Source organism: Pimephales promelas, chromosome 11 (assembly GCF_988280905.1).
Source record: "Pimephales promelas chromosome 11, fPimPro1.hap1.1, whole genome shotgun sequence".
Lineage (NCBI taxonomy): Eukaryota > Metazoa > Chordata > Actinopteri > Cypriniformes > Leuciscidae > Pimephales > Pimephales promelas.
The window spans coordinates 20,191,622-20,475,212 of record NC_142779.1 but is presented as its reverse complement, the minus strand read 5'-3'; the positions used below and the strand labels follow the sequence as shown (position 1 = coordinate 20,475,212).

The 283,591-nt window shown below is 37.9% G+C and overlaps 7 protein-coding genes across 13 annotated transcripts; 3 read left to right on the top strand and 4 right to left on the bottom strand.

Moving 5' to 3' along the window:
* Positions 1–1,411: 1,411 nt before the first annotated feature.
* On the bottom strand, positions 1,412–31,290 carry thbs2a (thrombospondin 2a). Of its 2 annotated transcripts, none has more exons than XM_039653358.2 (22): positions 29,912–31,290; positions 28,710–28,781; positions 27,787–28,340; positions 27,016–27,100; positions 24,661–24,857; positions 19,976–20,116; positions 19,786–19,879; positions 17,647–17,817; positions 12,754–12,930; positions 12,396–12,569; positions 10,845–10,972; positions 10,489–10,641; positions 8,792–9,010; positions 8,037–8,144; positions 7,796–7,955; positions 7,471–7,589; positions 7,148–7,382; positions 5,815–6,042; positions 5,454–5,725; positions 5,268–5,365; positions 5,047–5,186; positions 1,412–2,634 (listed from the first exon to the last, which is right to left on the bottom strand). In XM_039653358.2, the coding sequence occupies exons 2-22, from the start codon at positions 28,774–28,776 to the stop codon at positions 2,627–2,629; spliced, it is 3,528 nt and encodes a 1,175-aa protein (XP_039509292.1). In that variant the 5' UTR covers positions 28,777–28,781; positions 29,912–31,290; the 3' UTR covers positions 1,412–2,626. The 2 variants fall into 2 exon arrangements, with proteins under 2 accessions (XP_039509292.1, XP_039509291.1); XM_039653357.2 differs by lacking the exon at positions 29,912–31,290 and adding an exon at positions 29,640–29,865.
* A 9,013-nt stretch (positions 31,291–40,303) lies between these two features.
* wdr27 (WD repeat domain 27) lies at positions 40,304–100,556 on the bottom strand. Of its 5 annotated transcripts, none has more exons than XM_089117156.1 (25): positions 96,910–97,162; positions 96,192–96,336; positions 95,931–96,055; positions 95,097–95,210; positions 94,425–94,476; positions 94,243–94,313; positions 94,035–94,161; positions 93,819–93,921; positions 92,798–92,886; positions 90,865–90,923; positions 90,291–90,424; positions 89,939–90,012; positions 86,475–86,559; positions 85,796–85,867; positions 85,585–85,694; positions 85,071–85,160; positions 84,355–84,476; positions 81,173–81,294; positions 79,851–79,948; positions 79,627–79,748; positions 75,004–75,101; positions 69,455–69,557; positions 65,932–66,030; positions 43,827–44,454; positions 40,304–42,340 (listed from the first exon to the last, which is right to left on the bottom strand). In XM_089117156.1, the coding sequence occupies exons 1-24, from the start codon at positions 97,150–97,152 to the stop codon at positions 44,389–44,391; spliced, it is 2,523 nt and encodes an 840-aa protein (XP_088973282.1). In that variant the 5' UTR covers positions 97,153–97,162; the 3' UTR covers positions 40,304–42,340; positions 43,827–44,388. The 5 variants fall into 5 exon arrangements, with proteins under 5 accessions (XP_088973282.1, XP_088973281.1, XP_088973279.1 ...); XM_089117155.1 differs by lacking the exons at positions 40,304–42,340; positions 43,827–44,454 and adding exons at positions 63,652–64,139; positions 100,397–100,556 and having other exon boundaries at positions 92,789–92,886; positions 96,910–97,083; XM_089117153.1 differs by lacking the exons at positions 40,304–42,340; positions 43,827–44,454 and adding an exon at positions 63,652–64,139 and having other exon boundaries at positions 92,789–92,886; positions 96,910–97,165.
* Positions 100,557–101,845: 1,289 nt separating this feature from the next.
* On the top strand, positions 101,846–115,608 carry memo1 (mediator of cell motility 1). The gene is made up of 9 exons (XM_039653309.2): positions 101,846–102,189; positions 106,503–106,584; positions 106,669–106,737; positions 106,846–106,958; positions 107,317–107,428; positions 110,670–110,812; positions 111,892–111,968; positions 113,548–113,652; positions 113,938–115,608. Exons 1-9 carry the CDS (start codon positions 102,129–102,131, stop codon positions 114,067–114,069), a joined length of 894 nt encoding a protein of 297 aa, XP_039509243.1. The 5' UTR covers positions 101,846–102,128; the 3' UTR covers positions 114,070–115,608.
* Positions 115,609–122,352: 6,744 nt separating this feature from the next.
* On the top strand, positions 122,353–124,813 carry srd5a2b (steroid-5-alpha-reductase, alpha polypeptide 2b). The gene is made up of 5 exons (XM_039653216.2): positions 122,353–123,080; positions 123,550–123,713; positions 123,856–123,957; positions 124,088–124,238; positions 124,359–124,813. Exons 1-5 carry the CDS (start codon positions 122,806–122,808, stop codon positions 124,423–124,425), a joined length of 759 nt encoding a protein of 252 aa, XP_039509150.1. The 5' UTR covers positions 122,353–122,805; the 3' UTR covers positions 124,426–124,813.
* Positions 124,814–129,166: 4,353 nt separating this feature from the next.
* mkks (MKKS centrosomal shuttling protein) lies at positions 129,167–138,139 on the bottom strand. 2 transcript variants are annotated; one of them, XM_039653177.2, is made up of 5 exons: positions 138,086–138,139; positions 136,461–137,446; positions 135,252–135,433; positions 132,022–132,132; positions 129,167–129,629 (listed from the first exon to the last, which is right to left on the bottom strand). In XM_039653177.2, the coding sequence occupies exons 2-5, from the start codon at positions 137,443–137,445 to the stop codon at positions 129,216–129,218; spliced, it is 1,692 nt and encodes a 563-aa protein (XP_039509111.2). In that variant the 5' UTR covers position 137,446; positions 138,086–138,139; the 3' UTR covers positions 129,167–129,215. The 2 variants fall into 2 exon arrangements, with proteins under 2 accessions (XP_039509111.2, XP_039509110.2); XM_039653176.2 differs by having other exon boundaries at positions 136,461–138,132.
* Positions 138,140–138,387: 248 nt separating this feature from the next.
* slx4ip (SLX4 interacting protein) lies at positions 138,388–182,532 on the top strand. Its single transcript, XM_039653273.2, has 8 exons — positions 138,388–138,640; positions 138,784–138,822; positions 147,217–147,306; positions 147,628–147,754; positions 163,947–164,024; positions 165,167–165,255; positions 180,881–180,978; positions 181,045–182,532. The coding sequence occupies exons 2-8, from the start codon at positions 138,796–138,798 to the stop codon at positions 181,565–181,567; spliced, it is 1,032 nt and encodes a 343-aa protein (XP_039509207.2). The 5' UTR covers positions 138,388–138,640; positions 138,784–138,795; the 3' UTR covers positions 181,568–182,532.
* A 1,045-nt stretch (positions 182,533–183,577) lies between these two features.
* jag1b (jagged canonical Notch ligand 1b) lies at positions 183,578–217,113 on the bottom strand. Its single transcript, XM_039653271.2, has 26 exons — positions 216,778–217,113; positions 216,205–216,507; positions 208,628–208,685; positions 204,847–205,098; positions 203,852–203,912; positions 201,233–201,363; positions 201,021–201,140; positions 197,591–197,704; positions 197,387–197,500; positions 197,189–197,302; positions 197,035–197,081; positions 196,162–196,335; positions 194,865–195,015; positions 194,004–194,168; positions 193,633–193,746; positions 193,426–193,539; positions 193,204–193,317; positions 191,750–191,866; positions 191,157–191,184; positions 190,604–190,689; positions 188,609–188,722; positions 188,222–188,331; positions 187,885–188,118; positions 187,037–187,168; positions 186,518–186,665; positions 183,578–185,520 (listed from the first exon to the last, which is right to left on the bottom strand). The coding sequence occupies exons 1-26, from the start codon at positions 216,847–216,849 to the stop codon at positions 185,066–185,068; spliced, it is 3,642 nt and encodes a 1,213-aa protein (XP_039509205.2). The 5' UTR covers positions 216,850–217,113; the 3' UTR covers positions 183,578–185,065.
* Between the last annotated feature and the right edge of the window lie 66,478 nt (positions 217,114–283,591).

Here is a 283,591-nt window from a genome sequence, read left to right as displayed (position 1 = left end):
ACTACGCTCGCCATGTCATTATTTTCGCCTATACTTTCAAGTAGAGAAGTATGCTATTTCGGATGTAGCCCATGTCTGTGTCCACATCCAAAGGGATCTGCCATGCTGGAAAGATAGCATTGAGTGCTGCAGTGATGACATATTTTTAATGGCCGACCCGGAAGTTTACATTACTCTGGTTTCCTCGACAAAAACCCAGTAAGATTTTTCCATTGGTTTATGGATGATTGCAGAAATGATGATGGTTTTGTTCATCATGTTAATCTACAGAAATGAACACACATGAACTCCAATTGCCAGAAATAATAGACTAAACTAGACCACATGACTTCAACATCACCATCATTAGAGATGCGATTGCTGTATGTTCGTTCACTTGCTCATAATTACAATTTGGGAATTTTCTGAGAGCTCCTAATTGTACCATGTGACCGATGCAGAAATTATGGGAATATCGTCATGGCGTGAACGAACGCAGCATATGTTTCCAACAACTCTTTCAGTTTTTAATTAATTTTCCCTGAAAATGTTGAATAGTTTGCAAAAGCGTTATTATAAACAACAGGTTCCACATACTGAATTACGTTAAATAACATAATTTGTTCATGTAACTTCAACATCATGGAATTAACTAATTTTAAATGACCCAATTTAAGTTGTCTCAACATTAATTTTTAATGGCTTCCTGACATGATTCAGGCATTTAATTATATTCATTCATCCATTTATATTTCATTTAATTCAGTGACATTTAATTAAATTGATAGACTATAGATAGTGAGTACAAGTGTGTTCAGCATTATGATGTTTAAGGCCAAAAACCTCTGTAGTCCCATTTAGCCACATGTAAGCAACAAGTAAAAGATTAAAAAATGCAAGAGGATATTGCAGATTTATTTTTAGAATAAAATGTGAAAATATCTTGAGCTTGTGTTAACCACACACCGTATTTCAGGCATTTAACCAAAAACCCTTCAGGACAATGTATCTAGAAGTGCTAAAATACTTGTTTCTGGATTTTGGCCTATACAAAACTGTCATCCCTGCAAAACTATATTTTGTAGTAGGCTACAGATAGATCATCCAAAAATGAAAATCTCATCATTGAACTATTGGCTATACATGCTTTACCATGGCACCATAAAATCATATTACGATCTAAAAACAAAAATCATGTGAGGAGATCCATTTTGGAGATAAGTGAATTATGCGCCCATGTTGCACCCTTCCATGACTTTTGGGCCTCTTTGTGCTTGAGCCGTTAAAACAGTTGTTAAGTGAAGGATAGGCATGATTCAGGATTTATGGCAGCAGTGATGTCACATAAATTACCTGATAGACATCTTTAAAAACTATCATACATCCCATTACAGTATTTGGAAGTATTACAAAACACCAGTCCAAACGGAAAACTGTGTAAACCTTTTATTTAAAAAAAAGAAAGAAAGAAAAAAAAAGAACTGTGAGAATAGCAATATTAGAAAACTTTACGAGGTTTTCTGGGGATGTGGCATAAAAATCGAAGGCACTTTTTTACAAAATAGGAAGAATTGTTATGAAAATAAAATCACTTTAAAATCAAAAGAATGACAAAACACTAATGAACATTAAGGCTCAAAAAGATCTGGACGACGAATTACAATTTCTCTCTTTCTCTAATAAAAACAAAGCTTTTGTCTTATGTCTTGTGCACTCCATGACAGTTTCTTTGATATAACAGACAAAACATAAGAAACAAAAGACAAAGTGGTTGATATTGTGTTCAATGCAACAACAAAAATGAATGGAAACAATAGCACACTCAGACTCACATTTGGAAAACACTTTTGTCAAGTAACACATACAAAACTGCATAGGTATGGAGTTGCGTTATGGATGTCTAGAAGCTCAGCTATTTTTTTTTTATTATTTTTTAATCTTTATTTCTGCAATAGTGAAATTTTGTCAGTGTAAACAAATAAATTAGTATTTACAATGTCTAGGTTCTAAAAGCATAGCAAAAAAAACAACAAAAAAAAAAAACACTAGACATAACTTGATACTGAATTGCAATTGAGTCATATAAATACTTTACACAAGTAATTATGATACAGTCTTAATATAAACATCTTCATCTCAAAGGTCTCTAAAACATTTATATGCTGATCAAAACCAAAACCCCTGTTAGAATCGAGGGTTGTAGAAAAAGATGTCTCCATTACAACAACAAATCCAAAGAAGAAAATTTCTGCACATTGTAACAATACAGAGGATAAAAAAATTGTGCAAGTAAAGCAGTTGGTGATAAAGTTGGTGATTATTTTTTCCTCTAGATTTTGTTACATTCCGTAAAAAAATAAAATAAAAATACCACAAACATATTGTCTGATTAGCATTACCCAAACTTTGGCTAACAAAGACTGACTCGAGGACACAAAAAAATCTATACAAAAAGAAAAGAAAAAAAAAATCCCTATAAATGTGCTTGTAGTTTAAGTTCATTATTTCTCCTCAGGAGGAGGTTTGTGGTCTGTTTCCCTTCTGTGATGTAGTCCACCAAAGTCTTTGGTCTTCTGTGTTTTGTCAGAGAGCGTGAAAATGTGTTGTTGAGATATAGTCTTTTAAGGAGGGTAATTTCTTCTCTTGTTCAGTGATCTGAAAAGCAGAAAAAGAATGAAAAAAGTGGCTTTGTTTTTCTGCTTTGCTATTAAAGGGATAGTTCACTTTGAAATTAATTTTTGATATGTTTTAGCTTACCTCAAGGGCATCCAAGATGTAGGTGTCTTTGTTTCCACAGTATTTTCAATTTTGACATTTTTCAGTCAAACCGTTCTTGTCTATCAGTCATACACTGGAGCCTAAGGGGGTCCACCAAAAAGCATGCACAGAGAAGTCAAAATTAAACATGATTTAATGACTTGTAAATGTAAGTACACAATGATGGCCTAAGACACGAAACGAGCGGTTTGTGTGAGAAAACGAACAGTGTTTATATCATTTTTACCTCGTGTAATCCAAGTGATCTGAATCAGTTGTGCAATGTCCAACTGAACCGAACTGAATCAGTTCAATGTTACGCCGGAAGTGATCGCTTGCGTGTGACGTCACTCAATACTTACACGGAGATTTCGGAAGTTTTACCTTTTACTAAACATATTTAGATATACCGAAATCGTCTTCCGTTGCGGTTTCCCGTATATCTAAATATGTTTAGTGAAAGGTAAAACTTCCGAAATCTCTGTATAAACAAAGAGTGGCGTCGGCGCGCAAGCGATCACTTCCGGCGCATGCGCAGACCGAAGCGCCCGTGCCGTCAGATCATTTTGTCATGGCTATGATTACAAGAGGTAAAAACGATATAAATACTGTTCGTTTTCTCACACAAACTGCTCGTTTCGTGTCTTAGGCCATCAGTGTGTACTTACATTTACGAGTCATTAAATCATGTTTCATTTTTACTTCTCTGTGCATGCTTTTTGTGTATGACTGATAGACAACAACGGTTTGACTGAAAAATTTCAAAATTGAAAATACTGTGGAAACACAGACACCTACATCTTGGATGCCCTTGAGGTAAGCTAAAACATATCAACAATTAATTTCAAAGTGAACTATCCCTTTAATGAATCTGCTTTGCTAATATTTAAACAGATGACCCTAAACCATACATTCACCTAAAGGATTATTAGGAACACCATACTAAAACTGTGTTTGACCCCCTTTCACCTTCAGAACAGCCTTAATTCTACGTGGCATTGATTCAACAAGGTGCTGAAAGCATTCTTTAGAAATGTTGGCCCATATTTATAGGATAGCATCTTGCAGTTGATGGAGATTTGTGGAATGCACATCCAGGACACAAAGCTCCCGTTCCACCACATCTCAAAGATGCTCTATTGGGTTGAGATCTGGGACTGTGGGGGCCATTTAATACAGTGAACTCATTGTCATGTTCAAGAAACCAATTTGAAATGATTCAAGCTTTGTGACATGGTGCATTATCCTGCTGGAAGTAGCCATCAGAGGATGGGCACATGGTGGCCATAAAGGGATGGACATGGTCAGAAACAATGCTCAGATAAGCTGTGGCATTTAAACAATGCCCAATTGGCACTAAGGGGCCTAAAGTGTGCCAAGAAAACATCCCCACACCATTACACCACCACCACCAGCCCGCACAGTGGTAACAAGGCATGATGGATCCATGCTCTCATTCTTTTTATGCCAAATTCTGACTCTACCATCTGAATGTCTCAACAGAAATCGAGACTCATCAGACCAGGCAACATTTTTCCAGTCTTCAACTGACTAATTTTGGTGAGCTCTTGCAAACTGTAGCCTCTTTTTCCTATTTGTAGTGGAGATGAGTGGTACCCAGTGGGTCTTCTGCAGTTGTAGCCCATCCGCCTCAAGGTTGTGTGTGTTGTGGCTTCACAAATGCTTTGCTGCATCCCTTGGTTGTAACGAGTGGTTATTTCAGTCAAAGTTGCTCTTCTATCAGCTTGAATCAGTCGGCCCATTCTCCTCTGACCTCGAGCATCAACAAGGCATTTTCACCCACAGGACTTCCGCATAGTGGATGTTTTTCCCTTGTCTTTGTAAACCCTAGAAATGGTTGTGTATGAAAATCCCAGTAACTGAGCAGATTGTGAAATGATCAGGCCGGCCCATCTGGCACCAACAACCATTCCACACTCGAAATTGCTTAAATCACCTTCAGTTTGGTGTTCAGGAGATTGTTTTGACCAGGATCACACCCCTAAATGCATTAAAGCAACTGCCATAAGATTGGTTGATTAGGTAATTGCATTGAGATATTGAACAGGTGTTCCTAATAATCCTTTAGGTGAGTGTACAGTAGGTGATGCAGACTGTTTTCCGAACACTTTTACATAATAATAATAATAATATATGCAACTGTATTTCAAATAGGTGGAGAAAAGGAAGTGGCTGGAGTAGGAAGAATGGAGGAGGGTTTTAGTTTTGACGGGCCACAAGTGTAGAAATGGTGTTAGAGACAGAGACAATTAAACAATTACCCATGTTTTGTTATGATAAACTACTCACCTCGACACTCGTACTTGAGATCAGAGAAGTAAACCAGTTCCTGGGAGAAAACGAACAGTCCTAATCTCCCTCCAGCAAAAGTTTGATCATAAACCGGCCCTGAGTCTGACATGATCTGTTTCCCCTCATAAACCACCACTCTGGTGAAAAAGAGCATAGATCTGTTAACTCTACTTGCTTTATAAGATCACTGTGTCAGTTAAGTCCTTCCTGATAATCACCTGATGAATCCTGTCTTGGGTCTGTGGATGAGATGCCACCTGTAGGCGGTATAATCCTTCCAGCCGATATTTTTAGGGTCGTGCCACAGTGTGCGGACCTGTCAGACCACATATAGCGATTAGTTTGAGCAAAGGTTACCATAAACGCTAACAGATCAGTCATATTTGATGAGTAGTCAGCCTTGCCTGTCCAGGAGTGTCACCAGTGTGCCACAGAGCGTTACGCAGGTGCTCCCCTGTGCCCGTGGTAGAGTTGACCACTTTCAGAGAAACCCCCGAGATGCCAAAGGCTTTTGAAGGTTTGTCTTCCCAGTACGTCTGAGTTATCTGCTTCCACATTACCACGTAGAATCGCCCGCTGGACTGATAGCCAAAAACAAACCCAGCGTAATCATCATCTCTGTCAGTGTTGACGTAGAAAGTGCCACTGAAATCCACAGAGTTGAACTCATCGAAACCTGAAGAGCAATTAAAAAGTCTCATTTCCTCAATGACATCAAGCTAAAATGATGACCAGATGGGCTACTCTGAAAGCTCACATACTCACCCACAGCAATACCAGGGTCAGAATTGGCAGTCTGAACCAACTCTTTGCCTTGATGTCTGACCACCCAGTTTGGATCAATTTGTGTCGTTCCTTTGGGGTCCAGATGCACCATCTGAAACTTCCTGAAGTCTGTGATGCTGATGGCGTCGTTCTCAGGGCACACATCCAAAAAGTCTGGAATGCTGTCGTTGTCAAAATCATCTTTGCAGGCGTCACCTCTTCCATCCCCTGTGGAAGAAAGTTAGAAAAGTTCATAATAAGTGTCAGTAGATCTGTTAAATATGCCATCCACACCTCTAAAGATTTTTAATAACCAAATAAATAAACCAAAAAGAATGTACACACATAATATTAATAATATTAGTAATACTAATTAATATTTAAATGTAAATATTATACATTAAGTAAATAATAATAAAAAAAACATTTGTTAATATTAATCATTATTAAATAGAATTAATAGAATATTTATTAATATTTAAATTAATTACAAATATTGAAATAAAACAATAATTATTATTAATCAATAAATAAATATACATATTTACTGACCCAAATTAAGAGCATGTGTGAATTATGCTATAATGTTATTAATTATGTGGTTGATAATTATCACGGTTTTATATTTTAATATATTATCGTATTTTTAAACGCATTGAATATTAATATAAATGATCTAGAAATTGATTATATTATATTATACCCAGCCACACTAAATTACAATAACATTGTTAGGGGTTACAGAAATATTTTAACAAAAGGAAGATTTCAACTAGCACTCCAGCAGCTCTCTTCTCCAAGCACAAAGCACTCTCAGCTGTCCTTTCGTGCCATGTACATTAACATGTGACTGGCTTCAAATGTGAAATCTATTAAATCCAGACTTTAGCACATCAAATATGAGGGAAAAGTCAAGTAGGCTTTTGCACAGATGCCAGCTCTTGCTATGATGTCTTTTTTTTACAGTAGTTGACTTTCTCTCCTTGGAACCATCTTGACTCAATCCAAGAAACTAAATATAATGAGGTGGGAGAAGTATGATAGCATCTGACAACTTCGACCTCCAACGGCAACAGGTTTCCATTTTCCCATCAACGAAAGTGGGGCAAATCACATGCACCCTTCAGTAACCACCTGCAAGTTATGAGTGTCTGACATCATTTTCCTTGACCCTGGCTACACTAAAGGAAATTTTCCAGTTGTAAATATATCTGAATCTCGACCAACGCAAAAGAGACAAAAATGACTGGTGTGTGAACATTTCTTTTCACAGTCAGTAGAAATACAGAGAATCACTTCTAGATATTTTAATTTAAGCAATAAATTCATTTACCATCAAAGTCTACTTGATCTTTGTTAGGCACCAGTCTGCAGTTGTCCTTGTCATCGGGGATTCCGTCATTATCGTCATCAAAATCACAAGCATCTCCTTTCCCATCTTTGTCATGGTCGGCCTGGTTGGCGTTGGGAATGTAGGGACAATTATCCAGGCTGTTCTGGTGGCCGTCCTCATCAATGTCCTGATTGTTGTCGCACTCATCCCCAACTCGGTCATTATCTGAGTCAGACTGTTAAAACATACAAATTACTTTGTTAAACTGCTTCAAAACATACCTCCTATTTGTGGGTTATGTGTGTTCACTACGCCTATTGTACCTGGTCAGGGTTGTGCAGCAGAGGACAGTTATCACACTGGTCACCCACGCCATCCATATCTGTGTCCTTCTGGTCATTGTTGTACACGTAGGGGCAGTTATCATGCTCATTCAGAACCTCTGAAACACATGCAAACAGCATTACACAGAGTTAACTCCAACAATAACTCCAACAAATTTGCACCTGACTGTGGTGAGATATTTGCATTGTTTTTGGTTTATTATTAATTTACATTTAAAACTGTGCTTGGGTTTGAACCCAAGCTTGTCAAGTCTATAAACAAACAATGAGTATTGTTGAAGTAATTCATGTGAATGTTTCTCACCATCTCCATCGATGTCTGCGGAGCAGGCATCTCCCTCGCCATTGCCGTCGGTGTCGATCTGAGCGGGGTTGTGCTCATACGGGCAGTTATCACAGCGATCACCAACAAGATCTTTATCGTAGTCAAATTGCCTGGGATTATACAGCAAAGGACAGTTGTCCTGGGGCACAGGAGAAACAAATACAAGCTTAGTGTAAATAAAAAATAGATTTTCAACAATATTATTAAGGAATTTGCTTACCCCCTCATCCATGATTCCATCATTATCATCGTCTTTGTCACAGGCGTCTCCTTGACCGTCTTTATCAAAGTCCTCTTGGCCTGAGTTTGGAAGGTTGGGACAATTGTCCTGCACAATGAAGGATAAAAATTATTATTTTATGAACACAAAATGAACACAAAAAATTTGAAATAGAATGTGAAAATGACTGAAATAGACTGTTTAATGTGTTAAAAATGAGCTAAGCCAGTAGATACATGGCTAGATCTACATTAATTTGGGGATTCACTGTATAAATATACACTACTATTCAAAAGTTTGGGCTTAAGTATTTTTTTTAAGTAATCAATGGCACATAAAATTGATCAAAAGTGACAGAAAAGACAATAAATGCTGCTATTTCAGTCAAAGAATGCTGAAAATAAATGTATCATGGTCTCCACAAAAATATTAAGTAGCACAACTTTTTTTTAACATTAAGAAATGTTTCTTGAGCACAAAAACAGCAAATTAGAATGATTTCTGAAGTCTCATGTGACAATGAAGACTGGCATAATAATGCAGGAAATTCAGCTTTGATATTACACACTAATTTCATTTTAAAATATATTAAAATAGGAAATAATTATTCTAATTATATTTCAAAATATTATTGTTTTACTGTATTTTTAATCAAATGAATGCAGTATTGACTTCTTTCAAAAATGCAATTCATCTCAGAAACAAAAGTTATAACAAACTTAATCTTGTAGCCACAGAAAATAAATCTCTATTACCTTTTTGCAGTGATAGGATTCGTTGGCTCCACACACCAGGTTCTGATTGGGCCAGCCATCAAGGTCATAGTCCTCGCCGCAAATGAGACCGTCCCCAGCATAGCCGATTTTACACTCGCATTTAAACATTGGGTCACTAAAGTGGCCAAGGTAGATGCACTCAGAGGATCTGTGGCAGTTGTGGGTTTTATCCTTGCAGGGGTTTTCTTGCTCGCATACCTAAAAAATGAGAAGACACTTTTCAGGAACTATTCAGGAACACTGTATAGCAGTCCAATTATGGTGAATAAGGAACTGAGTCTTCGCCTGTGGGGGACAACTGGGAATAGTGTTGTGAGGGCTTTTTTATTGATAATTTTCCTTTATTTTGTTTGTTTCAGCGGTGCACATTTGCACATAACAAGTTTATTTGAAAAAGCTATTGGATCACAGCTGTAAAATATGAGACGATTCCTTTCAGCCCTTTGTCAATTTACTACTCTTGGGCATTGGATCAAAGAAAGACAAGATGGAAGTTGGTGACAAACCTATTAGTTGTGGACGTTATGAAACTTTTGGGCAGAAAAGCAAATGACTCAGCTTTCCAAGAAATCTGCAAAATTTATTAATCCAAGAGTAATGGGAGAGTGAGAGCAAGATCCATATGGTTGGCCACCATTTCGGGCCCAAAGATTCTTTCATTTAGATGTCATGTTTTGTCCAAAATGTCTCAGAATACACTTTCTATTCTAAAAGTCGACACATTCAGCCTATTATTCAACATTTAGCGCAAACCCTCTTTTGGAGTTTAAAACCGCTGCAAGATTTACTAAAGACACACAGTGAAAAATGAACAATGAAAAGGCATGGACAGGGTTATTTTTTTGCAACTGACTTTATTCCATATCCAGTTGTAGGAATTTCCCTTTCAGAAGCAAAATGTATGGGAGGAGAGTATTTAAATGAATCACGCAATGTTAATTTACTGGTATTTGCACGATTATTACTGCGGCTGCCCCAAAAATGATTACTGCGCTGCTCTTGGTAGATTGCGTTGGTCATTATGGAGATGATCCGGCTTTGTCTGTGTTCTTTAATTTGCTCTTTAATTTGTTCTTTAATGTCAGTAGATCATGTGCAGAACTTTACACTCCCATCTGCGCTTTTTTGGAATTGCCCTTTCCGCCAAATTTGTCCTGATTAGTACATCTGGCTCCTAATGCCTGATTTAGAATGCATTAAAGGGAAGTTTTATATGAAATAGTTGATTCCAAAATAATAGCAAATAAATTAATTAAATAATAACCTTGACAAAATAACATCCCCGACAGTAAAATAGTGTCACGCAGATCCGGACCACATCTGGTATGCTTGGAATCCACATGTACCAGATGCGGCCCGGATCTGGGCCGACACTATGTTGCTGTCTGGGATAAAATGCGAGTATACGCTATGATCAGAATTTGTTAATCTAAAAATAAATACAGACTATTTAACAGGAATAACTTGAACTTGCCAGATCGAGAAAGTGCTTCCACTTTTGTGTATAATGTGCATCCGACAGTCAGCGAACGGACTGTGGGTGGCACATACTGTAGGCGTGCTGTCACTGGCCAAGACTGGATTCAGCCAGGCTAATGAGTGTACACTGGGAAACTAACACATTTAAATACTTGTGCAATAATTGACCCAATCTGTCCACAGACTGCATAACTGACCTGTTTATTTAGCTTGGCAGCCTCCACTCCCATTCCAAAGGGCTGATTGCCTTTGTATCGAGGAGGGCAAGGCAAACAGTGGAATCCTGGGTCTGTGTTAACACAGCGCTGGGATTCAACGACTTTGAAGCACAGATCAGGGACCATGTCACACTATAGGACACAAAAAAAAAAAAACAGACATGTTTAGAAACATATTTGAAATAAGTATTTTTCACTAATCTTTACTTTTATTAGTACTTGTTGGGTTACAAATGTTTGTTTGGCTACGCTTCCTGTGTTGAATTGTGAGTAACGCAGTATCACAATTGCTTGTCACATGGCCCTAACTACATAATGCTTTTTTACGCTTGTACCTCATTCACATCCTCACAGAATGTTCCATTGCCACGGAAACCGACGGGGCAGGGCCCGCACTCCCAAGAGCCGTCAGGGGAGCTGGTGCATTCAGCACCCCCGAAGCATGGGTTAGATAGACAACCATCTGAGGAAGAAGAAAATGCAGAGGATTACAGTTTACTCATGAAATTGATGTGCATTTCATAAATCTCAAGAGTTGTTCTGCATGAAGTCAGTCTAAAGAGGCCCCTAAAATACTAGTAAGATTAGTGAATGCACAATACCATTCAAAAGTTTGAGCTTGTTCATTTTAGAGTATAAATCTAAAAACAAGAATATTGTGAAATATTATAACAATTTAAAAACGTAAAATTTGTTTTCTATTTTAGTATATTTTAAAATGTAATTTTTTCCTGTGAATTTTCAGCATTATTACTCCACAAATTATTTTGCAGCCAGTGTGGTCAAGCAACTCTGTTGGCTTTCGAAGTAGAAAAACCAAACTCTGGTCAGGCCAATCACATCGTGTATAGATTTGGGGGGCGGGCTTAACACAATGATGGCAGAGTTGTGACGGATCCACGTGATTTCCATAGGTGATTTCCCTGCTCCTTGAAAACAAACAAGATGCTGCTGGCAAACAGCGGTCTTTCGATTCGGCTTTGGCCACGACTCTGGATGACTTGGAGTTAAGAGAACGTCACACAAGATATGTTCAAAGTTTTGATGACCGGATACAGAAAAAGTTTAATATATCAACTTGGGAAAACGCATTAGACTCCGGCCGGCCGTTCCACTGGTTGGTTGTAGCGATAACCTATTGCGTACAGAGGGATATTGAAAGGCAACCATTTATCCCGCCCCTCGGACTGAGGTGTGCCAAGTGGCTTTATGCACAGCTGCACTACTTCCTGAGCTTCAGCCAGCTCCTTTATTTCCTGTCTGCCATTATTGGACACACTGATTAATCCAGGTGTGTCTGACCTCAGTAGTCACAACAACAATAATCAGACACACCTGAATTAATCGGTTTGTCCAATAATGGCACACAGGAAACAAAGAAGCTGGCTGAAGTTCGGGAAGTAGTGCAGCTGTGCATAAAGCCAATTGTGAGTTCCCAGATCTAACATCTTGATGTAGGTCTGGCTTGCCAGGCTAACTCCAGTCTTAAATGTCACATGATCCTTCAGAAATGTACATTTTTAAGGTAAATTACTTCCTTGAAGTGACCTGATACGGAAAGCAGACACTGAGAGGAAGATGGCAGGTGAACTGAGTTTATTGAACAAAAAAGGGGCAGTAAGGTAAGCAGTTGAGAGTCCAAAAAAGGGGAATGGAGGACACTGGAGACGGGGAATAGTCCACATGGCATTAACTAGACCAGACCATGAGCTGTGGTGAAGTCTTAAATACCATAGTGGTGGTGATGATGAGGTGCAGGTGTGAGTGATTGGGAAATGTTTATATTTTGGGAACAAGAGGGTGTCCAAGGTTTGACCCCGCAGATACACAACTGAAGAGAGTCAAAGAGTGAGAATATGTGAAAAAAAGGTGAAAAGGTAACATACCCACAGGGCAGTCCTGTTTATTGCAGGAATCAGTGTCCTTGGACTCTCCAGGGCATTTCTTGCCACCATATTGTGGACGAGGGCTGTTACAGACGCGTGTTCGTGTCCTTGTTCCTCCTCCACAGGTGGCGGAGCAGATCGCCCAAGGAGACCACGGGCCCCAGGCTCCATCCACTATGAGAAAAAGAGAGTACAGTGAAAATTACAGTATTAAGCTGAGTTTACTGAGCCAAATTACTGTGTGTAAATTGTTTTATTCTAAGAGCACTAATGCAAATAGGTCTAATATTGCCTCAGTCTCATTTCACAAGACTAAGTCTAGTGTATAAAAGAGAAACACATGACTCCCAGCACTCACTCGGACAGGGTTTGGCTTCACACTTTTGCGTCTCCCTCCCGCTGCCCTCGCAGTCCTTTCCTCCCAGTTGAGGGACAGGGGAGTTGCAGTGGCGAATTCGTGTGATCTGTCCCTCTCCACATGTCACAGAGCATGATGACCAAGGGGACCACAAACTCCAACCCCCGTCTTGTCGGACTGTGACAACAATCAGAAAACTGGCCAATCAGAAAGTCATATACAATAGCATATGCTGCCTAGTGGAAGAACCTACTTTTAAGTTTGTAATTACGAAATGATGAGTGTTCAAGTGTTGATTTTGGCCTAATAGATATACATGATGCTCAATCTTACACATTACCATTCAAAAGTTTGGAGTCAGCAAGACTTTTTTGAAGACATTCATACATTACTTCATCAAGGACGTGATAAATTGATCAAAAGAAATAGTAAATACATTTATACTGTCACAAAAGATTTTCATTTCAAATGCTGCTCTTTTTAACTTTCTATTCATCAAAGAATCTTGAAAAAAAAGTTAGCACGGTTTCCACAAACATATTAAGCAGCACAATTGTTTTAGCATTGATAATACGTAAAAATAAATGTTTCTTGAAGGATCATGTGACACTGAAGACTGGCTGAAAATTCAGATTTCCCATCACAGGAATACTTTTTAAAGCCGCAGTCCGTATTTTCCCCCTATGTCGCCATCTCTGTTCGAAATTTGCAATTGCAGTTATTCGCGGCATTATCAACTTTACATGGGTTGTGCCTCGGCACGGCACAGTGCGGATGAATCCAATGTTTTGAGGAGAATGTGAGGCTGTCAGTCACTGCGCCGGTGTGGATACTGTCATTCGGGATCACAGATTCTACTTTTTGGAAGTATGACCAACATAATAATTTTCACCCGGAAAATGTCATCTGAACAAGAAAGTAACATCCAAATTATTCTGACCAACTAAGGGGAAAAAAAGCATTGCAGTAAATCGCGCTGATTAAATCTAACGATCGCTTAACAAGCAATTGACGTTATTATACTTTCAAATTATTGCAAATTATACTTTGTTCTCAAATTGTTCATTTTAACAACATCAGTATTGCGTGACTATATTTAATGCCCTTCCGATATTTATCCTTGTTTTCGCATGAGCATTTCGCATGAGCATTTCGCATTTCGCAGTCTCTTTTTTTTGTAGCCACTCCGAAGTCCGAACGAAGTCTTTTGCATTTTACAACGGGTGAATCTCCAGTTGTCACTAGTGATTGTCGTTTGAATCTTTCTGGATCCGCCATCAAATTGATAAGTTTATTTTATATCAAGTGCTGTGAGAAAAGGCTATAAATCTCCTTCTCCAACATCCTTACATATAGCCTAACTAGCCGAGACTCTTCATGTGTACAGATGTGACGTAATGACTCAATATAGCCATCTAGTTAAGACTCCTTCTTTATGTGTACAGATGTGACGTAATGACGCAAAGACATGCTCGAATTTCCCGTGGAAATCCACCAGTACCACTGGAGTTAAAAACATTATTACAAGCTTAGCAAGCAGAGAGTTTTGAACACTGGCTGGTTATGAACTTGCTCAAAAATGTATTTTGGATCATTTTTAAACCAAAAAAGTTACGGAATGCAGCTTTAATGTATCTTAAAATTAAAATAGAAAACACTTATTTGAAATTGTAATAATATGTCAACGTATTACTAATTTTTTTACTGTATTTTTTTATCAAATAAATACAGCTTTGGTGAGTATAAGAGATTTTCAAAAAAAAAAAAAAAAAAAAATCCTAAAGATCCCAAACTTTTGAACAGTGGTGTATTTCTCTCTTCTTTCTTACTCTTTATTGGCAAATTGATGCCATTTTTACACCTAATAATTAGAATATTCATTAGATATGCATACATAATGCTTTGCTTCAGTAGTTTATTACAATAAATGTTTTCTGGCAAGATGTATCGCTATGAATCGCACAGTAAACATTCACAAGTGAAACTTAACAATGACAAAACCAAATCAGCCAACGGAAAGTTGGGGCTAAATCAAAATTGCGGAGGCATTCATGTGCACTCATCTCATTCCGACATGACCTGAATGCAGTGTTAAAGCAGCAAACAAACCTACACAAACAATGACATCTTTCATTTACATTAGTAAGTACAGAGGCATGAGGTCCAGGAATGACACAGGGTGGGACAGCCAAAAACTTGATGAAGCGATGACCACCTGGCCCATAATTCTGGACCCGCCACCCCATCGTCTCTTTGGGATTCAGTAAGGGAGAGACCCGATGGTGTATTCAGGCCAGGGGTGACGCAATGAGCAGTAAAGGGATAGTTCACCCAAAAATGAATGTTTTGTCATCACTTACTCCCCCCTCATGTTGCCCCAATCCTGTGTGAGTTTCTTTCTCATGTTGAACATAAAAGAAGATATTTTGAAGAATGTTGGTAATCAAACAGTTGATGAACCCATTGACTTCCATAATAGGAAAAACAATACAATGGAAGTATTTGGACCATCAACTGTCTGGTTACAAACATTCTTCAAAATATCTTCTTTTTGTGTTCAACAGAAGAAAGAAACTCACACATTTTTGGGTGAACTATCCATTTTTGAGAGCACCTCCTAACACTGTCAGCTGTTTTCTGTTGCCACGACCACATGGGTCTGAGTACACAGGCCCATATTATGAGGAGCAGAGAGACTGGAACTAATTTGATATAAATCTAAAAAGCTCAATGTATTAATGTATGAATACGTACAGATATTGTTTCGCGGTAATTGTAACAAAGGCCAGTTTGTCCATTGCTGTCCAAGATACCAGCTGGTAACATTTGTCAGTTATAAAAAACATTTGAGTCAGCCGTAAGCCAGAGTTAGCATTGGTACACCACAAAGAGCCATGTGCCACTCATTAAAACCTCACTGAGCAGAAGTGATGACTACCAGCTCGTTCCCTTGCTGATGGAAAGGAGTTTGTCTATTAGCCCATGCTCCATAAATATTTACAACAGATGATGAAAGAAAACACTCATGTTGTTACAAAATCAGCTCACTAATATCATGTTGGATTCTTTAAGGGAATTGACTGGCTTGAAATCACAGGCTCAGTATATGGCTAATGAATATTAATTAGGTGATGTAAAATTCCATCAGTAGCAATAACCGATTTGATGAAATGCAGGCAAGTGCGTGCCAGCCAGTAGATTACTGCTTACCGCTTAAGAGTGTGTTCAACATAATGCCAATTCAAACACCAATTCTTCTGTAGTTATAATATTACTTCAACCCTGCATTAAAAATCAATGATATTTGATTGATATGGCCTACTTCAAAGGATTAGTTGCCCCCAAAATTAAAAAAATCTCTTATTATTTTATTATGCTGTTACAAACAAATTTGAACTTATTTCTTCTGAAGAACATAAAATGAGAAATTCTGAGAAATCGTACGGGTTGCTGCTCTTTTTCCTGCCATTACAATACAAAGTGTCGACATGAAGCTTTCAACCTTCATAAAGGACATAAAAGCACCATAAAAGAATAATAAATGTGATCTATATGATTTCTGCACTATATTAAAAGTGTTCTGAAGTCATCACACAAAGCAATTGGATAGTTTCAGAAAACTAATATAAACTACTTTTGTGACCAACATGGGCTCATTATGTGCATGTACCTACATTTTTTTTCCAAAACCTTATATATATACATAAAATGTACTGCAGTTTCCAGCTAAAATGAACATTAGTAAAACTTGTTCACACTTTAGATTAGGGTCCAATTCTCATTAACCAACTGTTAACTGACGTTTGCCTCAATAAACTCTTAATTACTGCTTATTAATAGTAAGGAAGTTGTTAAGTGTATTGATTAAGGGATGTAGAATAAGGCATTAATATGTGCTTTATAACTAAGTGCTAATAAACAGTCAACATCCTACTGTAGTAATATGCATGATAATAAGCAACTAATAGTGAGAATTGGATTATTAAATCAATAAAGACTTATTTTCACATGGTTATGTTCTAGCATTTAATTTCAATTCTAAACTCCAACGATAACCAACATAATAGAACGTTGCATGTTTCAAGTTCATCCGTTTCGGATAAAACTAAATACGATTTTAGTGGCACTCACAGGCCGAGTGACGTGAGAGAGGCGCGAGGCCGGTGGCGTGAGTGGCAATAAGCGACACCTGTGAGACGCACCGGTCTTGCATCTCTCGCATCTCGTCCTGCTCTCCAAAATTGTGCTTTTGCATCTTTTTAAGCTCAAAAGCATTAGACCTCATTTATTGTAATTGCATTAAAAGAGCAACGAGTACTTTCTCAATTTATCTACCTTGGAAGAAAAAGTCATACAAGTATGGATGAGTAAATGAGTAAATGTTTTGGACAAACTATTCTTTCGAATGCTCAAAACTATTTTTAAACAACAAAAACTGCAGCCAAAAAAAAAATAAATCTGGCTAGAGTAACCTGAGAAGCAGCGATTCTTTTTCTTCCATTTTCATTATTTTTAACAGCTGTTTAGACTATGTGACAGCTGCATTTGAGACCTTTCTTTCTAGTCGGTTTCAATCACAACCTTGGTCTGTGGAGACTTTACAGATGAGTGCATTGTTTTATTATCACGATAGACCTGAAACAAATCAGTGAGAGGACAAACTTTGCACTTGCAGTTATAAGGTGACAGACCACATTTCTTAAGGCCACAAGCAAGAGGAATCAATCCAATCCCACTTAAACTGCTGTTATGTGGTTTTCCTCCAAGATTTTAGACTTTTTGGACAAAAACAGGCAAGAAAATGGTATCCAAAATATCTCTATATGACCAAAGAACATGTGTTCAGAGAAAGAGTGGAGTTATTAACGGTCAAAAAAAGACTGGCTGTCTCACCACGACTGTCGCATTTTCCCAAGCTGCATCTGCGGGTTTGGATGGAGGGGCCGCTGCAGGGGTTACTGGTGGCATCACATGACCTGCCTCTTTGCTGGGTGCCTGTTCCACATGTGACGGTACACTCCGTCCATTCTGACCAAGGTGACCAGCCGTCCTCGCTGTCTTTAGCTATACACACATGAACACACAAGCACATTTAGCCATGGTAACTTCAAGCACAATTCACCCCGTTGTAACCCCACCACACCCATCATGGTGCTCCTTGTTAATAATATATTTACACAGCAAAGGCAACATTGTTCTTCAGCTCTGATATTTTGGAGCTTAAGTTATACATGACATCATCTTTCTCAACCCACTTCAGAGCATGGGAACATACAGTAATGCTTGTTACTCATGGATAATAAAAAATGTGTGGTTGGCAAACACAAGCACTTTTAAAACAATAAAAGTTCTATATCATTTAAGAAAAAGCCCGCCTGTTTATAAACTTCTGTTCAAAAGTCTGGGGTTGGTAAAATTCTCCCAAAAACGTTTTTTCAAAGAAGTCCCTTATGCTCACCGAGGCTGCATTTAAGATACAGTAAAAACAGTAATATTGAGAAATATTATAAAACTATATTTTAAAATAACTTTTCTATTTTAAAAGAGTAGTTCACTATTAAAAAAAAACCTTTTGCTGATAATTTACTCACCCTCATGTCATCAAAGACGCCCACGTCTTTCTTTCTTCAGTCGAAAAGAAATTAATGTTTTGGATGAAAACATTCCAGGATTTTCTCCATATAATGGACTTCAATGGGAACCAAACAGTTCAAGGTCCAAATGAGAGTTTCAGTGCAGCAACACCAGACGATGAATACACCAGACGGTCTTATCTCGTAAATCAAAAACTCGTTCATCAAAATAAACGAATCTTTTTTCGAGTCATGACTCTAAGGGTCCTTGATAAGACCCTTATTCATCGTCTGGTGTCGTTTAAAGCCCTCTGAAACTGCACTGAAACATTTGGACCTTGAACCGTTTGGTTCCCATTGAAGTCCATTATATGGAGAAAATCCTGGAATGTTTTCATCAAAAACCTTAATTTCTTTTCGACTGAAGAAAGAAAGACGTGGACATCTTGGATGACATGGGGGTGAGTAAATTATCAGCAAAAGTTTTTTTTAAAAGTAAACTACTCTTTTAATGCTTGTGATGGCAAAGCTGAATTTTCGGCCATTGCTCAGGTCTTCTAAGTTATTCTAATTATATGATGATTAGCTGGTCATTTATTATTATCATGTATTATTTTGGGGCGGCAGTGACTCAGTGGTTCATGTAGGTTGTCTACAAACCAGAAGGTTGGTATAATACGCCGTCGTGTGTGAGTGAATGGGTATTCAAAATGTAAAGCGCTTTGGTGGCCATTGGGTCTGTGAAAGCGCTATAAATGCAGTCCATTTACCATTTGAACAACCAGCAACAAGGCTACCTTCATTGCGAGAACAAAGTGAACTACAAAAATTATTCACTTATCAAAATGTTATATAAGATAAGACAAAAATTCCAAATTACATTCAAATGGTACATTTTTAAAATACTGTACGTCAGTTAAAAATGTATCTGTCGATTTACATAAAAAAAGCCAACAGTAATTGGAGTTTAAAAAGGAGATTAGCAGCACAAGAAACATTTCAAATTATTATTCGTTAAAAATGATTGTGCTGCAGCATTTATTTAAAATAGAAATCTTTTGTGACATTATAAATGTCTTTAATGTCACTTTGGATCAATTTAAAGCATCCTTGCTGAATAAAAGTACAATTTTCTTTAAAAAAAAATTGTACTTTCCCCACTTTTGAACAGTCATGTATGTGCGCTGTAACTGTGTCTACACTCAAAGTGCCTGATGACATGAAAAACTTTGGTATAAAACTAAAAACATTGGTATAAAACTAGCATGAACACCCAAACTATTTCAGGTTACCATGAGAAACATCACAAGCTGGCTGTAATATTCAGGCATTTAAATACAATACACACAAAAGATGTTAGTGAATAAGATAATCTGATGTCTCTAAATTGAATGCGAGACCCCTTATTGGGAAAATGAAAGCATGAAAATGATGAATATGAGCAATGTACGTTACTCACGCAGACACACAGGACAGCATTCGCCATCGAGGAAAGTGGGGCTGGCACAGGCTACTGGAGGACATGTGATTTGATGGCACACAATCTTTGATTCCTGCAAAATAAAGCTGTAAGTCAGAGTACTCAGAACAGAAGCAGAATGCCATTCGCTTTTTCTCTCCCATTCATCAGATGTCAAAGTTCTTCATACCTGACAGGTACACTTGGTGCAGCTGTCCACAACCCAGTCCTCCTTATCCTCAAAGAGACGGCCGTCTTGCCAGCACATGCGCTTGTCTTTGATGTTCTTCATATTCCCCAGCACCTCCTTCATCACAGTGTTCTCCTCAGTCTAACCGACAGATGCACAGCAAGACAGATGGATAAACGGTCAAGAGGTGGCAATACTTCTGCCAAGGTCTTCCACATGTAGATAAATAGACTTGATTTAAACTACAATGAAATGAGCACACTTCTGTGTAGCAGGGGAATTATGCTGAACAGGAAGCTCTGTGACCTCTGGACTTGGGAAGTAATTTTGCTTTTCCTGCTGTCAAATCTCTAATGTTAACCTGTGGGTAATGATGACGAACCTGTGGGGAATGATGACGAGATTTCCAAGTACACTACCGTTCAAGGGTTTGGGGGTGGTAAGACAGTAATATTGTGAAATATTATAACATGAAAATACCTGTTTCCTTTTTTAAATATATTTTACAATATAATTTATTCCTGTGATATGATTTGTTTAGCATCATTACTCCAGTCTTCAGTAACATGATCCTTCAGAAATCATACTTATATGCTGATTTGGTGCTCAAGAAACATTTCTTCTTATTATTAATGTTAAAGGGGTGGTTTACTGCTTGTTTATGGGGTGCAATCTAACATGTATTCATGGTTTTTCTTTTTAAAAAGTCTTATTTTTTATAAATTTCACATTTATTGTAAGCCGCTTTCTCCTGTCATTTGAACGACCGATTTACATCCTGATTCTATGAAACCACTCCCTCAGAAACAGGCAGTGGGCTCAGATTGGTTAATTTGGGCCAGTGTGTTGTGAATCGTGATTGGCTAAACTGTAGTGCACGTTGTCCAGATACTTCACGCCCATTACCTTTACAGGCGAAAGTTGCATATGTGTTCCTGTCAAATGTACATAATGGTGTCGAATGGTATCAGTATGAGCCAGAATCAGACCCAGAAAGCAACGATGAAGAGAGTCAAGCAGAAGCTGCTCTTACAAAACGTTTCTGAATGGTAATTTGCCTATATATTTTTTTAACTTTATACACGTTTGTTTTACACAATAGCATCAAACTGAGTGGCTACTATATACTGTACACTAACAGCGTTGGCATTGGTTTACGTTCTTGATTAAATCGAAAAATAACGTCATAAAGTATATATACATGAAAAATACATTTACAAAATTAGTACATATATTCAGGTCCAAAATGTTTGTAAGTGTTTGTCGTAGACACAAAATAGCATAACTAGTGGCTATAAAGCCAGTGCAGGCATTTGATAAAACTAAAACATTATGTCTGAAAATATACATTTACATTTAAAATGATGAAGTCTTAGCCTACTTACAGGTTGTGGCCCAACAACTGCTCCCTCTGGTTTTAAAGTTGAAACTGCTTCACGTTTTAGTAACAGTTTCTTGTTAAATCCGGTGTTGAATTTGTGGAGATTCTGGAAGCTGTCTTCCGTAAAATGCGCAGCACAGAGAGCTAAAGTACGATTGTTATTTTCAGGAACATAATAAAACATAAATTGTATTGTTGACGAACTACAAGGTCCGTGGGATGCTCGAACACAAATATGGCCACGCCCTTTTGCATTTTCCGGAGGGAGGGTTGATGTAAATGTATTTGTAGTTACGTATAAGAGTCATTTTTGTAGGCAATATACTTCCTGATTTTTAAAAGACGATATCACTGCTTACACTGAACTTTCAGCGCTGCAACTTTGCAGATAATGTTCATGCACCAACAGCAACATTACACACTATTTTGAAATGAAAAACGTGAAATCGCAATCATCCACCCCTTTAAAGGGTCATGAGACCCCAAACCAAATTTTCTGAGATTTTAACAGAGGTAGTTGTTTGAACACCATTGAAGACAATATTAGCATCTTTTAATAGTAGGGTTAAAATGGTTAAATTAGATCCCACGCTTTTTTCATCTTCCGGGTTTAAAATCTTCATAGTGTGCACGTCACACGTGGTGTCTCATAATTATTAATGAGACTGAGTCTTCATATCCTATGAGAAGAAATGTATCTTAATTATTCACGCCACACCGTGGATCTTTTTGATCTGTCAACGACAGACATGTCAAACTTTGATCGTGTAGTAGATGAGAGAATCTACTCCTGGGTCATGGGACGCAAGTGTTTGTTTTCATGGTGCAAAAGTCCAAGTGCATTGAATATGTTTCCCTGCGATGCTGCGAGGGCTAGACTCCGGCTCTGGGGTGTGTTTCCCAAAAGCATCGTTAGCCAACTATGGTCGCAGGTTGGTCGCAATTTCCGCAATTGAACTCTATTGGTAACGACGGAACTTGCGACCACAGTTGGCTAACGATGCTTTCGGGGAAACGCACTCCAGGACGGTTGGTTTGCCATCAACCTCGAACACATCTAAATAGTCTATGATCTAAACTATAGTGTGTGCCGCAAACATTTTCTCGAGAGAGCTGCGAGAAGTGAATGGTGGACTTCGCCTTGTTGACAACCAATCCAAGTTGCATCTTGCGAGTATGCGGGGGTATCCCGAGGACTTTTCTATCCCTTCTGAGGTATGTGTGTGTGTGTGTCTAAAATGAGAAGTCATCCACCTCCGCAGAGCCATCTTTATTATGAGGGTTCAGGGGGCGCATAGATCTAGGCTATGCACGGAACGATTTTTTAAGTGGAATAATTATTAATTTTCAAATGCATTTATAGTGTCTATATAAACCACTATATATTTTATATTGACATTATAATTATACATGTAGCCTACATTAATGTGTTTTAAATAGAATTACGATTACTGTAGGTTAATATGTAGCAGGGCATTCAGTTACTTTTGAAAGGAATATAATTAAGTGTCAGTGTATTTCATGAAACTTTAACTTTGCCAGCTATATAAAAAAAATCTAACATTTCCTCACGATTTACCACTGCTTTTTAGTGACAGTCGATATGTATGGGACTTTGGCGATGACATTAATTAAACATTTTTTTTTATATTTTTGTGGAAACATGATATTTTTTTCAGAATTCTTTGATGAATAGAAAGTTCAAAAGAACAGCATTTATTCGAAATAAAAATCATGTAACATTATAAATGTCTTTACTGTCCAGCAGACACCTAAAGCCCCCAGCAGACATTTCTGGTCAAACGCCATGCTGAAGGAAAATTGTCCTTAAGTGACTTTTGACTTACATGCAATTTACTTGTCTTACAATTATGATTTGTGGTTTTAATGTTGACATTTTTAACATTAATCTAGGTTCTGTAATGTTTGAATGCAAAAAAAACAACCTCTTTTCAGACTTTTGTGTTATTTTATTAGTCTTTGCTAGTTGTTTTAATTTTCTGTTTTTCTTTTCTCTCTTTTATAAGAAAAGAATGAAATGAAAAAAGAACACCTAAACCATAATGTGTTAGTCCTGAGACAGTATTAGCAAATGGCCATGAGTAAAGAGTTGAGAAAGAAAAAAGAGACAGAACAAGAGGTTGAGGGAGGGGCAAAAATAACAAGAAATATTTTAAGGGAAGGGAAGGTTATTAACTTCTGAAGCACATTAAGAACATAAAATAACACACACACACACACACACAAAAGAAAAAAAAACGAACCACAGCGTGTGCTGATGTAATAATTTGTGCATGTGTGAGTGAGAGAAAAAAAAAAGCATAGGTAGTAGCCATGAGTGTTAGGCTGTGAAACAGAACACCACATGGTCTGGAAGAGCCTCTGGGACCCGCAGCATCCAACGGCAGGATTTCCCAGAGATTATGCCCAGACTCCCTCATCGCTGGGAAGCTCCCAGTAGAGGATAAAGGGGCTGTTTAAACACTGCCAGACACGACTCGGTTCCTATTCACACTTCCTATCTCCCTCTAAAACAAACCATAAAACCCCAGCCCACATCTTCACGTTTTCCACTGCCTCTTCAGTCCTGTTTTCCTTTAAGGGTTCTGTTTAGACTACAAGAATTTTTGCTTGCATGGTCAGATATTTAATCTGCAATAAAATTCTCAAAATCAGAGATGGCCACCAACCTGAACAATGAGCTTATGAAATAAAGTTTACATTTCAGATCAACCAAACATACATCATTTATTCACCCTATTTTCGTTCCAAATCTGTAGGGCTATTCCCCCTGTGGAACACAAAAGGAGAAATTTGATGGCGACTCTTTTCCAAGCAATTGCAACGAATGAGAACTGAGACTTTCAAGGTGTTTTTCTCACATAAAGCTATTGTATGACTTCAGAAGACCTGGTGTATAGTGTACAAGTCGTATGGACTGCTTTTATGAGACTTTTATGGTGCTGTTGTGACCTTCTCGAGGTTTGAACTCCTCAGTCCCTATTCATTACAATTGCATGGGAAAACTGTCTTTATTTTGTGTTGTTTTTCAGGTTGAATGAAGCAATCTTTTAAGCAAAACACATTCCCCAGGTTTAGTCCCAGCCTAAAATGCATGTTTGAGCTCTTTTAACTGAAAGCAACTTGCACTTACATCTTAAAATATGTCAGAGACATTGTTTGGTCTCAAGAAGCACGCCAATATGTTTTTCAAAGGCAGATTTATAAAAGCTATATGTCCTAATTGAACTGGCTTAATCTAAACCCTGTCTGTAAAACCAGACATTAAGTAAAACAACTTTACCACTTTCTGCAAGCCATCGATGAGATTGCCCACAATGATACGAAGACCTTTCAGTTCCTGCACCATGTTGCTGAGCTCCTCACAGGAACGCTCGCACACGTCCGATGCCAGTTTCTCCTTCTGCCCAATGAAGTTGGTGGAGATCGCCGTGCTGACGGACACAGTCTCTATACTTTCATTTACCACATTAACTTCCTCTGAAAGGGATAAGAATGCAGAGTGTTAAAGAAGTCCCCAATAGACAACTTCATAAGATTAAGATAAAGAACAAGCAAAAAGACTTCACTTTTGTGTACAAAGTGGCCTTGGGAATACAGCAGTTATGTTTGAGATTTTATAGGGGTGCATGGATTATAAAATATTTAACCAATGTGTAGGATATTCCACACCCCACAGATTTCAGATAAATCCTTTCCTCACTATATTTCTGACATTACTATAATGAATGCGCAGAAGCTACCTCAGAAGTAACATTTCAAAAAAGATAGTGATTTTTCAAAGCACATCTTGGAAAAGGAGGAAGGTGGTGTGGTTGGGGGATACGCAACAGCAGAGGAATGCTGTCCAATATGCCAAAACTCCCATTAGATATCTGCAGCCATTTTGGGGCCATTTGCGTAAATTTTCTCCAGATTAATGGCGAACAGAAGACACTAAATCAGGGAGCCATGTTGATACCTCCAGAGGTTCCTTTGAGACTCATACAGGGTTAGCAGCTTTTTAGAGACTGTTGAACTCGTTCAAATCTCTTTGGGGTTTCAGTCAATGCTGGGAAAATAAGTGTGTGTTTGTGTGTGTGTCTGTTTCAGCGACTTTCTAGGCAGGCTTTTTGAGCTTTTTATTTAGCAGTACGTGGCACTCCTAAACTGGGGCACTAGAGAGTTTAGAGGGACCTCTGTACTGGCACCCTAACGTTCAGCGGTTGGCATGCATTTGTCCTGGCAATGGAAATGGAAGCCTTTTTGACTGCCATATCTGATGCATACTTATTCAGTTATAATTAAAAAGGAACTGAGGCAGCAGTGATGGAGAAATGCTCACATCTCACACAAGGCTTAGTTTTGACATGGTCTCAAACTATTTATTTCAACACAAAAGTCAGCCAGGGATGAGTTCATTTGCTGATCTCAGTACTCTTCTCTGCAATAAACTGGAAACAGTGTAATCTAATGCACAACATTCCAGATTGGTTCGTTGACATACCAAGCTGATGGTCGGCCGTCGACCAATGTTGGGCTATTGTTGATCCAGTTTTCCGCACCGTTGGCACTTGTTGGACCCCTTCTGGGTTTTTATGACCGATTAAGCATGTTGAAGCATGTCACCGCCAACGGTGATTGAGAACTCTGTATATCTCAGTTTGTATATCCTAGTTTCAGTTTCCCTTTTTAATGATGGATATAGACTATTGATACCTGCTGATAACGGCAGTTATTTCTTTACACGCAGGGGCAGACCACAGATGCTAGTTGACAGTCGTATGTAATCTTTGTCAAGCATAGCTTTTTCGCTGAAGCACATCAGCTTTCGCCGCCACTATTTTATGTCGGTTTGGTGTCTCATGACCTTAACACCTAAACACACTATCACAAGTCATTTTTGTAAATTTGACAAAAGCTCTTTCATGTTAGCCAGTTAGATAACATTATTGTGGTGATAAATTGCAGCAGACATGTAGAATACCAAATGTTTCCGAGGAAGTTTGCCAGGCATAAAAATGGATGTAAACACTCATAAAGTAAGACTGTCACTGGCAATAATGCACTGGACTACTGGTGACTGTCTCATAAACTGGTCTGAAACTTTCTGGGCTAGCGGGCCGTTCTTAATTTTGGGCCCTGCCAAGAAAAGCTTTACGGAAAACAGGCAGTTTTTGATCTGACCATATGCATATATAGAATTATGAGTATGTACATTTTTCCACCTTCTCTTAAAGTATGAAATCTCTGCCAATGTATATTAATCAAAGTATATTAATCCTCTTTATGGCATTTGCAAACTGGTCGACCCTTATACCACCACACTAACATGAGCGTTTCCCGTAAACATGATGTAATACGGTCAGATATTTCCACAGCTCTGATCTGCAGATTTCGTGACCCACTTAGGTGAAAGCCAGAAGAGCTTAAAATGAAAACTGAATCCAACGGAAAACATACCAACCCTCTAAAAACAAATCATGAACTGCACAGAATAAATCCATATAGAGCTCAAGTCAATGCATTATGAGTGCCTAATCTGACACCTAAAAATAAATTCAGATTATAAAAGCAGACAATCAAGGTGAAATGTCTTTGGTATTCCCATGCTGACCTTTATAGTTTTCATGTTTAAGAGATATGATTGAATTCTTACCAGGTTTAGCGATCTCACAACCTTTGTTTCTCAAGACGTTCTCTATCGGGGTGTCAAAAATGAACTTCACATTCTGTAGCAAACCCTGTGGAATGACAGAGATTATAATAAGTCCATTATAATGTTAAAATGAGGAGATGTATGGTTATTTTCTTTAATCATATTCAAATCCCCATAGCAGTGGTGAATTTGTAGCATTTCAAGGCAAAAGTCGATAGAACATGGTTCCTTAAAAGGTCCTTAGATGACTTCTAATGAACTTTATATATTTAAAAATGTTCACTTTCAGATTCAATTTGACTGCACTGACACTTTTGAATATGAAAAAAATGTAAAGTATCTGCATAGCTGCTTTATAGCTGATTCATAGTTGAGAACTTTTGCAACATCGTCATAAAACAGTGTTTTCTGTCTTCCAGAACACAGCCATTTACCATTTCCCAATCTGTAAAAGTGCTTACAGTTGAACTTTTCAGTTATTGAACTAAACTGAATCAACACTGAACTGAATTCAGTTGAATAATGATACATTCATCTTTTTTTTTAGAGTTGTTCTACAGGAGAATATGAATTTGTCTTAAAATTTACAAACATTGATTTTTATTTTCCCGTTAATGTGAAGCTGCTTTGTAACAATCTGTATTGTATAAAGCACTATAAAAATAAAGATGACTTGACTATTTTTACAGCACAGGAAATCATTATGCAGGAATAGCATAACAAGCATGGAATGAAGTACAAATGATGTTCATGGAGAAGAACTGGTCTTACCCTGAAGTGGTTTTCCCTGATAGATCCCTTAGCCACAAACATCTGACTGTTCTCCGGCCGCAGGTGCTCGTAGAAAGGCTCGTCCAGGATCACGCTGTCAATGAGGCTACAGCCTACGTACAGATGAGCATTCTCTCCGTGAACGTACAGCGTGATGTTCTTCCACTGCGAATCCGACAAGTCCACATCCTCAAAGGACACCACATTTTGAGATCCCTCGACCATGTAGACCAGATCAAGCGTGTTGGCGCGTCCATTGGACACAATCTCAAACTGACGGCTCCCCCCGGGACCCTCCAGACCAATCAGGGTGCCCCTTGAGCTCTTATCCTGTCGCATGGTGGCCACAAACACAAAACCCTCATTGTTCTGGACCTGCTTTAGGATCTGATGGAGGGCCAGGGTGCTCACTGCAGGGATGTGGTCAAAGCGGATGAAGCGGTATGCCGGCGAGTCCCAGTCGTGGCCCTTGAAGAGCTTGGCACCAATCGTCTTTCTGCTGATGCTGCTGATTTTGAAAAGGTCGAAGATGGATTCATCTTCCACATGGTCATCTTTGAATGAGTCGACACAAGCATTTCAGCAAAGTGTGGATGATTGTGTGAAAATACACAATAGATTTTATGTGATGATTATGTAAGCCCATTAACGATTTTCAGGAAAACATTACATCATTTCAGGTCAAAATCATTCAAAAGCTGTTTTGCATTGAATACCACATAGAGACTATATTAATGAATCAAACACAGATGTGCTTGGAGGCACATCTGTAAAAATAATGGGCAAAATGTGTAATATGGAAATCTCAAATTCAGAATTAGATATAAAGACAAGTATCCTAGCTACATGTCAATGGCAACAGAAAAATGGGTTAAGCCTAAATATTTAGAAACAATTTAGAAACAGGTGCATCATGGATTTACCTTGAGGTAGTGCTCTGATGCATAGTAACAGCAAGGGCAGAAAGCAGAGATTTCTCCTGAGTATCATAACTCCTTCAAAATACACATATAAAAACATAAAATATTAATAACCCATTTTATCACCAAATACTCATTAGGTAGCCCAATGAAACATTCCACATGCCTCAGGTGGGCTGCAGGACATGGGCTAATTGAAAATCGCAAAAACATAAATAAATAATGTGCATTTTGTATTGTTATCAGGCAGTTGTGTTGAAAATGGAATAATGGCACAAATATATTATTTAATGTAACAATAATTCAACAAACGGACTCTGCGTTTAACTACTGTGAGTTTGCACATTCCTGGGTTTTATATGCAGTTATACAAGACAGAGCAATCTAAGTAAGAGATTAATATTAAACCCTTTATCCATTTTATGTACCTCAATGACATACATGACATCAGAAACAGACATCATCTTTCAGAGGGGCAAACTGTAGGCTAATTAAACAGCTGTGGTCATGTGACTATTTAAACCAGCACATAAAAGTTCACATAAAATCAAGACAGTCTGAACGTTCATTTATAGTCGACAACTCATGTAAAATACACAAACAGCACTTGTAGACCAGTCAAAGACAAAAGTGAATGGTCACACCAGTGGGGACTAAATTATATTTCGTTAATAAAACATTAAACTGCTTATATTACGCAAATCAAATGACATCCCAAACATTTTTGCTGATTGCAGAAGTAACAGGTCTTTTAAAGCATTTAACAGTATACGTCTTACTAAACCAAGACATGTGTAACAAATGTGGCAATCTGTCAAACGTGGTTTTGGAGGAAAGAATGTGTAATTATTATTCTTATGGAGAAAATTTGTCAAGTATAGGGTGCCAATTTATATAAACAAGGCTGCAAATGCCCCAAAACAAAAAACTCACCTGTTGTGATGTGCAATCCAACTGAAAAAGCACAAGTTTATTTGTCCTCTAAATCTTCAAGATAAATATGCGTATACGCAAGGACTAAAATCCAGTGTCTATAACATCCACACGGCTCCGAGTTTTAGTTCAATGGCCAGAGAACTATTGGACTGAAGCCCTTTATACGGTTCAGTCCGAACCATGTCAGTCAGGTTCGGATATAAAGCTGGACCTGCTGAGGGGGCTGAATTATAAGTTTCCCATCATATAATGTCATGCTGGTAACCTACCAATGCAGTGAAACCTTCTGTCCTCCCCTCCAGTGACGTCTCCGCGTCCATATCCCGAGCCAGAGTCTGAGCCTGAGAGGAGGAAGAAGAGAGATGTGCAGAAGAGACGCTGAATGCTCGCGTAAGATGCTTTTAGACACTCGAGAATACAACCACACACTGTCAAATAAAAAATAAATAAATAAATCTTTGTTTACATCTATTTAAGTTGTAGCCTATATAAATACATGGCAGTAGGCTATTGGGTAATGCTAATTAAACTTCACTTTCAGTTAGAGTCTGAAGTTGCTCTTTGGCAATTTCTTCAGGGGCGTCTGCCATGGCTTTCAGGTACAGGTCAAGGTAATGTAATATTTTTATATTAACATATCATTAGTAATTGTTTAATAAAAGATAAAAGAAAGTGAATTAAAGCGGTCTGGTTGTTCGTAATATAGACGGTAATAGCTATCACATGAGTTCACTTCAACGGCGCTGCAAATGTGTCACGTGATTTTGCAATTTCAAGAATAGGTTTTGTTTTTCATGGGACTGACCTTGCCTTTAAATATATAAGTGACATAAACAGGCTATTCAAAAACAATAAAAACATATTTTTAATTTATAGGCCTAATAGAAAATCATTTTTGCCAATGTGTGCCAATTTCAGTAGTTTAAAAATACCAGTAATTTAATTTAGAGGTTTATAGATTCAAAGAATGGGGCCAAAATGTGTCATGCGACAACATGTTGTCTCAAAGAAACCAGAGAGAAGGACAAACCAAAGATGATTTGATATTTTACATCACTGAATAAGATACAAACATGATCGATTGTCTTTAAAGATTATTTATTCCCTTGCAAGGAAAGATCAACAATCAGTCACACAAAGTGAATGCAGTGTGTAACAACAATTTGGAGGCATCCTTCCTTTTTATAGTCGTTCCTCCTCCAAGGTTGTTTCTCAAGGCTAAATGAAGATATGTCTTAGCCATAACTAACACATTGTTTGGATTTGTCCAATATATCCTTGAAAGGAGACCCTCTGTCTCGGTCATACACTTACATTAACTTTTGTCAGGTCACATGAGGACATCACTTACATATATTCATAAGGATATGTATCAACATACATTAATCTAATTACCATCTTATTTCTAAGATCCTATAAATATGATTAAATGCAAACATATTAAATTATTAAATATTAAATTACTTCCACAAATCCTCTCTTTTATCATTCATTGATAACTAAAATAATAACACACCAAATTTAAGTCATTACATCATAATTATACTCTCCATCTCTCATTTTCATATAAATTATCACTCTCTTAAACTTTTGAAATAAGGTTTTTAAAAGAAAAAAAAGCTGTTTTTTTATTTTAGTAGGGATAGTCCCTTAAGCAAGTAAAGACTTTATCTGAATATTCATATTCTTATATAACTGACCAATCTCAAAGTTGGAGACAAACACATCAAGCAAAGATATTGCGTGACAAGACTTAATCATCCGAGCAAATTGGTTTGTTTTAGATATTGTGCCATCTTTGTGAAAATGTCTTTTGGAAGTATCACTTGGCCCATTCAAAATGCTTATTTTTTGTCATTTAATCGTAAGAGTCTGTCGATCTCATGTGGTTCCACTCAAGCCCCAGAGAGTGATATTTCATCCAAAGCGGAGCAAACATGCACGCTATCAAAACACATCACAGCAGAACATACTGAATATCACTTTGGTTGTTGACACTAGTTCTACCAGTTTTCAAATAGCTGAATCTGTGCGTTTCAAAATTAGGTTAGTGTGACATGACGGGATTTGCCGTCTCTTGTCCCATATGCCTCCGTCATGCTAATGCTGTCATCTCTGTCTTCATGGCGATTTCAGTAATGCTGGTCCATTCTTGTGCACCTAAGAGGCCACCTATACCTTTGCACCAATTTTTTTTTTTAGCATTTCATAAATCTAATTTTAGTGGACATACATCTTTCATCTATTATGATGTTTATATCATGCATTTATTCTTTTTTTGATGGTTGATAACTGTTGAATCTAAATCAGAGAGCAGCATTACTGCATACATATTGGTTTCATATTTGAATATGATTTCATTTATCTTCAGCATCTCAACATATTTCTTTCAGGAAAAATAAACCTCACTAATTTTCTTTAATTACAACTAGAGTATGCTGAGGTTATGCAAGCAGACTCCTTTAATCTTTATTTTATTACCATCGCATCGTTCTACATCCAGAATCTGTGGTATTCGATAAAATACTTTGCTTATTTGATAGCAGGTTACGTAAGTTCTGAATAACCCACAGGAGGTGGAATGTTCCATTATGAAGTTGGAGAGATAAGTGTCGGAGCAGAGATGGAAGAATCTTACCAAAACACAGATAAATAGACCTCTGATTTCATGCTGCTGGATATCCATCTGTCAAAAATCACCATAAAACTAAACTTAAGTGTCTCATAAGGAACTCTTTTCACAATGTTGGACTGTAAAATGGATCTTGTCCAGATATTCTCAGGGGGGGAAGTTTTTTTTTTTTGAAGAGTAACAAAATGTCAAATGTAAAGACTGTCCTACTAAATAAATCATACATTAGCACAAATAAAACTGATGATAAGAACATGAAAATTCATTACATGCAATTCATTTTTATTAAGACTTTAATCTTCTAATTGCAGTTATATATATATCACTTAGCAGATCATAACAAATCTGTGACACTGTAAGTTTGCATTTTCTTGCATGCACAAAACAAGCAAAAAAAACTTTAAAGGGTCAATTAACCAATAAAGAAACAGCTGTTTGGCATTTTTAAATTTTATGAAGTATGAGACACAAAGGAGTCAAGCTGATTGGTCACACTTGTGACCCATGATGCTGAATGCATAAATGCCATTGTTGATTTCCTTTTTCTTTTGCGCAGAAACACAACCATGCCTGGTTGAGAAACAATAGCATATAAATGAACCTGAGTCAGAACTTTCTGACTCTGTTTAAAACAAAAAGAGGCAAAAGAGAGCAAGACGGAGAGAGTGAGAGAATATGCCGTTTAGGGAGGGAGGAGCTCTGGCCCTGGGTCCCTGGGCACAGAAGGTGCTGCAATGCTGCTTTACTAACAGTCAGAATGGGAAGCACCTCTCAGCTCCATTTCCTCTCTCTCCCCCCACTAAAAAATCCTCTCCAAGTCTACAACACAAATGCAACACAGACGTGTACCTTTGTCTCTTGTTCTCAGACTTTGAAGATCCAGTGCAAAAATCCACACTAATCATGTGTGGATTTCTTTACCATTAGGCTTATATAAATAAAAACCATAATGTCAGACACATTTCAGCATTCAGCTCAACTCCTTCAATGTCCAAGAGTTCTGTTCCATGAGCATATTTAGGTTTGTTCTAATTTATAGTTTGGAGAATGTATTGCTCTTGAATGATTGTCTATACCTGGAAAGTTTATAAAAGTGTGGAAATATATAAAAGTCTTTTGTAGATCAATGTGGGTTTTTCAGTTTTTAATACACTGAAAAATATATAGGCTAAATATGTTAACATATACAGTATAAGACATAAACATAAACTATTTTTTAAATAATAATTTTTCACCTCATTGGGAAGACGATTAGATTAAAAAAGTATGTTTCATAAACAGGAACAGTAAGTAAACATTAAGTTTTAAGTTAAATATAAGTTATTAATTTAAAATTGTATATAAGTTAAATTAACATTAACACTCTAAAAAAAGTTTGCTTTCAATTTTAAGTACAATCAACTTGGATGTTTAAGCAATTTCAATTTAAATTACATTAAACTGACCAAAACAATACAAAACAAAACAAAATATTGCATAACTTATAAAAACAGTTGAAAATTGCTTAACTTATTTTGATGAGTTAAAGCAATGTAAAAAAATGTGTTGTCATAACTTATCATTTAATTTTTTACTGTGTAATTTAACAATATTTTTCCCAATGAGGCAAAAAATATTTTTTTCAAAACAAATCTTATATGTTTGTTTCTTATGTATTTTTTTAAATTGTATTTTGCATCGATACAGCTTCTTTTTAAAGTTCAGTATGTTTTCTCCCTTTCTCATAGAATTGGACTTAGAATTGGAATTAGACCTGACAAGTAAAACGTCTCGGTTCCAAACGTAACTTTAACGTCCTGAATAGGGAACGAGACGCTGCGCCAAAACGGTGTGGGAACACCTCTGCGTGATTGCGTCTTGAAGCAAGTGGATTACGAGCATGCCAGGAGTATGTCAGGGTAATGAAGCGTCTCGTTTTCTCTTCAGGGAACTAAGTTTACAAACGTAACCAAAAAGTTCCCTTTCAAGAGAACTCACACTACATGGAAACGCTGTGGGAACGCTAAATTCACGTCGCCATTTGAGCAAGTGTCTGTCAGTGTGAAATCTATGTGCACACTAAGACGAAAGCACCTGTGCCCCTGGAGTGGAGCCAAGGTCAAGGTCATAGAACCTCACGAATGTGTGCGGCGAGGACCATCCTTAAAGACAGTTTTTAGAGTTTTTAGGAACCTCCTCAATAGGCTCAAAGGGAGCCAAGGAAAGATTTTGCCTATAGCAAAATCCCAGGTCGGCACCCTCCTGCGGATTGCAAATCTAAGTCTAAATCTAAGTGCCATGAAGGAAACGGGTTACATGGGGGTGTCCCCAAAGACACACCAGATTAAGGAGTCTGGTAAGCAGGGAACCACGTACACCTTTATTGTGGAGGGGGATAACCCTGGGGAGAATTGCTCTGGCAAAAACTCCAGAACTGCACCCACTGGGCAGTTAACTGGGTAACTACTATTAGAAGTGTGAACAGATCTACTTCTGCTCGACTGAAGTTCTTCTATAGGAGCTCCACGGCTCCTGCTTTCAAAAGGATGTCTGCTCCCTGATTAAGATACCCCAGGATGTAAACTGCCCGAATAGAGAGCAGTTTCCCTTGGGCCCACAGGAGGGTCTGGTGAGCCAGCTTGCATAAGGGGCGCGACCGCAGACCCCCCTGATGATTTATGTAAGAGACCACCTATGTGTTGTTGGATGACTGGCCTCTGCTGTATTTTGAACAGCAAGCACAGAGCCCAGAAGTGGAGAACTGGCAGGGACTCAGAGGGAGCGAGCAACCCTCGGCTAAAAACTTGCTGGGAACCTTTGTGCAGGAAGAGGAAACCCAAGCAAGGTTGGTGAAGGTTGGTAGAATGGCCCTGTGAAGAGGCGTGTTGGTAAAAGTCTTTCTGCACAAGAATTATGGCTCAGCCACAATACGCTGATTTCATGCAGCCGCCATTTTGAAATCGAAAGCGAGGATCCAGTGGGAAGAACCCCGGAAGTACAAATAGACAACAATGCTTTGGACTACCAACCTGAAGCTGCTGCTGTGATTTACACTATTGGATGTTAACTGTCCCAAAGTGTACAAAAATAAAATAAACAAACAAATAATATATATATATATATATATATATATATATATATATATGTTGGGACTATCGGTTAAATGCGTTATTAAGTTTTATAAACTCAAATGGTCACCTTGTTCTGTTCTGTGATGCGCGTTTGTGACTCTCCAGTTCAAACTCTTCATCAAAATGAACGAATCTTTTCCCAAGTCAATTCGTTCATTTCGTTCGTTGAATAAACCAAATGATACGAAAAAAGATTTGTTCGTTTTGATTAACGAGTTCGAACAGGAGAGTCACAAACGTGCATCACAGATTTGAGCTTATAAAACTTAAAGGTGGCATATGTAATAATTGAGGTAACAATATACGAAAAATGAGCTACACGCATCAAAAGAATGAGAAGAAATAAGTGCAAAGATGTCATTAAAAAACTGACAAGTTATAGTGCTGCCGAGATATTAACCTGAATTAGCATGCTAAATTACTAGCCCCGGCCCGGCAGGTATCGTAATACCAGTTCCGGCCATGGGAGGCGGTATGCGGACGGGCAACGTTAGCACCAGCCAAACTGCAATAGACGAGTGAGTCGCGCTCACGCCGGCTTGTGTGTACTTGAACCTGATGTCAGTCGTGTGGAAATACAGCCAATTACTACATTTCAGTTCAGGGAAGAGTTCAAAAAATGATTGGTCGACATTATGCATGAGGAATACATTTTGGTAAGTTGTAGCATACTGTATCTTTCACCAGTGTTCGTGTTCTTTTTCCAGCTAGTAGAGACGATCGGTTCACGTGCGCTAGGGATCTGTAGTGTAACATGTACAAGCGCCAAAACGGTATATTCTTTGAATTGCGTAATATAATTGACAGAATCTGAGAGCTTAACTAACCTGCTTGCTAAGTGTCAATTGCGTGTGTCTCACGGTGAATTCACGGCGCTAGCTTGATCAACATCAGCGAATGCTGTCTGTCAAATTAATTCACTAACAATAAAAGTGTAATATGAACAAAACGAATACCATAAACTTCAAATAATTGCCCAAGCTTTTATTTTCCCATACCGTCGAAATGCACCAGCTTGTTTTTGAGATCTATGAGGCGGTCTTCATCATTTAGTGTTGAGATTCATAGTGTTTAGTTTAGTTCACTCTAGTGTTTTGTTCATTGAGTCTCTGATCTCTAAAAATCTCCAAATGTTCCACGTGAAACTGCGGTCTTCCAACCTTTTACTATCATGTCAAATGATTTGAATAACATGCGCGATGGTAGGAGCACAAGTCATTTTTTGGAGGTATACTGCCCCCATCTGTTATGGAATATGGAGTAGGATTTGATTTATGATGTTAGATGGCACCTTTAAAGTGTGTTAATTTTTTTAAATGAGTGATCGTTTCACTTGATAAGACCCTTATTCATCGTTTGGAATCGTTTAAAGCCCTTTGAACAGTTTGCAGTTTGCACTGAAACTGTCTTTTGGACCTTGAACCGTTTGGTTACCAGTAAAGTGCATGGAGAAAATTATAACCTGTAATGCATGTGGGCAGTGATGAATACACTTCTTGAACTGTTGTTTGCTCTCCATTATAATGCCTTTTTTATATAGGTGAAAAATTCCTGCCTAGAAACTTTCTAAAGATAGACAAAAAACACCAGGGACACAGATTCACACAGAGCACTTACCGAAGACTCAGAAACTCACACTCTTTGGTTTGAGAATGCTTTATAGTTTACTGGTCGATGACGTCACCAGCCTATGTAATTCCGTCATGCCTTTGTAATTCTGTGCTTCACGACCCAATCATGTAGAGGCATTGCCACAGCGTCTCGACGCAGCACGAGTTCCCTTGAAAGGAAACTTGTATGTTGTTGGAGAGAATCTGAACAGTTTAAAAAAATATTTTCTGGCAGAGGTCACACAATCAAATGACTTCAGTTACAAGAAACATCCCGCAGCTGCCTTTCGCATACTCTGACCGACCGTACTGTTTTCCTCACCATATGGGCAATATGAATAAGAAGAACAGAAATTTTCATTGTAAGTCTAGAGAGAGTCTTGAACTCTGTGAACTAGATGGCCTAACCTCACACTGTTCAATGTAAAACCACCCTAAACTAACATGATATTATTTGAAAAGAGCAATAAAGAATCTAAGGGTCTGACTGTTTTCTCTTACAGTGGGGTCCAAAATTCAGAGACCACATTGAAAGTCTAGTTTTTTTCCCATTTAAACTTGGAAATAATGGAAACTTAAAGGGATTGTTCATCCAAAAATGAAAATTCTGCCATAATTTACTCACGCTTAAATCATTGTAAACTATTCCATACAACAAAAGTCAATACGGTCCAATATCGTTTGTCTTCTTTTGTGTTCCACATTAAATTGTAAAGGTAAAGTATAAAAGCAATTGGGTAGAAAATGTTATATATATATATATATATACTGTATATATATGCATTAAACTTCAGTGGACCTCAGAAAAAAATTAGTCTATGTGTCATTTACACACACAATCTCTCTCTCTCTCTCATGGTTAATCTCTTTGTTCTGACTTCCCACATGTCAAGTTCAGCAGCTGCGTCCATCTGTTCCTAATTTCAGTGTCAGTCACTGTCTGCAGGAAAAGCAAGGAAAACAGCCTGATCCAGTGTTCCGTTTGGCCGTCAGGCGATCATTTTATCAATGTAACCCAGCATCCAGTCTTCAGAGAGTTCAGACGGTTCTCAGAGTTCTCTCCAAAGCGTTGCATGTAGTATAAAGCTAAAATATCAGAACAGGACTGTGTTAGAACTGACAAGCAGTAAATATTGTATGTTTGTGGAGAGAATCTAAAAGCGATAGTCTTAAAAATATTTTGTGGCAGAGGTCACACAATCAAATGACTTCAGTTATGAGAAACGTCTCACAGCTGCGTTTACTGACCGTAGTTTAGCACACCATATGATTAATGTGAACAATAACTGAAGTGAAGGTCTTGAACTCTTGGAGCTTCCTGTGACTTACGATCTAACCTGTAAAACAACTCATAATTTTCTTAATTAGTATATTTATACTATACTACCTAGACATAAATAAAAATACAGTAAAAAAAAACAAACAAAAACAAAACAGTTTATACCTATAGGCCAATTATTTTGCCCATGTTTATACGTAGGCCTACACACACACACACACACACACACACACACACACACACATATATATATATATATATATATATTTGGGGTGTCACAATTCTCCAAATCCTCGATTCGATTACATTTTCGATTCTAAGGTCACAGTTCGATTTGATTATCGATTTTCACTTTTTTTTTTACGCCGAAACTGGCCAATCAGGATGCTCTCTGTCTTACGTTAGCTTCATGAGGCACACATGTAAGGTCTCTCACTCTCTCCCTCTCTGCTGTGTGCGCAAAACAGTTTGGAGCCCAGTTTTTTCTGTCTTGCATGCGCACTCTTGCTCGCTCACTAAAGATTCTGGGAAATTTTAACTAATTTGCATGCATCAGGATGCCACTATCAATATGCAGGAGACTACCGGAACTTCAGCGAGACTTGGGATGTCTGCCTTTGAAGCGCGAACGTTATCAACATAACTCACTGGAAATCTAAAAACTTCCACACATGCAACTTCAATGAAAGAGGAGGGGGTTCAAGTTCTGTCAATGGGTCTCCTGGATGGGTCTCAAGGACCTATAGAGCTGTGGGGCAGGCTGCCACCTCACTGCATGTTATTGCCATCCTTCTGGGTACTCAATGACATGCACGAGGGTAGGGCTGATTCAGGGCTCATCCAAGAGCTGCCTGCCATCACCGACCTTGTTCTACGAGCGACAAAGGTGACTGCACACTCTCTGGGTCACGAGGCTGAGCAAACCTGCTTCCTCAACACCCCCATATTCAAGGCTGGCATCTTCGGTGGCGTGGTCGAGGACCGCTTCCTTCACAGTCTGCTGTTCAAAATTCTCATGGCCAAACACATATTTGAGTGTGTGCGGCCCCATTCTCCCTCGACACAGACAGTTCCTGCGGTTTGCTTTCGAGGGGCAGGCATACCAGTACGTGGTTCTCCCGTTCGGGCTAGCCCTAAGGTCGCAATCTGAACTATCTCGACGACTGGGAGAACCTAGCTCATTCTTGAGACCAGGTTTGCGAACACAGGAACCTAGTGCTCCAGCACCTAGCTCGTCTGGGCCTTCGGGTCAACTAGGAGAAGAGCAAACTCTGCCTCATGCAGAGGTTCTCTTTTTTCGGTATGGAAATCGACTCGGTCGCCATGTCCGCGCAGCTTGCTGACTGCTGACTTGCCAGAGACAATTCAAGGGCAAGAGTGCGGTTCCACTGAAACCATTTCAGAGGCTCCTGTGGCAAATGGCATCTGCAGCCACAGGCAAAGCCGTTCGGATTGCTTCATATGAGACCGCTTCAGCTCTGGCTTTGCGACCGAGTCTTGAGGTGGTTAGGCCTACCACTCATAAGCAGTGTGGAACCTGTGTTAGGCTGGGTCCATACGTTGCGGTCCATACGGTGACCCCATATGTGTTCTCTTCCACAATACGGCTCCCTTCCACAATACGGCTCCCTACTGCCCGGTCATCCACCCAGTTCATATGTGTATTCTCCATGTTACCTCCCTCCGGGTTGGATGTGGCTTCCGCAGCATCCCTTCCCTCCAATGTACGGGGAACGCTTTCCTAGTGGTCCTGTAGGAACAGCAGTGACTTCCCTGGCCTTTTAATTGCCTTAAAATTGCGGGGGCATCAGGAGGCTTTTGTCTAGGCACTGGAAGGTGGCAGCTTTAGTGGCGTTTTCAAAGGTTATTCCCGTTCAGTTGACTACGTCCAACGTTATCAACTGAAAGGGAATCTCCTGGTTGTGTATGCAACCCACCGTTCCCTGAAGGAGGGAACCGAGGACGTAGTCCTCTTGCCACTAACGCTGGACCACTGCTGACTCCAGTTTAGTTGCTTTTTCGCAGAGGAGCCAAGCGTAGTGTCACGCACGCCAATTCCATTTGGCTTGTTCAATAGTACTCAAAGATTATTGGCTCTCTGACGTGATCTCCATTCAGTCGACCATTGACTACGTCCTACGATCCCTGTGGGTTGCATACGCAACTAAGACGTTTCCTTTTTATTCTCGAGTCCTTTAGTTTGTTAACTGGTTAGGGAAATAACACACTAAAAACTTTTTTCAGATCACATAAACCTGGAACAAACTTTAAAGACAATGGACAAAATACAAGTCTTTAATGCAACATTAATGTTTTCCATGTGTACTCGGGTTATCTAAATGTCTAATTGGACTGAGAATGCCAACTAAGCCATGGGCAACTGCATTTTTTATATGACAACAGAGGTCTTGAACAATTGATCGAATGAGGAACTGGTTTATGATCTGATTTTTTTTTATAATTAATTGTACTAAATTAACAGGTCACACTGGGAGCTCTAATAGGAAGAGGTTTGAAACAACATTGTGGCCAATTCAGTAATTTCAATTTATTCTCCATTTGCCTTTGACAGCTTATTTCACATATTGCCAAAGCAAGATTTCGGCATCCTGTCAAAACTTGGAGCTGTTAAGAACATATCTTTAAAAATGAGGTCTCTGAAAGCAGCTCGCACACAGACTATTCACAGAAACAGGCTATCATGAGGTAGTTAAGTGCATCCATATTTGACATCACTCTGTTTATCATTATAAGTGCACAGCTTCTTTGTTTAGGAAAAGCAGCCAAACCCAATTATAAGAGAGAAGTTGAAGCGTTATTGTTTTCCTTTAATTCAAAAGTAAAGATCAAATGTGAAACCACTGCATAACTTCCTCAGCTATTGCTTGAAGTCATGTGGGTTGAAAATGTTTTCCTGTAATGGCTCATGACAATGAACAAAAACTGCTGAATTGTTTCCATTCACATTTACAAATTGTGCCAAAATAAAACATTAAAAAGTGTTTAATTTTGGTGTTTCATATACTTTTGAAAAATGAATGCATATCTTGCCATTTTTATGCAAACTATTTAATGCCATTAGATATTAATGGTATAACATTAACAGTTAGGAGAGTCAATAAGCTATTGTAGAACAGAGAACTGAATGACCTCAGAAGGTTTATTGGTGGAGAAATGCTGCCAGCCATTGTAGTGGACACCACCCATCATTAAAGTCTCCAATATTATTCTCTATCACTTACATGAAGATCTATTGCCGCCAGATAGACACAATAGATGTATTGTTTTCAGATGAGCATCCTGTCTCTGCATTTAAAAATCTTGGTGAAGTTTTCTTTTTCGAAACCCCATACCGTATGTTTTATAACATGCAAATAATTCAGCCCAAACCGTTTAATTTACAGAGGTCACTCATACTTTGTTTCGTAGATAATGTCAGTCTTTGGCCTTCTGTCCATTTGTCATTTTGGAAAGTGGAAAGTGGAAAGTTCTCTGCATGATCTGCAAGGACAGACACAGCCGGATAATAATGACCAACACAATCTACCAAGAGCAGCGCAAATTAGTGTCTGGTTTAAGACATGCTTTTTTTGGGAGGTAAATAATGGCGCAAATACCAGTAAATTGACTAGCGCAAACCTTAGTAAATCACATTGCGTGAATTATTTAAATACTCTCCTCCCATACATTTTGTGTCTAAAAGAGGAACTCCTTCAAATGCATATGCAATAAGGTCAGCCATAAAAATAACCAAAGCCTTTTCAGCACTCCTTCGGATGAGATGTTAAACCGAGGCCCTGACTCTCTGTGGTCATTAAAAATCCCAGGATGTCTTTCGAAAGAGTAGGGGTGTAACCCCAGCATCCTGGCCAAATTTGCCCAGTGGCCTCTGTCCATCATGGCCTCCAATCATCCCCATATATATACATATATACATACACACTGATTGGCTTCATCACTGTCTTCTCTCCACTAGTAAGCTGGTGTGTGGTGGGCGTTCTGGTGTATTATGGCTGCCGTCGCATCATCCAGGTGATACAGCGCACTGGTGGTGGTTGAGGAAGTGCCTGGAAAAGCATATATAAATGTAATGAATTATTATTAATAGTATTATTATTATTATTAATTGTAAATGCATGTCTTTAGTCAATTCCAGACAGTTTTTTTTTTAACGCCAGAAGAGTATTTGCACTGGTGCAAGCTGTTAGTATATCTGACACTAAATTGCAAATAGCCTTCTTTCTTCTATTTACATACTGAATCATGATTGGTCCCTTGCATAGATGCATTCCATCAATTATAACCGCCTTCATACTACTGTTGATTCTTGAGAGAAGCTGACTGAAAGATAATGAGAATATATTGCTAGCGGATATATAGTATTTCATGGTAACATTACCCGCAAACAACTGTGCAAGTAAACCGAAATTACGATGTACGTTTCTGTAGTGTACCTCCGTCAAGGTAAAAGGGAACAATATGTTATGTTTTGGGTAATAAAGGGGTACAACCAGATATACAAAAAAATTCTTTATAATGTAATTATTTTACGTAAAACAGTACCTATTCTGTTAATATATTCCAGGCAAAAATTGTACATCTGTTGTATATAAAAGTTATCATCACATTTCTGGCAAAATATGTTCTTGTGCAATTTTACAGGGTAATTTTGACATCTGTGTATATATATATATATATATATGTATGTAAGCACAGTATGATAAAAATTGAATTTATTGGCTTTTCTTAGATTACTTACTGTATGATTTTAATCTAGACCAAACCATGTACAGTAATCTAGACCAAACCATGACCAAACCAAACCCTTATCACATTGTATTGCAATGACACTTAAATGTCAGGGCAAATATACTGTTTAATTAAACTTTTTTTTCTTTTCATAATAAGAGTACCTTTCTCTGTAATTACTGTGCAAAGTGTTGTTTCGTATTGCTACATAGTAAGCGTTTGTTACCCCCTTGTTCTGTGTAGTTAAGTGTAACTCCTGCGGGCTGTAAAATAAAGTGGTGCTTGTTTTATATATATATATATATATATATATATATATATATATATATATATATATATATATATATATAATTAATTTTCAACCCAAAGATGTCAAAATTACCCTGTAAAATTTTGCCAGAAATGTGATTATATACAAAAGACATACAATTTTGCTTGGAATATATTAACAGAATAGGGAGCTGTTAGTTTTAAAATAATTACATTATAAATAATTTGCTTGTATATCTGCTTGTTACCCCTTTACCCAAAACTTAACATATCGTTCCCTTATACCTACACCGAAGTACATTAATTACAGAAACGTACACCATAATTTCGGTTTAGTTACAAAGTTATTTGCAGGTTGTATATCTGCTTGTTACCCCTTTATTACCCAAAACGTAACATATTGTTCCCTTATACCTACACGGAAGAACACTATAATTACAGAAATGTACACCGTAATTTCAGTTTACTTTTGCAGTTGTTTGCGGGTCATAAAATAAAGTGTTATCCATTTCATTTATGCGAAAACAAACTTACCTAAACATGATATCCTTATATCCATCTTCATTACAAACTGTTGCAAAACGGGCTGTTATTCAACACACAGATAAAACGTTTAAAAAATAAAAGAAAAATTCTGGGTTCAAATTCTAAGGTTTATATAAAAAAGTATTTAGGTATTTTTTTTAATTTGTAAAGTGGTTACATAAACTGAGTCACTCTTAAAATAAAATTGACATTCCCAATTTATACTTTAATATCCTTTTGCTGCAAAGAATATTACAAATCAGATGAACCTGTGCATAATACTGCATAGTGTGTATATGTGTATCTGTGCATGGGAACGTGTTGCTATGTAATGTTCAAATGAACTTTTCTCTGAGGGTGCATCTTTGGCTTAACGGTTGAGGGCGTGAGCATGTTGTCACATCTGTAGGTTGTCAACGGCGGCTGAAATGATGAAATCACAGATCCCGTCCATGATGTAGGTCTCAGAGGTGGCACGCCAGCATCTCAATGCGACTGATGTAAGACTTGCATTAGTCTGCAGGATCGGTGGACTTGAGGCAAGAACTGAGCCATAGGGTAAATTCCACACTTAAGGGAGAAGAGATTCGGCCGGATGAAACAAAGCCAGTTTTCCATCGAGTGTTCCAGTCAACAGCTGTGAAAAACAAAAAAAAAGACTTTACTTATGAAACATCCTGTTACAGCGTGAATTAGTTCATGATAAAACTCTATTCTGACTATGAGGTCCTGAATGATTCAAATGAACTAAAGTAACTATGCAGTTATTAATTCCAAAAGTGCCGTTTCACATAATCAATGGCATAGTTTCGTGATCAATTATTAAAGCACAACCACAGACAAAACAGGAACATAACAACACATCTGCCGTCTTAATGACAGAGTCAAAGGGTTGATGGTTTTCATTTATTTATATTTGCCAATAAAAATGTTCTGAAGCTTTTATGTCCTGCACTTTGAATGCTCTCCTGAAGACAATTAGGCCTAGCTATTTAGTTATGAAACCCCATTTTTAACTGGAATCCCAACAACTCTGAATTTTCAACTAACTCTCTATATCTTTTAAAAGCTTCAGTAAAACTTTAGAAGTGTCTTGTGACATGCAGATGTGTTTACCCATGTACATATTATTGTCCTTGTACATTTAAAGGTGCAGTAAGCGATTTCTGAGAAACAATGTTTATTTTTGAAATCAACCCAAACAAACACACCCCTCCCTTGATTGCTTCGCCCCCAAAATCTATATACATTTAAATACACAAGTACAATTTAAGAACTGGTAATCATTCCCAGTCCTTTTTAAAATAAGTTTCTAGAGACTCACCATTTCTAATAAATTGAGTGGTTGCACTTTATTTTACAGTACTGGTAATACAGTATAAGGTAACTACTGTACATGGGTTAGTTAGGTTTAGTGAGGGGTTCGGTGTTAGTACCTAGTTATAGTAATTGATATAATAAGTGCATAGTATGAACACGCGGAACAGGACTGTTAAATAAACTGCTATAAATAAACTGCTATAAATTGAGCTATAAATATTACTGACTACAGGCATTTCCATGACTTTTAAAGATTGTATTGCTTTTCCAGGCTTGGAAACAACAATCATCTTCAAAAAGTGCTTTTTTTCAAGATTTGCTCATGTGAATAAAACACTATTCAAACTATTAAAAAAGTATCTCCATTCCATTTCCATTATACGAGAGTAGATGTTAAAACTTCATGCTGATTTTGCACTCGGCTTTCGCCAAGATAAGCAGCAACTAAGACGTAGCTTTACAGTAACCTATGCGACTCCATTAATGTACGTTTCCTTCCACATGGTGATGTGAATATCCTTCTGTCTGGTGTTAATGACTGAAGTGTATTTCCTGCCGCGTCAGCACACACAATGGCTGCGATGCTGGCTACGGGGATCAACCACAGTGTGATCTCCCCAGTGGACCAGCATGACAACCGTCTGGATTGAGCCGAGTGGGGTACATCCCTGGGGTCTTTAAGTGGTCACCTCCTATCCTCAGTGTTTCGTAAACTAGCCCACGACACCTCAAGAGGGCTCGACAGTGATTCTGGAGTCCCAGAGTCACCCCCCTCCATCCCTCCCCCACTCAACTTAGCCCAGCTTACTTACCTGTACTTAAGCTTTTCTTTCTTTCTATTGTAAAATATAACAAATATCTTTAAATTTTGAAGTTTAAATGAAATAAAGATTAAGAGATAAATAAAGAGATAAACAAAGTATTATTATTGCTTATTTATGAAGATTTTAATTAGTTGGATGAGATGTTTTTTTTGTTTTTTTTTAAAGTCAGAAAGAAGTATTCGTCTTAGAATCTACATAAAAAATAGATATTAGGGGAAGAATTCCCTGTTCCATGTATCCTGATATTCCTTTCATTGAGTATTTCTACCAAAGGAGTATACCTAAGCCTAAATGGCTTTACAAGCAACTTGACGATAAATCAGAATGCAAAATATTGTACTTTCTGACGCAGGTTTCATAACCTGATTTACTGCAATGTTCACTGGCTGAAAGCTAAGGAAGGAAGAAACACAAATCAAAGCTTGAAAAAGAAAGCTGAAGGATAAATAACTTGTAGACATGTTTACATGTTTGTTTTTAGATCATAGGGGGATAATTTAATATGGTTAGAATAGCCTTCTCAAGATACAAAGCTTTTAATCAATTAGTCTATGTTTGTAGTGACCCAAGAAAAGCCTGTATTTTCATTAAAATCCCATTTAAATCCCAGATTACTCTGAAGTCACAGGGAAAATCCTTCAAGCTGAAGCTGTGATTTTGAAGACTCAATTACTCAATTTAATTGCTCAGATGCTCTTTGTCTTTGAATAAGAAATTATTAGAATTATGAGCACATATTACATGCCATCCTTCTTCTGCCAATAATAGCCAGGCATTACAGGGAGTTGCTTTAAATGATCTGCATTTAAGGATAAAGCTGGCTGCTTTAGGGCGGGTGTCAGTAGAGGTGTCTCCAAAAAATGTGTGAACCTTCAGAGGGAAAAGCTGAGAGCATAGACAAAGCAAACTGCCACTGCCCAAAGCCACAAGAGTTATACAAGAAGGAAAATATGCCATCCTGCTGGGCTCACACTTTTTTTTAACATAGAAATAAGCTTCTTAAGATTGGCCCACACGTTCTTCCGAGCACATTCAATCACTCTTAACACACCTCACACCACAGGAATATCTGATAAGATAATCTGTAGAACCTTCAAGATAACCGGGACTTTACCTGATTGTTGGAGGAGGAGAATTGGCCCCAAAATTGGGTGTGTGGCTGCCTTTACTTAGGAAAAAGTGTATATTTATGAATTCTACAGAGTTAACAACTGTTAAGTCATGATGCACAGTGAATCCAAAGATGAATGACTTATTATACTGTTAACACGTGGCCTGACAGCCTCTTCAGTCTGTATTACAGTTACAGCCCAAAAGCTGCCAAAGCTGTCAAAGCTGTCAAGAATAAGCCATTTTCCAGACACATTCAAATGCAACCTCAAGACAGAACTCTTTAGGTCAGATCACCACCCCTGTTCTCATATGAATCCCTTAATGGGCTATATGCACGCATAAGTTCCGCATTTGACGTAAGGATGCTCGTCCATTTCCGGTTGTGTAGATTAAAGCGGAGGAAAACCAGAGAAAACGGGATTATGGCAGAGTCTTCAATATTTACTGTCCTCCCGTCTTTGAAACGAAACGTACATACGTTTAGATGTAATTTTATATATAGTTATGTTTATTTAATATAATTTTAAAAAGAAGCATAAACACAACGAGGGGTGTCTGTTTTATCTGTTTTTGTGACTAACGTTTCATTAGTATAACCATGGAGTATAAAATTCAATATAAACTATCGGTATTGCATTGGACTCTATGATCGGCGGAAGTTATCGAGCATCCTTAATCCTTCACCGGAAATACCGCCGTGCATAGAGCCCATTAAACTTAACTTCGATTTGATAATGCTTTGAGATACCAATACAACTGATGGACATCACTGTTCTCTATTTTATCAAATTTTTAATCCATTTAGCAGATTTTACCCCCAAAAGGCAGCATAGAAAAGGGGAAAATTTACAGACTCCATGTGTGTCTTTAAAGGGTTAGTTCACCCAAAAATGAAACTTCTGTCATCATTTACACCCTTGTGTTGTTCCAAACCCGTAAGACTTTCGCTTTCACCTTTTTTGATGAAATCTAAGAGATTTCTGTACATCTTCGAGTACTATTGAAACCAGCCAATGGAATTGGTTTTGCGTGATTTGAATCGTACACTCCGCCCCCGTGGTGCAGATATAAATATGGATGTTATGGACGCACTAGTTGCCTTTCGCTTCAGAGCAGATGGTTTGATGTCTCTGAAGAGTGCTGTTGTTTACAACGAGCAAGTGTGTCTATGTTCTTCTGGAAGACTCTCCAAGTGCTGGTAGGTTTCTTCAGTGTGAGTGCAGCGGTAGTTGCGAGCTTTGAGCAGTCAACTGCTGTTTTAACAGCAACACATTTCTAAATGTTTGTGTTTGTTGATGGCTGGTTAGAGGGCGAAAAGGTGAGTGCTTCACTGTTTCAGTTCACTGTTCAGTGTTGTCACGGTCATTCCCCTGTGTGCTCTGGCACTGGTGATTGGTTCTATTTCCTGAAAGAGCAACACGGTGGGTTTGCGTCTTTTTCAAGATGTCCTTCCACCTGTGAGTGTATGGATGCGCTCGTTCCCTGTTCCTCTCTGACGGTCTCAATTGTTGCATCCCGTGTTTGGGCTAGTAGATTTTCCCATTATGGGAATATGACTGTTGTGGTGTCGAGACCGAGACTCGCCTTTGTCCGCGAAGCTGGAGTCCCCATTAACATGCCCCACCCCCGGGTGCTGTGTGGGATGGGTGATCGGAGGATAGTGATGTGTGTCTCACTCCGGTAACCATTCCCTTTGGGCTCCTCACTGCTCCTCCACACCGCAACCGGTGAAATTTCCTGTTGAACGTGCTGGTCTCTCTGCAATGGATCAGCCGATCAGCCGTTTCAATTGGGGTTCCCCCAGAGGATAGGATGTCGATAGCAGGATTGGAGGGTAAGTCTTTGGAGATGACGACTCGGCTACGTTATCTCCCTCTGGGAGTGTAACGTTTCCCAAGCCAGATCCAGAATCGTCAGCTATGCTGAAACGGGCCGCCAAGGCTGCCGGGCTTGAGTGGAATCCTCCATCGTGTCCGATCAGTCTTGGTTGGAGGAGCTGGGCGTCCTTACTGCGGCCGGCTCCATGCTGAGGCCTGCCCACCAAGCCAGGTGGCAAGCGACAGCGAAAGCATTCCTGAGCAGGCCGCTCAGGGATGGAGGAGGATGCTCTTGGAGTTAGTCACTGATCCACACCCTCCCCCCGGCTGATGGCTGAGTAGTGTCTTCGTTTCTCTATGTGTCTGTTCCACTGCTGGCTCCCAAAAAAGCGGAGCAAGTGGTACCCACACAGAAGACTAGAGCCAATTTATAAGAGCTGACCGCAGTGGCGTAGGCAGAAATTGTATTTTGGGCGGGCTAGTAAAAATGTGAGTGGGCCTATAGTTTTTCCTAAAAAAAAATTACTTAAATAATAATTAAACCTTTGAGATTACAAAAATGTATAGACAAACTGAAAAAACAGTTAGACCTTTTAGGGATGTGCATCTCCATAGCTGAGGCCGATGCGATACACTGACATTTCGATGCATAGCCAACGATACGATACATTAAAGATACATATAAGCAGCTACCGATGCGATGCAATACGATTCACTACTCTTACGGTGCATTCCGATTCCGATTCGATTCAACGTGATACGATTCAATGTAATACGATGCAGTCCTACACAGCAAAAGGACTTTGCGGCGGATTCTGGAACGTATCCCCGAAACGGACCCGTTTCGGCGTCCACTTGCGCGCAGTGATGGATCTGCAACGAAGGCGGCTCGTGGACCTGCCGTGGCTCCGCGCTGCATCCTCGATTCAATACATACATCCACCGTGGACCCGCAATGGAGCAAATCCGGATCATAAAGATCCGACATGGGTCCGTACTGGATCCGCTGTTTGACAGTAGAATTTACGGTGCCGTTCGGATGTGGAGCTGATCCTCTGGCCGGCCCCAAAACGAATGTGACAGTCACGTGGGTTTGGCAACTTGAACGCGGATCCGCCTAGGAGTCTCCTGCTGTATGGGATGGAGAAAAATAGGATGCTATGCCATTCAATATGGTATAGATAGTTAACTTTTATTTCTTTTATTCAGACATACAGCAAATTGTAAAGTATCTTAAAGGAGCACTTTACCCATTTCAACATTAATCTTTGTTGAAAATGTATCATATATGTAGTCGAAATGTAAAATAATTTTTGAATTTGGTTCCCTCTTGACCAAGAAAAGACAGAAAATAACCGAGGGGCGCATTTGTATGTAAGACAACAATTCCCACAATGCACCACGTTGCACAGCTCCGCAAGCCACACCCACTAATCCGGAACTGCGCACACATCAGATAAATCACTCTTCCATTCTGTCTACAAGGCTAATGTTAGCTGTCACTACAGTTTGAAATTCATTTCACACAAAATGTCTCGTTAGTTGGCTGTGGCGAGCAGGACGATCGAGGGTGAGGGACATAAGAGGAGGGAAAATGCACTGCGTTAAATGCGTCTCGTGCCGCAGGACCTCCAGACCCGTGTCAACACGTCTTTACAATGACTTAACATGGAAATCACTCGTTACAGACTCTCTATTTGCGTACGGTGTGAATGCATAAGTTAGATAATAAAATATTGGTTACAAATGATTGGTCACTTTCTAAATAGCTAGTAAAATTATAGTACATCTACTAATAATCTACTAATAATTACATATGAATAAATCGCTTTTTACCGATGCAGATGTTATAAACGATGTATCGCGATAAAAAATGCCAACTTGTATCCAATGCACACTTATTTAAATCGATGCATCGCATCGTTAGCTTTTATTGCGATGCGAAATGGTAAATCTTACCATCCCTAACACCTTTATTTTGCAATGTTCGCCAAATCATCATGTTTAACCAACAGAGCTCAAAGGCTGGACAAACCAGTATAGACAATAAACTGGGCAGGGTGGACTCGGTAGATGAAGGCAGTAGCATGTCTTCTTCCTCAACCCTTGCTTTTTTCAAATAGCACATTAAAGAAAATTGTTTAGCCATTATTGTGGCGCCGCTCCGCTGAGTTTTCCTGTCGGAACCCCTACCAACCATAGCAACCAATAACATTCCGGAGGGAGGCTTTCTACAACTTGCTTCAACAGTTCCATTTTATTCGGAAAACGAATTAAACACAAACAGCAGCCAACAAAAAATGAAACATCTTTAAATCCTACAAAAGAAAGACTTAACCCTTATGTGCTGTTGTGGCTGTTTTCAGCCACTATGGAGTATTTTTTTGAGTCTTAATTTGGCCATAACTTTTTCCGTGTTTCAGCAAATGGAATGATTTTTGGTGCCAAATCTTATTTTGACACATATTTTGGGAAAATGCTTTGAAATTTTTCAAAAACTCAACAGTACACTCTGGGGAAATTCACAACCCTTTCATTATGTTCGTGGCTGAAAAGAGCCACTACTTTAAACTGCTGTATAAATGTATCAGATAAATATTTTTTTCAATTTTTTTTGCATAAATCTATTAATCAACCTCAGTCCTGATCAAAACTACTAAATGTTTAAACAAATTCAGGATTTTAACTGTTTAATTGCCAAATTCATAAATGATGTCACTGTTTTGGGGGAAAAACACACAAAATGACTTATTTTCAATATAAAATATGATTGTGGACTGTTTTTTTTTTTACCTTTTACCACAGTCTTGGATATATCAAAGATTAGAAACAACATTGGTTTTGATGCATTGTTAGTTTTTGTGCAGCATCAGATTTTAACTTTTTCTGCCTCATTTACTGTTCGTGGCTGTTTTTGCCCTTATTGATTTCCATTATAACCACATTTTTTGATTGCAAAGCCATGACACCATATAATCATGCATTTTTGATTGTTGGTGGTTTTCCCTGTTGGGAAGAGGTCAAATTTGTAATTTTTACTGTTGATAACCAGGTGGAACCATTAACCATTTAGACAGGCCAGTGCAAAAAAAGTTTCTGGCTTTTACATGGAGTTATATGGAGTATAATAGCATATTAAAGGGTGTGTATGTGTGTGTGAGTGAGTGAGTGAGTGAGTGAGTGAGTGAGTGAGTGTGAGAACTCACCTTAATGCGTCTGAGAAAATAAAAGTATACACTTCAGCTCTCAGAACTACATGGAGTAAACAAAAACAAAGTAAGTGTATTTATGCATCTGCTGCCTTGATGGTGAGAAATGCAGACTAAACAAAAACAAAGCAAGTGGATATAAACGCTTGTCATTTGATGGTGAGAAGAGCAGCAAGCAACATGAGAAATGGCTTTACTTGTAGTGAAGTTTTAGAGAAGATTATGCAGTCTGACCCCTCCAGCGAGCTGCAGGAGATTCTCTTCTCACTCTGACCGCAGACTCAGGAGAGTCAGATCCTGATTTGGATGTGGCACCCTCATCATCATCTCAAGCTTCCACTGAAGGCGAGGAGGATTCGGAGCATCCTGTATCTGGGTGGACTGGGAGAATCTTGAGAGGGACATGGCCACTTGCTTTGTTTTTGTTTAGTCTGCATTTCTCACCATCAAAAGGCAGCAGATACATAAATAGACTTACTTTGTTTCTGTTTACTCCATGTAGTTCTGAGAGCTGAATTGTATATTTTTATTTTCTCAGACGCATCAAGGTGAGTTCTCACACTCTCTCACTCACTCACTCACTCACTCACTCACTCACTCACTCACTCACTCACTCACTCACTCACTCACTCACTCACTCACTCACTTTAAAGGGCACCTGTTATGGAAAATTCACTTTTACATGGTGTTTGAACATAAATGTGTGTTGGCAGTCAGTGTGTGAGCAGAACCACCCTAGAATGATAAAAATCCACTCAGTGTTTTTTTTTACAATTTCAATAAATCATATGCACTGTCTCAGAACGAGCTGTTCTAATACAGCGCTTTGTGACGTAGAATTGAGCAAGGGGTTTGATTGACAGTGCGGTTGAAGCATAGTGATCTGTACACCTCCATTGTTTCAACGACAGCCGGTAATGTCTCCTTGAATCATAAGTGTTCTGTTGTGGGATGGGATGTAATAATGACATACATAGTAGTTTTCACTTCACTTACTTCCACTTACTTTAACACAGTGGATGTAATGTATTTTGGAAGTTAAAGTGGCGCCTTTCCTTCGTAAATAAGTTTATGTTTGAGCGCATCATTTTCTGACTGATTTTTCTTTTGTGAACGAGGGTCAATTCAAAGCAGGTCTTGCTTCAAAGTTAATCCTCAAGTGTGGATCGTCGCCTACTGTTTGCGATCCAACATCACCTCCAGTAAGTGTATTTTATGATTTTTGAGCAAATAGTCATTTCAGTCGATGTCAGCAAATTCAACAACAAATGCGTCTAAAGTTGTTGTCGTCGTCGTCGTCGGATGTCTGTGTATATAATTTAAACCTTGTTTGTATAGTGTGTAACCACACGTTTATACACATATTTTTAAGGATATTGTATTAAAAACTGCATATGTTTTCTTGTTCTGTCGCCATCTTCTCACATTTGCGACAAGTAACGTTAATGATAAACATGTCGCAACAGGTCCCTCGCATAAATGTAATTTCGCTTGTACGTAGCAAATTTTATCAAAGTATGTGTTTGTAGTTTCGAAAAATTGCACCAAGTGTTTGTGTGTGTCTGTGTGTGTGTGTGTTGCACATCCATAATTTCAAAGGGGACATGATTACAACTCTATAAACATAACTGTATCAAATAACCATACCGAGACATCCTGGTCCATTCTCATTTGTGTTTATTCTGCTGGAGTCTCTTTGTCATCTGGGTCTGATCAGAGACTATTTATATATTCCGATTCAAACATGTATGGGCTAAATGACATACAAAACAGCGGGTCTCTCACCCTCAGGAATTCTGCTTACACCGACTGCCATAGGTATGCAAGTTACGCGCTCATCCAAAGGCAGGGCGGGGATATGCAGCTCATTTACATTTAAGGTGGTATACACCAAAACAGGCCCCAAAAATAACATTTTCAAATGGTTATAATAAATTAACTGTGGGGTATTTTGCAAACGGGGTATGTGTGAAACCGGCGTTAGATCCACCTACAGTTCTTAGAAACTTAGATGTGTCTAAGAACTCTTTTTTTCGTACAACAGCAGCACTCATCTTGTTTGTTTATTAGCAGATGCGGACGAACAGTCGTAGACCGGAAACTTTTATGCCGACTTCTGACAATAGCGGAAGTTCGTCGCTACGTTTGTGCACGTAGCCTATTTGAACATTGCACAACAACCATTGTGCATTGTTCAAATAGACTACGTGCACAAACGTAGCGACGAACTTCCGTTATTGTCAGAAGTCGGCATAAAAGTTTCCGGTCTACGACTGTTCGTCCGCATCTGCTCGCATCTGTTCGACGAACTTCCGAACTTCCTTTGTTTTTGTTTAGTCTGCATTTCTCACCATCAAAAGGCAGCAGATACATTAGACTTAGTTTGTTTCTGTTTATTCTATTATTGAGGAGAGGGGTTAGTGCACCCGAAAATGAAAATTAAGTCATTAATTACTCACCCCTATGCTGTACCAACCTCGTAAGACCTTCGTTCGTCTTCGGAACACAAATGAAGATATTTTTTATTAAATTTGAGAGGTGGATCACTGCTACATAGGCTGCCTAAGGGAATGAAACTTGACGGTCCAGAAAGTCAATGCCTGAAACGAGACTTCAAGAGATTTCCACGACGCACACACAAGAACTGAACTGAAGTAGTTGAAGGAGATTGCAATTCTCGCGCATGCGTTGTGGCCTACAAGGAAGAAAAGCAATAGTCAAATACAGTCGTTATTTTTGTTTGTTTTTTCAAAAAAAAAAATATTCTCGTCGCTTGATAAACGTATAGCTGAGCCACTGTTGTCACATGGAATATTTAAACATTTTCTTCATTGACTTTCTGGGCCGTCAAGTTTCATTCCCTTAGGCAGCATATGTGGTAGTGATACAGCTCTCAAATTTAATCAAAAATTTCTTCATTTGTGTTCCGAAGAAGAATGAAGGTCTCACGGGGTTGGTACAGCATGGGGGTGAGTAATTAATGACTTGATTTTCATTTTTGGGTGAACTAACCCTTTAAGCAAGTAGACATGGACAGCTGAATGATTTACTATAATTTGAGGCCTTTCAAGTATGTAAATCTGCACTGATTTTTTGTTAGTACTGTTCTCATTGTGCCTCTTCCCTAAAAGGCATAGATAAGATGGAACCAACCCTTCTGGAGAACAAAGAATCTGTGCGATATCACACATCTGTAAATGTCACAGAAGGGTCACACCTCTGCACTAACTTCCACAAGAACGTCTCAGACTTTGCTTATGGGTAGTGTCTGCCTGAACGGAAAGTCTCTCTCACTCTCTGAAGCCCGTAAGGTGGTAAAACAAAACATTTGAAGAAGGGGAAATCAAGGCCAATGATTATACTTTCAGAATCATACATAGTAGTTTTGCTATTTGAACGCCAAGGGTGTGAGTCACACACTGGTATCTTCATGTGCGCAAACCACTGTTTAAATGACTTATTATCTGTCAGCAATGCCTCATCCTTAAATGTCCTACTAACCCAAAAAGCCAGTGTTTTGAAAAGAGGAACTTAACTTGAATAATTGAATTAAATACAATAGACAGTGACTATTCTCAATAGGAACTTCTGTAAGTGGCTGAATAACAAGCAAAAGTAGGTTACATGGACTGGCTGCAGTATCTTCCCTTGTGTTATGTGAATAATAGGTCAAACATAAACACAAAAGGCTACTTTCTGACATCACATTACAAAAGTTAGTGAGACAGACAATTGAATAAGCAGTGGAAAAAATTACTGTTTGAAGAATCTTACACCTGAAATAGATTAAAACAGGATAATGTCCTGGAATGAGGATGACATCTCGTTTGGCACACACAAGTAAAGCATTACAGAGAGCATCTGCAGCACAAAATGGGCTAATAACCTCATTGTAAATTATATAAAGTGCCCAACCAGCCACTGCTGAGCATGTATTTCTCAAATATAATTTAATAAAAATATATAAATATAAAATATGTAATTGAAAATAAATACATTACCAAAACATCTATTTTTAATACCTTTTATATCAACAATGCTTGCCCATTGTAAAAATGAAAATCTAGCCTATTTTAAAGCATTTATTTAATTTTTTTTTATTTTACATTATACAAAGTTGAAAAGATAACCTCGGGGTTCTGTACAGTTTTATGCCACATGGCATCCATAGCACTGGATCTCTCCAAACTTATGACCACAAAGCAGCCAAGAGATACAGCTACAGCTGTTTATGCAATAAAATCCGGCCTCTGCCTTAGGATATAACTCTTTCTCGTCACACATAGCTTCCAAAGTCCATGTGCTGCAACTTAAAGACAAATACAGCCCAATGTGCAGAAATAATATACAGTGGCCTCCAAAAGTATTTGGTCACTTAAGTCAAATAAAATGTCTGAATACCATTGTATTATATAACAAAATATCAAAGCAAGTGGCATTCCAACCAAATGCGGCTCTGCATGGTTTCAATATTAAATTCACTTTTCTGAGCCATTTTTATAGTAACTTTTTTTGTGTCCCAAATGGTGATTTTCAGTGGATGTACTGTATGAATTCACAAATATGTTCCACTAAGTGCCCAAATACATTTTGACTTAACCTGGAACTGTCTGTCTGTTCATCATCCATCCATTTTATATCCTAACAAATCCTAAAAAAAAAAAGGATTTTGCTTGAAAAGTGCAGTTAATTCAGTGACATTAAGATATTAGATGTGACTTTAGTGTCCAAATATGGATTAGGGCCTCTGTATGTTATAAAGAGCATCTAGTGAAAAAAGTAAACACTATGGGAAAGAAACTCTATTATACTTCGCTCTTTGAGTGAGTAACAACAATAAATGCAGATTTGACCGATGGAGTACATATTAAAATTGTCCACTACGTCTGAATGAAATGAGACCTGAGAGTTGATGCATGTTGACTTATGAACTGAGCTTTTAAACTTCACAGATCTCTGTAACTCAGCCAGTACAACAGCGACCACTAAGACTTTCCACTTCCAGTCTTGGAAATGTGAATGAATAAGAGCTTGGAACAGGACAAAGAAAAAGAGCAAAACAGTGCATGCAAATCCCAAGGCCATGTGCATAATAATATCAGCTCAAAACACAAGGACTAATTCACACTGGAGATTTTAAGACATATAAGATCGGACTGGATGTGATAACATCTATCAAAGCGGATGAACAATGAACCACTCTGTGGATAGGAGACTGCTAAAAATGAAGACAGCCAAAGATGCGTGTTTATATTTTCTCCAAAAAGTAGGTGGGGAAATAACGAAGCAAAAGCACCATAAGTCTCATAAAAGTCTTCGATTATTCAAGATTCAACCTAAAAGAACGATTCACTCATAAAATGGTCTGTACTTCTATCATGAATGCAAGGGCATAAGATATGATTAAGTGAATTATGACTTTAATTTTGGTTTGTTCTTCATGCAAACCTGCTTCAGAAGACAGCTGTATTGGGTTTTATGGTGCAATTGCATCCTTTTTGAAGCTTGAAATGCTTTCAGTTCTCAGTCATTGCAATTCCATGGAAAAGAGAATGAAAAATAGTCATCAAAAATAGCTCTTTTTGTGTTCTGTAGAAGAAGAAAAAGGTCATATAGTTTTGGAACAACAAGAGGGTGATATAATTTTGGCTGAATTATTCTTTTTAAATGATGGCTGAAGACTTCTTCCAGAGGACACTTAATTTCCTTCTCAAGAACAGACAGGCTAATTGAACATCTGCTGTGTGTACTTGAAAAATAAAGAGTACTAAAGCAAAACAAGTCATTTATGTGCCACATAATAATCTGAATAGCCATGGCCAAGATCAACAAAACAGGTAAGAGGTTGACCTTGTTAGATAAGAAATGACACTACAGACATGTGTAAGTATGGACAATAAATACTCAAATACAGAACCATCAAAAGGACTCATATGTGACTGAATTTTTGGCTCATATGATGTCCTAAAAGTAAAACAGGGACCCATATACAGTACAGTGGATAGACAAACTAAGCAGGGACACTAACTGACACACTAGCCAGTTGATAATAATATCAAAATCGACTTTTTCACCAAAATCACCAAAACTTTTTGCTAGCATTTTCCTAGCATTGTCCGGAAAGCAGACACAATATCTCTGTTTAAATCTAGACTAAAAACACATCTTTTTGTGTGGCATACACATAGAAAATGATACATTCCTAATTCAAATCAGTTAAATGATTATTAGGCTGCATTAGGTCAGCCAGAACGGGGAACACTTCCTATAACACCCGATGTACTTGATACATCAAATGAAGAAGGGTATCCAAGCTAATGTTAGTCTTTCTGCTTATTCCAAGGTTTACTGTAATCGACCTGCACCTACAGTAGACATGATCGCAATGCATCCGAGAAGTGTCCGAAGAGATTCTGTCAACTAGACCTAAACTAGACTAGCCCTCAGACACAACAGCCATCAGCACTGATCCTAAACAAACCCGTCTCCATCTCGGTGTGATAATATTCTGACGTTTCGAGTCAATCTGAATTCTGACCTATAATCCTGCCTGAATCATAATCAAACACTGTTAGTTTGTTGGCCAGAGGAGAACTGGCCCCCTGACTGAGCTTGGGTTCTCCCAAGGTTTTTTTTTCTCTATTCTACTGTACCACCTGATGGAGTTTTGGTTCCTTGCCATAGTCGACTTTTTCCACCTTTGTTGTCATTGGCTTGCTTAGTAGGGGACATTAAATTTAATATTCAACAATAATATTGATCTGCCTGCATTGGCACTATTATACAAGAACTGAACTGAGATGGACGATGACATCATGGTTTACTCCAGAGTAGCTATATATATATATATGGACTGTGATGCTATTTTCTTCTGGAAACAGAAAACTTTTGCATTATTTTCCTTTTATTTATGTAAAGCTCCTTTGAAACAATCTGTATTGTAAAAAGCACTATATAAATAAATGTGACTTGACTTGACATACAGTACAATATCAAATGTGCTGCATTTTGAATCCTGGCCTATAATAATGTGCATATTTTAAAGCACTTGCATGTGATGCTTAAATTGTAAAGCCTTTAAAATAATCATTATAGAGTCATATACTTAAAGGTGGGGTATATTTTCTTTTTTTGACCATTTTTTCAAAATCACTTGAAATCCTATTCCTAACTTACAGCCACTGAGTTAGAAGCACTGAAATGAAAATTAAGCATTTTAATTATCTGTGGAATGGGCAGGACTCTAAAAACTCCAGCCAATCATTTCCAAGACCACCTAGAATCATTGGACAGTAAGTGTGCGTCAATCAAACGGTTGTACTATACCCCCCTCGCGTGCGTGTCCCATTTGTGCGCATACTCAAAGCTCATGACCCAGTCACAGTAAGCGCAAGTCATCCAGGTACAGAGAGAGAGAGAGAGAGAGAGAGAGAGAGAGAGAAAGTGCAATCCTACGCATCTGAGTTTTGCAGATGCATGATTGCGCGTCCATGTTCTTCGAATGGGTGGAGTCAAATAATATATTTATTTTTATGTATTTGAACAAAATCTCTTATGCTCACCAATGCCGCAATTATTGGATTAAAAACAGTAATATTGTGAAAAAGAATTACAATTAAAAATAACTGTTTTCCATTTGAATAGGTTTCAAATGTAATTTATTCATGTGATCGCAAAAACCCTCTGCCGCACCACATTGGACCCCTTTTGAAGACAACTGATCTAAAGAAATGCAAGTTTTAATGGTGAGCCCTTCAATCTTACAACTGATGTCCTTTCACATTATTCCAGATAGACATACTGTGGCGTTGAGCACCTAATGCAGAGCAGGTGCATGACATTCTCTTTTGTCAGGGCTAATACATAACCATGAAATTAGAGTTCCTACTTCAGCATGGAAGGGTTTTTCAAGGCCATCTCTATGAAATATGATCCTGCATCTGTTTCTGGCCTCAGACAAGTAATTCTGTCAAAAGCTCAGGCTGATCAGTTAAAGTGCTACATCCTGACTTCCTACACACTCTCCAACGTATAAACAGATGCTCCAATGGATCATTCAGAGCATGCGCTGTCAAAGCCTGTAATTCAGTTTTATATTTTCTATGTGCTAACATGAAACTGAGATAAATAATTTGGGGATCGCTGAAAGATGACATTATGTGGCTTTGTACAAGACCCACAGTTATATTTACAATACAGACTCCCCAGAAAGGCATGATTGGTGTGACCAATTAATGTCATCTACACAACCACAATGTCTGTAAATCATTAATGGGCTCTTAAATAGTTTATACCTTTCAGCCCAATGTGTGGTCACACATTGATGGACTGCTCACAAAAATTCTCATTTTTCACAAAGGCAAATTCTGACCCAGATTTGGACTTGGTTTTCTATTCTCATTATCTTTCTTAGACTCATCCATCTGTAATCCTTCTGTTTTAATGAGTTTTGCAGGATAATATGCCTTATGGAAGAATGGTAGAACTATAAAAAAACAAAAACAAAAAAAAAACAACACAAAACAAAACAAAACAAAACAGGCTTTTAAATAATTTACAAAAATTCCTCTCATCTCATTCAAAAGCATAAAGTGGCAAATATGATGATGCTTTTCTTGTTTGTGGAGTAACATTAGAAAAAAAATAACTCGATGCCTTCAGTCTTCTGGAATGCTTTACATAAAAGCCAGATGATCTACAAAGAAGGTAATTTAGGTTTAAAATGACATGAGTCGTAAATGTAAATGGCAGAATTTTTTTATTGGTATGAACTACTACTTTAAAGTCAGTGCCATGAACTAACAAGATGTAGCTTGTATGTTATTCTATTTTTACGACTGCTCATCCCTCAGATATTCCCCATTTCTTATTCATAAACAGAAACATTTTTTTCCGCTCTGATAAGGAATGCTCTGGAGACGACAGATAGTTTAGTTGTGGAGCAGAAGTACTGGCACCACAACTAGTGCTGGGGATCCAAAAGGTGTCAGTCTGAGTGCAAGTCACATTTTGGGAAGTTGTGACAAGAGTTGAAGTCATGATAAAGGAGCTGAGCTAAGGCACATGGGTCAGGAAGTCAAGACGCAAGTCAGCCAGAGTGGAAAAGATTGGCTATAAAAAAAAAAAAAAAAGTCCAAAAACCGCTATTTGGGCACTTGTATGATTAGCTCATGATTTGATTTTAAACTTTAAAAATTCCTGAAATCCAAATTATGTCATTATTTACAGTACTTACACTTATGCGGTCAACTTAAATATGATAACTCTTTTCTCTGGAACACAAAAAAAATCTTCACATATCTTTTCCATAACAAAAAGCTTCAAAAAGGCACCGTGAAAACAATAAAAAAGTAGTTAATCCGACTTGTGTGCATTATTGAGACATGATTTGATTATCAGTGAAGAACAATAAATGACATTTTGGCCTGCTAATCAAACAAAACTGTTGTATAGCTTCAAAAATGCTCTGCTCACTATGAACTGCATATTGATATTAACTTAATTACTATGAATGAACTGCATATTGATATTACCTTTATTATATTACATATATGTACACTACCGATAAAGAGTTTGGGGTCATATAGAAGTATAACAGAATGATTAGTAATGACTGGTAATGACTGCTGAAAATTCACCTTTACCATCTGGAATAAATTACATTTTAAAATATATTTTAATAGAAAACAGTTATTTTGGATTGTAATAGTACTTCACAATATTTGTACTATTTTTGATCAAATAAATGCAGCCTTGGTGAATATCAGATGAACACCCACCATACCCTTTGAAAAGTAGTGCATATTAGATTATTTCCCCCCAAACCTTTTATCTGTTTCACAGAACAAATATAACAGCATATATGTGAAACAAAGACATGATGGTAAGTGAATTACAACAGAATTTTCTATTTTTTTTTTTTTTTTTGAGTGAGCTATCCTTTCAAACAAATAAATAAATGCATTAATGGCACTGCATTAGATAAAATATATGTAGCATTTTTTTTTAATGCACAGGCAAAATTTTTTACACAAAAAAGGACAGAAGAATACCTGTCCATGGTTTAACTCCTGTGGTTATGCTAGAACAACTGGCTTCATTTAGTCACTAAAACATCTTGGAATCATTTAGGAACCAGTGCAAAAAAAAAAACTTTAAAACAAGTTACTTCTGAGCTATACTCTAGCATCTTTTGCTCGCAGACATCAAATGGTTTGATTTATATCCAATAGTTATCAATGAAATTAATGTACTGTAATTGTGGCGTTTCAGGGTCTCTGAGATCAATCTGAACTATCCAAGATTAAGAAACATTCCATTATTTTAACAGAAAATTTGTGTAAATTAAAATATGTAAATGCTGGTAAAGAATTTGATCTGATTGTTTAAATCACTAGAGTTTGTCTGCCAAAGATGTCACAGCCCAGGGGTTTCAATGCACCGAATCCCTTAATGGAAAGCACAAAAGTCTTTCAGAGGATCATTTGCTCAAGGGCCAAAGACAAGGCAAGACTTCAGACAGCTTCAGCTCTTCGGTTGATATACTGACCAGATGATGACCGAGCATCAATTCCCCAACAAGGAAGATCTCCCTGCCGATCACGTCTCTCTCTCATGGCCCAGAGAATCAGAGATGTGAGCACATGCTGAGCTCACTCCAGATCGCTTTATAAATCCCACACATTTGCAATGCATGAATCACACTTTCCCTCGCAAAAACGTCCTGTAGCACTAAACCAAAGTATACATTTTACAGCCCTGTAAATTACCACTCATTCCTCCCTACGTTCCACTGTCCAAGGTTACAGCATGTTCGTATCTATACCGCTGATCAAAAACGGTTAGTGAGTCCGTCAATATTTACTCATTGTCATATTGATCGATACTCATGTGACTTTCTTTCCTGAATTACATCACTACGAATGAGGAATACAACTGAAATAACGACTTCATTTAAATATATTTGTCACACAAAGATATTATATTATTTCAGAAGACAGTCGTATGGATTACTTTTATGGTGGTTTTGAATGAAAGCTTGTTTCAATCTCAGAATAAACCATTTTAAAAGATAATTGCGAAGTCAGAATTGCGTGATATAAAGTCAGAATTGTGATCCTTGTGTTTTGGATCCTTTTTGAAACATCAAAACCGCAGTCCTGATTCATTTTCATTAAAAATCTTCAGTGAACTCTTTTTTTTAAGTTGACATTAAATGGAATTTCACTATCTATTTCCTGCATGTTATGGATCTTATTGTGAACTATTCATCCATGTATGTTTTTTAAATCCTGTAATTAAATCAAAACAAAAAAAACTCAATTTACCAGTGAAATAACTATTACGCTGGACTTCTCCAATCATTTTGTCTGCATAAAACCCCAACCCTTTCTTAAAATCAACTGCAAGCTCGCATTCAGGTCTGCCTTCATCCAAACAGCAACCGATGGATTGAACCAAGTCTCCAGCCTACATTTCTTCTTTTCAATAATATGTTTCACTTGAATGTACATCACAATACATGAGAAAGGATCTTTCACTGCTTCCATAACCTCTCTGGATTTCTCAATCCATATTTCTTATACTCACTGGACTTTTAAACCTATTGTGCTTTAAATGGCAACACAAAAAAAACTTTTGTTAGAGCTCTCTTGTGCCTAAAGTAATAACCTTAGCAGAGTACATATATTTGATTCACAGCCCGCCATACACAAGGGAAAAAAACATTTATCTCAGATCTTTCCTCAAAACATACCTTTAGCACAGTTGGCAAAATCATTCATGTGAACATGACAATGAAACTGATATTTTTTGGAGTGTATTTGACTAACATTCGATATGAGGACTCTGTTTATTAAAACAGCAGTATGATGGCTGTAACAGGCCCATTTGAGTGACGTGTTGAGTTGTGGAGGCCGGGGACTGAGGTGAGGACACACTGGACCGAGCGAGGGGTGTAGAGGCTCGTGGTGTGTCTAAGAGCGATCTCCCCACACAACCTTTGATTCGCTGCGTGAAACCCCCCTGTGGAAGCTTTTTCTGTGGATTCATTTAACGGTGAAAGGAAGATGGGGTTTCTCATATGTCCCACAGTAAGGCAGCGGGACAAAACACACACTGTAAAACATATTCAGCAGCACTCAACGAGAAAGGCTGTAATAAAAGAATCTCATTCAGTAGTCGAAGAGATTCTTCTTCATACCTTGTTATGTTATTGTAATCTATGTCATGAGGTATTTGAAAAAATAATCTTTCTGTCATTTATAGTCTTTGTGGTTAGAAGCAAAATTCAAGAGTTGGCCTACAGTACAAAAAAAAAACAAAAAAAACAAATACACACAAACAATTCCAGTCATTTCAACACGAATCCACTAGGAATATCTCATTTCCTCACGCAGATATAACTTTGGGTTCAAGTTTGTCTCACAAATTTTCCGTGAAAGAAGGCAACTTTGTGTACTTCACTATTGACAATGGACCTTTTTTGCAGGGAAAAATCTGCTAATGTGACCGCATCTTAATTCTAATTAAGAATAGCATGCATGCTTTGTTGGGAAGCATTCCAGAATACACAACAATAGTAAAAACCAAGCCTGCAGACAAAGCAAAAGTAAAGGTAAAAAATGTTCTACAGTCCTTGCCTATTACTTTTTAATTCTTATAATTAAAGGGATAGTTCAACCCAAAAATGAAAATTCTGTCAGTATTTACTCACCCTCATGTTGTTCCAACCCCGTAAGACCTTCGTTCATCTTCGGAACACAAATTAAGATATTTTTGATGAAATCTGAGCTGGATCACTCCTGCATACTAGTCCATAGGCTTCTTGAGGAATTGAAACTTGCTGGCCTCGAAAAGTTATTAAAGACATCGTTAAAATAGTCCAAGTGACTAAAGTGGCTCAATCTTAACTTTATCAAACGACGAGAACACTTGGTGCGCAAAAAACAACAAAAATCACAACTTTTATTTCAACTATTCATTTACTTCTCTCTCTGCTTTGAGACAGGTTACTAGTTTAGTAGCGTAAGCTTCTGTTATTGTACGTCACACGCATCACACACATAACCAGCATCGTCCAATAGTGAGCGTACGTGTGACGCAGCTCTACGCAATTACACTACATTAACTGACTAGAGGCGCATAGAGAAGGAGATGAATAGTCGAAATAAAGTCATTATTTTTGTTTGTTTTTGCGCACAAAAAATGTTCTCGTCACTTGATAAAGTTAAGATTGAGCCACTGTAGTCACTTGGACTATTTTAACGATGTCTTTAATAACTTTTCGAGGCCGGCAAGTTTCAATTCCTCAAGAAGCCTATGGACTAGTATGCAGGACTGATCCAGCTCTCAGATTTCATCAAAAATATCTTAATTCATGTTCCGAAGATGAACGAAGGTCTTACGGGGTCGGTACAACATGAGGGTGATTAAAACTGACAGAATTTTCATTTTTGGGTGAACTAACCCTTTAAGTCCTATACACTGTAAAATAAAGTTGCCGCCTTAACTTTTTAAGTACAATCAATGAAATGTCATTATTTCAACTTAAATTATATTAAACTGACTTAATTTTTTTTAAGTTAAAGCAATGTAAAAACATGTTGTAATAACGTATTGATCATTTCTTTTTTACAGTGTAATTAATTGAGCCCAAGTCATGAACAAAAACAGTTTTGTTATAATTTAAGTCTTGGCTATTCACACACTGAATAAATGAAATTGGAGGCATTAAACCAAAGCCTAAAATGCACTAAAACTTTAACACTAGCTGCTTTGTAAGAACTGGTATTGTTTCAGTAGAGTTATCGTTTAATGAGATATTGTTTACCTCTGGATTTGCAGGGTTGAAAGCCACATTTAGGACCGTTTCGGAGTGTCTCTGGAGCTTATGGAGAAAGTTGCTGCTCCGTGTGTCATATATATAGGCCTGGAAAAAAGGTTAAAGGACAGGTTGAAGGTTGAAGTCTCAGTACAACACATGAAACACATATTATCAACATCAATATAAGCAAAAAAATCTTGCTTCATTATGCATTCACACTCTTTGTAAAGAAACTTTCATACACTGGCTTCAGTGTCTGAGAGAAAAAAGTTAAAGGGTTAGTTCACCCAAAAATGAAAATTAAGTCATTAATTACTCACCCCTATGCTGTACCAACCCCGGAAGACCTTCATTCATCTTCGGAACACAAATGAAGATATTTTTGATTAAATCTGAGAGGTGGATCACTGCTACATAGGCTGCCTAAGGGATTGAATTCGAAGATGAATGAAGGTCTTACGGGGTTGGTACAGCATGGGGTGAGTAATTAATGACTTAATTTTCATTTTTGGGTGAACTAACCCTTTAAAAACGTTGAAGAGGCAAAACACGCTACCTCATGTTGCATGGAGTATTTTTAGGGAATACAAATGTACTGTGTGAAATCTTAAAACTTATATGGGTAACAAAGATAAACATGCATGAGTGCATGTAACAATGGAATCGTCTTGATAGCATTTTAGTAGTATTTATAGCAAAAAAAAAAAAAAGCAACCAGCAGATCTGCACTATTTCCAAGCTCAGTTCTATGTAGTGTTTGTAGCTACAAAGACAACAAGTAGGCTACAAGAAACAAAATCATGACAATTGCTCATGGTTAGTTCATATTAACACATTAACTAATATTAACAAATAAAACCTTATTGTAAAGTGTTACCAATTGTTATAACATTTCACAATATGAATGTATTTTTCTGATCAAATAAATGTAGCTTGTGTGAGGCTGAAGATCTTAAAACCCCCAAACTTTTGAACGGTAGTATAATTTTCTTCAACCAGGGTTTACAGCATCATTTACAGCATTGACAAATGATTGAAAATGTGAAAAATGCCACAGATGAGGCAGAGAAAACCGGGCATTAAAAAAATCTGCCATATAGACAAAAACATGAGACCTATCACAGCAGACTGTTTGGGTTCCTCCATATGTTTCTTATTCAGTCCTCGGAAATACATTGAGAGTGTTCCGGAAAAGACACGGGTCCCTGTGCCAGAAAGAAGCCAGAGATCGCTAACACGTTTTTGCAACATTCAATTATGTGTATGTTTAAGGCATTTAGCAGATGGCCTTATCTAGAACAACTTACAAATCAACTTCAGCTTCACATGCAAAACTAACATGGTCAACAGATAGGTAAGAAGCCCATGAGATCTGCCGACACTGTGTCCAAAAAAGATACAATGTGACAAAGCAATATGCAATAAATGCTTCTTCATGTTCAATATTTTATCTTAAAGGACAAGTTCTGTATTTTACACTTAAAGCCCTGTTTTAAGATTGTTTCTGATGAAATAGAACGGTTATGATTGAAATTTGGACATATGCTGTTGGCCTGAGAATTTTTGGTTTCTGTGGTTGCACCCCCCCACCTCCACAATGGTTGCATACTGTAGGTGCACTGGAACAATCCTTCATAAAACACATTCAACTTAAGTTTCCAAAGACGTGAAACTCACCGAGTGGTCTGGGGTGTTCACTGATATTCACACACTTCTATTTCATCAGAAACGATCTTAAAACAGGGCTTTAAGTGTAAAATACAGAACTTGTCCTTTAACCAGATAACAATTTAGTCAATGGCTTGCTTTTATTTATTTTCTCTAGATATTCCTCTACTTATTTTTATTTTTAAATGGATAGGTCACCCAAAATTCTAACACGTTTACATCCAAATCTATCTTTATTTCTTCTGTGGAACACAAAATAAATCATTTGAAAAATGTCTCAGTGCTATATTTTGTCAATACAATGAAAGTCAATAGGGTCCAGAGTTGTTTTGGACACAGAAAAAAGATTTTCCACTGACATAAAGATTGGGTATATTATCATTTTTATTTATTTTTTGATTTTTGGGTGAACTCTCCCCTTAAATTACTAATAGGTAATGGCAACACAGTTAAAAGCCCAATTTACAATGTGGTTGAAAGCACAATTTGCCATGTTTTCCATGTTAAAATCATTCACTTTTTGTTGATTAAACTTGTATTGTTTACTTATGGCTTAAAATAAGGCTTGGGATTAATGGAGTAACAAGATGGCGATGAAGTTCTTTTTTCTGTGATTGTCTTGTGAAATATAAATGAATCAACAAATTCATGGCTTATCGAAGTCTCAAGACAAAACTACTGTTCTCTCCATTCGGCTTCCAGGAAACACTGGAAAGCATGCAGGCGGTGCAGTGGAGATCTTCTCAAAACTGCTTTACCCAGTGCCGGCGATTAATAACAGCTATCAACACGCACATATTATTCCACTGACTTGAGCAAAGACTAAACACACACACACACACACATACACACACAAACAGAGCAGAGACAGCAGTCCTCCCACAATGGCAATGAGACACATGTGGAAAAGTAATTTGATTGATTCAAAACGACAAAAATAAACATCCAGTTCAAAATATGGATGATAAGAAAAGAGTAAGAGGCTGCTTTAAATGGCAAGCTATGTTCGAGAATAAACCAAAGAGCATCTTGAGCTTCATTGGAAGCAAGAACATCTGACCATCTGTTTAAAGACATTCACAATCAATTTTATTTGATTAGTGACCTAGAAATATTGATGAATCTTCATTCAGATAAGCCAAAACCCACTATCGCCAGTCATTTTTCATGAAATTGTTGAGTAACATCCACAGTTTTCTTTAAGGTCACTGGGACAATACTGTAGCTCTGTACTGTTTTTTTTTTCCCTCAGAGCTCTTTTAACCACAGAACACCATGAAAGTATGGATATCCCACTGTTTTCCTCAAATGAGTGAATTGTTTTGACAATCCTGGCAAAAGACACAAGACATGGAGAAGCTCAGCAGTAAATGTGATGCAGCTGCTGGATATGATAAGAGATACTATGCGAGAGAAATAAAGAGGTCAGTGGAAAAAAAGTGGTCTGTCTGTCTATCTATCTAAAATCAAAGCATTTTCATTATAACTTTTTCATAACTCCAATAAGAGAACAGAAAAAAAGTACTGACTAAAAAACCTGTTCTTACCTATAATGTGAGAAATGTGTTTTTCAGCGGTCCTGAATGGCGGTTTTATTACCTCTGTCAAGATACACAGGCTCATACTGGGCCAGAACAGGATTATCTGATTTACAATTATGCTGTACATTCTGTACAATGCTTGTGAAAAATGTAGAGGCACTATGAATTATAGGTATTATGAATTCTATAACACGGTGTGCTTATCATGACACCGTAAAACACTCCACTTAAGTAAGAAGAAACTATTCTCAATAAACAAAGCTGAAAGAGACGGAGACGAGGGTTCCAGGACATTGTAGCAAAAGATGTAATGAACTCACACAATGGTCCTCCGAGCCAGTAGCTATAAAACGACCACAGGGTGAGAAGGCCGCAGTGCAGTGATGACAGCGGTTAACTTGGCTCTCATAGCGGCGAACACACCTAACAGAGAAAGATAGAAAGAGATATTAATTAGTTGATATTTGTGAATAATTCTACAATGTGCCACATTTACATTTTACCATACGCTTAAGTGTCCCAGCTTTGCCCATTATGCTTTAATTCAAATATTTATCCAATAGGATCCACTCCTTTGCCCCTAAAGCAGCTGGAAAATACATATCTAGACAGTATAAATGACTATTAAAGGAGTAGTTCACTTTAAAAAAATAAATAAATAAATAAATACTTTTGCTGATAATTTACTCAAACTCATGTCATCCAAGATGTCCATATCTTTCTTTCTTCAGTCGAAAAGAAATTAAGGTTTTTGATGAAAACATTCCAGGATTTTCTCCATATAATGGACTTCTATGGGAACCAAACGGTTCAAGGTCCAAATGAGAGTTTAAGTGCAGCTTCAAAGGGCTTTAAACAACACCAGATGATGAATAAGGGTCTTATCTAGCGAAACAATCGGTCATTTCAAAAATACATAAAAAGATTAACTTTTATAAGCTCAAATGCTCGCCTTGCTCTGTTCTATGATGAGCGTTCGTGACTCTCCTGTTCAAATTTGTTCATCAAAATTAACAAATATTTTTTCGATTCATGACTCGAAGGGTCCTAGATAGGACCCTTATTCATCATCTGGTGTCGTTTAAAGCTGCACTGAACTCTCATTTGGACCTTGAACTGTTTGGTTCCCAATGAAGTCCATTATATGGATAAAATCTCGAAATGTTTTCATCAAAAATCTTTATTTCTTTTCGACTGAAGAAAGAAAGATGGACATCTTGGATGACATGGGGTGAGTAAATTATCAGCAAAAGTTTTTTTAAAAAAAAGCGAACTACTCCTTTAACAAATTTGAACACTTTCACAATATTCACACTTGACTTGACCAGTCAGAAATAGTTATCTGAAAGAAAGAAAAACCACTCAGGAAAGTCATCATTCCTTAAAGTGGATCTGTTTAAAATCAGCTTTTCATTTCCAGGCCTTCTTTTGTGTCTCTCTGTAGACATCATCTCCTTCAGAATGTAAATATTCATTTAATAAATACCACTCATTCAAAGCAACATACAGCACCATCTTCTGGAACACTGTGCAGTCCAAATACTCAAAATAATTTTTAGTGGAGTAGGGCAACATATCTGGAGCCAGTGATTTCTCTGAAGGTCCTATCAAACAGTTAGGATCAATGTTTCATCATGTGTTGCAGAGGGACTTTGTAAATTAATGTGAGATGATGCTTCACATCATTACTTCCATGCTAGGGGCTTTGTTTGCAATTGCTAGACCACATTTCCCTGCATTCTTTTAGTTTATGCTAAATGATGCGGGTAACATTATATATACAGTACATATATATATTTCCTTGGTGAATTGTTGAATTCCATATTGACCAACCATTTGCCAATATGTTGTAAATATTTAAGGCTAATCATAGGACAGCTTTCTGGGTCAATGTGGGTAACACAAGCACATTCATTGGGAATTTTGGGTCTGCACTTTGAGCATCCACAAACTAAAAAGTGCTATTTCAAAATCCACAGATGGGAAATTACCCGTAAAGCTTAACCCTAATGAGATCATTATGCCATTATGGAAGTCACAAAAAGGGGCATATAAATTGAATTAATGCTAGCCATAGCATCAGCCTTCATGGAGAAGCACAACCATAATAAATTAACTCTTTTAATGAGACTACATAGACTGCCAAAGCATGCTGTTTCTGTCTATGCAATAAAAATTTAAAAAAAGCTAAAAAATAAACTGGCATAGACATAACTAGAAAATTCAAAAGACAATAATATAAAGGTTAAAATAAATTGGACTGCAACAGGAAAATCATGGCACATCATGGAAGAGCTTGCCTGAGGTCCTTGCTCATCACATGAGGTCGGTTGTTATGTTCACTCTGATTGCTCTGCACGCCTTAATGAATCTAGAGTGCTTTTCTGAGTATCTGGGTCTCAATTCCCATTCTGTACAAGCAAGGTTAATCTGCTTCTCATTACAAGGAAAGATTATGCTTTAAGAGCAAGAATAAACAAATTTATTGTGTAAAGCCCACGTATTTTCTTCACATTTAGTCAACAACCAGAGCGGAAACAAACAGAATGCCAACAGGAGAGCCACCACCACAGATTTTGCAAGCACCTTTAAAAATCAGAATGAAAATACCAAGCAGTAACCACCAACAGTCATCTAAAACACTCTAGCAACTAGAAGTGTGCTAACAACCACATAACAGCATCTTCTCTGACTTTGGTCATACCCTTTTCAAGGGGTGGACTTGAATGACTATAAAAAAGCTGCCTGGGGACATCGCCATGATGGCTGCCTTCTGAGGGAAAAAGAATCAACTTTGAGACACAAGAGTCGATTTTAAAGGTTGCAGTTGTTTATATTCATTCACTGATTGATTTGAGGATTCTTTCTGTAGGTTACATCATATTACCTGTAATTACTTGTTCAATGTCAAATATATTGTTGTAATTAGCTATCACAACTTAAAATTTTGCGTTGGAGTAGCTTTCCTGAATTTAACTTGAGATAACACAAAAATCCAAGTTGTCATTTATAGAACTCCACATTTCAAGTTGACTAAACTTAAAATTGTAAGGCAGTATGAACACTTACTTTAAAATAAATAAATAAATAAATAAAGTGAAAGTTACTTTTTACACTGTATCAACACCAATTCACCAATAAATAACTAATAAAACTTTTTAAAAGATGGCAGAGAGAAATAAATGTAGGATATACAAACACTGAAAAGTGCTTTAACAATGTGTTGACTGAGTACCAGGGGTCCCACCGGCGGTGCCCTGACCTCCTGTGCAGCTGAAGACAGAGTGATGCTTCATAAAAAGATTTTAGGAAGTCATCATGAAGCACTTCAGTATTTCTTATACATAATTCAAAATCCAGAGGGCCGCAGCTGCTCCCCTCTTAGTCTGAAATTCAATATACTACTGTATACCTATAAAGGAAGCATTTTCATTGTCATACGCAAAACATTCAGTCCCAGAACAGGTAGAGAACGGTGATGTGGACGATCACAAGCCTCAGTCTTCCAAAGCTCCTTGGCTTTTGGCTGAAGGTTTTGTCTTGGCCTTTGGAAGGATGTGACTCGTGCTTTAAATGAAGTCTTGGGGGAGATAAATCCATTTCACGTGCTTGAAGTTGGAGCATTGTTAAAGAGCCAGCCATTGGAAAAGTGGAAAATACACATAAAATGGCTTGCGCCCGAAAGACTTCATTGCCAGACCTCAGTTCGCCAATGACTGCAGACAAATGATGTCACTAATTCTTACATATGCTCCCATCCATGTTTCCCGTGTTTCACCTGCATTTATCTTTAGTATTTTGTCTTAAGTGTTTTTCATGGTTTCCTCCCTGAGACAATTTTCCTTTCTCTTTTCCACTGCACTAATCCTTCAAAGAAGTAAGAAAATATTCTATCCAGCAAGTGTGATGAGTGACACCATTTTCCTGCGGCTCAAGAGTGATTAGTCACATGTTTTTTTTTTACAACTAAGGTGATTGGCTCAAAAACAGTGTGATTGGCTCAATTGTGATTTCATGGGAAAAATTGCAGTATTCGACTTAGCAATAGCAGAGTTCATACTTCAGGGGGATCATGTGGCAGGAGAAAAACTGCCATTGAGATGAATGGGAATGCTTTCGGATAGCTTTCTCTCGGTATTACAGTGTCAGTTGTGAAACGTACAGTATGTTTGCATAACATATCAAACTCTTTTATTTTAAAGCAGAGAATGCATGCTTCGTTAAAGACGTTAGTTTCTGCAGGGATGGATGAAGTTGTTATGCTCCTGACCAGAACTTGACCTGGAATTCTGTGCAAATATTTATAAAGGCAAGTAAAAAGTATTTGACACTTTCTTGAGTTTTCAAGTGAGCGCAGGAAGATCTAAGATCCAAGCATAATAGAATAAAGGATGTATAAGTATAGAAGCAATTCATACCATTTCACAAAGTGAGGGAATTAAAAGTCAAGACAAGTCTTTTATCACTTACTTCAGCTGTCCTTGCAAGGGAAATAAAACTGAATGGAGAGGATCACATGCAGAATGTCACTAAGAACAGCAATATGTTGTTCAGAGTCTGGAACTTTTTCCACAGATTCCTGTACCTGCAGGCTGCAGTTGTTGTCACTATTCTACTTTTGTTTCTACCTTCACAGGACGTCAAATGAGTCCAAAATGCTTTTTCCACCCTGATGCATTTACGTGAGTGTTCTTAAAGGAACAAGCCATTTAAAAATAAAAATCTGTCATCATCAATCTCCCACTCCATCACTAATCTCTGTTTTTCCAAGCCAGTGTGGAACAGTTGATTTTTTTATTTTGTAGAATATCCTGACCACTCTTTTCCATATTATGAAAGCGAATAGGTCTGGGTATATACTGTATATACAAAATTGATAAAAGATTAGGGTGCCTAAATTATGACAAAATAATTTGAGTGAACTGTCAAATTAAAGAAATAATTTCTGATTAATCTGTCTTCCTACAAGGAAAGAAAAAAAAAAAAACAGGACAGAAAAGTGCGCTTAAAGTTCCAGACTCTAAAAACTCTGAAAAATGTGTTTATAACATAATGGGTGAAAAGATGACATTATGTTCTATTACTTTCAAAGGATAAATAGATAAGAAAACACTAGCACAATACAAGCACAAAAATCATTTTGAACTAGAACAAATTCAAATAATATTACATTTGGATGTATCACAAGGTTTATTTTTCAGATAGCGCTGGTTTCAGTGTCTATTTATCAATATATTTAAACTTGGTCTTATAGACCAACGAGGGACTGTAAAAGAAACAGCATTGCTGAATTCGCTCCACATAAAGCAGAGTGGTTACTGTTAGGTCAACTGCAGGGAGGGAATTCTTTCCAGAGTCCTTTTGGCAGAGGGTCGGGGCAGGCTCAGCTTCTAGAGAATCTGGAAATTTTGGATTCTTCGTTTAAATGATGTATGTACCTTTCTGACTGCCTCTAATCCTGGTTGTTCTGAACGATCTTAAGGGCATTAGGTAATGGTAGTATCCCGCAAGCCAATAAACAACCTGGGATTTGACTGTTATTCACTTCTCTGAAGGATGTGTAATCAGCAATTCACTGAAGTGAGGGCATGAAAATGTATGCTGGAAAAAACAGAACTTGAGCAACATATGTTGTAGATGGCCAATTACTCAAAAGCCAATTTTAAATCATCATAAATTTTAAAATGGCACATTTCATCGTCAGCTCAAAGGTGATTTATAATAATGTTCTGTAAGCCTAAGCATGGCAGCTAACTAAATCTTTAGAATATTGTAATATTTATTAAAAGATAATTGCATAATTCAACATTTATGCAGTCTTGCCCTCTAAAGGTCTCAGAAAGCCAGGGAAAGGAGATGAAGGGCCTACCTAGCTGTGCGCAGGTCCCACAATTTCAGACCGTCCGTTATGGCACTGCTCAGGAAGAGATTGTATGATTCCAGGGTCTGTGAACAGAACAAGGACCCCTGCAATAAAAGAAACAGAGAAAAGAATCACACCAAAAGAAATTGGCACAATAAATGGAAAATCAAATATCCTGAATGGGGAAACAACTATGAGGACATACAGAAGATACTAAAGGACAAATGTTCATTGTCTTGCATGATATTAAGAGAGAATATAGTAACTTTTTTAAAGTTTTACTTGTGGTTCAATCAATCTGTGAGCTGCAATTATAATTATACACAACTGTTCAAAAGTTAGGGCTCACCAAGACTGAATTTATTTGATTAAATTACAATAAAAAAATAGTAATATTGTGAAATAATATTATAATATAAAATTTAAAAAAAATCTGATTTTAAAATGTAATTCATTCCCGTGATGGCAAAGCTACATTTTCAGCATCAGTGTCCAGTTTTCAGTGTCACGTGATCCTTCAGAAATCATTCTAATATGCTGATTTGGTGCTCACAAAACATTTATTATTATAATCAATTAATAATAAAATAGTTGTTTTGTGACAATCGTGATGAATTTCATCCTTGCTGAATTAAAATATAAATTACATTATTTAAAAAACCGTACTGATCTCAAACTTTTGAATGGTGGTGTACCTGATTGCAAGAAAGATGAGCACATGGCATTTATTTGGTCTAAAGTACCTAAAGTATACAAAACTACTATCCTAAATAAATACATGTTTGCGGCATCCTTGTTAAATTTAGTTGTCAGCTGTTGACCGGTCATAGAAAGAGACATGAATTTGGCAGGAGATAGCAAACAAGCTGCACGTGTACGCTGAAAGCGTGCAGACTTTCCAGAACTGAAGTTCTCTCGAAAAGCCAAAAAAGTCCACAGAATGGAAATGTTTGTCATACATAGTGGAAGACCAGTCAAACCATCTCTCCCCTGCTTTAACACAAATAAAGATGGTTTAAAGTGTCCTGCGTGATTACTTACACCATCAGAAATATTCTCTGCGAATGTAGCTTTAGAAAGAGGAACATGTTGCCCACGGAGGAGAAAGCTGAGAAGAGAAAAGGTTTTGTTGTAGCTAATTCACAGCTGGCAGGAATTCCCAGTGATCAGCTCTCTTGATCCCTCTAGGCGTCTCTAAAGCATGGGCTTCTTGTTGGAGGATCCCATATGTATGTAAGAGCCAGGTCGTGTTATTGTGAAGAGATCAGACTCACAAGTACAGCAGACAATGTGTAGCGTGACTGAAGGTTGGTATGCTGGTATGGAAAGTGGCCGCTCAGGGAACGTGGGAGAGTGCTAAAACCATTATACTGCGTTAGATTAGTTATTCCAGTCCACTGTCCACTTGTGTACCCAACTAATCTCAGTTGACCCTCTCAAACTGGGGAGTATCTGGGGCAGTGAATTTGCAAATTACACTGATACACTGCTCTCACGTCATTCAAGGCGGAGGTCGGTAAGGGCAATATAGCCTACAAAAGCCTTAGTTTTAACCTGTTGCATCTCACATGTCTGGTAGTATTAATCATTAAATTGATCCAAAGTGACAGTAAAGGCTTTTTCTGTACATTGTTACAAAGAATCCTGATGGTTTCCACAAAAAAATATTAAGCAGCACAACCATTTTCAACTTATGATAATAATAATAATAAAAAGAAATGTTTCTTGAGCATCAAATCAGCATATTAGAATGATGTGACACTGAAAACTGGAGTATTGATGATGAAAATTCAGCTTTGATCACATGAATAAATTACATTTTACAAATATTAAAATAGAAAACAGTATTACAAAATTGTAATAATATTTCACAATATTACTATATTCGCTATATTTAAGATTAAATAAATGCAGCCTTCGTGAGCATAAGCGACTTAATCTTACTTTTAGGTGAATGGAGTGCAATAGTGGAGTCCATGTCATTCCAACACAGTTTCACAGATGGAAAGGGATAGCATGCTCATAAAACATCACCCTTCACATACAGAATATGCTTACCCAACATAGTTGGCTTAAGCGAGATCCTCCCTCTTATTTCATGTTTCCGTCCTAATCTGTAAACCTGAAGGATTTAGACCAAGATACTCGGCAAGATAAATGGGACACGCGAGGCCTACAACTTAGGCCCACCGTGGAAAACCTCACACAACTGTGGTTTGGATTATCCCAACTAAAACGGTCAACTTTTATCCTTCAATGAAGAAGACATAATTTCTTGCATAACGTTCCAAAAGGCCTTATATAAGGGAGGATGGGAGTGCCAAACTGCAGAGAAAATTTGGTTTGGAAAATTAACTTGTTAAAGGGTTAGTTCACCCAAAAATGAAAATGATGTCATTAATGACTCACCCTCATGTCGTTCCAAGCCCGTAAGACTTCCGTTCATCTTCCGAACACAGTTGAAGATATTTTAGATTTAGTCTGAGAGCTTTCTGTCCCTCCATTGGAAACGTATGTACGGTATACATCATCAAAGTAGTCCATGTGACATCAGTGGGTTAGTTAGAATGTTTTGAAGCATCGAAAATACATTTTGGTCCAAAAATAACAACATTTTACACGGACAATAGAACCGGAAGATAATTCAATGCTGAATAAAGTCGTAGTTTTGTTATTTTTGGACCAAAATTTCTTTTAAAAACATTTTAACTAACCTACTGATGTCACATGGACTGCTTTGATGATGTCTTTATTTCCTTTCTGGACAAGGACAGTATACTGTGTATACATTTTCAATAGAGGGACAGAAAACTCTCGGACTAAATCTAAAATATCTTAAACTGTGTTCTGAAGATGAAAGGAGGTCTTACGGGAATGGAACAACATGAGGGTGAGTCATTACTCGCATAATTTTCATTTGTGGGTGAACTAACTCTTTAACACAACACAAGCTGAATCCACACTTTAAGGTTGAGGTTGAATTTGGATATTCAGAATAATCTACTTCCTGACTACACTGAGCTCCTGTTCAAAGAATCCTGAATAAAGTAATATCTGGGTGTGGACGGTAGTATTAGTATGGGCCCCATTTCCCCTCAGTATGAGAACAAAACTCATCCAATCAGCTTCATTAACTATAATTATCTTTAAGATGAGGGCTCAGTCAGTATTTCCTTGGTATTGTTTCTGAAAGTGACTTCATCAAAGTTGTAACGGCTATGAGGTTAACCCAAGAGCAAAGTGAGTCAGAAGCACAGCATATTACTTTGGGTTTACAACGAAGCCAGAGCACAGTCCAGACACACAACAAAAATACATACACAACCCACAAACAGCTTAAGTGGTTTGTAATTCCAATTTTAGTGCTGTAACTCAAAGGTTTTTGAGTTACAGCACCAGTATTGAGTCGTGTGAACCAGTACTGAGTCTTATAAATGACCACTGAGGTCAGAAAATTCTGAGTGAAAAGGGCACTGGTCACTTGGTGGTCACAACAAACCAAGGTTTAGAGGGTTGAGTAAAAGGCTGGTTGTTCATACTTGCCCTTGATATATAATATACACGAACATTCAAAGGTTAGCCATTAAATAATGTGTTGAAAACAGTTTCTTATGCTCACCAAGACTGCATTAATGTGCTAAAAATACAGTAAAAACAGTATTATTCTGAAATATTATTACTATTTTGAAGAACTTAACTGCATTTTTCACATCATTACTCCAGTCTTTTCTTTTTTCAAAAGAATAGCATTTATCTGAAATAGAAAGCTTTTGTAACATTAAAAGCTACTGTAAAGACATTTATACTGTTGTACACAACTGTTTTCAACATTATAATAATAACATATCAATAACATGATAATAATAATGAATGTTCTTTGAGCATCAAATAGCATAAGCATATTAGAATGATCTAAAATAATCATGTGACACTGAAGACTGGAGTAATGATGCTGGAAATTTAGCTTTGATCACAGGAATAAATTACATTTAAAAAATATATTAAAATAGAAAACAGTTATTTGAATTCGCCTTTTTTTGTCTAGTCCTGAGTGCGTGTATAGGATTGGTTAATTGATGCACCACACCCACTTAGGCCAGTGGCCAATACTGAACTTTAACTCTTTAAATTCTGTACATTGTTGCCATTGACATTTTGACTCTGAAGAAGACGCATATATGGCAAAACTTCATTTTGTACTGATAAAATCATTTAAAACATTGTGTGCTCCGGTCCTGCTCCTTGGTCCAACCTAGACCTTGGGTTTCCTTCTTAGTTATTTCAAATTGTCATAATATTTCATAATATTACAGTTTTTGTTGTTGAATTTTTATTCAAATAAATGCAGCCTTGATGAGCAGAAGAGACTTCTTTTAAAAATCGTACAGATCCCAAACTTTGGAACAGCAGTGTATGTCTCCCTTATTTGACACACCTGTTTTAGGTCTTGGGAGTCTTTAGGCTACTAATGAGTTGATGAGTAGAATAAAGTATGATAAGGGAGTGATATAAATGTGTACTGTTTGGGGAACCCTCAGAAACAATGATGGGAAACAAGTGGTCAACATATAACAATCCCTTATTTCAAAAGAACAAGGGAAATGACATCATGTGGTTTTATTCTCTTACTTTGTTCTGGGTGAGGTGGTGGACAGGTCTACTGTGGGCATCGGGTATCTGAGTGGCTATACAGCCCTGGTTCATATCGAACACCTGGATGGTGCGGTCCGCGCCAGCAGCCAAGATGATATCTGATTAAATCTGTGGTTAAAGAGGTACACTGAACTTGCACTTCAGCTTGAGTCCTGTCACCTTTAAAGAAATCCAATCAAGACTCATTTTTTTTAGGATACAGGAGTAGAAGTCATTGATCGCTGACATTGAAGTAATGTCTGTTCCTGATTTCATGCAAAATTTACTAGCCAGTTTGGACTTGCTTCTTTGCTTATACCTGTGTTATAGAAGAAGGAAGAGCAAACATTTTTTTAAACAAAAAAATTATGATTCTGAAATATAAATGTTGTTTCTATGGATAATAACAAAGCATTGCAGTAGCACTGTGGAAATGAGCCTGATGTGCAAATATTGTAAGCATAGGTAGCACACTCCTTTTAATCCTGAAATGAAATACTATACTACCATTCAGAAGTTTAAGTTCAGAAGTTCAAGCAGTTAATAAGAATAATAATAAATAATAAGATTTTTTTTCTTGAAAAAACACCAGTCAGCATGTTAAAATGATTTCTTGTAGGATCATACGGAAGACTGGAGTAATGGCTGCTGACAATTCAGTTTTGCCGTTACAGGAATGACAATTTAAAAATATATTAAAATAGGAAACAGTTATTTTAAATTGTAATAATATCTCATGGTAAGTCAGGCAAAAATTAAACATAACTCACAATAATATCATTGTATTTTTGAACGAATAAATGCAGCCTCGGTGAGCAGACTTTTCAAAAACATTATAAATTCTTACCGACTCCCACATTTCTTTTAACACTATCAACCGTGATTGCATGTGGACCATTTTAGAGAAACATTAAGGAAAAAAAGAAAGGTACAGTACAGTCTTTATATGAGTAGCACAATGCTGAAAAAGGTCCTGTGCACATAATTATTCTCTGTGAGAGGGATAGAAGATGTTCCATCAAAAATAGAATATGATGTGCAATATCTGGCTCATGTTTAATTTCCATCTCTTCCAGGGATTCCCCAACACTTGTGCTTAAGCATTTAAAGATAGGGTTTCTTCTCAGATTCTTCAGAAATAATTCATGGATTCTCCACTGACGATAACTCAGCCCTTTAGAACAGACATCCATACTATGACCATGACCACAATCAAAAAATACACCGAAATTCTACACAGCAGGAAGCCTGAAGTAGGTATATGTAATATTAAACAGTGTTAAACTAGGATTTTGATATATGGTTATACATTTTATCACCTGGCACCATTTCAGTTTTTACATCCCTCGAACTGAACCTTGCTTTTGTCAGACCAGATCTTCATTTATAGTACAGTCATCACTACCCTGCGTTTACCCTTGCTCACCGTCTATTTAAAAAAAAAAATAGACAGTGAGCAAGGGTAAATGCAGGGTAAACTGTCAATTAACTGTCTATATAATCAGGTCACTGTTTATTAACTGCTTGTGTGTGTGCCCGGTACCTCTTGATGTCATCTCTTGTGGTGTCCAGATGGTAAAGGTACAACATTAGATTTGATCCTGACGCCAGCAGTAAAAACTTGTCCAGATAATAAAACTGAGCCGTTCTGATGGGCTTTGTGACCTGCAAAAGCATGAAGTTAAACAAACAGTGCATAAATAGACAGTCAGTAATTCACATCAACATCACAGTTTATTAATAGCCTTTAAATAAGTGCTAAGTGCATTCATATGTCACATTGTATAAATTATAGAACCATATCAGTTTAAAATATCCAGATCTCAGTCATTCTCTCTTTTTACCAAAGATGGAGTGTGAAGAGATAAATGAGGATAGAGGAACATAGGATTGCTGTTTTTCTGTCTGGAAAATATGACATTATTGAAAGTCATTTAGAGACAATTTGGTGAGTGCAACTGGATATTTAGTTTATGCAAGTGCGTGAATGTATGTAGTTTCTAGCTCATGATTTAATGCATTGTTGCCTTCCGAAATGTGCACAACTATGTGCTCTATTATCACCACTACCACAAGGGGCGATATTAGTGTAAACTGTCTGCTTTTATTATGCTATTTAAAAAAAATATGTACAGTATTCTTACATATTTTTATGCTACCAGTCAAACCTTGACTCCTTGTCTGCAATGTGCTTGCCAAACATTTGTCCTTGTTTGTTTGGATATTTACTTGAGTGTTTTTCAAGCCAAAACTCCTATAATGTATTTATACTCTGCTTTCAACATTAATTAGCCCTGTTTCTTATTGCAGACTGAGGATTTTCTCTTTAAAGGGACACTTAAACCATTTGCATTAAGCTTTGTATCTTTAGAAACCCAGTCATATTTCTGAATGGCCATGGTTTATTCCCGTATTTTCCCCTGAGATGGGAGAAATAAGGATTTAAGTGTTTTACTTCCTGCTTATTAAGACGTAAAAATCGTTATTTTGCGTCATAATAAGCATGTTTCATTAAAATCTCTATAGACTACAAACATTAGCTCATTATTATTCAAGGGTGTGGGACCCACTCACCCTACAGGCCTATTACAGATCAGAGGGTGGGACTTCACTTACTGAATATGTCAGCCATCTTGTTTGGAAGCTAAGCTAACAAGCGCTGTGGAGATAGGAAGTATGATAATGACGGAAGAAACTAAACATGATATGGAAATTCTGCTGCTCGAATCCGATGTTCGTGGCTATCTTTACGAGTCGCAGTATAGTGAAGAGGGGCTGAGGCTGATAGAGGAACAGGAGGCGGCTGCCTGTCGCGGTCGAGGAGCCCGGACTGGCTCAAGCTGAGGCGGACTGCTGGTGCCCGTTCTCTCGCTGTGAACTACGAACATAGATAGAGTCCGTCTACTGCAGAGAATTTCAACGATAGCAATTTCTCCTGAACGAAATCTCTGAATCAGACGAGCACACGGACGTTTGTGTTGTGATCGAGAACCATCCTTTCGCCTGACTGAACATCTCGGTATGATGCAGTAATTCACCATATAACGTTAGAAAGAAATACAAACGGGGAGTAATTCACTAATGAGTTTGCCAATGTAACATTAACGGGGATTGTTGATGTGGGAAGGAGGAGGCGGGAACTGGTGAACATTTAACATTTTAATAGTAAAATGAACAAATACAAAAGGAAGGTATAAGCCAGCAGCCCCTCATTGACGACTGCTGTAACTTTACACAACAGAAACAAAACACATCATAAAATTAGGACTGTTTCTCTCTCAATCTGCCGTCGTCGCTCCTCATTTTATGCTTTTGCTCCTCCGTGAGAGACGCGAGACCGGCGCATGCCTCACAGGTGTCTTTCATTATCACTCACGCCACCGGCCTCACACCGTCCTCTTACGTCGCTCGCCCTCGATCGTCCTGCTCGCCACAGCCAAATAACTAGAATTTTTTTGTGAAATGAATTTCAAACTCTGGTGACAGCTAACGTTAGCCTCGTAGACAGAACGGAAGATTGATTTCTCTGATGCATGCGCAGTTCCGGATTAGTGGGTGTGGCTTGCGGAGCTGTGCAATGTGGTGCATTGTGGGAGTTGTTGTCTTACATACAAATGCACCCCTCGGTTATTTTCTGTCTTTTCTCGGTCAAGAGGGCACCAAATTCAAAAATTCTTTTACATTTCGACTACAAATATGATCCACTTTCAATACAGATTAATGTTGAAATGGGTGAAATGCTCCTTTAAACAACACCAAGTATCTTTTTCTCTGCGGACGTCCTACAGGTTGGAAGCGGAATTGACCATTACCGCTTTTGTAAATAATTTAGCCTAACGCATCCTACTGTCGCACGCACGCTCGTTGTTTTTCCAGCACCGGCTTTAGAACGAATGATGACCACAGACAAGGTAGAGTATGTTGCATGGTTTCATGAAAGTATGATGTATTGCGACATCAGAAACAAAGAAAAACAAAATAATGACTATTGTAGCGCTTGACGTAAAGCAAGTCAAATTTGTAGTTTACTTGTGTCTCATTAAAACTACAGAAACACAACCTGATCTGGCAATCTTACATTGCGTGGATATAGCAGATATAAGACTGCAAAGCAAATCCAGAAGTGCCTTTCACCCTGCTACGACATAAAGAATCACTGAAATGATTTTGGAAACATTATTTTAAGGTAAAAAAATCTTGCTTAGTGTTGCTTTAATATACATGACACAAACACTGATGCATTGGGTCATATTTGGCACCACAGACACACACACACACACACACACACACACACACAGGTGCACAAGTCTTGAAGACTGGGTTGGGAAGACACCAGAGAGAAACTGTAAGCCAGATTGTGACTGAAGAAAACTGATTTGAATGAACATCAGTTGTGTTGGGAGTTCTGGGAAAGAGTGAAATAAGGGTTTAGAGAGGTCTGCAAGTGTTTAGAGTCTGTGCTGACCGGGACTGCACAGATGCCTTTGATGTTCCAACAGAGGAATACTGCCAAGGCAAACACTTCTCACAGGAGCACGCATTCAAATGCAAATTCATTTCTTGAATCATAAAACTTTTCTTCACATACTTTGCTCAGTTGTTCTATGTACTGGGCTTGACTATAATTATAGGTACTGCAAAAGCTCAGAACTAATATAACCTTTTAAATTGCTCATGTCAGAGCAAGGACTGTAGAGGAAGTTGGCTTAATTGTTGATGCGTTACCATGGTCAGAACAGGTTCAGAAGCACTTGCAGTCCAGATGCAAAGGGTGGGGTCCTCAGACGTACTCAAAAACCACCGCCTACTATGACTCCAGCATACAGTGTTCACAGCCTTATTGTGCCCTAGAAACAGAAAACAACAGTCAATTGAGGAACAACATATCTCTAGTTTAAAATTCTGAAGCTAAGGTCCTCAAAAATGACCCCTTGCAAGGAACCCTCTACTAAAACTATGCAGGCAGATATGAAACTATACTATGAAACTAAAAAACAAGTCTGAAATTATAAAAACAACATTTCAGAGATTTCATTTCAGTGCATTCCTGTCTAAAACTCTCCACAAAAGTATATGAAGACTGGAAATCTGTTACTGAAATGACATGAACAATTGAGTGACAGCAGCTGAAAACACACAAAAATATGTAGGCATATTTTGATATATATAAATTGCAACACATGTGTGAACTGTTGTTACGCTCTTCCACGTTTATACCAATCCTTAGTCCAATGAAAAGAACGTCTATTTCAGGGACAAGAAGGGCCTTCAAATATCAGAATTCCCCGAATGTCAGTTTCAGCTGTGCTCTCTGAATGGCATGTAAAAATTCAAATACTGAATCAATTCCTTCGCACCACTCATTCAGGAAATGAAAATAATAGACATGCGAAGGAATTTTACAAAAAATAAACACTACAGATCTGAAGCTCTCCCAGTACCTGTGTAGACAGCTGGGTTACCGGTGAGTGGAGAGTTATACAACAAAACCGAACTGTCTCCAAGACCACACACAAGCTGCTTTCCATCTCCTAGACACAAAAAAATAGAAAGTTAACAGACAAAACCCAAGGCATAATTAGTTTGAAAATGACGCTCCTGAGGCGAAAGGCTAAAACTAAAGCGCTACAGCACTCTTAAAAACAGGCGTGCACAACTTTATTGTGTTTAACTCCAGGAGTCTACTCTGCTTTGCTGCTGCTGCTACAGAATATTGCATCTTTATGTGAGACCACAGGAGAACCAAAAATGCAAATAATCAACAGGCAAATGATCGTTAGCAACTGCTATTAAGTGATGTTGGTCATGCATGAAGTTGGAAAAGAAACTGTGTGCTATGCAGTGTTAAACCAATAAAATTACAGAAGGTTTCTATAGTGCTATAGGGTTACACTTTGTGTTGAAGAAGATTTTCCATGAAAAATCTCAGATGCTTGAATCCTAGTGTGACCATACCTGAGTACTGTAGAGAGTTGACTGTGGTTGGAGTTGTGGAAACCATCAAATGAGTGTAAGGTATACTTGGTGCTTCAAAATGTGATGGATACTCATTTAAGAGGCCTTTTCTGTTGAAAAACAGCACATAGATTTGAGCAGAAGCTACAGTGATCTTATCGAGCACTGCTGCATTCTCGAGACCCTGTACTTAAACTGGCAGAATACTTACGTGTTTGTGCTAGTTGTTGAGGCAGAGTGGGTTTTCTTCTTAACGTTGGTCTTTGGTCTAAACATTGTCCTACTATAAAAGAAAAAAACCCAATAGAACATAGCCTAGGTTTTCATCCACAAGGTACTTGAACTGGCCACAAGCAATGCAGAAACCACATTTGTGATCGGCTTTGAGATGAGACCGATTAAGATGGTCCTTATGAAAATACTTCTACAAGGCCCTCTTGTTCCTTCACTACATAATATTGCAACAGCAAAAAAAAAAAAGTCTTAAGACAAAAAAAAAACAACCTTTCAGTAAAGTGAGTCTGAGCAGGCCTGTAGGTTCCGTGGAAACAGAATTAAACAGTGTTTAAATGAATATCATGCAATTGACCTCAGATTAAACTCTTAAGTTAGAGCATGGAAGATATTAGGTAAGAGTACAATTAGAGTCATTTGCTGTAAGTCACATTTCAAAGCTACCAGAACACAGCATGAGTAAAATGTTTATTATAATTCTATAGAACTTCTTCTCTTTCAAGGGATGAATTTCACACATTTTCTAAATGTTGTACTCAACAGGGAGTTTGATAGCTTACAACTTTCAATGCCTGAAACTATGCAAACCTGAAACTGTGAAGTTTGTTAGACTTCTGTTTTGACCCTAAAATGTATTTCTCTGTCAACTGACTTACTGAGGAGCTGCATTGTATCCTGATGACTTCACTTGTGGGTGAAAAACTAAAGCCTGATCCTTCACACTCTTCTGACAGCTCACACCTAGAAGACAAAAAGAGAACAGTTTAGTCATATAATTAAAGGGATAGTTCACTTTGAAATTTATTTTGGGTATGTTTAAGCTTACCTCAAGGGGATCCAAGATGTAGGTGTCTTTGTTTCCACAGTATTTTCAATTTTGATATTTGATTAAGTCAAACCGTTCTTGTCTGTCTGTCATATAATGCAGGTCTATGGTCACCATAGACGGTAAAACGATATAAATACCATTTGTTTTCTCACACAAACCGCTCGTTTCGTGTCTTAGGCCATCAATGTGTACTTACATTTACGAGTCATTAAATCATGTTTAATTTGGACTTCTCTGTGCATGCTCTTTGAGGTGGACCCCATATACCGGCGTTATATGACTGACAGACAAGAACGGTTTGACCTAAAACTACTAAAATTTAAACTTCTGTGAAAACAAAGACACCTACATCTTGGATGCCCTTGAGATAAGCTGAAACATATCAAAAATTAATTTCAAAGTGAACTATCCCTTTAAGATCTATCAATATCTAGTCTACCACTATAATTTGATAGATGGTTACTAAAGAGTATAATAACCCAACTGCTGTTTAGCTATTTTCATAACTCTCATTTTACTCTTCGATCTCTTTCCACTCACATAATAAAATATTGCTTTCTTGCCCATATATTTATGTATATATTTGGTCAGAAGCTCTGCTTGATACTGTACAGTCAGTTGGTTATTATGGCAAAATTTTATTTGGGTTTATTTTGTGATACTACACAGTTGACTGTACATTTTACCTGACTAAAGAATTTTTGACCACAAAATGTATACTAATAGGAACATATTCAAATAAAAAGTCATATTACAGTAGAAAAAGATGTCATATGATACAAATCACAACCTGAAGAACTGACATTTTTCCAAGTTTCCTTCTCTTCAGTGAACTAATTTTTTCCAGCTCCATTAAATCTAATGCACGCTTTTCCAAAAACGGTTCCTCTGTCAACCACAGACTAAACGTATATTCTGAAAAATGGCTTATAAGTGCAACTTCTTCCTAAAGCAGGGGTGTCCAGTCCTGCTCCTGGAGGGCCAATGTCCTGCTGAGTTTAGCTCCAACATACCCCAACACGCTTGCCTGGAAGTTTCTAGTATTTCTGAAAACCATGATTAGTTGGTTCATATGCGTTTAATTAAGATTGGAGCTAAACTCTGGAGTGTAGTGGCCCACTTCAGGAAGATTGGACACCCCTGTCCTAAAGGCATCAAATACATTAAAATCAGTTAAATTCGTTATTGTGCAAAAATCTTGGACACATAAAAGTTCCTGTAATGAGTTCAGGCAATAAGAAATCACGTACAGTATTCTTTCATAGCTCATCATACTTATTTCTGTGGTATCTGAAATTGTTTCACTTTACATTGGCAAATGGTACAGAAACAGTGTACCAAAGAAAAGTAGTGGTTTCGGTTCATTGTCAACAAACCACATCCTGACATAACCCATTCTTCAAGAATGTTACTCAGTTCTGAGAACAGTGATCAGCCTGTTATCAGACCTTTAATCACACAGACTACACTGCTGGATCCTGGCTAGTGCATGTCAAACCCCAGCAGTAGGGAGAAAATGAGTTGTCCTAGTTATGGTATTGACTTAGGCCCCAGAAAGAGCTATGGAATAAATTTAAACCTCTGAGGATATGTAACTCTAGAAAGGAAGAGGAATAATGCCCAGATGGAGATGGAAGAAGAGCCTCCCTTAAGGGAAAAAGAGAAATGATGATGATGGATTGCTTTTACATCTATGAAACATATACAAATCATTATTCAGTTAAAACACAAACTAAAAAAATAAGTGTTGGCAAGGAAATAAAAGAGCTTTAAAAAGTATTTTAGAATTTCTTTGATTCATTTTAATTGTGAGAATAGGAGAGAGAATGGAAGTACTACTGTAGGTCAGTATGTGGGCCAGATATATTACTGTTGTTTCTGTATTTATCAAATTGTCAGTTTACTTATTTTTAGCCTTTTGAATAATAGGCAGTGATGAATCATGCAAATTAAGACCATGGTCATGTGTAAAAGGGTTAGTTCACCCAAAAATGAAAATTATATCATTAATGACTCACCCTCATGTCATTCCAAGCCCGTAAGACCCCTGTTCATCTTCAGAACACAGTTTAAGATATTTTAGATTTAGTTTACTGTATAAATGGTATACTGTCCTTGTCCAGAAACGAAATAAAGACATCATCAAAGCAGTCCATGTGACATCAGTGGGTTAGTTAAAATGTTTTGATGCATCGAAAATGCATTTTGGTCCAAAAATAACAAAAACTACGACTATATTCAGCATTGTATTGTCTTCCGGTTCTGTTGTCAATCCTCTTTCAGTGACGCTGGTGACTTAAGCCGCTGCTGACGTGTATCTGGTGAATCCATGTATTCGGGTTCAAATAAATATGGCTGGGCAAAAAAATGCAAGTCTTCCTCTGTGTCGAAATCCTTAGACTTGTTTGCGAGGATTGTTTTGTTTACAGCGTGCGTCTCCCTCAGACTATGAACGAAGCTCGGGCGCACTGATAACACGTCAGCAGCATCTTACGTCACCAGCGTCACTGAATGAGGATTGACAACAGAAACCGGAAGACAATACAATGCTGAATAAAGTTGTAGTATTTGTTATTTCTGGACCAAAATGTATTTTCCATGCTTCAAAACATTCTAACTAACCCACTGATGTCACATGGACTACTTTGATGATGTCTTTATTTCCTTTCTGGACAAGGACAGTAGCTATACCATGTATACATTTTCAATGGAGGGACAGAAAACTCTCAGACTAAATCTAAAATATCTTAAACTGTGCTCCGAAGATGATCTTACGGGCTTGGAACAACATGAGAGTCATTAATGACTTAATTTTCATTTTTGGGTGAATTACAATATTACAAAATAAATAGGGTACTGAAAAAAAACCCCAGAAGGATTTGATGTTGGATTTTGTGACATAGTGTCTCTTTATTCTGTGGTTATCAAACCTCAGTATCTGTGTGACTTCAGACACCAGATGGCATCAGACTGTTTTATGAAGATACATATTTAAGAGTGACATTTTTATTGGATTCAAAAGTATTTCAAATAAACCGAAATATCTCAAACTGCAGTCTATAAAGAACGCTGCTGTGCCTAATGACAACTTTCTTTTGAAAAGTTTTATTGTGGTATAGAACTTTCGCCAGGCTAGAAAGAGTAACATCTTGGACAGTATTCGTTAGCTTCATAAATTATACCTTAGAGGGGTGTCAATAACGCTAAAATGCCACCAAAGGTGGTGTTTTCTTTATTTGGCAAAAATGTGTGTGTGCGTGTGTGTGTGCCTGTGGTTTTGTGAACTCCAACCTATTTTTCTCTGAGGTTTTGGGTCCTGTTTTGCCAGCTCAGCATTCAGAGGGGACATAGTCATCAGAGGAGAGCTGAAAAATGGTGAATATAAAGGAAAAAAAAGCAGAAAATCAAGCGGGGGGGAAAACAACATGAATAAACTTCTATTACTGGAAATAACAAAATAAAGAATTTTCCATTGTGGTAGTTGGCTCATCAAGAACAGACAATATATCTACTAAAGATAGTTCTAGCAAAAACCAAAATCAAACAATGAGTATATTATTCCTGGATGTTATTTAAAATGATACCCTGCATATCCTTAATCCAAGAACCTCCTGACCAATGGCTGAAAGATACGTTTTGCTACCTGGGCACGACTGAAAGATGCTCTTCCACAGAGAAGCTCTTCGCCATCCTAAAGCAGAGCTCGTCCAGCCAGGCACTGTTCACCTCAAAAAGGACGACTGAATTCCCGAATAGCGAGGACACCAAACAACACATCTAACCAGAAAGAGAGAGAGGATGAGGGTAGTCCTTATACTGTGTCGTACACAGGCAACTTTCCTCCCAGAATGCAAACCACAGTCAAATCTTGTAAAAACTTTACATCTTAAATAATCCGGGCTTTTAGAAACTGTAAACTGCTAATTGCAGGGCTGTAAAAATACCAAAGGTGCTATACATTTGAGCTCTAGAGTGGCTTAAGGTTAACTATGGGAATCATTAAAAAAAAATAGCAAGTAGCCTATAGGACTTCTATGAAGGTGATCCTCACAGTTTGCCTGTATTATGGAAATGTATTCTGTTAAAAAAAAAAAAAAAAAAATCATAGAATCTATCAAGAGCTGTACAGACATGGAATAATGTAAATCAATCAAATATTGTATTTGTATACACAATGCATTCTTTTACAGACACCAAAAATGTAACGCAGTACTTACATTGCCACCATGTCCATGGGTGATGGCCCATGATTCTGCTATTGAAATGCTAAGGTCACCTGTCAGGGGAAAATGCAAAAACTCCAAAAGATCTGAATTTAGATTTAGAGATAACCAGGCAAATATTTAATGACTACTGTATTTCTGAGTGTTTAACCAGGGGCCAGTTGCATAAGACACTAATGTCACATCATTCGTTAACCTGTATACTCCTGTCGAGTGATACTCCTGTCAAGTATAGAATTATTTGCCCTTCGTAAATATGATCAAAGATGGCTGTAAAAAATAAATCTGCATTGTTTAACCTTTGAATGGGGGGAATCACTTTATGAAATCAATGTTTTTCTCCAAAACACATTGGAACCATTATTTGCCCCCTTTTATTAAATACTTTTTTGCAACCTCCTTTTGACAATAACAGCTCTGAGTCTTCTCTTTTAATGCCTGATGAGTTTGGAGAACCTGACAAGAGATCAGAGATGATTCCTCCATACAGAATCTCTCCAGATCCTTCAGATTCCCACATCCATGTTGTTGTTTTCTTCAGTTCAGCCCACTCATTTTCTATAGGGTTCAGGTCAGGAGACTGGGACGGCCATTGCGGATACTTGGTTTTGTGCTCAGTGACCCATTTTTGTTTTGAATTTGAGATCCAAACATGGCCTGTTATAAGATTTCTAGCACAGGCTGTCAGGTTTTGATTTTTTATCTGTTGGTATTTCATCGAATCCATGATGCCATGTATCTGAACAAGCTCTCCAGGACCTCTGGCAGGAAATTAGGCCCAAAGGTTCTATAGTCAGAGCTTTTTTGGCAGGAAACACTTAAGATGGGTTTGGTTCACAGGGATGGAAGTACCAATGTGTAAAATGAAATAATCCGCTGTATCTTTATTGCTGTGGGCATAATTTTCTGGCAGAGGTCCTGGAGATACATGGCATCATGGATTCGATCAAATACCAACAGATAAAAAAAATCAAAACCTGACAACCTGTGCTAGAAATCTTATAAACCATCCTCCCCACCACCACCAGGTCGTTCCCTGTCCGTCCATCGGGGGTAGGCTCCGCCCCTGCCTCCATCTTCAGGCAAGAGCTGCAGGCATCTGCTACCCTCCGGATTTGGATTATGGACGGGGCCTACGCCAAAGAACTTTATCATTTCATCTATTTGATACTAATTTGCAAACAACTGTTAAATAAATCTTATTCAAGTCTTATTTGACTTCTGTCTGTCTTTCTGGTAGAACTAATTTGACCAACTAGCAGTTAGATAGGGGTTATCAGTTTATTTTTCAGTATAGTTTTTATGTAACTGACATAAAAAAAATATGATCAGTCTTGAAGAAAAATATTGATGTCTAACTTGTGCGACTAGTCTTAGCAGTTTACGCAACCATATGAGAAATTAGTGTATTTGAAAGACAAACAGACATTCTTAACCCTCAGAAACCCAAGCATTTATATTGATGGTGACTTTTTCACTGTTCAATTGTATTCCTAGGAAGCCATTTGTTATGAAGTAAATCATGATGTTTATACATATTTTTGAGGTGAATTTTGTTTTGAGGTTGCAAGATTTTACCAATGTTATCATTAAGTGTACAAGTACTTACACAATGACGTTCTAAAGTTTCATAATCCTGGAATACTCCAAGTTAGAAGACTGAAATGGTTTCCTCATACGAGCCCGCTGACACAAGATTGGTTAGGTTATGCTGAAAATTATTTATCTACCATTTACTGAATGTGCCTTGTTGTACAATGCATAACATTCAAATGGTTGATCACTATAACCTACTGTTGCATTTATTTGTATTATATTTATGCTATTTAAGTGTACATTTTCTACTAATAAATAAACAAAAAACAGGTCAAATAGGATCTAAAACATGTTCAAGTATCTCCAAGAGTTTAGTGAAAACCTATTATGCCTTTGAGTGGAAGAATCTTGAGAAGCTCTGAAGTATCCAGCTCAAGCAGATAAAGCCCATCAGAACTTCCGATCCACACACAACTTCCTCTATGGAAAAAGTACAAAGAAGAGACTGTTTGCCAAAATACAAAATATAAAGTAAAACTTCACTAATGCTTTGAAAACTTGATTTAAGTCAGTGTTCAAACTCATCTTATTGCAGTGCAAATCATAAAGTGACAGGGGTCAGGGGTCATCCCTTCTGTCTAATAAACTAAAGTTGTTGAGGCAACATGTTGTTTTCTAAGAATCACTGGGACAACAATGTGAACAATTCATGCACAGTTACAACTAAGCATGAGTGTGTAAAAGAAATCCAGATAATATATTTTACATTGTAATAAAATTAAAGGTTTCTGTCCAAGTGTTTAGTAGTAAGTATTAATGTTTTGGAAAACAAAGACATTTTTGTGACCTCGCCTATTCCAGTGAAGACTATTGGGGTCTGCAGACATTTCATCCAACAATGTTTACAATTTAATTTCATATAATAACATTATTTTCATGTCATGCTAAAGCACTGTTCACCTCTGAAGTCAGCAGGGCTGTCCCAGGCTCGGTTGGTGACCTAGGCGAGAGTTTAGATACTCGGACTAACTGAAACACCTATGATTGGCCATTGTGGCCCCTTAAGCCCCTGCTCCTTTAACTGCTAATGATAAAGTGCCCTTTCGCCTGTATTGCGGTTGCCCCCCGTCAACCCAAGGAAATCGCCTATGGGCCGGCCCTGGAAGTCAGGGACTGAAAGCATAACACAACCTGCAAACCATACAGCTGTCCTTTGCTTCCAACCATCTTGTCATAGCTGTAACTGTAGTTTGGACAGCATGAAACCAGAAACAGGGGTATAATGATGACTTCTTATTGTGGTATGTGCAATCTAACCTTCCCATGTCAGCCTTACATCATTTCTTACCCCAGAAATCCCACAACAGCACAACCAGATAAAAGTGAACAACAAAAACGGGCCAAAGACATACCCCTGCTGCAGGCTAGCGTGGTTTGACTGTGGTCTCTGTGCCCAGATTCTCAGAACAGGCTTTGTTGTCTCCACTTTTCCTCTCACATCATTACAAGTCGTTCCTAGCAAAGTACACAAATGAAGCTTACATTGAAGCAGATGTATCGTTTTCCACAGTGAGGTAGGCACAGGAGTCATATGCAGTCTGAATTGTGGCTTGTGGGTTTTTTCTAACCATCTGTTCCATTTTGAGGTGGATTGATTTTCCTGAGGTTCCTCTCATGCTTCTGTTCAAGCTTCGAAAGGTCCAGTTTTGTCACCAAGCGACATTTGTGGTCCACAGGGAGAGTGTAGCACCAAAGCTTGAATAACATATATTCCAACTTAAAAAAAGCAATATATGGATTACACAAAAGAGGCTGAAAGTGTTTGTGATGACTCACCTGTCCATCACCAGATCCTGTGATGAACTGACTGTTTTGCTCCATGAAGAACAGACTAAGCAGTGGATACGCTGTGTAACAGAAACATCTTCACTACATATTCTCTACATTTACAGGCTACAATAAATGAAGAATTTCAATTTCTGTTGTATAAATATTGGTGTTAGAAATTATACACCAACCTGATAGAACAGCAGATTCAAACATAATATCCCCCTTCCTCACATCCCATATCTGATACAAAAAAGAAAGCCATATATAAAACAAGTATGTATATATATATATATATATATATATGCTAAAATTTGATGGGTACAATAAATTGTTATGCCCCCGGTTTCACAGAAAAGGCTTAAGCCAAGCCCTAGACTAAAATAAATGTTTGAGTTGTTTTAACTGAAAGCAGCTTGCCCCGACATACTGTATCTTAATATATTGTCTGAAGATACACACCAGAAAGGTTTTTTTTTTTTTTTCAATGGCATGTTTACAAACGCTACTTAAATATCTTAATTGAACTATGGCCTAATCTGGGCTTAATCTAAGCCTTGTCTGAGAAGGTTTAATGCAGAAGACATTACTGCAAGTCTATGTTGATTTGCAGCTCAAGAAAAATGTCCTATTATTATCAATGTTTAAAACATTTGTGCTGTTAATTTTTTAACATCTATATATTTATATCTATACATTTCTTTAAGACTTCTTTGATGAATAATAAAAAAAATCTTTTTGACCCCAAACTTTTGAATAGTAGAGTGTGTAAACACAATCATAGAAAAATTGAAAAAAAAAAATGTAGGCTATTTAGTAAACAGTAATGCTGTTCCTGGTTTGACTTTGTATGGTATCTATACCTTGAATGTTCTGTCTTCTGAGATAGAGATGAGAAGATTAGCATCCCATGGACAGAACTCTGATGCAGTCACAGGACCAAGATGAGCTTTCAGCACTCCAAGCACTTCCTCTTTCTATAGGAAACAGATATGCAGTGCCTCAGGTTTTGTCTTTATTTATCTTAATGGAAAATCTTTATTGTTTTACAATTTCATTGAAAGGTGTTTTACTACATACAAAGATGATCGTATATTTTTAAGTTAAAGGGTTAGTTAACCCAAAAATGAAAATTCTATCAGTATTCACTCACCCTCAAGTTGTTCGTGTGTGTTTATTTGTTCTGTTGAACACAAAGGAAGATATTTGGAAGAATGTTTTATTCAAACAGATCTCATTCCCCATTGACTACCATAGTATGTATTTTTTCTTACTATGGTAGTCAATGGGGAATGAGATCTGTTTGATTAAAACATTCTTCCAAATATCTTCCTTTGTGTTCAACAGAACAAATAAACACATAGAGGTTTGGAACAACTTGAGGGTGAGTAAATACTGACAGAATTTTCATTTTTGGGTGAACTAACCCTACATTTTTTGAATTGAAGTCGGCTTGAAGGGGCTTTTTCTGATTTTTTTTTTCGTACAATGATTTACTGCTGGTTTCATTTAAGTATTTCAATGTTATCTCCCAAACTTTACGGGCTGGTCAATCACAGCATGAGTAACGGAATGTTCTGCATGCAGGCTTTGTTTAGTGTTTCATCTGGAGATGGGTCAAAAAGGTATTATTTTTTCTCATAAATGCTTTTGTTTTCAATTCACTGAACAAAAATGGTGTGCACCTTATTTCATACCTCTGCATTTAATAGAACCACTCTGGAGCCTGAGCATGCTGCCACTTTCCAGCTCAGTGGACATAGTGACAGATGCACCACCCTACCGAGCAATGTGCCAACAACTCTACCTGAGGCAATTACACCTGGAACACAGATGTCATGGTTGTGAGATTTTAACAAAATGACAGAAAAAGGCACCATTTATATTTCTGGATGTTTTTGACTCCAGATGAGCATATTTGTTGTTTTTATAGGTCACCTATTATGGGCACTTACTACCTTCTTTTATTTGTCTGTAGCAGCGATGGATATCCCAGACAATCACATAATCTTCAGAAGCACTACAGAGGATGAGACGATCACTCACTGTCCCAAACACCATGGCAGACACGTCGCAATGGTGACCAGTAAGTTCCAAGGGAGACTACAGGAAACATTCAAATTAGTTGTAGGTTTAATCCTAAATATATTTGATAAAAATACAGTATCATTGTAAAAATGTGAAATATTATTAGAATTTAAGCAAACTTATTTTATTTTTTTTAAAGGTCCCATGACATGGGGTTATTTTATAAATTTTACAATGTTTTCTGGTTTCCCCTTATAATGTTAATATGTTTTTTTAGATAAAAAAATAGTCAAAATTTAGAAATAAAGGCATTTTTCCTAGCGTGATTTCAGCCTCTGATTGGAACTCTCTGTTTGAAGGGGCGTGTCTGCTGTGGGATTCAGTGTAACCGGGCACTGCTGTGATTGGCTGACATGCTTGCATATGAAATTGCTACGGATTACATGTGAAACTCTCTCGAATACTTTTACAACGTTACCATCACAGGAATAATGTACATTTATAACTATAATATATTATTTTAAATTGTAATAATATTGCACTTTATTTTTTTACCGGATTTTAAACGCAGCCTTTAGAGAGACTTTTTTCAAAAATATTAAGTTTAATTTTGACATTCATTGAAAATAGATATAAGTGCACAAAGACCTCCAGGTTGTTGTTTTCATAAATCCTTATATTCTTGCCCTGCCATGGGACAGCACAGTGGGAAGGGCAGCAGGTCAGCTGCAGATGGGACACTGGATTATTGCAAGTTACAGCAAGTCTCTCGATCAAATACTGCTCTGAGGTCACAGCAGCCATGGTGTACCCAGTAGACACCTGAACAACACACAATGAGAATCCTGAAAAGAATACAGTGCTTAAGTGTTCAGCAGGGAAGGATGACATCTAACAGGCCTAGTAAAAAGGCAGTATTAGTAATTACTAATATTACTGGAAGGAGGTTTTTAAAATAACAGGCAATTGCCAAGAACACAGTGCACATTACAGATTAATGTAACATCACTCCTCCCTACGTCAGTTTTAGTTGTAAACTGTGTCCCAGCCAAATTATAACCCCTTTGTTGTTGAGGCCGCTACCTGGATGCCTAATCCTAACCCGACCACACCTAACCCTAAAACCTAACTATACTGGGGGCTCAGGGCGAGTAATGAACTATACTGGGGGGTAATGACCTGGCGAGGGACACCTGTTGTCAATGCTATTGTGGAGTGCTTGTTTTTAACTGCCTCATCAAGAAACAGGTACTATACCGTGAACCTAGGGGCTTGTGTAGTAGACCTTAATCAGCCCCTGCTGGTTTCCCATGAGATTTTTTTAAATGCATTAGTGAATAAGTGAATTTCTTTTTTTTTAATACATATTGATAAACTATAATAACATTAAATTAATCAAGCATGACAAACAGACATTGTTAAAGACAGCAATCCTTTTTGAATGTACAACGTCGTAATTTTAACAATCCGTTGAATTAAATTTGTTTTATGAACACTTTTTATTATACTGGTTGGATTTCTCATCACATCCTGATAGCAATCAATAATATAAGTGGTAAATATTAAACCATGTACATAAACTTCTGTGGAAATCTCAGGACAAAAAAAATGTTTGTACGTTCATTGCATTTAGTCCGAATTTGGGAGTCATAAACAAAACATCAGTCATCTTTTACAGTTCCCTCTGAACCAAACAACCAGCTTATGCTACATTCACCCCATGTTGCAACCATAATTTCAAGATGGTAACCCATAACGTCCTGTTCGAGCATTGGGATTTATCCATTGCTATGTCAACATTATCAATGCTGAAAGGAATCTGCAGCAGTCAGGTGGTACTGTAAGTAAGAGTTCTGAAAGTTGTTTAAGTTCATTATTATTTTAATGTTATGTGCTTATACTGTATATGCCATCTCTTTGCTGAATCTGCTCTGGCTGTGTGCGACCTCACGTGTTTTTAATGTATTTATTAGGGGACGCTGCGAATACGCAAGTAAAACAAATGATTATCAGGACTCAATATAGTGTTCCTTACAACTTACCAAAGATCCAGTAATCCATGGATATTGACATGGAGCCAGGATTTGTGTTTCCTCCTGACATTTATATGTGCCTGATTTCGACGCCAGGGATAAAGCAAATTTGCCTGTGAACGCTTTATATAAATACAATCTAGATAAATACGGATCACTTATATCAATGCTACTACTATATGTGTATCTACATCTATATCTATTTATATCTATCTATATATCAATCATCAGACCATCGAGCCCTAAACTACAAATCCATCTTCCGCTGCCTGGTGTCCAGTTTTTTTCTATTGCAGCAAATTGCAGCAATCCATTTGCTTCTCTGATCTAGCTTTCAGCAGTCTGTAAAAATATACTTCAGATTTCTTGTCAAATCTATTTGTAGTCTACAGTCAATAGCAAAGCTCTTTCCCAATTTAGATGCTTTGTGTGTTTTTCGCAGCATCACACACTGATTACCAATGCTGCCACTCAGTCTTTTGTCACTCCGGGCGACAGTGACATCACGCGCATTACCATATAGACGAATCCGGCGAAACTACCGGAAGTAAGCGGGCGCCATTACTGAGCTGTTGCTGGGTAGCGTTGCGCCATTGCCTCCTATTGTTTTAGTTGCAACTTGCGTCCACTGGAATAAACAGCCCGCGATTTACGACTGTCACTAACGTTGCAACGTTAGCCCTTGTATAATGTCGAGTGGGTAAACAGTTTCCGTTATAAATTGTTTCAATGGTGGCAGTAAAATTTCAATTTTGAAGAGAAAACATTGTGAATACCCCGAGTCGACTGCCCCTGTCTGGTGCCGTACGGTTTACACAGATTTCCTGGGCGAGTACAAGCCGCGGACATTCGCGTATAACAACAATTATTTAATGACATAAGTAAAAAAATATAATAAATATGTGATATAGTGATCAGCAAAACCTCCTCTTTTTTGTTATTTTTTTCTATTCAATTAATATGCTATGGTCATTAAATGGCTTTCCTGAGCTAAATGTAACGTTATGTGACATAATTGTTCTCTTGCTGTTATATTGACCTCTTTCCATGGTTTAAAAACACTAATTGGTCGATATTATGTATACTTTCTAGCTGTAACGTTACCTTAACGTTGCAATTTGAAAATGAGATAAATAATGGACACAAATTAAAAACATGAATTTGTTTATTTGATTTCATTCATTTATTTATTGTTGCCAAACGGACAGATCTTTTTTATAGTTTCCTCGTTAGCAAACGTTAGCCTAGCTAGCTTGCCAACTTGCCAAACTATTTTCATAAATAATATGTAAGATCGTTTGTACCTTCAACTGTGACTGGAGGCCGCTGTCTAACATCATCAACCCAACAAGTCATTCTGCCTGGCTGTAGCTGTCATCGAGGGTGCTTTCTGCTTTCGCGTTATCACTGAGGTTTGTTTACATACCGGTGCACATGTCTATGCCACAAGATGGCAGCCTACACAAAACGCTCGTCGGATTCGTATATTGCTAGCCACAATAAAATTGCCAACCCTACCTTTAATATTCAATTCATTAGAACACAAATTTTATATGAATTTATTAACTTAAATTAACACAAGGGTTAAATTCAATTGTGTCCCACATTTTATGTAGCACACCCCTATAAAGTTACCGCAGTTTATTCCTCCAATATGTTTTAAACATTCATTACAATTGTGAGGACACAGAGGTAACATTGGTGACATCATGCAATTTTTGAAAACCATTTCATTAATTTTTTTTTTCAATTTTTACACAAATTGTAATTTTTACTTTATTTATCAAAGTTCTATTTACCAAGTTACTGTACAGAAAAAATATACATTTTCCTTTAATGAATAATAACGTTACGCTTAGTAATAGCTAACTACAAAATAGGAAACTGGCCCGAAACAAGCTAACGTTATAGCCCTGCCTCGAGAGAAACGCTTAATTTAATATTTAAAAAAACTCAAACCCTACTTTCACTGTCAATATGTTGAAAACTAGCTAACACGTTATAGGCCGTGTTTTGAAACGTTACACTGAATTCGTGGAAAGTGCCAATGAATGATGACATCAGCTTCAAAAGTAAGTTTATGAGTTTATCCCATCACTCACCTGAAAGTTAGCGTTTGCTGGTTACGTATTACGAATGTGACCATATGGTTTAATCATATATGTGTAGTGACTGAAGTTCAAACATTCGTGCAAAAAAAAAAAAAATAGACTTTTTGGCTTGTGCTGTGATCCTGCGTCCTTGTTGCTTTGGAAACGGGATCTGTCCGGGACGGCACACCAGAAGGGACAATTGCTGACTTTTATGCGGGTCACGGGTGTACTGTGCTTTAGGCAATTTTCAATAATTGGTTAATTTATGATTTAAAGGACTTTGATTATAGTCAGTGTACAGTAAAACAACAACAACAACATGCTGATACGACACTGTAGATTTGTGGGAATTGTTGTGTCTCTGGCTTATTCCAAATATTTTTAATGTCTATAATTTCAAATCACGTCTTATATGAAGAGCAAAAACTGACTGTTGATTGATTGATTCATCAATATTATTCGTAGCGCAGGAGATATGTATAGCCTCTGATTTTATATTTACACAAAACTTATTTGAAACAGTTGGAAACACAGCATTAGAAAAGGGAATCAATCTTCTATGCAATAATGCCCTCTGGTGGTAAACTGCAGTCAGTCAGTCAATGCACATTGAAATTAAGTTGCAATGAACAATTATAAAAAAATAAATGAAAGCAAAAAGAAAAGATGAATAGTAAGAAATAGTAAGACGTCAAAGATTAACAGGTTATTTTTTGTAAATGAAGAGTTCAGATGCAAAAGCCTCTAAATGCCATTTGAAATTTTGAAAAGATGACCTATCAATTGTCATTTAAGTGAAATTACTGAACTTAAATATACAAGCTTGATAAAAATTGTCATTTTAGAAGAAAATTTCAAATGGCATTTAGAGGCTTTTGCATCTGAACTCTTCAAATATATAAAACATTACATTTGGCTGGTTGGGTTATTGTATATCTATATCTTGATCCAAGCTATAGATCCAAGCTAAAAACCTTTATTATAAAATGGGATATATTTAGACATTCCACATCTGTGAATATAAAATGTTGTCAATAGTTTTAGCATCATATTCACAATAACAAACACATAAAGTTTTATATAAGAGATATTAAATTTTTTCCCCTATATTTTTGTACAAATTGACAACCATAAAACAAACGACAAGAGTTCTACGACTCTTCTGTCCTTTCACGACATACAATTTATTTAATCCTATTTGAACGTTACAAAATGTTGAATGGTGTTTTTAGCAATAAAACGTCTGCGAGTCCCCGCCCACATAGGTTTTCCACCAATGAGTCTCAGCCAAACACACTGAGCTATCCAATAATCAAAGCGTTATTTGCATATGCATCCTCTTGGACACGCCTTTAATCTCCATCGACCAATCAGTCTACTACATGGCTCTGGCTTTAGTCAGTCAGTCAACTCTCTCCGCCCAGTTTTTCTGACGGAACGGAAGCCGACATGGGCCAAACCAGCCCACCCGGATAACATAGACAAACTTGGCAGGGAGCGGATGAACTGGTTGGCTCTTTGTTCTTCTCAGCTAGACTATCAACCTCTTTATATATTTTTGCGTATTGTCACTCATATGTATCACATTTATATTTATATATAAAATACTCTTTCTTTGTGCACGCAGCTTCAGCACAGACAGATACTTTTTAGGCTAGCATATTTTCCTAGTGTTTTTAGTCCATTCTTCCCCCCACCGACGAGGTTTTATTGGACCAAGATAGGCGGCGCGGGCACCAAGATGTCGAACCGGATGGTGTGCAGAGAAGCGAGCCACGCCGGCAGCTGGTACACGGCCTCAGGTAGAGCCATAGAGACAGCGGCCCGGGCCTGAGGTCCGGTGTCCTGCTTAACACCAGTGTGTGTGTGTGTGTGTCTGTGTCTGTGTCTGGCAGTGTCTCAAAACCTGGTGAGCTGCCTAGCTAGACAGCATAACTGGGATGCTCAGCACGCTCCTATGATAGCCAAAATGCTGCCTAGATAGGCAGCTCACTAAGTTTTTTGACACTGCCTGTGCGATCAGCTGGGAATTATTAAATAGCCGAGATTAAATTTGTTTAATGACCACAGAGCGCGTTTCTTTACATTTACACATATTTTCCTGAGCTGACATCCTTGAAAAAACGAACTGACTTTGTTTTAAACGCAAACTAAAACATGTCAGCTTAATTTAGTTAAAATATACTCTAAAATTCTCCATCACAATTCTTCTAATTCTGTAAACAAAAGTGCGGCATTTACTTTGCCCTGGCATTTAAATGCCCATTTCATGAATTAGTCTATATGTTAGAAATCATTTTGAATAAATTATTTCTGTTTTTCAGGGAGTAAACTAAAACCACTTGCATTTGAATTCATGGGGCATTATTGAAATCGACCAGACTCTTGCGTTTCTCTCATATTTGCCTGTTGTTGTTGTTGTGTATTTTTGTGTCTCTATTGTGTGTAGCTTTTCTGTATCAGCAGCTGAGAACAAAACAGGCCAGCAGTTAGCGGGTTAGCCTATAGCTTGTGTGTGTGTGTGAATCTCCCCTAATACACACCAACTACACGAACTAATACCACAGATTAATATAGCATCCACATTAACTTTACCCAGCCCTACTTTCCCGGATCAGTAAATCCAGATAGTGCCGCAGTTCAGAAGACTGGATTGACCCCGCTAACGGCTAAAGCTATTTGATGAAGTTAATATTACAGCTGTACATGACAAAGATGTTTTTATGGAGAATCAAACCCCATATTTAATTAATTCTGATGTCAAGTAATCCTGTTTATTGTTATATCGGTCAGCATTTAGATGTCCAGTTCCATTCCAGCAAATACAGTGAGCACAGTCAGCACATGAAAGTCTTTAGATGGCCGATGGTGTTCTCTCTCTCTCTCTCTCTCTCTCTCTCTCTCTCTCTCTCTCTCTCTCTCTCTCTCTCTCTCTCTCTCTCTCTCTCTCTCTCTCTCTCTCTCTCTCTCTCTCTCTCTCTCTCTCTCATATGCAGTAACAAAGGATGCATGACAAAACCTCAGTGTTACACACACAAAGATATCACACGTATATATACTGTACAGAAATCAATCTACTGGCCTTTACATGATGACTGTCACCTGTTCTGCAAGCTGCCAACATATTTAGAGATCTTGTTTTGTAAAAGAAAAAAGAAAAAAACAGTCTTTTGCATGTGTATTCTAGAAGATCTATTTCCAGCGAATAACATCTATAATGTAACTTATTTAAAACCTTGTTTTGTTGATTGTTTCCCATACACGACTATAAACATAAACGATGGTTTCCCATACACGACTATAAACATCCTTAGATTATTATGTCTTCAGTTACAGGTTTTAGATTATATTATCATAACTTGGCTTAATAACAGGAAGGTGATGGTTTCAAAATGTACAGACAATGTTGTCTATGAATCTCTCTCTCTCTCAATATTATTATGATATAATATTTTTTGTATTGTATAAAATGAATTAAAATGTCACATTTGTTGTCATTAAATTGTGATCAATTAAAATGTGTATATTTTGCAATCAGCCTTTCAAACCGTTAAAGGCATCAGTCATTAAAAACATTCTTTTGAACAATAAAATTACTACAGTTCCTAATTTATTGGTCTTCTTCATATGTGCTAGACTGATATATTGACCAGGTGTCATATGTTCTCTCTCTCTCTCTCTCTCTCTCTCTCTCTCTCTCTCTCTCTCTCTCTCTCTCTCTCTCTCTCTCTCTCTCTCTCTCTCTCTCTCTCTGCTAGGTGATTACATATAATTGAGATTACATAATCAGAATATCAGATTCAGAAATAGTACTTGAAAAAGTACTTGAAATTAGATTATATTACAGTTTAAAATACCTGCAATCAGTCTGCTTTTTATATTGATTACATATTCACATAATGGCAGTAAATCCTTCATAATTGAGTGATTCTCCCTTATTCTTCCACTCATGTTTTTTTTAATTTTATTTCTTTCTAAGAAAGTTTATATTTTCTAGAAAGTCTCCTAGTTTTGAAATTACACACACAGACCAGCCAATAGTCATGTGGCTATAATTGCATGGCAAATTGAAAGGCCACAAAGCATTTGACTGTTTTCTCAACATTGAGAACATAAATTATTATTTTAATTATCACCCAGAAAGTCATTTAAACGCATATTACTAGGCTATGTATTTGGAAGGAGTTTGTCTTTAAAACATCTTTTTGTTTTAAAATAATTGTAATTTTCATTATTTTAAAATATAAAATCTCTTTGTATTTTAATATCAGTATGGTACAATATTATCCTATTCAGTCCAGTGTGTTAAACGAGTTGGGTCAAATGCAATCTGAAGGTAATCAAAAAGTAGTCAGATTATATTACATAAAATGTGTAATGGATTACACTACTAACTACAAATTTTGACTGTCATTATTATATAAAAACAGCTCTGTAGATATTAGTTAACCATTATTCAGATGCTCTTGGGAATATCATTTGTGAAAATTTGACCAATTTGGTTGTACTGTTGTTATGCCTTTTACAGAATCAGCTGAAGTTCATCTGTTCACTGGTTCTCATAACTGTTATCTTGTCCTGTCAGACTCTGATAAGATTTCCATTAGAATTGGGACAATGGCACGGTCTGCTGAAATCAATCTATTGCTGAAATCAACATTCAGGACAGCAATTTTAGCTATTGATTAATTTTTGTTTGAATGATTGAAGTAGATGAGGAATCCACAGGTGAATACTTCATTTTTAAATTGTTTAGCATGATACTAACGTGATAGTATGATGAATGAGTTATATATATATATATATATATATATATATATATATAATTTTTGGGGGGGGGGGTTTACAGTTATATGAATGAATAATATTAAATAATGTTTTGTTTTTTTTACCGCATTGCAGTAATTCGATTTTATTTTTTGTATTATGCTTATGGAAATAAGGGACGAAAATGACAATCAAGTGGATTTATTTTCTTTTTATTTCCACATCATCACCTTATTCTACACAATATTTGTCATGAATACAATGCATATAAAAATTATGATTGTCTTAAATAGGCTTAATTTTTTTAAAGGATTAATTCACTTTTCAAAAACTTTTCCTGATAATTTACTCACCCACATGTCATCCAAGATATCCATGTCATTCTTTCTTCAGTCGAAAAGAAATACATTTTTTTTTTGATGAAAACATTCCAGGATTTTTCTACATATAATGGACTTCAATGGGAACCAAACGGTTCAAGGTCCAAAAGACGGTTTCAGTGCAAACTGCACACTGTTCAAAGGGCTTTAAATGATTCGAGACGATAAGGGTCTTATCAAGCGAAACGATCGCTCATTTAATAAATAAATGACAAAGTTTATGTTTTATAAGCTCAAATGGTCGCCTTGCTCTGTTCTGTGACGCACGTTTGTAACTCTCCTTTTCGAACTCGTTCATCAAAATGAACGAATCTTTTTCCAAGTCAATTCGTTCGTTTCGTGCGTTGAATAAACCAAATGACTCGGAAAAAGATTTGTCCATTTTGATAAACGAGTTTGAACATGAGAGTCACAAACGTACATCACAGAACAGAGCAAGGCGACCATTTGAGCTTATAAAACATAAACTTTGTCATTTATTTATTAAATGAGCGATCGTTTCGCTTGATAAGACCCTTAATCATCGTCTGGAATCGCTTAAAACCCTTTGAACAGTTTGCAATTTGTACTGAAAGTGTCTTTTGGACCTTGAACCGTTTGGTTCCCACTGAAATCCTGGAATGTTTTCATCAAAAACCTTAATTTCTTTTCGACTGAAGAAAGAAAGACATGGACATCTTGGATGACATGGGGGTGAGTTTTTTTCTGGTCCAATCAAAGCAAAGCTCTCCCAGCTAATAAGGTGCTAAGATCTTGAACATTGTCTTGACAGATTTTGTGGGTTTCTTTCACCCTTACATTTAATGCTATAGATTATAAAGGGAGACTTGTAATACTTCTGTTATATATTTCTACACAGTGAGAATGGTACCGTACAAGCTACATCCTTGCTGATTTGTCCAAGCTGTCAAATTACGTCTTTATCTCTCATATTTGCTAATAAGGTTTTCTTCTATCTTTTCGTTTAGGATCCCAGCTCAACGCACAACTTGAGGGCTGGTTATCTCAAGCACAATCTACAGTTGGTCCAGCTAGAGCCATTATAGCACCGTATGTGGAGTCAAACCAGACAGACAACTTTTTTGCTTCAGCTTCCGTTGTGTTTTTGTGTTCCTAAACAAGTGTCTTTTGCAGGCACGCTGGCTACACCTACTGCGGCGCGTGTGCCGCTCACGCCTACAAGCAGGTGGACCCCTCAATCACGTAAGTGTCCCTCCTGTCATCAGAGCTTCTTTAAATTCTCTGGAAGTAGCCGTAATGTTGAGTTTGCCGAGGGGAGAGAGGTAACCGCAGCACTTTCTTATTCATCAGTCGGAGGGTGTTCATTCTCGGCCCCTCTCACCATGTGCCGCTGTCTCGCTGTGCCCTCTCCCCCGCCGAGGTCTACAGAACGCCACTGTATGACCTGAGGATCGACCAGAAGGGTAAGGAATCTCATTTCCTCCCTGCCCAGTCTCAAAACAGAAACCTTGGGAGGATTAAATACGGATTGAAGAAGAATGCACAGAAAGGTGTTCACCCCGATTGTTTTGACTTCTGGCTCATTTGCTCTCAAACTGAGCTTTGCAGATGTGATTGCAACATTTTCAACTTGTAAATGACTATATTTGACTGTTGACTATAACCTTGACAAATGTGCAACATAGAAATATGAGGGATAATCTTTTTATATCATGCTGTTCATGTTAATGAGGGTTTGTGTAATTACCTTTTCTGTTTGTAACTCCTCAATGAAAGTGGAAACACAAGGGCTTTAAATCCCCCTGTTTCTCTATCACGCAGTTTACGCTGATCTGTGGAAAACGGGCATGTTTGAGAGGATGAGTCTGCAGACAGATGAAGATGAACACAGCATTGAGATGCACCTGCCTTATACCGCTAAAGCCATGGAGAGGTAACAACCAGACAATGAACATCTTCATCTGGACCGTTATAGGAACAGTTCATCCAAAACAGAAAATTCTGTTATCATTTAGTCACACTGATGACAAACTTGTATGCATTTCTTCTATGGAACACAAAGTCACTGGGGTTTCAATGTGTTGTTTTGAAACATATTGACTTGGGTTGTGCCGATGGACGATATCACAATGGAGAGCCACCATCTTGATGGCATGCCCCCCACCCAGACACACGCTAATCTTAGTCTCTAAACTTTGCAGGGATTGGTCTGTAAATTAAATAGAGAATATAACTAATATATATGCATGCTATTTTAAATACTGTAGTCTACGCCCGTTTTACACATACTCCGTGTGCAGTGTGTATGCAGTACAGGAGCAGAATGCGTTATAGTGCTTTCGTTTACAGTGCGTAAACGGATTTGCTGCTGTACCACCACAAACACATTTACTCACTATTTCAAATCCAGAAGTTATTTGCAACTTTTATTTAAAAAAAGTTTTGTCAGCATTGCGATTCTCTTTGTACACGTATGCACTCTTTAATAGACGTATTCACGTTTAAACACAATTTAAACAACGTATTATTCAGTGCATTACATCTATATACTGTAGATTATATATTAAGTTGCTCAAGCAAGTGGTAAAATATTTAACCATGTACTTGTATTAAAATCGCAAACATTTTAAATTAAAACTTAAAATTGACAACAGCAGACTCATACCTTTTCTTTTGCATATTTTAAATATTTATTGAATTATAAATCTTGCATGTGATAAAGAACTTGTGTTTCCATCTCCACGAATGAGACTAGTGTCGTTCATATTATGTCCTTGTTAAAGGAAATTGTAGTTTTCCTTGCTTTACCCCAGTCTTAAAGCTACACTGTGTGATTTTTACCCCCATCTAGAGGTGAAAAGGTATATGACCATCCAGTGAATATTAGTTTCTGTTCCTCTCAATTCCGATTTCGTTTTAACTCCTACGGTGGCCAATGTAGTCCAAGATTAATATGGCTTCCAGTTCGACCTTGTCCATGAGTGTTAACTCAAACGTAAACGCGAAAGGCGAAGCTTGAATTAACGGGTATGTCCCTCTTTGGGTAATGTACTTTCAAGATGGAGGGACAACATGGCGACCGACATTAGAACCCCTTACCCGTATATATTTTCAGTGGCATATTATACACTCACGACAATATTTTATTACTTGTACGAAGTCAATATACATTAATGAGCACATATATTTTTGAAAGAACTAAGTGTTTTTAGCTAAGATTAAACTAAAAGAGTTACACAGTGTAGCTTTAAGGTAAAAAAAAAAATACTGCAAAATAGTAGTTTTTAATTAAATGCATTTTATGATGAAAAACCATGCCCTATCACTTTAATTCAGCACGTACAGCGCAGCAAATAATAGACTCGGTGCGTAAGCGATCTCTGCACTGTTGTATACACACTGCTCCTGGAACGGGTCGCCGGGCCACATCAGCGTGCCGTGTGAAATACAGTGTCAGGCTACACAAATATTGATCTTGACATTGTCTTACACTGTACATTTAAAATTAAATATTTAATTTTGTATAAGAAAACAGCCTGTATTAATGAATTATTAGTAGCCTATTGTAGTTTCTCAGGAAATCTTGGTCATTGTCAACTACAGTTTAGGGGACATCGCTCAACCCTACTATTGACTTTAATTATATGGATAAAAGCAGTTGAAACATTCTTCGAAATATATTATTTTGTGTTCCATTGAAGACAGTCAGTCATACAGGCTTGGAACAACATGAACTATCCCTTGAATACATCAGATTCTGTGAAGAATTGTTACAATTTTATATATATATATATATATATTTCTTGTTTGCCCTACATTTTTCCCAAAAGTTGTTTCACTCAGATATACCTCGCAATAGGCAAGACTCTCGCAACTTCCATTTCATGCTGATTTTAAGTGACTGACCGGCAGTTAGTGGGAACTATGATGCGATGATTTATTATTATGATTTATTCACTGGTGTCTTGCTATTGAGGCAGTCATATGCAACTGTGTATCGTCTTTGGAGCTTGATTACATAAATAATTTTTTATATAATGAGGATGATGTTTTAAATAATAAAAATGCCTGCAGAATGCTTCAAAGAATACTTGAATTCTCATGTCATGAACGGTTTAGTGTATATAACTTTGGTCACATTTTAGATTAGGGTCCAATACTCAATATGAACTAAACCTTTTGCCTCAATAAACTCCTAATAACTTCTTATTAATCATTAGTAAGGAAGTTGTTAAGTTTTGGTATTGGGTAGGATTAAGAGATGTAGCAGATGGTCATGCAGAATAAGGCATTAATATGTGATTCATTAGTACTAATAAACAGCCAATATCCTAGTAATATGCATTAACTAGTTAATAGTGAGAATTGGATCCTAAACTAAAGTGTTACCATAAATTTTGTCTGGATAAAAATGTAAAATGTAAGTGATTTCTTTGAGGGAACCAAGAATATTAGTGGTACTGGAGAGTCACATCATCCTCGTTTTTATAAAACTACACAAGTCTAACCCTTTGCTTTTTAACATTGTGTCAATGTTGCATTCTAGCAAAATGTGTGATATTTGATATAGTTTTCTGTGGTTTCCTCAATCTACCTGGTTTTTACATTAGGCAAGTATCTATCAATGTTTCACCTCATCTCAATGCAGAAGCCATGAGCAGCATTATTTGCCCATAGTCCCTCTCTAATGCTCATTCATCTCTGCCAGATCCACTCATTATGTTGTCAGGATCTGTTTACCTAGTGCTGTACCCCTTAATTAGTTTGCAGTGGTGGATGTTCTGTTATTTAAAAAAATATATACATATTTTATTATTAATGCAGAAGCCACCAACCACTTTTGTTATGCCATTAAAACATTACAGTATGTGGGCAAAGAAAAGTTAACATCCCCTCAATTTGTTTGATTAGACATTTGGGTATTTTTTTTTCCCAAGCAGAGCAATTAGTTGCTGAGCAACTGTAATATGTAAAAAAAAATCCTCCACATTACAATCACCTTAGAAATGTGGGTAACTGAAACCCCTTGCAGAGCTATTGAGTTGGCATGGCCACTGTTTTAATGAGTGATGCAAAACTCATTGGAAAATGAATTTTAATAAACATGCAAATGTCAAATCTCTATCCGGGACTTGATGAATGATTCCCTGCTGTGCTTTGTTTCTCATAAACAGCCGTAAAGATGAATTCAGCATTGTTCCTGTGTTGGTGGGAGCTCTGAGTGAATCGAAAGAGCAGGAATATGGCAAGCTGCTAAGCAAATACCTGGCTGACCCCTCCAATCTCTTCATCATCTCCTCTGACTTTTGCCACTGGGGTTTGTGTCCACGCACACTTTAATTTTACAACTGTCAAAAAACGGAAACTAGTCAATATAAATTGCAGTCAGGAATCTGTGAAGAATTTCCTGTTAGTTGAAATGAGATGCACTGCTGACAAGTGTTTCTCGGCAGTAAATCTAGAGTTTGCAGCAACTAGTCATTTAGTTCTGGCTCAAGTCAGCACATTGGATCTATTATTGATTCAAATGGCTTTGATAGATCACGTTTGCGTGTTCCAATTTTTGGTAACACTTCAATTTAGGGACCTAATTCTCACTATTAACTAGTTGGTTATTAGCATGCGTATTACTAGGACATTGGCTGTTTTTTATTATTTATAAATCACATATTAATGCCTTATCCTCCATGACCATATTCTACATCCCTTAATCCTACCCAATACCTAAACTTAACTACCTTACTAACTATTAATAAGAAAAGTCATAGTTAATAGTGAGAATTTGACCATAATCTTAAGTGTGACCCAATCTTTTTTGTGTGAAAAATACACCAATTTTGTTGTATGCAACATGCACACAACAGTAACATGTGCATATTTATGCATATATTACGAAAAGCAGCACTTAACACAAACTTTATACAATTGCCTATTATTATATATAATATTCAAAATGTATATGTATGTATATATATTTATTATAGATTCCAATAATCATAAAAGTGGAGAGTGAAGGCATGATATTTGTTTGGTATAGCGAACCGCCCTAAATCAAGTGTTGCTCAAATGAAATATAACGAAAGCTGCATGTAATCTGTTAAGGAAAATATGCAAGCTTTCATTTCTCACCCACATCATCTCGGGACCACAGACTGTCGTTCTCCGTCAATGTGCTGGACTGACTTGCCAGAAACACAAGCTGTCTGCTTCCTACATATAGTTGGCAGCATCCAAACGGAAATAAACCTTGTAACTTGAGTGAAATAAACCTTGTAACTTGTAAAGTGAGTGTTTTGAAATGCTCTACATAGGTAGGAACTCGTATAAATATCCCAGATGGAGATTTTTTTTCTTTGGTTAAATGATTAATTTGATCTCTTTTCGTCTATTCTGCAGGTCAACGTTTCCGTTACACCTACTACGATGAAAGTCAAGGGGAGATCTACAGATCGATCGAGCACCTTGACAAAATGGTAAACCGATTTCTATGCCCTTTTCTTCATTCTTTCTTCTGTCGAAAAGAAGTTAAGGTTTTTGATGAAAACATCCAGGATTTTTTCTCCATATAATGCACTTTTTCCTGGGCACCAAACGGTTCAAGGTCCAAAAGACAGTTTTAGTGCAAACTGTTCAAAGGGCTTTAAATGATTCCATACGATAAATAAGGGTCTTATCAAGCGAAACGATTGCTCATTTAAAAAAATCAAAGTTTTGTTTTATAAGCTCAAATGTTCGCCTTGCTCTGTTCTGATGTGCGTTCGTGACTCTCCTGTTCGAAGTCGTTCATCAAAACGAACAAATCTTTTTTCGTGTCATTTGGTTCATTCAACGAACGAAATGAACGAATTGACTCGGAAAAAGATTCGTTCATTTTGATGAACGAGTTCAAACAGGAGAGTCACGAATGCGCATCAGAACAGAGCAAGGCGAACATTTGAGCTTATAAAACTTAAACATTGTTATTTATTAATTAAATGAGCGATCGTTTCGCTTGATAAGACCCTTGTTTATCATCTGGTGTCGTTTAAAGTCCTTTCAGCAGTTTGCACTGAAACTGTCTTTTGGACCTTGAACCCTTTGGTTACCACTAAAGTCTATTATAAGGAGAAAAATTCTGGAATGTTTTCATCAAAAAACCTTAGTTTCTTTTCGACTGAAGAAAGAAAGACATGGACATCTTGGATGACACGGGGGTGAGTAAATTATCAGCAAAAGTTTTTTTAAAAGTGAACTACTCCTTTAAAGTCCCCGTGAACCGGAAGTTGCAAACGATTTTTCTCCAGTGCTGTGACGTATTTCCAAGTGAAACGGAATATTGAACAGAGGGCAGGGTTTTACTCTAGCGCTCCTCCTCTCCATCCCTCGCTCATAGCAAACTAACGGTTTGAGGGGAGTGGTTAAGCGTTTCCCCACCCAAGTTGTGAAACCTACGTCATCAGAAAAAGAAACCGTTCCAGACCGGAAGTAACTTTTCAGATTTTGATTAAAGATTACCAAGGTAAAACATTTTTTAAATATATTTTTACTTGCACGGATTAATTGTTCACCACAAGACTAGTAATATGCGCTAACAAAGTAAATAGGTTCAATTTTGATTTCACGGGGACTTTAATGTCTGATATACTGTATAAGGTTTTCATTCCAGTGTCCCATTCTGCTATGGGATACACAATGTGCTAATCCTATTGTTGGTTCCAGAAAAAAAGTCAATGTCATGGTTACTTTGACGTGGAAGTCGGTGATTCAAAGACTGACTTTAATACTTTCCACCCATGACAGGGTGTCAAATAGCAGATGTTCTTAGCAACCCAAACCTCATTAAAGGCCTACCAACTGGGCAAAGTACTTTTGCCTCATGTGCCATACAAAGATCTGGTTTGATCCAGAGGAAATATCCATTAATTACTGTTACTGAAAAAAAATCCATTTGCTTTTTGAAAGTTGAATATTTTATATTATGATTTTTTGTTGAAAAAAAAAAAAGTCACATTATTAATGTCAGTAATGAGAATGTTTCTTTGATGTCAGTGAAAATATATGCTTTTTTTTTAGGGAATGGGAATTATAGAACAATTGGACCCCATCTCCTTTAGCAATTATTTGAAGAAATATCATAATACTATTTGTGGTCGCCATCCCATCGGCGTTCTTCTAAATGTAAGTACATAATGAATGATTCAAATGAATTTCCCCCGGGACATTTTATTTAGCAAACCATTGATGACTCAATAAAGCAGAGGCAAAACAATGTGAATAATGGCTAGTCCGTAAGCATGGTAATTAGTCTAGCACTTAACAGTCGCAGAGCTTTCATTAATGTCTTTTTTTCCCCCTCCAACTAATGTCTTGCCAGCTTTCTAGTCTTTCATCATGAAGCTTTTAAGATTACCGTTAAGGATCTCTTTAGTGTTAACTCTCCAACGATTCTCCTCACTCCAACAGGCCGTGGCGGAACTGAAAAAGAACGGCATAGACATGAACTTCTCTTTCCTGAACTATGCGCAGTCGAGCCAGTGCCGAAGCTGGTCCGACAGCTCAGTGAGTTACGCTGCTGGAGCTCTCATCGTTCATTGAGGTGAACTCTCCAAGGAGCCATGGAGCCTCCTAGAAGACCCTATCCCTTCCCACCCGTCCTGTTCCTGTTCCCTTCCCACCTCTTCTTATAGGAAGGACATGCAAAGCTTGTCCCAGATGGGAATCCTCACACACACACCCCGAATCCAGATGTACCGTTAGATACTAACCTCTTCTTCCTACAGCTTTCCCTGTACCCCGTTTTCCACATGAGACAACCCGGATGATGCTATAGCTTGAAGTTCAACCGCAGTTTTTTGGGGGGGGGGGGGGGGGGGGGTGTTGCAACAAGGTCAGATGTTTGGTTGCTTGTTTGTTTTTTTTGATGTTGTTGTTTGTTGGGGGTCTCAATGAGGCAGAATTGGCCCTCCGAGGAGTTTAGGTATCCAACGAGCCCTTGTGTAATTTAAAAAAAAGACACACTTAAAGTTTAAACGTGATATTTGTCTTCCATTGGAAAAAGGAAGTTGACAGACTGCAACATGCCCATGTACACCCTGAGAACTGCATTGGTCCTGTTGTAGTTTTTAAAGGGCTACACCCACTAAATACCCACTAACCCTCCACTGTACTGGTTATACCAAAAAAAAAGTTTTTCTTTCATTTAATCTTTATTGTAGTCAAATTAAAGTCTTTTTTCTGATTCTTATATTTTGTTCTGTTTTATTTTTCCTTTGTGATTTAGCTTTATTTAGTTTTACTCTGTGTTTGATGTATAATCTCAAACTGTGTGGAAACATTTAGTAGTAAATGAAGTCTACAGATTGATTTAAGAGTTTCAGACTGCCTCAAAGTAGCCATGCTTTCCCATCAACCCTAAAGCTTTTAAATGGTATTTTTGGGGGTTATTCTTAAGCAGTTTTATTTTCTCATGCAAGTTAGCAGCCATGTTTAACAGCTGATTAGCAGTTAGTGATGCACACCCTTACAAGGAACTGCCGGAAGGGAATTTTCTGAACGGCGTAGGCATTTTGTCTTGCTTTCCTCTTTAACGCGTCTATTCTAGAGCTCCCAAAGAGCACAATGCAGCAAGATTTTTCCTGGATAACCATCAGAAGGAAAGAAATCCGCAAGGCTCCTATACATCCCCCGCCAAGGTTTGAATGTCTCAAACCGGATCCTCAAAACAGAATACAGACAAAACATGTCATACCATGCAGATGTGCCTTGGGTCAGTGTTAAACATGAATTTTTGTATATGTTTTCTTCGTCCTTCACCTATTCTTGATTTAGTTTGTCTATTAAATCAGTTCTTAAAATAGGGGAAAGAGAATCATTAGCTTCACCCATCACAACAACTGTTCTTGTTCTGTTCAGATATTTTATGTTAGTGCCGTTTATTATTATTCGAACTATTATTGTGGAGAAAATGACAGTTCACATGTTGTCAAATCTATGTCAAAAATGAATCGAAGTGCTCCTTAGCGCAGTCATTTTTGAATCTCAGGTTACATTGAAGCGTTGCAGAATTCTCGCCAGATATGACAAGGGTCATGGCTAATGTTGCAAAGAAACAATAAAGTGTAATGACAAAAGTTACTATGCTGTGGTGTTTCTTTTACTCGTCTTAGTGTTTGTGATTCCCTTTGGTGTTTTGTGACATTTTTACGAGCAGTTTGTTATTAAAGTGAGAGCTGGGCAAGATTCATTTATAATGTCATAAATTATAACATTAGTTATGTGCTTCTCTCCCAAGATGTAGTCTCTCTGTCTTTTCTTTCCAATCGAAAGTTAGCCGAATTTTGGGTGTGTGAGTTTAAACCACATTCTATTTGAAGTAAGTGAAATAATGAATGTATTTGTGGCCAGTAAAGCAATCACTAACATGTTTCACAGCACATCTGCTATGGTTACCATTTGAAATTTGCTTCTTTTTTTTTTTTTTTTTTGGGGGGGGGGAACACTTCTAAATGTTACCATGTTTAACTACTCTTGACACTTGCAGAACATAATGACTCACTGCTGTTCAAAAGTTTGGAGTCGGTAAGATTGTTTTTTTGTTTTTTTTTTCAATAAATTGATCAAGCACATATTAAATTGATCAAAAGTAAAGACATTTATAACGTTAAGAAAGATATTTAGTTTCAAATATGTTCTTTATCAACGAACCATTAAGAAAAACATGAGCTTCCACCAAAATATAATACAGGACAGCTGTTTCCATAATAATAATAATAATAATAAATGTTTCTTGAGCAGCAGGTCACCATATTAGAATGATTTCTGAAGTATCAGGTGACACTGAATGCTGAAAGTTCAGCTTTGCAATCAGGAATAAATAACATTGCAAAATGTATTCAAATAAAAAGCAGTGTAATATTTCAGATATTATGTATTGTCAAAACAGTTTTTAAAAATTATAGATACATTTGAATGGTAGTGTCAAGCCTTAAATACATAAAAGTGGACTCGCATGAAAAACCTTTTCCTCAATTGCTTTTGCAGACTAACTTTTAAATTGAAAACAGACCTGCCTTTCTTCGCAGCTCACAATCACATTATTGCAATCATCACATTGATTTATTTTAAATGGGAAGAGCACACGCAGTGTAGCTTCTGCATGACAGACCATTTTACCTTTTAATTTTGTGTGCAATGCATCTAAATTCCTGTGGGACGAGAACTTCCTGTTTATTTATTTATTTTTCTTTAGATACATGATGACTGCTTAGATATAGTTTAATACCATTAAACAATCCCAGGTTCCAAGGCAGGAACTGAGGAAATTAAAACAATTGAAGAAAAACTGAATCTGCACGTGATTTGTCAACTCTCTTCAATAGACAGACGTACAGAAAAGATGTTCAAAGTTTTCACTGACCAACTTAATTTTATTTTTTAAATATAAATAAGTTTTATCCAAAAAAGTTGGGATAGATAACTTTTTAATCATTTTGGAATTGGGGAAACTATTGTTGCCGTTTTGCAAGTGGAATATTTGCCTAATCTTGGCAGATACAAGACCGTAGTCTGATTCTTTTTTCATGATGGGACATACATTTTCAATTAGAGATAGAGTCGGGACTGCAGGATGCCAGTCAAGCACATCCACTACGGTGTAGAATGTCTGAGAAATCGCAGCATGTGCAGAATGAGGTCTATTTCTTGATGCAGCAGTTGAAGTTTGTTTAAGTGACAACAGTTTTCCTAAGAATACATCCGAGCCCAGGTGGGTATTTTAGCACTAGCATGATGGTTTCTCATACAGTACAATGACATCTGAGGGTTGAAAGATCACGCACGTTAACCCTCGTGCACTGCTCGATTTCTGTGTAGGCTACACCCTTGAAGGGATAGTTCACCCATAAATTAAAATTCTGTCAGTTTTTACTCACCCTCATGTTGATATTTTTGATTAAATCTGAGAGCTGGATCACTCCTCTATAGGCTTCTAAGGGATTGAAACTTGCCAGCCCCGAAAAGTTATAAAGACGTCGTTAAAATAGTCCGAATGACTACAGTGGCTCAATCTTAAGTTTATCAAGCGACGAGAACACTTTTTGAACGCAAAAACAAACAAAAATAATGACTTTATTTCAACTATTCATTTCCTTCTCTGTGGGCCTCTAGTCAGTTAACGTAGTGGGATAGCGTAGAGCTACTTCACATGTACGCTCACTATTGGCCGACGCTGGTCATGTGTGTGATGTGTGTGACGTACAACAACAGAAGCTTACGCTGTATATCTGTTCCACCTGATTAACGAACACCAAAACAGTAAATTAAGCCTAATACCAGATGAGTTGTGGTCTGGTGAGTTGTGCAATGTAATTCACATACCTTCACAGCTCAATTGTGGTTTTCTCTTTTTGCACTGGTTAGAGTTAAAAATTCAAATATTTTTTTCCCATTTTCTCTGACCCTTCTTTGAAATAAGATTTGTGACGGTGATTCCCATCAATGGGCCAAGCTCAACAAATATCACTTCATCAATCTGTTCTCGCTGTTTAGTAGTGTCGACATTTCAAATCTCCTGAGCCGTTTCAGGTCACACTGAATGTATCAGGGCGAGGAGAACGTTGTTGAGTTTCTCAATATGCCTTCTTGTCTGTACTTGTGTTCTTGTGGACTTGTGAAACGTCATCAGTCGCGGCCCAAGTACTGTCCCAATGGGCTCTATGCACGGCAGTATTTCCGGTGAAGGTGTAAGGACGCTCGATAACTTCCGCCGATCTTAGAGTCTAATGCAATACCAAGAATTTATATTGAATTTTATACTCCATGGTTATACTAAACAGACACCCCTCGTTGTGTTTATGCTTCTTTTTAAAATTATATTAAATAAACATAACTATATATAAAATTACATTTAAACGTATGTACGTTTCGTTTCAATGACGGGAGGACAGTAAATTTTGAAGACTCTGCCATAGACCTTATTCAGAGCAGTGCCATGACAGGTATGAAAGAGGCTGTGAGGGATAGACTTACCGTGTTTCCAATGGCATCCGCTGTAAACAGCTGATAAAGCTCCTAGATTACTTACAATTTTCCACAGCTTTGTCAGGAGTTTTTTTTTTTTTTGTCAACTGTCTTGGAAAGATATTTTTCCAGTGTTTCATGAGCAGAACAATCTGAAAACACATTAAATAACAGTACAGCCCATTGAAGAGATGCATGACTATCCCTCACAGCCTCGCTTTCATTCTCATTAAAAATCAAAGATGGCGCTGCCGTGAATAAGGCGTATAGTCCCGTTTTCCTCGGTTTTCCTCTGCTTTAATCTCCACAACCGGAAATGGGCGAGCATCCTTCCGTCAAATATATGCGTGCATATAGCCCATACACAAGTTTGCATTGAACGGTTAAAAATCCCGGATGTGTTCTTGACACTGCCATTTTACCGAGGATGCATCGGTTGGTAAAGCCTAGTTCACACTACATGATTTTAAAATGTCGGGCTGAACTGTGCAGTTTACACTACATGACTTGCTCTCAGTGAAATCATGAGTGTTCAAGTTGTTTAGCTGTTCACACCACACAACACAACGTGATTGATCCACAACAGGAGGTAACTCACTACACGAGTTAACAACGCACTACATAGAGATACAACCACGATCGGATGATAAGAGCATATCATTTGTGACTCAATGAGAGCTGTTTCAGTACTATAATACTGTCTAAATCCTGAAAATAATCAAACAAATAACGAGTTGACAACAACACGATTCTATCTGGTCTAGAAACCATGTTTTGTAACGAAAAACCACGCAATAAAACGAACCAGAAATGACGCGAAACTGCAGAGAAGAATACAACACGCGAATATGGACGTCAGACAGAAACTAGAGCTGCACACTGTTTGCTCGACGATCTGCTCTGAGAAAAAAAAATGCAAAAAAGAAAAAGTAAGATTTACCTGGTGTCCTCAACCCATGCGTTGCTATGATTGGCTGTACTCATGACATCACTGAGATTGAGTCGCGCGACTGCGCGAGATATCTAGCATGCTAGATATTTTTCTGAGCTCGGTGACCTGTCTGCGAGCTGTCTGCGAGCTGTCTTTGATGCGTTGTTGGCTCTTTCACACTAACTGATTGGCGAGCGTTAATCGTCCGCTAATCGCCCGCGATTTGCACGCGATAACACCCTGACTTGTCGGCGACTCAACGATTTGCAAATCGGGCTTAAATCGGGCTTAAAATCACGTAGTGTGAACTAGGCTTAACTTGTGTGAACTTGACGCAGAAATATCCCATAATTCATTTCGGCATTCGCGGAAGGAGCGGGAAGCAGAGAGAGGCAGGTCAATTTTAAGTTACCTGCATATTACCGGCATTTTTTCCCGCCGTTATGTACACAAACAAACAACAGCAGAATTAAAATGAGACAGGTGTTGCTTTATGATTCTATGAATATACATTAGATTGTAGACTAGTGTATGTAGAGTAATCCCTTAGGCTTGGGCGATAAAGCCTGGCTGTTATCGTCAATAATTCTCGTTATGTTTGGGCACTGCAGACGGCGTCTGTGCGAGGGTAACGTTATTATTGCGCAATACCAGCAAGAACACATCGTCTCAATCTGTCAGCAGCGTTCTGTGTGCTCGTCACCTCGTGAGTTCGTTCTTCCAAGAACAACTAGCAAGAGCTTTCTTCCCAAGAACACAAGTCCGTTCTTTGCATTCTTGGTTTTGAGAAACGGACACAGGTGTCAGCTGTGGTGACTGCAAGTTTCTCCTCCAGTAATGACTTTACATCATGGTCTCAAAAACAAAGGTTAATTGGGTGAATCTGCTCTGAATTTTATTGTCTTCATTTTTGCAGAGCAGGTAAATATGTTTTTGTTAGTCAACATTAAACAAAATTAAGTTGCTTAATGTGCACTGTTCATTTTTTTAATTAAATGAATGTTAGAGGGTTATTTTAAGATCAATTTAGTCAGGCTGTAGGATTGCATTATTTTAAGTGTTTCCTTGGAAACATGATTTAAAAGACTTGGATTTGTTGTTTTAAGTGAATTTTATTGAGTGACTGCTTTGCACGGAAAGGTTAAACACTAAAAGGTTATTGGTATGGATAAATGGTGTGAAAAGGAAACACTCAGGCTTACTTCCTACTGTTTCATGTAGTTCTCTACATCCACAATCCACACATTAATCACCATTCTCAGCAGGTACTCCCTTAATTACAGGAAACAACCTGTTGTGAGCTAAAGGTTTTCTGAAAGTGATGGATTTTTAGGGAAATATTCCTGGTTCAGGTAAAAATGAACGATGCTAGAGTCACTGTTTAGGGTTTTTCAGATCATACTGGTGTACAAAATACATAAAAAGTAAATTATAAAATTTACTAATTTTAATTAGTAAAAATTAGTAAAAAATTGTACTAAAATTAAACTTTTATAATTTTTCACAATTTTCACACAATATATATATATATATATATATATATATATATATATATATATATATATTGTGTGAAAATTGTGTGTGCATAGCAGGCAGACAGACAGATGAAGACTCAAGATGTATATAAAAGGTTCTATCAGCGCTACGTATTTGGAACCCCTAAAAGGTTCTATACAGGATTCAATAAAAAGAACCCTTTAGGGGTTTCTTTGTAACCAGAAAAAAATTTTCTATATGGAACCTTTTGGGTTCATTCATTATCATTTGTTTTGTCCTTTCTTGATTAAATATTTCATATTATTGACAAACATCAAGACCCTAAAATGTATTTATGAATGCATGTGAATGATCACAAAATTCAAGATATGGGGGTTAGAAAAATTATATATTTATAGAATTGTATGTAGTTAAAGGAATAGTTCACTTTGAAATTAATTTTTGATATGTTTTAGCTTACTTTCGAGGGCATCTAAGATGTAGGTGTCTTTGTGTTTCCACAGTATTTTCAATTTTGATATTTTTAGGTCAAACCGTTCTTGTCTGTTACTTTCAAAAAATTACTTTCAAAGTGAACTATCCCTTTAATTAATATCACACAAAGATCGCCATTTTAGTTTTTCTCCTCTAAAAATCAGCATGATTAAAATGTGATATTAAGTTACTACAAAAGTTTAATAAACAATAATTTAATTACAACTACAAAAAGTTGCAGAATAATGTAATGTATGAGTGAATAATAGCCAATAAAGAACCTTTGTGCCAAAAGGGTTCTTTTGCAAGATGTAAACACTGGTCCAGAAGCACTTCCTGTTTCAGTTTTTTAACACTACATAAAAGCTGGGATAAAATACAACCAACAGAATCAAATACTGAAAATTACACTTATAATACACATATATACATATAAAACTGAATCAAAAAGTTAAACAAACATCTTTAAGATGTTTTCTTTACATGTGAAACAAAGAAAACAGTTACAAACCGAAACAGGAAGTGTTTCTGGACCAGTGTTGTTTACAGCTTGCAAAATATTTATATTAAATAATATAATGTAAATGTTTAAATGTGAAGTTCCTTTGGTGCACATTTTGAGGCACCTTTAAAAGATGCCCAGAGGTTCTCTGAATGGTTTAGCCAGATTGAAAATGCAAGGAAACCTATATGGTGCCCCCAGCATTTTAACAGAGGAGATTTCCCTATTCCTATTTCCCAGCATGCTGTCATGACACTCAAAAGGGAGAATAAATGCTATTAAGTGCTATATGATGAACAATTGTTCATTGTCATTTCATATTACCTAATGTAGTAAACAAATGTTAACAAATGACACCTTATTGTAAAGTGTTACTGTTTTTTGTGCAAGACCAATGTTAAATTAGTTTGTTGTTTAGCTAATTTAGAAGAGTTTTTTTTTTTTTTTTGTAGGGTTACTATCATGGTGAAGATTGGAGCAAGAGCTTGTTCTATATTATTGCACTTCTAGCTACAGTGCCATTTGCTAATGCCATCAAAGCATTGTGTTACATCCTTCTGAACACAAAATACACCGGACTAACATCAATATACTGATGAAAAAAACAATAGCAAAGCCTTACCTACAAGCTTGTGTTCTGATACCATTCCATCACATGAAAACCGACGCCTCCCACCAGTGCATAAGTGGCAAAATATCTCGCAATATGTTCAAAAAGGAAATCTGTTTGAAAAAGGCAATCTCACATTTCAGCAGGGTGCACACTGTCGCATGATCAGGATTCGGCTCTACCTCTGCTTTTGGGGAGGAGCTGAGACGCTGTGTTTGCAGAGCTCTGGTGAGGGGTTAAGAGGGGAGATACAACAGTGGGCTCAAACCTGGTTTGGACTTGGACAGATACTCAACCTCCATGCAGTGCCAGGAGCTCCTCGTGCAGGGCCTGAGTTTGGGGATGATCCTGGGTGGGGTAATGCACTTTATATGTCTCAGGAAGTCTCACGCTGCCTATGGCCGCTACGTGGACACCTCGGGCAGCTCCATGATGGTGCCCGCAAGGCTAGCCTGGTTCCTCCAGGAGCTTCCCGCTCTCTTGGTGCCTCTGCTTTTGATGCTGATCACGGATGGAAAACAAAGCACTGGGAAACACCTGATGCTCTGGACCTTCTGCTTGCATTACTTCCAAAGGTAAGCTGCATGTGTGCCTGATGGGACAAACATTTTTACAACATTAATGAAAGATCACTAGTACAAAATGCAGATATTATAAGGGATGACTGTATATAAATCATTGCAACTTTATAATGTCATTGGCATGTCGTCAGAGAGATTTTGCTTCCATTCACTTTTTTTATTTTTGATATGCAAAAAGTTCAGCTATGCCAGTTCATAAACCTGTATGTTTTAACTCACCCAGAACAAATGAGGGAAAAATAGCCCTTAATCCGAAGACAAAAGGGAACGGACTGGGTGGAATGTTCTGGATCCCGGCTTCTTTAACAATCATGCTGTGCTGACAATAAATCAAGGCTGCGGAAATGTAACATAATATTTGATTTGAGTAATTAACTGAATCAAAAGCAGGTTAATGATGTGAGCAATGCTTAATTCACTATAGGCAGATGAACTAACATACAATTAACATTCTGGTTTCCAGGAGCTGCATCTACTCTCTGCTGACCAAAGGGCGCCCGTATCCGTTCAACATCATGCTGTTAGGGATGGGGTTTTGCTCTATTAACGGCTTCCTGCAGGCACACTATTTGCTGCATTGTGCTACATATAACAACACATGGTTTTCCGATGCCTGTTTGCTAGCCGGTAAAACTCGTTGACTAAAATAATTACAATAAAATTGTGTGCTTTTTATTATTATTATTTTTTTATTTTAGAAAAATTGCTTATTAATGTTTATATAAAATTGTATGTTTATTAGACTAATTTTTAAACTGTATTTCTCTAGGCCTGATCATTTTCTTCATAGGAATGGGAGTCAATATTCACAGTGACCACATTCTTCGCAGCCTGAGAAAACCTGGAGAAATTACCTATAAAATCCCGAGAGGTATTTGAGGGTCTTTTTAATGTTAGCAACACTCATCATTCACTGTCTTTATTTCTGTCCGTGTAAGCAAACTGCAATTAGCTTCACTGAATGAATGCTGAAGTGAGTTATGTGTTTATTTTATCTGCAGGCGGCTTATTTGAGTACGTGTCTGGTGCAAATTTCTTTGGGGAGATAGTACAGTGGCTGGGCTACGCGGTTGCTACCTGGTCCTTACCCACATTTGCTTTTGCTTTTTTCACAATTTGCTTCATAGGCCCAAGAGCCTATCACCATCACAGGTACGTAAACCAAAATTCACAAATCACTCACAGAATTATTAAACTGTACGTCTTCAACATGTTTTCAATGGTATTTGATTGATTTAGAAAACTACATGTGGTTTCTCTAATGTGTTCCAGGTTCTATCATGAGAAGTTCAAAGATTTCCCCAGATCAAGAAGATCTCTCATACCCTTCATCTTCTGAGCAGATAAATGTAGTTGCGTTCTTCTGACAGAACTAAATAATTCATTTTCCTAATTGCTAAAGTGTACACCTGTCCTTTTGGTTGGATTTCATTGCCTGATTTAGCATACAATATTATTGGCACAAATAGGAACATTTATGACTTGAATGTGTTACAAGATTGTGTGTGATGGTTTTGACTTCCTGTATGAAAAAGGATTAATCTGATAAAAAGGACACTTATTTCTACAGTATGTGATTGCAGTTGTTTGTATATTTGTGTGTTACTGTGTGTAATTTTATATTCCTTCCTCCATTCCAGCTTAATATGTAGAGACAACTGTAACTTGGTTGATTTCTAGAAACTGTATGGCTCTGTGGTGCTATTAAAACATGAACATGTCTCAGACATTCAAGACAATTGCATGATTTTGTGTTTACATGATCTGTTTGCTGAACAATGACATGTTTGGTGTTTACACCAATTGTTGATTGCTAACAATCATATTTTTAGTGATGCTATCCATCATTTCACTTCACATTTAAAGAAGAAAATTTAATGAACACAGTGGCGTTTCGTTTTTGAATAATCGAGGTTGAGGTCATTTTCAGCGAGTGTCCAGCCCCACCGCTCCAAGCATGCTCCATGATCCTGAGCAGACTCACAATTATGATATTATAAATCACAATTGCGACTTTATTCGACTATTCCTTTTCGTCCTTGTTGGCCTGAAACGAGACTTCAAGAGATTTCCACGACGCATGCGCGAGAATTGCGATCTCCTTCAACTACTTCAGTTCAGTTCTCGCGCATGCGTCGTGGAAATCTCTTGAAGTCTCGTTTCAGGCCAACAAGGAAGAAAAGGAATAGTCGAATAAAGTCGTTATTTTTGTTTGTTTTTTCGCACAAAAAGTATTCTCGTCGCTTGATAAACTTATAGTTCAGCCACTGTAGTCACATGGAATATTTAAACATTTTCTTCATTGACTTTCTGGGCCGTCAAGTGTCATTCCCTTAGGAGCCTATGTGCTAGTGATACAGCTCTGAAATTTAATCAAAAATATCTTCATTTGTGCTTGGAAGACGAACGAAGGTCTTACGGGGTTGGTACAGCATGGGGGGTGAGTAATTAATGACTTAATTTTCATTTTTGGGTGAACTAACCCTTTAAAAGGATACTTCGCCTCTGGAAAGATGAATGTGTATTTTAAAAAGGGTCATTCATTTAGAAGAAATGTGAAATTATTTTTGAATTTGGAGTGTTCTCAACTGAGAAAGCCAGAAAATGTATTTTTTGGCTTATGTGGATGAAAGACAACAACTCCCAGAATGCACTTGCTTCACTGCCCCAGGAGGCCACGCCTACCGGTAACAGAGAGCAGTAGTTAAACAACAAGTCTAGGCTACTAGTATGTCTCCGTGATGAGTCTGCCTGAAAATGTGTTTGAGATTGCCCAAAATGTCCGGGATTCAGCTTTTGCGTTCTACAGTCGCCATTCATCATGTTTACTTTGGTGAGCAGGACGAGTGAGGGCCGTGGGAGAACAACGCAAGGCTGCTGGCGTGATTACTGATGAGCGACCCTTGTGAGACGCACCAGTCTCGTTTCTCACGGAGGAGTGGGAATTTTCATAGCAATATTAAAACGCACATCAACCGATCACTTGTTTAGGGTTCATTTAAACACTACATTTAGATTCACCTATCAGAATGAATTCAGTTAGATTGAAACAAAAGGTGTGCATGTAACCAATAAATGCCGACTACAGAAAGCAAAAGATGAATCCCAGACATTGATGCCCAGACATGTCCGGGAAAAAGAGGATGGTAACCCTTACTACTCAGCTTTCTCCACAGAACAAGAGCCTGCTAGCTTAGCTTCCACAAAAAAAAAATAGATGGCTGACACTATGTGTACATTCTGTGAGTGAGATCCCGTCCTCTATGGGCGGGTTGAAAACATGCGGGATAGCCCCTACTGGACTGTAGTCTTTAGCCTCTGGCCAAAAAAATCTTCAGATGCCGCAAAATGACGATTTTTGCATCATCAGAAGATTTTTTCCAGACAAAAAATACATAAATCTCTCGTCTCAGGGGGATATGAGGGTGGAAAGCACGGTAATGCGAAAATAATACAAGTTTTCTTCAAATACAAAGCTTAATGCTAAATCCTAAAGTATCCCTTTAAACCGTCCTGCTCTCAGAAGTTTGGCAAACACTAACACTGTTTCATGTAAATCAACTTCTGCCCACAGTAAGTCTGGGATGGTGTTGATCATGGTGAATTTAAAAGTTATTTAACAGGGAGGTCACAGTTTGTAAAAATGGGTCAGTATTCATCAGACACTCTTGGCATAGTTTGTGGTGTCCCCCAGGGGTCAGTGTTGGGGCCAAAATTATTTAACGTGTATATAAATGATATTTTTACTATATCCAAAGTACTGAAACTCATACTATTTGCAGACGACACGAATATATTCTATAGTAGTGATGATTATAAGGAGCTCGTAAATGTGGTAAACAGGGAATTAAATATAATAAAAAAATGGATGGATACAAACAAATTATCTTTGAACATAAACAAAACTAAAATAATGATGTTTGGTAATCGTAGCAAATTGATTGAACAGAGAATAAGTATTGGTGATACCCAAATTGAAATTGTGAGTGAGTATAAATTTTTGGGGGTAATAATCGACAGTAAATTGTCTTGGAAGCCCCATGTCAGACACATTAAAAGAAAAATCTCCAAAAGCCTCTCAATTATAAACAAAGCAAAACTATACCTTGATAAAAATGCACTCCGTACCCTATACTGCACTTTGGTACTACCATACCTTATGTATTGTGTTGAAGTGTGGGGAAATAATTATCAGAACACAATAAATCCTCTGATTATATTACAGAAAAGAGCCGTGAGGGTCATTCATAAGGTTGGTTACTTAGAACATACTCATAAGCTGTTTAAGCAGTCAAATTTGTTAAAACTCGATGATCTTGTAAAATATAATACAACAATAGTCCTCTATAAAGCATTTAACAACTTATTACCGCCTAACTTACAACGTTTTTTTCAAATTCCTGTGCGAGCTCATAACTTGAGAGGCTTTGGATATTTTTCGTTACCAAGAGCCCGAACTACTCGTAAACATTATTGTGTGTCTGTATGTGGAGTGAAACTCTGGAACAAACTGGACTTACAACAAAAGCAATGTCAAACTATCCATCAATTTAAATTGTCATATAAACATAGGGTCTGGTTAAAATACAGAGAGGAGGATTTTTAATTTATATTGATGTTGTACTCTGTCTTATAATGTTAACATGTGCTCAATGTTTCCTTACCATCGTTGGTATATTGTCCATTACCATCGTTGGTATATTGTCCATTACCATCGTTGGTATATTGTCCATTACCATCATTGGTATATTGTTCATTACCATAGTTGGTATTGTTTATTCTTCTTAAACTGTTTGATAATGTTGTTATAATAAATTATTGTGACTGTGGTAACGCCACCATGATACAACCTATGTAAACAATCCGTGACCAAAGTAAACATGAAGCTTAATGTATTAATCACCAAGTGGTGAACTGGGGTGGGATTAAATAAGTTTTCTTCTTCCCACTTCCTTTCAGGTAGAATTCGATTTGTTTTGTTTGTTGTTGTTTTTTTGTTTTTTTTTGTTTGTTTTTTGTTGTTGTTTTTTTGTTTGTTTCTTGTTTCTTTTTGCACTGTATGACTTAACAAACATTTTGTCTGCCTTGTACTTTTGTGCCATTGCCTGAAATAAATTAAAAAAAAAAAAAAAAAAAAAAAAATTTCCACTGAACTTATTTTTACATATGAAATGAGGTCTGTCTATATAATGAAATGCAACTAGAGATAAGGGCCCTTTTCTGTACTTCAGATGAGCCTCTCAGCTTCATGTCGGGTTTGTCTTCTCTTTATTCCAGAGTATTTGATGTTTTGTATTGATTATCTCTTTGAACTGATCATGAAATTGGAATGATAAATTTACCTGATATAATATATTCTTAGATTTGATTATTCTAAATGACTTTAATATTATTTCATATACATGAGAAATGGTAATGGTTCATTTAATCAAAAATATTTTTCCACACGAAAACAGTAGCACGCAGAGACCTTCACCCGCTGATCGGATGTCGGAATTCGGGCCGATCGAGCCAGGCTTTACACTACCAAAGGCACAATAAAGATGAAGCAGGACTTTTTGCCACACCCAAGTACTTCTTAGTACTAAAATCTATACTAAAATCATTACATTGAATAATGCTTACTTGTTAGTTTTCGTGTTGATTTTAAAAACCTTTTATTAGTTAATAAGGCACTGCATGGAATTGCTCCAGACTATCTTTTAAAAATGCTTACAGTTTGAGTTTATGTACTTGTAAGGACTCTCATAACATCGGATTCTTTAATTTTAACAGTACCACACAGTAGAAGTAAAAGATTTGGTGATACTGATTTTAGCCTCTATGCTCCTCGTCTCTGGAATAATCTTCCAGAAGAAGTAAGACGTGCCAAAAATATAAATAGTTTTAAGTCTATTTAAATATTCCGTTTGAATATTTTTTTAAAAATGCAGGTCACTGACACTAGAAGCATCAAAAAAGACTTATAACTCTCTGTGTTCTTCATATTTTGGTTTTGGAGGTCTAATGTATATTTAATGTGTACTTTAACTTTATGGAGTTATGAAGAATAATTAAGTCTCGGAAAAAAAACATTTGATTGTATAATATATCAAACCTAGAATCTTTATTTAGTTCATTCATCATAATTCAATTGATATCCTTTATTATATATTTTACATCAAGAACAAAATTAGCCATCTCGACCGCCACATTCAAAGCATTGAGCTTGCCAGAAAACGAGTCTAATATTCTGGGCTGATTGTCAGTGTTTTCCAGGAGAACAGGAGAGAAAGTGTGGCACGCTGTATTTAGTGGGGTCTTCTCCAAGTCGGATCTGTCTTCCACCAGACCACAGCCACAAGTTTGCCTAGCACTGGTTTGGGGGTAGATATCTGGGACCCATCGGTGAGCATATGTCAGGTCAATGAGACAGTCCTGCCCGTCATGCTCTAAGGAAAGAGCCACAGTGTGCAGAGAGCTGCAGAATACCTTGACTGCCATGAGAAACTCAGAGTGAGAGACTCCCAGAGCTGCAGCTGTTGTTGTGGCTGTGGACTGATTCTGTAAAGTAAAATGACAAAACATTTAATATAGCAGCAAGCAGAAATTACAGGGCACACACCAATAGAGTCAAAACCTTGATCACCCTTGACATTTTCCTATGTGTTTTTATAATGAGGTTCTTCAATTTATGAGTAAAATAAAATCTGTGGTAAACCTAAGTTGACGATACTTGGACATTTTTGTTTTACAGTGTAAATTACATACACTCACTCCCGAAACATTCTTATCTAGTAACTTGCTAGAAACAAGTCTTTACAAAATAAAATAAACATAACAGCTTTAAAAAATTCACGTTTTCGATATGCGTGTGTTAAATGTATGTTAGAGTTTTTGAAGATTAGAGAAAGTCTTTGCAATGCATTTCCTATTTATAGATTTAATACTCTTGGAGGCATAGACTTTTTGTTGAAATGCAATTTTTCTGATGAAAAATTCCTGTTAATTGGCCAGTTTTCACAGACAAGCCCTGCTAGCATGGAAATTGGTGTATAAGCAACTTTTTTTCACCACACAATTATTTCATATAGAATAAAAAAGACGTACTATTAAAACACAAATCACTACAATTATACTTGGTTCAATGAAGTATGATATATATATATATATAGTACTATATTTTTTTTATTGTAATGACTATATTAGTAAGACAGTTGTTTAATTCCAATGGATATCAGTTATCATATACTGAAATACTACAAAAATTTCAATTATCAGTTAAACCAAGAGAGTTTGCTATTGTTCTTGAGGCGATTCCAAAGAGTGTGATGTTACTGTTAAATAACTCCAATTGAGTGGAAATCAACATGGGTGATCTTTGTGGTAACATTTTTATTGATAATGTTAATGTTTTAAAACAAAAATGTAGCAATAAGGATTTAAGAAATGCTCTTTGTTCCGTGTCTTTTCCTGCAGTAAGATTCTTTTGGTCTGCTTTATTTGGTAATATCTCTTGGGTCAAAGCATGGAAATTGCCAAACAAATTCTGTCAATAACAATAATTAAGGAAGTGTCTTACGAAATACTTACTCATGTTTTGGAAAGATTTATGCTTCATATACCAGTGAATTTTGTGCCCTAGAGAAATAAACTATTTTGCATACGTTTTTTTCACTGTATGTACTCAAGATTATTTTGGAAAGATTTAGAAACCTTTAATAGTAGAAAACTTAAGTGTATGGTATAAATCTGTGTGGCGTGCTTTTTTTTATACTAAGAATGACAATTTGTAAAGAACAACATATTATGGAGTTATTTATTTTTGTTAGGAAAATCAGTGAAAAGCAAAACCAAAAATATGATTGAAAAGCAGTGGGCTCAATGCAAACCAAAATTTTTACATTTTAAAACTGACTTTAAATTTTATGTAAATCTTTTTGTTTTTCATTTCCTGGCAGCTAATGTTAATGTGATAATATGAATATATAATAACTCTTGTTCTCAAGGCATTGAATTCATTAAAAAAAAAAAATAATAGAAAAAAGTTGAGAAAATTTGGTTGCTCACAGCTCCCCTTGTGGACATTTTAAGTAGGTATGAGTAGATTTACCACTAAATAACCAGTTTGACCAGCATGGCCTCAGAATTAACAAAGAAAAGTGGTAAATGTCTGTAAACTCTGTACTTATAATTGTATTTATTTATTTTTGTATGTTCACACCAATGTATCATCTTCTCTCTATTTTATTTTGCTAAAAAAAGTAGAATTTAAAGTAGAATAAATTTAGTTACATAATTCACAGTATGAATGTATAGACGATATGATCAAATTCTTATTTCATGATATGAGGATTTTTATTTCACGATATAGTCATTTTTTAAAATTATTTTATGTCATTTCTGTTATTAAAAACAAGTTTCTTCTGTTATTATAAAATTCATTATACTAATACACATTCAATTTACACCCAACTTTACTTTCACTGGAGACATAACCAGCTGTGTTTACATGAATACTCTACATGATGGGCATTTTGACATTATAGCGTGTGCATTTGACCATTCAAGCACAATAAGACGTGAAATTTGGGATTGCTTATCAAGAGACATGGCTTTCTGCGCACACGTTTACGCAGCGTGTCAGTCAGGGCGAGCATCGCATTTGTTTTTTGTACTGCTTATTCTGCTTAACACTTTTTAACATCGAGCACAATCTAAGAGTGGCATATATATTTACATTTTGCAATATAGACAATATAGCTATATCTTGATAGACATTTTATACCGTGGTAACAATATACATCGTCATTTCGCCCAGCCCTAATTCACAGTCAAGAAATGCATAATAGATGCATCTTTTCATACCATTTTGACTAGCAAAACTTAGTCATCTAGTAATTAATATTGTAGAAATGCAACTGAATGTGACGTGTAACTCAGTGGAACAGAATACCATGTGTGTGATGTGGGTGGCCAGCAGTGTCTCTGTGCAGCCTCCTCCAAGCAGGGCGTAGGGCTCCCTCAGAGTCAGTCGCAACACATGTTCTGCTCTCTGGCATGTCATCTGTCCAACAAATTAAACAAATGTTCATCATATGAGAAAAGTGAAAGAGGGGATTTATGCAATAAGTTTGAATAAATAAATGTGAGTCCAGTAAATCTAGAACAAATCATTTGTAAAACTGGAACTTTAAAATACAAGGAACAAAATAAATAGTTTGGAGAGAGGGAATATTGCACCCAAAATAAACCTGACAGAATTGTACGGCACAATCAGGGATTATTAGTAGAGCGGGGCAATAGATTGAACCTTCATAAAATACACTACATTTCTAAAAGTATTGGGACATCCCTCCAAATAATTGAATTCAGATGTTCCAATCACTCTATAGTTGTATAAAATCAAGCACATAGGCATGCAGACTGCTTCTACAAACATTTGTCAATTTTTCCTGCCAACTAAATATTCCACGGTCAAATGCTAGTAGTATTATAACAAAGTAGAAGCAATTGGAAGCAACAGCAACTCAGTCACGAAGAGGTAGGTCCTATAAAACCACAGAGCACGGTCAGCGCATGCTGAGGCGCATAGTGCAAAGAAGTCGCCAACTTACTGCAGAATCAATAGCAATAGACCTCCAAACTTTGTGTGGCCTTCAGATTAGCTCAAGAACTGCGTAGAGTGTCTCACGGAATGAAGCTCTTTCCATGGTCGAGTGTAAAATTTGGTGGAGGAGGGATTATGGTGTGGGGTTGTTTTTCAGGGGTTGGGCCTTAGTTCCAGTGAAAGGAACTCTTAATGCTCCAGCATACCAAGACATTTTGGAAAATTACATGCTCCCAACTTTGTGGGAACAGTTTTGGGATGGCCCCTTCCTGTTCCAACATGACTGCGCACCAATGCACAAAGCAAAGTCCATAAAGACATGGATGAGCGAGTTTGGTGTGGAGGAACTTGACTGAGCTCTACCTCAACCCAAAAGAACACCTTTGGAATGAATTATAGCGGATAATGTGAGCAAGTGCCCGGTTGCATAAAGCACCTTTAAGTTTGTCCCTTAAGTATGAGACTTAAGGCCCTCAGCTAAGGGAATGACTTAAGGATGTTGCATATAATCCCTTAAACGGTTCTCTTAGGTAATGGAGGTTTCACCCCCGGGACAGGTTTTGCTGTTATAAAATTCTATTGCTGGCATGGATGGACACGTTATTTGTTAATACAAATAGCAGTAAGTTTCACATAAAACAACATAACATGGATAAGGAAAAGAAAAAAGAAAATCAAATATGAAAAAGAAGGACCAGACGAGACAGAAACTCAAATTGATAGTTTAGTCAAAATTGAAAATTCTGTCATCAACCTAACCAAGGCCTATATGTCGGACTAAACCCATAAGACTTTCATTCATCTTTAGAAACAAATAAAGATATTTTTAATATTCGCCTATTATTTCTGTCTATTTATTGAATGACATAAAAGTAATCCATTTGATTCAGGCAGTTTCGGAAGCTCAAATGTGCGTGCAAGTGCAAGAACCAATGAGGTTTGTTCTTGCACATGACACACACAGTTTGAGCTTCTGTTAACTAAGATGTGCTTTATGTGTTTTTATAAAACGGTTAGTTCCAATCCTTGATTCTGATTGGTCAAGAGCTGTGCTTTATTCACGATAAAACACGGCAATGACCGCTTCGCGTCGTGCCTAACAACGCCCTTCAGCCGTTACTTATTCACGATACAGCACAGCCTCTCGTACCTTATTGCTTACATATGTAAAAAAATGAAAATGTTTATTTTTAAATGTTTAACTGGACTTTTCCACTACACAGTACCAGCTCGACTCGACTCAGCTCGCCTTTGTTTGGTTTTCCACTGTGTAAAAGTTATACCTGTAGCCTACCTGCTTTCGGGTACTTTTTTTTTGTATCACCTCCGGCGAGGTTCTGAACGAGCAAAGGCGAGCTGAGGCGATAGAAAAATGTGACATGAAAACAATGCCGACTCCTGATTGGTCAGCGAATCGTCACCATTCACACTTCATCATTGCACCTGCCAGATGGAGTGTCCAGAATATCCCTGCCATTTTTAAATAGTTTGGCCAGAGATAGTTACTAAACTTACTACTTTTATTATGGCGAATTGGAGTAATACGCCGTGGTCAAATGAGGAGGTGCAGACTTTCCTTTGTTTGGCTTCCGAAGAGTAGATCCAGCCAGAGCTTGATGGGGCAATGAGGAACGAAAGGCGTCGCTATGACGACCGGGTACTATTTGTGGCGGTGCTGTCTGCAATGGAAAACGGAGTGAAAAGCGAGCTGAGTCGAGCTGGTACTGGTAATGGAAAAGCTCCATTTGTACATTTGTGAACAGGCTGGAACCCTCCAGATCAACAAGAGCTGCTAGACTTGGAGACTGAAAAGTTCCATTTTTTAAAAACATCTTTTGCCCCAAATATTTTTTTTTTCTGTGAAAGGAGCCAATCTGTGGAACTGGCTTCCTACAAATATAAAGACTTTAACTAAACTGTTCACCATCTCAAAACTAACAAAAGCCTGGTTCATACAGCCACAGCAGTGTGATCATGCCATCTGAAATGTATATCCATTTGTATGTGAGGTGTGCATCTGTGTGAGTTTGAGTGAATGTGTTTATTTACTCATTTTTATTGGTGCTAACTAGTTTCTGGGCATTTTATTGTATTCACTAACTGTAATTGTTTTTACTCCTTTATTATCTTAATTGTTAAAATCCCTTCTAGGGACAAGTGTCGCGAATAAACACTGTGATACAGACATTGGATTGTTCTTTATGTAATAATCTATTTTTTTTTTGTATCTGTCCCTATTCAAACAAACAAAGAATAATAAAAAAAATATCTGTGATGATTTGACTGCCGATATAAAAATGCACATTGTGAATATTGTGATGATTTTAATGCAGATTTTAATTGGCCATTATGTTTCCTAAAGATCTTTTTTTGTCTCATGACTTGGGATAATGAGAGCATTAAAAGAGATGTTTTTAAACACATCTAAGACAGATGTTTTCATTAGTTTGATTCAATTTGTTGAATCGTTTCAAACTGTGTATTTAAATTAATTGGAATAAAAACTGTTATTTGAGCATTTAAATTAAAATAATTAAAATAACATAAAAATCTTGACTTTAACATGTTGGACGAACCTTCAGTTCTTCAAGCATAGTTTCATTTCTGTGGCAAAGTACCAAGGTGCTAATTGCAGCATCTTTAGAAGGAAGAAGATGGAGCAGCTCTCTGGATCCACATGACTGGAAACAGAATCCTCCAACCAGCCCGTAAGCTTCAGCCGGGACTGGAGAGCAAGGAGAAGCAACAGCCTGAGCACCTGAAATTAAAATAAAATGAAGCATCTAAGAATGTCGACTGACATTTCTTTTCTGTACTATTGTATTGCACAATGATGTTATAATGATGCATAAGCCTATATATAATATAACCATTGTTGGTTGTAACTCGTTACTAAGTAATTGCATTAAATACAGTACATACCACAATTTTATATCAAACAATAGTGGATTTAACATCAAAATTTTATGTCTAATTATAAAATGTATGTTTTTAATTTAGCCATATCACTTTAAATACTTTGGCCAGTTCGATAATAATTTATGCAATTTGTATATTTATTTTTAAAGAATAAAAAGAGCAGTTTCATGTCTATCCTTGTATTGTTCAATTGGATTTGTAATGCAATAGTTTTAGGAGAGTAATTAGTACAGTAATATAATTACACTGTTGAAGATGTAATTAGTAGCTAGTAGATAAGTAATTGTTTAAAGTAACTTACCCAACACTGGTTATAACCTATAAATAATTTAAATAAGTCATGACTTTAAATAATAACAATCATAAGTAAATACATACTCAGCAGTAATACTGTGAAATATCATTACATTTTAAAATAGCTATTTTCTATTTTTATTATATTTTTTTACAATGTAATTTATGTCTATGATGGCAAAGCTGAATTTTCAGCATCATTACTCCAGTCTTCAGTGTCACATGATCCTTCAGAAATCATTCTAATATGATGATTTGGTGCTCAAGGAAAATGTCTTATTGTTGAAAACATGTGTGGTGCTTAATATATATATTATAGATAGATATATTAACACCAAGTTACAACCACCAAGTTGAAATTGTGCTTATTTTCCTAAGAAATTAGTATTAAAATGCATTTTTAACATGTACTTGAAAATGATTATTATGTATTTCCATAAAAAAAAAAAAATTTCATTGAATAACTCGTTTTTAAATATACAGACAGAGCTGAAATTACAACTTAATAACTATATTAAACAATTTAGAAAACAGCTAAAAATGCAATTCTATAAATATTCTAAAATATCTACCTGATATCTGGATAAATGGCTCCATCAGGACAAGTCCAAGCCTCTCTATCACCACCACTCCATGTTCCCTCAAGTAGTGCTGAAGGACTGGATGTACTACTTTCTGACAAGCAAATAAGCTCACTTTGTCCTTAACAACTTGTTCCCCAAGCTTGAGGAGCTGCTGAAGGAGATCAAGCTCTAGGTCCACTCCCCTATGGACCTCCAATGTTACATCTCCAACCTCAGACATATCACCTGACAGTGATGCACTGAAAACCACCACTTTAAATGGACCAGATCCCAGTCTCTTAAGATCGGCAGGTTGAAGCATCTCAGGGACATCCACCAGCAGTCCAGGGAAAACAGAAGAATCGCTTACCGATTGGCCCTCAATGCCGATGGTAACTGTCCTTCCAAAGCAGGCCACATCAGGGGAGTCGCAAGGAATTGAATACAGAAAGGCCTGTGCGATCAGTGAACTGATATGCTGTGTCTCCCTGCTATCCAACATGCAGGTTGGTTTGCTGGTGATCATGCTCCGGGCCAGGGCAACAAGTGAGTCACAGCTGCTGAAGTCTACTGAGACCTTACAACCACAAGAGTCTCCTTTAAGATACAGGTTGCATTTCTCCACAATATGTTTGTATGACTTGGCTGCAGCAACTGTTCTTAGGTTATATTTTTGAGTATTTTCAATAAGTCTCAGCATGAAAATCCCCATAAACAGCCCACAGTCACTGTAACGTGTGGTGTGATGTTGAACAGAAGTTGAGATTAGTTTGAGAAGCGGCTCAGACATATCTACTCGCTTGAGAAGCGCTGTAGAGGTTGAAGTGGTCAAGACGTGGCCCCCAACATTGTTGTGTATTTGTTTCAGTCTGCCAGTAGGTCCATAGGCGGTACTGAAGATATTTCTCAAGAGAGCTATCTTTTGGCAGATGTTACTGTGGGAAAGTGGTTCATCTGTGCACACAGCAGGTTTCTTCTTACAAATGCGAGACATACTGTGGTTTCATTCAAAGAAATTCACAGAGGGTTTTCGATACAGGTCAGTTGCTTTGTATTAACAAATTATTAGATCACATGTGTAATAGTACAATATTATGATTTTATGTAATGATTGATAAATATTGTAGTAGCATAACATCTTTGATTTAAACCAACATCATGATTTTAGGTTAACAAGTATATTAAAGCATACATGAGAAAATATACGTTTCTCTTAGTTTCTCGACCTTTTTTTTACCTTTAATAGTCCATTTTAAATGGCCCTGCGGCGTGACTAATTAATTTATTATATTATATATTATTTATTTATTACAATTATTTTATCATTGGTGTAACGTATAGTGCGTAGACAAATGATATGAGGTCATAAAACAATTAGTGACATGCTGTTTTGAGTTAAGCAAGTATTTTACGTCAACAACCTACTAAATAACTTGATGGCATTATAGAATTCTTTCATATGGCAACTCTTGTTGCTGATTTGTCTTAAAAATAAACCCAATAGCTTATAAAACGCGAGGAGACGTGTACAATTTACTTTACGAGGCTCGAAAATTACATTCCCCAAAATTAAGCTTATTGTTCAACGAACTAACCAAAACATAAGAAATAAAGAAAGAAAAACCAAACCGTACGACAAGAGCCAAGCAGCAGATTGTGTTTACGTCTTACAACCGCTTACAACAGTGCAACACATGCTCTTATGTGGTCACCAAACATGCCAGTTAAAAACGATTTAACAACAGAAACCAATAAAACAACCATTCGCTTTTACATCGCCAACATTACATATTCATTGCAGAATTATAATTTTGTTAAGATATATAACATCATGGATATTTCGCAATTTACAAATAACGATTATGACTGTCCGGCAAATTATGTAGCCGCCTATATTCGACTGCGTCTCTATGACAACTGTACTCGCTGGGGTCCTAACATGACAGGGCGAGTTGTTTCAAACCATCGGCGGGAGAAACTGATTCAAGCTTCTTTTATTACCGTTATTTTATCGTTGTTTTTGACTTATTTTAATTACAAATATTAATTTTATATTGGCAAATATATCTAAATGACCCAGAATGTTTTAAGAAAAGTAGGTGAGCGCTCTTTTACCTCCATTCCTGCTTTGTGTTTTTATTTGGGCTTTTCTTCAGCTCTATCCAACGAACTGCTTCTGTCACAAACACGTGAGTATTTCATTCGACTGATTTGCTTTCATAACTGTTTGTTCTCAGCACGAGAAATTATTTAAGTTTCATAGATATGGATATTTTGACCAGTTTCTTTGTTGTTTGTGGTTGTTTAGCGCGTTCTCTTTCATTTTTTGCAGTGGTTCATCAGAATGCAGTCCTCTAAATTTGTGGTTAAGGTATGTAGAAGTATTTATATAATCTTTTGGTCATTTCTGCAGTATTTTGTGTACACGTTATCGTTTCTAGTGTGATTAAATATGATTTTTAGATTTTCAAGCTTGTCATCATAATTATGACCTAATAAATCATAATTATTGGGTCAGATATTAACACTAATAAGATATTAGTGTTAATATACACTTAGTATATTTGTACTTTTAGCTGTCACAATAATGTACTGTACTTAAGTCACAATAATGACTTAATTCAAATTCAATTTCTTATTTGTGATTTACCAAAGCATGATTTGTTTTCTTATGTGGTAGAAATGGGCTTCCGTATTATAAGAAACCTAAAGGGATTTATAGAAACTCAAGATCAACTTAAAATTCAGAGCTGTTGAAAAACTTAATTTCTAAACACTAGAGGGGGTAGTTGCTTCAGCAAATGAATGCTATCAGCATGCAGCTGTCTGAATGTATTAAGTAAGTAAGTAAGTAATCCTTTATTGTTCAGCCTTGGCTGAAAATTGGTCTTTGGTCTCGCAATTACAATCACAAAAAACAATTAACAACACACAAAACATAATACATATATGATTAAGCATACATTTCATGTACTTTGTGTGTGCTCATTACATGTTTGTGACAAACCATGCTACAAAAAAAAATATCCAGATTTCAACATAGCATCACAATGTATTATATTTTCCATACCACCTAAGTCACTTTCTTTTACAATACATTAGTTTGATGTTTATAATCATGCATGCATCTATCCAGCTGAATGTCTCCTCGGGCCGTGTTTCTCGGCAGCACAGATCATGCTGGACCGGCCCTGTCTATTCATCTTCATGCCAGATGAATGTCAATGAATGTCAGTGCTAATGCATGTCAGATGTTTCTATTAAGTGCTAGAAAAGCCCTGGGTCTCTGTCTTTGTTGATGTTTCATATAGTGAAGGCTTTAACTCGAGTTCCTGGACGCTGCTCTGGATCACACACATCCGTGTTTAGTGCCAGACTTTGGCTGCATATTTCTCTCTTTCTGTCGTTCTCACTCATCATTTCTCCTGTCTTTCTGTTTTTCATTGTGGGAGAGCACCACTCACCAACTTCACCCTCCCAGTCTGCACATAATGATACTGTTATATATGTTGCTCTCCCTGAGAAAGGAACTGTCATGCCCAACACTGTGACCACAGGGAGACATTTAAATCGGGGAGGCAATACCATCAACTGGCCCAGATCTCAGCTAAACTCGAGTAGGCTCTGTAGGTGAGCATATGACCTGTGTCAAGATATTACAATACTGTATTATTTTCTATCCCAGGTGAATGGGATGGTTTATAAAAAGAAAAAAGAAAATTCCCTCCGAATTTTTAGCCTCATGCCGTTCCAAACCCGCATGTCTTGTTTTCTCTGTGGAACACAAAAAAAGAAGATTTTTTTTTTAAAGAAAAATTTTCTACAAAATGAAAGAATCATTGATTTTGCATAAAAAAGTCATACAGGTTTGGAACGACTTGAGGTTGAGTAGATAATGACAAAATGTAGTTCTTGGGTGAACTGTCCCTTTAAGAAAACTATAAGTACAAACAAATCTGTAGAAAATCTGATTTTATTTTTACATTATAAAATGACTTTTATAAGCCAGATTGGTTGATTGATTGTTTGAACATCCTGACACAGCAACATTAAGTTGAATGTCATGTTTCCACGGTGTGCTGCAGTTAATGTTGGAGATGAGATACACCCATGTAAATTGACTCGTGCTTCAAGTCGAGGCCCTGACTTAACGCCTCAGAAGACACTGAATATTTACACAAGACCTGCCACTCTGCTGTTATACCCATTTGGTGCAGGAGATAATGGGAGAGCTCTTTGTTTTTGAGTATGAACATTGAGTGCAGGGTTGTATGACAGATGTCTTGGCTCTGGTTTATGTGCTAGGTCGACTTCCCTGATAGATACAGACCACACACTTCGACCTCCAAGCATCCTGTTACTGTCATCGGATCAAGGAAATATGTTGTCATTTCTGAAACGCAGAGGGAAAAATGGGATGGATGCAGCTTAACAGACATGGGAGGATTTAGGATTCATGTCGTTTTTTTGGAAATGTCCAAGAAATATTTCAGTTTGTTTTGATGTTTCCACAGATGTTTAGATTCACCAGCTTAATGTTGGTAGTTTAGCAGCATTTATTCTAAAAACCACAGTGTAAAGAAGTGGAGGAATGTTTTTTTTTTTTCCTCAATACTTCCTTTTTACTAGAAGTCTTTGGATCTTTCCGATATTGTTCAATTGTTTGTAGAGCTTTACTGGGTGATATTCCTGCCTGTTCTTGCAGTTGGAATTTTGCTTCTGGGTTGTGTCCTTATAAAAAAAAAAAAAAACTCAATTCAGGTGTGCTTACATCCAGAGATTAACTCACAGAGCACCTCAGAGTCCTTAGAAATAACAGCCAGCTTAGTCATAATCATGCTGATTTATTAGTGGTTTGTGTTAAGGTTTTCAAATCCCCTGACCCTAAGAACCAGCTCCAGACCAAAAAACAAAAACAAAAAAAAACATTAGGGACTTTTTGCTTATAATACACATTTGGATTAAAAACAAACAAACAACAAAACACCTTTAATTAGACAGATATTTTTGGAGGTAGAAAAAAGACAGAATTGCTGATTTTTTTTTTTTTTTACATTTATTTTAATGTTTTTGTTTTTACAATATCCTAATTCAGAACTCATGAATCTCACTGAACGATTTACTGGCTGAGTGAGTAATAAAATTAAGATAGAATATTATAAAAGTTAAAAATTTGTTTGTAAGAGTCATTTGTTTATTTATTTACTGTAAATTTTAACAGGATTTTTTTTTTTGCAGTGTAGATTTAAAATAATTTAGACACCCTTTGACCGTTTTAGCCCTGCTGCTATATTTAAGTCCCTGTAAAGACAATTCTACAAAAAAATTCTAAACACATTATAAATGTTATAAATATATTGCTAAAAAAACGTTAAACAGTTTTTCACCATTGCTATTTTACGGATTTTTTGGGTGGGGCTAAAACAGGGCTCGATGACGCACTGGAGCCCCTGAGCTCGTGGACACGACCCTACTTGATGACGCACTGAGGCCACTGAGGCTGATCTCTCCCCTAACAATAGAGCACATTCGCATTCACCACTCAATCACTGAGGATCACCACCAACACCCGCCTCTGTAGTGATCTTTTTGCACAGGATCGTTTTATAAACTTTCCTCAAAGACAACTGGGATTCACTGATAATCCGCTGTTACTGGTGAACGGGGCCGAACCGACTATCTCCCGCCGCCTCAGCGTTCATCCTCCTGTCCCGAAAGTATCACCTAATATCACCGTCGACAGCTTTCCCGCTAGTGGGCGTGGTTTCTGCGCAGCCAGCGGACACGCCCCCAGCATTTGAGTGCAGAGAAAACGGCTCATTTTTTCAAGATTTTGCCGGCTTTTTTTATCATTCGAATTTGGCTGGGTGGCTAATAACACATTTTTCTGTGGTGTGACAAACGAACACATACTTAATTTTGACTTTACAGGGACTTTAAGCTCATAACTCATCCCACATTAGATTTGATACGCTGCGAATTTGAATGATGTCTCAAATCCTTTGGGTTATTGAAGAGAGGTGTGCTGCTATGTCAATTGCCATAGATCTTCACTGAAGGAGAGCCATATCTAGAGAATATCTTAGAGAGCTGGGGGTAGGCAATTTTTCCTTGAGCCAGTAAGTAACCACCACAGAACACCTTAAGCCAAGTTCACACTGCTTGATTTTAAAACGTCGGCTGAACTATGCGGTTCACACTACTGTGAAATCAGGAGTGTTGAAGTTGTTGATCTGTTCACACCACATGACACAATGTGATTGATCCGCAACAGGAGGTAATGCACTAAACAAGTTGACAACAACTCTGTCACCCAACGATTCTATCTTGTCTACAAACCATGTTTTGTCACGAAAAATCACGCGATAAAACCAATACCCAGTGAAGAAGACGAAGAACACAACACGTGAATATGGACGTCAGACAGAAACTAGTGCTTCAAACTGTTTGCGTGATGATTTGCGCTGAGAAAAAATGCAAAAAAAGAAAAAATAAGATTTACCGGGTGACCTCAACCCATGCCTTGCTCTGATTGGCTGTAGCTCATGACATCTCTGATATTAAGTCGTATGACAGCTTTGGATATCTATCTAGCATGCTAAATATTTTTCTGGGCTCGGCGACATGTCTGCGAGTGTCTTTGATGCGTTGTTGGCTCTTTCATACTAACAGATTGGCGAGCGTTCATCGCCCGCTAATCTCCCTCGATTTGCACGCGATAACACCCTGACCTGTCGGCGAGCTCAACGATTTGCAAATCGGGCTTAAAATCATGTAGTGGCGGCAGTGGCTCAGTGGTTCATGTGGGTTGTCTACGAACCGAAAGGTTGGTGGTTCAATCCTCGGTTCCACCTGACCAAGTGTCGAGGTGTCCATGAGCAAGACACCTAACCCCAGCTGCTCCCGACGAGCTGGATGGCGCCTTGCATGGCTGACACCGCCGTCGGTGTATGAAAGAGTGTATGAATGGTTGAATGTGAGGCAAACTGTAAAGTGCTTTGGTGGCCTATGAAGTCCATTTACCATTTTTAGTGTGAACTAGGCTTTAGCAACCACATAGCAGCAACCCGGATCACACTAGCATCAGTGTGCTGAGTTTTGCATGCAAAAATCTAGTTAAACTTGTTTGTGCCTCATGGCTCTCCTGCTGACAACGCTAATGTTGACCCTCTTGAAGGAATGTCTGGTGACTCACGCCAATCAAAATCAGCAAGTCAAGACCAAAGATTTAAACTTTTAACAGGCAACACCCATAGATCTGAAGAGTTCCCTTAGGCTCCGGAGACTGTTCGTCGACCTGCAATGCTCTTACAAAGACAAAGACGGAGCTAGACAGAGGGGGGAGTTTTATTGAGTGAGACTGCTTCTGCTGCCCTCTGTCTCTCATTCTCTCTTTCTCTCTCCCAGCATAAACATCTGTGGCTGGTTAATGTTAGCCCTGGAGCTAAGTGCAGAGAAAGGGGGTCTGGTTCTCACAGCAGCGATAGCAGTGGTAAAAGGGCAGGGATGTGTGGTGGCGAACAGGCAACTGCTGCACAAACGCTTCTGGGCCCACTGCCCGACACCAGGAGAAATCTCAGTTAGGGAGGGTGAAACTGATAAGAGAAGGTAACACAGGAGCATCTTGGGAACTGCAAGTGATGCAGAGCAGAGCCAGGAGTCCAAAAAGCCGAAAGCAACCCGGCTTGCCTCGTGTGTTTTCTTAGTGATTGGGAGTAGAAAATGGCACAGCTTAATGTCTCTGTGTCTTCGGTCAGAGCGGTAGGGACTGATTTGGTACTGTTCTGTTTTACTGTTTGTTTGGTTTCAGGGCTTTTGTAGTGTTTTTTTGGCAGGCCATGCTGATCTGATAAAGAGTGAAAGGTAAGAACGAGTTTAATCAGGAGGTTATTGACCTACAAAAAACCTCAGGTGTATTCAACGAGGATCAACAAATGAAGGGATGTAGAAAAAGAAAAAGCTCTTCTTTGCCTCAAGCCCTATATACAATAAGATAATATCTGCAAAAGATTTCCCGGTATAGACAGTATCATTCTTCCTCTAGAATGTGACACAGAGCTGTCAAGACTGTCATTGAACAATAGTGAAGGATTTGTTACTCGGCAAACAGAGAAATTGAATGTATCTGCCAAGGGATTGTTTAACAGAGGTTGTGTAGCAAGCTAGCGGCTTAGTTCAGAGATCACCTCTTGGTTCAGCTGTTTTCTGGCAGGATCTTTCCCCCATGAAAGACTTTTCTTTAAGGCATTCAACAAAACCGTTACAAAAGTAGCTTGCAAAATTTATGTTTTAAAACCATTCTCTGCAAATACAGCCAAGGAGTTTCTTGTTAACGGGCATAATAAAAGACTTTTGGATGGCTGTATTATTTGTTATTGTGAAATTTTGCCTAAGAACTATTTTTAGATTTCTCACAAAATAAATATGAGTCCAAATCTTCTGGGTTCTTTCATAGCTTGGTAATTCAACAGTGTTTAACTTGCTTCTATTTATGCAAACAGTACAATTGTTAAATGTGGCCTTTCATCCAATCAAACAGGTGTTAAAGGATAGTTCATGCACAATTGAAAAGATCTGTTTCTGTCCCATGCAATGAAAGCCAATGAGCTTTTTGTGCTCCATAGAAGGAAGAAATGCATGCAGATTTAAAACAACATGAGGGTAAAGTAAATGATGACATGATTTTTGGGAGTTTTGGGAGAACTATCTCATTACTACCAATGACACTAATCCTTTCACAAGCCGAACCTCATTATTCTTTCCAATCACTGTATGTCAAATTGCCTCATATTTAAAGACAGACCCCCATATTAGGTAAATCCATTTTTATGATTTCTCTCTGTCCCATAGTCACACAGGGCCTGGAAAAGCTGAGCGAACATGCTTCTCAAACACTGGGAACATTCCTACAGTCTTCTGTAATGGCATATTTTGGATTTCAAAAAGAAAGTGGAGAAAAACAGAGCAGCATGCGATTAGTGCGGCAGTTCCAGAGGCAGCGTAAGAAGATGCATTATGGGATCATGGAAGCCAAGCTCCTTTTCACCGCCTGATTGACAGTCCCTGTCCATTCCCTCCTATGCTTTCCCACGCCACGGTAATTGTGCAAGGCAGTCAGCCGAAACCACTGGTCAGTTGCAGAATGGGCACAGCACAAAGACGTGAGGAGAAAGCCGCCCAGTGTTTTCTAAAGGATCCTCCACATGCATACATAAAGATTCCTCTGTTTCTTCTTTTAGCTTTTGTCCCCGCTTGACCACAAAGGATTGACTTGACTTCAAGGCTGCATCAGATGAGATTTATCACGGATATTGGAATGAATGTATCTGTAAGGATATCAATGGAACTAAACACAACCTTGACACAGATCCTAACAGAGTTGTCTCATGTCACCACCACCTCTATATTGGTGCTTATCTTTAGAAAAACACACTTCCATAGTCTGACACAAGGGGGCAGCCTGTCCCTTAAGTTCAACACAGCCACCATCAAACTAACCCTCATGTACACAAAGCAGCAATTAGAGGAAAATATGCTTTCATGTCAAAAACAAAGCTATTTGGCAGCACGATTTGGCCTGTCTGTGTGCTAATAATGTGCAGTAATCCTGCTTGACTGGAGATGAATTTGTAGGTTAGAAGCCAAACGAGAATGCTGGAGAAGTTTTTATTTACTTAGTCGCTGTAGATTCCACCGGTATGGGGAGGCATAAATCATTGCTTATGTGATGAGTGAGAAAGAGACAAAGATGTAAAGAGAGAGAGAGAGAAAACTAGTGTAGCCATAGAGCGGTGCTTGCTAAACAATGGGCTTTACCCAACACACCCTTCTAATTCACGTTCTCACGTCATCCTTTCCCTGCTGGCCTCGGAGAAACACGGACCTAGAGTATTACCGCCTGGCCCAAGCCACTTTAGCTCCTCTCCCGGGCCCACTAAAACACACTCGCTCATTCGTGTTCTATCTTTATTTTTTATCAGGCACTCTGGTAGTGCTCAGAATGTGTTCTGGACTGTGTCTTGAAAAGGGGAATTTCTTTCTGTCTGCTCTCCTCTGATGTCATCAGCTCGTTTCTCCTATTGTCTGTCAAGCTTGCGTCCCACCAGCATCAATGCGGCCACATCTAGCTTTGAGCTCAGGTGTTGACATGCTTCAGCGCCGGCTCCTCTTCGTCCTCTTGCGGGTGGTCCAGGAAAGGCCTGTGTGAGTGGACCGGAGCACAGTGACTGGCTCGTTCTTGCGCTCATGTGTAAAACATAATCAGGCCAGTGTGGAGTGGAGATGTAACAAGTGCTTAAACGGCCGCGACTGCTCTGGCTCTCCTACTTCGCCGTGACTTATTGTCCCTGACGTGCTGACGTAGCGCTCCAATAATTCCACTCTTTGGACGAAGGTCTGGAGCCTCCCTGAATCTGGCCCTCTTCTCGTCACATTTCCATAAACTAGCAGGTTAGCGAGGTCATCCTTTAGCAAAGCCTGCAAATCCTTTGCTGTGTCAGTCCTCTGTACGTCTTTAGTTTTAACACCATCGTCTCTGAGTTCAAGTGTATCTGGTTACTGACATGATGCTAATGAGGTGCGTTTACAAAGCTTGTAAACGTGGTTGGCAGAGAGGGGGGGGGGGGGGAAGCAGATGCACAAAGACAACGGAAGAGGATGGTGTGACTTGCCTTCAGCTATGGATTTAAAGGTGTCATTTAATCTGCTCAGTGATGACTTTTTGTTGTATTTAAGACCCCCATCTTTTTCTCTTTCTCTCTCAAAGTGTGGGAATTTCGCTGTGCTAGTGGATCTTCACATACTACCCTCAGGCAAAGAAGACAATACCAGCTGGTTCTCTGCCGAGCACAGGAAGGTACGGGAATTAGGGTGTGTTTTGTTTGTTTGTGATTGTCTTCGTACACTTTAATTGGCTGATACTGCAGAAATCTGGAATTTGGAGCTATACTTGGGGATCCCCCCCATCCTCCTCCTGCCTTTATAAGAAATGTTTTGGTTGGCCCACACAGCCGAAAGGCGTTGAATGATTTTCCCTCCCAGGTTTAACGCTACATGCAGCACTTCTAGTTAAATTTGAGCTCCATATAAAAGTTTTATGACAAATGTCACCTTGGGAGGTTTGTCTTTATCAAGATTTCAAATATGTACGCAAACACTTATCTGTTTGTATTTACAGGAAGTCGGTTCACTGATAAGAGATGCATTGGAGCCGAGGGTGAGGCAGTTTCAAGAGGCTAGATACCAGAAGATCCAGCCCAAACAGAGGAAAGATTTCACCCTGACTGCTCCACTCTGTCTTGAAGGTACAGCACACATGCACTCTGTTCCAAAACGTCCAAAAAGAGGTTTCTTTTCAATTTGGATTTCACCTTAGAAGGCATTTAAGCAGTATACAGAAAGACAGCTCACTAGATTTAGCAACAGAGCCAAGATATTTTGGTCATATTTCTGCACTAAACATGACTGTAACACACATTTTAGAGTTGTTGCTGTTTGTTTAGCAATGTTTGATATTTAACGGCATTCTTTAGTTACGCCATTGGCATGTGTTCAGAAGATGGTGACATACAAACACATTCCTCATGTTCAGCAATGTCTAATCATGTTTATTGATTTAATCTCTACTTTTTTGTACCTATCTCAACCACAACTACCACTGTCATATTCCAATACAATTATGAACGTACCTGTCAAGGTATGTTACACCTGAATATTTGACAATTTGCTATAGGCTATTGAAATATATAATTACCTGTAATGAAGGTGCAGGTAAAGACCTGTATCTTTCCCTCACACCTACTTTAGAAATGGTCTCTCCTTCATAAACATGAGACATGTCTCCCTCATTCAGACGAAGTCGATCAGCAAACACGTCTTTATACTGGCGGAGGTTGTTGAAGTTGGAATCCTTGAAGTGCTTAGGGTCACTACTTCCCCTCTCGTAACTTCTGCATCATTGAGCTTGGACTAAAAAATCGGAGCGAGAAATAATAATGGCGGATTGTTGGGCCGGTAGTCAATGTCCTTATTTGTCAGTTCCGCTGCAAATACTGTGACGTAATTGTTCAAAAAACGTCATCGAGAACAGAAAAATCTGAACAGCCTGAAAAATATGACCAAAACAGAATATAAAGATATAAACGAAACACCTGTAAGAGAATAATTTAATCTTTTCTGTACTTATAAACACTCCAAATATACAACAAAATGCATTTAAGGGCTAAAAAAGTGGATTTTGCATGATATGGGCCCTTTAAAACAAAGTGGAGAAATCTAGGTCATACCTGCATGCCAGCAAGAAAGAAAAACTAACTTTAAATGTATACAAAAGAAGAAAGCTATTTTAAACCACTGAAACTTTGTCCAAACTAACTTTGTTTTAGCCAGATTTAGTTTGAAATGACATCACTCCCATTCATTCTTCGATTTCGCTTGATGTGTATTGGGGCCTTAAGGGAGGCGGTTCTTTCTACACAGGTAGCACTTAAAGACTGTAAAAGGCTGACTCACTGCATGGGCCAAGTCCTGCTGAGAGAGGTAGATTACAGGGCAGTTAAGCTCATAAAAAAAAAAAATTTCTCCTCTTTAGATGTTGCTGCCCCTCTCACGGCCCATCAAAGACTGGCTGCACCACTGCAGAGGTGCTCATCTTTCTATGTTCTTGTTGTTCAGTGCTAGTATTACATGCAGTTTTGCTTGTTTTACTCTCCTCTTGCTGCTGTGAGATAAGTCAGACAACAAGATAAAAAAAAAAGCAAGGAGGCAGAATCTTTATAGTCTGGCATTAGCTCTTAGGGGTTTAAGGATCTGTCTGTCAGTAGCTGGTTTTCCAGATAAAGATTGACTTGCCTCAACTATCTCTCATGACATGGTGTCCATCCATACCTCTCATTAGAGAATGATTTCAGATCTGAAGAGCATATCATGAATCACTGCTCACTGTGTATATAAACAGCTGTGAGAAATGCAATGTCTCACCCTTGGTCCAGGTGAGAACAGGGTTATTGTCTAATATGTCAGAAAGACTGACTCATTATCTCTGACAGATAAGCATAACAAATGAGGAAATGCACTCACAGGGTGTGTGTGCAAGGACAGGCTGTCTCCTTCACTTATGTCCATAAACCTTGAAGCTTAAAAGTATATTTTAGGCCTCTGGCAGGAAATGGAGCTGAACTGTGACTGGGAAATAAATGCAAGGGTCACATGCTCAATGTTGAGGTCAAACACTAACCAGCTGATCTTCTTTTCTAGTGCAACATACACATGTGAGGGTGCCCACTCAGCAGATATGAAGTATTTTTTATGAAGAATGTATATTTAATGTTTTTATATTAGTAGTGGGCCATTATCGGCGTTAACGTGAGACTCTTATCGGGCGATTAAAAAAAATATCGTCGTTAATCTATTCTCAGAGTTGGGTTGGGAGCTGGGTCTATACTACGCAAGCTATGATGACTTTCACCTTGATATTTTCATGTAGCCAAATTGCACTGTAAGGGGCATTTACTACTATAAATATATTGAAACGTCTGTTTATCCAGGAAAATATCAATCTATGCATTTTATATTTAATATGAGGGAAATACACATCCGTAACTGACGTGACACACACACACACAAAAAAAATACTTTTTGGTGGCAAAGGTACAAAAAGTAATACTACCCACCGGATGAAGAAGGGTTGGCTCTCCATAGAACATAAAATATTCATTTTATGTAATTTTTCGTGTACACATTTATGAGGCAAAAACAATGTTACGTGACCGTTCCCCGTTACGGACATGACCACTCTGAAAGCGGCACTGAAAAACTGCTTTAGAACTTTCACATCAAACAAAAAACACAAAGCCTTTCATTAAGGTGAATTTCGTTTTATAATAATTGTATCTTAATTTTAATCAATGTTTCATCAACCAATTGCCTGGATTTAATAAATAAGAATATATTAGACAATAGATAATCCTGACACAGAGGCGCCGACACGTGAACTGAAGCTCGTCTTCATGAACCAAAACACCACGCATAAGGTAGGCCTACTTGCCTCAGGAGTATGGTGTGAATGTATAATGTAGAGAATAATTTCGAAAATGGAGAGAAAATATAAATCGGGTGCATTAAAAGGAAAAGAAATAGATGGTCTTTGGGCTCTATCTTGCAGCCGGCGCAAATGACTTTATACACTGACGCATTTATCATTCCTATTTTGCATGCGCGCAAAGCGGGTTTTTTTCCTCCACAGACGCACGTTGGTAAATAGGAAATGAACTTGCGCTCCCTGGGCGGGTTGGCGCAAAAAGGAGGCGTGTGTCGGCGCAAACAATCCCTGGTGCTATTTTGCAGTTCCAGAACAATTGCGCCAATGACCAGAAAAAACCTGGTCTAAAGTCAGTGGCGCGTTGCGCATACATTCATTTGCTATTTTAAGCGCGCCTGCTTGGCCATAATACAGAGAGTGAACAACGCGCATACATCGTAGATGATTCTCTCATCTACACAGATGCATTTTACTTTTTGCAAATTATACATTATTATAAGAAAAAATATATAAACATGAGGGAAATCATTGTTGTGTCCATGATGATGGGAAAAATAGGCATAAAACTTACACATTTACCCAAGTTATTATATGCATGTTTAACCGAAGCTAATTTGGGTGGGTTTGTCCCATCTACAGATTTGCACCAGGCGCAAGAGGCATTTATCCCGTTGGGAAAATAGCAACAGCGCCGGGCCCTTTGTGTTTTATTTAACATAAGCTTACTTGGCTCAACAAGTGACACATTATTACATATGCATTCATCAGATATTTTAAGTTTTTTTTTATGGTTTTAATTTTAAAATGACTTGGTAGCAGAGATTTCGAGCCCCATGATGAAGGTCCACCCACTGTACTGAGAGTCTAGCTTCGCCCCTTTCCATCTTACAAACTACCTGCGATGTTCTTTATTTGGGTAGCCTACACATTCTGAATGCCTTAGGTAGAATTCAAATGAGCCATTTTAATCTAGATTAATCTAGATTAATTCCAAGATTACAGTTAGATTAATCTAGATTAAAAAAAATCTATGCCCACCATTAATTTATATATATACATATATATATATATATATATGTGTGTGTGTGTGTTCCATTTTCTCACGAAATTCAAAAAATAAATGCAATTTTTACGCTCATTAATGTGTCATAACATCACTATAAAGGCACAGCTGCATGTGTGGAATGTGATTCTCTTCCTAATTAACATGAATGAACATCTTATGGTATGTTGAAAGATACAGTACAACTTTCTGAAACATATCTTGTGTAACCGCTCAATTAGTGTTTCAACGGTAGAAAGACATCAGTAAAATCAGCTTATAAACAACATCCTAGGTAGCAATATGTCATTTACCTCAGGCAAGTCATTCAGTGTCCACAGTTTGTTAGTTCGCCAGAGAAATTAACTTTTTCGCTAAATATATGCTCTATATTGGCCTATATATATTTTTTTTTACTCAATCTATTAGTGATGACTTGATTATTGAATGTATATAAAATATACATGTTTTATTTATAAAAAACCTTTTTTGTTTGTATAATTATAGATTTGAATTATAGTAAATTAATATAATTGGTTATGCTCAACCCCAACATTTAATGATAAATATTTTTAGCCTACATGTGATTTGGTTAATTTATAATACGTATGGCAGTGACAATCAGTGTATCCTTGATTCCTTTATTGTTTGCAGAGTCTGCTGGACTGAGCATACACACTCTGGTTTGTAATTCCAATAAAAATTTCCCAAAATTTCAAAAAGTCCACTTCGCGAGACTTACAGGCAGTTGGAAATGTACCCAAAGAGCTCTGCGATTTTTCCCAGTCACAGAACATGTGACCGCTCCAGCTGTCGGCTATCAACAGCTATTAACTCTCCCCAGATCCTTTTGTGTGAACTCACTTATGCACTAGAGATTCTTTTCCCTCTCTTGTATGTGTTAGCCGACATGGTTTCATCATGCATGCATCAAGCATGCCGTTTTGTGTTCAATCTCAGCTTAGATGTGTCTATTGTCAACTCTGTGTGGTTGTTTGAACGTGCATGTCACATTTATCACATCCAGCGAGCGTGTCACATGCCGACACATTTCCTGAGCAGTCTGCTCTGCTCTCAGCTGCAAAGGCCATTTTTCAAATGTCAGCCCTTGTAGCTTCTCTCTGACTGGCTACCTCATGCTTCCCCATTAGCTCATAGTGAGTTGATTTATTTATGCTTTGGAGAGGGCGGGAAAGGGGGAACTTTTCCCACCAAATGTCTTGGCTTGGTGGAAGCACGAGCCGGACTCTTGGCACACTAACCAAGAAAATGTTTTTTTGCTGGAAGACAGCGGATTGCAATGTTTTATGTAGCCATTTGTTAAAGCATTTCTGCCCTGAAAAGGGCAAAAGTAAGGTTCCTTTCTGACTTTTCCCCCTTATTTAGAAATAATGCTTTTTGGAGTGAGATGAACGGTATATGTATGCAAGGCAAATGTATTTTTTTTCCCGATGAATCCCTATTCCGAAGAAAGAAATCACTGCAGCCCCTGCATGACTATGTTTGTCATCCAGAGTTTGTTTGCTACTACGTTTCAAGTGCTTTAACCTAATATCTGATGCTACAGATTCAAAATGAGCTAATTGGATTGTTGCTCAAAGTTTCTGCCAATTAACTTTTATTTAAATTTTTTTTAAAGATGCAGCTTAATCAACTCAGTGTCTTTCATTGCTAGAGTTACAGCAGAAGAGATGCTTGTTTTCTTTTTCCTAACTTTCTCTGACCTCATTATTCCAGGAGTATTTTTTTTTTTCTGGGAAAACCCATAAATTGAAAGATCAATATCCTGCAAGAGAGTTCAATCCAGTTTCATCCATTTCAAGCAATTATACACACATTTGAGAACTTAATGAATGACTCACTTTGCATTCTTTCAGTTTGGAATGTAACTAATTTTTATGAAATTGATTTTGTGTGAATTTGTGGATCAAATTTGGAAACTAGCAAGGATTTTGACCGACTAAACATCGGGACTCTGATGACTCCATTTTCTTGTAACACAATTATGTGGTTACGCATGAAATCACCACTGGCATTTATAAACAACATTGTTGTATAACATACCAGGAACCGAAATCCAAGTATGTTTGTCCGATAATTGTTAAAGTACTGTCATCGTTCAATGTGCACCACTCCTTTTTATATCAGCTTGATGAAAACGTGACAGGTTTTTGGCATGTGAACCTAATTTTTCTTTTAAATCATGTACAAATATATCTGTACTTTCTAAGGATCCATCGATATCATAGTTCTCACCAATATTACAATTCTTTACTGTTTTTTCTAAAACATACATATGTCGAAATAAGTGTCTTTCATGATTAGTGTTTTTTTTTTTTTTTCGGCAAAGACATGTTAATGCCGCCTTCACACTGGCACGACTGACTCCGATAGGACTCCGAAACGACCGGAAGTCATTCATTTCCTATGGAGATTCGCATACCGCATGCGAATGGGTCCGAAACGGGTCCGACCGAGTGCGGTTAGAGCCCGTCTAACGGAGAGCCTTGGCACTTCCTATTAGCCCAGTTGTGTATTATCTTGGTTGCAGTTCCATTAGAATTACACTAGAGGTGATCGCAGGCGAGTGCAGAATGAATGGGTCTATGGGGCTAAACGGCCAAATGTGTCTCTTTCACCTGCTTGTCATTAAATCAAAATAGATTTTATTGTTGATTCCGCAAGTTAAATATAGATTATAGGCCAAAAGTCGAATGAACGAGTACTTATGACCTTTTGATTTCTTACAGGTTAGGCTGTTGTTGGCTGGAACACACTAGCATTCTGCTATTGTGTGACGTCATCACATTTTTGAACAGATAAGAGAACTTAAAAATGCAATTTTCAGCTGAGTGTATTTTCTTAGCCCTCCCTTTTGAATGCAACTTGTTGAAATTTGAAAATTACTTGACAAAAAATTACATACTTAGAAAAGTGGATTTCTGGGGGTGAAACCCCATTGATTCCCATTCATTCTGCACTCGACCCCCGCATGGACAGAGACGCGTTACTGCAGCCAGCCCAGAACCCGGAAGTAACCAGCCAGTGCCAATTCTCTTCAATTAGACATTCTCTGGTGTGGTGCGAGGAAAATCGTGTCCGTTGGTCATCCGGATGGGTTAAAAAAAATTGAACTCTTGCAAAAAGCTACGAACGGTTCCTATCCGACAATTCCAGGGGAAGTTGAGCGTTGCTATGGTACTGGTAAACAAACCTGAATTCTGAACGTTTAATAAAATAAATAATGATTTTATAACGATAAGTTGTCATGTCATTTTTTTTTTATAACGTTATTAGGGCAGTTAACACAATTAAATTGCAGGCAAACTATTGATCACCATATCGCATTTTTAGTCGACCTGACATGTCAAAGTCCTCAGCAACTTTCCACACGCAGCAGCCTTTCTAGTAATATCTCTATAACCCTCATCAGAGAGATCATACAGAACTGACAGAATCAACCTTTATAATCTCTCCGCTATTTTTATTCTACCTGCGTCCGACGCTTTTCACTGTGTAGTACGACGTCCGTTGGGAACGTATTGCCCATTACGGAGCTGATTTCAACTGCCAGTGTGAAGGCGGAATAAGTGTTTTCAAATGCACTTTCAAACTGTTTTTTTTTTTACTTTCTATTTATCTATACTGAAAAAGAACAAATGTTTTTAACACTAATGTATATACCGTATCTGACAAATAAATGTGAATGTATTCACGTATATTATTTATTAATTGAACATTAATAAATGTTTCTTGAGCACCAATTCAGGAAAAATTGCCTTTTAAAATATATTAAAATAGAAAATTAAATTGTAATAATTCTGTAATTAATTTTGTTTAATAAAATAAACATAACATTGAAGATATTGATAGATTTAAAAAGTAAATAAGTAGTTTCAATATATTTTAAATGTATTAAAAATGTTATAAACACAGTTTGATTGTAGTGGACATTAAGGTAAACTATAACTATACCTTTTTGTGCTTGGTCGTTTCTCATTAGTTCTTAGTTTCCTACAGGTTATAAAGGTTATTTGTCCAAATGGAAGTAGCTCTAATGTTCTTTTACTGTACTGTCACACATAATAAATTTCAAGTAGCCCTCCATCAAGTTCAGCCACACTAAGGCAATTACAATGCAGCTGTATGCCCATTTTTGGTAACTCTTACATCTACCTGTGCACGTTCCCCCACGTCAGTGTGTTTGATCTGATAAGCAGGTCTTAATGGATGAAGGGGAGGAGAAAAGAGGTGGGTGGCTGCTTCATACCCCTCCTCCTCGCTGAGCCCCTTCCTCTTTCCCACAGGTGCCATGGCTTACAGTGCTGGTGTGGCAGAGGGGGAGGGAACACCTGGCAGGCTGTTCCCCCTGATGGCCTGCCGGGTTCAGATGCATTTTCCCAGGCTCCCCAGATGAATGGTCACTAATAGCCGTGGGAGAGGGCTTTGCGAGCGCTGCACAGTGTACCAGGCTGACTCCTTTTGGCAGGCCCTGCGAGGAGGGCTTAAAGCAGTGCTGGCTGCCTGTGACCCAGCCCTATAGCCAGCGCAAGTGCACTGCAGCAGATAGCCTTACCGCTGGAGAATGTGTTTACAAGGGCACAGAGGGAGTGAGATCTCACTCAGTGAGTGGAGGGATGTGGGATTCACTCTGGCTGCCTTCACACAGTAGCAGATTACGCCGCTGGTATAGAGCAATAAATATGGTTACATTCACATGCAGCTCCTTGTGTGAAATGAATTTGATGCTGCTGTCAGCTAATTTAAGATTTGACAAATTGACTTGTGTTAGAGTTGAATTGTGATGCATGATATATGTATAACATATCGGTTATCAGCTGATGTCAAAGATTTCAAAATTATTCTATATCAGTAGATATTGAGATATATACTACAGTTCAAAGGTTTGCGGTAGAGTTATCGAAAAGTACCGTAAGTTGATACTTAGTTTTTGAGCGCTGTTGAGCACAATCGTAAACACCTCTGATTGGCTGCTGTGTTCACGAGCTCATCGGATATGTCTGTGATTGGCAACAATGATCAATAAACGGGAGCATATTTACAACATCTTTTTGAAGCGCTGATTGTTGTAGCCAATCGCGGACATATCCGATGAGCGTGTGAACACGATGGCCAATCAGAGTTGTTTACGATTCCGCTCAACAAAGCGTCACAATTTTAAAATTTCATTAACATTGGTACCAAAGTCTGTACTTTTTGGCAACTCTAATTTGTGGTCAGTAAGATTTTTCTTTTCTAATCCTAGTTTGTATTATTTCAAAATTTCTTGTGTAAAGAAAAAAAAATCTCCCTCTATCTCTTCCCCCTCTCCAACAGTTTGCAGTAAGAGCGTTCTGTTTCTGCCCACGTGCCCCATGGCCTTTAAATATAAAGCGTGTGGTGGCATTAGCAGCAGTTACCTGCCCTGGAACATGTGAGAGGGACTAGGCAGGATTACCAGCATGGGAAATAGAGATCCCGGAGCAGGAGCTGTCGAAATTCCTTGGGCTCTTTTGACTGCCTGTCAGTCTGTCTGTCTCCTTGTTCTAGAATTAGCCCTTGATGCTTTGTCATGTTGCAGTTGCTGTGCAAATCCACCTCCTAAGTCCCACGTCTCACTGTACAGAAAAGCCCCTGGACAGCCGGACTCTTTCCGCAGACCTTTCTCCCACGCTTTCACACACAAACTTCCAAATACACAGGTCTACATCACTTTAACACATCCGCCTTTGGGCTGAAACTGATGTTTATACATTCAGTATGACTCGATCTCACCACACACACCCCTGTCTTTTGTCCGGGGTCAGCGATGTTCCTCTGGTGCTGTCCCACCACAGGGCTCTGTATGTAATTAGGGATTGGGGAAAGAGAGCTTGATCAGTATGGGATTCATGGGACTGTTTCTCGACCACAATCTGGTCAGGCAGACTCACACACACATACAGACACAGCCTCCGTGAACCCAGGCTATACATGCCGCCTGACCAAACTTCACTTCAGGAATTACTAAATCATTTTAGAGGATCACACTGCCTTTTCCCACTCAACGTTTTCATTTCAAGGTCCTAGAGCGGATCCAATGGCAGGCCATGTGCTCAGGGTTAATGGTGCCTTTCTCCATTGAATCCATCTTTTTTGCCCATTGTTATATTATAACTATGTGCATATTTGCCTTGTAAAGGAAGTTTGATCGTTCTTCCACTAAATGGCATATTTCATTATTAAGGCCTTGCAGGCACCAGTGTGCTGTCCAGGTGAATCAGTTTTAATGCACGCACAATCGGGATAGATTTATTAGGAGACAGGGATGATGAGGTCTGGTTTCAATGACAGGGCTAGCTCAGGTTCAAAACCTTGAGCGCTGCTGAACAGCACATAAGTCAAGTTTTCAGAAGCCTTCCCCACGTCGTTAATCTGCTGGAATCAAACAGGAGGAATGTGTTTCTCTGCCCTCATTCACACCACATTTCACTGTTTGCCCTTGTGACATCCTTAAGGGTCTCAGATTCCTGTATTTACTGTACTGTACCTGCATCATTATGGATAGTTTGTACCAAAATATGTATATGCTGTGTAAATTTTACTTATAAAAATGGTTATACAAGCATAATTCATTCTAATTTCTGTCTGTTCAGACAAGACTAGTTTTCCCTGAGAAGGTCAGGCAAATTACAATGACAAATCAGCATATTGGAATGTTTCTGAAGAATCATCTGACACTGAAGACTGGAAGAATGGCTGCAGTTAATTCAACTTTGCCATCACATGAAACAATTACATTTACAAAGAGTCATTTTACATTATAATAATATTTAATGATATTATTGTATATAATGCAGCCTTGGTGAGCGTAAGAGAAACGTCACCCAAAAGTAGAGTCTTTAGAGAAGTCGTCTTAGAGAGACTGTTCAAGAATGCTGTGTTGTAAATCATTAGATGTTCTCACCCGTTTTCACAGAAATGATGATGTCATACACGTTTATGGTGCAGGTGTAGGCAATTAGTTAAGTGTTGCGTTAGGAGCTCTAATTAAAGGGAACATCTGCTGGGACAAGATGTGGGATGTTCTGTTTGAATGTGACTGATCACGGTCTTGTTCATTTTGCTGTGTCATGTTAAAGTTTTTTTATAGGCTTTTGGTTGAAAAATGTCACCGTGTAAGGTTTTGGTCTCAGTTTTGATTATTTTGTGAAGACTATAGAAGGAGGTTTCTGGAGGCGATTTAGTCCATTTGCTTATCTTTACAGTTCTCCTTTTGATCATGTGTTGCATCCTCCTGTTGGTCCACATTGCAGCATTTCATAACCATGCTGAAGGGGTCACCCAAATGTTAAATTGAACACTCATGTGCAAATATTGTTTCAGGTGGACGTTGAACAGAGTGATAAGACACACCGACCGCTCGACCCAGGCTACAGTTACGGAGCCGGGTGTGATGTGCTTCCAGGAAAACCCCGCTCGGCCCTTCCATGTGGCGACCCCCGTGAAACACTCACACACACATGCACAATCGCCCGGGAGCCCCACCCTGACCCAGTAAGAGCGAAGGACAAGATCTTAGAGGGTGATCATTCACATCAAAGTGAGGAGTGAGGGAAAATATTTCTACAAATTCCAACTCGGTCACCTAGACGCCCGCTCTCCACCCGCCATCCCCGGTTTTCACGTACGTGAGATCGCTTTGAGATCGTTCGCTGCACACAGTAGCTATATGCTCAGATCTCACGGATCGTACCCGGTTTTACCACCAGAAATCGTATCTGATGTTGTCTGTTTTTTGGGCTTGATGTGTTTAGATTGTACAACCTCTCTGGCTTGTCAAGATCTAGACTGTGGTGCTGAGAGATTATTATTATTCTTTCGCATGTTGAGCTGTCTGTGCTCTCCATTTGTTTAGAGCTGATGAGATTTTTATAGCTCGTGTTCTTCTTTGAACTCTGAATCAATGGAAAGAATTGCTCTAGTCGGAGACAAGGGATCACTCACCCCACTCTTCCATTTTATTTCACATTCCTCTTTACATTCTTCTGCTTTGTTGACTTTTTGTTCTCTCTATTGTTTTCCCAGGAAGTGGTAAAAGCTCCAGGAGGGGTCATGCATGCGTGTGTACCGATGTACTGTATATATTTCTGCCTTGGCTTAGTGTCAGCGAATCCTTGCATGGATGTTGTGATTGTTGGAACACTTTTTCTCCGAGGGCATCTCAGTCGTTTTACATCACATGCTACTTACGTGATACATTTTCAATTTTAATTTAGTGATAAAAAAACTTTTTTCTTCAGAAAATATATTATTTTCTTTACAAGAAAAAAAGCTTAATTTTATGGGCACATTTGTTTACTTTTGCATGATAAGCAATCTTGATAAAGCATTGAGTCGCCACAAATCTGGGCCCTGAATCAAAGACTGTTGCTGTGAAATCAGTCTTTATCTAGTATAGATAACTCCAGTATTTTATTTTCTTAAACAAGGGGTGCTTTAAAAGTGCTTAATATGCAAAAAGACACTGAGGTTCACATTTAGCATGCTGGCCTGGGCCAGGAGAGTTGGAGGTGCAAGAACTTTTTTTTTTTTATCAACCAACAGCTGATATCTCAAAATGAGGCTTTTTGTGGTACTCTGTCGGCCTTGTCCTGGGAATTGGCTCTTTGAAGTGAAGGAAAAGAAGAAACACAAATGCTATTAAACTTTTTTTTTTCTTCTTTGGTTAGGGGGTGGGAGGATGGGTCAAAGTTGAAATGGACAAGAATGAAACAGACTTGACTTGAAAGTTTTGAAGCACACAGGAAAGATGCCCATTTTTTATCTCCCGAAATATGCAGATTATCAGTTTGTTGTTTATTCTAGTATCTATCGACACCAGAGTTAAAAAGGGAAAGAACATGCCCTAGGCTCTTGATGCTTAGCAAAGAGACTTATGTTATGACCGACGAGTTTTATTTTCCCATAACTCTCCCAAGCTTTTTTGGGCGGTTCTTTGCATCCTTGAATGATTAGGAGCAGGAAAGATAAGATGCTGATACTGTCCACATACACTTTTTTTTCACCCTCATTGAATTTGGAAGGGTTCCATGTGCCATCTTGATCTCTCTGCCGGTGTTGCCTTTCTCCTTTAAGCGCTTTAAGATCCAAGCCATCTCAAAAGCATATAAATCTGATATCGAAATCCTCCTCGGTTAATTCTTTGAGATGGAGAGGAACACCCGAGGGAGCATCTGATTCATATTATTAGTCATATTAACCTGCATTGCTTAGACGAACAGTTCCGTGAATGTAGGTGTTGCTGTTCCCACTAGTCTTGTATCACTTCCCTTAAGCAAAAAACAAACAAAAAAAAAACCTTGAGATGTATATCAACTTTAGGAGCCAGTTTGGCAGGCTCACCGGGGTTTCACACAAGATGCTTACCATTGTTCTCGTAGGTGGGATAAAATAACATTTGTGATATTTAGTTTGTATCTTGGATACAGTGACCTGAGTTTGGGGTTTAATAGGGTTTAAATGCTCTGTTTGGTTTTTTTTCAATCAGTGTTTATGATCATGTTTGTAACTTGAATGGAAGTTATTTCAAAGCAAGGACATGCAGGATTTATATTATCTAGTTTTACTAATCTGCCTTTTTTCTTTGCTGTGACAGATTGTACCGTCGTTTCTACAGTGCAGTTAGTTTCGACTGCCGATTGAGGAAAAATGTATTGTGAATAACTGGAGAGGAGCTGCTGTTAAGCAGTACTTGTGAAGTGGAAGAAAGTAAGAGGTAGATCCATCAATCACATACTGGGGGTGCTGATGACAGTTTTGTGGCTGGCAGACACTGTAATTGCATATCATTACCTGCGAAGGCACAGCAAGCTCCTGTTAAAGGATCTAGCTATATGTTAGTGGAGCCTGCAATGACATCAGCTGGTAAATCTGTCTTCCCTAATGCATTTCTGCTAATTTAACACTTCTAACAACGCACTCTGGCGATAGACAAATGCTCTGGATGTGAGGGATCGCTTTTAGAGTGCACACATTGAGTTTGTTTTTCTGTATGGTTTGCCTAAGCACTTGGGGTCATAGGATAGTTGTCCGATCCATTTTGTGTGTATTTTATGGTCCTGTGGCAGCCTATGGCAGTCTCTCACAGACAGGCGAAGAGGCTGCGGGGTCTATTCAGGGCACAGAGTGAGAGCTGATGGATTCCCATGCCTGTTTTCTTGTTTACAGCTGCACCAGCAGATCGCTTGCGTGTTCACCAGGCCCCCACTCTTGACGTCAAATTCCTCCCAGATTAAGAAACAGTGCTCTGTCTTCGCGTCTAGTGGATTTTGCATTCCTTGGACAATGACAAACAGATCTAGGCTGGATTCTTCCTTTGCCTCCTGTCTCTTAAATTAAAACAGAATGGTTGTGGTATTGCTCCAACAATAGGAGGGTTGAGTGAACTTGTTTTCTTGGCATGTTAACAGTGAGTGGGTATGGTTGCTCCAGCAACTGTAAAAGTGAATGAACACAAAATGTTGACATCACTAAATGCTTCATATAATGAAGGTTTAAGTCAAACATAACAAATGTTATAAAAGTATCTCACTTAATTTGATAGGTTATGTATGTATGCTCAGTGTATAATATCATAAATACAAATATGAAAATAATAAAATAAAATGTAAATAGAATGTTAAATTAAAATAAATGTTAAATTAATTTATTATACATGCAATCTAATATATAATCATTACCTATGGTTTGGACTGAGCAAATCAAGTATTTCTGCTTTGAATAAAATAAATTAATTTAAATTATTTTATTTACATCAAGCGTGCCATCAGTTCTGGCGGGTCACGTTGGTCAAGCTCTCATCAGCTGACTCTCAGGTGATGCACGTCTACCTATAGGAATATGATGGTTATCATCACACACATATATAAGCTCCTTCAGTATTATCAGCTATCGCGTTTCTTAGGAGCTAATTAGGAGCCTCCTTCATCCCCAGGTCCTCCTCTCATCAGTTAGGATTTGGCAAATCAGAGTAAATTCTCAAATTATGTTGTATTTTAAAATCTCGACTTAATGATATCTGCAATACATATATATTTCTGCTCTCCCTGCTCTTATCTCCATGCTAGTCTGCGTGGATGCGCAGGGAGTTCGCTCCCAGAACAGAACCATAACGCCAATACTAACTGTATGCTAATTGTCAATCATTTGAAGATTGCGGTCCTTTAAATACATATTTGGACTGTAAATTGCTTAATATAGTGTGTAATATTCTCAGTTTAGAAACTGTTTTCAGAACAGTTGAATAACATCAAACTGACATCAGTCCACAATAGAAGGACTGCAATGAGAATGTCCTTTTAAAAAAGTGTTTGAGCTTTGAATAGAGTTTTTGGTAATATCCAGAATGCTTGTCCTGTTCTGATTCTTTTTGAAGGATGTCATTCATCAGTTTGATTGGACTTTGTATACACCCTATTTATTCACTTCTTCCTTTGTGTGAACATAATTGTGCAAACCGAAAATATTGTAATGAATCTTATTTTAGTCACTTGTCATCTTAACTTTGCAAAATAAACGCTGACAGAATGATCAGGTCTTATTTCATAATGAAGAGGTTTATTTTGTGGTAATTACCTGCTAAGTGTACATTATCCCACTTTAAATTCTTTTATTATGTGAGAAAAACAAGATCGCTGAATGCATCACAAGAGGCACAAAACTAGCCGTGTTATTCATCCATTATAGAGTATAGCAGTTACAGAGTATAGCAGTCAGAGAATTGTGTAAGAATATTAAATAACAGTTTTCAGTGCTAATTTTTAGCCACTCATCCAGTGTTTAGAGATGTTTGCAGTCTAAAGTACAGGTTATGCTGGCAAAGTGGCACATTATATGCTGTTCTCAAAGGAATGAAGAATGAATTCATAAAACTCTCCCACCAGTAGAGGCTGTAAATAGTTTCAGCGTTCAGTCAGTCTTGTTACAGTGGACTTCAAAGGCCAAGAAGCCCCTGGCACTGCTTACATTCATGCCTGAACTATGATGATGAGGCTTCTTTATCATTTGCTGAAACGCTTTGGTATTTTTCAGACATTAAACCGCCTTTGAGTGGTGTCATATTTGGCAAACATTTGAAGCCTTTGTTCTGGCCTTTTTGCATATTGGGCACATATAATTGATAACGTCCATGTTCAGTACAGTAGACGTGTCACACACTATCATAAATGCAGTTCTGATTTGCATTTAAATAATTTTCCATAGAAATACGTTTCCTTATGCGTAAACGTGGATTTGTTTAAACAAACAGACCGTCCCAAATGCCATTGTTCATGATTAGCTTAACATGTCAAGCCCTCGCTGTTTCAATATTACCTGTTCTAAATGTGTTTTGATGTGTAACTGATTTGACCATAAAATGTATTTTATTTTGCAGGTGGGAATGTTCGCCTGGCGGTGCACTTCATGAAACGACATGTCAACTTGAGATGCATTGTCAGGCAGCAATACAGAGGTAGTTTATTTCCTCTCCTCCTAGACTAGAGAAAACTGATTTGAGTATTTTTTTTCCACATTAAGTTGCCTCATGAAACAGATGATTATATCAGAAGCACCTGTGTTGTTATTCATACAGTTCATACAGCTGTCGGGCTCAGTCGGAGGTCACTGTCCGGATCGTTTTTATTTTGGAAAAAGTCGACTGAAATATGTTCACTTAGCTGGCAACTCAGAAAATGGTTCAAAATATGTTTTGTGCTGAACTTCAAGTGGTTTCAAGTCAAAATTATACAGATCTAAGAGAAACTTCTTTGAAGAAACCACCTATTATATCTGGCTAGACAGTAGGAGACGAATGCACTCCGTACTAATAGAGGCAGAGCTCAAAAATTTGAGACTAAAGCCAAGTCCACCCGAGCCAGGCTTGACAGCAGCTCACAGGGAAAATGTGGTTTGCTTATCATAGTAAACAAGTTTAGTCTAAAGTTTCACTGTATCTTTAGAGGTACAGTATGGCAAGTCGGACTCTGTGAAGCAAGTTACAGTTATCATTGTACATTATTTATGTTTAAATCAAAGAAATACAAACAAAGTAGAAATCATATTACAGACTAATAAGCTATAGGCTATTTTAAGTGATCTAGGAAAAACAAAAAGAAGAAAATGTAGCTGACCAGCAATTTGCTTGGCCTTCATTTTTCAAGCTAAATTTGGCCAAGTTTGAAGGAAATAAACCGGAAAATACATCAAGCATTGTGGTTTGTTTTACTTGTATCGAATTACACATTTTAAACTTTTTTGACTGTGGGGCAATGGGGACGTGAAGTTGCCAAGTGTTGACATTCAACTTTATGGCAACTTTGCCATTTTCTTAAAAACAAAAAAATAAAGCTTTTTCAACAGTATTCAACATTTCCCACGAAGAGGGCATTGAGGTCAGTTTATGTTGTTGATGCTCCTGAAAATTAATCTTAGTCATATTTGTTTTACTTCAAATGTCTGTGAGAATTTAATATAAATATCATGCATATTTGGACTTCCCTTTCCCATTTCCCATTCGTTTCAAATAGAAAATGTACTGTATATTTTGCTAAATGGTTTCCACATCACTTTAGCTACAGCTCCATCAGTATTTTTTTTTTTTTTGGACCTTCACAGAGTTGCGTGTGTTTCCTGAGCGTGTCGTAGTGTGTGCCAGTCCTCCAGTGAATTCTGCACTTCCCAGTGGAAATCTGAACCTGGATGTGGTAAGAGCTGCTTATGAAATAATGTTTATAATCAGTGTTGGATAAGCTACTTTGAAACTAGCTTGCCAAGCTACAGTTTACTTAATAAATGTAGTTAAGCTACAGTAAAAATACTCTCTTTAAAAATAGTTGGATACACTATAGCCTAAGTTAACAAAAGTGTCTAACTGTTATTGAGGGGGTAAACTGTTTTTATCCTGTGCATGGTCTATGGGCTTGCCTGAGATGGTGACTAGTTATTTTCCATCTCTTTATATTATACTGTATATAACATGTGTCTTTAATGTATGGTGCTTCCCAATCTTGAACCCATTCTCTGCAAATGCCATCAATTGGGTTCTGGACTCTGGATGTGGTTAATTCCTATGTGTTTTGTTCTCCCCTCTCGCTTATTATGGAGTGACAAATGAGTACTTGGAAAGGGCTGATTGGTGAGGCTCTATACTGTTCTCTGAGGTGGACCACTAAATGCCTTTGGCCTAAGACATAGAGCACTGGGTTCTACACACTAGTGAGTGCAGCATGTAAATATGACCACTGAGCGCATACATTGACAGTTTATATCAAGGTGTTTTTTAACGCCAAGAACCCCCATTTTCTAAAATCTAAAGGCATCTGTGTATCTGAAGAACAATGTAAACTTTGTGAAGAAAAATATGCTGTTTAAATATTGGCAATTGTGTTTTAATTTTACTAAAGTATAAAGTACTAAAAATATATTGAAAAATTGTTTTGAAAACACAAGATTTCTGACCCATCTATAGAAAACGTTCCTGATTTGAAATTCTGTAACTGTATGTGTATATATACAAATGCCGGTGGAGGTAAAATAATGAACAAGTAAAAGGGCTACAGCATTAGCAGAGATTTTTTTTTTTTATCCTTTAGAAATTTTTAGTTTATTGTATTTATTTGATGATGACAGAGACACAGTTTGTTCAGTAAACCACTGTTTAATAAAAAAAGAATTAATTTAAGGTTAAGTTTTCTCATGTTTTATGACCTCTAGTTTCTGTTTTATTTTGTTGCCCTCATCTAGCTAGTTTTGAAAACAAGAATGTTTCTTTTGAATGTTTGAAGAACAGATTTTGTTTCAAATCTTTCTTTTGGGTATTCCTCTAAGAAACGCATCCGGTGAGGTAAAGCTGAGATCAGCCTAATTAAATGGGGCTTATTTAAAGGTCATTCCACTTTAAAGGTATAGTTCAACCAAAAATTACTTAGTTTCTTCTTTGGAACATAAAATATATTTTGAAGAAATAAGTCGGTAACCAAACTGTTTTGGTTAACATTTACTTCCATTGTAAGGACAAAAAACTCTCAAAATATCTTTTCTCTATGTGCAATGGAAGAAAGTCAGTCATACAGGTTTGCAACAACATATATATATATATATATATATATACTGTATATATATGTTTTTTTTAGGTGAAATATCCCTTTAATGTTTATCCATTATTCTTTTAAGAACAATTTGTTGAGCTGTCATTCAGGGAATGCACTGATGAGTTGGTTGAAAATATGTTTAATACATCCCTTGATGTTATTCATCTTGAAGCTGCAGTAGAAAATTTAATCCAGGATTCGCATTCTGAAATCATAAGTTGCATCACTGGTACACTATGTATTTTGCCACGGCAACAAGACCACAGTTTTACTTGGCTCACACACATGCCCTCTTGCTCACCCACTTTTATGGCAACAGTTGTGTGTGGGTATGATTTGGTTTAACAGGATACTCGGCATTAGGATCTCCGGAGCCACAAATGTCCAAGTGAAAGTGTCTTTGTTGGACTTCCTGTTGTGTGTCCCGAGTCATCATCTGTCATCATCTTCACCCTGATCAGATCTTCTTCAAATCTTTTCATGTCCACTTCTTCCCTCAGAGACTCTTGGTTGATTCTACTCCATCTCCCAATAGAGTCCTGGGAAATCTGCACAGAGCCGCCCACCTTGGGTGGACATCAAGGACGAAGACAGTCTCCCATCTATCCTGCCATTAATGTCGGTACTTTTTCAAGTGAATCATTTGCCGTTGTTTTTCTTTGAGACCTTTTCTTTTTAGACATTTTTTTCCTGCGTTGCTTTGGCTTTCAATAAAAGCATGAATTGTAATAATTCGAGTGAAGTTATCCAGTTCGACAGTGAAAAGTTCACATTGTGTAACCGCTTTTCCAGTTCATGGAAGCAAGGGCCCTTGTTTTTGCATTCCCCTCCTCAGGATGTGGTTCTCTGTGCTTGTATATGCTGTGAGGAAGGGTTAGCAGGAGCTTGTGGTGGTGCTCTTGCTATTTGGCAGATTGGAGGAAAGAGGCATCAGGAGAGTGAGTTGGAGTTTCTCTCATGACAAAACAATTATTTCAGTTGCTCCTCTCTAATTTGTCAGTGGGAGCCTTTTCATACAGTTTCTTTCATTCTCTTTTTAGCTTGAAGTTAGCCAGGAAAGTTATGTCTTAATAAGAATCTAAATAATCTTAAAAAGAAATGCAGCTTGGCTGTATGAGTCATATGCGAAGTAGAATTTCTATTTGAAAATGATAATGGCTCTGTGAATTTGTTCTTCCAGTGTTGTCATATGTTTATGGTGAGTTTCTCTCACCGCAGAGCTTGACAGTGAGAGTCTGAATGACGCCACATGTTTTGAGGCAGTTTAGGAATTTGTCTGTGGTCCTTCCATTTGATTTAGTGCTCAGTTTGCAAAACAAAGTTTATATCAGCCGCTCAGAGCTGCCATAACACCTATCCAGAGGTCATTAGGTTAGGCTTTAAGAAAGAGTGGTGATGTAACACGTGGTTTCTTGCAGCAAGAGAGAGCGTGAAAAGTTTTTTGGGTACTATTTGGAAAGTCACCGGTTCAAACCCTGGAAGGGGTGTTTCATGAACTGGAAGGTGACTTGTATCCTCTGTCAAAGCAAGATTAACGGTTCCTTGAGTGATTCACATCCTGTGCTGTGGTCTGATGTTGGTCAAGCGGGAAGGATCCTTCATTGTTGCGTAGCAAAAAAGCGTTGCGGGTGCACAGTCAGCACAGCATCATGTCATCACAACTGAGACGACAGACATATATTCCTTTTCCTTTTAATGTACTGTCTGAAACACCTTGAGAAGGTGTCTAGCTTAAATTGGATCTGTATTTGTTCACACATACTATACACCACCTTTAAAAAAAAGGGGCACTGTAAGATTTATTTCTTTATTAAGTTTCTTACCCTCACCAAGCTTGACCATAATTACAATAAAAACATAATATTGTGAAACATTATCACAGTTAAAATAACTCTTTTCTATTCTATTCTCTTTTAAAATGTAATTTATTCCTATTATTGCAAAGCTGAATTTCCAGTCTAATAAGCTGATATTATTTATATATATATATATATATATATATATATATATATATATATACAGTATATACAGTATATATATATATATATATATATATATATATATATATATATAAAGATATTTTGAAAAATGTCTAATCTTTTTTTTTTTTTTTTGTCTTTACAATAAAATCCATGGTGTTCAGCATGGGTGGCCAACATTGGTCCTGGAGAGCCACATTCATGCAAAGTTTTACTAGTTGCACACTGATAACTCACCTTTCTGTAGCTTTCTAGTAACTCTTCACACCTTGTCAGTCACATCAGAGCTTGAGGCCCCATCCACACTACTGCATTTTCATTTAAAAACAGAGAATTAAAACGAATACGATCTCCGTCCACACCAGTGTTTTATCTGCATGTTAGAATTGATCTCCATCCACATTAAAACGACTGAAAACGTGGAACACGTGACCATTCACCAACACTGGGCATGCGCATGCCGGTGTTAACAGGAAACGGATTGACTATTCCTCAGATTTGATGAAGCAGTACGTAACTTTAGCTACCTGATGGGTGGCTGACGAATCAGGGAAGGATACGTCATGACTGATGACACCCAATCATCGAACCGAGCGTGAGCCTCTGCGTCATCGTTTCTAAAGTCCTTCGTTTTGTCCCGTCTTCATTAAAATGCCCTCTAGAGATTCAAAACGCAAAACTGAGCTGCAGCGTTTCTAAATTCTCCGTTTTAGGACTTCATTTTTTCTTTTTTAGTCTGGACTGGAGGTGCAAACTTAGCAAAAGGTTTTCTGTTTTTAAATGAAAATGCAGTAGTGTGGATGGGGCCTGAGGGGACCCCGTCTGACCAGGTGTGTGAGCCGGCTGCACCATCCATTGTCGTGGAGTACGAGGGAATGGAAGTGTGCCCCACCGTTAAGTCAGCCATTCGGCCTTGCTGGGCTCCCTCGGACCATCGGCTCCCTCTGGGTCAGACATTGTCACGCGTTCGCTGCTCTCTGGCTTTACACCCCTTTGGCTTCGGCTAGCTCCGCCCTCCCTCAGCCTCCACCTCTGCCCTCAGTTGCTCCAGCTTCACCTCTGCCGTCCATCTCAGGGGATCCGTCGTGGCAGCCTTGGTCTTCTGTGTTTCTCCACTGCCTTGGCTCTCCATCTGCGTGGTGGGCTCCACCTTTATCATTGCCTCCAGTCATCCCCAGGGTGGCATCGAGACACCATGGCTCCTCCCTCTAGTGATGCCACCATAGAGCACAGTCCTGGCTGTGGCCTCTCCATCCTTTCACCTCTGATCTGTTTTAGTTCTTGTGGTCAGTTCTCCTTAATACTACACTGAATTTGGTTTTGTGAAGTCTTCTGTTAAAAAAAGTCATATTCTTCTTCTTCTTCTCCGTCCTCATTCGCTTACCATGCTTAGCAAGTGTGACACCTTGATTAGCTTGTTCAGGTGTGTTTGATTAGGGTTGGAGCAAAACTACACGATTGTGGCTCTCAGGACCGAAGTTGGCCACCCATGCTGTACAGTATTGTTTGGAACTCATTCATCCACAGAAGAAAGTTAGTTTAGTATTTTGATGGTGCCCCATCTGCACTTCTGGATGTATGCTGGAAGAACGGTGCAGATAGCAGCCTTGTAATGAAGCGGCGGATCAAAGCTCAGGGCAGATGTGTTTTTACAGCCTCCTCTCCCTTTGGGGAGAGCCACAGTGTTTATGGACATAACTGTATCCTTTCTTTGTTCCTCTCCTATCTCAATTTCTCACGGTTTCCAAAAGCAAGCCACACAACACTGTCATTCAGGGCTTCTTGGCCCAACTCATTGTCACCTAATCTGGTTTGTATCCACAGGAACAAGGTGGATTTCTGGAGTGGTTATGGTTTATAGATACTCTTCATGTAAGTGCTCTCTGGTTAAGATGGCTGGAGTGTTGTTTTTGACAGGTACTTAAAGAAGACATACACCATTCGTGTATTTTATCACTAAGAGAAATAAAAGGTTGTTCAGAATTGTATTCATCGAATAGGCGAATGCTTTCCCTCAAGTTCATTGTATAGGGTGATGGGCATTGAGGTATGTGAGGGTGTCTAAACTCTAGATTCTCTGCATTTATTTATGTTTGTTTGCATTGTTCTTGCTGTGGTGACAATACATTTAGTTCAAACAACCAACTGAGACAAAGCTTTCAAGTAAGCAAGCCTGAGTCACATTTCTCCTCAAAGGCATCATCTTGGTGATGACAGCAATGTTACGCAATGTTGACTATGTTCAGACTTTCCATGATGGTAAAAAAAGTGAGGGTGCTGCTGGGGTTTGCTTTAGCCTCCCCATATAATATATAATATAATATAATTATATTATTTATTTTACTTATTTATTGTTATAAATTACAATTATATGAATCACCTAAAATTATATTTACAATATAAAAATACTTTTATCTCCAATGCCTTACTGCTTTAATAAATAAAACTAGGCCTATATAATAACAATATTAAGGATTAAAATGCTTATTACAGCAAGCAAATTCATTCTGTCAGTCTTTTACAATCATAAAATGCTCAAAAACATTTAGTAAACACTTTAGTTTGTGGCAGGAGCAATAAGAGCAGCGAAGAGGAATCTGTGGGAAGAAAACTGGTATCATTTAGGCTGCTCATTAAATTACATTTTAATATTCAAATTCAAATTTTACTAATATTTATATGACAGCGATGCTGCGTCATGCCTGAGCCCTGGCCACACCATGCGTTTGGTGGGAGGTGAAACTTCCATGGTGGCTGTAAGTGTAGATCCGGTGTATGCTTTGTAAAAGGCTAGAGTTCCAAGCAGACGTTATAGCTGCGATGTACATGTAAACAAAAAAGGTTAAATGTGAGACTACAGATCTTCAATACAGTAATAATTTTATAGGAATACAATGTAATACAACCCTTAATTTCATTCAGGACGTTTCCCCTCAGGATGTTTTCTCTCAGAACAGAACACACAATGACCATTGACAAATTTGTCAAGTTTTAACCGGTTTGCCACAGACTACCCAACATTGGGTTACATTGACCCAGCACTGGCTACAGTAGGTATGTGGTTCATCATTTGTATGTAGAAATTACAGTAAAAATGAAAAGCTGAGTTGCACAAAAACTACCTAGCACCTGGGTAAAAAATGTTAAAAACAACAGGCTGAACCTAACATTTGGAGAAAAAAAAAAAGACCCAGCATTTTTTAGTGTATGTTTATGCTTGCATTCCCACTCGAATGGTTATGAATGGAAGTGACTGAGACACAGTCTAGTGTGACCGCACATTTACTCATGGTGACTACGGTACACTTGTTGGGACAATCCTCTTAGAGATACTGTAAGTTAAGTTTGCTCAAGGGCATTATAGTCACTGGCAAATTAGTTCACGGATCACCTCTACTTGACTGATCTTTGTCCTGATCCGTAACTGCACTTCCACTACCCGCATTGCGGGCCTTCAAGTGCTTGTGTAACAGTGATCTGCCTAACGGCTAATGAGTCCAGATCACGTGAATAGTGGTACATATTTGTTTGTTTACTAGTACAGATGAGTCATTGTAAGAGTGTCCTCTAAGTGTGCCAGCACTTATTGCATCAACTCAACCTCATTTCATGGTTGATTTATGTACAGTATGATTGAGCTTTTGGAAATGTGAAGGGTGAATGAGTTTGTGAATACTGACTCATTTCCTTTTAAAAAATGACTTGTCGTTGATAGAAGACATTTTAGCTTACATTTTCAACAATCATTTAGTGTAAAGACAAATAGATGCTATTTTAAGTGTTTGTATCTAGTGTATGTGGGCTGCAGTCCTCCTTACTGGATTCTGCTTGAATTTGTTTCACTTTTAGCTAAGTGTTTATATGCAATGATCATGGCTTTTGTAACTGTACTGTGCCATGAAAATAATTATAAAAAAATATTTAATGTGAATATTTAATCAAAACTACAATTTAAAAGAACCGTTTTCGATATATTTTAAAATGCAATTTATTCCTGTGACAGCAAAGCTGAATTTTCAGTATCATTACTCCAGTCTTTAGCATCACATGATCCAGAAATCTTTCTAATATGCTGATTTGGTGCTCAAGTGACATTTTGTTAACCAAAAGTAATGAACAATGTTAACAAAAAAAAAAAGTAAATAAAATAAAATAAACAATCTTGCCCATTTCTCGTGCTTAATCACTTAATGGCTTTAATATGCAACATTTCGGACAACAGATTTTCCTCAGGCAGGTCTAATACATATTTGAATTAAATTTTTTTGTATTCTTTGATGAATATAAAGATCAAAAGAACATACTTTTTAAAAATAATAATTTTTTACTTTTATACATTTCTTGTGACATTTTTACGTTTTACATTAATTATTGCTTAACAAAAGTATAGCATATAATATATAATTATTTAAACATAGTGACTTTTTTTGTGGGCGGAGCTTAGGTGAAGGCAGAACAATCTCTCTGGCCGCTTCACTAATGCTAGTAAGCAAGTTTTATTAGCTTGTTTTTTTAACAATGACTGGAGAAAATCAGATTTTATCTTAATGTGTAAGGTCACTCACTGTCCAGGACCGTGATTGCTATTTTCAAAAGTTCATTTTAACAAACAGAACCAGATTGGCCGACCCATAGCCGCCTACATGCTCACTCAATGCATGGACGATCTGACAGGATTAACGTTACTTTACCTCGGTTGAGTGGCCTGACTTCTACACCTACCTTATAGAGAAACCGATCGTAAAGAGAAACTGAGGGCATATAAATCTTTAGATGCCTATAACTATATGCTGAATGGTCATGTACAAGACTTGTGAGTACGATCTGCAGTTCTGCCGAGTCGGGGCAGAGAATACGACAATGTAAACAGTGACATTACGGTGCGATTTTAATCATGTGAATATTTTCTAGAAATAAAAAGTCCAGATACAGCATATTTATTTTTCATTGATACTATCACCAAACGACACAATAAGATGATATTTAATAATAATAAAAGTAATTTAAGCTCCTTATTATGTAGCCGAATCTGTGCTGGTTTGTATTGGCCGCCTCCAGTTTTCACTTTGTTTTGCCTCCAGCTAGCGCCGTGATGTAACTGTGACGTTGGCGCAAAAGGGGTCTATATTCCTTGTTTCTTAGACACATTGACTGTTCTTAGTTCCTTATTCAGCTAACAAATCACTCCACTAACTTTCTGACCAAAATTCCTTTTATTATCGCTCTTTCACTTTCCCTTGGTCTTCTTTGAAGACCAGCGGAGTACATGAGAGAGTTGCTTCTTGGGTGTTTCTCAGGGAAAGAAACACTGCTCCATTGTTTTTGTCTCTTTCATCTATTTTCCAAAGGTTTGTAAAATGCATATGAAGGCATTGAAATTCAAATGTTCTTCCTCCCCTGTCCTCCATGTTTTTGTCAAGCGTGTGTGTCCGCTGTACCGTTCACGCTCACTGGGTGTGTTTATTTTCAGTGGACTTATAGTTAGTGAGTATGGGTGTGTTTTTGTATGCTTGTGTGTCTGGATATCCCCCTAAAAACCATCCAGTCCTGGTTGCAGTGGGCTGAAGGACGTGGTAAATGGTGTTTCTGTATGTGTGTAAGAGAGTTTGACAGACTGTGTTCATGGACCGCAGCTTGATCGCTCTGACTTTAATGAATTAATTATTTTTAAAGGGACACTTCAACCATTTGCATTAAAGGTGCATTGTGCAACATTTCATGTTAAAAATAGCAGTTTTCTAATCCATACATGCTTAAACAATCGCCTGATGGGCTGAATGAGCCCTTCTCTGATCACTGCGATTGCCTCTATAATCCTGTACAGTAAAATAAATAAGAGGGATTCGAGCTCGAATCTGAGACTGGGCGTGACGTCATGCGCGTTCACGCTCGCCTGGCTATGTGCCTATGTCTTGCAGGTTAGTGTATTCACCGCCATTCTCCGTATCAGAGAAGACAACTCGAGCGACACAACTTTAGTCAACTTTCCACAAAAGTAGAAGATGGATTCAAAGGGGCTGTTTACACCTGGTCACTTCATGCGTTTTCTGTGATCGGATAGCTATTCGATCGTGAAATGACCAGGTTGCCCTCCGAAACGCATTCGAGACGGATTTGAATCCGATCGCTAAAACCACTTGAGGACGTGGTCTGGGTCGCATTCCAGACAAAACTGGACAAGTGTATGCATGTGGTTGTTGAAACCAGGCTATATGTCATGTTATTTTAGTCATATATGACGACGCGCATCACCTCAGGTGAGCAGCTGAGCCCCTATTCATAAAGCCAGCGCGCCGCAATCTATCACAAATCAAAGTGAAAGTAAGTCGCAGACGCTTAACATTACCATCTTCATTAAAAGTAAAGAAATTAAATGATCTTACCAGGGCTGGTAAGATCCCTCTTACCAGGGATCTTAAATTAAATCCCTCTTACTAGGGATCTTACCAGGGCCGCTCTTATTGCTGTCTTTGCTGATTAGCCAATGATTAATAAAATGCAGCTCATATCTGTTGCTTTCGGTGATGTGCACTTCATGAAATCTGTATATAGCGCGGGAATTGAAGATCAGATTAATATCCGTTTTGCAAAAACACATTTATGTGAGCAGGTGTACATGGAATCGTTTTGATAAATCAGATAGCGATCTGAGAACGCATGAAGTGGCCAGGTGTAAACAGCCCCAAAGAGACCGGCTTGTAGTTCATTCCAATCCGCAACGCAAACTCCACGTAAGACAAAGAAAATAAAACTTCTGTCTGTCCAGTGCCAGGTGTCAGAATAAGACAAGAGTCAACATCGGGAAGCTTTCAACAAACGGAGAGATCTCCGGTCTGCTCTTGGGCTCAAACGGGTCCTATACAAAGTCATAACTTATATTGTTCATGAACGTGTTTCCATAATAATATAATCATAAGTGGATACAGTAAGCACATAAAACAGTTCAACATGGAGATAGATGGAAACAAAAACCGAAGTTTTCTACTACCCCCGTTTTCCCCTCACACACACACATAAGTGTGTAATTTACTTGAATGCCTTTCATATATTTTAAATGACTTTACCTCAATATGTCTGTAACAAAAGATGTGTGCCACACAGTGTGCGGCTGATGCTCCTTTGGTTATGAACAGCTCGTGCAAACGTGTGTGTATGTGTGTGTGTTCCATGAGCGCGCACAACTCTGGTTGCAGTTTCACTTGTCACCAGAGGGGGCGTAGTTCTGCAAAAACTCAGATACTTGTGTTTTGCACCTTTAGGCTTTGTATCTTTAGAAAACCAGTCATATTTTTGAATGGTCATGGATTATTCCCTTATTTTCCCCTGGGATGGGTGAAATAAGGGTTTAAGTGTTTTACTTCCTGCTTATTATGACATAAAAATCGTCATTTTTCGTCATAATAAGCAGGAAGTCACATTTCATTGAAAAGTGTAGAGACTACAAACATTACCTCCTCATTATTCCAGGGTGTGGGACCAACCCATGCTTCAGGCCTATTACAGATCAGTGGGTGGGACTTGACTTACAGATACTGACATCAATATCAGCCATCTTGTTTGGAAGCGAAGCAAACAAGTGCTGTGGATATAGGAAGTTATGACAATGGCGGAAAAAACTAAACACGATATGGAAGAAGAGTATTTTGAAAATCTGCTCCTCAAATCCGATGTTCATGGCTATCTTTACGAGTCGCAGTATAGTGAAGAGCAGCTGAGGCCAGGAGCAGGAGGCGGCTGTCTGTCGCGGTCGAGGATCGGAGCCCGGACTGGCTCGAGCTGGGTGGACTGCTGTGCATGTGCTCTCGCTGGAGAGAGTGCTCTCAAAGAGAGAGTCCGTCTGCTGCAGAGAATTTCAACGATGGCAATTTCTCCTGGAGAAAATCTCTGAATCAGACGAGCACACAGACGTTTGTGTTGTGATCGTGATGTGAACCATCCTAGTTTCACCTGACTGAACATCTCGGTATGATGCAGTAATTCACCATATACCGTTAGAAAGAAATACAAATGAGGAGTAATTCACTAATGAGTTTGCTAATGTAACGTTAACAGGGTTTGTTGTTGTGGGAAGAAGGAGGCGGGAACCGGCGAACATTTAAACATTTTAATAGTAAAATAAACAAATACAAAACGAAAGTATAAGCCAGCAGCCCCTCATTGACGACTGCTGTTACGTTACACTCAACAGAAACAAAACACATCATACAATCAGGCCTGCTTCTCCTTTATCATGCCTCCGCTTCACCGTGATAGACGTGAGACCGGCGCGCGTCTCACAGGTGTCTTTCATTATCAGTCACAACACCGGCCTCGCGCTGTCCTCTCACATCCCTCACCCTCGTCCTGCTCGCCACAGCCAACTAACTAGAAATTTTGTGTGAAATGAATTTCAAACTCTGGTGGCTGCTAAAGTTAGCCTTGTAGACGCAAAAGTGATTTCTCTAATGTTTGCGCTGTTCTGGAATAGTGGGAGTGACTTGCGAAGCTGTGCTTTGTGCTGAATTCAAAAATTATTTTACATTTCGACTACATATGATCCACTTTCAATAAAGATTGATGTTGAAATGGGTGAAGTGCTCCTTTAAACATTAGTGGCCCGTGTTACAACATGATTTCGTATGAATACTTGTCTCTGTGGGTGATCAGAGAATCTTTAGGGCTCTGATAGACTTTGTGTTCTCAGATCTTCTCATGCATTACCCTTCCCTGCACCTTAAAATGAACCTTCCTACTAGCTATTGATCAGCCCATTTAGAGTCAAGCAGCAATGTGCAATCCTGCTGAGCCTGTTTCTTTCAAACAGCGTGTTGGAACAGAGACTTTAACTGAGTTGGGCCTTTCGTCTGTGTTTGGGTTTCCATTCCATTTAAGGGGTGGGTGAAACACCACTAGACATGATGAGCCGGTCGAAACTTGACAACCGGTATAATTATTATTTTCCAGTTTAAAGTGCCGCAATTAGTGTTGAGGAGTAAATAGTTACATGTAAGTTAATTACATTAAAGGGGTGGTAAAATGCCATTTTCGCAAGATGTAAAATAAACCTTTGATGTCCTCAGAGTGTGTGTATGAAGTTTTAGCACAAAATACCCCACATATATTTTTATATAGTATGTTAAAGTTGCTTTTGAGGGTTTGCACAAATGCACCATTTTGTGCCTGGCCCTTTAAATGCAAATGAGCTGCTGCAGATGTCTTCCTATGCTTTGAACTTTGAGCATTGTAACTCTGATAATGTTGTTTATGCTCAAACACACAAACTAAAGTTAGAAAAGTGAAATCATACTTTACCACCCCTTTAATTGTGAAAAAATGAGTAATTAAATTAGTTACTTATGAAAATGTTTAACGATCACAAAGTGGGTTACATATGAATATTTTCTTTAAAAAGCTAGGATCTGTTGAATACTAATAATAATTTATTGCTTCATCTGTTTAAAAGCTGTTTAGTAAAGCGATGCTCTTCTGATGCCTTTGATTGGCTCTTTTGTTTGAATTTGCAGCGCACCAATTCTGCCAATTACATCAATCCACATTGCCTCTGAAAGTTTTTGTCTACAACCTGACTGAAGTGCTGGAAATGTAAAAATAATTTCATCCAGAAATCTGTATTTGACTGCAGAATGATCTCAAAGTAAAAAGTCAATTAAATTATTATAATCTTAATTCATGAATATACTTTAAGGTTAACTCTGCCTGGTTTAAATGTTTGAATATGATTAACAGTTGAAAACATTCGTTAGAGATTTAGAAAAGTAATCAAATGTAATCAGTTACATTACTTTATTAAAGTAATTGAAATGATTACAGTAGTACTTATTACAATTTTAATAGGATAACTTGTAAAATGTAGCCTATTACATTTTAAAAGTAACTTTTCCAGCACTGGCCCCTATTATGCTATTTTAAAGGTTCTTAATTTTGTTTTGGAGGTCTAATTGGCCAGATCTTCTCGACATGGACACAACACGAACCAGCTTCGATGTTTGAGAACAGGCCAAAGTAGATGTTGTTTGTTTGCAGCCAATACAGACCATGGGCATTATGCAAATTAGTTACATAGTTACGTGTAAGTTCCAAAATTAAGACTGGAATTACTGATGACACATTTTGGCAAACTTTGCAGACCTTTTACATTCACAAACAGCTATATTACACACTGCATGACATGGAATATCTGAAAAAGCAAAATAGGGGCACTTCTATGTTCCAAACGATTTTAAATTGTTTAAGCCTGATAAGACACAAAAGAGAGCTAAATTTGGTAAGTGTTCGCTGGCGTTGTTTTTGGCAATTTTGGCAATTATGCTCATGTCAGGTTGCAGTTTTGCATTATCACAAAAATGTATTCTGTGCATGTGCCAGTTTAAAGTTTGAAGAGATTTTTTTCTAACAAAAATATTAATAAAATAAAATAAAATAATTTCTTTCTTATTTCTAACAAAAATAACAACATAATGATATCATAATTTTGAAATGACTCTTATTGTGATATATTTTGGTCATATCGCGAGTGAATGAGTGTGAATTTTAGAATGTCACATTAAAAATGCTGATTTAAACGATGCAAGTACTTTTTATTGCAAATACTTGCTGCAAAATGCACAAAAAATATATACACTTGCTTGAGGTGGATAAATGATTCAATTAGAAGACATAAAACACATAAAAAAAGTGGAAATGCGTGAACCAAAACGCAAATCTTTTACGACTGATCTTTTACTATACTGTTTGAGAAATAGGAATACAAATACTGTAAATTAAGATTTAGCTTTCACCAAGAACTTATCTTGTGAAATTTTGTAATATTTTTTGTCTTCATTATATTAAACAAAAAAGCACATGATTGAGGTTGCGCCACAATCACATGCTGCAGCATGCAGTAGGTGGACCTTCCTTTTGAGTTTCAAAGCTTATTCAGCATGACTTGCTCACTACGCCTCGGCTCAAAGACAAGCAATATGGATTGCTCATACCTGTTTCATCTTTGATGCTTTCTTTTTGATTGAATTGTACTGTTGACTTCATAGGGTTCAAACCTACAACCTTTTGGTTGCCATTCCATACCATTATCCACTAGGCCACACCAACCCTCTTTATAAAACAAGGCATTATATATGGGTATATAGAGGCCCCTTCTTTAGGCCAGCGTCTGCACTTCATATGAAACGCATCCCTCTGCAATTTCCACATTTCGCTTTAATGACTTGACGGACCTTGTGCTTATCTGGCCGTTTGCTCCTAAAATAGAACTAATAGCCTATATATCTTGAACCTGTTCAGAGGCTAGTTGGTAAACCTACACTTTTATGAAATCCAATCAGTTTGGACTGGAATGATTGTTTTGTGTTGGTTAATCGCAGTTCAATGATCCTGTGCCCCTAAAGACGGCGGCCACAAACACCCGCTCTGTTCTTGCTCAGTCAAGGATTGTTCTGTTGATAGAGCTTCATTAGGACTGTTGAAGGTGTATGTTGGTGGGATTCAATAAGCTGCCTCGTCTCTTTATTCTTCTCAGAGCTGCCTAGTTAAGCATGGCTAGTACTAAAACAAGGACTTCAAAGTGTTAGTTAAACTATTCAGGTGGTCAAGCCAAGGTCCTGATAAACACACACACACACCAAAGACAATGGGAATATTATTATGGAAATGAAATTTGATTTAGTTATTTAAAATGTAATGTTTTTCTCATTTTCTCTAATTATGATGTCTTGACTCAATTCGGTATATGTACAGTGTATAAACATATTTGTGTGAATACACATTTAACCATATTGGTACTTGTTTTGACATGCTTAATATGAGCACAAACATAATATACAACATGTACAAGTTTGTTTCCCTTAAACACACAGCCGCACACATTTTTATATTTTGCTGAACATGATCAGACATTTGAGCCAGAGAAAAGGAAAAAAGAGAGCTTTCTCTGAATTCTGGCAGTTGAACACAAGCTTTTTGCTTGTGTTTTTGCTTGGTCTCTTGGGTATGGCCATCAAAACATTTCATGGATTCGTTCCCATGGCGACACCAAATATCCAAAGTTAATTCATGTCAGTGCAATGGAAAAACAAGAAATAAACAATGTACTTCATAGTTTCTGTCAAGTGTTGAAAGAGTAGCTCAGCCAGCATTCTAACTGAAACTAAACAATAAATAACTGGATATAAGCTGATTTATAATCAACATTTTACTTTTTTTTTCTCCGCCATCTTATATTTAATGAATCTCTCTCTGTTTTTTTTTTTTCGTCTGAACAGAATGAACAAAGCCGATCGAAGTATTTTTCTAGCTCTGGCGACACCATAGATCCATTACCCAACTCCACCGCAACAAAAAGAGCTGTCCTTCAGAAGATGTAAGTTCTTATATAGCTTATGATGACTTATCCTAATCTTCATGTAACATTTCCTCATTCTTCCAGTGCCAGGCAGGCTAACGTCCAACCCCGACAACGCCAAGATAAACAAGAGTCCATATCTGACCAATTGCAAGTGGATGAAGCACAAAAGGGTTCTTCCGAAACATGTCATCCTGTCCTCGTTTTGTTCACTGATGAGTCATTGGAGGAAGGGAAAGTTGTGTTGTCGTCTAAATTAAGGAACGATAAAGAGGTCACTGAACCGCATCTTGATGCTACCGGTCCGAAGAGACGACCACGAACCCCAAGCAGCTCAGGAGAGGATGTTGACCGCCAAAAGACAAAAAGATTGCGTCTTGGAGACCCTGCAGCATTGAGCGATTCCAACAAGCTCTCTCCAGACGTTTGCAGTCCCCAGCCTGAGATTTCACAGACTAACCAAAGCGGGCTGGCCACAAGTCTGAGAGGCCTATCTGTCAAGCCTGTATCCTCTGGCTCTTCTATTAGTTCCAGATTGGCCGCCAGAGAGGGAAGGAAGGGGGGCGAGCCCAGAACATCCCGATTACGCCGGCTCAAGAAGTCCTGAGGGGCGCAGCGGCATAGAACGAGAGAGGATATCTGACGCCACCACGATGGATGTTACAGTGCACACTTCTACCGTAATGCTGTCTGTCAGCGGCGGTTGCTCAAGAGTTCACCACACACAGTCTTTACAGTATTTCTCTTTGCCTTCAAAGTAAAAAACTCAATAGCTTATATTAGATTACCAAGTACCTCTCAAATATTTGGCTTCATTAGTAACAGCTTAAAAGCGACTCACGCGAACAATAACTTTGCTTTTGGTTACAGAACGTGTTGTAGTTTGCGTTTTCCGCGTAAGATTTGTATTTCAGACTAACGGGAGCCTCCGAGCACACTGTGGCTTCAAGCCCAAATCTCTGGCTCCATCCGTCTGAAATCTCCACTCTTCCAGCTTCAGCTGAGCACATGATTGATTTCACTGTGTTTTCACATACACCACGCTCCTTAAGCGATCAGGGGTTTTCACCGTTGGAGCCGACTGCCGTCTCCCTGCGGTTATTATTTGTAAATGTGTTATTGCTTTTCATAACAGCTAAAAGTCTGCTGTGGGATGACTGACAACGTTATGGAACGCTGTAGTGCAGCTCGTGGCCGAAATTTGGCTAATCAGGGGTGCAGTCGACATTGATGTAGTGCGTGATGGCAGGATAAATATATGTATGGACATAAATTCGAGTCGTATTCTCATGCTTACAAATCACTTGATGTTTATGCCTTTAGTATAATAGATTTGTGTCATACAAATTGTATCAGAATATACAAACATTGTGCTGTAATAATGCCTTAACATTACAGTCGAAATGCTTCTGGTTTAGAGTTAGAACAAATTTTAGAGTAATTTTACTGTATATTTTGATTTCTGTAATGCTATTCGAATCATTAAATTCTTAAACAAACAATATTCCCGTTGAGATGCTTGTGAACTAAATGTCCAAGAAATCCTAAAAACTGAAATCGTCACTGTTCATGCAGTCTGCCATTGGAGATTAACATTAAGTAAATTCAAGCTTAGTCACAACAGATATTTTATTGTGTTATTGTGATGTACATCAGAGGGTAATGAATGATGAATGATTGAAAAAAAAAGTAGGCTGGGAACTTCTATTTATCAGTTATTGATTATATTTTGAGATCCGTTGGGTTTAAATTGACATTTTGAGTAAACATTGCAAGGTAAAAAAAAAAAAAAATTAAATTAAGAGCACAAATACGTTTTTTTTTTCTTTTTTACTAACCCATTCAACTAACTTTCTTATGCTTAACACAATGGGAAAATCTAGAAGCTGTGTTATTCAGCCATTTTGTTGCACTTGCAATGTGTCATTTTTGAAGCTTGAAAGCATCAATCGCCATTCAAAGCACCATACATTTATCATCTAATTGACTTGTGCTTTATCTTTAGTGTACAGAAGCTTTATGAAGCCTTTGTGTGAGAAACAGACATAAGCTTAAGTTGTTTTTCACTGGTTATGAGTCTGTTTTTCACTGGAGTCTGATTAATAAATCATTCAGAGATGTTTTATAAAATCTCTGAAAAGATCCCACTCAAAAGAATATATCTATCACAAATTGGACTTGTTATTTCACTCGTGTCAAGGAGTGCTAGAGTGGATTTCAAGATCGTACGGAGCATTTTTACAATGCACCTTGAAACCTCCATTTATAGTGCTTGAAAAACAGCAACCCAATTCCTCAAAATGTCATCTTTTGCGTACAAAAAAAAAAGAAAGTATGTAAAAAACATGAGAATGAGTAAATGATGATAAAATTGACATGCTTGATGACTGAAAAACATTGGGAAACCCCTTTAATTTGCTCATCACCAGAAGCTTTGCCATTTGCCCTGCAGTTATTGTTCTGAATACCTCATTTATCACGTGGGGAGGGTTTGTCAGTCACAGCGTCAGTCTTCACATGGTACCGAGTACAATCTGCACAGCTATTCCATTTAAACGCAGCGTGCGCCTCACGTAATAGTACGTCAATGCAAGAATAGAGCACAAATCGAAAAACAAACATTTCATTTTCCTTTTATACAAAATGTTTAATAAATATAACATTCAAAAATATTGCCAGGAACAAACTAAAAAAAGAAACAAAGACAAATTTACAATAAGGTCAAATATGAACATTGAATATTGCCATGATCTCATAGAATTTACAAATGTGATAAGCATGTCGGTTTGGTGTTTTAGAGAGCCTTAATATAAAAGAACTACGAAAAGAAAACTACATGTGCACAGCAATAGAAATGGACTCCTGAAAGCAAGGCAGTCATCTACAGTGTTTCCATTGGCCCCCTACTGTTCAAGTATTCACAGCCTAGCTTATGACAAACTGCAAACCGAAGCTGAGGAGAAATGATTTGTGTGAATCAGGTTTACCAACAAGCAACTAAAAGACTCGTGTTCCCTTTTATTTTTTATGTTTTTAATGATTTTTTTTTTTCTTTTTCATCCGTGGCAAGCAATGTGTCTGCCAACAAGTCTCCAAACAAAAAGCAGCCATGATGATGACATTACCTGCATTGAGCAAGTACGAGTTGGCAAAATACAAATATTGAAATATCTGACAATGTATAAAAGAAAAAACAAAACAAAAAAACATCGCAGGCACACAAACGCCCGTCTTGCTTCTTAAAAAATAGACTGCTTTAGTTCCTCTTTGAAATTTTGGTATGTGAAACATTAAACAAATGTCGTCCGAACAAAGCTATAGGCTGACAAAGCTATCGAAACCTTCAAAACTAGACAGGACATATAAATAAAAAGGAATGATATTTTAAGGCTCTTGATTATTAAGTTAATAAATCAAATATACACAGTGATTAATTAAAAAAAATATACATATCTACACTAAATTGACAATTCTTCATATTGGCAGCAAAATGCTGACCGACCTATCCCGCCCAAAGAAAGGAAAAAATAAATAATTTTTTTGCTCTTTTTCTTTTTCATTTTATACTCATTTCCGACAATTGCTGTGGTGCGTAGCTGTGAAGGCACTTTCAGTTCAGAACTAGAAATAAAACCAACTAGAGAGTTTCCACACAGCCGCTGGATAAGGAAGAAACAACTACTTTAGCTGTGAGAGCATTGTCATTATGAACGAAAATAACACTTAAAACTCTTTGCAAACACTATGCAAACTTTTCAGACTCATTGAGATACTCAAACGTATCCACAAAAATATAGACATTTTGAAATGTGTATGTTTTCTTTTTTTTACTTTTTTTCTTCTCTCTTTTACAAAGGAAAACACTGGAAGTGAAACGCAGCATTTGGGTTTTCTAGCCATCCACAGCAACTATCAATTGCCAGTGTGAAGCCAGCTTGTCGAAACTTAAATTAACACAGGATTCTAGGCAAATAACAGCCTTGGAGTCCAGAACACGACTCGACAGTTTTGAGAAGCACAACCCTCCCCCCCCCCGAGACCCTGCCAAGTGACCGGTAAGTGCAACAGCAACAGGGGTTCGGTCGCAAGGCAACACAGCTGCCTGCTATACGATATACTCCATCCTGTTTAAGCTTTGTGCCGTCTCCAAGTCTCTGTTGTCCTGTTTGTTAGTCCAATTTGGGTTTTTGTTGGGCGTGCGCTCCTCCCTCTCCACCAGCGTGTATGCCGGCTGCTTAGTGAAGCGCGCTTTCTGCAGGTGTTTGTCCATCTCCTCTTCCTCCACCTCAGAGTTATGCGTCCTAATTTTGGCAATGATGGAGTTCTTCCCCTCGTAGTCTTTTATGGCCACGCCGTGGGCCGCATGTTTCTCGATGGGGTTTTTGATTTGGTTGAGCTGCTCGCGCACATTATTGGTGGTATTGTCCTCGGTTGCTGAGGTAGTTGTGTTGCCGTGGGCGTTCTGTTTCCGTCGACGGTGAATGCACCACATGAAGGCCGAGGCCAAGGCAAGGATCCAGAGCACGATGAAGATGGAGCTGAGCAGCGGAACCAGGTAGTCTGGCGAAGAAGAAGAACCAGAGGGACAGTTAGCTGGTGTTCAGGAGAATGACTAACCTTTTTAAAATTTAGTTTTAAGAAATGCATTCATGTAGGTTTCTTTTGTGTTTAATGAAAATCTAATTTAATGCCAAAAAATGTCAAGTGGTGTAACCATTAATGCCCAAAGTATACAAGGGTCCACATAACGCAAATTTCGGCACCTGAATAGTACGTGCACTGTCCAATTTCGCCTCGAAAACGAAACTAAATAGACGGAAACACAACATACTGGAGACTGCAAATACGACAGACGCCCACATTGACGAGAGATAGATGCAAACTTTAGTTTAACATAATACAAAGATGTTTTCATCAGCCATAACTTATGGAGAAATATAGCAGACGCTGGACAAAAATGAAACTTTCTTTTAACGACCGCCTGCATTGATTCAAGCACGCAATCAAATGTACTTTCTCCCAAGTCCTCATTGACCTGTTCCAACATTACAATGGAAACTGCTGGAAGAGCTGTTGCACGTTTTATTCATATTTACTCCTGAACATTTGTGCTTTGGAAATTGGAAAATCTTGGAGTTATACAGAAGTGATGTAGGGAAAAAATAATCCACACATCAAAAATTTTCCTGTTTTGGACAAGACATTCCCTGTTTATACCGGGTCCCCTGGCCCAATCTACAGAGGCTGGCACACATGTTTTAAAGGTTTCTTAAGTGAGGAAGAGGCTAAGCAGCTTGGCAGAAACATCGGACGCCATTTTTGATGAACAGCATGCATAAAGAGGGCCCTGATGTCTATTTGTAGTTCCATCCAACTGGCAGAGCTGATGTAACATTCCATGGCTTCAATGACTTAAAGCTTCTTTTGACAGTTAAACATTGCTCAAGCAAGACAGTTCAACACGACTGGCCTCGACTGTGGAAACCTTAATACTTTGATTTTCGACTACTTTCAGTAAGGATGCACCCAATGTCCAGTATGATGGATAGATGCTTACCAGGTTTGGGGCTTTGTGTCTGGTGAACCCGTACACCAGTGATGGCTCTGATGATGGTGCTGTTCCCATTTTGCTTGCTCACCAAGTCAATGATTTGAACCGTAATGTCTTTAATAGGACTCCTGTCCAACCTGGCCTCTTCGGTGGACTGCACAAAAAAAAGACTATCATAAAAATGTTCTTTTCAACAAATTCTGCCTACCTTAAAATAATTGGTGGTGGGGGAAGGGAGTCAGTGGGGTACAAAATAATTCTGGACCATACTGACTTTCAATGTATGGACAATAGAAAAAAAGATTTTTCAAAATATCTTCTTTTGTGTTCAAGAGTAGAAAGAAATCAAACAGGTTTGAGTAAACTATTCCTTTAAATAAGGGGTGTCCACCTTCCTGACAAGTTTAGTTGCAATCTTAATTAAAACTGAACTAGCAAGGTCATCCAGAAAACTAGAAATTTGGGTTAGAGCTAAAAGTGGACCTCCAAAAGCATCTTTAAATGTAATGTTATATCCATACTTACGATGCTAACGTGAATCTCGTTGCTAGCTGTAGAAGATGGCTCACAGGTGATGGACACAGCATACTCTGCCGTGAGGTTCTTCAGCAGGTACCAGTGCCTCAGCTCATTACATACATGTTCCACACTCAAGCCCTGTCCGAATAGAAGGATCAAGTATGAGTTTGTTCATATTTAAACCCATTCCATATGCATTCCCAAATCTGCTCCTCAGTCTTTAGGTTAGTTTCCCATAGCAAAGCAGACATTGAGGGCAAGGCGAAAAGACCAGAATGAAAGATTTAGTCGGTTGGGAGAAAGTAAAAAAAGAGACAAAGATGGTAAAGTTTTTCCCTTATCAAATATGAATCCTATACACTCCTCCCTTGTTTCTGTAGCACATTAGAATAAGAACTGTGTTTTGTTTTTATGCCTGTGGCTGTCATGTGTTGCACTCAGTTGTCTCTCGTTCAGCAATTCAGTGGGCAGCCACCAGCGGTGTTTCTCAAACTCTGTTCTCATACAATGACCGCCTAAGTATTAAACCGTTACGGAATATTAGCTCAGGAATGCCTTGGTTCGGAAAGGGATACTGAGCCAGGGCTTATTGTTCAAGATGATGTATTTCTTGCGCTTTTTCATCTAAAGAAAAAGCGTTTGGATATGACAACAAAGCTTGAGAGAATCCAACTAGCCTGGAAAACTTCACCCATGAGGAACGTTGTATCCTAGATGAAGAGAACCTGATATTTCAAGCCCCACTGCACTCTCGGTTCTCCACCGAATTAGAGAAGGGTGGAGGAGACGTTTGGAAAAGGGGGAAAACGGCTCAAAAGCTCATAATTCAATGGCTCTCTGGAAGTATAACTCACTTGAGGCATGTTCTCCTTGTTAAAGGTGAACGTGATGTTGGCACAGCTGTCGTCTTGGTAAGAGAAGCTGGCGTGGCATTTGGAGGGTGGAGAGGGCGCAGGGGGCCAGCACTCTCCCAGACTAGAGCAGGGTTTGACGAAGCAGAGCTCTTCCTTGATGGGAACACATGATTGACCAGCAGGACACTCACCTCTGGTCTTTCCTGCCCGACATGACTTTGGCCCACACCACATCTAAATAATACAAAACAAAAAAAGAGTCAAACAATATGCATTTTGATGGCATAATTATATTACTAATCGCATGAAGAACATGCTGAAGTGGCAGCTAAGTTACCATGGTGCAATGAATCCTTCCATTTTGACATTGGCAAAGGTTGCAGTTTTCCTCCCATTTGGCGCCATCAGCAGTTACTTGACCATTAGCAATACAGGGTCTCCCAATGACTGTGAACGACATCAACAGAGGATTATGACATGGCAAGAAAAGGGGTTGTTTGATCTTTTTGAGTAAAAAGAGTCTTTTTGAGTCATAATCGTGCAAAGTCAAAATTTGACCTTTTTTTGACAACTTAATAGTGTTTTAAAGTTATTGGTGTGGAAATTAAGGACTTTGGGGGCGTTACGTCTTGGATTTATTTATTTTTCCAAGAAGGAATTATGGTCTCCCGAGGGGACAGGTGAGGTTCTGTTGCTAGTTTGCACAAGCTTTAATGACTCTCACCTTCTTGACACTCTGGTCCTGTTCTTCCAGGTGGGCAAACACAGCGGTAACCATTGATTTCATCAATGCAGGTAGAGCCAAATGCACAAGGAGAAGACTGACACTCATTTATATCTGAAGGAATGAAGAGAATCTGTTAGAATCACACTCCGAAGGTCCTAAAAGCATTCAAATAGCAACAGGTACAGTCTTGTTTTCCAAGAAAAATGTATTGATTTACCAGTAACACTTAGTTAATGTATTAACTAACATGAACTAGCAATCCATTTGTTACTGTATTTGTTAATCATTGTTAACGTTAGTTAATAAAAATACAGCTGTTCATGATATTTCACAGTGCATTAACTAATGTTTACAAGATTTTAGTAAAGTATTAATAAATGTTGAAATTAACCTAAACAAAGATTAATAAATGTTGTATACGTGCAGTTCATTATTAGTTCATGTTAACTAACGAACCTTATTGTGACGTGTTACCATTAGGGCTGGGTATTGACACAAATTTCACAATTCGATTCGATTTCGATTCACAAGCTTGCAATTCGATTTGATTCAATATTGATTATTTTGGATATCAGTTACAATAAATGGCAAATTTTCTCAAGGAAATCAAATCTCTGAACTAATGCTGTAAACTATGGGAGTCTAGTAGCCTAATAGGCTTCATTAGCCTAATATGTAGGTAATAATGAACTGTTTTGTAGCTATACAAACACTTAAATTACACTTTTATTTATTTTTATAGTAAGAAGATTATATGAAATATAAACATTTAAATGGTGGCTGTCATAAAAACTTGCCAGATTTATTTTTAAATATGCATTAAATATTGAAGAACATTAAGATTATAATGCACATGTAATATGGTGTATATATTTAGCAAAATGCTCCTCTCTAGAGTTATTTTTTCTAGCTGACTAACGAATTTATGTGGGTTTTCTGAGGTAAATATGACGATACATGACATTGATTACAAGCTGTTTAACTGACGTCTTTCCTCGGTTGAAACGCTGATTGAGCGAATCAATGTGACATGATATGGATTTCAATAAGTTGTACTCTATCTTTTAACACTTTCAGATGCTTATTCATGTTTATTTCGCGCTGCAACTGGTATAATTAAGGCGGACGAGAGATCAGTGCTGCTGCTTCTCTTGAGCTGCGCCAGAGCGATCTCACGCCACAGCGCCAAAACGTTATTTATGTTTTTAAATTTTCAAAGAAAATTGACATAATTTGAAAATTGAGACTTTGTTTCGTATCAATAGTAACAAAGGACAAAGATTATTGCGATTTTTTTTGGATGCGTGCAGCCGCGATACAATGTTCCATTCATTCAAATGAAACAGGATGACTAATCGATTAATCGACTAATCGAGAATCGATTAATATCGAGAAATCGATATTTATTACCCAGCCCTAGTTACCATATAATAAGCAAGTCTGCTAGCGATCTTAAAGGCTTGTTTTCTAAGAATATCTTGAATCAAAATGAGTTTTGAGAAAATTCAATTGTCTTGCAGTCTTGCATAAGAGATAAATATACATCATTAAGTGAGAATTTTGGAGAAAGTTCATTAAGTATGACTAAACACCCCATCCTGATGGACCATATCATCTTGAGCGAAGCTGACAGTAAAGTCATGAGCTCATTTGCATGTTTGGATGCATCAAACAGTAAAGTCTAAGGTATGTCCTGTGCAGGCAGATGAAAGCTTTTCCCTGAAGGAAAACGAGCTCTGTAATCAGTGCTGGATAAGCAGGCTGATTGGCTTTCGGTCACTCAGAGTAAGTTTTTCCCGGGGGACCGTGAACATCAGCGCTGCAGAATGCAAGGACGGTGCTCGCTGTGTCATTGGCATTCTGAACCAGAGGGCCAGCTAATTGGGTGGCTAGACTGCATTTCGCTCCAGCTCTGTTTGTTTTTGAACAGATGTGTTGCACATTAACAGAGGTGACAGCCAAGAGGTTCAGACGTCATCATCTAACACTCACTTATGCGACAGTCTGGCCCGGCGAAACCCGGAGCACACTCGCAACGGTACCAGTTTTCACCGTCCACACACGTCCCGGTGTTGTAGCTGTGGAGAGAGAAAGACTGAGGGTCAGGCACAGTTCAATTCAGTCACCATTACAGCACTATAAAAATTAGCACTCGTCAAGCGCCAAAGGGGAGCCAAAGCTGGCATATTGACGTGTTGGTCCACGGTTTGAGTTTGGTCGACTGAAGTTAACATGCAAACTGTCTACTAATAAAAACATAGTAAATTTGGCAGGTGTTTAACCAAAAATACATTTTTGACCCTGATTCCAAATGACAGAAATTCTGTTTTGATGGGATTTGTTATTGTGATTCCTGACAGCTCAGAATCTTGCTCAGACAAAATGTCAAAAGCACAATAGGCCGCCAGCTTAACGCACCCTTGGAATGACAGAAGCTATGGGAGTGCCTGTTTCCCAGCACAGAGAGAGTGTGAGAAAGTGCGGCACAGCTGTACGGGCCTGTTTACAGCGGCAGGCTGTGTGTAAATGTTTTGCCAGGACTTACCATGGGTGTGGGTTGCAGTCGTTGGTATCTGAAAAAGAGAGAGAGAGTTTGTTTCACTTCACACCCATGTGAGCACATAAGAACGAACACAACAGAAAACATGTCAGAGCTTGTGTCGGTGTGTGCGCGTGCGTCTGCGTGTTCGCGTGGGCGTCCAGCTTGGCAGACTCGCTGATTGCTCGGTTACTAACTGACTCGCTGTCTCCAGCTTTTCTTCTCTCTTCATTTTTTAGGACTCCAGATTTCTCTGTTCTCACAGAGCGAGAGGTGTACAACAATACATGAGAAAGGCACATCAAGGGGGGAAAAAGAGAGAGAGAGAGAAGGTGGTGGGCTTGAGGAAGGGGGGGACATCTGTCTCCACTTTCCCTCATTTAAATTTTTTCCTTCATAGCTGGCAGCAGTTGACAATGTCCACCCAGGGTGAGGTGGGTTTCGAGAAAGAGAATGGAAAAGAGCGAGCAAGACAAAGCCAGGAAAATGGATCCTTGCTTTATTTGCAGACCAAATGAGGGTTGAAAAATGCACTTTTACGAGTAAAATGACTCCCTCTACCACTTTAAATCTATCTAGTAAGTTAACGCACTACTCACTCTCGGTGCAGGTGGATCCTTCCCAGCCTTCCTTGCAGACGCAGTTGAAGGAGTCGCCGTTGACCACACAGGTGCCTCCGTTCTCACATGGGTTGGGCAGACAGCTGCTGTTGTTGGCTGCAGAGGAACCACAAGAGAGGTCAGAACCCTTTGAACTGAACAGATCAACACGACTGCAACCACAACAAGACTGCCACACTTAAAACAGACCCGCTACATCTTGAAGTATTACCAAGTATAACATTTCCCAAGGCTCGTTCCAACTGAATTTCCCATCAAAGAATTGGAGCCGACCGTACGCCAGATATGATATTTTCTGCATCGAGCAAAATTGTGCAAAAAAAAAATTCGCCAAAAAGTTTTTTTTTTACAGACCGTGCTATTTGAAGCAAATTACTGCCAACACATTGATAGAAATAGAGTGAGAGTTCATTTTTAAGCTAGAATGATCAGATAAAGTTTTTCCCTCATATTTTGCAGCTTAACTTTGTCTTGGGTTGGATTTTAAACAGTAAATTTATTCCTGAATATTCAGGGGGTTTTCAATGGAAGCTTATTTCCGCCATAGAATGATAAATAAAAAAGGTAATTGCGACTTTTTAACTCACAATTCTGACTTTATTTCTCACAATTGCGAGATGTAAAGTCAGAATTGCGAAATATAGAGTCGCAATTTCATGATATAAAGTCGCAATTGCGAGATATAAAGTCATAATTGCGTGATATAAAGTCGCAATTGCGTGTTATAAAGTCAGAATAGCAAAATATAAAGTCAGAATTGTGTGATTTAAAGTCGCAATTGCGAGATTTAAAGTCAGAATTGTATGATATAAAGTCAGAAATGTGAGATTTAAACTATTCTGAGGGGGAAAAAAGCTAGTCTTATATCTCACAATTCTGAGAAAAGATGTCAGAATTTTGACACATAAACTCGCAATTATGTGTTACAAAGTCAGAATCTGAGATGTAAACTCGCAATTGTGAGAAAAAAAGTTAGAACTGTGGGATAAAAAGTCGCACTTCTGTCTTTTTTTCTCAGAATTATGACTTTACATCACGCAATTCTGTTTTTATATCTTGCAATTCTTACTTTATAACACACAATTGCGTGATAAAAATCGCAAATATTTTTTTTTATTTAGTGACTGAAACAAGCTTCCATATTTTTCAAACTGAGAGGGCAATGAAGAAAGAATCTGAGGAAAAAAAAGTGAAGAAAAAAGTTTTAAAAGATAGAATTATTGTATATATTTTTATTATACATTTAAATTATATTTTAGATTATTTTATAATTTACATAATCATTACAATTCTTGGTTTATGCTGCTTTTTAAAGATTAGTAGAAAAGTATGGATCCATCATTGCACCAGTATTTATTTTGCAGAAATACAATATAAAGACTATCACATTCTAAGGGAGAGAAAGAAAGTGAATGAGCATCACTTAAACTGACCAATGTTACATGTGGCACCATCCCAGCCAGGTGGGCACCTGCATTTGAAGATGTCCCCTTCATCATGGCATGTACCTCCATTGTTGCATGTGGCTTCGTCACATTGGCTATCACCTGAAATTACAGTTGATTTAGATAGTAGTTTAAAACTCCATGTGTACTCGCAAGCACACAAACAAAAACTTAACAAACTGGGTGAGTCTTAAAAATTGTCTTTCGTACGGGAGTGGCAGGTTTTTCCCTTCCAGCCATTTCTACATTCGCAGTAGAAATCGTTCACCAGGTCTTGACATGCTCCCTTGTTCAGGCAGGGGTTCAAGCTGCAGTCATCAATGTCTGAAAAAACGTGGAGAAACGAATGAGAATATGAACTCAAAGGAGCACAAACATTTAGTACAACTAGAGAAAAATCTATTCAAGTGAACATACTGATTTCGCAGTGAACTCCTTCCCAACCGTCAGCACAAATGCACTGATAAACGTTCACCTTATCGATGCAAGTCCCGCCGTTGCGACAAGGGTTACTTTCACAGTCGTTTATATCTGAAAAATGACCAAAGACACCATAGAATTTAGGATCATCTAAGACCACGCAAATAAATCTTCAACAAATCTCCAAACTGTGTATTATAATGTTGTGATGCCTAAATTCACTGGTAGCATTCTTTTTTGGTGTGCTTATTTAGAGTCTAGACTTTTAATATTAGGCATTTATCAGTTATCGGTTAAAATAATTACAGACTTATGAGAAAGAAGTGCAATATCGATGCATCCCTATAATCCAATATGTTCAGGCTTACTTTCATGACAGTAGGTGCCTCTGAAACCCTCCTGACACTCGCACGTAAACTGGCCCCCGGCCTGGCTTCTGCAGCGCCCGTGAGGCCCACAGACGTTGGAGGAGATGTATCGCACCCCGTCCGGCGTACTGTTGGATGCCACGGCAACAGTGCAGCTGTCAATCACTGTCAGGGTTTCAATGAAAGAACGAAATACAGCTGTTAAATCTCTGGGTTCTTTCGACAGCAAGTGACATAAAATCTACAAAAGCACTACCCGTACTTCCACTTAACAGCAATCCAGGCAATGTATTCATTTTTTTTTTTTTTTTGGTTCACTTTAGAAAGCTAATCCAGTTTTTACATCTGCTTTTGCAGAAAGAATGTGCGAGGAGGCCATTTAATGCACATAAGCCCTCACTCTGCTCACAAAGAAACTTGATGGGCTTATCTAGCGGTGGGGTTTGCCTCTCCTCAAACACACACACACACACACAGTTTAAAACATCCAAGGCAGAGAATCCCACCAAGTCATAACCACGGAGAACACACACAGAGCTGTTAAGAAGCTGGCAAATGTTCAGGAGGATTTTGGAATGGGGAAAGTGTTTGAGAGACTGTGTGTATGCGAGCTGTGTGTCCAGAGAGGTTACTGTCAAATAGCTCACTGTGGGCTGAAAAAGCCTCATGTAACAAAATATGAGTTCTTTTTTCTCATCTTTCCCCCTGAAGGTGGTGGGAGAGTCCACGGGCCTGTAATCTCGTTTTACTCAGCAGCTGAACAATGGCATGCAACTAGCAGATCAGCTTACTATGGGTTTTAGAGGCGCTTTACAAAGAGATACTGAGACGAGATCCGTCCCGGAGACTGAGATTTCTCACCTTGGCATGATGTGGTTCGACAATGGTCCTTCAGGTGAGAGCAGTTTTTACCCTCGTAGTCATCGGGGCATTTGCAGAAGTAGTCCGAGGCCAGGTTGAAACACTGCGCCCCGTTCTGGCATGGGTTGGGCTGGCAGTAATCGATATCCAGCTACACCGGAGAAAGATTTACAAGAGGAGAAAAGAGAGTTCAATGATGAGGGGAAAATGATATCCAGGCATTTTTGGATTCTTAAAAAACAGAGCAACCCTCAACAGCCTCGACACGCCGCCTGCCAGGAAAAAGCGTACCAAAATGCTCAGGAGAATAAAAACAAACAGAAGAATATTTTAAAGAGCTAGCCAAACCCTGCCTGTCTCAAACCTAGCCCTTCTTTCTTTGTCTCTCTCTCGTTCCTTGGGGTACGAATAGAGCTAGATGAATGAAGGTATACATTGCTGTTTAAAAGTTTGGGTGAAAGGGATACTCCACCCAAAAAATGAAAATTGAAATGAAATGTCATCATTCACTCACCCTCAAGTTGTCTGCTGAACACAAAGGAAGATATTTTGAACGATTGGAACTTTGGCACCATTGACTTCCATAGTATTTTTTTTCCCTTCTACTATGAAAGTCAATGGTGCCAAACAACTGTTTGGTTCCAATCGTTCTTCAAAATATCTTCCTTTGTGTTCAGGAGAAGACAGAAACTCACACAACTTGAGGGGGAGTAAATGATGACAGAATTTTCATTTTTGGGTGGAGTATCCTTTTAAAAAATGATGTATTTCTGTTCTTTTGAACTTTCTTGCCATCAATCAATCTAGAAAAAAAAAGCATTACAGTTTCCACAAAAATATTAAGCAGCACAACTTTTTTTAAACATTGATAATAACGTAACGTATACCAATAGAACTGTTAAAATTCTGCTATACTGTTTATAAAAATAGGAATATTATTCTTTATGAGAGCCATTTTGTTTGGATGCATCAGGACAAGTGTCTAGTTTAGCCATAGTTTAACTGTAGATTTGCAGGGTGTTTATGGTTGACGTGCAAAATCACAATTTGGCACATTTAATACAAGAATTTTATCATTTTGAACTTTGTCCATGCATTCATATTTATATTTTGAGGCTTATTTTTAACTAGACACTTACATAATGTGAGGCGACTCAGTAGTGACAAGATTTATTAATTTGTTATAAATAATTTTAAAATAAATCTTTTGTTTTTTTTTAAGGTCAGAAATAAATATACAGTTACTGCACAAAAAAAAAAAAAAAAAAAACGAAAGGAAACCAGGAGATTCTCTCACCTGACACAGCTGGCCCGAGAAGCCGGCAGGACACAGGCACTGAAATCCATTGACTTCATCCTGACACCGTCCACCGTTCAGACAGGGACTGCTAGCGCACTCATCCACGTCCTTCTCACAGTGTTCACCTGAGAAGCCAGGAGGGCAAAGACAGCGGTAACCGTTCACCAAATCCTGTTAAAGAAAAGAGCAAGATTTTTTTTTTAATTCCCTGAAAAAAAAAAAAGCTACAATAACTGCCATAATAATTGTAGACGCACTTTCCTGGCACTAACCCTAAAAAAATATTATTCTGTTTAGAGGCTTTACAACACTTACAACGTACAACACTATTATTTGAGAATCAATGGTTTTAAGATGTCAGCCTGAGACGACACACCCATGAACTCTACATGTTTCTGTTCTGGATGTTTACAGCTTCCAGGCTTCTACAATGAACTCTTTTTAAGACAAACAAGTCACTGGATTTGTCCTAGTTTGAGAGGTTCGTGGCATTCACTCTGAAGGGATTTGGGAATTTTGTTTGAAGCAGACAGTAGCAATTATAGGGGATATCATTGAGTACACCTGTACATTCCACTTTGTTCAGTTCTATATCCAATTTCAGATAAACCCATATCTAAACATCATATACAAAATAACTAGCTGTACTTGGCCGCTTTACATGCCAGTCTGAAATGCCAGCTCCTTCCTGCTTTTACACTACCATTCAAATAATTTGGTGTGGAATGCTGAGAAGCTAATAAAATGATTAATTTCCAAATGTCTGAACAGTTGTGTATATCGATTGTAAAGGGATCGTTTTTATTTTTAAGTATCAAATATTGTCAACAAAGGCTTCTGAAAGTGAAGTCAGATCAGGAGATCTCCTACCTTGCAAGTTCCTCCATTCAGACACTGACCCTTGCAGTCAATTATGTCTAAAAATGAGAGAAATGTGAGTTTATAACCCATAAACAGTGCAGAAATAAATCTTTGCAAACACAAGCAGAGCTAAAAAGAAAAACAAAAACATTGATATACTCACTTATGTCACAATTCTGTCCCGTCCAGCCAGGGAGACATTCGCAGAAATATCCACCAATCAGATTGTGGCATGACTTGGCATTCACACATGGCTTGTCCTCACATTCATTGGCATCTTTAAAAATACATTTTTGGATAAGTTATAATCATGGACATGTTTGGGGGAAAAAAAAAATAGTTAAAAGATGTAATCTCTCACCAATCAGACACATTTTGCCGGTCCAGTGAAGAGGGCAGGTACATTTAAAGCCATTGACCAAATCCTGACAGGTACCTCCATGTTTGCATGGGTTAGGCGTACAGTCGTCCACATCTATAAGAACAGAGCAGGTTAGACGCATCAAGTGTTGTTTGGCATCTTCTGTTTGGATTACTGTAAAATCGTGTTTGAGTGCCGCCTTACTGATTTCGCACGATGGGCCGCTCCAGCCGACTGCACAGACACACTCGTAACCCTGACTGGTTTCCTTGCATGTCCCTCCATTCCCACATGGGTTGGACAGACAAGCGTGTTCAGCTGTGAATGCAAGCATAAAGTCTCACTTTTTTGTAGTTTCAAACACGTACAGTTCTTTTCTGAAGATCATTATACTGAAAAGAATTTAATCACAGAAGAAAGAACGTTTTTAAATGGTTCTTGGATAGCTTTCTATTCATTCAAGGAATCAAAGGTGTCCGCAAAAATATTAAGCAGCACAACTGTTTTCAACATTGATAATAATAATAAATGTTTCTTGAGCTCAAATTCAAAATAAGCATATAAGAATGATTTCTGAAGGATCATGTGACCCTGAAGACCGGAGTAAAGGCACGTTCACACCAAGAACGGTAACTATAACAACAACAATAAAGATAAAGTAGGGATGCACCGATATGGAAATTTTGGCCGATACCGATAACTGATAATTCTTTATATTTGAAAGCCGATAACCGATATATCGGCCGATAAACTTAAATCCAAAATTTTATCTAATTTTGAGAGCCTGATTACAAAAATAAAAGTCTCACAATAAAATCCACGTCCCAAGCGCACAATTATAATGATGTTCTTATTATAGTGTTGTATAGCCGTTTTTGCGTTGCACATGTTGTCCCGAACCAGATTTTCATTTTTTTGAAGAGATTTCAATCATATTTCAAGTAATTCAAAAACATAAACAGTCCTGAACAAGTGTCTCAACTGAAGGGAATAATACATTATTTATCGGTTTTAATATATCGGCCACATTTTCTTACCAGGTCGATAACGATAACATTAAAAATGAACATATATCAGCCGATACCGATATGCTGGCCGATATATTGTGCATCCCTAATATAAAGCATCTTCAAAATTCTACAGCTATAATGATAACGGCACAGAGAAACAATATCACTGTAATCCCGTTCAGAACGATTTTTTTTCCAGCTGATGAATGATAAAAACAATAACAGCCAATCAGACTTTAAAGAGCTTGAGCATTTAAAGCGGTAGACAACAAAACTGCAGCGTGCCATTTCCTTTTCCTAATATACTTCTTTTCATTCTTTGGTTTGAACTTATCTGTTATAATGACAAGATCTGTGATCATGTAGAACTCGTCAGTCGAAGTCAGTAAACCTTCAGTGTTTTTGAGCATATTCTGACTAACCAACAGTAAACAGTAAATGGCCACCTCTGATTGGCCATTGCTTTTAAAATGGCTACAATGCCCAACACTGCAAACAAAAATATGCATTTCAGAGGGTACAGAACTGAGTTGATAGTGGTACTAATGGTACCATTAATAAAATAAAATAATACATTTAAAAACACAAATGACCTATTTTGGATTAAAAACAGCTAATTTCACAGAAAGGTGACATGTTTGCATCCCTCTACATTAAAATACGTTATTTTAATAGTAATAATACTTCAAAATTCTTCTATTTTACTGTATTTTTAAACAAATTAATGCAGCTTTGGTGAGCAAGAGAATGAGAAAATGAATACAGATTTCCCTTTTGAGTGAACTATAAGTCTAATGTGCTCTCAAGTCAACCTCTACAGTGACCAGACCATGTTGATCTGACCTTTGCACAGTACTCACATGACTGACCCCATTAACTTGACAGTTAGTTTAGCTTTTATCTTCCTGCTCAAGACTGAACGATTCCTACAATGGTTTGGATAGGAAAGATTTCTTCACATTGCCCCAGGAGGTTGTCACCACCCTAAAGGCTTGAATGTGGATCATATGAATCCGAGAGGGGGATGGGGAGGGGGGGAAAAAAAAGCCATAACGGTCCATCTGGCAGATTTCATCACTATACTCATCCAACCAATGACTGTCAAAACAGACGAGATCCACTGGCAGGACATATCATAACAGAGGATTAGCAGACCTGGGCGAACTTCCTGACACTGTAGACAGTTAAGGCCTAGGCACTGACATCATCTGATCCCCCATAAGGCTCTCTACACTCTTTCCCATCTGCAGTTATACCAGAATACAATGACATCGTAATTTGACTTAATGTCAATAGCAAAATGTGTAATAAAGGGACTCGTGAGTCGTGCCAACAGAAACACCGAAAGCAGCGCATAATGACTATAAAGATTTATAAAATGCGACAATCAAATTCAGGCTGAATGACTGCATCTCTAAACTGCCCCGTGTATTAGGTTTCAAGCAGCTACACAGTCATTATGTTTCAGGGTCATAAACAGGGAAAGATGGTCAATCTTTTGGGCAATACATGCTATAATGAACAATCTCGGGGGTAAAAAAATACAAAATTGTATCTTTAGCAGCTCGTTACAGGGGTAGTACTTATAACTTTGTAACTTATTTACCCCTAAAATAGTCATAGTAGTACCTTAATGGTACCATTTGGTTCATGTTACTACTCCAAGTAATTAGTATGAATCTTTTAGGGGTAGATAAGTCATGACTTTAAGGGCACTGCCCGAGTGACAAGCTGTTGTATCCCCTAAAGGTAAAGTTATTATTATATTATATTTAAAAAATGTGCACTAGCCTATACATCACATTTTTTGCTTATTGAGTTCCAATAGAATGACAAAGAAAATTAGTTCAGTCCACTCTTAATTAAACTTTTTCTCTGAAACTTAAATCTAATGACCAGAACCAACTCTAAATTCAAATCAAAATTCTTTTAAAAGCATTGTCACACCATATTTAAAAACATAATCCAAAAGGGCGAGACCTTCAGATGGACTGGTAGAAATGAAAATTACAGCTATGATGAAAAAAAGGCCCTGTTCCAAATGTCACCCTAAACACTCGCGCTCTTCCTACGAGCCTGACGTAATGCCGCTTTGACTGCTGGGTAGACGTCTGCTGTGGAGCTCGCTTCAGTGCGGGCTCGTCAAAACTGCGTATCGATGACGCATATAAACCATGAAGGGCTCACAAACCCCTTAAAATGAAAACTAAAATTGACAGAAACCTAAAATGACAAATGAGACACACTACGGTCAGTGCATATGGTCGTAAGTGCATATGAAGTGTGCCATTTGGGACAGGGCCAAATGAAAAGAAACAGTATACTTCAGAAAGCTCAATACTGACATTTTTGCTGCCCAAAACAATCAGTATCAGCCTTAGACGGCACTGCTAACAGTTTGTTCACTAACTGATGCATTATGCATAAAAAATGGCAAGAAGCACCATTTCCAATTGGTTTATTATTGTGATATCAACTATTTTAGATAAATCCACCTATAAAAATGCACAAAACAATATGCAATTTGCCAGCTTTTTCATGTCACTCAGACATGTCTTTGCTTTTTATGTGGTCGTTCTTGTCCAGAATCTGCAAACTGAACAACTACAGCATGACAGACTCACCTCGTTCACAGTTGACCCCAGAGTAGCCGTCTTCACAAGAGCACTGGTACTTGTCAGGCCCTGTATTGCTGCACGTTCCTCCGTTCAGACATGGCTGGTGCGTTCCACAGTAGTTTAGATCTGAGAGGTAAGGACATTCAGTATTAGTGAATGCTTAATGAATGCTAGAAAGCAAAACAAAGTCAGAATAAATAAAATAAATGTGTGCTCACCTTTGTCACAGAGTTGTCCACCCCAGTTAGTGTCACAGAGGCACTGCCATGGTTCAACGCAGGTCCCATGTACACAGCCCGGGTGAGGGATGCACTTATCACAGTACGGACCCTGCCAGCCATACAGACACCTGAAAGCACCAAATATACCCTAAGGTAAGATTTTGTAACTGAAACTGGCACCAAATCCCATTATATATATATATACAGTACCTGCGCATTTACTTCATTGCCTTTGCAAAATGTAGGCTAAGTTTACATTTATGTTGCGGATATGCAAGATTAAGATTAACAGTACAAAACTATTTTCTAAACAGTACTTTACTTTAATGACGTGTTATTTGATAGAGCAGAAAATGTTCTTGTTTCCTCAGAAAAATGTAAATGATATTCACCAACACCTCTTTTTAGAAAGAGTTTGCTTTCCAATTCTCTCATGTTGTCAAAAGGCGTCAGGGGTAAACAAGTGTGTTCTGTTATTAAGGCAACACCACACAAAAACAACATGTAGTGATTTTCTGAAGTATATCATTTGCCATCATTTACTCAAACTACTTTGAATAAATGTTTGAGTAAGTTTTTCAGGGAATTCGATGCTGAAAGTTTACCCTTTCATAAACTGCGTTTTAAAAGTTCACTCCAGTCCACTGGGGAAAAGGGAACCGCCGACAACTTCTTGTCTGATTATTTAATGCCAAACCATGCAAACAACAAACAAAAGCTTTAAAACTCCTCTGGGTCTTTTAGAGAGACTAACATTAGCTTGTGGAAGGACACTATGTCTCAATAAAAGTGGAGCGACTTGGCCCTAGAACTGCTCGGACAGTCTGGGTGGGGGATTGTGTTTGCAGACTTCTCCACTGGCCAATGTATTTATGGCAGATTTTTTTGCATTCTCACGCCTGTTCCCATGTAGCCGTTCTCTGCCCCCGAAAATGAAAAAAAAAAGAGAGTCAGAGCTACGGCCGCAGAATATCTCTAAGCCGGTTATTAAAAGTCATCTCCAAAACGGACCAGAGATAACTTCCCCTTTAAGATGGCAGTCATTAAGCAGCCCGAGCGATAACCTGTTCCTTAAAGGACTCAGATGAGATAGTAAGTCACTTAAGTGCTCAGCTGCAAGAAAACAGACTGCCCTCTGGGAAAAAAAGAAAACAATTAGCCTGAGGCGGCTGTTCAGCTGTAAAAATAAACACGGTGGTTGAGGAAACCTCTCTCTGTGATTAAAGACAACTATTCTTAAACGTGCGAGATTTCACTATGAGAAACGCTCACAAAACAGGAGTTCTTAGAAGTGCCTTTGTATGATAATAAAGCAGAAACATTAAATCTGTATGGCTGAGAGACATTTTCACCCTGTAGGCCTCGACGGTTCCAATATAGCACAGTAAGAGCTCTTGTTACAACAGTTGCACAATTGCATGGTTGTGTCTTCTGGCAAGCTTTCAGTGAGAGATGAATAGGTAATGGGATATAATGATGCCAAATGCAACAAAGAGCTGAGGTTTTAGTATACATTGAATTCTGTAGACTTCTAGCATTGATCTTGAATGTTTTCAGAGCTGGTACAATGACAAGAATTAGTCAAACAAACAAGAACTTCGTAACAAAACATCACCAAAGTCAGGCTGATGACCAGAACCAAGTAAAAACCTAAAACGAGCCAATGACAAAACAGAAAAATCTCAATCCAAAACTTGCCACGACTTGCTCCAAGCAATGGAAGATCAGTTTGTTGTTAAAGAAATTCAATTTTCACTAACTCAATGCCCTACTCAACACAAATAAGTTACACATGATGCATTCCTTTATGACGACGCAAATAACTGTGGATAGCCTCGTTTCTGCATGTTTTGCACATCGTACATATTACAAACATTACTCAAGAACAAAACTCAAGGAAAAAGCTCCTTAGCGAAAATTTGGCAAAAGTAGCTTAATTCTGTTCTCGAGGGAATCAACACAAAAAAAAGTAGAATAAAACCCATTCAAATAAGACATACCAGTTGGTTTATGAGTTATTTTTGATGTGCTTCAGTGTTTTAAAAGAGAACAAAAGTATGTATGATGCACTCGGGAGCTATAGCTGTGAACACACTCGAGATATGCATTGCTTTCTCTTCCCCTGTGGCCAAATTCATACATCATTAGTAAAACAAGCAGTGCATTTTAAAAGCCAATTAAAGGTTCGACTTGGCAGATTATGGTTTGTAGATAAGGCCTCGACATCTTGCCAGACAAAAGCAAAACATTAAATAGCTATAAATAGCTTTGTGCTTCAGTTGTCTCCACAACATGGCCTTACTGGCACCATCCCAGCCATGTTGGAATACTTGTAATGTAGGTGAATGTCTGTAATCTGTGCATTCATTGTCTGTGCACCAGAGCTATCAGACGGGACACATGGATTCTAACAAGATTTAACCATGAGCCTTTAGTTGCAGTCAAAGCTTGCACAGTTGCGTCTTTCAATCTTTAACAAGGCTTGACTTGTTGTTAAAAATGTTAAAGAGTAAGGCTGAGGACAAAATAAGCCCGTTGACAGTGTAAAACTTACTTTTTTGCTGGAAATGGCACAAAATGTTATAAGAATGAAGAATACTTTTGCAAATAACTCACTTGCAGCCACCTGGTTGCTTACAGGATCCGTGTTCGGTGCTGCAACCTTGTCTGCAGATAGCTGGAAAACAGAGAAAATGCAAAGGATGAACAACAGTAAGTTGTTTAAAATAACACCGTGGGCCTCAGTGTCCCCTGTTCACCCATGAAAACCTTTTGGGAATGTATGGGGTGGGAATCTGTCAAACTCCAGATCAGCTCACTGAATCCTACTCTAATTTGAGGTCTGTCGTCAGGCTTTGGGTTCTGCACTCTCCATTCACAGCTTATTCCAAACTACCCTCACCCTTCAGCCTCTTAAAATGGCAACTGTCTGAATTAAAAGCATAAAAATCACGAAATTAACTTAAAAAATCAGATTCAGCAACATAAAATGCAATTTACAAACCATTTTATTTTTTATTTTTTTTATCAGTTATCAGTTTATAACAATGTATTTAGGAATGCCCAAATCAATGAAACATTATGACTTTTCCTACCTTCATAATTGTAAAAAAGAATAGAAATTAGACCAATTAAATTGAGAGACTTTGACATTGTTATAAATGTATATTTCAAAATAAGGCTGTTCTTTTGAACTTCCTAATGATCTGAGAATCCTTAAAAGCTAATAATAATTAGACGAAATGTTTCTTGAGCAACAAATCAGCATATTAGAATGATTTCTGAAGGATCACATGACACTGAAGACTGTATTCATGCTGAAAATTAAAAAAAAAATCGATAAATTTGATCATTTCGATTTTCAAATATATTAAAGCCAAAAACAGTTATCTTAAAATGTAATAATATTTCACAATATTACTGTTTTTACTGTATTGTTAATCAAATAAATGCAGCCTTGATTAGCATAAAATACTTTTCAATTTTAGTGTATATTCACCATAGAAATCCCCATGACTTTTCCAGGTCTAAAAATCCCAATATTAAAATTCTCTAATTCAGTTTTTGACTGTATTTGAAACAGGATATTGTAACAAAGTCTACTTGCTCACCTGTATTGCAGTCAGGGCCTGTCCAGCCTTCCAGGCAGGTCTTGTTGCCATTCTGGTCACAGGTGTAATGTCCAAAAAACTCGTCCCGTGGCCGGCAGAACTTGTTGCATCCAAAGCCATAGTAGTGTTCGTCGCAGGTTACCCGGATCTGGTAGTCAAACTGGGCGACGGGGCCGTTATGGGTTAGCCTTTGCCATTCTCGATTTGGGTTGATCATGCCAGAGTGGTACGCTTTCTCGATCAGCTTTCCACCTGAACAGTCAGTGTGTGAAAGTCAGAAAAGGCTTCACAAAACAATACCACACACTATTACCAGGAAAATATAATCTTCACTTTAAACAATTATAATCAATAATTTATGACAACATATGTTTTAACATTGCTTTAACTCACCAAAAGTTACGTTATACAAGATTACCCTTTATAAAGTCTGTTTAAAGTCATTTAAGTTGAAATGACTTTTCAAGTGATTGTTTGAAATGATTATTTATTGCAGCAACATTTTTTTTACAATGTTGATATATGGTTGCTCATATTGCTGGCCTTAAATGACCCCTCTTGTCTTATTTAGCAGAAGGAAAACATTCACTATTAATTACATTGTGCAAAATAATAAGTAATCCCACTGGCAGCCAGCACTCATGACATCAGTGAATAAACACTGTCTTGCTCTCTCTCTCTCTCTCAAACACACACACACACACTCACATTCACCGTAGGACATTCGGATTCCACAAGAGGGCCCATGCAAAATTTCCGAGAGAAAAAAAGTTGGACTATACTATAGAAATAAATCTAAGGTTATTAATCATTTTGTGTTGGTTTGAACTTTTCTAATTAAATTTTAATTTATTTTGGAATGAATACAATGACAATGTAATTCCAATTATTACTTTTTTTTAACAACATTTTGTCTTTATACCATCACACTCAATATTTTTCAAAGTAAGGAGCCATTTACTCTGAATGCAAAAATGTGTTCTGTGAGAACCGCCTCTAAATGAGTCTTACAATATAGCAGCTTTTATATTTTTGGAAGGGGATTGGGGTCATCCTTGTCATCAAGTTTGAAAACTCCTAGATTAAAAGAGTAACACTAAATTTAGCATCTGGGTGACACTTACTGGAAAAGATTAATGCTAATTTGCTAATACCAGTGACTGAAATAAACTGAACTGTATCTCCTCAAACTCTCTGACCATAATAAAACACACGAATAGAATAGAAACCCTTTGGCCATTTTGAGGAAGCCCGTCACCAGATGAACACCCCTCCTGATCTACTGTAGTTTGTTTTACACTTTCATGATCAAGATTTTATCTTGACAAACACAGATTTTATCCTTGAATTCTTAAAAAAGAACTAATCTATATTGTCACAGTGATGTGAAATTTCTCCTACCAGAAGAAAATTCTCCCATCTCTATTCCCAGCTTTGCTGTTTCTACCCACAAAAGATGAGGTAAACTGACAGCTTATGTCTTTCACCATTTCACTCCCGAATCTGACTAAGACAAGGGACTGTGAAATGTCTATTCCTCCCTTTCATATAAAGACATATGTTTAAAGTTCTCAGACCTAGAAAGTTTCTCTGTAAACTTATGCATCATGGGTGGATATTACTATCATTCCCAGAGGCAGAATAGGTGAAAAGAGATGATATTATGGAGGCCAGGTGGGCCTATAGTTCATTTGACTTTGGAATGCAGAGTCTCGTTGTGGCATTTCACTTGCACCCTGAGCCCTGAGCTCTGTGGCCAGAGCCAAGTGTCACGTCTTTACTACCTGCAGCCTGATCCACTTCACTGTGGGGTGAGGAAGTCACATTAAACTGACAGAAAAATCCTCTGCGCTCTCAGGGCAAAGAAAAAGGAGACGTGCTAGCAAAAAAAAAAAAAAAAAAAAAAAACGAATGTCTTTTCTTACTGTATTCAACTAAGAACAAACTGTTCAAAAGTTTGTGGTCAGTAGGGTTTTCAGCATTAAATTAACCCTACACACTGTAAAAAATATTGTTGGTTTAACTTAAAAAATGAATTAACCTGGTTGCCTTAAATTTTAAGTTGAACATTGAAATGGAAAAATTTAGTTAATACAATGAAGGAAATTAATTTAATCACCAGAAATTCAAAATATTATGTTATCTGAACTACATAAATTATTTAAGTTGATTTGACAAAAGAAAAAATGTTGTGATTACAAATCAGGAATTTTTTTTTTTTTTTTACAGAACTTTTGACTAATCACATGATATGAATCATCATCTTCATCAAAGAATTCAGAAAAAAATGTACATCATGGTTTATCTTCAAATATATTAAGCAGCACAACTGTTTTCAACATTAATAATAACAATAATAAAATAAGTTTCCTTGAGGACCAAATAAGCCAATCAGAATGATTTAGGCTACATGACACTGAAGACAGGAGCAATGACCATTAAAACAGTTGCCATGCTAACTTGCTACAGTAAACAAAAGCTTGAAAAGCTTGCCCCGCCTCTGGGGTCTTCTGATTGGTCCACTGTTTTGGAACTGACATTGATGAATATGACTGTTTGCAAAAGCTGAAATTCTGCATATTAAATATTAAAACAATGAAAAAGTAGCGCATTTAAATGGAAAAACAAGTGAACGGCCCCAAAAACACATTTGCAACTTATAATGCATTCAAGGTGGTGTATACTGTACATCAGATTTATGACTTATTGGGATATTTAAGTAGCTTTTATAAACATGCCTTAGAAAAACAGTACTGGTGTGCATCTAAGAGATATGACAGTGCAAGTTACAACAGTTAAAACAGCTCAAACATGCATTTTAGTCTGGGACTAGGTTTAAGCCTTGTCTGTGAAACAAAGCTTTGGCCCAAATCTGCCTTTGATGGACAAAAAAGTTATTTTACAATATTTAAAAAACTAAAGAAGTTGCAATAACTTCTCAAAACACAGCAAAATCTCAAATGAAGGCGAGGCAGAATTGGCAGCAGATTTGGGGATTTCCAGATTCTAATATTTCATTCAAGATTTAAAGTCCAAATAAACAGAAACAAATACCTCTAAAACATATATTTGAAAAGACAGAAAATGACAGGTTCCAGCCTCAGAGAAACCATTATCGTACGCAGTATGTAATCTGATACACACACAAGACAAGAGCACAACTTCAACATGTAAGCTTTTCTGCAACAACCACTTTGAACTCAAGATATCTGGACATAGCTGAAAGTCGCTATATCAAAGTAAATGGTAACACAACCCAGAAGAGCTATTCAAATGAACTCCGCCAGACTCAGTTTAGTGTCTAAATGGGATTGTTTCTGGAGTGTTAAGCCCTGTTGAGGTGTAAGAAGAGAGAGGTTATAGCAAACATAACCTTGCGCTTGAGCTATGCACCGTGACAGAGAGGCCGTGAGACCTTGACTGCCAACACCTGCCATTAGTCATCAGGTATTCGGAAACATTTTCATAAGCATGAGGCCCCCTCAGCAATGTTTCTCACACACACACACACACACACACTAACACTAACACACACACACAGTCTTCCTCTTCTCTCTTCCCTGTCCTGTCACACACACACCTGTCAGCACATTTGGTTTAAAGACTAGCGAGTTATGAGTGGAAATAGCACGAAAACAATTTGTTCGATTTGTTCAATTTTTCCCGAAGTTTAAACAAAGGAAACAAAAATAGAAACAAATGAAACAGACAGAAACAAACACAAAGCAACAAAAAAAAATTTAAAGAGAAGCAAACACAATATAAAAATCCTGCAACTCACTTTCACTGGCGGTGTCGTTATTGAAGTCCAAGGCCTCCACTATCAACGTGTAGGACCTCTACAAGAGAAAAACACACATGCAGTTAGCAATGAAACCAAAACAAAGAAACATCAAAGATCATTTTACATCAACAGAGCTTTAGTCGAGGACCTTGACTTGTAACCAATGAACACCAATGACAAAATATGACCATTGGGACACGCTGAGAAATGTGCCGTGAAAGATCAGAAGAACAACACAACCTTCAACTTATCTGGCAGTGCTCTCCTGAAACTTTGGTCAGATACAATATCACTATCTTTATAGATAGATCTTTATAGACAAACAAGCATTGGTACATTTTCAATTCACACGAAACCATTATTAACTAAAAACAGAAAACTTTTAATGCTTTTGGGTTGTTCATTTACGCACTTTAAGGGCCTGAAAACGCAAACTGTTGAAAACGTGTTTTAACGCGTATTTGTGAAACCGATGACGTCATGCACATGCGTATTATGCATAGACTGTCTAAGAAGTGGACAGAGCCATCTCATTGGAACTCCATTAAGACAAGTTAAGCCCATTTTTAGCGATTTTTTTTTTACACTTCCGTTCCTTCCGTTCTGATTAATTATCATAGGTAATCTCTCTACTGTGCGTCAAAGAGTCGCGTTGTTACGACACAATCGTTAGCCCACTTTTACAAAAAACTGCTTCTACGGGGCCATAACATAGCTACAAGGTAATGGAGCATTTTATACATTGTCGTGTTTCTTTAGAAATAAATAAAGGTCAAATGGGGTCTTCAAACGCCTCAGATGTAAAGTTATTCGCCGTCAAAGTCACGCCAAAATGAATGAGAGTCAATGGGAATGCTAACGCAAGTGAAGTTCTGCTACAAGATGGCAGCTCCCACGAGGCTTCAACTTCCGGTCGATGGATTACCACCTTGGTATTATGTAGACGCAAAGTGTTTCTTTACAAAGTGACAACGCCAACTACTGGCCTGGCATGAATAATACAGCGTTTCTAGTCGTTTTCACAGATCGGAGTGAACGGGGATCGTTCTGACATTGCTGTTGTGTAAACAAACCATAATTCTTATAGTGAATTGACACTTTATAATATTTAATCAATTAATTCCTTAATGAAAAATGGAAATTAAAACCAAGCAATAATTAAAACAACAACAACATGTCAAACAGATTTAGGCTTGTCATTGTTCTTGAACATTGCAGCATCAGGCTATTTCTATTCATTCAGATTTTTTTTTCTTGGATATTAATCAAATTTCCAGAAATGACCGTGCTCAGACATTAAATTGTGTTTATTATGTGTGATGATGTAGTAGAGTTGAATCACTGAGTCATGTTAGACACTGACAGTTCACTGACAGGTCATTGTCCAGGACATTAGGTCCAACATTTTGTGCATTCAAAGAAGCCCTACTAATCATAGCACTGTAGCTTTTATTATGCAAAGTAGCCATTTCATTTGCAGACAAACTGCAAGAAAACATCTATTCTGTTATTAATGGTTGGGAAACACATCGATGGAATTGGATGAAGACATCATTGTTCTTAAATATATACCATAATGCTGATGAATGACTGTTGTTTACATGGTACTCCAAGAATACCATGGTTTTACCCAAAAGGGTCAAGGTTTAGCAGGCTGTCACAACCAAGTGACCCCCTACTGGTAGATGCCGTAACTACACCATTAACAGGATAATTATCTGAATGGTTCGGAACTGTGCATGTTTTTGTGGTGCCATCAGCAAATCAGCAATGTCATCATGGTGATGTATTTTTCTGCCGGTCGCAGAGACCATGTCAAATTACATGGTTCAGGTTATTGGCTAATGTATGCAATCAGATCTGAGTGCAAATTCAAATTGTAGTCTTCTTTCCTGTACCGTTTGAGCAAAAGGAATGGTTTTCTCCAGGCATTATAGACTTCCTTGGTTCAGAAAAAAACAACTATTTGTGTTATTTCTTCCACAGAATGCTTCACATTAAAGTGCATAGATACTAACACATTCCAATTTCCAACTAATGTCCTTTTTGCATAATTATCGTATTAAGAGTTACGAGCAGGAGAAGAAAATAGCAGGTTGACATTTTTTCTTTGAAAAACCCTCCAAAATCCCCTTTCACTTCTCTCTTTCAGGTCTTTTGTGTGCTGCGTTTTGTTCCTCTTTTTCCCCACGGAGAGGAATGCGGAGTGAGGATCTGAGGGAGTTGCGGGGGGTGCGCTGCTTTTAGCATGACTCCAATGCAGGCCGAGATCTCTGGAGGGCTTGGCTACATTTCAGCACTTCTGAAACGCTTTGTCTGACTTAAGGTCATCATGGCTCTCACCGATATCAGGTAACAAGAGTCACGGAGAGAGAGATTACTCCGCCTGAGAGAATAAAATGTGTGTCCATATCTAGATTTCAGTGTTAGAAGTTGAACGAAAAAAAAAAACAGAAGCATATGAGAGAAAACGAGCGTGTGTGTGTGAACGTGTCTGCGCCAGGATCGAAGCGTCTTTTTTCTGGCACCCACTTGTCAGATTCACACTCTCGTACTCTTGACGAGGCACCACGGAATTTCCAACATCACCTACAGTAGGTTCTCACTGCAGCAACGACGGTCCCAAAGTTCCTCACCCCAGACCATTGAAACAAACCAACGTGCAGCACCTCTCACTGTACAAAAAGCTAAAATTAGTCTGAGTCATGATCTCGATGACCTGAAGAATATAAAGATAACCATCGCGTAAAAACAAAGCAACCCTTAAGTGTAAAATGACAAGTGGTGCTTGAGATGTGCCAATAGCTATCGAAATTGTAGCCAATGAATGAATCCTTGGAGCTCCAATAGAATTGTAATATTTTTATCTGAGGCTAAAGGTGGCAGGAAGTTAATCTACTCGTGCTTCATGTTGACGAATGCATTGCTGTTGACCTACATCTACGAATGTTAAACCACAGCACACAAATTAAAGAACCAGCATTAAAAAATACCCGATACCAAAATGAAGTACTCAAACTCACTAACCAACTACTCAGCCATCACAAATCTTTTACAGTTGCCATGTTTATGTGCAAATATCAGTTTATTTGACGCAAGCGATGTCACCTCTGCAAGCTGTTGAGATACACCTTGTCCTTCCTCTCCTTCTCCATACTTGAACGCATTGTGAACACAAACATGCTGTTGATTCACAGCCCCCATTATATTGTCAAATCTTACCAGTTTATGTATACCAAGCGCACGGCTCATTGATTTCAACTGCCCTGTCCTTTCAAGTGCCCGCTGCTGTATATTACGGACATGTCCGGGCATGAGCTAGCACAACCTCCCAGAAGACCAGGGGAAACATCAAAGTGACTAAAAAAAGTTATGGACTTAGTAACCTAGGTGATTGTTTTACCTGTCTATATGTAGTTCTGTCATGACAACTCTCTGAGAGATTGGCATGGTAATGGATGTGATAATGTTAATCTATTTGGTCTTGGCTGAATAGACTCCACAAGTACAGAGACTTGCTACTGCCATGCTGCTGTGAGCATGTTGCATATATGTTACATAAACGAAATACCCTCCACAGTACTTGCAAGTACTTGAATGTTGAAGCTGCAAGCTCATTGGCTGCTGATCCCACAGCATGAAACATATGAGACAAAATGGGAGTAATTAAGAAATAGACCAGCTAAATGAATGAAAAACCATCACATACAGCAAGAGTGCAGTTGTGGGGTCAGAAGAAGGGTAAGGGGCCGCAATGGATCTCACTCCATAACTCAAAATATGGTTATCAGCTAAATGCCTGCTGCCGCCAGGTTCATTTTTCCCATGCTCGTCACTGACCTCAGTGTCATCGTTGAAGTCTTAACTATCCCCGGCACCAGTCTCCCAAACTTTACGATGTATTTATCTTATCACTCTGGCCTACATCTGATAAAGGTCTACACTTGCTCCCAACCCACCTGATCTCAGATATTTGATGTGTTTGTCTTCCACAAACGGCTGCGGCTGTTAGTATTGTGCGTTTTTTCTTTTTGCATTTATCACACTCACTTGCTGTGGGAATATGTCGAGTGATGTCTCCGCTGGTAAAAGTGTGATTGTTAATAAGGAGAGGCTTGCGTGGAGAGTGACAAATGGTCTCAACAATGGCTCCGGATATACTCCGCCAGATTCCAATCAATCAAAGTCAACAACAGGGTTTACATTAGCAGGTCGGACAACTACATTATGACCAATAAGGTAGACACCCTTTTTTGCCTCTCGAAAGGTGCAATCACAGAAGGAAGACTCTTTTTTCCAGGAGATTCCTATCAGGAGTGGTGGCCGGAGATAAGGGGGGGCTCGCAGGGAAAGCTTTTAGCAATCTTTCACTGCTTTCTCTGGTGTGGAAAATGAGACAGGCTTCCCTGATAACAGGTCTGTCAGTCACCCGTGCGCACACAAGCGCTACTGGCAGCCATCTAATCTCCTGTCACTCACGAAGGTGATCACAGGCAGGGACTGAGAAGAGAATCAGATCAAACGGCACATCAGCTGTCAGATATCTAGTTCGAAAGGTGAGTATTTAAGACTAGATATCTCAATAAAACAAAATGTTTCCGGGTAACATCATGAGTCGGAACCGAGTAAGTCGTGTGCGAGGTGTTTGAGTAAAGTTAGTTAAACAGAACATAAGAAGAATAGTAATCCACTACTTTACAATGGCCTAACAATACCTCATTTAAGACCTTAACAAGGGCGAGAAAATAGACAAACGATGCATTTCCACAGTCAATGGCTTAAGTGATGTGCCACATCAGAGGGGAATATATAAAGCAAACATGTCATTATCCCATAGTTGTCGGTAGTGCTTTCCCTCAGGCTTTCGGACGGTTCACCTGCATTTTTATTCTCACACCAACCCTCAGCCTGCTGTCTTTCCCACACACACCAAAACAAGAAACAATTTTCACTCAATCGGCAAGTTGTGCATTGAATTAAATGAGACGTTTTGAAACAAACATAGTATTTTCTTGTAAAACACACCAATAATCTTTGTTTTAAATGTGATAAATCATCTTTCACAGTACAATGGCATGAGACAAATTGAGAGAATCCGATCAGAAAAGCATAAGAAAACGCACTCAGAAAAGCAAAATGAAACTTTAAAATGTGGTTTGGATTGCTTTTGTATTTACTTTGAAATGGACATGCGTTAAACACACACATAAATACTAGTTTGGCTTTCGGGAAAGGGAACTGGTTCACAGACCATTAAAACGAGTGGAAGATGGGACAGGAAAAAAGGAATTATCCAATTTGTTGGTGAACCAGTTTTTTGGCTCACGCTGAGCAGACAGGCCCCCAGGTGCATTCAGGGCCACGGGGCCAGAGAGCAGCGCTGTAATTTGCTGAAACGGCCAGTATGAGAAGTAAGGTCATGGTTGGGGCGGGTTTGTCTAGGAGCCGATCTCATCACTGCTGAGTCGAGCGCAGCTTCCTGTTGCTTGCCCTGGGCCGGCATTATTCCTGGACGGGCTCCATTATGCACGGTAATCCTCCCTGTAGCCAGTTTGGCCCGGCTATTGTCACCCCCTGTTTCATGTTCGCTGAAGCTGGCTCTGTCTGGGTGGGCCATGCCTAAAACCCTCACTCTCTTTTACTCTCTATACCCCTCTCTAAAACTAAAAGCACAGGGCAATCAAATGCAGTAAAAGGTGCGAAATAAATGGGTGGCATTCCTGTAAATGAAACATTTAAAGTTTGGCGACGAGATTTGGCTGTTGTGTCTGGGAACTTGCTGAGAGCAATTACCAAGGGTTGCAAAGTTAAAAGGTGCCATACCTAGTCTCCAGTCAGCCGTGACTGACACAAAGCCTAAACTTCAACTATCCCCAGCTGCCAACCGAAAAAATAATTAGTGACTGACTGAAGTGTGCTATAACGTCATTTTAGATCGAATCGTAATTTGGATGATTAAAAGAAACCGTTTGCAGTATGCTTTAGAAGTGGACATCACAAAAATAGCTGAAGTGTCATATGATCAACACATTCCCATTGGCCGTCTAGTTCACATACTGGACACTGGGCGAACAGTTCAAACAGGGACACGTTCGCTTTGTCAGACCGACAGTTTGTCCTTTGATATTTTTTTTTTATCATTTTGACCTCGCTGAGTATGTATCCACAATGACATCATCAAGCGAGCAGGTGCACAAGAGCACACGGCAACAGAATGTGCGGAAGGACAGTTCAACATCCCCACAGTCAAGAGCTCCTGAGAAATTAACATGAACGAATACGAGGTTCCCACACTTTCTGAACAGTGCATGACTTTTAAGATCTGACTCATTTACATAACTTTTACAGGCCTCCAAAACCTATTCCCTGACATGTTCATGTTTTCCAGGACCGTGGGAACCATGTGAATATCTCAGTAAGCTATTTCTGAGTGGGCATTCCTGAAAAACTATATAGATTAATACCACTAAAATAACTCCAACTAAGGTATTGTTACAAAAATAATCAGTTTAAGGTCACACTACTCCAAGGTTTTCACATTTTACCATCCCCAACCAGACTCTAAGCCAACCTTCAGTATAAAAAAATAGCTAGATTTTCTCAGACATGCATTATTTAATGGTTAACAGATCATTACAATAAAGTTAGAATTGTCCAAGTTCTCTGTTTTATCTACCTTACAATTGCATTCTCCATTGGGCCCCTGGGTAAGATCAGAGGTCCACAGGCCCACACATTTTCAGTTGATATAGCCTATGTGACCCTTTCATTGGCAGACATCACACTACATATATACATTATACTGATGAATATCATAACATATAGGTTTACTGCAAATCACCTTGAGATTAGACTAGCTTGATAACACAGTTTATAAAAGCCCAACTAAACAGAAGACTTCCATTTCAACAGATCACAGTCAACTCATAAATTCTTTAGAGCTGCAAGACAAACATTGGTAAATCTCTCCTGGAGCTTCAGATCATGTGCTTCACAGCAAACAAATCTTCTTTTATTTGCATTCTAATGCACTGACACAAGTTAAGAGGTTGAGTAGGACGGTGCCAGATAACTGTTTATTTGACATATTTTTTTTACCAAGTTAGCTGACTGCCAGAAACAACATTTAGGAGCCACTGATGATGAGCATCATGAGTGAATTTACTGCAAGCCACTGTCAACAAGTGCTAATCGAGACATTTATAACTGCTTTATAACCCCAAACATCTTTCATTTAACATTTACATGATATTTTAACATTCAACTCGACTGTCTTTATCAGTAATATTCAAATAAGTGTAATGAACTTAGGCACCACCCTTGAAAATGCAATGCAGTGATTAAACTTAGTTCTCTATTTTAGAGGGTTATGGTTGTTGTTGTTTACAGTGCACATGCACACGACCAAAATGAGCAGCTATAAACCCGAGGGGAAACAGCACACGTGGTTCGAAACATTGATGTGATGTACAGTATCAACGTTGCGTCATCGGCACGCTATGGCTTCATTAAATTTGCTGCTAGTCTAAAACCAGAAATCGCCCTGAGATGAGAAAGGAGGGACGTCTACTCACCGGCCACGCAAAACTGAAGGGTAAAACAATCCTTGACTTTTCACTCCGCGTTCCCTTGGTCGAAAATTTATTCCCACCGAGAACGGACGTAGATCCAGTTCCGAAACTGCAAGTCCCGGCCGCGGAAACTCGCGATTGATATTCCTTCAGACAAACTTTAAAATATGTATCACATTCGTCCCGCGTGCATTTGCGATCCGCCAGGTTCCTCGCGCCGCCACAGCACGAGCCGTTCTGCAGCTCGCCGTTCGCGTTCTGCATCGATAAGATTTCCAGCTCAAAGTGCCCCGATGCGTCAGACACCTGTTGAGCAGAACAAACTTTAAATCCATCTATAACGTTCAGTGAGATCAAATCTGTCTCGTTTTATAGCCTACAACAGCAAAAACTCTTTGCAAAGTGTCTGCCAATCTGTCAATGTCAAATTGAAAAATACTGTTTGAGTCCCTGTTTGAGTTTTTTTTTTTATATCAGACACAGCCTAGCCTACTATTTTCTAAATATATAACTTTAGATATATCCTACATAACGCAAATATAGATTATTTAAAAAAATGATTTAAAACGGACTCACCTTCGTCGGCAAGCATAACAAAAAGGCATGAAGGTAAAAAGCAGAAAATACTGAACTCCGTCGCACAATCATGCCTTCTTGTTGGTGTTGCGTTGAGACTCAGAAGTTCTAGCCGCCTCACGGCTCTAATGTACTCCCCGATTTAACATGCACGGGTGGAGAACAACTTTATTTCTTTCAGAAGACTATTTTCCAATGTGTAGGAAAGTGCCTCCTATTATCCAAGCGTATCTGAAATTCTTATCTTTCTTATTCTGCTTCTCTCTCTCAGCGGCGGGTATACATTACACAGAAGCCATGAGAGCGTTTGTCCGCGACTGACTGACTGCGCATTCAATACTCCAAGTTCAGTTAATGGGGGTGGCAAACGCATGCGTAATTTTAATATTCAAAAGTTAAAGGGTGTGGCTTGTAGAAAAGCCCCGCCCGTGTCCCCCAGCCCCCGTGATGTCGGGTTTATCTGTGAGACTTACAGAGGTCTAACCGCATGTTCTTACACTGCAAAAACTTTTAATAGGGAAAGGAATGCTGAATACTAATAATGTACGACATCATACATATTTAACATAAGCTACTACATGCATAGCCCTGCTTTACATATACTACACAGGCCTACTTAACTATGTAGCCTAACCTAAACATTAGAGATGAAAAATATTTTAAATTGCATAGCCTACAAGTGTACTGTAAAATGTTATAAAAACCCGATATATTTAATTAATGAAGATAAAAGTTATATCATCTATCTATCTATCTATCTATCTATCTATCTATCTATCTATCTATCTATCTATCTATCTATCTATCTATCTATCTATCTATGTCGGTCTGTCTGTCTAATATTTATCTATCCTTCTGTCTGTCTATTTCTGTGGATCAATATCTTTTTTTGCAATAACAATAAATGCATCAGCATCTAAAAAAGAGGTCTTGCTGACAGAGGTCACAGTTAGGCCTCTTAATTTTTCAGAATTATGAAATGCTCATTTAGAAACTCAGAAAGTAATACTAGTTATAATCAGTGTAGTAATATTCACACAAAAGGGTCATTTACCTCATAATGTCAACATTCAGTATTTTAACAGACTCTTTCAATGGCCATAGGATTTGATGCCTCTGTGAGTTAGACATCACTGAGGCATGCATGGTGTGTGTGCATAGATCCACATACAGTAAGCTTGAGTTAATTGCCCCCATAGTGCTTGCTGCCCTCTTGTGGGCATGGAAATCTGTCAAGCTATTTGAATACAGAACATTGTAGACATGTTATATACATTAAAGCAAATCAGTATCTGCCAGATATCTTCTATTCTTGTCGATATTTCTCTAACATTACAGGTCATGTTACAGGTCATACCACAGACCTTAGAGCAAACAGTCACATGCGTGAGACATGGGTAATCAGTAACCAATGGGTTATTTCACCACATCATTTTACAACCGCTGTAGTATGTGAAACAGGCAGGATTGTGGAATGAAAGCTACTGATAAGCAACCCCAGTAAGAAAAGTGCATTTCTACATGTCAATCAAATGGCTTTTTAGTCACAGTGTTGTGAGTCTATTAATCTTGATGCTGAAAGACGGGTGAGGGTCTCTCTCTGTGTCGAGTAAGCAATGCCACAGAAAGAAAACAAAATAAAAGGAAATACAAGCTTTTAAAATATATATATAGGCCTATGTTAACATTGATCCTTAATAGAATCACTGGCTTGTTGCTGTGCAGACACTCTACTTGTCTGACAGTCGTCAGTCGAACAGATAAACTGTAAAATATATATATATTGTTGGTTGAACTTAAAAAAGTAAGTAACCTGGTTGCCTTAAAATTTTAAGTTGATTGAACTGGAAAAAGTGAGTTAATACAATGGAGATTCATTTAATCATCAGAAACTCAAAATAATAAGTTATCTCAACTAAATAAATTATTTAAGTTGATTTGACAAAATAAAAAATGTTGTGATAACAAATCTTGAAAATATATATTTTTTTTACAGTGTAGCCCTGAGTTTTTTCTTTTTTCTTTTCACCATTGAGTCTCTTCCCCTTAATTTTTTAATGACAGCAGAATCACAGCCTTCACTAATGTGTGTGGCCACATAAAGGAGATCCATAGCAAGTTGAGGGCAAGATGCCAGGCTGATATTTCCTGTCGGTGAGGTTCAAGATTAAAGGTGCGCTGGACCTTTTGTACCGGCCACTGTGCCTTTAAAACATTCTGACCCCCAAGAGAGGTCTCGAGTTACTCACTGCATTCAAATAGCCACTCTGTGTAATAAGGGTTAATTAGACTATTTAGACCTCAAAATTTGAGCGCTTTCCCCTCAAAGGGTTTCGCCCATTTTGATATCCACATTCACATTTCATCTGGGATGCCAAAGCCCTTCTTTTGAAAATCAGACAGGCTTGTGGGATTTAAACCGCTACCTTTGTTAAAGAGTCCTGACCTGCCATTTTGGATGGTGCTTAAAAGCAACTATAGATTAGTAATAATAGTCATAGATTATAGAGCATATCATGTTCACTCTGCTATTGTATCATCCAAAGTTGTTGAAGCTGTAGATCTGAAGTTTAGAATTCGTATTGTATCCTGATTTCTGCTGACAGTTGTATAGATATGTTTATTTTTGTAGAAATATATAATTCATTTAACAGTTATATAAATAAATGAGGTGTTCCTGTGTTTTTTATGACTTTTTTCATCTCAGCGTATCCACGGGCTAGACCCTGTGTTTGTAAAACTGCCCCAAGGCTAATGTGATTTGAGTAATGACCACACAAGTGAGCCGCAAACCTTTAGGGAGCCCAAATTCGACTGGAGACCCGAGATGTGTACGGGTCATCAGATTGAACTAGACTTTTCCGGTCCCACTCGGCCTGCTCGCCCCCTTTTTCATCCTTGACTGGGATCAAACCAGGCAGTTATGGGCCTCTAAATCACGCCTGAAACCAGGAACAAAGGGTCAGATGGCTGTTGCAGAGATGACTATCTATTGTCTGACACTCAGTACTATATACAAATCCAATTACTTAAGCTTGTTGCCACCTCTCATATTACAGTTCACCAATGCAGCAAACGTGAGTCCAGCCTGACAAGAATGTGGTGGAACAGATTATGTCCTTCAGAAAGCCCTTGTGCTTTCAGTGCAGCTTCCTGGATCTTGACAGTCTCTGATTTATTCATTTGAATCTGATTTCTTTTTTTTTCTTTTTTTTTTTCGGATTGCAATTGTGCCATATATTAGATTTTTAAAAATATTACCAAACAATAATGATGATCATTTCTTCATCATGAAGAAGGTCTATAAGGATTTGAACTGCACAAAGGATTCATGAAAGATCAATGCGCATCTTCAAAGTGCACACAGCTGGACAATACTGGCAGATGATTTTACAGAAATCAAATGTCTCTCGGAAATAGTGACGTATTCATGTTGATCCAAAAATAATATTGTTGTGCACAGTCAACATGGGACTGGACAGAGGGTTGCTTTGTTTTTTTTCAAGAAAGCTGCAATATGACATTTTTCGAATGAATTTGATTTTATATTCATCCACATGCGAGACGTATGAGCGTATGGGAGACATTTCTCAATTATAATTCCTCAATTTAATTATTTTTAAAAGATTAATTATAATTTACATTGTAAAATAATTTAGGATATTTTTTTATTTTTAAATAAAAGTGCACAAATTAGAAAATTTCTACCCTGTCTTTTTTTTTTAACAAAAATAAAAAATAAAAAGTTTCGTTTAATAAAAAATCGTGCTAAAGATCCCTTACACATCACCTTGTCATCATTAAATAAAAAACTTGACATATTTATTTGAAATAAAAACCTTTTGTAACATTTTAAATATCTTTACCGTCAACTTTGGTAAATTTAAAAATATTAATTTCTTTAAAAAGATCTTTCTGACCCAAATTTTTGAATGATCCTGTACTTTGAATGATCCTGTACTAGTTTTCAAAGAGTTCCCTTAAGGAACACCCATATTCGGATTTAAAAGTCATGCAAACTTTAGTGCTTGTGAATGTGTACTTTCATGTATGTTTATGTAGCTAGCTGTTCATATGTTCTCTCTTAGACTGTTCAACAACATTGTCAGTGTGATGGCACTTTGTGAGGCTGGGGAGAATGATCCTGGCCAGATGACACAATAAAGGCAGTGGTGTTTGATGGAGTGATAGATAGAGAGCATGAGAACATCTTTCTGCTTAGTGCTTCTCACTCACACTTTTGGAATATTTACACTTTCTGTTTACGTGACCAGCTTTTACGTACCACATCTTAGCTGGCAGAGACAGTGTGTCCTGAAATAAATATTATTCTCCCCTAAAATGTAGGACCTCCATTGTTATTTTCAACATTTATCTTAAACTGGCCCCTGTGAAATGAATAATGGACATTTCATTGGCGACTGTGTGGGGTGGCTGATGGAAAGAAAAGTAATCAAGCTCTAAGTCAAGTTGTGTGTTTAAGTTTTCCGCTTTGGCGTGGTCATCTTTTTTATGGTTTTATTACAGCATAGGGTGAAGTAAATGAACTTTGGATGCTAAGTATTATCTTTTCCCTGGATGACATATTATCATTCAAAAATATTGATGTAAATTGTAGGCTATAGTAAAATCATGCTCTACTTTCACTTACAGCAATTAGTATAAAACAAAAGTGGCTTTCATTATTGGATTATCAAAAGGGTATGATAGAGGAACATTGGACTCTTTACCCAGCCTCATTCTCATTATGAGATTTCCAGAAAGGTCAGGGTCACGGCTTCTGCCCTCTGTTATTCTATCAGCAAGAGCGGAAACTGACCACTAACCAGCCTGAGAGTCTCCCTTTCGTTTGTCAAAAGCAGGGGGCAAGATTTGGCTGGTTAGTATAGCACAGTGAATGCATTTAATATTAAAATATTTACCAGGAAAACACTATTTATGAGAAGGCCAGAAGTGGAATACTGCAAGTTAGAGGCAAAAAATAAAATAAAATAAATAAATAATAAAACAAACGAATTAATTCATGAATGAATGAATGAATGCATAGGCATTATTTGCGGGTGGGACTTGTCCCCATGACTTTTTGCCATTGTCGATATTGTCACCACCACTTTTGAAACATCCATTTCCATTGCGGAGACTCTATATTCGTTCTGTTGAATCGATTTAAATCGATTGCATCACATTGGTATGTTATTGTACATAGGTGTACATCTGATTCATGATTTAGCATTGTATTAGCCCTCCCCCCAAACACACCTGTCCCAGCCATTTTTTCAAAAAAGTTACACCACTGATTTCCTGTATATACCTTTCCAAATGTTGTGGATTGAGTTCCCAAATAATAGACAAGATATAGGGCATATGTATTCAGTGGGGAGAACAAGTATTTGATACACTAACTAAGCATGTAGACGTCTCTAATTTGTTATCATATAGGTACTCTTCAACTGAGTGATGGAATCTAAAACAAAAATCCAGAGAATCACATTGTATGATTTTGAAGTAATTCATTTGCATTTTATTGCATGACATAAATATTTGATCACCTACCAACCAGTAAGAATTCTGTCTCTCACAGACGTGTTAGTTTCTCTTTAAGAAGCCCTCCTGTTCTCCACTCATTACCTGTATTAACTGCACATGTTTGAACCCGTTAGACGTGTAACAGACACCTGTCCACACACTCAATCAAACAGACTCTAACCTCTCCACAATGGCCAAGACCAGAGAGCTGTGTAAGGACGTCAGATAAAATGGCACACCTGTACAAGGCTGGGATGGGCTACAGGACAATAGGAAAGCAGCTTGCTGAGAAGGCAACAACAGTTGGCGCAATTATTAGAAAATGGAAGAAGCTCAAGATGACGGTCAATCTCCCTCGGTCTGGGGCTCCATGCAAGATCTCACCTCGTCATGAGGAAGGTGAGGGATCAGCCCAGAACTACACGGCAGGATCTGGTCAATGACTTGTAGAGAGATGGGACCACAGTCTCAAAGAAAACCATTAGTAACACACTACGCCATCGTGGATTAAAATCCTGCAGTGTACGCAAGGCCCCCATGCTCAAGCCAGCGCATGAAGTTTGCCAATGATGGAACCGAAGAAGGTCATGTGGTCTGAGACAAAAATAGAGTTTTTTGGTCAAAACTCCACTCGCCACATTTGGAGGAAGGAGGATGAGTACAGCCCCAAGAACACCATCCCAACCGTGAAGCATGGAGTTGGAAACATCAATCTTTGGGGATGCTTTTCTGCAAAGTGGACAGGGCGACTGCACCTTATTGAGGGGAGGATGGATGGGGCCATGAATCGTGAGATCTTGGCCAACCACCCCCTTCCCTCAGTAAGAGTATTGAAGATGGGTCATGGCTGGGTATTCCAGCATGACAACGACCCGAAACACTCAGCCATGGCAAATATGGTGTGGCTCCGTAAGAAGCATCTTAAGGTCCTGGAATGGCCTGGCCAGTCTCCAGCCCTGAACCCAATACAGTACGGTACGGCTCACTTCGGCACACACACACACACACACATACAAAAAAGAAAAAAAAGAAAAAGAAAACAGTTTTGGCCTAAACATGTTGTTCACAGCTTGTTCGCATGACGTTGCTATGTTACAATATCAACATGTTTATAAATCTTAAAATGACGAGACATCTGGGAGATGAATTCTAAATTATTTTATATATTTTCTACAATGTTGTCTATTGTAAATGCAAATCATATTAGGTTATATAACATAGAGTTGTTCAAGATAGATGTTTCTTATTGTAAATATTTTGTCCAAGACATAACATAGCTCTTGGGTAATTGGATTAATGTGGCATAATGTGCTGTTTAAATAATTTATTCTTATAGATAGTGTCTGATTTATTCTAAATCTACCTACTAGGTGTTATGTTGCATTACATAATGATGTTGGACTGCCCACAAGTGTATGACCTCATCCCCTATGATGCCATAAAGGAACAGTGACGTCTTTTAGCTGTACTGTACACAGACCCTAATCTACTTGGACATCCATTGGTAACTAAATTGACGTCAATTTAGTTACCAGTAGGTGTCCAAGTGGATTAGGGTCTGTGTGTCATGAGCCAGTGCTTGTAGGCCCGTGTGTGTTAGTATGCCAGTCAAAATGACATTTACTGATTTGTGTGTCAGTTGAGAACATGCTCATTAATCCAGAGTTTTGATCCGATCATGGAGGCAGAGATGACTTGTGTTGCCTACGCACTCTGTAAGTCTAAGCTGATCATCGCTTGCTAATACTAAATACTGTCGTCACTTTCCTTCTCTGTGATTAGCATTAGCACTTTTTGTCACATGCAGATGTAGAAAAAACCATACATTTTGCTAGAATAATGTTTGTGAGTATGAATAACCAAATGACAATAACTATGTGGTTTTCAGACTCTTTCTTTCTTCTTTCATCTAAGCAGCCTTAAAAATCTGTGATTGTGACTGATTGTTAGATGTATGAGGAGGTTATTTCAGTCTGAATTGTCATTAGAAATGTAAAAGTTTATTACATTAAATATCAACCTCCCTCTAGTAGGGGTGACATACTGTATGACGGCAGTCACACAGGATGCACCTCAATCCCTCATCTAAAAATGTTCAAGTGATAGAGCAAATAAAATGCAACCAAATGTATCGATTTCTGATGTAAATCGTACTAACTTTGCGCCCACTACGTCACGTCCCGCCAAAACAGGCGTGGCTTGGGCGTATGAAAACAGCTTAATGGCCTGATATAACCTATTTTTTCATCGCCGAAGCAAACCAGAGTGTGCTGCAGGCACGGCAAAGATACGCCGTATTCATTCCCTCTTCTAGAGAGAACCGCAGTTACCAGTCTGTCTGGTCCCAAATTCAGGTGACCAGGCACATGTGCTGCTCTCAATAAGTGCAGATTTTGCAGAGCCCAATCCAGGAGGCGTTCCGTCAGCCTGTAGGTTTCGGGACCTGATGCCACCGTGGTGATTTATATAGGTGGTAACCTTTTATTTGGGGACAAAAACGCCTCAGCGCGTTGGCGACTGCCATAATTTCCCTGGACAAAGAATGGTCTGCCCTCGAGCAGCACTCTCCATCCCAAGGTGGAGGCGTCTGTGGACAGCTGAGGAAGTCCTCAGGTTTACACCTGACTGGTACCAGTCGATTGCTCTCCAAGGTTTCAAAGCTGTGACGCATTTCTGATCTACCTTGAGGCGAAACAGACCGGAGGCCCATGCCCAAGGTGGTACTCGCGCTTTTAGCCATAACTGCAGCGGACGGATGCGAAGCAGGCCCAACTGGAGTACTGATGATGCGAGGCCATGAGACCCAGCATTTTCGGAAACCTTGTGAGCGGGACTATAGTGCTGGAGCGGAAGAATTTCCAACGCATTCTCATCCTTTAGCGTCATATAGAGCGCTATATGACAAAACGGCGCTATACTACGCACATGGCACCCGTTATCGTTAATATAACACACGCTGGTTAGTTTTAGGTGTGGGGTAGGGTAGGGTAGTCTCATATTACACTAAAGGATTTATGATGCCTTGGCCACGCTAAAGGATGAGAACGGGCTGGGATTTCATGATGCGCTGAATGTACAATCTGCAGTCGCGCTGTCATAGACAGCAAGTCCAGTTCTGTGCCCAGAAAAGATATTCTCTGACTGGAAATAAAAACAGTTCTCACTCTCAAAATGTGATTGTGAGTCCAGACAGAGTCACTTCAGTTTATCAGTGCAGTTGATGTATTGCTGAATTACTCAATCTAAACTGGATTGGGTGTGAATATGACAGTATTTAGCACTTTAAAACAAACTGTATTCTGCTTTTGTGTGAATCTAGCCAGTGTCAGCACAGACCTTAAATTCTCAATATGGTTAGTCAGACTCAGCAAAGGATGGAGAAGCAAAAATGTTAAACTGATTAAGGGATGTTGGTGGACAAGTCAAATGACTGTTCCACAGCGACAAGTGGTCCATCTTAAGTCCTGATGAATGCTCTCACTTTATGCACATAAGTGCCTCCTCTGTACATGCCTGAGCCTTGCGTGAAGGGTCGCATTAGCACAGCTGTGTGGGAAACCCATGTCGCCGCTAAAACCCCTCGCGCACAGCGTCCTCTTTCTCCGGGCTAACATTAGCGTGAGAGAGAGACACCATCCACAGATGGGAAAAAAAGTGAGAGGGAGAAAGGAAGGAAAACAAGTGTGGAACCGATGGCACTGTGATCGCAATGTTAGGAATGGAGATGATTGATGTGACGAGGGAACGGATCGGAGGAAGTGAGGAGCGCTCGGTTGTATCTCTCTGCACGCCCTGAAAAAACATGAGCTCTCCCACACTGGCCCCCCGAGTTGAGAATTCTGCGGGATTTTGGGAGGGTTCCACTTCACTAGCTCAGGGTGCCATGTGACAGATTCTCAATGAGGTGGAACTGTGTCCTCCTTGGACAGGAAATGACTTGCTGAGCCTCGTGAGGCTAATTATTCACATTTCCCATCCACAGGAAAAGGGGGTTTTGATTGACTTTATAAAGCACTTCCGCTGCCATTTCCCTCTTGTCACCCCCTGAAAAAAAAGTGTGTTGGATTTACATGATTTAATCATGTACATCGGTCACACAGAAATCACTTAAGTTAATCAGATATAATTTGTTCACAGAATCAACTTGTTTTTAAGTAACCCAATTAAGTAGAATCAATGTGATCTTTGATGGTTCCCTGACAGGGTTTATTTGTTCAATTTCATGACTCTTTTTTTGTCATTTGACTGAGATTGCACTAGTTCAAAGACAAGCTATTAAATATCAGTAGCAAATGTTAGCATACTAAGTGCTGAGCAGTAAATCATACACCTGTAGTGCCAGTCCACATCCAAAGCAAATGCTCCACTCTTCTTCACAATGGTTTCCCAGTGTAATTTAAAGCTACACTGTGTAACTCTTTTAGTTTATTCTTAGCTAAAAACACTTTGTTCTTTCAAAAATATATGTGCTCATGTATATTTACTTTGTTCAAGTAATAAAGTGTTCTCGTGAGTGTATAATATGCCATTGAAAATACATACGGGTAAAGGGGTTCTAATGTCGGTCGCCATGTTGCCCCTCCATCTTGAAAGTACATTAGCCAAAGTGGGACATACCCATTAATTCAAGCTTCGCCTTTCGCGTTTATGTCGGAGTTAACACTCATGGACGAGGTCGAACTGGAAGTCATGTTATTCTTGGACTACATTGGCCACCGTAGGAGTTAAAACGAAATCAAAATTGAGAGGAACAGAAACTAATATTCACTGGATGGTCATATACCTTTTCACCTCTAGATGGGGGTAAAAATCACACAGTGTAGCTTTAAACACTTCTCTAATTCCAACATAATCAAACATTAAACAATATCAAACTCTATAAATTCTCCCCCTTTTCACATGTTGCTCAAAAACAATTAAAATAACACTTAATTAAATGTTTTTTTTTATCCTCATTAACTCCCAAGCAAAACACATTGAGCTTAAATAATGTAATGTAGCACATTTTAGAGAACTACAGTAATTGAAAGCAAAGAAATCAAGTTTACAAGAGAAATAATGTTGTTCTGTAGATTGCAAATATTATGATTGAGCACTTTGGACAAATATGTGTTTTTCCATTTTTTTCGGTGCATGTTTAATTTCATAAAGTTGCCTACTAGCAATACTTATAACTATTCCTATAGTAGTTTATATTGTATTCATGGCTATCACAAAAATATAAAAGGGAATTGACTTTGGTTTCTTGTTCATTCAAGTATTGTTCTGATCCACCTATTTATATAACAAAAATATATATACTTTTTTTTAGTTTGTAATATTTTTCCTGCAATTTACGGTCATTTATGTTGCATGCTGCTACCATCAACTTTGGTTACTCAATCATACAAATATTGTTCTGGTGCTCACACATTTATTATTAATTTCTTTGCTTTTTAATATTTTTTCATTGTTGCTTGTCAGATTTGCTAAGCCATAATTATTGTTCTACAGCACACTTTGAATACAAACATTATTCTAAGCTCAGAGTGCACATTTTCTTTTAAACAAAGTTATTTTTTATTACCCCCATCCATAGAGTGAGATCATATAGTATATCCTATAAATAAATATTTTATTCTGTCAATAAGAATATAATTGTAATTAAAAAAAACGGACTGGTCTTTAAAAAGCAGAATGAAATAGTAATAATGTCCAGTTCTGTGTTTTGTTTATTTAAAGGCAATTACTTGGTTGTAATCAGTGAACATGCCATAAGCGATTCAAGATACGTTTTCTGTTTTGCCCTATGATTGTCGCAGACTGTAAAATTGTAGCAGTGAACGTAAAAAAACTGAAGCTCATCATAGCATCGTGTTGATAGTCCCTAAAATACATTTCATTTTTACTGGGCCTAGGAGGTAGTAGTGCCTGTGTAAATGTTGGCTCAATTGCGTTCTTTCCCCAAATAGGCTATGTTTACACACAGTAATGGCTCTGCTTGCAATGAGAGATGTGAGGTTAATTAACTTGAAAACACCCTGTTAAACTGTCAGCAATCACTGAATGCTCAGGTATTTGCTTTAAAGCTGGAAGGAAGCTACGGATTTCTCTAAGGATGTAGTGAGAGTCTTAGTTGATAATAACACAGTTTGCTGCTCAACCGCCCGTCTGCTCCATTTAGCAGCTAACGGTGGGAGGCAGGAGAACTGTCAAACAAACTTGCCTTCTCTTTCTCCTGAGTTGTGTGAAGAAACGCAGCCTGGTGGCCTGTAAACTCATAACTGATAAAGAGCACAGAAACAAATGCTTTAATGTTTTGTTCATGCTGAATTAGTCATAAGTGTTTACAGTAAAGTAGAGGCCTCAATGGTTTTCAAGCCTCCTTCAGCACATGATTAAATTGGTAGACACTCATGAATGACTTGTTCTGAATTGAACAGATAAATTATCCATATATGTCATGCTCATTAATTGAATTTGTGGCTTTTATTCCACGTCTATTAGTTTTACACCAACTTACAAAGTGCATTTAAATTGTAAATTCTTTCTCTGTAAAAAAGCTGAATAGATTGATGACTCTTTCATTCACAGGCATATTGTTCTCCCCAAATAACACCTGTGACTGACCAGCAATGAGGCCACTCATCAAATCATACTAATCATTATGACTTGTTACTGTAAGTAAAAAGAAAAAAAAAATATTGACGATGTGTATACATACTGAAAAGAAATATGTACTTTTGGACCTTAATTGTTGACAGAGTATTTTTCAACAAAATGAAAATCAGGCATGATTTACTTACCTTCAAGCCATCCTAGGTGTATATGACATTTTTCTTTCAGACGAATACAATCAGAGTTATATAAAAAAAAATGTCCTAGCTCTTCAAAGCTTTATAATGGCAGTTAATGGCCGTTTATGTTTTAAAGTACAAAAAATGCATATTCATTGTAAAAGTGCTCCACGTGGCTCTGGGGGGTTAATACAGGCTTTCTGAAGTGAAGTGATGCGTTAGTGGAGAAACATATCCATATTCAAAACTTTATGGACTAAAATAACTAGCTTCCGGCAGACGGCCGCATACATTGATTTACAGCAAAAGAGTAAAGGCCATTGCACCCTGAGTCCGAAATTCGCGTACGAAATTTACGCATGTTAAAAAATAAATACGACCTCACGATAAGTCAATCACACTGCTTCCGAAACTTTCATCCGTCATAAAAAAAAAACGAATCGGGTTCGATTTTCTGCAATTTTCGCATCCGTAGCAAGCACAATTGAAAGGTTTTTTGACAATTCAGAGCCACCGAATCACAAATACGGAAAAACGCATACGAAAATGTCTGACTCAGTGCGCAATGGCCTTAACCTTTGACATGACGCATTGACGAACACGGAAGCGCAGAGGACAGAGCAAAACAAAACACCAATCACAAATTAGAAGTCTAAAACAAGAATTTTTTAAAGAGAAATGTCAGAGGAGCTTGAGTTTGTTGCCCAGCCCTGTTTATTTGAACAAGGCGTCAAAGCTTACGCAACTCCTACATCCTACGTCACACACATACATCATCAAATGTTACTCTTTTGTCGTAAGTTGACTTGTGTAGGCTGTCTGTCGGAAGCTAGTTATTTTAGTCGACAAAGTTTTAAATATGGATATTTTTCTTATACTAACGCATCGCTTCGCTTCAGAAGGCCTTTTATTAACTCCTGGAGATGCGTGGAGCACTTTCATCATGAATGGATGCATTTTTATGGACGGCCATTCACTGCCATTATTATGGAAGCTTGTTTCCGCCACTGAATATAAAAATAAAATGAATAATTGTGACTTTTTATCTCACAATTCTGACTTTTTTTCTCAGAATTGTGAGATAAAAAGTCAGAATTGCGTGATATAAAGTCACAATTGCGAGTTATAATGTCAGAATTGCGAGATATAAAGTCAGAATTGTGTGATATAAAGTCAGAATTGTGTGATATAAAGTCAGAATTGTGTGATATAAAGTCGCAATTGCGAGTTATACAGTCAGAATTGCGAGATATGAAGTCAGAAGTGTGTGATATAAAGTCGCAATTGCGTGTTATAAAGTCAGAATTGTGAGATATAAAGTCAGAATTGCGAGATATAAAGTCAGAATTGCGAGATATGAAGTCAGAATTGGGTGATATAAAGTCACAATTCTGAGAAAAAAAGACAGAAGTGCGACTTTTTATTTCACAATTCTGACTTTTTTCCTCACAATTGCGAGTTTACATCTCGCAATTCTGACTTTATAACACATAATTGCGAGTTTATATGTTGAAATTCTGACATACGGTATTTTCTCAGAATTGTGAGATATAAACTCGCAATTGCGAGTTATCAGGCCAATTCTAAGGGGAAAAAAGACTAACTTTTTTCCCCCTCAGAATAGTTTCAATCTCACAATTCTGACTTTATAACACGCAATTGCGACTTTATATCTAGCAATTCTGACTTTATAACTCGCAATTCTGACTTTATAACTCGCAATTCTGACTAATGTCTCGCAATTCTGAAAATATATCTCGCAATTCTGACTTTATATCTCGCTTTTGCAACTTTATATCATGCAATTCTGACTTTATATCTCGCAATTCTGACTTTCCATCTCGCAATTCTGAGAAATAATGTCAGAATTGTGAGATAAAAAGTCGTAATTACCTTTTATATTTTTTATTCTATGGCGGAAACAAGCTTCCATACGTTATAAAGCTTGGAAGAGACAGGACATTTTTTTAATATAACTCTAATTTTATTTGTCTGAAAGAAGAATGTCATATACTCTTATGCTGAGGGTGAGTAAATCATGGGGTAATTTTCATTATTGGGTGAACTATCCCTTTAAGTTTACTGTTCTAAAACAATTAAGACAAAGTGCTTGAACTTGAGCATATTCCTGCAACTGCTATGCGCTTTGTGGCTGGGGAAATACCCGTTGCAAGTCAATAATTTAATTTTAGAGCATGTAAATAATTGCTACTTAGAATTAACAGATTTTTTTTTTTTAGCTTTATTTACTGTGGTTTATTCAAAGTCATTGTTAAAATGATTAGTTTTCCTTTTAGTGAATTTGGATTCTGCTTAGTTAAAATAATGTCTCACCCGTGACCAAAAAAGAACATTTTGTTTTATTGCGGAATAGTACGGAAAAGAAAAACCCACAATCTGGTGATACTTTACATCAACACCCTAGTTACTAAAACACTAAGTTGAGTCAACCTGAAATATTTTAGGTGCACCACATGTGGTTACGTTTTGAATTTCTCTCCGTTTACTCTGTTTGAAATGTTAAATTGCTCATGCTAAAGTTGACATTCTTTTGTCATATCAACTTTTCTGCATCAGATATCTCAATCAACCATTATAATAGAGGTTATCTATCAACTATATCTTTTTTTTTCAGTGTACTGCATGTATCTCGCTCTAAAACTGTACCACGTTGTCAGTCAACAGACACATTGAAGCTTGGTGAAAATATTGATGCTGGCGGAGTGAAGGAGCCTCTAGCAAGCCATGACGTAGCGGTTTTTCCATGACACTTCTGATGATTGTTTCCAAATGGTCCTGTCAGTATTAATAAATCTAATGTAGACACTCCATTTAGTTTCAAAGTAAACAAAATCCTTTTCAATCCACATGGCTCATATGAACATAAAGGCAATAACTTCAAGTGGTGCAGGCATCATTGTAAGATGATGTACGTTTTTATGCATGAGGGGTTCTTTCCTCGTTTTCTTTTTTCATACGTTCTCTCTTCTGTGGAATGTATGAAGCATTAGAGGAGGGTAAAATCAGATTGATACTGTTTTCTTAACTTTACAAATGGCAAAATCACACTGTAATTTAAGAGAATATTCGCATTACCAGTAAAGTCAGCTGTGGAAACATCTAGCAGCCTGGCCTAACACTAAAATAAGAATGATTTACAACTTACAGACAGGTGTTTATCCAACTGTCCCCAAAGATGTAGAATTTAGAGTTCATATTTTGATTCTTAACCACACCAATTTATTCAATAACTATTTGGTAACTGTATATACATACCCTGTGATCTGAAACAGAACCTCATAGAGAATGATACTGATTCATATCGGTTTGCAGAGTGCTTTTAAAAGTGCTAGTAATGTAAAGGATCAAATTGACTGTCAGCTTATTTAACTAAAATGAGCTTATTTAAAAAATTAGCTTATTTAAAAAATGTAAACTGCCCATTTAGGTATTAGTAATGCCTCTTAAACTCCAAAGAGAAAACAGATTCACACATGCTGCATTGGCAAATTATGCTTTGAAGGTGTGTTGGATTTTTAAGATTATAAATCAAACGTTTCTGAAGAATTTTGGACATTTTGTTTTCCTGCAATTTGGCTTGAAATAAAGCTTGTTTAAATAAAAAGAAGATAAGCGTAGCAGTCAGAGAACAGCTGAAACTTGATGCGGTGTAGTAGACTCTATTAAAGAGCTGTGTGTGTGTGTAAGTGGGAGAGATAAGAAGCGAAAAGAACCGATGTGGAAAAAAGTACAGACGGTGAAATGTGTACAAATGAAGCTGATGGGAAAACATCTGTTTTGAGATTGTCGTCATCTAAAAAGCTTGTTCTCAGTCTAATTAGGAGTCAAGCATCAGATCTAAATAAGAAAAAAAGTGTGGCATGCAGATACAAACAGCTTGAAATAGCTTAGTGATGTTTGATGAGAGGACAGACATGAGAATCTTAATACTGTACTGTATATTAACAAAATAGAAAGTCAAAATAGAAAAAAAAACCCTTTGTCAACTTCGCATCCATAATGCTCAAGATAATTTCAACATAAAACACTAGAAGTGCACTTTGTCATGTGATAAACACCTGTTAATTGTGTGTCAAAGACGACTGGTTGTAGTTAACATTAGTGAGATAGGGGTATATTCTCAGTTCTCTTTGTTTTACCACATTGTGTGTTTCATTTTCCCAGAATACACCGATGAGCCTAGTAATGCCCTGAGTCATGTAACTACTGTACATCTACATCTGGTGGGTGAGGAGAGACCCCTGACACAATTGTAAAGCACTTTGTTGTAGTTGACTTTTGACTTGTAGTTGTCTACTTGACTTTTTTCAATTACGCATAAAGTTTATTTTACTTAATTTTAAGGCAATGGGTTTCCTAATTTCAAGTTAAGTCAGCTGATCACTTTTTACAGTGGATGAACTAGAGAGAGCTATATATACAGGAATTTATCGGTTCAATAAATACCTCACTCACCTGGTGAGTAATAAAAACATCATTTACATTTCAAATCCCTCAGTACTTGCCATCTCCGAAAAGCCAAGCCAATGTTGATTCATGATTTATTATGATCTGTGTCATGTTCTCTTTCTCTACTCTATTTGGTGCTTTTTTTAAACAGGAGATTCAGCGTGCTGTGTCTAGTGATGACAACCTATGCCAGTCCCACACCGTACGTGTCAAAGTAGAAACTTCTCTACAGATATACTGTAATGAGACACAGGTGAGTGATCGCATTCTCATCCTAGGGCGTCATTCACTGTTGCTTTTGACATTGCGTCTAAATCCGACGCACATGGCACCCTTTAGCGTCAATATAATGCTTCGGTTATGGGTAGGTTTAGGTCTGGAGTAGTGTTAGGGTTAGACCACTAGGAGGCACCTTCTGGCTCATATACATCTCATCTCATATTGACGCTAATGGGTGCCATGTGCGTCGGATATAGACGCAATGTCAAAAGCGTCAGTATATGACGCCTTGGGGATGAGACCAGGCTATATGCAATATCCCATGAAAATCATCCATAGACTTACCATATGAATCTGTCAGGAAATACACACTGGACAAGAAGACACTCCAGATAACAGCTTTATTGAAGACACAAGCAGACACAGAGTGAGCAGGTGAGTAAACTCAATGTGGGAAAATATAGCTGGTGAAATGAGAACTAAACTGTCCCTTTGTCTTACAGGAGATCCAGAGGGAGATGGCAGAGCTTGCAGATGAACACACACACCTCAGAAGAACAGGTGAGTAATGCAGGCAGATATTGACTGGGGCCAACTTGGGAAGACGAGGAACAAACACAAGGATACACTTCTAGGAATCGTTGTTGGAGAACTGGAATTGTTTCAATTTGAATCAGGTGTGGATGATGGTTGATTGAAGGCAGTTGAGGAACTTGATAGTTGATGGGAAATGCAGTGTGCTAAGGTGAACGAGTTCGTACAGAATCAGCGTATCAGAAGTAGACAAAAACACGTTTAGGAAAATGATTGATGTATTGACAATTTTTTTTTCTTCTAAATTTTGTTCATTTTGAAAAAAAAAAAAGTTGCATAGTATACCAGGAAATAAGTCACTTTGGATAAAATTGTCTGCCAAGTATAAAATTTTGAATATTCTTATTTACTTATTGATTTAATGCTGAAAACTATAGATAAATAGTGTGAAGTAAGTAAAAAAAGTCCAGTCTTCCATGTGCTTCACATGCAGAGAACTATTTGTGTGTTTCAAATCAGTCATTTATGATGTTCCACTGCAGTCAGGATGCTTCCATATAAAGTAGCTGTCTATAACGGCAGTAGACTCCAAAGCAGTTTTGGGACAGTTTAAAAAATATTCCCCTGGCAAGGGAACAAGGTACTGTACACTGAGGTCAGATACAATTTTCGGCCAACCTGGCCTTTTAATTTGAGCCATCATCCAACTCACATGAACGAGAAGAACCCCTTGTTCAGTCCTGTTTGAATTGGAAGTCAAATGATATCATGTCACCATCCACGAGAGCCTGGAGGCACACGCATGGTGTAAGAACATGCTCTTCATGGTAAAACCTCTGGTGCAGGTCAGTATGCAGGCATGCATGAAGGAGCCTGTCTATCGGTTGCTCCGTTGGCATTCGCTGAAAGAAAAAGGCTATGCTGGCGAGTCACAGGGTATTTGAATCTACAGGGTATTTGTGCCATGGAGGTGCCAGCAGTACAAGAGGCCACACTCTGTTTGTCTGTAATGCAATGATGGACAGAGCAAATTTAGTTTACTGTGTTGAAGTAACCAGACAGGGGTTTGCCCACAGGGAATTCTGTCCTCTCGTTTTTCTTTCCCCATGTCCCTTGATAATTTTATTTGTAGTAATTTCATCAGAACTTGAGTAGCTGTTTGTAATTTTTATGTTTTTGCTCCACGAGTGGGTGTGTGTGGCTGGTTATGGCCATAAAATTAGGCTGACATCATATTCAGTTATAAAACATGACTGCTGGGCAGAAATTACTTTCCCTTCAAGCAAAAACGTGCTTTGGGGGTGATCTTTCATTTAAGTCGTTCTGTATTTTAATGAAAAGCTTTAATCTTTAGATTTTAATCGTATGAACGCTACCTCATTTGTTGACTACTTTCAATTAAATCCAAGATTGAGTAATTAGCTGAATTAGTCATGGTAATCACACTTGCTTTTAAGAACACTGGGTGGAAACTGTGACGTGAGACAGCTATTAAGACTGAAGAGGTCTGCACGACTTGTTCCCCTTTTCTATAAAATCCTGTTTCGGCTTGTACAAATTGCCAAGAACAAGGCTGTATGAAAGTGTTTGAGGTTAAAATTTATTGTAATAGCACATCAAATAGATATTTCTATCTCTGAATGATCACCTTCTGTACTTAAAAATTAAGGATTTGATGAAGATTGTGACAAAATGCAACAATTACAGTGAAGTATTTTTCTTTATCAGTGTAAACACTGTGAAATTGAAAATGCAAATGAAATAAATCAGTAATAAAAAATAAGCTTAATTTTTAAAAAAATGTATGAAAACCTTTTTATATTTGCATGAAATGTCTTATTTAAAAGATGTTTAGTCATTTGTAATGTTGATCTTTAGGAACTCTCTTTCTCCTGAAAAAAATGAAACGGTGGTTGTTTTAAAGATGTCCGCCCTCGGCTTACCTGAAATCTATCCGCTCTTTACCACAGTCTCCTTTCAGAGTGCTCAGAAATTCCCCAAATTAATTCTGGCTCAATTAATCCTGAAGCGGGTCCCATTGGACAGCAATCATTACGCTCTGATGATCTTAAGGCCATTGTCACTGTGGCACTTGAAGGAATCTTTTGTGAACAGAAAGAATAGGGGGCAAATCAATGAAGCTGCAGAACAGAGCCAGTGAGGTGTGTGTGTCTGTGTATGCATGTGCTCCTGTGGATAGTGTTTCGGGGTCCAAGCAACCATGAGTGGTGTTGATTGACGTATAGAGTGAAAGAGTCAAAACCCTATAGCTTTGATGATTGAAATGAGATGGGTATCCTTTATTTGACAAAGCTAGTTGGTCTGTTTGGGCCGTGGTTTGTGTGCGAGAGAGCTCCCCACTGCTGTTATGTCTTTTTCCCTTTGGACTTGACTGACAGTTGTCGTCCTGCTAAAACTTAACAGAAAGCTCAATAAATTAAATTAAATTATATATACCCTAGTAAAAAAAAAGTATACTTTTTTGTATTTGAAATATATTCCCTTTTTCACTAGTAGATTGCATATACATATATATATATATATATATATATATATATATATATATATATATATATATATATATATATATATAAACAACACCAACACTGACGTGCTTTGTAATGTAATTGTTACACAAATAAAGTACGCTTTAATATCACTAATCAAGCATGTAATTAACCCCTACACAGGCATATACTTAAAGTATACTAAGTATACTTAAAGTTGGTCCAGTTTAGTACACACTTTAAGTTATATGCTTTACTACAATTTCATTAGTTGTTAGTTAGTTAGTTGTTTCAAAATAATGTTAATACACTATATATACATATACATACATACTCTATATAGAGTTTGAAAACAACACTTGCCAACCCGCCGAAAGGCAAATCTGCACAGATTTAGCGCAAATACTTAACTCGTGAGTCATCATGATATAATAAATACAGCGTATTTATAATCCTCACATGTCTGGCTTATTCGAACATACACGTCACAACGCAACAAATAACGGCATGCTTGTTTATTTGCATTGAAGAATAGCATTGAAGCATAGTGAAGATTGAAAAGCATTTGGTTAACAGAAATTACTTATATATAAAGTAGAAAATATAAAGTAGAAAAACAGAATATATATAAAGTATAAAAGTATAAAATAATTACCCGTAAGCCAATCACATAACGCAATCACCTCTTTCTCCAACTTAAACATCACCTCCACTCAAAATCTTTAACAAACAATCTTCTTTTTCGGGCTTCAGTTTGCAAATGCCGGGAATATTCTCCATAACAGAGCGAATTGCATCCTGTATCTCCATATCTGCGGTTGTTTTCGATTTTCCTAACCTAAAAAACAAAATTAAATTTGGCGCTTAGCATCTACGTCGCAGCTCTCAGCCTGCCCTCTGTTTGTTGATTGGGCGGCTGTTTTCAGGCCAGAGGAAAATGAGAGATTTTCACTATTTCTAACACATTCTCATCCTTTGGCGTCATAGGTGATGCCATGTGACATTTCGTCGAAATATGCACCTGGCACCCTTTAACGTCAATATAACACGCACTGTTATGGGTAGGTTTAGGTCTGGGGTAGGGTCTGCGTCTCCTATTTACGCTAAAGTTTGCCACTCACCTGTATGATGCCTTTGGTTCTGCCGCTAAAGGTTGACGCTAAAGGTTGCTGAAAGTTGAGTGAACTGAAATGGAGCGAAAGTACAAAGTCTGACGTAGCCAGTCTAGTTCTGAATGTCCGGTAACTTTTATATATATATATATATATATATACATACATATATGTGTGTCGTCAGATTTATGGATTTTAATGAAAATTTAAATTTATGAAAAAAATTATGGAAAAGAAATTTATGAATTGAGGGGATTGGCTGATTCAACACATTCTCATCCTTTAGCGTCATATAGGTGACTCTATATGACAAAACGGCGAAATACTACACACATGGCACCCGTTATCGTTAATATAACACGCGCTGCGATGGTTAGGTTTTGGTGTGGGGTAGGGTTCTGCATCTCAGATTCACGCAATTCAAAGGATTTATGACGCCTTGGGTTCGCGTGTTATATTAACGATAAAGGGTGCTACGTGCATAGTATTTCGTCGTTTTGTCATATAGCGTCACCTATATGACGCTAAAGGATGAGAACGGGCTGGCTGATTAGAACTTCAAATGGACACCCTTTATGAACATTAATGAACCATTTTGATGCATGTATATCTGACAGCTTCTTGATTGACAGCTGGCCTCTGCAGTATTCTGCATGTGAATGCACACCCCCACAGTCTGGGCTTCAATGACGGGCTCCAGAGCTTTCTGTCTGGCCTCTGAACCTTTGGCCCCTTGTGGGGCACACGCAGTCTTTCTTTCCTCCTGGAGTCCACTGCATGGATCCCTGGGGCTCTGTGTGGCAGGCGTAGGTTCTGAACATGTGTTTGAGAGAATGAGAGAGAGAAGGACGAGCGAGGCCCCTGATCCCAGCTTCCCCCGCAGGGTATCTGTGTGGAAACAGAGTGTGTAAAGTCTGGAGAAAGACAAGAGCCCACTCAGACAAATGTCACGAATTTCACTGACAGTGAAGCCTTCAAGTGGCTTTCTTTCTTTCTTTCTTTCTTTCTTTCTTTCTTTCTTTCTTTCTTTCTTTCTTTCTTTCTTTCTTTCTTTCTTTCTTTCTTTCTTTCTTTCTTTCTTTCTTTCTTTCTTTCTTGTCTTGTCTTGTCTTCATTGAAAATTATATTCTACTCAACAGGACAAACATGCAATTTCAAAATGTAGTTTGTAGTTGTAGAATGTATATGTAGTTATTAAGGTTGTTTGATGCCTTGTCAAGGCCAAATGTAACATAATCGATAATAGGAAAAACAAGGGGAAGAGTTTTGTTTGGTGGTCGTTTACAGTAAATGTGCTCAGTAATAGTGGAAGTGCTTTGTGAGGTGGGGTCCGCTGGGGACGAGCATCTCATTGTCGTGTCTTAGGTGGATGTCTGTTTTCACAGCTGATGCCTTTTGCTCAATGGGGAAATATATGGCGTTGTTTGTTATTCAGAGACAGTCCTGGTGCTTTAGTTGAAGTTCATATTTATTTTATGAAGGAAATATGTCAGTGCTGCTGAGCCTAGTTTTTATTCATGCCCAGTCCCAATCATGCAAATGCATGTCCAGCTACAGATATCAACCATGGGCTTAGATAATATTGATTATAATATTTATAATAATAATAATAATAATTTGTTACATTTATATAGTGCTTTTCTGGGTACTCAAAGTGCTTTATAAATGGAAGGGGGAAATCTCCTCAACCATTTGCAGCATTCACCTGGCTGGATGATTCGACGGCAGCCATATTGCACCAGAACGTCCACCACACATCAGCTTATTTGTGGGGAGGAGACAGTTGAGAAATGGCTATGTGATGAATCCAATTGGCTTTATGCACAGCTACACTACTTCCTGAACTTAAGCCAGCTCCTTGTTTCCTGTCTGCAATTGTTGGCCGAACTTGATTAATTCAGGTGTGTCTGATTATTGTTGCCATGACTACTGAGATCAGGCACACCTGGATTAATAAATTTGTCAAAAATGGCAGACAGGAAACAAGGAGCTGGCTTAAGTTCAGGAAGTAGTGCAGCTGTGCAGTATGTGGGATGATTATGGCCAAATTTGGCCAGGATGAGAAAAGTCACAGGGATTTTTAATGACTACATACAGTCAGGTCCCAGGTTTAACGTCTCATCAGATGGACGGTGCTCTTTGACAGTATAGTGTCCCCATCAGTAAACTGGGACGTTAACACAACACAGACCACAGGGTGAGTACCCCCTTGCCTCTCTTACACCTCTTCCAGCAGCAACCCGGTTTTCCCAGGAGGTTTCCCACCCAGGTACTGACCAGGCTCAACCCTGCTAAGCTTCAGCGGGCAACCAGTCTTGGGCTACCGTGTGATATGGCTGCTGGCTGTCTATGCATGTCTATGCATATTGTGTAAACAAGTATTTTAGCACGGGAAAATCTAAGTATCATCTTTCATTTTTATCTTGGCAGTGCTAAAAACATCCAGAATCATTGCATGCAGGTCACATCACTGAAATGCCCCTATTCTGAGTGCTGAGAGATTTAATCTTGGCCAAATTCCAAAATGACTTGGAGATACGACCATGAGTAATGAATATTCACAGAGTGAATGCTTTTTTTCATGTTGTATAGCGTGGGAAAATGCATATTTGCTCTATGAAGCACATTTATTCTCTAGATTTGTACTTGTGACATACATATTTCAACATATCATAATATAATTATTACATATTTCATCTGTACACAGTAAAAAAACAAAAACAGTGTTGAAATCCTGTTGTCGAGGACTCTGAGATTAAAGAGTTAATGTTGCTCTAAAGTCATAATACCTTCACTTAGTTTTTTTATGTGCCAGTTTGGATTGCGTGTGCATGTTGGATTGCATGTTGGCTTTCTGTTACACCTTTTCATTTGCTTTTGTAATACAGAGAAGCATCTAATTTTCTTTACTTTTTCTTCAGAGAGAAACCGAAGAAACTCCTCCAGATGTACCTGTGACACAATAGCACCCCTGTAATTCAGATGAGTACACATTTTAATTTTGACCCATCACCAACGAAGTGCGTCTCCATTTTAAACAGGTTTGTTTGGTTTCAGATGGTGTGAAGTGTCTGACATTTTCATCTAATTGTCAGTGTTCTGCTAGAATGGCTGTGGATCAGAACATGTTGGAGTATTGTCTTGTGCATAGTTGGAAAATTACTGTCTTTATCTTCTTGATCACTGTTTTCCCACATTTTCAGGACGGCATATGTAATAGCAGATTCATTTATGACAGTACACACCAGTGATTTTCCATCCACCTATTTATTATCTGGGATTATGGGTGATTTTTAAATAATAGCTAAATCATCAAAAAGATTTAGTTGATTAATTCCAAATATCATTTTTTTCTGGCATGGTCACGGGGAATTGCTGGTTAGAAATTTTTTAATCAGTGCTACCTGACTGAAGAAAACAAGGAAAAAAGGCTGTTCTCTCCCCTTTTGCCGAATAGGAATAAAACACCCATAATACACTGGGTATGTTGCCTTCCAAGGCCACTCCCACCAGACTGTTATTGGATATGCTCGACTAGAGTCAAATACCACCTTGATTTAGTAGGAAATACTTATAAGCAAACTTTTATATACATTCATTAATTTAGATGACGCTTTTATCCAAAGCGACTTACAATTGCTATATATGTCAGACTGGTCGTACGTCTCTTGAGCAACTAGGGGTAAAGTGTCTTGCTCAGGGACACATTGGTGTCTCGCAGGTATTGTATTGGTATTTTATACTTGTATAGTTCTTGGATGCAAGAATTCAACGAGTAAATGTTTAGCAGGAGCAAGTTACTTTCAGTTTTCAGTCAATTATTCCTTACATAAATTCGAAATGCCTTCTTAATATGTGAATTAAAAATTCTTGATATATATTTGAATGTCTTTTTCAAGAACCAAAAACAAAGGTTGGGTTTTTACTGTACTAAAAAAAAAATTAAATAAATTATTAGTTAGAATAAATTATTAATATTAGAATATTAGTAAAGCCACATGTATCGTTTTCTAAACACACACATCAAAAATGGGGTGTTGATCTGTTGATTTTTGCTGCCTTGTCGAAAAATGCTACCGTAGCGCGAACTGATCACAGAATGCCGATTAAAGTCATATAAAATACAATTATAACACAATTCTAAGTTATGAGTAGCTACTATATACTGTAGACTACTGTTTTTATTTTTAAAACGGTGTGAAAAGTAAAAATTATCATAAAATATTAATCTTTGACTTGTCAAAGTATACCTTTCCTCATAGTAACTGAAACTTTCAGTTATTCTTTTTCAGCTGGCTGACCGTACAAATATTCATATGGTAGTAATATAAGCATTTTTTAAAGGGAAATTATACATTATAACAGGAAAATGTACTTTTGTTAAAAAAAAAAAAATGTGAGCGCACATGCGCATAACCGGTAAGTAGCAAATCTCGATGGGTAGCATGAATCGTCAGAACATGGGGTCAATTTGATCAATTATAAATCGGTTTTACTTTATTTAGATGGTCTCTTTAACACATTCAGTGGACTATAAGTAACGTTGCGCCTACATATCTACTAACTCTCACTAGAGTGTTAGTAGAGTGTTAGAAGACTGGTAGGGTTAGGGATATAATAAGTTGACATGTAGTTGCAAAGTTACTTATAGTCAGTAGAATGTCTGTGGGAGGAGCGTCACAATAACGAGTTGGCAGATATTAAGCAGACAGTCTACTAATACTCTAATGAGAGTTGACATGTAGTTGCAAAGTTACTTATAGTCAACAGAATGTTCAAAAGGGCCATCAAAATAAAATGTTACCTATAAATAGTTAAGTATAATCTGTAGTTTTCACAAAAGCCCTGGAGCTTTTGCGTCATACGGCGGACCTTTTCTGACAAATAAATGTGAATTTTTCGGTCCAGGGCAAGTCACACTGAAGCGAGGAAACATTGTTCAATTACATATACTGCCAACATTGTTATAAGCGGGTTGAAAATCTGCACAGTTACACTAAGCTAATTTTAATGAACTTTAACCATGTGTCCTTCTGTTTTACCACCTGTATTACTTTGCTGAGTATCAGTACATTTGTTTTAACCAGATTTAGGAGACAATTAGGTTTGTATAGATTTTTTTTTACTGTAAATTTAATATTTTTGACAGTGTTTGTTCATTGCACAAACACAAAAAAGTGTCTTATTGCAGCAGAGAGGCTATAACAGTGTTTCCCTTGTTTCGGCTGCTTACAGACACACACAGCCAGACAGCGCCTCATCCTTTGGCTTTTCCCCCTCCTTTTCCTCGTTTTCTGATCATTAGGGGAAGTCCCGTTGAGTAATGCAACATGGGAGTAGGTGGAGTGGTTGAAAAGGCTAGCAGCAGGCCTCACAGACTTTGACTGGTAAAGCAACTGGGCTGGGCTCTTATACTAAGAGTGTTTTCTCTTGGACTCTGCTGCAAACTGGAATTTTCCCATTTGTAGATCTAGATGGAGAGGAAAGAGGGTATGCAGCATAGGGCAAAGAGTTCACTTAATTTATAGTGCTCATTATGAGAGGGACTGTGCAATATGACGCTATGTGCAGTTCGAGGGTACAGATGAAATGTTGACATTTTGAATTTAATGGAATTGAGACTTACTGGCACAACTTTTGGGATCTGGCTTGTACATCACTCCCCTGGAAATAAGGAACAGCACATTAAAATTGCACAATGAAAACTTTTTTTTTTTTAATGCCCAAGACATTTTAAGCTACGTGTGTGGTTTTGAAACAGCCTTATTATTGAAAGAATTATGGCTGATTATAGTTTTTATTATGAAAGGTGTTTGCATTGAAACACTAGAGTTGAGAAACAGAATGGAACTATATCAGGCCACCAACCACCATACTTTCATGCAAACATTCTTAGTTGGAATGTCTCTTCTCTCTGGAAATTGTTACAAAACTAATAACCCCAGAGAAGAATCATTAACAAACTTCAATTTAAAAGAGGAAAGGGAGATAATCCTGCAGTTTAACGTGGATGGATGGGGACATTAAAGGAGGATCAGGCTGAGTGCTTTTAGGTAATTGGTGGATTCCATTAAATCTGTAGCGTAAAGCTTGACCCTACGGAGTGTCACTTCCTCTGACGGATCTGTAAATTTACCGTGAATAAAATGTGGTTAGTTTTCAACCACTTCTTAGAGTATATTGTCCAACTTGTATAAAAGACTCCACAAAAAAAGATCATCCCAATTAAGGCATAATTATGTTAAATGATTTAGTATTTATAGTCTAATCATTGTGATGTTATGTTTAGTAGTAATGATGAACAATATATTTCTTATTAGCTTGCTTGTCAATTAATATTACTAATTTTGTATCATTATTTGTTGAAATCATTTCCACCTTTTGTCCACATTTAGGTAACCTCTTTACCTTTACTTAATGCCTACTTAAAGCATCACAAATTCTGAGTTTCCAACTAATTTTAAAAAATGAGTTATTTATTTGTATTACTCCGTGTGAATGCACCAATGGAATCATATCAAATGCTGTCACAATATATTATGTGTGTGTATGTTTAGCGGATTGTCTGCATTAGTGTTAATTTTAGTGTAGCACATGGAAAAAAAAAGTTATGTTCATTGCATAACATTTTTAGATGCTTAAAGGAGTAGTTCACTTTAAAATAAATAAATAAATAAAAACTTTTGCTGATAATTTACTCACTCCCATGTCATCCAAGATCTGTGTCTTTATTTCTTCAGTCGAAAAGAAATTAAGGTTTTTGATGAAAACATTCCAGGATTTTTCTTCACATAATGGACTTCAATGGGAACCAAACGGTTAAAGGTCCAAAAGACTTTAAACGATTCCAGACGATGATGAATAAGGGTCTTATCAAGCGAAACGATCGCTCATTAAAAAAAAAAAAAAAAAAGAGAAAAATCCTGGAATGTTTTCATCAAAAACCTTGATTTCTTTTCAACTGAAGAAAGACAGACATCTTGGATGACATGGGGGTGAGTAAATTATCAGCAAAAGTTTTTTAAAAGTGAACTACTCCTTTAAGAGATCACCGCACCGATCACAGTCTTTTATAACCGACAGGACTCCACAATACTACAAGCCAAACGTAATTTGGGATAATTCTAATAATGTACATTAGTGCAGTATACATTACATTTAGCTATTACTGTGGTTGGTTGTAAGCTGTGAACACTGTGAGAACATTTGCTGTGAGTGTATATATTATAATAAGGCTCCTGGTGTGTTCTCAGTGGATCAGGAAAGGACCTTTCGTTTCCGGAGGTACTCAGATCTGTGAAGAGTGACAAATCATAACAGTTAGGGAGGCATTTGACCTCATGTACCCCTCCAATTAGACCCACAGGGTCAGGTTTACACATTAGCACTCTCTAGATATGAGCTATATCGCAGAGCAAAGCTATTTAAACGGTTTCATCTTCCTTTTTTCTCACTTTCATTCTCCTAATCCCTGTCATAGATGGGCTTCAGTTAGGGATGCACTTATATTAAAATGTAGAGTGAACTAGTAAGTACTGTAAGAGTATTATTAAATAATTATTTAAAGATTAAAAAGTTAGAAAATAGCAAATGTATCTAAATAATAAAACAATTACAAGAGTATACACTTTTATATAGGGTTGTCAAACGTAACGTTATTACTCGAGCACTGGGTATATTCGGTACCCTCTGATATGCTGCTCTTGTTCGTGTTTGTTTGAGCACTCTTTTGAGTGTCAAAGATTTCCATTTATGGTGTGTTTTTACAAGCATTGTAGCCAATCACAATCATATCTGTTGAGTGCGTGTGAACGCAATGGCCTATCAAAGGTGCTATAAGTTCAGAATCTGCTTAACTCCGCTGAAAAGTTTTGTTCATTGCGAGCCGCGCTCTCGCAAATACTTTTATTATAACCAACAAAGTGTAAACATCTTGTAAATAAGATATTCATTGTACAATTAATAAAGGTTTTTTGTTTTTTTTTGCAAAAATGCAGAATTCAGTGGGCTTGTGCTTTAAATCTGGTAATGAAATTGGTAGAGAGAGAACCACGAGTTGTCACTGGTATTGGTTCTGACTACTGAAATTATGGTACCGTGACAATATCTTTTACTTTTAAATATCCAATAGTGTCCAAAACTGAATTAATATGAATATGACTCTTAAGGAATACACATACTGATAAAATGTATACATCAAATGCACTTTTAAAAGTGCCAGTACAGATCTTGCATCCCTAACCTCAGTGAATATTCCTGGATGTCTTAAAGCAACATGTGTACATTTTGTGTACATTTTTATCAGTATGTGTATTCCTTATGAGACAAATCCACAATCTTGTGCTTCCTAGCCAGGATCTACCTGTTAAACTATGAACTAACTGTTCACTTGTGAGGGAAAATAGTCCCTGGTATCTCTTCTCCTTTCTTAAATGTTTCCTTTTTGGCTGTTGTTCATCAGTTTAGGCATGTAACTTTCCTTCCCTTGTTTTTGCAGTGATTTATCTTAGTCAATATGTTTTTGTCTCATCAGGATTCGAGTTAGTAAAGGTCTGTTGCAGTAGCATCTCCATTGGAGCTAATGCACTGATAAACATCCTGTTAAGTCACACAAGGTAAGGTGCTTTGATAAGCAAGGAAAGTATTTCCCAACAGCCTGTTTGAAAGTGATGCTAATCTGTTTACAAACAGTCCCAAAAGAGAATCCGCAGGTAGCACGGACAAACAGTTGTGACAGATGAGATGCTTCTCAGGTTCGCCCTGGCCTCCATCAGTAAACAGGAAACCTTAGACCTCTTGACCTGTCTAAGATCCTACACGTTCTTCTCACGACTCCTGAGAAGTCGTGATTCAAGAGACAAGTATTAGTTACCTCTCATCTGTTGATGTGATGTACTTGAATGTTTGATCGTAGCAACAGGTCGGATTCGGAGGGGGTAATAAAGCCTCGTCTTGTAAGTTTTGCCACTGCGATTTTTCTAAAATGCCAATCCATCTACCAGGGAAAAGCTGGTTTCGGCTATCAAGTTAAGTCCATTGTGGAATGGACTTTAGCACAAAGTAATAATGAGACGCATTGTTTCTAACGTCAATATCGGGGAGAAATCCGAGTTGTCTCAAACCAATGATTTGTGCGTACTTCCGCAGTAACGAAAATGTTGGCAGCTGAACAATTGTCCCATTGAGGTGTGTAAGAACCTCCAGGGCCACGCAGAGGTCAAAAAGTCAGGCCCCCTGCCGACCGCCTTTCCCAGGCCTGGGTTTTATCAGAGTTGGGCATCACAATACAGCCTGGGAGAATAGGGAATCACTTCTGTTGAGGAATCATCCAAAATTACAATGCCCCCATTTCAAAGACATCATGGATATTAGCTAGAAATGTATATGTTGATGTGAAAGAAGTCTCAACTTTAAAGGGATACTTCACCCAAAAATAATTATTTACAACCTCTCATGTCGTTCCAAACCTGTATGATTTGCATCTGTGAAACATAAAGGAATATTGAAAACTCCAAACTGTGGGGTCCAAACTGTTCCAAATAAAGTTATGACATAAAGGTGAATAAATTACGACAGAAGTTTTATTTTTGGCTCAACTGTCCCTTTAAGATAGAAACATTTCCTATATTTATGAGCCATCTAGACTTCGAAACATATAAAGTGCAACATAGAGGTTATGGAAATAAAAATTATATTAATTTTCTCCATAGGAGAATTGAGTTTTAACAATAAAAAAACATTAAAAATAGACCTTGTTAATCGATGGTATAGACATTTGTTGAACCCATCAGCCTGCAATTTCAACTTATTTTTTAAATAATCTTTAAACAGTGTAAATCCTGGTGAAAACAAGATTATCCATGATTCTGCAAAGAAATTCTTACCGATCATGACAAGCAAATCACGACAAAAAAACAGCTCGTAGACCCTTCCATGAAACAATTTCCTTATACTATCAAACTACTTAAATATTTGTATATGCTGTATGTGCATATTTATCAATACAATATTTTCTTTATACATAATCCACTTTTTAAAACAATAAAATTATATTTATCAATTGTTTTATTGCAATTATATCATTCACAATTCTTCATGGGTTTGTAGTGCTTGTGAAGTACACAGTCTTCCACCTTTGTCTGATTTTCAAATATATTTTTTTTAAATCAAAAGTTTGTAATGTTGTGATTCACCTTGTAGCTGGATGGATTAACACAGTCTCATCCCAAGACGTCATATAACTGACGTCTTGGGGCGTATTTTGACCATACGTCAATATCCACCTTTTTAGGGCCCCCTTAAACGTCGGTAAATGACGATCCCGGGCCGTCATACAACTGACGCTTTACCTTTAACGTCAGTTAGGTGACGGGTTAGGTTTAGGGTTAGGTTTAGGTATGGGGTAGAGTTAGGATCCCATAACCTCATCTACCGACGTTTAAGGGGGCCCTAAAAAGGCGAATATTGACGTATGGTCAAAAGACGTCCCAAAACGTCAGTTATATGACGTCTTGGGATGAGACCGGGTTGGATGGATTGGTTCATGACTTATAAATCTTTAATGAAGACTTATAAAAAATAAAATACTGCCCGCTGAAAAATTAGATGGAAACTGTTGAAATCTAATATTCCAAATTCCAGTGTTTCTATGCTAGTAAACATGGTACTATATTGTAAGAGAAAGGGGGGGAAAACAAATCAGACAGAGTAGTGGTCTAGGTTGTGGTGCTCATACGGGAAATGCAATCTAGTTTAATTCGCTTATCCATTTTCACATAAATTCCTGTCATCTCTCCACCTTATCTCTCCACAACAGATCTTATCTTGTTGTAACATAGTCTTATTGTACAATTTAACATATGTCATGATGTGAAAAAGTCCCCTAACCTCACAAATTACGTTTTGGCTTTTTCGCTTGTGTGTTTCCATCCACCCAAAGGAATCCTGTCAACAGACTGAACTCGCTAGTGTGTATTTATTTCATTAGTAGCATAAACCGTCACTCTCCCTGTCTGGCTTTGGATCGTAGAGGAGGGGCTCATCTGTTGGACACAGAAGGATGGGAGTCAGTCAGAGAGCGAACACAAACCAACTATTAACGTCTAGACGCAACATAAAACCAAGCAAATCCTAATAGCAAGCACTTGCGGACTTTCAAAGTCGACCTCTGAAAAGTGTGAGGGGACGTGCACTTTCAAAACATCTCTACTATTCACCAAAGGCAGCAGAAAAAACCCGCACACAAACCAAACTTGGCTTCAGGTCACTTAAGATGTTTGCTAATTTGGCTAGTAAGAGTTCACTGCTGAAAAAGTGAGAGAGAGAGAGCGAGAAACAATTGGAGCACCATTGAAGTGTTTTTGTTATTGCGACTCCTAAAAGGCATTATTCTTTTCATTTTTTTTATTTACGGCCTCACAGAAAAAGTGCTGGCATGGCAAATTGAGTGGGCCGATTGCTCTTTTCCTCATTCTTTTATCCACTAACGACACTCTTTAATGACCTCTGCGGCCTTGGCTTGGTTAGAACTCCTGAAGAGAATGATTTTCCCCATGATTGCCTCTGCATTGAGGCCAAACATGAATTTCATTTCCAAGAGGTCCCCCACCCATCCTAAATGTATATCTCCATACATCTGACTCGATAGACCTGATGCACTCCATATTGAGGTGACACTCTAATCCAGATAAGAAGAGTTGTAAATGGACTTAAAACAACCATTCACCCCAAAATGAACACTCTAAAAATTGCTGGGTTGTTTTAACCCAACTTTGGGTCAAATATGCACAAACTCAGCCATTGGGTTAAAGTTTTTAATTACATTTTTAACCCAACGTTTGGGTTTGTCCATATTTGACCCAAAGTTGGGTTAAAACAACACCGAATTTTTAGAGTGAACTGACCCTCATGTTCTTCAGTGCTGTTTTTTTTTCATAAAACACAAAAAGGAAATTGTTTACCCTTAATATAACTATTAATCTAATGATAGTGATCCAGTCAAACTTCAACCCCCCCCCCCCCAAAAAAAAACCCCCTCCAATAAAGTACCATAAATTTATAAATAATAGAAACTTTTTTATGATGCTTTCATGGTGCTTTTTGTCTTTTTCAGAGCTTGATGGACATTATTGTTGTTAAATGTAAAGAAATACACGAGGATTTCTACACTTACACACAAACACACAGATGACAATTTTTTTTTTAGATTAGTGATTTTATAATGACCTTTCGGATTCAAACCTGTCTGTTACCGCTTGTTTGCATCACATTCGTCATTTTTATGTGGACTCCATCCATTCATTCTTGTTTCAGTCTTTTCTTCACGAGCGAACATGAATTGCTAATGTGGAATATATTGAATAAAATATTCATTTTTTAACATTGAATGACCTATTAAAAAGATATTAAAGGGCAAGTTGATACTCCAAACACTTGAACAATGTAATGCATTCTTGCAGATCAATTCAGTATATTAGATATCATTATTTGACTCTGAGTTGTTAGTTGTATGTCTTTAGTCTTAGCAGAAATTTGGATATCTATTTGTTCACCATCCCTCGCAAACTTTCTCTTTCTCTCCCCCCTCACCATTTTATTCTCCTCCCTCTCTTTTGTGTCTAACCCTGAAACAGAGCGCAGCTCTGCTAGGTAAAGAGGAATGAATGTAGTTGTTTCTCTGAGGAGACTGGAGGTCTGGCTCACTCTTCAAATGGCACGGTGTTAGTTGGGGAATGTGCAATTATGGAGCTCGGTCCTTTGATCCCACTTTTTCCATCAGGCCTAAATTGTCCTCACATTGAGCACTGCCGTGTATCCTTGGGCACTCTCCTTGCGCAGGCTTTCTTTCATGTACGCCCCTTTGGAACTCGAAGCATCCCAGTCTGAAAACTGAGCTTTTCCCCAGCCATGCTCCAGTGCTGGAGAGAGCCACGCTTTTGTTTCGCGTGTGTGCGAGTGGGTGGGTGTGTGTGTGTGCGTCTGTGTGTGCACGGGCACTGGAGTGAGCGGAAGACAAAATTGGGTTTAGCTGAATGTTTCAGATTGAGAAATATGCATGTTGGATAGTGCGCTTGTACATCTGATTGCATTCAGTGGACATTTGTACGAAATTCTAGACGTTAAGGTCAACGTTTGGTATAAATAACACTCCACGCTTTTCATCCATGTAGTCTTGCATGTAGATAATGCGTGCATGTCTGTTTGCGTGTGCATTTGTGTGAGTGTCATACTCTTTTTCACTGATTCTTTCCATATGCTCTAGTACGTTATCTATGCTTCACATAATAGCTTCCACCTCTAGGGGATTAACCCACAAAGTTTATAGACTTTCTTTCATTCTGTGCCCCGTTTTTTTTTTTTTCCCGCCCAGGTCTAAATTACTAATGGCAGGCGTAGTGTCCGTTAAGCTGTGGGACCACAGCTGCATGTTCTCTCCTTCTGTACTCTGCGGGTGCCTTTTCTTGTGCTAATGGCTCTGTACAAAGCCAGGGCACCTGGAAGGGTCTATGCCACCACTGCGGGGCACTGCGTTCAACTCCCGTCATGCCACTGACAGGATGGCATGCTCTATCAGGGCTACATGCTCTTTGTTTGTCCTGACATACTCTGTCAGTAATCGATAATGATATGATAGCAACATGAACAAGGAGTCTGATAGCAAAAGCAGTTAGAGGTCTACTGTTAAAGTGCTACATTTACTGTTGGGTACATATTTTTGGTTTCAAAACATGCATCTGACTGATGCTTATGTAAGCACATTTAAACCACAGATGGCTTCAAGAAGCAGTGATTTTGCGGTGTCTGCCACTGTGGTTTGCAGATTCTCAGCAATGCCAGATCTTTAGTGCACGAGTATCTAACAGAACAACAGTCACACATGTTTAGACACAATTGGCATAACCATAAAATTATTACGAATTAATATATTAATTAAATTAATTAAATTATAAAAAATAATTAAATATTGCTGTTAAAATCATAAACGCGTAGACTTTGTCTTCATCACCAGGGATGGGCATTTTATTGTGTATTATATATTGATTATGATACTGGTTGCAGTTGCTCTTAGCAATTCTGGTTCCATCAACAATTAATTTTAGTACATTTGAAGAATATTTTTTTTTGGGGGGGGGGGGGAACAAATACATTTTGTGATAGAGAGCCAGTCTTGCTTCTCTATTCCTCAAAACCATGGCCTTAATTTTCTTCAGGTCATGCATATTGAAATTGTTCATTTGGAAAATTATGCATTTAAATGATCAGTGAGGCATGGGAAACAGAGTGGTTTGGAGTTTAATGCAAATTTTGTTAAAGTTGCTTGAGGATGAGAAACTTCAATCTACAATTATTGAGAGAAGTTGGTGCTAGTTTTAGTACCTCAACAGTGCTAATTTTTAGACTCTTTTTGTAACCTTTGTTTTTATTTTTGCTCTTATACCACTTTGTATGGACCTTTTGCCCTTTCTTGCCTTTAAAGTATTAAACTTCTTTTGGAACGACCTTTAAATGTGGTGTGATCACCTGGTGTGATTCGCCTTGTGACCGCTCAGGTCTCTGTCACACATTTCTTAATGCATTAAATTCCATCAGTTGTATGTTGCTAAATCATAAAATCTTATTTGTTGGAAAGTTTTTAAATGGCTACGCTGTATGTTTTTGATTCAGTAAAAAGAACCGTCTCATTTGTTCGACAATCAGATTATACTGGTTTTGCAGTATGTTTTTGATTCAGTAAATGGAATTGGCTCATAATAGTAATTTGTTTGGGAGTCACATTACACGGGTTACGCTTTGCGGCATACTGTAGATTCAGTATCATTTTTTGGCGCACTATTGAATGAGTTTAAGAATGCATGCTGAGAACTTGTAGGGGAATAAGAACTTTTGAATAAGATCTGGTCCCAACTAATGTTCTTATTGTTAACTAAAACTCACACTATTTAAAATAGTTTTCATTTATTGTAAAACATAAATTGATCAAAATAAAATTTAGATATTAGATGAAAGAAGTCAACTTAAACTTCAATGAAAATTAGAAATGAGGCCTTCGCAACTAACTACTAAAAAACGTAAAATCTAAAAATAAAATCTAATTGAAAACATTAATGAATACTGCACTACTATATAAATAATTATATGATACATTGCTCTCAACATGGACCATATGTGATTCTATATCTCAAAGCATTGTCATGTTTTTTCTGAGTAAGCCTATATGGGGATTTATTAATTTTTGTCACGGTGGCCTTTTTCAAAAAAATATTGACTGACTTGCACATTTTAAGTCCAGTTAGTCATAAGTGGTCATCTTGCCAATGCTTTTATTTAAAGTGACAGTACACTGACATTGACAGTGCATTGGCACAGTCCTCAGGAGAAACCTGGGGTTGAGTTGCTTGTTTAAGTGCACAGTGGTTATGGGCCCTGTCCCAAATGGAACCCTAAGGCCGTGTGTCCACCAAAGTGTTTTTAGCCACCAGACGCTCTGCTGAAGACACCATGCTTTTGGGGTTTGAGAGCGTTCTGGCAGCGCAGCGTTTTTTCCGTTGAGAAGTTTTGTTGCTATTACACAGAATATCCGCAGTACAGTTTAATTGTAACTGATTTAGCAGATAATTTGTTTCATACTAAAAATGTATTTTTCGTCCATTTTGTTCGGTTAGCTCTGCTGGTTGATGTCGTTGTACAGAAAGAATGTTGTGACAGTAGGTCGGTGTTTATCCTCCACTGTGATTGGACGGCTGGGTAAAAAGTGACAGTGATGAGCGCTGCGTTTTATCCAAAGTTGAACATTTTTCAACTCTGAACTCTTGGCGCTTCAGCGTGAAAAAAACGCTCAGCGCCTCGTTACGCTCATGGCGTTTAAAAAACATGGCGCTCCCATTGAAAACAACTGAAAACATACGCAAGATGCGTGAACAAATGCTTTGGTGGACACGACGTAAGCCCTCGCAATCTTTCTCATTGGGATGTAATGCTGCTTTGACTGTTGGTGATAAGTCTGTTACAGAAATTGGTTTGCATCTAACATAGATCTCAGCTGCAAAGGAAGCGCTCGTGAGCACCCTTCTGAAACTTAAAACATGATCGCTCTTCAGTGATCTTGCGTCCTTGTGTTCTCGTCCTACGTCATCATCAACCATCCTCAAGAACGCAAGTACAGAGGACGCATAATAGTTTCCGGATGTGTTCTTGATATTGAGGATGCATCGAATGCAGACTTGAGAGAATCGAACCGTTAAAAATCCCTGAAGACGCTGTGGTTGGTCATCATATGGAAGTCTATAAGCTTTAAACTTCTTGTTCTCACTTAAGAGATTTGTCCCGATGGACAAGATGTGTGCCTAGCATACACATCTTGAGATATTCACTGTTTTTAATACAGGAGTTTCAAACGGCAAGTTGAAGTAGTCTTGCTGCTTTGGTGGAAGTATGCGTATGGTAGCCAAACCCACAGGACTACCGCACAATAATGGCCTTTATATATATGAAACTTATATTGTCATTGCAGTTTTTATAGTTATCTCATCAGAAATTTCTAGGCTGTATTGCCAATGAAGTTGTATTGGAGTTTCGAAGTTAAGCTTCCAAAGAGTTTCATTCCTTGCTGATTGTTTCTGCACGATGAGAAGATAAGCATCAGCCACTTGGGGAAAAAAAGGAGCAAAACAGTCGGCGATGATAAACAATTCCACTTGATGGCCAGCACAGCATTCTGTACTGAATCACATGGCGAACCTCTCTGACGATCATTTATGTCTTTTCGATTTGATTGCCAATGCCGTAAATTTCCAGCTCAAACTATCCTTATCCAAAACTTTGAAAAGTATGTTGTGAAGTGGCCAAGTCATGCATATAAATCTCATCGGGAGTTTAAGATTACTTTGAAAGGCACTGCATGTGCTGTTAAGCATGAGCACTAGCTAGTGTTGAGTTGAATGGCTTTTTTTAAGAGCATCTCCAGTTCAGTAATTCTTGTCCAGATGAATTGCTATTTGAAGGGAGTGTACTGTAACTCGATGTGCCAGATCACAATTTTCTGTAACAAAGGTTAATAATGTCTGTTGGCTATCATTTCTTCTGTCAGGGTGTATTTTTTCCATACAGTTGGCTTCTGTGTGATCCTCCCCCCTGCTGAGCTCTGCAAAGCTTTTTGAGGAATGCACCCAGGGAATCTCTCATGAGATACAGAAGAGCTCAGTTTGGGGCACTTATCCTCTTTGTTTAGTGCTGAACTAACTCAAAGTAACATACAGAATCTGACCTGTCAGTGTAACATAGCAGTTTCATTTCACATACACACACTGAAGTTTAAATGTAAGCCGAAGGAATGCTTACGTTTGCAGTCGGGAGGAAAATGTAGCCTAGTACCTCAGTCCAGCACTCTGAGGATTGTGAAATAGAGTATTTTTAAACACTCGAGCTCTGGCTGTGGAGGGAAATGTTGCTTATTCACCTACTGTTTCAGAACTGACACCTCAGCAGTCAAACACACAGATCTTGTCTTAGCAAAGCCTTTAACCCAAAGTCTACACTGTTGTGGAGCCCAGCAGAATGTATCAGCCCTTTTCCATGCAACTAGTTATGCACAAAATATCAGAATCATTTTTAAGCATGGTTATTGACTGATATTTGTGATTTTATCTTTATTTATAGTATTATATTCACTTAATTATTTTGTCTATTATTTAATTGTGATATTTAGCAGATCTTAAAATGAAAATCCATCTTTTTTTTAGTAATTCACCTTTGGCTAAGCCACGCCCTAGAATGTAGATTGACCAATCACAGCGCAGCCAAGAACGAGCTCCCACAGAGGTCGGACACTTTTTCACAGCGCTCCATTGACTTTCAACACAGGCGTCTCATATTTTTGGTCTTGGCAGGCTATTACCGTCGTAGTTTTATCCAAAATATGGTTAAACGTTGTGCCTCGGGCATTTGCAACACAGGTACGCGTTTCCCAGAGAGGTTGGAGGGGGGTGTCTGTTTTTTCCCTTCCCAAAACCGAAGTAAAATCCTGACAAGTGTCGTCTTTGGAAACTGTGTGGATGTCCTCAGTCAGCTAAACCCCGCAAAGATCAACAAGCGCATCTTTTTTACTTCTAACCTTACTGTGAGTGTGAAGTTATACTAGTTAGACCGTTTTATAATGTTTTAGGTTATGATTTCGGTTCTCATACCGGTTGTTGATACGCTAGCACACGCAGCTAATAAATCCAACGTTATACTCGTGTAGTCCGTTTTCTTTGTAATAACGATTATAGAAGTGAATAGAGACCTACCCAGCTTTGCATGAACAGTGTTAATCCCTGATATTGTTAGTCCCAGCCTCCGTCTCGATTAGTAGGAAATGTGGTGGTTCATTTTTTGACTGTGACCGGTAACGTTATGCTTTTGCCTCTATTTTGGATGCCTTGTTGTTTCTTGCGTTTCACCTGTATGTCTTGAGCCTTCGAACACATATTGCAGCCCCTTTTGCCTACTTCTATCGGACACTTTATTTGCTGCTTTTAGTGCTTTATAAAAGTTTGATAACATTTCAGCAGGAAGAGCTGTTACAGCATAAAGCCATGCAGAGCGCAGATGAAGTTTGACGGATGTAGCAACAGTAACTAAGGGGGGCGGGGCTTAGCCAAAGGTGAATTCTTATAACATTTAAAGTCCCCCTGAAATCAAAACTGATGTTTTGTTTTTTGGCTGTTAGTGTGCTCCAAAAACAATGACAAAATTCACATCTAGAAGACAGATACATTCGATTCTCACAAATTAATAATTTTGATGACTCATTCTGCACTCAATCAAATGATCTTTTAAATCTGAAGCGTCCTGTTCTCCTCACTATGCATAAAGGACAATGAAGCTATGGCTTGTTCACACATTTATGTTATATGATGAAGTGTACTAGGGGAAAGGGAGCGATTCAGACAGTTTAAACAGGCTTTCCTTGGGGTGAATGCCACCACTAAGTCATGTGGACCACTTTCATAAATCTCTTTCATACTTCCATATATAAATTATATTTTTGTTGAGAAAAGTTTGTATAATAGTTATTTTTTTTGCTTAATTTAATCTCTTAGCAGATCACAAAAGAGAAGCCATCTTTCAGTTTTGTGATGCCTACTATATATTCACAGTATATTCATTTAGCATTCAGAGCTGCTCATTTTATTTTAATAACTTATTGTGAAAATTATTTAAAAAAATAATGCCTTTTTTACACAATTTTTTTTATGTTGGCCATTTCTCTGTCATCAGTTTTGATGTTATAACTGATGCTCATTTCTTCAGCAAATTACTTTTGCTCTTCTTTTGTAAGTCACTTTGGATAAAAATGCCTGCCAAATGCATAAATGTAAATGTAGCCAGAATTTTGTGACCACTATATCCCTACTTACATCAAATATCCTCTATGGAAAAACCTGGAAGACTTGTCACGTCTGCATTTGACCAGGTACAGCAGAAGGGTAGAAAGTCTCAGAAGCGACCACTGCTGCAGAGAGCAGGATGGCGTATGTCAGCTGTCGTGAGGCGTTAAGCGACTGGCGGAATGTGATTGAAGTGGTAAGCCTGGCGGCGGACCCGTGTTGAAACCACCTTCCTCTGGCCCGCTGCCAATCCCAGCTGCCAGATCCTACAGGGAGGTACGACCCTGACCCACAAAACTCAAGAATTAAACATCAGTTAGGGTTTCCCACTGAGGTGCGGAGTGCTTTTTCAGACATGCATCTCACACAACTTGGCAAACCTTAGACATATACATAAAATCTGTGATTTACCAGTGCTGCCGTGCTTCCCTGTGAATGCGAAGTGAGATCACATGTATGTGATGCGGCTAAAGGATTTTGTTGTTGTGAAAGATGCTTATAGTTGAATTGATTTTTTGGACTTATAGCTAGACACTGAGATCTGATATATCACTATTTATGTTTGGACTGTGGTATGAAAGCCTAATGAGGATTGGTGGTGGTAAATTTTGTATTAGTCTTCTGGATTGCACTTTAGCAGAAGTGTATTGTACATTTCTTTTGATAAGAATTGTAATTGTTTAGACATTATACTAACTATAAGTAACTTTTCAGCTATATGTCAACTAACTCTCATTAGAGTATAAGTAGACTGACTACTTAATATCTGCTAACACTTTATTTTGTTGGTTCCCCAACATACATTCAACTTGGCGACTACAAGTAAACTTATTCTCCTAACCCATAGCCTAACACCTAACCATAACCTAACAGTCTACCGACAGTCTACTATAATATACTAATACTCTAATGAGAGTTAGTTGACATGTAAATGTGAAAATGTACTTATAATTAGTAGAACGTCTGAAGTGACTATCGAAATAAAGTGTAACTGAATTAACACATGAGCATCTTCATTAGATGTTAAGAAAAATCGACTCCAAAAAACTGCCTTCTGTGGAGACAGATTTCTGCAGCTCATTCGCACATTCCTTTCTGATAAAAATGTTTTAGGGAGGACGAATCGAGGCGCTCGCAAAGAATGAAAGAGTGCCAGGACTGGTGCCGGCAAGAGCCTGGCTGCCTGCCCTTGGAAAGCCACACGAGTGTCTTTGATAGACACAGCAGAATAATTATTTCATAATCTTAATTTACACAGTTGCATTAGTAGGCCTATGACATGTTGACAGACAGGTCAGGCATGATCGTTCTTTGTTAAATAAGCAGTGTTCTCTCAAAGGGAAAAAAATGCTTTAGTTGTGGTTTACAGTGCAGGTACATAGGCAGCATTCTAAAATACTGCAGAATAGGGTTGTCAGTACTGTATTTGAGTCCTTGATATGGTTACTTTCACACATAATTCAGTTATTTACAAGAGTGACAACCACATTCTATAACTGAACTCACACCCTTGAAATTTCAGGACAACAACTATATTCTCTTAAAACCCATGCTGTGTGAACGAACTGGACTGGACAAGTTGTCTGTCACTTCATACAGTGTGAGAGAGACGCTCTGTGCTGCATAAATGCGTGTCTACCGTGTGCTGCGGGTTTCATGTGTTGTGTCAGTAACTTATAGCGACAGAGATATGACCTCTGTGTCATCTGAAGGGTTTAGATCCAATCACTGTTCTCCGCCAAAACTGCTCAACAGTTTTGTGTTCTAAGCAAATAGATATAAAATCTCATATCACAGATATAAAATCAATAAAGATTTGACGGATAAACTCACGGCTTGTGTCAAAAGGTACGAGGCTTTTCAGTTTAATGGACGTTGCCATTTTCTTGTTACTTTTCGCTTGATTCCCATTGGAACAGTCAGTAGTTGAATCTCGGTTTTGAAATTCAATTCAATTTAGTTTTGAAACAGATCATCTCTTTTCTTTAGGCACTGCTTCTGAAGAAATATATTTTTCTTCCCACCCACCGCTTCAACTTTTTTTTTCTGTCAAGGATCAGTGGTGTGCCCTATCAGTTTTAACAAATTAGTAAAAGACTAGGAATGTGTATGTGTATGTGTTTCCCTCTTAAACGACTGACTGGTTAGAAGGTCAGCTTCTAGGGGAACGTCCCTGGCCCCTCCCTTGACCCCCGTCAGAAAGATGGTTGTGTCTGACACATCTGCCGCTCTGAAGTCGCAGTCGGCAGACTCCAAGGTGAGAACACAGGGTACTTCCTCATAACTCATCCACCAAAACATGTTTAGAATGAATCAAAGTCACATGATCTTTTAGCTTTTTTTAAGTGTTATTGCATTGATGTAAAGGCTTATGTATTAGACAGATATAAACAATAATTATATATAAATACATACATTTAAATGTAGTCATAAGATGGACCGATACTAAATTTCTCTGCCGATACCATTAGCCGATTATTTGGATTTATATCTACAGATATACCAACAGTTAGATTTTCTTAAGGGAAAAATATCTCTCCCAAGTAACTAATGCTGTAAACTATACTCTCATTTGGTACATTACTATATTAGAGGTTAAAATTAACAACAGCTATTATATATTTTTTTCAGATATAATAATTACACTCAAAAAATTAAATGTTTATATGCAACAAACAAACTGTGAACACTAGATCGGTCCTGAGGTAAATGCAACGTTACATGACATATTATTCACATGCTGTTTTATTGAAGTCTTTCCACGGTTGAATCACTGATTGAGTGATTACATTATTTGTTTCGGTAAGTTGTACTGTAACTTCCAAAATATCTTTTGATGGCCATGCAAGTCTTTTTTGTGCTATAAATTGTATCAAAGTGGAAGAAAAGACTGCACTGCTGCTTGAGCTGAGGCGCTACAGCGATCTGTCACATCTAAATTAAGAGCGTCAAAACGCCATTTATTGTTTGAATTTTGTGATAAAATGGACAGAATTTGAAAGTTGAGACTTTGTTTCTTATCAGAAGTAACAAAGATCAGAGATCTTTACAATTATTTGATGAGAGGCATGCTACAAATAATGTTTGGTAAAAACTATAGGGTTAAATAGAGCCGGTTTTTCATTGTTGTCTTCATGCACAGTATGAGCAGTGTGACATTTTTTCCACCCCCTTATAATTGACAGGATATAATTGACGTCATCAGTTGATTTTAAACAATCGGCTGATGGTTGATAGTGACAAGAATTGCTTTTATCAGCCGATACCAATTCAAACCTGAAATTCTCTCTTAAATATGTTGTTTTAGTTACCTTAGTGCTATAAAGGTGTGTAGCACCAGTAGCTTCAGCCATCTGCTCTGTCCATTAAAGGGGTACAGATGTCTCTGGCTGCCTGGGTCAGATAGATTTGTTGGGGTTGCTGACTGCAAGATGAGTTTTTTAACTTATTGAATGTTTCCCTCTTCACGGCCGAAGGGTCTTGTTTGTGCACATATGTCTGTTCTGTAGCACTGCTGTGATGAATGACTATCTCTCAGGTGAGCAGTAGCTTTTCCCTCATAGAGGGGAAGAGTGGAGGAAACAGGCATACGTTTTACACATTTGAGGAGTATTTTTTTTTTTTTTTGGAGGAGCTTGCAGAAAAAAAAATTGAGGTCCCTAGAAGTGCTGGAAAATGAATCTATTCAAGATTCAGACAGCCAATTCTGGATCTAAGCCATTTTAGAAACCATTCAGCCAGTGATTGCGTTTACATGTATGATCTTATAAACCAATTATGCTTAACAACCGATCAACATGTAAGGCTTTGCAACTTGCCAGCCTGATCTCACTCTGCTAAATCGTACATATTTTACGAATTGGCCAATTTGTATGAATTCATACGAATGACCTACCCCTTACCCCGCCCCTAAACCTACCCATCACGTGGGTTTAGACAAATCGTACGAATTCGTACGAGTGAGGTCGTACGAATTAGTACGAATTAGCCACTTTTTAATCATTCGTCGAATTCGTACAAATTGGTCATGAGATAGGGTAGAACTTGCTTGTTTTTATAAGATATAGGTCATAAACTGTTTGAACAAAACCAATTGACAATTGAATTCTCCCCATTGATGTTCCTCAGCATGTAAACACTGGCAATCTAGTGGGTTGAAAATTCATGAGTCATGACTTGACAACTTTATTATAAGACAGGTGAGCAAATGTAAATAAAACAAACCAATGTTATAACGTTAGCTCAACATGATGAAATGTTAGAATATGGTCAGTAAGTATGCTTAATGCTAGTTTCATATAGCAAACAAACTAACACATAGTATGACATAACTCAAATGTAAATGCCATTTAGAGTGATAGTGTAATGTTAGGCCAAGTGAACCTCATAAGTTAAATTTGTCTAATAAACTGACCCGTGTGAGTAATCCAGCACTTGTGGGTGGTTTGGTAGAATTAAATGTCCTTATTCCTTTTTATCTGTGGGACTCGTGTGCGATATCTGTCTCTTTAGCAATCGCGACCTGCTTCATACCACTGTAATGTTAAAAAAACATTAATGTTTGCAGTCATCCATAAACATTATTAGATTCAGCTTGACAGCAAGTCCCATCATTCAGCTCATCACTGCGTCATCAACCTACACCTTGTGGCGAAAAAATACATATTGTGCCTTTAATCAAACAACAAAAGAGAAAAAAAAATGAGAAAATCTCTCCTTGCTCTTAACTAAATGACTTTAATTTTATAAATCTATATTTAATTTATACAGTGATGACTATGCAATGTTATTATACACTTGATTACTTTATTTAATTTTTGATCCTGAATATTTAAGATCTACATGAAAAGCACTGATCATTTAATTTGTTTCCTTTCATCGTGACCGTTGAGTAGGAATCTTGCTAGAGAGGCCAATCTACTTTGAGTGAAACTAAACGGGCCAATGCACATTGCATCAGCTGCTCGACCACGCAGCGCATATAGTGAGCCAACGCATTCTCATCCTTTAACGTCATATAGAGCGCTATATGACAAAACGGCGCTATACTACGCTAAAGGCACCCGTTATCGTTAATATAACACGTGCTGTGAGGGCTAAGTTTAGGTGTGGGGTAGGGTGTACGTGTCATATTCATGCTAAAGGATTTATAACGTCTTGGGTTCGCATGTTATATTAACGATAACGGGTGCCATGTGCGTAGTATAGCGCCGTTTTGTCATATAGCGCTCTATATGACATTAAAGGATGAGAACGGGCTGAGTGAGCAGGAGATGCGATTGCACTTCAGCATTTGCTTCAGTGCCAAGCGCTTCGATGCTGTTCTGTTCAGTGCATCATTGCACACCATTCTGCATTCGCTCATTTAGTTTCAGTCGAAGTAGATTGGCCTCTCTAGCGAGATTCCTATTTGTCACTCACCATGTACGTGTCTGTTCCCTCCTTCAAGGAAATCAAGCGTAGCATCAGTTCTGGCAGGTCATGTTTGTCAAGCTTGTATAAGCTGACTTTCAGCTGATCCACGTCTACCTATAGGAATACGACGCCTATGCCTGTATACAATATGCTGCTTCAGTATTATAAGCAGGTATTGGGTTTCTCAGGAGCTAATTACCCTCCTACATCCCCAGCTCCTCCTCTCATCAGTCAGCACAGGGAGTTCTTGCCCGGAACAAAACAGAACCATACCGCCAATCCAAACTGTATCTGTTGAAAATTATCTGTTGAAAATATTCTGAATCGAATCGGATCGTAATCGTATCACTGATTTTTTTTTGAGGTATCAGCAAATATCGTATCGTTGGGTATGAGACTCAATATCATATTGTATCGTGATGAATCATCTGCTTTACACCCCTATTATTGATATCAGTTAATATTGGATATTACGTGTTCTCATCTCCACTGTTGATTACAGAATGTAAGTCGCTTTGGACAAAAGCGTCTAATAATGTAGAAATCTAAATATAAATTGTAATACTGGTGCATTTCCTAATCGCCATGCATTTTGCTAGTTTAGTTTCACAGAAATGCAATCTTGTATTATTACATGTGATCTAAAGATATCCTGTTCTTGTGCAAGCAACATGTGGAAAAGACCTGTTTTGACAGCTTTGAATGAAGTTTGTTAGTCCTGGCTTGTTATGATTTTCTGTAGCTTGGCAACCCGCATAGGCTTTGCAAACCTTACTGTAGCTGGCCAAGCTGGATGACAAGCCTGACCAACATCAAAACCCCAATATATACTGGTGACTAGCAATACTGGTGTTTTCAGCAGCAGTGGGGATGAACTCAGATGGTAGGTTTGTCAGGATAGGAGCCATCTGTCTCATCAGAGCCCCCTGAGACTCATGACCTTTAGACGGTCAATACGTGCCCAGCTGTCCATGGTTACCTAATCGCATACATGCTCTACCAGTTATATGACTTCCTCATAGTCATCAATACAAATGTTGTTAATTCCTCTGCTCTGATTGACCATGAGAATAAGCATTTCTCACAGGAAGCTGCTTAGTACGGTGACCTGACACATCTATTGAGGGAAGAAAAACAAGATTGTACTTGTGCATGTGCGTGTTTGTAAGCCTGGGAACATTCAAAATTTGCTTCCTCTACTTATCCTTTACACACAATATAACAAATATTTACAAACAAACTTAAACCTTTGCGTGATTTCCTGTCTCAACCGAATCACCACCCACATGCTCACCTTATCAAGCATCAAAATGTATGCGTTTTGGCTGAGAGCAGACCGGAATCTCTAATATATCATAATTCGTCTTCTAATGATGTGGGAAATGATCTTCAATGATAATTGTGTGTGGAAAGAGGGTATTGTGTTTTCTTGTACTCTTCATAATATATCTGTACCGATCTGGTTTGGCTTTAACAGCAAACTCTTTATGTGCTTTTTATTTATTGGGGCTGTGCAAGAAAAAGTCAGAGTCTTTTAAAGCACACAGAGAGAATAACCGAGGATGCTTCATCTTCTCTGTGGTTTTCAGAGATGGCAATAACAAATCTGTGCCCTTCATTTGTCCTCTATTTCCATTCCTCCTTTCTTCTCCTCTCAAGTCATAATTGCACTCTGGTGTTCTAAATAAATGGACACACATTCCAGGCATCCCAGTTCGTGAGAGGACAACATTTTTTTGGAGCACAGAGAGGATCGTGTTCACACGCTGATCCACATCATTAGTGTTCTGCTTTATTAGAATGCTTGTGTGCACATTTTGACCTTTATTATGAAACACAAACTTGCAGAAGGAAACTAACGTAAAAAAAAAGAGAATTAAATTAAGCATAACATTAAGTACAATTATATATATATAAATATATATATATATTACTGTATATGTGTGGACATTAATTTATAAAATAAACATATCATTAAAATTATCTTCTGTTTGGGGTTTTATATGTGATTAATTCAGGATATAAGACTGCTTGTAATTTTTCTCAGTTAGCGCTCTAATTTTGAATCCACATAGTTCTACCAGAAAGACTCAGGAGATTAAATGATGTAACAAGAGCATATATTTATTAACAGCCCAGCAAGCAAATATTTATAAAGTTCTTTGGCGTAGGCCCCGTCCGTAGAGAGCAATCCGAGGGTAGCGGATTCTGTATTTCCTTCCTGAAGACGAATGCAGGTGCGCAGCCGACCCCCCCAGGAAGTATGGGAAGGGACCTTCCAGGTGTTGGCAGGGAGTATGGAGGTAATTGCAGCCCGTTCTCATCCTTTAACGTCATATAGAACGCTATATGCAAAAACGGCGCTATACTACGCACATGGCACCCTTTATCGTTAATATAACACGCGAACCCAAGACGTTATAAATCCTTTAGTGTGAATATGACACGCACACCCTACCCCACACCTAAACTTAGCCCTCACAGCGCGTGTTATATTAACGATAACGGGTGCCATGTGCGTAGTATAGCGCCGTTTTGTCATATAGCGTTCTATATGACGTTAAAGGATGAGAATGCGTTGGTAATTGTTAGCGTCAGCATGTGTGAAGTACCGATCTTTAATACTGCAAGTATTTGAACATGATTGGTTAGATGTGAAGGTAGTAAGTGATGTAACGATTGAGTCTTCTTGACAGCATTTACACTGCTTTCATTTCCTTTGAAATTAGTTCACCCAAAAATTTAAATTCTTACTCACCATTAGTCCAATGAGGTTCATTCTCGTGTGTTACGCATCACATTAACCTTTCGCAAGAACTAATGAGGTTCATTCTCGTGTTACACATCACATTTAAGCTTCTGCAAGAACCAATGAGGTTCATTCTCATGTGTTACGCATCACATTTAAGCTTCTGCAAGAACCAATGAGGTTCATTCTCATGTTACGCATCACATTTAAGCTTCTGCAAGAACCAATGAGGTTCATTCTCATGTTACGCATCACATTTAAGCTTCTGCAAGAACCAATGAGGTTCATTCTCGTGTGTTACACATCACGTTTAAGCTTCTGCAAGAACCAATGAGGTTCATTCTTATGTTATGCATCACATTTAAGCTTCTGCAAGAACCAATGAGGTTCATTCTTATGTTACGTATCACATTTAATCTTCTGCAAGAACCAATGAGGTTCATTCTCATGTTACGCATCACATTTAAGCTTCTGCAAGAACCAATGAGGTTCATTCTTATGTTACGTATCACATTTAATCTTCTGCAAGAACCAATGAGGTTCATTCTCATGTTACGCATCACATTTAAGCTTCTGCAAGAACCAATGAGGTTCATTCTCGTGTGTTACACATCACGTTTAAGCTTCTGCAAGAACCAATGAGGTTCATTCTTATGTTACGTATCACATTTAATCTTCTGCAAGAACCAATGAGGTTCATTCTCATGTTACGCATCACATTTAAGCTTCTGCAAGAGCCAATGAGGTTCATTCACGTGTGTTACGCATCACATTTAAGCTTCTGCAAAAACTATTGAGGTTCATTCTCGTGTGTTACACATCACATTTAAGCTTCTGCAAGAACCAATGAGGTTCATTGCTGCGTAACATGAGAATGAACCTCATTGGTTCTTGCAGAAGCTTAAATGTGATACGTAACATGAGAAATCCTTAATAGTTTGAGGTCCTTGCAGAAGCTTAAACATGCTGCACAACACACAAGAATGAACCTCATTGGCTCTTGCAGAAGCTCAAATGTGATGCATAACATAAGAATGAACCTCATTCGTTCTTGCCGAAGCTTAAATGTGATGCTTAACACAGGAGAATGAACCTCATTGGTTCTTGCAGAAGCTCAAATGTGATGCGTAACACGAGTATGAGCTTCCACATGAAAGACATTTGTTCTTGCATGTTAAGCAGGTTCGGTTGAGCTTCTGCTTATGTTCGATGATCAACGTTTATATGGTTAAAAAAGTCTAAAAAATGTTTTTTATCATATAAAGCAATCAAGTATCTTGAGAAAATTTGGACTAAACCACTCAATTCATAAGGATTAGTTTTATCTTTTTTAAGCATCAAAGTGATAGTTGCGTGGACTGGTAACGGAGGGACAGATATCGCTCAGATGAATGAATGTATTGCAGGTTTGAAATGACATGAGGGTGAGTAATTAATGACACAATTTTACATTTTGGGTGAAGTAACCCAATAAATTCCCCAATGTAAATACCATTCATATTCAATTAATTTAGCATAAAATAGCATTTGTAATTTGAAAATCACTTTCATAAAAAAGTGATTTGATTTCCATTTTGTAATTGATTGTACTCCGTTATTTCTGTAATTTTCATTCTCGTGGTTGTCGCAAATATGGCTTGAGAAAGAAAAGAACAAACAAGATAATGAAAAATGAATTCCAAAGGCTGGCTAAATGTTTTAATTACAGTAATTAGTGTTTGGATGTGTAATTACATGCTTTTCACATTCTTTGTAATGGTGTCGTATGTCTTCTGTGCCCATGCTGTCATAGCTACAGCCCGAACGTGACCGCAGACAAAGATCCTCGTCAACTTAAACTAATAAATAACCTCACCACAAGGAAGGAAAGCTGCACTCTTTTATTATTATCAAAGAAACAATTCCAAGTTGTTTTTCTAAAATGTTTACTGCTGTTCTTTATGGCCCAGTTTGGGTTGATGTGAAAGAGGAAGCGCATGTAATTCACTGTGCCAGTATGAGAAATTCGTTCCCTTCCCTTCCTTTGTCACAGTGTAATAATGGAGTCAAATGGGTGATGTATGGGAGAGCTGTTTTGTTTCCTGTAACATTGAGGGCCCACAAACCCACATTCACAGTCTCGCACATGAGCTAAGCATATTCTTGCCTTCTAAATGTAGGCCATAATGAATAGTTGATTGATCTGGACAATGATACCCTCAATGAGAGCGCTAGAAAGAAAAGGCCTGAAAATAAAGAGCGGGAGGGAGTCGATGTATGTCAAAAAAGGAACGAGGGAGGGTTGGAGTCTAGAGGCCCAGACAGGCTAGAACAAGAAAGTAAAGAAAATATCTAATTGGAATCAAGTGTCCTGACTGAGTGCGTGGGCGACTGGATTCCGCAGAGCGTGCTGCTTTTTCTTTGAGGGTAAAGAGTATTAGAAAATCCCCTCCATAACAATTCTTTATTTTTGGGGTGGTGTGTTAAACTTATATAGACTGCCAGGGGTGCGGCTTTAAACACAACTACAGATTTCCAGAGACACCCTCGTCTGATGACTTCAGCCTCTTAACTGGAGCACAGATTCTGGAGCGTGTGCATGTTTGTGAAGGCTGGAGCGCAGGCTCTCTCAAAGACCAGCTTTCGTGCGTTTCACATGCATCGATTGACCCTGCGTTCCCTGGGGCTGTATCAGTTTACGTTAATTAAATATGCATTTTTCAAGAATGTTAATTGCTGTCCTGTGTGCATGTCAGGGCTTTACGGAGCAGCTATTTGATGTGTGGCTAGAGGCTATATATGATCCAAAGTATATAATATTTATGATTCCAAAGTCATTTTGTTTGTACTATATATGCAAGATTGGATTGAATAGGGTATTGTCTTGTGACAGGGGAATGGATCTATAACTGGTTTAGCTGTGGATCAAACTAAACCAGTTTAGTTTGATCCGTAATGATGATGTAATTTTTCTATGTTAAAATACTTCCTATCCCAATTTACAAACAGGTAGTTACTGTATTTGTAGCTTGACCTCCTGAGGCGTGCAACCACTGTGGCATTGGCAACACTGTTGTGTTTGTTTAACGATAATCTGTATATCTATTTATTCCGTAGATTTATAGTCTTTCGTCTTTCTTTGTGCTGTGGAGCAGGTGTTGTTCTTTGTTGTAGGAGATCGACTGTTGAAGAGGCTTCTTGTGTTACTGTAAGTTACGCTTTCATGTGTGTTGAGTACTTCACAGTGAAATCAGATATCAGCCAGGGAAGTCATATTTATTTGATTTCCTGCTGAACTGTTAGTGCATTACTGTCGGCACGTTTACAGGAAACACATTGTTACTACCTGGCTTATTGAGAAAAGTGTGACTGAATTTTGAATCTTAAACAAACTAGATTGTGGAAAAAAATGCATTGCTGGAATGTGTGGAAAGCGCCATTTTCTATTGCCTTGAAAGTGTGGTGGTCCAATTTCTCTCAAAAGAAGTCGAATTCCCACCACTGTTAGCGTTCTAGTTAATGTTTTATATTCACATTAATTTATGTTTTATATGAAATTGCAGCAACATACAAATAGACCTGCAGCAACATATTTGAGGTTTTGCAGAAGATTACATTAGGTTTTTGATGTGATGTTATGGAGATGTTGCTAGGCTGTGCTCTATTCTCTGATAGTTGTCATTTTCTGCACTGACATCAGTGTTCCTTTTTGGTGGCACTTTTTCTTATCGCTAAACAAATGCATGTGGTGCATATGCAGGATCCTCCAGAACGCTGATGGACCCCCCACACATAAAGGGGGCCACCCGTATGACTGGAACAAGGTGACGGCACTGTTTTCTGTTTCTATAAGAGATCTTCAAACCTCTCAGTTCATGTTCTACTCAGTGATTTTTTTTTTAGCACAATGTAGAAGCCGGAGATCATCTTAGACATGCAAAAATGGCTGTTTCCAGTGATTCATGCCTTTAAAGCTAGTCCTCATGTTACCTTAGCAATGTACAGCACACACACACACACGACTCCGGCATGCTTTTAAAGTGATAGCAGAGAGCGTTTCTCCCGCAGTCATTTGTTTCAATTAGCGTGAAGCTCTAATGCAGACCACATGCGTCAGGGCTGTGTAACTAGATGACTGAGGGACTGACTGTCTGGCTTTACCACTCCTCTGCAGTCACATCTGGGGACCTTTTTACACCATCGTCTACAAGTGACACTCTCCACCACTTTATCTGGCATGCTTTAGATCACAAACTATCTTGTGAGGTAGCCAGCTATTTGATATCATGCTAAAACATGCTACAATTTGTACATTTGCACTTTCATTCAGAGACTTATCAGAACAAAGCATTGTAAAGCAACGGCAGACGGGTTTGTGTGTCCGTTGGAAACAGGGAAAACACATGCAGCTTAACTTCTTCGTTTTTATTTTACGTCTCCCATTCTCATAATTAGTCTCTGGAAACACCCTCACACTTTCAATAAAGTCCAAAAGTGGGGATAAAAGGATGAGGTCACTGGATAGAAAGTGATGACAATATCTTTCTGAGGAGTTAAAGGGTTATTTGTAGACGTTGCGGTGTCATAAAAAGAAAGTGGTTTGCGTGTAGAGTCTCAAGTGCTAAAGCTGATGTTCTCAAGTGCTTGGCGTTTGATTTTCCTGTCTAGTGACATGTCTAGCATTCATATGGTGCACATGCAGAGGCATGATAAATACTTTCAAGGAATATTCCACATTAGGCTAGATTTTTTTAAATATATTTTCAAAATATACATTCACTGATATTTTCTTATTTTTTGTTCAGCAAGGATGCATTACAGTTGATGAAATGTGACAGTTTTAAACGGTGTAAGAGACATTTATAATATTACAAAAGATTAGTATTTCAAATAAATGCTCTCCCTTTGAATTTGAAAAGGTCTCATAGTTTTGAGCACCAAATCAGCATATTATAATGATTTCTGAAGGATCATGTGATCTGGTGTAATGATACTGAAAAATCAGGAATAAATATATTTTTTAAATATGTTAAAATAGAAAATCGTTATTTTAAATTGAGCATAAAGAGACTTCTTTCAAAAACTTTGGACAGTAGTAATTAATGTGTGTATATAAGCTAAAAGAATGTAAATCTTAATTATTTGTATTATTATTTTTTTATTAATTATTTTATACAGAGTTAGTAGTAATCCGAGTTAGTACTGTTTGCAGATCTAATTGTTGGTGATTTTAATATACATGTACATAATGAAAAAGATGCATTAGGACTGGGAATTTCTAAAGAAAATGCACGCAATTTGAAAATTGAGACTTGGTTTCATATCAATAGTAACAAAGGACAAAGATTATTGCGATTTTTTTGGATGCGCGCAGCCGCGATACAATGATCCATTCATTCAAATGAAACAGGATGACTAATCGATTCTTGAGATTTAAGAATCGATATCAGTTCGTAAAAATGAGAATCGATTAATATCGAGAAATCGATATTTATTACCCAGCCCTAATTGTCGTAATCATAGATCTAATATTATTGCATGGAATCAATGTTGATGCCTTTGAAATTCTACGACAGAGCGATGCCATCTCAGATCATTATCAAGTCTTGTGTATACTTAATTTAGCCAAGACTGCAAAGTCGGTTACAAATATGTTAGACCTATAACCTCTGCCACTAAAGATCGCTTTATTAATAATATTCCTGATCAGTTTCATCTCCTCAGCATCCCAGATAGCTTGTCTAAGCTAAAGAGTTTTTTTTTTTTTTTGCATTTCATTTTTCGCATAAGTTTTATTTAAACTTATTAGAAGAGACATAAGCAAAACCCTAGGTATTTATTTGAAACAGTTGCTAAATTAACAGAAAAGAAAACTTCAACCCCAGAACGTTTCCAAGAGGCACAGCAGTAATGACTTTATGAACTTTTTTACTTACAAGATTGATAAATTCAGGGAGAAAATTATAACTATGCAACCGCCTACTACAGTATCAGTATCGCATCAGGCAGTGCATTGTAGTCTCCCTGAGGAAAAAATTGATTCATTCATTGGTATAAGAGAGAAGCGTGGGCTGTCTGGATACCATGGATCAGATTTTTGCCTCAGCAAGGGGAACAATCACAGAACAGTAATGGATCAAGACGATGACGACGTCTATGCGACGCATCAATGAGACGTGGTCTGACGTTAGCCAGGCTAATTGGAGAGGAAGAATTTTCTAAACTCCTTAAATCCTCTAAATCAACAATATGGAAGATCCCTAGTTTCTAGGAACCCTTAGAAATCTGGGAAGACAAGTTCTGTTACCCTTTTCTATTATATGCAGGACCCAATGTGATATATTTGGCAGTGATTTCCACGTTATCAGAAATTCTACTAAGGGAACCAGTCACCCGAGACTGCATGCTTCTGGATTTGGTCGAACAATCACTTCGCTGCCCTGAAGTGGCGAACCAGTGCTATAAATATAGAAATACAAAAATATACTATAATAGTAAATATATCGCAGTCCGCCGGATCCAGGCCGCATCTGGGTCTGAGGAAGGACCTGCGCCTGGACACGACGACAACACAGTCCTGAAGTGTCAACTAGTCTCTCCCCTGCGAAGGCCTCCTTCTCTTTCCTTTATCTCTATATAGATAAACAGTTGTCGGGATAATTCAGTTTCACGTGACTCTGCGGAAGCAATAAAAAATTCTGTATAATACATTTTTCAAGACTTGTATCTTGGAACCTATTTCTTGGTTTGCGTTCTTGAGCCACCAGGCACTGTTTTGTGCAAATGAGCTCCCAGATCGCATTATAAGGGTTTTCCTTTGGAGAGGTGTCGTGTTAGCGCCCCCCTAAGTTAATAACTAATGATCATTGCGACGGAAGGGAATCAATAAAGCCAGGACAATAACTTTATTCCAGAGCTGCTGTAAAGCCAAAACAATCTCTGTTACTTTCATTTCCTATCATCACTGTAAAGCTGCTTTGAAACAATCTATATTGTTAAAAGCGCTATATAAATGAAGGTGACTTGACCGATAATTCAATATATTTTGAAAGCCGATAACCGATATATTGCCCAATAAAACTACATTTTTATATCAGTTTTGAGAGCCTGATTACAAAAAACAAGGAGTGAGAAGGTTCAAGCCACATGCAAGCCCTCCAGATTTGGAAAATTACAAGAATTTGAACTTGGCATAAATGAATTGTATTGAAATTGATTCCAAGATCCTCCCCCTGGGAGGTGGATTCCCTGTCTTTGCATTGATCTAGTAGTTTAGGAGGACTGACTATCATAGCGTGCATCAATGCAGAGCCCCACCAACAGGCCCCAGTCACATGAGGGCCAGAAATGTTCAGCTCCTCTAGCTGTCATTGTTTGCTCTGGATTGAGTTACACTGTCCCCCGGGCGGGTATGCGTGTTACTGTTGGTCTCTGATCCTAATGGACGATTTCCACTCTTACTAGAGACAGGACATGCTCACACATACACGCACACACTTACATACATACACAAACACCAGTTCAGAGAGTTTCTCTATGCCCCTAAACCCGACCAGATGTCCAAGCAACGCTTTCGAAAAGTTAAAAATAGTTTGAGAGGCAGCTAACACTTATTTCTCTACAATTCACTTCCTATAGAAGAAGAAATCATGTAAATAACTACATTTTGGGTGAGAGGTGCTTGACACTGCAAATGGTGTTGGTACAGCGCCATGATATTGTACGTGGTAAACAGTTTATAACTTGCATTGATGATTAAAGCATGTTAGCATGTTGTGCATTGCTACAGTATTCTGATTTTTAGCATTGCTATGCATTGGCATGGTGTTCATCATGTTTTTTTTTAGTGTGTCGTTGTGTTGCTATGGTGATCTGAATGTTTTTTGGCATGTTCCTATGCAGTTTAAATGGTCTTCTCAGCGTTTTTAGGCATGATTCTAATGTATATGGTTTCATAGGTTTATGTGGAAAGAGCTATGGTAAGGTAAATACAATGTAACAGGACATTGTTTACAAGCTGTTTTGTTGACGTCTTTCTGTGGTTGAAACACTGCTTGAAACACTGATTTCAAAAAGTCATTCTATATCTAGTCTTTCAACGTACTTTCTGATGTTCATTCATGTTTATTTTGTGTTGTAATTGTAGTAAAGAGGAAGAGACCTTAAAGGTGCAGTAAGCAATTTCTGATAAAAGCTGTTGATCTTTGAAATCACCAAAACAAACACACCCCTACTAAAAAAAGGATCATGCCCTTATCTTGTTGCCTCCGCGCACATTCACGTACACACTACGCAACTATGGCGGAATCTGCTATGCCTGTTGCCCGAGGGTATGATGTGTTACTAAATTCAGGTCAAATGTCTTATTGTTATTTGTTATTCAATTGTTAAGTTAGAATATTATAGGATATCATATCTTAAAATGAAAGTAAAATAAAAAAAAAATAGTGCACATCATTTGAATAATTGCAAAAAAATTGTGGTGCTTTGATACATTTAATATGAAATAAAGCATCAGCTTTTAAGTGACACTTTTGATTCAAAATTTCAAGGTATATTTTTTGGGGGACACATTAAAATCACATTAAATGTGCGCGCGTGAATGAATTGTTCACAGTAAAATCATTAAGATGCATTTAGAAAATACATAGTGTAGGAGTTTATTCAAATCCCAAATCCAAGTATTAAAGTTGGACTGAAATGGAAATTCACCCTTAGTATGAGTGTTACTGTAGTAATGACAAAAAACACTTATGAAATGAAACACTAATGACACATATGAAATATAGTACTCTAATAAACAGAAAATATGTAAACAACTCTATTCAAAGAATAACATACAAATGTTGTGGAGCTTGCCAGGTCAAATGATTGTCACAATGCAAATTCACAATATAACAACTTATCAAGTGCAACTAGTTATGAGTTCATTCGAGCCAGAAATGATTGAAAACTGTTGCTTTCCATTGAAGTTACAAGTTCGCAGCTCAAGCTAAGTGCCAAGCACATTAGGTTTTAGTGACTGTTATATGACATTTTCTTCCAAGAAAAAGCATATGAATCATGCATTTTAAGCTTCCATTTCTGCTTGAGTGGAAAAGCTAAAGTGCGGCTCACTGACACATAGTGTGCCCTTATGTGGGTGCAAGTATGTTGTTTCCCCCCTCACACAAGGGTGTGTGGGATTTGCACCATGGCGAGCGTGTCATAACAGATTTGGGCGAACACTTCCTGACGTGTCGCGTCTCCTTTCAAAGAGAGCAGCGTCTGCAAATATGCTGTGTGTGTGTGTGTGTGTGTGTGTGTGTGTGTGTGTGAGATTGTGTCTATGTTCAAGGAACCTCCCCAGGCCTCCACCCACGCTCACTTTTTCCCAGAGCACCACCCAGAATTAACCAGGTGTGTGTCTGAGTGTGATGTGCAGATGTGTGTTGTTTAGGATTCTGGGTTTTGAGTTTATTTGTCATACTGTGCTTTACACCTGCTTTTTTACTTTTGATATTTTTTAAGTATAAGTATATTTTACTATTATTATTATGACTATCTTTTAATATTCCAAATCAAATTCAACAACAACACAAACAACAACAACAGTAATAATAATAATTATTATTTAATGTATGGTAATGTTATTGTGTAATATTAATAATAACAATGATAATGGGAAGATAATGGGGAAGTATAATAATTATATTATTATTATTAAAAGCGGAAAGCGCTCTTGCGTAGATAGCCTAATACTATGATAATAATAAAAAGTGTAATGTGATAAAGTGATACTAATAATAATAACGTTGTTGTTGTTAATTTTAGCATTAATATTTGTTGACATGTTTGTTGACAATACTGTATATTAATACATATTAATATTTGATATCAATAATTATTAAATGTAATAGTTTCATTCTGCTTTAGACAGATTAGAAAACCATGAGATTAAACAAGATTATTTTATTGAACTTTTTTTTTTTTTTTTCCAGGGATAAAGTCGAAAGGTTCCTATATATTTGTGTCTTTTTGCAGGGTTTCTCAAATAGGTTTGAACTGGACCTTGAAATATATATATTAGGGCTGTGCAAAAATTAATTGCGATTAATCGCATCCAAAATAAAAGTCTGTGTTTACATAATATATTTGTGTGTTCTGTATATAATTATTTTGTATATATATAAATACCTATGCATGCATGTATATATTTAAGAATTATTTGCGCTTAAATTCTGTATATATATATATATATATATATAAATAATCTAAATTATATAAATCTAAATATTTTATATATGAATAACACATTTTCTTAAATATATACATGCATGTGTGTGTATTTATATATACAAAATAATTATATACAACACACACAAATATATTATGTAAACACGGACTTTTATTTTGGATGCGATTAATGGCATTAATTTTTGCACAGCCCTAATATATATATATATATATATATATATTCTATTTTATGAAGAAGAGGGTCTTTCAATGTGAATGCATTGCATTTAGATCTATGGCTTTAAAAAGTTGAAAAACCTCTCCTCCTACCCCCCAAGTTATTCTGACTGCTTGTTGATACAAATAGTTACAGTCTCCCTCTCAAGAGTGCTTCAGTTATCCTAAACAAATACCTGGTCTTCAGTGCTTGAGATGCATCTACTTATGTACAATACACCTCTTAAGACATATGTTACGAGTCCAGCCTTGTACACAGCGCTGAGAAGTTTCCTGTTGCTTCCTCAGTATTTACTCTATACATCTCACCGAAGGAGGGGAATATCCTGTCACTGCATGCTTCTCACATCCATCTTCCTCTCTTTCTCTCCTTCAGTCTCTCCAAGGGTCTAAACAACAGCAGAAACCCAGGAATTGACCCGTGAAAGCGCTTTCTTTTTTGACCCGCACTGGCTCTAACAGAGGCTTTGACGGAAGTCCTTTCCCCGTCACCTGGAGAGAGGCAGATCCACTCGGCCTATATGAGCACGGCACTTATCCGCGACCCTCAGACAAACACAGAGGGTACGGCGTGGACACGGAACATCCGTCATGGCCGACTAGCGGAAAATAGACCCCTCAAGCCCCATTACTCTCTCCTCTGTCAGGAAGGAGTTAACCAAAGACTGAACATTAGGGGCAAATGTTAACAGAGCGTGTAATTAATGTCATGAGTCTCCTTGACCAATGGGGCGGACTCTCGCTGTCTGTTCTCAACTAGCGTGCAGGAATTCATTCAGATCTCTTAATCAATAAGTAACCCTTATCAAAGGCAGATTGTATCATACCTTATATTTTACTGGAAGTAAACAGGATTTGCAGCTGTAGCAGCGCACCTTCCGCTTCCAATCATTTTTACATGCAAGACAGCTCAGGCAACTCAAATGAACTCGATTCAGTCTCACGAAACTGAGAAGAAACTATTTTAATCTAGAAACTCACTGAATCAAATTAAGCATCAAAGGTGAACTGTTGTAGTACTCAGGATTTGTCTGCACTGTTCTCGGTTATTTTAGAACAGGTTAAGAGCGTGTGGCTTTAATTAGCATGTAATTCTGATCTAGTAAAAAATATTATCTGCCATAAATATGGGAAGAACAGACACAACCTGGCCTCAAGCATCTTAGAAACATCTGTCTGGCCTGCAAATGGAAAAATCATTATGCAGCACTTTCCGGGATTTTAGGAAAGAATGCCTTTACAGTAATTACAGTGCTGGCAGGAATGGACAAAATTCAGACTTTAAGAATTGGCTTCTTTTCAATTCACAAGTTGGAATTTGAAGTATAATTGCCCACAGCTCACAGTAAGTTAAATTATATTTTAAATTATAATGAAAGGAAGTGGGATTTAATGAAGTGTAATTCAAAGAACTTAAACAGGCAGTTCTTCTATTCATTTTAATTACACATCCTTGAATTCAAGGGAATTAAATTCGAGTTTCTATTTGCACCTAAAAAAATGTCTTTGGCTGAATCCCAATTATCTGTCTTACCCCTTCTCCTTACCCCTTCCCCTTAGTTTTGCGCATTCACGTGAGAGGAAGGGTACGGAAGCCCTGAACCGCAACCTAAAAAAAAAAAAGTCAGTAAAAAAATAATAAATCTGTAAAAAAAAAAAAATCTGTAAAAAAAAAAAAAAAATCTAGCATTTCGAGATTAAAGTCGAAAAGTTTCGAGATTAAAGTCGAAATGTTTCGAGATTAAAGTCAGAATGTTTCGAGATTAAAGTCGAAATGTTTCGAGATTAAAGTCGAAACATTGTGCATTCATAACAGTGTGCGTCCACTGGCTCAGAGCGCGCGCGCGCGTGTGTGTGTGTGTGAAGTCGAACTGCCATGGATAAACACAAAATAGTAGCTTTTTACTTTTATCTGAATTACTTATCTTACTTTATCGTTATAAAATATAATGCGCCGGAATAGACTTTAGCCTATAGGAAAACCAACACGGAAAACACTTTTCAGACTGGATGGAGAAATCCAGCTTTATGAATGAATGAATGAATGAATGAATAGGGCATTTATATAGCGCTTTCATATATGCCTACACTCAAAGTCCTTTACAATCATATCAGAGAATCTCTCCTCAACCATAAGTGGTTATTAAATCTTAGGAAATCACAGGATCCGGCCAAATGATTGGATACAGAATGATGCACTAAAATGTATCCAGAGCGATTTACGTTGAAGAGGGAGACCGAACAGTTACTGTTGTGTTCTCGACACAGATAGTGTTGACTAGACGAGCACGAAAACACCTCAGAAACACTGCCACTAGCACGTGTGACGTGTGTAGAATTTTGTTGAAAGGCCAGATAAAAGTAAAAAGCTACTATTTTGGGTTTATCCATGACAGTTCGACTTCACACACACGCGCTCTGAGCCAGTGGAGGCGCACTGTTATGAATGCAAAATGTTTCGACTTTAAACTCGAAACATTTCGACTTTTATCTCGAAACATTCCGACTTTAATCTCGAAACATTTCAACTTTAATCTCGAAACATTTCGACTTTAATCTCGAAATGCTAGAATTTTTTTTTTTTACTGATTTTTTTTTTTTACTGATTTTTTTTTTTTTTTTTACTGATTTTTTATTTTTTTTAGGTTGCGGTTCAGGGCTTCCGTAGTACGGTTATCCCAATTCTCATTTTGATCTAGGGGTAGGGGTAAGTTGAAGGGGTATACCCCTTAAGACCAAGAATTTTCGCAAGCTTACTTGAAACCAAGGGGTAAGAAATGCACAAGGTTTTTTTTTGCTTAAATGATTGATAAAAAAATATGACCGTCTTGTTTTGTGCTCTACACAATTATGTACATATATATTTGCAACTATGTTGTTTATTGAAACGTTTTTAAAGTTTTTAAAAATCGTTACTTTGCTACGCTAGGCTATGCTAACATTACATTGCTGATTTGCACAAATTTCAAGATCACTCAAAATGTCAGGGATTCAGCTTTTGCTTTCTACAGTCGCCATTCATTATGTGTACATTATTCGAAACTGACACGTACGTGATCAGCTTCTCAGATGATGCAAAACGGATCCCGACTGAGACGAAAACACGGGAATATTACATCAACAATACATTCAGATTCACCGATATAAATGAATGAATTCAGTCCTTGTGCATGTAAACATAATGAATAGCGAAGACGGAAAGCAAAAGCCCAATCCCGGACATTTTGACGGCATCTTGAAATTTTCGAGAAGTTTGTGATCAACACTTGTTGCCCCGGGTGACACAGACGCCAGTTAAGGACGATGCAAGATGACGTAACCGAGTGGTGTCTCATTTCATAGGGGTATGTTTGCACTAGCGCTTACCACTCGGTTTCGAGGGACAAGGGCTAGGGGTAAGACGAAGGGGAAGGGGTAAGGGGAAGGGGTAAGACAGAGAATTGGAATTCAGCCTTTGTCTAAAACTACAAATATATACTTTTTTGCTTATTTTTAAAGCTAGAAAAGATAACGCATTGAAGATGCATTAGAATTTGATTCTAAAATTAGGCCATTAAAGAATGAAGAACACAAACAAACCGAGATACTTGATAGTTATTTTATTTTGAGAGTGACAGGACTGCGACTGTTGGCGTGCAACCATGTCAATTTCCTCGCAGGTGTCATTCACAGAGAAAAATTAAACTTGTCTCTGTTTCCTGGGTCTAACCCAAACATTGATAGTAATCACATCACATTGGTGTAGTATTCCATGTGCAGGGAGAAGGGAACTGCTTTTCCTCTCTTGAGTGCTGTCTCACTGTGTGGCATCAGTCACAGACTTCACACACATGGCTGCTGGGGTTTATCTCACCTTTTGCATTCATTTCCCAGAACCTCTGGCACACAAGGTCAGCTACACCAGCCCGGTATTTCTATTCTCCATTCTGCTAGATGTCTGGGTAATGTTTTCAAATAGTTGACGCACTGGCCCGAGGTGATAGACATATCAGGGAATGCTTATAATATGTCCACATATTTTATCTTTAGAGGTGAAGCTGGAACAAATTCTCATTCCTCTCATTCTCATTCTTAAGTCCTGAATTTGAGATTTTATTGATGAACTCATAAAGCATACCAAAGGCTTATCACTACAAGCGTTGCATTTGGCATTGGTTATGAGTCTTCTTTAATTTTCACCCTTTTTTCCATTCACATCCATCTCTGGATGTTGTGGCTGTGGAAACATTCATCTCGGACCAACAGCTAATCAGTGTTCGTCGTTAAACTAGAAACAAAAATCTCCAGTTCTGGGAAATATCAGTTTGGGGAAGTCTGATTATTGCTTTTAAATAGGTCATATCATGATGAATCAAATTTTCCATAATCTTTAGACTTAAAAAGTTTGATATGATATGAAAAAGTGTTTTTATTCAAAATTGCAATTGTTGGGAGCAACCAGAAGAAATAATGATAAAGGTTAAATGGAGGGAAGTTTATCAAATCTTATGTTGTTCCTGGCTGCTTGTATCTCTGTAAATCCTTTTGACGGATTGTCACGTACAGGCTTAGACACAATAATGGTAGAGTGACAAAACTGACAAGGTTATTTGTAAATTGACAGGAACATAGTCTTTAAACAGTTAATATGATCAATAGAGAGATACTTAAATGGTAGGATGACTTGATAGTAACGTTATATATATATATATATATATATATACACGTTTGTGGCGAACAGGATGGGGTCAAGGGCCGTGAGAGAGCGGTGCGATGCCAGTGGTGTGATTGATAATGAGCAAAACCTGCCACAAAACGCACCGGTCTCGTATCTCTCCCGGAGGAACAGAAGCATAAAGTCGGAGCGACGACAGTGAATCTGCAGTTATGTAATCATCACGTTATCAAAGAGCGCTTGGGTTGAACTTGAACTGGTTTCCCTCAAAGATGACTGCAGCTGGAGAATTGAGATGTATAGATTCCGCTATTGCATCTGTTGTAAAAGAAATCGGCAGCACATTAATCTTAAAAGACGAACAGAGAACTGCAATCAAGGCATTTGTGATAGGAAAGATGTGTTTGCCGTCCTTCCTACAGAATTCGGCAAAAGTTTAATTTATCAGCTGGCTCCGATGGTCACAAAGAAGATAGGACGCAATGAAAACCCTGTGGTCGTTGTGGTTTCTCCTTTGGTCGCACTCATGGAGGACCAAGTATAATAAGCAACACTCATTATTTTACTACTACTTCCAGTGTGCATGTAGTTGAGGTCTGTTGACAACTATGCATAGCTCAACATATGTCACTTACTGCATTGCTCCGATTGGTTGTTGGTCTAACCAATTGAGTGCAGTTTTTTTTTTTGACTAGAATATGAGTATGACAAAGCGTTTTTGATCATTTTCACAAAAATCTCATGGCCCCAAGAATATTTGTTTGTATGAATATCTGAACATGCAATAACTCACCCTATGCTTTAAAAAAGTAATAATAATAATAAGTTTTATTCTACGAGAAAATCATGTTTTTGTCAAAAACTACGTCTGGATCAGATTCAGAACGATGATAAAAACACAGATGTTGTAGATTGAGTCCATCAACGTCCCTAAAGCTTCACAGTGCTATAGCTCGTCCTGGGTCGACATTTTATTCAGTAACATTAGGCAGTTGGTTGATTTACATGCGGTTTAATGTTGATGATCGTAATTTTACGTATGCATATGATTACATATGAGATCTCTTGATCACATATGAGATTCAGTACCCTTTCAGAAGATGTTTCATGGCGCTCCTTACCGTATAACATTCCATTTGCAGAATTAAGGGAACCTAGGTAGTTTATGGAAAAAATCCCATTCATATAACTTGCCATTGGACACGTAGTCACTCTGTGGGATCTATGCTCCAAATGTATGCCCATTTGGTGCTTAAGTTAATGGTGAAATGGACACTTTTTACCCTTTTCACCTTTAATGAGGGGCAATGACCCACATGGGCTTTATGGACACCTCTGGGGGCGCTGTTGAGCTACCAGGGATCCACAAATCACTTACGATGTCCCCGGGCCCCCTATATGTCCATGTTTTGCATATATTATCCCCTAACAGCTTATTCTTCATCTTTCCGTGTCCATTATTACTGCGAATTGGTCAAGTCCAAACTACCAAGGACACAAATCCGAACTTTGCATACTTGGTATTGAGAAATGATGTCCCCTCAAATAACACCCTATTTCAGCCCGGGTGTGTGCATGCTCTTCTTATAATGCAGGTGATAAGTGTCAGGTGTGCAGGCTGAGTGAGCCTGGTGTGACAAGGATCCCAAAATGAACAAAAAGAGAGAAGTTTATTTTTAACAAGATCCCTGATCATTGCAGCTCGCTTTTAGACAGACCAAACTAGCATTTCTCATTAAGCATTTTCATGTGATATTTCTTTTCTATACCATACTTTTGATCAAATAAATACAGCCTTGTTGAGCACAAGAGACTAATTTAAAAAAACAAAAACATCTTACTGACCCCCAAATTTTGAACAGTATAGTGTTTGTGTATATTTTCCCCATATACTTATTTTTATTAATATATGATCATTTGTAACTTGCATTGATCTGTTATTATGCCTGAAATTGTTACCATGTTGTGTTAAAGATAGTGGAAAACAAATGCTGTTTGTCTTCCCATTATCCACAAAGAGACTGTTCATGTCTTTCATATGTCACCGGCCAGCACGGATGACGAAAAATTCTTGACTCTCTTGTCAATGGTGGTTAGCAGCCTTACCACATAAGAGCATTCCTGAAACCCTGCAGTCCCACCACAAGCTCATATTTACTGTGTGTGGTAGAAGCTCCACACTGGAACCACAGAAAACACATGGCCCAAACATAAACTGCGTACACAGACGCACAAACACACACAATATGTGCAAATACTCACCATCGATACAGTCTATCGGCACACCAACAGCATGAAAAATGCCATTCTCTCTCTTTCTGTTTTAATCCTTCTTTTAGTCTTTTTTCCAAACAGACACCCCAATCCAGACCATATGGTAGAAGACTAGAGGTTTCAACGTTCTCAGAGCTAATGCAAACAGATCTGTGGTTTTGCAGTGTGTGTGAATAAAGATACAGATCTGCAATCTTCAACTTTGGGCTTCATGCTGCTGACATAATCCAAAAGCAAAGCCACTTTTCACTTGTAGCCTCTGTACTATCATCAACATGACATTGACGACCTTGTCATGTGAAATTAGTACAAATCCTGGTCTTAGGAAATTTAATTGACCCTGGTTTAATTGGGTTTAATCGCTTTCACAGAAAATTTCCTCTCCTTTACGATTTCTGTTGCCCATGTTATGAGATGGACATCCTTTCACGTAGCGCTTTCCTTCATATAGACTTCCCATTAGCAGCCAGTAATAAGTGTTGGGAGTCATTCCTTTGATTGTGAAGTGTCTCAGTAGTTTTAGTGGTACTTAGCTATTATCATTCTCCGAGGTAACACGCAAAAGCCCCTTTTATGTCTTCCCTGAACTTTGGCCAGCTGGATGTGGTTAGGAGGGTTATAATGTAACAGAGGTTCAAAAGACTTCACTACCTTCCATTTACCTCTCCTGCCGTTTGTGTTGTGCTGCTTTAATATGCTTCCATAGGGGTCTGGCTCTTATAAAAGCCAGATGGGTAAAGAAAAGAGAGTGAGGAAAGTAGAGATGAGAGGGAGAGAGAA

Excerpts from the sequence above, each read along its gene's own strand:
- thbs2a (XM_039653358.2), bottom strand. The coding sequence starts at position 28,776 with ATGATACTCAGGAGAAATCTCTGCTTTCTGCCCTTGCTGTTACTATGC. Across the intron at positions 20,117-24,660 it reads TCGATGGCTTGCAGAAAGTG|ACTGAGGAGAACACTGTGAT; the intron begins GTAAAGTTGTTT and ends TCTGTCGGTTAG. Across the intron at positions 5,366-5,453 it reads CTGGTGACACTCCTGGACAG|GTCCGCACACTGTGGCACGA; the intron begins GCAAGGCTGACT and ends GTGGTCTGACAG.
- wdr27 (XM_089117153.1), bottom strand. The coding sequence starts at position 97,152 with ATGTCATCCTTCCCTGCTGAACACTTAAGCACTGTATTCTTTTCAGGA. Across the intron at positions 94,477-95,096 it reads CAGAAGACAGAACATTCAAG|ATATGGGATGTGAGGAAGGG; the intron begins GTATAGATACCA and ends TTTTTGTATCAG. Across the intron at positions 79,949-81,172 it reads ACAAGAGATGACATCAAGAG|GTATAAGCAAAGAAGCAAGT; the intron begins GTACCGGGCACA and ends TCTATAACACAG.
- memo1 (XM_039653309.2), top strand. The coding sequence starts at position 102,129 with ATGTCGAACCGGATGGTGTGCAGAGAAGCGAGCCACGCCGGCAGCTGG. Across the intron at positions 106,585-106,668 it reads GCTAGAGCCATTATAGCACC|GCACGCTGGCTACACCTACT; the intron begins GTATGTGGAGTC and ends TGTCTTTTGCAG. Across the intron at positions 111,969-113,547 it reads TCGAGCACCTTGACAAAATG|GGAATGGGAATTATAGAACA; the intron begins GTAAACCGATTT and ends CTTTTTTTTTAG.
- srd5a2b (XM_039653216.2), top strand. The coding sequence starts at position 122,806 with ATGCAGTGCCAGGAGCTCCTCGTGCAGGGCCTGAGTTTGGGGATGATC. Across the intron at positions 123,081-123,549 it reads TGCTTGCATTACTTCCAAAG|GAGCTGCATCTACTCTCTGC; the intron begins GTAAGCTGCATG and ends TCTGGTTTCCAG. Across the intron at positions 124,239-124,358 it reads AGAGCCTATCACCATCACAG|GTTCTATCATGAGAAGTTCA; the intron begins GTACGTAAACCA and ends AATGTGTTCCAG.
- mkks (XM_039653177.2), bottom strand. The coding sequence starts at position 137,445 with ATGTCTCGCATTTGTAAGAAGAAACCTGCTGTGTGCACAGATGAACCA. Across the intron at positions 135,434-136,460 it reads GCCATTTATCCAGATATCAG|GTGCTCAGGCTGTTGCTTCT; the intron begins GTAGATATTTTA and ends TTTTAATTTCAG. Across the intron at positions 129,630-132,021 it reads CCACCCACATCACACACATG|AATCAGTCCACAGCCACAAC; the intron begins GTATTCTGTTCC and ends TTTACTTTACAG.
- slx4ip (XM_039653273.2), top strand. The coding sequence starts at position 138,796 with ATGCAGTCCTCTAAATTTGTGGTTAAG. Across the intron at positions 138,823-147,216 it reads CCTCTAAATTTGTGGTTAAG|TGTGGGAATTTCGCTGTGCT; the intron begins GTATGTAGAAGT and ends TCTCTCTCAAAG. Across the intron at positions 164,025-165,166 it reads TGTCAGGCAGCAATACAGAG|AGTTGCGTGTGTTTCCTGAG; the intron begins GTAGTTTATTTC and ends GGACCTTCACAG.
- jag1b (XM_039653271.2), bottom strand. The coding sequence starts at position 216,849 with ATGATTGTGCGACGGAGTTCAGTATTTTCTGCTTTTTACCTTCATGCC. Across the intron at positions 195,016-196,161 it reads TCTCGGGCCAGCTGTGTCAG|CTGGATATCGATTACTGCCA; the intron begins GTGAGAGAATCT and ends TCTCCGGTGTAG. Across the intron at positions 187,169-187,884 it reads ACAAGGAGAACATGCCTCAA|GGCTTGAGTGTGGAACATGT; the intron begins GTGAGTTATACT and ends CTATTCGGACAG.